The following is a 247,361-nucleotide window of genomic DNA, read 5'->3' on the forward strand; positions in this document are numbered from 1 at the left end:
CACCAGGTGATGATAGGGTTCACCCATGTGCTTTCTTTTCTCGCAAACTCTCTTCTGCAGAGCGGAATTACGACGTGGGGAACCGGGAGCTGCTCGCAGTCAAAATGGCCCTGGAGGAGTGGAGACACTGGCTGGAGGGAGCTGAGAGACCATTTGTGGTATGGACTGATCATAAGAACCTGTCCTACATTCAGACTGCTAAAAGGTTAAACTCTCGTCAGGCCCGATGGGCATTGTTTTTTGGCAGATTCAACTTCTCTCTCACCTATCGCCCTGGCAGCAAGAATGTCAAACCAGACGCTCTCTCTCGGATGTTTGTGGGGACCAAGGAGAGACCTTTGAGCCCGGACACCATTCTGCCTGCTGCCTGTCTCGTGGCGGGTGTTACCTGGGAGATCGAGTCGGTGGTGAGATCGGCACAGGAGAGTGACCCAGACCCAGGGGGTGGTCCCCCGAACTGTTTGTTTGTTCCCGACGCGGTTCGTCCGCAGGTCTTGTTGTGGGGACACACGTCTCGGTTTGTCTGTCACCCAGGGATAACCCGAACAACGGAACTTATCCAGCGCCATTTCTGGTGGTCCACCATGGTCAAGGACATCAGGGATTTTGTGTTGGCGTGCTCTGTCTGCGCCCGCAACAAGCCAACTCACCGTCCACCCGCTGGCCTCCTCCGTCCGCTTCCCGTGCCCGGCAGGCCGTGGTCCCACATAGCCCTGGACTTCGTAACTGGTCTACCCGTTTCTCAAGGTAACACCACCATACTCACCATCGTGGACAGATTCTCCAAGTCTGTTCATTTCATTGCTCTGCCTAAACTGCCTTCAGCCTCCGAAACAGCAGCGCTCCTCGTCTCCAATGTGTTCCGGATTCACGGCATTCCTCTGGACATTGTTTCGGACCGAGGACCCCAGTTCACCTCGCAAGTATGGAGGGCGTTCTGTCGGGCACTGGGGGCAACGGTAAGCCTGTCTTCTGGTTATCATCCTCAGACTAATGGCCAGACGGAGAGGGCTAATCAGGACCTAGAGGCGGCGTTAAGATGCGTCTGTGCTCAGGACCCCTCTGCTTGGAGCACGAACCTCGTCTGGATTGAGTACGCCCACAATTCCTTGACCAGTTCCGCTACAGGTATGTCCCCCTTTCAGTGCTGCCTGGGCTACTCACCCCCCCTTTTTCCCAGCCAGGAGGTGGAATTGGCTGTCCCATCGGTCCAGGCCCATTTGAGGAGGATCAGGAGGGTGTGGAGAGAGGCCAGAGCTTCCCTGCTACGATCTCGGGAGCGTAATCAGCGGATCGCTGACCGCCGGAGGATTCCGGCACCAGACTACGCCCCGGGGCAGAGGGTTTGGCTCTGCACTAGGGACATCCCACTCAACGTTCCCTCTAAGAAATTGGCCCCCCGTTTCATTGGCCCCTATGAGATCGAGACCATCGTTAACCCCTCTGCAGTCCGTCTGAAACTCCCCTCTGCTCTTAGGATTCATCCCACGTTCCACGTCTCCCAGTTGAAACCGGTGTCCAGCAGCGACTTGTGCCCTCCGGCCGTCGCCCCGCCCCCCCCCCGGCTCATAGATGGCCATCCTGCCTACACGGTCCGGAGTATTCTGGACGTGCGGCGTAGGGGCCGGGGATTCCAGTTCCTCGTTGACTGGGAGGGCTACGGTCCTGAGGAGAGGAGTTGGATCTCCCGGTCCCTGATCCTGGATTCTGGCCTCCTCCGGGACTTCTACAGAGACCACCCTGGCAAGCCTGGCAGACCGCCTGGAGTCGGTCCTTGAGGGGGGGGTACTGTCATGGTGTGATCTGTGTTTTTTCCTGTCACCCTTTAAGCCTTCCTTTTCGCAGGGTCTGTTTAGTGTGTGTGGTTGTATGGCAGGGGCGCGGCTTCACCGGCAGGCAGCACCAGGTGTTCCTCATCATCTTCATTACCTGGCTGTATAAGAACCCCGGCTTCCCTCCTATCCTCGCCAGAGTATCAGTCTTCATACGCGGTATCACTTCTGTCTCGGCCACTCCTGTGTGTATCGCCTCTCGTGTCAAACAGCTTGTAAGCTAACCCTTTTTGTATTTTTGCCTGTCTCCAGATCCGGGGGTGTGTTTCCCGGTGCCTGCCTGCCTGCCTGCCTGTCCACTTTTGGATATCCCTCAGTTCGTGAAGTGGCTCTCACGTGCTCGCCTTTTGTTTCCCTTTTTTGAGCCAATAAACTTGTACTGTTATTTTTGCAACCCTGAGTCAGTGTCTGCTTCTGGGTCCAACTCAGTATTCTGGTGAAACCGTAACACCGAGGGAAATATCCAGCTTGTTAGCCTCTGCATGCTCCACTATGTTTACCAGATATTTGCTAGCTTTGTCTGTCTGTCGTCCGGTGCTTGGCAGGTATAATTTTTATAGTTTTTACAGCTTTCTGTTTTGTTTTTTTTAAATCGGGTTGATGAGAGCTGTGAGTGAACCAAGACAATACATTTGTGAGTCAGGAAAACAAAACAATGAGCTAAAAGCTCTTAAAATGCTCAGTAGAGTTGAGGAAGACTGCAGAATAAGGTCATAATTTTGGTTTGGTTTGTGCATAAGGTTTGTGCATAAACCTTTCACTTTACACATAATATATAAATATCAATTTTTGCAGCTGGATTAGAAATCACTTTGCGAGTTAAGGCCAAAGTAAACATCTGTCTGCAGTGCTTCCATATTAAAGACAATACTTCTATAAATTATTTCTAATTATGTTTCCAAGATGCTGCTACAAATGTCTCTATTGTTGCCCAGGGAGTGTCACTAAATGCAGAGTATTCTGTTAAAGCTTATAAGAAGCAATTGTAATAAGCTTATAATCCCTGTTTTACCAATTTACACTTAAAAGTTAAAACGGCTGTTGTTTTGCATCAGTAACCGACATGATGAATCGTCTTTCCATAAACACTCTAAAGGGGCCATTGTAATTATTAGTGTCAAAAAGAGAAGAATCGTCCATCTTATCTCTTCCTGGAAAGTTTCCTTTGCTTATGAGGTCAAACAGGCAAATCCAAAGTATTTATTAGCTCTTCTTCGGATTTATATATTGGGAAGTCTGCTGTTTTTGAACTTGGACTAATGGAGGAGACGTGTTTACTGAGTTCTTATCATTTATCATCAGAGCTTTGAAGTATGTTTTGGTAGTTTTGAAGACAAATTGAAGGCAGTGTTTACTACTCGGCACAATTTGGGGCCCTGACCCACTGACCCAGAGGAGAGGATATGAGAAGAGGAGGAGAGGAGTGATAAGGAGAGACTTAATGAGATATGAAAAGGTGTTTGGAGGCAGTGATTTAAACAATGAATAGTCCATTACAGAGGTCCAGTGTGCTGTAGCCACAAAAAGCAAGGTCGTTCTGTGCATTTCAGTGTCATTTAGTCTAAATATGAAGGTACGTTAATAAACAAACAGCTCAACGACTATATATTTACTTGCATTGATTTATTGATCCGATTTATTTATTTATGTACAAAAGCATCAAGAAGGCGTTTGTTTCCCTTTTTCTGATGGTTTGTTAGTTTGTAAGTAGGCAAACTTGTGAACACAAGTCTATGACATTGGGAATAAAAGGTTTTTATTCAAGTGTGGATCCAGGAGCAAATCTAGAGACTTTCAACAGAATTTCCCAGAAGGAATAGTTCAAGAGTTTGGAAAATATGCTTACTAATAAACAAAACATGATATAACATAAAAATTAGTGAGTTTTAAAGGTGCTTTTAGGCAGAACATTTGAAAAGAGCCAAGCTACTGTAGCTGTTTCCTTCTGTTTCCAATGTTTATGCGAAGCTAAGCTAATCATTGGCTGACGACAGACATTTATGCGAGTGGTATTGATCTTTTCATCCATTTCTTGGCAAGAAAACAAATACGATTTTTTCTAAAATAATCAAACTCTTCCTCAAACAGTGTATGAATGTTTTCATTATTCTTTCCTTATAAATATTGGACTTACTTAGATAAAGAAACTGGCGTGTTTGTGTATTTGGAGGTGTGAAAAGACCATGTTTACAGTATACTGTATGTGCATGTGTTACCAGTTTTAACTCTATTTGCGAGGTCCAGAAGTTCATTAGGATAATACAAATACTTTTACTTAAACTCCTCACATGATACAAACTGATCTGGAGTTATTGTTAGGATTATCATTGAGTTCAGGTCTGTATATGTTACTGTCTGTGCTTGTGTGTGAGTTTCCACTACTTCAAAGGCCGCCTGTGGCCCCTGAGGCCCTCACTGACACCACGCAGGTGTTTCCTTTGAGTAGACACATACTGTCAACATTTCAGTCATGAGCCAAAAGTTGTACAACTATAAACCCTGGAAGGACACCGGCTCCTCCAAGAATAAAGTTTCCTCATCAACCAAGCACTTGTGCTTTAGCTCAAAGCAATCAACATCTGCTGCAGTGAAGTGCGAGATGTGGCTCCCGCTGCTGCTATAACACGTCAAAAGCTTTTAAAAGTTCAGCGCTTAAAGTTATTTACCTTCACAGCCTGTTGCTTAGATAATGAAAGCATGCTCAGGTCACACAGACACACCTTCTAAATACTTAGCTGAGGACGAATAACACCAGTGTTGTTACAGGCCCTAGGGTGGACAGAGTTTAACACGTGTGAAATACTTCAGGTCCACGAACCAAATAGTTTTTGAGACGGAGAATTTTCAGTTGAGAGAATGCTAACCAAATATTTTAGTCTAGGTGAAGGACAGAACTTCAGACAGACAACATGGACCCCTGTCACAACACTGTACCGTCTGTTGCTCAGTCAACAGCACAATCCTCCAGATGCTCTCGCTCAGTAATTGTTTCTCATCAGCACAGACTCTGTGAAGCAACAGCAGTAGGCCGCTGACCTTCTTCACCTGGAGGGTGAGCAGTAACAGGGCATGTTGTCTGTCTGGCCTTCTGGATGGATGATCGCATGGCTGGCTGCTTGGCAGACTGTCTGCCCACCTCTGACTCTCTCTCACTCCGTCTTGCTCTGGCTTTCTGGCTTGTGCCGTCTCTCTTGAGTACATTTACTCAGAGGGATGATTTGGTGGAAGGGATGATTTTGTGATTTTGTGGAATCTCATTAGTATTTAATTCTGTGGAGAGGGATAACTGTAGTCTTACTGATCTGTCACTTTTTAAAAATCAAACAGCGAAACCAGCAAGTCACCATGCAGGTGATTTACAATCTGACCTCTTTATTTATCCACAGTCAAGAAGCTAATGGACGATGTTTGCTGCCAAGATCCCACATTACTGTAAAACTTAGTTTAGTGAAATTGAGCAATTCATTGAAATATTCATCTTGCTGTGTTTCTTTTTATATGGTCCAACCCAAGATATTGGCCAAAATCAAAAGGAATTCACATATTTTTGTGTATTTATTCACCAACTATGATTTCCTCTCAGTAACAAAACTGGAATTTCTTGATGTGTTGTTCCTTGTCCACTAAGAATAACTTATTATAAAAGAAAAATTTTTTCAAGGTCAACGTGTCAGACTGATGTTCTTGTTAGCCTGCCAGGTTGGAGAAATCAAAAGGATGAGTCATGAGAGACTCATTAACCATGTTTAGTCTGAAGTGTGGGAAGACGTGACTGGGTCAAACAGTCAGCTCCAATTGCAGTCAAATGATAAGAAGCCACACCTTGAAGATGAGAGGTGTTTCTTAGAAAGTCACTGAATTGTTAGTGTTTTAACTTCAGTGGCAAAACATTATAAAATTATGTAACAAGGACAAGATTAGAGAGAGAAAATAATTGAGGTATGGCCAGACTATTACCATTGATATTTATGGGATGTTGTACATTGTCAAATGGCTTATAGTGTCATGGTTTGGATTTTTGGTTTAATCCGTTCCTGTTTAATTTCGTAGATTATATCCTCATGTGTCGTGTTTTACTTTCCACTTCCTGTCTTTATCTCTTTTCTGACACATTTTCCGGCTCACCTGTGTTATCAGGCCTGTTATCAGCCCCTTATGAATTTACAGTAAGTCTTTGTTTTTCCTTCATTATTTGTCCATTTGTCTGTGTCTCCTGCGTTCTAGTGTCTGTTTCCATTTTTGTAGACTTGAGTTTGTTTTCTGACCTGCCTGCCTCTGTTTGGGCCCCTTCTTGATCATACATACCATACAGAACATGGTCACCATGAAGTTTGTAGTGTTATCCTAAAAACAAGGCCTTAAGGCTTCGGTGAAAAACCCAGACAGCTTGAGCCATCATTTTTCTTTGTCCTGATGAAGGCCAACTTGCATGATTTGTTAATGTTGACATGGCCAAGTTTTTGTTTAACTTCAATACTCACCGACAATAAAAACTGCATAGATGTCAATAAAAAGTCCATGGCAAAACATACAAACAATGATGACAGTGTATGTGTTACACCTGTGTGTGTATGTGTGTGTATGGAAAAGCCATTTAACAGACTCTGTCTTTTTTTCACTAAATTGGCCATGGTATGATGCAATATTCCCTTGGTAGCAAGCTCTTTGGTCTAACATTCAAGTTTCCCATTGGCCAATTCAACGCTGAGAACAGAATCTAATCCCAGACAGGAGTATGGTGTGTCCCAGAGGCACTTGTGCCTGCGACCAGTAAACCTCTCAGTTTTCCCTTTTGACAGTTGTGTTGTTTAACGTGAATAATGGATCATTGTTAAGGGTCGTGAAAGATTTTCAACACAAAACAAAATCCAAAACAGCTGTTTGCAGAACAGTGCAAAAACTGACTTTAGTTTCTTTGTAGTAATGTAGACATCTACATCGCAAGTCCATCTGAACAGATTTCCTGTGTCAGTAGTATGTCTACATGTATGTAATGAGCATGTGGCAAAACCAAGGCCTTTGTGATCCTGTGGATTTTGTCTCATCACATCCATATGTCGTCTTCCTGAATAAAGTCTCGCTTAAAGGGGCTATGTGTATTACCACTAGCTGCACAGCTAACTGAGCTAACTAGCTAAGGGCATCTATAGTAGCAGCAGTTAGCAGTTACTCTGGTGATATGGAACCCCCTATTTGTTTTGAGTATGAATTTGATTGGTAGCCAGTTCTTACATATTGCATCTTTTATCCTCATCAAATTCATGTCCAAGTCCAGATAGAGGAAATCCACAGAGCACCTTTGCCTGTGTACTACGCTCGAAGCAGTCTCCTAAAGTGCCTCTGTATCTGCTACTGCTGTGATGGTATTTAAAGGCGCAGTATGTAAGAATTGGACACCTCATACTCAAAACAAAAAGGGGGCAGTATATCACCAGAGTAACTGCTAACTGCAGCTGCCATTAGCTAGTAAGCTGAGTTAGCCACATAGCTAGTGGTGCCAACTCAGAGTGTTTACACTACTAGCACAAGAGCCCTGGACTGCCAGGGCTAGCTGGTTAGCATGCTAACTTCAGTCGATATCTCTTCAACACAACACATAACGTCAAAACTGATATTTCTTCACATTCTGTTGATAATGTTTGATCATTTTTCAAATGTTTTAAAGTTTGTTTTTTTTACATATTGCAACTTTAATCATCTATTAGTAATTTATAATCATTTTAGCAAATCACTTCAATATCTTTGTTGCTTTTACCCAAGTGACACACATATAAAACAAGCCATACATCCACACACGGTGTACACATTCACAAAGCTGTCATCTGAGTTCTTACATTTATGTTCCACAGCACACCATGAACTGCTCGCTGCTTTGATCATCAGACATAATGTTTACCTTCAGCACCCCTTATCACAGCCAGAGTGAGTGAAACCATAGGGTGACCTCATGCTAAGACTTGGCCCATATTCCCACTTTGGTTTACATCCAAACTTCCTGTCTTCTTGGCAGTGAACGCAACTCAGACACCACAAAGAGAAGAGGTGTGTGTGTGTATAAGTGTGTGTGTATGTGCACACAGGCATGAGAACATTTGATTTGCTGCTTTCAAGACTTAGCATCCAGATTAGTTGAACCGGTGTCCCTGCCAGAGAACATACTGTATGTATGTATATCTATGTATGACACATAAGTCAGAAAGACAGGAGGAGGCGGAGGGGAAAAGGGTTTCATGGGCAGATGACTTTCGAGTTATGACATATGAATTATAGCCACATAAAGATAAAGAACAAGGAAGAGAGAGAGGAGGGGCAGAATATATGCACAAATGACATAAGGGTTTGATTCCACTCTTCAGTGAATCATAATATTGTTTGGTTTCTCTATGCAGTGAAATGATTTCCACTCTGCTACTCCTCCTCACAGAGGTGGAACCCTGTGGATGTGTGTGCATGAGAGAGACGGAGCACCGACCCTGGACAGGCTCATCCTGCTGCGAAGGCTGTTGTGTGCTACAGAGTCTCCATATGTTCTTCACTACTGATAGCATCAGTTCAAGACTGATATTTTCTGTGTTTAGAGCAAAACAGTATGTCCCTGTATGTTCACATGTAAGCTACATCTGTAATAGGAACAAAAGTATGTTTTATTATATTGATGTGCAGCAACACAGTAATATACACTGTTTTACACTGTGTAAGTAGAAGAATATCATACGAAAATATCCCAGAGTGAGCACATCAGTTATTTATTAAAGGAAGGGTTTCTTTAGGGCGACAATTGATATTTAGAGTAAGGATTACAGCAAGTAGGTCTAACAAATCCATAAAATACAGGTGCTGGCTTAGGTTGCTGCATCAGCCTCCTTAAAGGATAAGCTCACCCAAAAAATAAAATCTTGGTAAGGTAACCATTTCTCAGCCCAGCAACATCGGAATTATGTCCATATCTGAAAATCCCACCTCTCACAATTTGCATCCAATAGCAATGTTCCTTGCCAGTGCAGGAATTAGTGTGCTCTCTATGTAGCAAGGCAGAAACTGTGCAAGTAGAGTTGGTAGATGCCTGCAGCCCGCAGCACAAACAAATGTGATGTTTTAGACCAGTCATTAAGTGATGATTGATGAACGTGATTTCAGTTTGTTGATCCAGACAATGTGCACAGTGTAGTGCAAAGCCAGTGCAGCTTTGTGTTATCCCAGTTTTTGTCCTTTAATTTCTAAAAAACAGCTAAGCTTTGTTCCCACAGTGAATCTATTGTTAAGCATCCAGTGTTTAAATTTGACATGTGTGTGTGTGTGTGTGTGTGTGTGTGTGTGTGTGTGTGTGTGTGTGTGTGTGTGTGTGTGTGTGTGTGTGTGTGTGTGTGTGTGTGTGTGTGTGGATAATTGCATACAACACAGAAGTAGAAAGTTAAAGTGTCTTTGAAGTCCCTGTCTAACCTGGCAGATCCCACAATGTGGTTCCCATCAGCACCAGTCGTGACTCTGCGGGGGGCAGAGAGCGAGAGCAGTGGAAACAGTGGTAGCCACAGTAATTACAGCAGTGCACTGTCAGTCACAGGCTTTACTTCTGTGAAGACACAGGACACAGACCGATGCTGTATTAATAACCCAGGTTCAGCAAGAGGAAGGAGGCGAGAGAATGGAGAGCAGAGTGGAAGAGAGGGATTTTAAAAAAAAGAAGGAGAGAGGGCACTTCCTCGAGGGTATGGCGCATACCTAGTGGCTGGAAATGATTAAGTGATTTAGAATTTTATAATATGTACTGTTTTTTTTACTCTGGGAAAACTCTGGGAGAAACAGGGTCAGCGCAGAGCAAACTATTAGTCTTAATCAGTCCTGATCTACTGGCATCGAGGGTTTTTAGTTTCATATGAGTAACTCTCTGCCTAAATGAGCTGCCAGTGTGCAGCCCTGCTCAGAACTGTGTCAGGTATCACTGTGCATTTGGCCCAATGAGGAAAATGTATGTCAGTATCCTGAAATAATAATTACAAATATGACAAATATTTTTGTCAAATTTAAATTTTACTGCTCCATTCTCTGCCACCTCTTCTGATTATAGAATAGAAAAAAAAAATTACCCAAAACACTGTTTAATCCATTTGTGTTTGTCTTTCTCAGGAGAGGAGGGGATGAAAGGAACTCGCCCGGATTTGTTGAACCCACAACATTGAAAGATCATCTGTAACAGACAGCAGTGAGCTGTTTCTATAAAAATGTTACTGTTGCAGGAGAAATTGGTATATCTGGTTATTTGATGAATGACTTGAGGATCAGTGCAATTACTCTGACGGACAGACTGGCAGTTCAGAGCACCAGGAAAGTGTGGGTGTGAACACCGGTAGGAGCGCAGGAGCTTTGGACTGGGACTGGATGGGGCTAGCTGGTTAGCATGCTAACGCCAGTAGATATCTCTGCAACACAATACATACACGTCATAATGTCAAAACTGTTATTGCTTCACATTGTGTTGATTATACCAGTTACTTTTGTAATGTTTTCAACTGAAATTCTTATATATATCGTACCTTTAAAGAATTGGCCACCTGTAGAATTCATACTCCAAACAAATAGGACAGCTAACCACTGCTAATAGCTGACGTTAGTTAGTAAACTCAGTCAACCATGTAACTAGTGGTCACATCAGCTGACTCTGCCAGGAATGGGACCACAGCACGAGGGGAGTGTTGGTTATGTTTACAACCAAACTTTTACCTCTTGAGTTCCAAAGTGGCTCCGGGCTAGCTGGTTAGCATGATAATGTCAACAGATATCTATGCACACAGTACATAGATGCCTAGGTACGCAGGGTACAAATTCAAACACTGTTTACGCTCAAAGTAGAAATAAAGAAAAACAACTTACGTGGCACTTTGCTCCCAACTGTTGACCTGAACATGACCGGAAACTACTTAGAAGCTCCATAATTGTAAATGTCTGCACAGAGAACCTGTTAGTCTAGCGTAGGATTTAAAAACATGTTATTGGATAAACTACAGGTTCACAAAACACAACGTGTGCTACAGCTTTTACAGCTGACTCTAAAGCATGGCCCTGACTTCTCTCCTCTTATAGATCAGATTTGGGTGTCACGTGTCTTTCAGGAAACTCTGGCGTTATCAAACTGTCTAATCTCTTATCTCAGAGGGTGATGTATGGCCGGCTCAAGTGTAGCTGCAGAGCGTGCATGTGCAGAGTAATCGCCGGCCTGAATTGAACCTGCAAATTCTTTGTTGTGCTGCTGTGACGCACAATTGTATCATATGAGAAATGTGAGAGAGTGTGAGTGGAAATTAAAATCTTATTTCCACTCACACTCTCTCAATGCCAGGGTGTTACATTTAATGTCATACCCTGCCAACACCTGAAATGACCTTGCGTTGAGTTTATGGGCATTTGTCAGTGACAAAACAAACAGTGTAGCTTTGTGATATATTTACTCAGTGGAGACTGGAATTAAAAAAAAGGTGACAGACTGTCTCTCGCTTTCTCTCTTTTGTTTCAGCTCTCTCCCCGATGATTCACTCTCCTCCATCACTTGCACTTAAACACACCCAGCGGTCTGACTTCACTCAAACTCTGACATGTGTGTCTGTGTATAGGGTTAGTGTATGTGCTGTTTTGAAGCCCTGCTCATATGGTTTAGGACCTTGGTTGACCTGTCCCACTGAAGGATTGTGAGAAAGGGTTACATTCATCAAGAGCAGGAGAAGGAAAGATGAGGCGAGGCCAGCAGTTGATAGCGTGTTCCTACATAATGACTGTATCTGCCTTTGATTAGCATTAGCAAGTGCATTTGGTGTGTATTGATATAGATATGGATGAGTGACCTGTCTTTGTCTTAAAGTTTGCATGAGGAAATCATGTTTTGTCATGAAACCAAGAACAAACATTACAGGCTTTATGTTACTTCTCATATATCAATAATAATAACCATTTACATTCGCCTGCAATAAAACATACAAAGAGAACAATAACATATTTTGTTTTAAAGGGAATTTAACTGAGAATAATCATAAACCATTGTCTTTTATGGTTCATACTAACAAAAGTATTATTTCTGTTTGTAGATTTGATACATACTTGTTCAGCAGAAATATTTAGTTTATAGGATTTGGGTAAACCCTTTGTATTCCTCAATCAGGCTGCAATTTGCAATGGTTTGGTCTAATCTTTGGGAGACATCTATGAAAAGCTCTAGGACACATGTGGCACATCTTGAAAGGTATCACAGACGGGTTTTAGCTTCTAGCCAAATATTTTGGAGCCTTTCAAATCAAAAAGCATGTACACACACACCTGGGAGTGCACACAGTCATGCACAAGCGATGTTTAATGAACTGTAGATGAAACCTTGAATCCAATATTCCGTGTTGTTTTAACATGTCTCAACACACGGACATGAGACAACAATGTAATGTTTCTATGTATTGAATAACCTCATTTTCTGCATCTATCAACCTTGAAGAATCATTTTTAATGAAACACATGTGCTAAATTAAATCATAATATAAATTGTATTTACAGTCACATAAACTGTACAGATCAGAAGTGAACAGATCAGTATCAACTGTCTGCACAGCTCTTTATGGAGTTTGAGAGAGAATATGCACCCAAATGAAAACCATCTTGATTGATTTTAACGATGCAACATGTGTGTGACTTGAGAACCCTGCAGCAGTGGAAATCCCCAGAATATAATACGCTCAAATAGGCAACCATTTAGATGCAAATGATCCTTGTTTTATCTGGTTCGCCTTTGACCTTTTTGGCTGATGTGTACATTAGCTTCGTGCTCAGAGATTATTAATTTGGGCTTAATTTTGATTTTTTTGATTTTGTCTGCTTTTTTTTCACAAAGCTGGCATCTTTTCCCAGTTTCTTGTCAGAATCTTGTCTTCGACACTCCCCCAGTGCCGAAACCCTCCTCTGCAGGTGCCACGGGTGCTTTTTGTGGGTCACTGAGTTGTAACATAAGATATTTATAGTATAAGTGATACTGACAGAACGGAGGTACCACTCACCTCCAGTGACCCAGAAAAAAGAAACACAACCAAGAGTCTACAGCCATGCTCGCAGCTGTATGTGAGGCTGTATGTAGGCACAGTGGGGCTTTGAGCTAAATGCTGGTGTCAGTATGCTAACATGCTCAAAATTACAAAGGAATACATTTACAATGTTATCATATTAGTCATAAACCAAAGTATTCGTCAATAATAATTACAATAATTGTTGAGACATCTCACTCAAACTGTCCATACAAAATGTTCAATCCGTCTAGTAGATGCTGGTGGCTAAAAAGTCAAAGAATCACAAAACGATAGCAGGATTCATTCTCTGGGGCGTTTGCATAAATTTACCAAATTTCAATGGCAATCGATTCAAAACCAACTGACCAACAGGCCGATGTTCCCATCCTTAGAGCCGTGCCACTAACATGGCTTAAAAAGGTGATTTTACTGAATTTTCTCTTACTGTGGAAGTCAGTGGAATGATGCAATGTTGGTGTAATAATGGGGATTTCTAGACCACAGTCATTACACTAAAATATTGAGTAGGTCCATTTGGCTTCCTCTTATCTAAGAAAAGGTCAGAAATACAGATGACTTTGGAAAAGTGATTTACGATTGTGAGTGTTTTTAGAGACTTTCCTCTGAGACACCAGTGATACAAAACTGGAGCAAGAAAGCGGTTCGGTTTAACTGACCTGCAACTCTGAAACCCTCTGCGTATATATGGTGTGTGTCTGAGCTAAAGAGTCACAGAAATATAGCAGTCAGTCATAGTAAATACAAGCATGTTATTGCAGAGAGCAGTTTTGGAAGAAGGTCTTGTCTTCCCTTTAGCCGATCTTTAATTTCTCTTTGAATATACTGATTGAGCAACACCCCTAGTGCTCGTCTATAACAATACCCTATTGTGTCAACAGGCCAAATGTATGGCAGGTTGCAGCCTTCATATGACAGTTAAAGGCTGCCAAAGATGAAGGGTAATTTGTCTTTGTGCTGTTTGTCTACAGCGTGCTGCAGATTGACAAGATTCACATAAAACTGGCATGTTTACTTGGAAGATCTCATTGGTTTGGTTTACAGTGGGCGGATATGCAGTTTATCTGTCAAACATGTTGCCAGGATTGGGGTTCACACAGTTACAGCGGTCTGGTGACTGAAATATTTACCAGCAACAGTTACAAATAATATGTTTTCTCGTCCATAGTTTAATGCACTGAAAATGTATGCAGGGTAAATTTCTCTGGAAACACACCAGACTCATGTAAGCATGAATAAGTCAAGTCAAGTCCATTTTAAAGGGTAAATCAACACTGAATCACAGATGGAAGAAATGTTGACATCTGACCACACCTAGTTCAGTGTTGGGCTACAGGTGTTTCCCATCAGCTGTTCAAGGAAAAACCTCAAGGACGTCACTGAAATAAAGTCAGAAACATTCTTAAGACTTTCAGCTCACAGCAGATGATTTCTGCAGTATGTGATTCACTCTTGAATTGTCCTATTTTCTCTAAAAGTATTATTTTATTGATGTCAGTGGTTTGGGATTTTTAAATGTAATAATGCCTTATCCTTGTGTTTAAAGGTGGTAAAGGTAAAACTGTCGAATTCATACTCACAACAAATAGGGGGCAGCATATCGGTAGTGTAACAGCTAATTGCTGCTACAGTATATGTAGCTACTGTTAGTTAGTTAGCTCAATTAGCCTTGCAGCTAGTGGTCCCAAACCGGAGCTTGGAGCACTGGGGGAGTGTCAATGTTTACACCACTAACACAGGGGCTTTGGACCGGGACAGGCTAGCTGGTTAGCATGCTTCAGTAGATATCTCTGCAACACAGTACATTGACATCATAACGTTCATAACTTTTATTTCTTCACATTCTGTTGATAATTTTAGTTTTTTTTTTTGTTGGATTTTTTGTTGTTTTCAACTAAAATCGTACATATTTCACCTTAATTCACTGAATGGAATGCAAAGACAGTTTTTCTATGATATTTTGTGATAAAAGTACAATTTTATTTTTTTTTTTTATGCAGGACTAAAACTACAGTAATTGCAGAGCTATTTTAGCATATAGATCAGTTTTCTTTTCAATCCAATTTAGTTTTCCTCAAGTCTCTCTCATGGTGGTGTTTGATAGTGTAACTGGTCACAAGCCTAATCCAGGCAAACTGACCAGTCGAACTTTATTGTACTGGACGAGTCTTGCACAGAATTCTCAGACTCTTACACATCTCAGAGATCACAACAGATATGGTTCTGCGACTGTATGAAATCTAGATGCGTCATTATTCATTCTGGCATAATTAACAGTTCTGCTGTTGATCGGAACTTCCTCAGCTCTGACCTCTAATACTGCGTCACAGGAAGTGGTGTGATAAGACCTCTAGTTTAACAGCCGTGAAAGTATAACAAGCTTATCAGAGATAGAAGCCAGACCTGCTGACTAACTCCAGTGACCGCACAAGTTATAAACACCACATGCTCTTTACAAGAAAGAGACTAGCCAGGTGTATCCAGGTCAAATGTGTTTAATTTTATGGATTAATTATACCAAATAACAAAGGGAAGATGTCAATACCGGGGAATAAAACATTGAAGTAGAGGCCTTGGGGCAACAAGGATGTGTATTGTACAAAATGTGGCTCAGTTTGGCAGGTGGTTCAGCTGCTCTCAACATGTGGATTGTGTGCATTTACCAGACCAGCTAAAAGCTATTCGACAGCGAGTGAATAACGCAGTAAGTATGTCTGCTTTCTGCCACCACTGAACAAAAATACAAGTCCTGTGCAATTTCATGTTAAATTTATAGTAATGGCATCATGATCTTATTTGAATATTGTGTGTGGCTTAGAAAATAAGGATGTATTGTTTCATTTCCCAACAGCACTGTCCCTTGCAGGCATAATTACAGTAAAGCTGTTAAAAAAATGTATAAAGTGTGATGAAGTTTGATAAGTGGTAACAGTAAGGTTGTCTCTTGTTGTATATAATACAGGATTGTCCCATATTGAGGAGGCTTGTGTCCCGTACTGATGTGAAAGTGTTGAACACTTAACTCTCATGGGGGAGGACCCCCATATTGCTTGATTTGTGTCCCCTGTGCATCGGCCTCCAACAAGGTTTCCCTTTTTTTCCACAGGGACAGTAGTAACCCTATGAAAGAATAATCTGAAGTTTGTTGCAGCCAAGAAAATGGAGTGGGGCAGAAGTTCATTCATTAAGTAATGTTCTATCATAAATCAAACCCAGCAAATCCATGAGCACTGGGACCTTATACTTGGACAGTAGTACACTGAGGTTTTGTTGTTTTAAGGATTGGCATCCTTTGTTTTGTCACTCTGGTCTCCATCAGAGAGAGCACATATGGAACTGCTACATTCTCCCAGCGTGTTTATGTTGCTCAACATCTGTTCAAAGTAACAACAGTGACCACAAAACTCTGTGCCAAAACATTGGCTCAATATTAGCATATGGGAGGATTCAAAAGCACACTGTGAGTGAAAACCGTTGCAGGAGATAAAAGCCTAAAAATCCTGTCACTTCTCACAGTTTTTTTTAAGATGTGGTTTCATACCTGATTAGCTGTAATAAAAAGGGACTATAGCTGGGAATGAAAGCAATAAAGTGGATTTGAAACTTAACCTTATTTAAAAAATGACCTGCTGAGAAACCACATGTCCATTCTGTCCCGTAGCTCCATATGTTACACTGCTGTGCAGAAGAAAGCAACTGCCAAAAGCCTTTTGTTTTACTTACTGTACTCTCTACACTATTACATTATGCAGATGCAACCACTGTATGTCTTTCTTTTATGGTCTGCACTGAACTTTTCTTACCTCACAGGGGATTTCTTCAGAAAATCAGATTGTAAAATTGAATCTGAAACCCGATTAGAGACGCAAGCAGCGGGCTGAAGAGGTCTTTGCATCACTGATGGAGGCTGGAGAACCTCCACCATCCTGCCAGTGTGTAACTGTAGCATTACTGAAAGCAGCTCTGATGTGGAGTGATAGTGCTGCAGTTGACTCAACAACACAGACAGAGAGAAAAAGGGAGAAAAGGGGCTTTCCATTGCCCTAGTTTCCATGACCCAGTGCATGTGCGAGTGTGTCTGTATGTGTGTGTGTGTTTGATGGAGAATAGGATTAGTTCTTTGACGAGAACTACAGCTTTAACTGGCTCAAACTCAAAAGACAAGTGCGAGAGAAAATGTGAGAAACAGGATAAAAGCAAAAGAAAAAAAGTAAAGACAGAAATACTGTGTGTGTGTGTGTGTGTGTGTGTGTGTGTGTGTGTGTGTGTGTGTGTGTGTGTGCGTGTGTGTGTGCGCGCGCGCGCGCACGTCCATGGGTGAGTGTGCGTTCTCTCACAGGTGGGCCAAATGCACATCATTCTTGTGAAGTTACTGTTTGACCACAATCTCTCTCACGTTACTTCCAGCACTTCAGCTGCAGTAAAAGTCATCGAGCATCAAAGAACATTCCCACACATCTAACCCAGTGACAGTGACTGATGCTGGTGAGGAAGACAGACTGTTGGAGACAAAAGAGTTGTGGCTGAATATTTGTGGTGAATATTAAAGGTTTTAAATTCCAGAGGGTCCACTGAGAACCTAGTGCTCAATTGCCAAATGTTTGTGAATCACCACTGAATAAGTGTTCTGTACTCTGACTTATGGTATCTCTTAAGTCTAATTTAAACAAGACAGTAACCCTTAAATTCCACCAGATCCATGTACAGTCCGTCTCCGATCCGCCACAGCAGTGGAGCTGAGAGGTTTCACTCTAGTCTATGTGTGTACATCCACTGGCTCCGCTGCGTTGCGTATCTACTCTGTTGCAGCTCTGGCAGTCCGGACTTTTCCGTGTCAGATACACAAGGCTTCTATTTTGGCCAGAGCACGCCTCATCAATTCAGCCAAATTCAGCACAGAGTAGACAGGAAGTCAGACACCGAAACAACATCATAACATCCGGTTAATTTTCATAATAAAACAAGTCCACCCTTCTTCTAATCCTTCAGTTGGGAATACTAACCTTCTGTCTGTTTGTTGCTGTGTTTATAACATATACATGTATAATTGCAATTGCGTGATTCTGTAATTACCATGGGAACTCCTCGGTCTCACCACTCCAGCTGTCAGGCAGTGCAACACTGTGCTGCACTCAAAACGGAGCTGGTGGGTTTTGATGGGCGAGGGAGCACGGAGCAAAACCATTCCACAACGCACATGCAACCAGTGAAATTCCTGGGTAACAGTGTGCAGCAATGCTTGAAGCTCTGGGAAGCTGCACATGGGCAGAGCTAAATCCTAATGCTATCATGGCAACAAGCTCTTAGTGACAATGCTAACAAGCTGGCCCCGCCACTTTTGTTTCATTTTATCAGTGTTTGATGTGTTTTCTGGGTGTTTGTGGTATCTCTTGTTCTGTTTCCCTCCTGTCTGTTCTCCTCACCAGCCTGATTTTCCCTCCACACCTGTCTTGCATCTGTCATATTAGTCCAGCCCTGTTCGCTGTGTTAATCCCCAGTCTGCTTCCCTTCACACCTGCGCTGTATCCCTTCCATTAGCCCTGCCCTCTTCACAGTGTTTTTCCACTCATTACTCTCACCTGTGTTCCTCCACCTCACTCCACCTGCACCTCATCCCCTCGTTAGTTTAGTTTGTCCTTAAGTCCAGTTCTTAGTTCAGTCTTTGTTGAGACATCTGTTTCCTTGATGCTGCTGTCGAGTTTCCCTGATCCTGCTGGTTCCCTGTTCCTTGTGTTGCTGTTTATCCTGAATAAATCTTCATCCACTGAGACTCCTACAGCAGTTCTGATACAGCAGCTGGTACCTGCACTCACAGCTGTTTTGTACGCAGTGTTTGAGTTGTGCAACACATATCACTAATCATGCAAACCAGAGTACTCTATTTTCATGTCAAATCCGACAACAGACTCTCTGGGATATATTAAAACTAATTAGACAACCGTGTAGGTATTTAAAAAACAGATTTAAGCTTGCCTTAAAATGATTCTTTTACCTGCATTTTTCACCACAAACACTGAATGGCGTAATCCCTTTAGAGAGCCCTTTACAGTGACTTCATACCTCTGACTTAGTATGCATGCCATGACAAATTTAAATACAGAATAAGAAGGTAAATGTTCACTGATTACAGTGAATCTGCATTCTGTGCAATAAATGAAGTTAGCATAACGTTCTACAATGTCGTTCAGCCATCTCCAATAAATAAATAAATAAATCACAAGTTGATCCAGTGTAGCTGCAGTATAAACTGCGTTCCAGCAGGCTTCGCTCTACATGATGCAGTTTGTAGTGCAGCTGGCCTGCAGACTTGTGTTCTCCACATTACACTTGTTCCATATTCATCATGTGAACCTGCTCTACATTTTGCTTTTGTGATGTAGACAAGTAGTGAGTAGAGCTTTTATTAGTGGGAAATAAACAAGGAGGTGTTCCTAACCCTAATAAGAAAACAGGCTCCCTGGAGTTGATTTACAGTCAGCTGCTGGAAAGCTGTCAACAAAGAAGCCATTTACTCCAGTTCACGCGTGGTTTCTGTAATTAAGGGTCAAGAGCATGACGAGGGTCACAACTCATTTTCAGGAGAAAACGAATCTCATTCATAGACCGAGAAAAACATAGACGGGGAATGTTTTGCAGCTTGGATGTGGGTTTACTGCAGACGGGAAGTAAAATTAGCAACAAGGCCTTATCTCACTGAGAGCGAAAAATATTGACATTGTGAGTTTTCTTTGAACCGTCTAGCTGCCATTTGTGGAAAAGCTTCTTTGGGATTAGATTCAGCCTTGGTGGCTGCTACTTATGTCCACCATCAAGTAATTTGACAAACAATTAAGTCAAAGAGTTTACAGCTACACTAGTGGCACTGTAACCACAGCTGGGCTCAGAGCTAAATGCAAAGCTTTTGAGCACTACACACAATGTACAGAGGCTGAAAATCTCTGTCTTTGCAGGTGTTTGGTCACAAACTAAATTGGCAGCAGCACATTTCATGACAATCCATCTAATATTAGTGGAGACGTTTGACTAAAAACCCCAAAACTCTGCAAGCATAGCTAAAAATTAGGTGACATTTGTCAAATGCAGGGCAGCAAAGGTCATGATCTCATACCAGCAGGCCACCCAAACTTTTCTTATTTCTTATTAAAGGTATGTTTTTCCCCTTGTGGCTTTAAGATGAGCTTTTTGGTGTCCTAAACAGGTGTTATGAGCATAACACACACCGTCTACTGTACATAACACTCTTGGGTGTGTTAGAAATGACAGCACACAGAGACGCGGTTGTGGTTGTGTTGTGTTTGACATGAGTTTATCTCTCAGGTCAGTCCCACAGTGCAACGCTCACTCAGCACTTTCTAAGTGAACCCAGATGTTGACCGGATGTCTTTCACTGTGAGAGTGACATCACACCACAAAGCTTTCATATTTACATTTACATTTACCATGTCCGTTGCTACTACAATGATTAAGTTAAAGCCTCCTTATTAACGCAAGACCTTTCTATACGCACACACACACACACCACACACACACACAACCCTGCTCATTCATCTCAAGTGTGTATCATACATTTTGTGGAGGTTGTGACGAGGACGCATTAGTCTATAATGCTCTGACACAAATAGGTAATCCACTGTGGTTAAAACACAAGAACCCTAATTTCCTGCTTTGCAACAGGATAACAAATGGGAAGAAATTGTGTAATCAAAGACAAATTTGCTACTGAGAGAAGTATTTACACAACCTCAAGAGGTCACATCTCAGGAAAACATAAACACAGATCGTTTTACACTTTTGAACAAATGAGCAGAGCTGTTGATTGTCTGGTGAGGAGTCACTGTTGTAAAAGGGTTAGTCCACCTCCAGAGTTCAATTACTGTGAAGAGGAAGCCCTATGATTGGACTTACCTATACAATCTAACGTTATAAGGTTGAGTATAATACATTGGCTAACTCATGTATATGTCACCTAGGACAAAACCTAATGGCCCAAGTGGAAACTACAACTGAACAAAGTCACATATTAGTGGCCCAGATGATGAGAATGAGGCAGCACTTACATCCAAACTTTATATTAACCTGATGTTCAGCTTTAATATCTTTGAAAGGCTCATGCTCAGACTGTCGTATTGCAAAATTCATTGCTCTAATTTAATCTCAGTAAATGAGGCGTTTATGCTCTTGTGTGACATTTCAGGGAAACGCCAACTTTCTCTCTCTTTGTTTATTAAGCAACCATCTCCATAGCGATAGAGGGAATATTGTCCAAATCCAGAGCTGATGTTGCAACATTTAATCCTCTGATTGAATTACCAGGGAGAGGCGGCGAGGGAGGGAGAGGCAGAGGAGTAAAGTTACTCTACTTTCATAAACATTCACTCTGCTGAGCTTGTATCTAACAGTGCGGAGGGTTCCAGTTGTCACTAAGGAGGGTGTGCCATTATTCAATACCACTGACAGGTTCAGCTTGCTGTCACTGTTAATGGAGCGTTTTTATTGCTACACCGCTCCTACTCGGTCTCTTCCAAACTGAAATTCCTCATGAGAGTTTTTCTTCGAACAATCTGAAATTAGGGGAAATTGCATATGGTAAAGATGCCTTCGGGGGCTGTATATTCACTAAAATCCAGGTTTTTATCGTTCATTAGTATTAAAGTGTTCCAGTGATGGGTACATGGCAAACAAAAACTGCTTATAGGTTACTTGGCAAACTTTATTGGTGCCAATTTGCCCAAATTTAAACAAATATACTTAACAAAACTGGGGCTCAGTAAGGAATTGTATAATTATTACTGAAGGATTTTCAGTCTTGTTTCCAGCCACAACACAGCTTGCTTTCTGCAAACAAGCTCTTTTAAACCCAGTGTACACCATCTGCACAGCAACACGGCTGAGGTTAATAAAGTGGTGTATTGAGCAGCTTAAAGTCGTTTTGCTGCTGAATGGAGACTAAAATAGATCCAAATAAAGAGGGATTATTAGATTCACAATATTAACATGAATGTGATTTCAAATGAATGTTCAGAACCTTGTAAAGAGGCGACTGTTTCCCAAAAGAAGCATCAAAAAGAAAAAACCTCTGTAAAATGATAGCAGGCCTGTGTCAGATTATCTGTTTAGCCTATTAGATTTTTCTGCTGCCCCCATGTGGCAACATCCATTAATTAATGCAGCTATGAGTAAAGGTGCAAGTTGAAAACATTCAAATGAACTAAAATTATCAACAGAATGTGAAGAAATAACAGTTTGACATTACAACGTACATGTATGGTGTTAAAGAGATATCTACTGAAGTTAGCATGCTAACCAGCTAGCCCCAGCCCGACCGGGTCCCAAGCTCCTGTGGTAGACACCAACACTCCCCTGGTGCTCCAAGCTCCCGGTCTGGACTGCTAGCTGCACAGCTTACTGAGCTAACTAGCTAACGGTCGCTACAGTTAGTAGCAGTTAGCAGTGACATGCTGCCCCCTATTTATTTTGAGAATTAATTTGACGCCAAGTCTTACACTTTTACATGATTATAGTAAATCCATGTTACAATGATGTGTAATTAATGCAACACTATCCAAAAGTCATAAAGAGACGTTATGAGGCAGATTAAGTGAACTGAGTAGCTGTGTTTGAAGTAATTGGTGCAAATACAGAATATAAACTCCCTCCTGAGGTGTTGCAGATTTGTAAATGTTATGTTCAGTATATGTTGGCAGGAAATAGATGGTTATAGGTTGTAGGTAACATTGTGAAAGCACCTTTGCCTTATTTGGCTGCGTGACAGGGTAACACATCCTTTAAATCTGTTATTGTAGGCTTTAAACACTTTCTTTCACATATTTTTCCCTCCCCCTTATTACCCCCTGCTCTCTCTCTCGCTCTCTCTCATTTGCCCCACACTCAGCCACCCCACCACTCTCTGAGTAGGTTGTATCCACAGTGTGGTTTCAGGCTCCTCAGCTCAATAAACTGTATAGAACCGGTGTGAGTCCCTGTATTGTTGGTAGTGAGGGCCAGTCCTCTGAGGGCCTTGTTGTGTGTTATTGCACATATTCATCACCATTAGGCAATCATGGCAGAGCACTCCAGTGTGGTTTCAATAGTCACAAGCAGCCAGGAGGAGAAAGTGTGTACTTGTGAATGTGAGCACTTTGATAAAGGTTATTAGGAACATAAATCTCCATAAATATACTGATATGTGTTTGTCATACATATTCTAACACAATGAGGGCAAACTGTTTATTCCACTCTTACAAAAAGAAAAGATGTCAACACAGCAAAAACTACTAATTTGTGCAGAAGACACAAAAAGAAAACGAACGTTGACCAATAACAGACTCTTCAGAGCAGTAAATGTTAATGCAAATTTGATTAAACGACTAGTTGGTGGATTGTGGCTGCAATAAAATGACCAGAGTAGAGAGAGACACACTTTTTGTCTTGATGCCATGCGGTGAGGAAATGCTTGGCCGGTGGAAATGGCTTAAGTAATCCACAGCAGAGTGCCAGTGCCTTTTCAATGCCATAACAGCTCATACAAATGTGTGAACACGGATTAGATGACAGTAAAATTTACTTGAAATTTGTATTAAACAAGCTAGCTGGGAAACAGAAATGTGAGATGTTATTTTTACATCTTATTTAAATGAATCAAGTGCCATACAACATGTGAATTAGTCAGCTTAGAGGTGTTTGTAGACAGGTTTTACCTTTTGAAGGAGCTAACCGTTTCCCCTGCTTCCGGTCGTTGTGTTAAGTTAGCTAACCAGCTACTAGCTCCATCTACATGGCCTGCTGGACAATATTCTCATCTAACTTGTGGCAGGAGACTGAATAAGCCTGTTTATCAAATGTCAGACAACTCCTGGACTTCATCGGCAAAGGCTAACCTTAAGTGGCTAAATGAGCTAGAGCTAATTAATGAAGCAACAACTATGCTAAAGCAGCTGTGACTTAGCCTAATGCTGCATTCATTCATTCATCCGATCTTCTCATCTAATTCCCAACAAGAAAGCGTGGAAGTATATTTTACAGAAATGTTGGACCATTCCTGTGATTGTAAGGGGACAGTGAACTGAATTTGCTCTGTCAATGTAGGTCAATTTAAAAACTCAGTCTGTCCACTTATGAGTCAACCATACAGAACAAACAGCAATCCTTTAAATTACAGCTCTCTGATTGCAGTGCAATCCACAACTAATTATGAGCTGTAAGTCCAAAGCTTGGAAGGAAGATTGAAAGGTTTTTGCAAAGTTACATTAAAAAAGTGTCCAACATTCAAAAATCCAACCTCTAAATAAATAAGTTGTAAAATGAGTAAGAGGACTTGTGGCACTTGAGCCAATTTGGTCACATTTTGTTAACTGTGGAACAATACAGTGATTATGAGAAAGAAACTGGGCTGTAACCTCAAATGTTGCTGAGAAGCCAAATACATTATTCCCAAACCTTTGTCTGTAATCCCATCATCACCGTCCTGGCTTTCTCTCTCTCTCTCGTGGCTGCCCACAGTAAGGTAGGCTTCAATTCAGACCTATTTAATGGTCCACGACGCTGCACCACATATACACAAACACGTACACAAACATAAATGCAGAGAAAACGAGAGAAGAAGAGAAAGTTTTCATGCATTCTGCCAAGTAGGTTGTTTATATGTTGCAAATGGACCCATTTACCTCTTTATTGAAATCATTCCCAATGACAATATGTCTGTTGTTTGTTTTTACAGCGAGTTAAAACAGAACCACAGTTGAATCATTACAATGCTTTTATTGTAATCATGTGAATATAACATTAGGTGGCATATTTGTTGAGTTACCTCTTGTGCAATGGAATTTAAGATGGCTTAAGAGGTAATTGTTCCTATTATTCTTTTGTTTGTCACATAAATTGAGTATCAAATACTGCTACTCTACTGCCTCTGCTTGTCAAGCACACTTAAACTTCTATTCTAATGTAATAGATTCATTCGTCCATTTAACAATCAACAGATAGTAATACCAGCACCTTACAATGGATGGTTGTCTGTTATCTGACTGCTGATGACCTTTGTAGCCTGGAAGTGTTTTTTCTTTGGGGACAAGAAAGTAGACCACACACACAAATAAACACATTAACGGAAGTAGAGAAACCCCGTAACGAAGACTTCACCTCTCGGGAAAACAAGCAAACCAAATAGGGATTAACACCAGATGGTTTGTTACATCGAAGTACCTGGAAAGGCGCTCTTGGAAACTGTTTGGAAAAGGTCCAAGGTGATTGGACAAACCATCTGTATCTCACTGTCTACCACGGGCTAACTTCAGCCAATCAGATCAACAGTAGGAAGGTGCTACCACCAGCAGAGCCACATGGTAAACCAAACTGAAGCCAGTCGAGAGAAGAGCGAAAACATCTGTTCCATTGAGAAAAGGCTTCACTGCTGGTCTTTGCTCTTCTTTCATTGCTGTTGTTTGCAGATGGTCATCACACCTAAACTACGCCCATAGCTGCCAGTACTTCCTCATAGGATGCTGATTGGTGGGAAACACTGTGGTTCAGACAAAGCGCATAGCTTAAAGCCTGGCAAGAAGGGTCCTCAAGATTACATTATCTCCCAAATCCAGCTGCCTTGTGAGGTAATTTTAACATGACCAATGACTAAAACCCTCCCCCGTCCAATCATAACTTAGCAACTGTAACTAGACACTGCTGGGTGGTCAACTTGGCTTGACTGAGGCTATTGTACAAGATGAGCGATGCTGGAATGGTTTCCCTGCCGCAATTCATCTTTATGACTGGATGAAAGAATGAAGCCATTGCTTTGTAGCGGTCAATTAGGGATGAACAAGAGCTCCACCGGGATGCCAATGACAACATTGCTATCGTTAATGATGCTGACGATGGTGATGAAGCTCAACAAGTGGAAGACGCTCCTGCTGAGCCTCAAGTTGACAGAAGTTAACCAGTCTGTGGAAGCAGACACAGTGACAGTGACACCAACAGTGACACTTAGGAAGAAGAGCCAGTTAGCCAGGGCCACTGACAAGTCATATTCAGCTACAAAGTTGATTGTTAAAGATGTGTGTGAGGCACTTAGTTCACGTCTTGTCGGAGAATACGTGCCATTTCCTGGAACAGAGAGTGGTGAGCCATTGCAGAGGACTTCCAGAAATTGCTGATTTTTCCAAATTGTGTTGGAGCAGCTGACGGCAAACATATCACTATACAGGCTCCAGTTTCACAATAACAAAGGCTTATTCTCTTTTGTCTTACTGACCGTGGTGGATGCCAGATATCCCATCTCAGCTTAAGGCAAGAGAGGTGATGGAGGTACGCTTTCTCCACGATGCCCTCCAGATGCACCTCTTCCAAAAGCTGAAGGAGCAACAGAGAACTACAGGTAATATCACTGTTTCACTAATCATTATCATCAATGTTAGTCATTTGAATGATTTTGTATTGAGTTAGTATTACAATCATTCAAGTCCCTATGTATAATAACTGTGTGTGTGTGAGAGAGAAGATCAGAAAAAAGTCAAACTAAACCTGTTCATCACAATCACCAAACTGCTTCAGTTAAGATTTTTATCAATTTTACTTTAATGTCCTGTCTCTTCCTTGATAGCGAGTGTTTTACTTCAGGGATTACACTTAATAAAAAATGTTCCTCCTCAACAAGACGTTTGTTGACAGCTGCAGGGATCTGTGTGGTGCTCCATCGACTCTCCTCCTCGCTCTGCTCTCTTAAACTTTAACTCTCTTGTTACAGAAGGTAAGAGTCAAAATAGTGGGAGGGAAAATAGTGTTTGAGTAATATTTAAAAAATAAAACCTATGTACAGTACACACCTTTCACTCTTTATACGCTTTAAACACCAGCTTTGGTGTGTGGTGCAATGAAGTCATCAAGCCTGCAATGGAGATCTCCACTGGGGGGCGACGAAAACAAGTTGACTCCGATTCCATCACAGGAGGCGTGTGGTACTCTCTCACTATCATACTGGCACTCCATGTTCCCTGTGGACACACAACAGAGACAGACGGAGAGGAGGGAGTCAGACGGAAAGATAATTAGAGTAGTTGGTAATGAGATCAGTCAAGATATATACTTCTGTGTTAGATTAACCAAAGTGGCTATTCTAAAGAAACATGAGAAGGAGAATTAGGTATTATTTCATTACCTCATTGAAGCAGACATTTGTGGGAGACCAACAACACTGTTATTCGTGATGATGAGACGTTCACATACAGAAATAGCAGCAGTGTGTTGTCCGGAATTAAACATAATTGTCAGGTTCTTGGACTGCTCAGCATCTTACCTTTGCCAGGCGGCGCCTGAGTGAGGCCAGGATAGAGGGAGAAAATGAGTGAGCTATGAATGAAGTGATGAATTCAATGAGGATATCACATTAAACACGGTGAATTCATTCAGCAACACTTGTCACCTTTTGTGCTTTGGAATAATGAAACACATCAATCAGCAAAGTCGACAAATACAAATTAACTGCCAGAGACAGAAGATGTCTTGACAGCCGGAACAGAAATATTACATCTTTCTGCTAAAAAAAGAAATGTGTTTGCATCAATTATAAGATGGTGAAAAATAAGATGTCAACCTGCTTAAAAAAAGGTTCCAGCAGGTGTTGGAGTCAGCTGTGCTTGAACAGGTCGGGATTTTGCATGGCGTCTCATGTGCAGATTGTCTTCTCTTCACCGGCCGCTATCTGAAACATCTTTGTGGATTGTTTTTGACTGTAAGAATGTCTTCGTGCTACTGAAGGCTCGCTCACGTTCACTGCTAGACACAGACAGAGTCTCCAGGGCAGCTGAGGCGAAGGTGTCATGTAAGTATGACTATGGAGCCAAACATGGGTATGTTTGAACAAAATTAACAGTGGGATCCTACATTTTTTCTCATCATGTTGGTAAAACTGACAACTCTTCACTACAATACAGTAATATGGTTCCTTTAATTCCATTTCTTCTGTATGTTGCAAATTTTTTACCCCTTTGGAACATTTTAAAGGTCTGCCAGGGTTTACATTAGCTAAATTAGCTTGCTACCTACAACTGATTGTGTGAAGGTTTTAGCAGAGAGCAAGCAGGACTTTTAAGATCAAGCAGGACTTTTTAATAATCAAATGTGCCATCAGCCAGTGATGCCATAGGAGGTCTGCCCCCTCAAAAAAGAAAAACCCTGCACTTTATTAACTATGTGATGGCTACCCCTTATTTTGTCTATTGATGAAAGAATCACCCTCATCCGTTGTACTTAAATTTTTTACTGATATCCAGGTAGTGATAATAGCAAGTACCCAGACCTTCACTCTCTATCAGATCTTGCTCATAAACAGATGCACACACACTCTCACACACAGTCGTCTGTCTCCACCTGTGACCACCCACTCCCCCGATCTCTGCAGGAAGTTACTAATCCGTTGGTCAGACACAGGCCGTGTACCCCCTCTTCCGAAACCTCATGCTCCGGCTTCTGCATATTAACGATTCGTTTGCTTGTCCAACTGCTTAACAGCAATGTACTGGCTTCAAAGTATTATCTGACCCCCCAGCCCTAGCTACATCATTAACTGTGATCATTAGTGGCTTATCCACAGCAGGGCTTATTCAGACCTGCTATAACCAAGACTAGTTATACAAATTAGAAGATTAGAACAATTTCATTATTTGTGAAATCCACGTAAACCGTGTGGGAAAGGAGCTGCAGTGGTTTTTCAAACAGCAACGTGATGCAGAAAATCTTAGAAGTGAATTTTAAGGCATGTAAATAAAGCTTTTGTTCCTCAAACACATTCAAATTCCCTACAGATTCTTCTGATGCTTTAAGTGCACTGATGGTGTTCAGTCAGAGGCACCAATGATATTTCCAAAAGGCTCAAACACAATGGCCTGTGTCTCAAATTGTGCATCACTGTCTCACCACTAGACTGCCCTTGGTGCCTGTGCTCATTAACATATCCCCACAACATCCCTCATCACCCATCAAGGGAAAATGTTGGATGCAGTGGGCATTTATCAAAGTCAGCATATTTAAATACGTTTTTGCACCCACTACATACCCAGATACGTGGGGGTTTTTTCTTCATCTAGTCAGTGACACATTTGCATAAACTTTGTCAGGCATAATAGTCTAAAACCTAGTCTGAGACTGTTTTACTTCAGAGCAGTGATGCATAAAAACAATTAGAAAGGGTCAGATGTAAACTGGTAGCAGATGCTTCTCTTTGCTGTTGCTGTTTATGACTTCTGACCCTGGTGCCCAAAGACTGACAGTCTTAAAAGTATTGCAAGGAGGATGGCACGTTCTGAATAATCGGTCAAATGTATCATAGTGGGTGATACATTCATATTACCGCTAATGTGCAATGTCACTGCGATTCACTTCCCTTTTGAATCAAAGTATTTAGTGGCCAGAGACTGAGAATTTAAGTATTTAAGATGATTTATTACACTTCCTCCCTGGGCTGCATCTCTGTTTCAGAGTCAGGGAGCATGTAATTGGCTTAAGTGTCCTGGATGTTTTCTTAGAATCACTGGGGGAAAAAAGCCAGTCAGGCATCAAAGGAGACGATGACAAAGAGAAAGAAAAGGAGACATAGAGGAAGAGGAGCCAATGGAATCACTATCATCACAATTTAGATTATTATTTCTAAATGGTAAAATGTTTTGGTGGTGTCCAGTCATAACTGATATTGCGTGTGAAGCTCGGGGCTGATAACACAAACAATGAGAGCTGCGGGACTTACTCATCAAATCAACAAAACATAATTGTGCACAGTCAGGGCTTTCTCTGCTCAAATAACTATGTAGTAGTGTTGGGGACTAGATGATGACAGGGAGAATGGTTAAAATACTGAAGTGGAGAGAATTTGAAAGATTTTATTTTGCTACTTCTGCTGCAGAGGGATTTCATTATTGTTACAGTCCGTGCAGTCTGTGCATTCTTTAACCGCTGAAAAGCAGCGCCAATCTCCGAAAAGCTGAACTAATTTGATATATTTTGTTTCATAAAATGCTCAAAGTGAAAATGTATCCACTAAAGGACTGGCACCGTCACTAATGATCTCCCTGTAGAGGCGATGTGGCCTCACTGAACTCGGAGGGATGTTTTAGCCAAGTGAAGCACACAAGTACAGTGTGAAGTTTTGGATAAAACAGTCCAGTATGGCTTAACGGGTCAGTTCTTCATAAAAACACCCTAAATTTTCTCAGTTATCCGTAGCGGTATTTGGCCATGCACACAGTATTGGGGACTATTTCCTCAGCTGACAATAGATCCAGTAAAAACAATGGACAGCGAGGTCTGTGTATGATCCAGAGGAACTGGGACGTTGTTTCTGGAAAGGCATGTTACAGTTTTTTACATCTTGTACGTGCAACACAAACAAAATTCGACTTTCCTCAATTGAGATTTGGGTATATGTCGGGGTTTTGTTGTGATTTGGGTGAACGGATTCTTTAAATCAAACAGAACTTCATAGTACCAAAACACTGGCGTCTGACTGCTATCACCTCCGGAGGTCACAGGTCAGAGTTCAGGACTATTTTTAGTGTCAGAGTAGCTAAATATTAGCAGGTAAGAGACATATATGCTGTACAACGATCTGCGATGTATTTCCTTGCAGGAGAGTTGGTTCCTTTATTAATGCCTTGGCTGAAAAGATTGGTTTAAAAGGGGATGTTATGGTGAGTGCTGGATTTCACAGAACAGTCAGTTATACAGTTTTGCACAAAAACAGAAGCTACAATCAAGTTTGAATATTCTTTCAATTATCTCACAACCCAAAATATTTCTAAATACTTGCTGCTCTTTCAGGTGATGGAAGTAAAATGTGTTACCATGTTAACCCTATGTCATATGATTTGTTGAACTGATTGACTGAAGTTAGCCTGTGAGGAATGGTGATTGACAGATTGTTTATCCAATCACCTGCCAAGTATTTTTTGATTGTGGCCGCCCCTTTCCAAAGATGTCCCAAGAACCACTAATCAGATGGTTCCCGTAACAAATCATCTGACACGTCAGGCATATAAATTTGCAGCTAGTATAAAACCTTGACTGACGCTTTTATTGTGTACGTGTGTCACAAAATAATTAGTCCATCAGATAAAAACTTTTATTAGTTTATTGTCAGTCAAAACTATTCCAAGATCATTACGCAACACAAAACCACACAGCCATGTAAACACACGTACACAGACATACACATGTACATCTGTTTTCTTTTTTCAGCACTGATCAATCACTAACGATGCACTTGCAGCTCTTCCACAAGAGGTTGATCCTGCCAGAAACACTCAACATCTAACTTGACGCCATTGTCTGATCATACATTTCATTTCTGATTTATATGATAGAGTCTGTCATGACCTCAGCATTCAGGAGGTGAGCAGCTGGAAAACAATAGATACTCTGTTTGAGGAAACCCTTTAAGATCAGTGAATTATTTAACATTTTGCACGCTGAATGTCAAGAGCTAGAAAGTTCATGAATCAATGAAAACATTTTTTGTTATCATCTTTGTTACTGTTTCGTAATTTACGTCAGAGCTGAGGTAGGGAATTTATCCCATATGTTGAACTTTAATCCAACTGTTGGAGTGCTGAGCCTGTTCAGAGGATGTATAGATATTTATGTTAGAGTTAGATCATCTATGACAAGGGAGCACATTGAATCTTTGGCAAAGACCTTAATTTTGTATCAAGATCCCCAGGATCAGTTCCCCTGTGTGGTCAGTATTCAGTGTGCTATTGAACAGTACTTCCCTACGGCAGTAACTGTATCTGACTTTTTGACATCTGCTCAGCCTTTTGAATTTCTAATAACTACAAAACCGAGTTTAAAACCAAAATAAACTGCTGCAGGCCTACTGCTTTCAGGCTCGGTATCTGTGGACTGTAGAAAACACTGTTCGTCTTAATGCACTCTCTGCTACAGAGAGGCAGGCAACTAGACAGCTAAAGCAATGCACACGCCTGACTCCGCCTCTGATTGATTGTGCTCTCTCGCCTACGCTCGACTCAAGCTATTAATTCATAGTGGTTTATGAGTTGTAGTTGCCCTTCTAAACACACCAACCTCTTCAGCCACCTGCGTGGTCTTCTGCTGCTCCTTTCGGGGCCACTCATCCACCTGAGCAGGTTTTTGCTACCAGAGTGTCTCTGGGCTAGGCAGAGTGGACAGGGCGGGCTGCCACCAAGAGACACTACAACTGCGACAGCTGAAGAGGCCGGTGTGTTTACCCAGGAAACTACTGCTCACAATCTGGCTATTTGTTTTACAAACCAACTGCAAGAAAAACAGATACACAACCCAACACACCAGACAACCACTGAATATACAGATAGGAAATAGCATGCCAGCTAGTTAATCCTTATTTGGTGGCCCACTGCCTCCTTTCCCCCCTCTGGTTGTCAAGCAGACTACCATGGCACCCAGGGGGGTGTAGACACGGGAGGACAGCTTAGAACAGGCACTCAGCCACAGGCATGAGTCCCACCAATCTCCTTCCCTCATGTTGTCCACTGGACTACCAGGGCCACAGTCTCTCAGATTTATTTTTTTGAACAACTTCACAGCTCTTCTCGCTTTTTCCCATCAAAAAACATGTTGGATGTATTAAGCACGGCAAACCATGACCACAAAGCTGTAGAGGGTTTCATCATTCAAAACGACAGACGCAAGCCAATCAGAGGCAAGAAAACCAGATGGATCCAGACAGCCAAAGCTTATTGATTTTATTTTCTGAGATGTTATCTGTAATTGAGAAATATGATTCTGATGAATGACATGGTAATTAAGTTAGTTTGCATATCAAAATGAGGCAGCACCAATATTCAGTCATGTTGGAAAAAAACAACTAAACTCCTGTTAAAACTATCTTAGCAGATCTCAGCAGCTGCCACTTTTTGACTTAGTGGAATTTATGTGATTTAGTAGTTTCATCATGAATCAAGTTATTATATTAGTTTCAATATAAATATGAATAGCAAGCTATCATTACCTGACATGTGAATACAACTTTATTGAAGAATTGAATTAAGAGTATCTGCTTTCATACTCATGCAGACACAGACAAGGTCAGTGTCTTTTATCCATTTTTGACATTTTTCATCAGCCACAGTGGGGTATCTTGTATAGATGTTTTGTTTGATTTGGTGGCTGCACTCCACTTATCACCTTGATCATCAAATCAAGCATTAACAGGTGGATTATGCGTGCTTCTCGGAGCTCACACAGTACTCGCCTGCTGTGTGAGCACACTTATTGCTTCCAGTGTGTCTGTATCTGTGCAAAAGGATGTGTGTCTGTTATTTGATTGTGTGCGTGTTCGGCTGCCCGTTCGTCCTAATCTCACAGAGCCTGCTAGAACTAAAAGCTAGCGGGCTAATTAGTATTTGGCCTTTGGTATTTGTCTACGACCCCATGGCGTTCTGTGTCCTGATTGGCTCTGACACTGCAGGTCAGCAGCTAATTGGATCAACACAATTACTTACATTCTTACCATGTTGAGGGTTTTTCTTCATGAAAACACACAAACACGGACAGATGCACACACAAATGCTATGGTAATCTCTGACCTAAATCTCATTCTCACACTGTCGGTCATACTTTAGTTGATGATAAACGGTTTGCAAAAGATGTAATTTCATATGTTGAGTACGTCGAGATTTACGGAGAGTTTAGATAAAGAGTCAGCTAAGTGCTTTGCTGACAGCCGGAGCTTATAGGAAATCGTGTTTCAACTCCAGTTTCATAAGTGGGAAACCAACATGCCAAATACTTCACCACCTCTCTGATTTGCCTGTTTTTACAACCCCTTACTTATGTCTTGTATTTAGCAGTCGTCCCCCCAGCTTCCTTTTTTCTCTCCTCTACATGTTCATGATTTGTATGTACTTTTGTATGTACTGGCACTAAGAAATACATTTACAAAAAAAATATTTTTTGTTGACATTGTGTTCCTGGCTCCACATTTAGCAACGTTTCAGGGTTTTAGAATGGATTTTCTTTCTTATTTATGCAAATAAGGTTGAAATTCTTCAAACAAAATATTGCAAAAAGTAGAATATAGTTATAATTATGTATAATAATTTTAGCCTCACTTATTAAAAAAACATTTACTTCGTATAACATTTAACATTTAAACATATAACATTTACAATGAATTGCAAATAGTGCAATACTCACTGTAATATAATACAAGTCTAGAAAATAAAATAAATATAACAATATTAAATAACCACAGATAATAAATCGTCACATCTGTATACAATGTATGGTAAAATACGAATAGAAACAAAATATTAAAATGTATCGAATAAAAACATTTGTATAAAATGTAAAAGGCTAGCAATAGTAATAGAAGTAGATAATCATCAAAATACAATTTCAGCACAGTGGTTATGATGAGCAAGCTAGCATCATCATTTACCCTAAATAGGCAATTCATCCAAGCAGTCACACACTTTATCCCAGCTAACATAGAGATACATTTTATCATCATGTTTCTGTCATTCAACACAAATGTAATCGTTCTAGAAGATGAAATCCAATTTTTTTTCCTAACCTCACTTGAAATCAATATCTGAAGATTCACACCAATCAATCAATGTTTTTTCAGAAAACATCTCTTTACAACATTTTCACCCTGTGGATATAGTCGGCATTACAGATGCTATTTAACGAGGGCAATAAGGACAAAGCCAAAGATGGGTTTGGGCCAGTTTTATTACAATGTCATTTCATTCTTTGCTCTGTATTATGGAATAACTGTGACAATAAAGCATTAAAAGTTACTTTCAATTTACCATTTTAATTCTTCAGAAGCAAACCAACAGGGGGTAATTCTTTAGCTATTAAGCAGGTGATTTACATTTTCAACAATAAAACCAAAATTCAAGTTTTGTGTCTACTCAGAACAGACACAGCAACTCATCACATAGGTTAAAGATGCACTAATCAATATTTTATTAACAACAGAAAAAAATGACAACCAATGTGAAAGGTGTCGCACTTTCAGCTTCTTCCAGCTCATAATTTTGATATGACTGTTTTGATTCATTTTCATCATTGTCACCAACCTGGTTTAGAGCCGCAACAGCCAACTGTTGCAGTAAAAAAGCTTTGATAAACCTGCCAAACACAACATTATAACAACTAGCAAGTCAACATACGTGAGCATTTAGCAGCTAAATAACCTGATACCTCTTAAAGAAAACACATGTAACTGCCTTGAGAAAGATAGTTGATTGTTGAGTCTCATCCTCAAATCGCCAAATACTGACATTTTGTGTGGGCAGCTCGGATCGTACGGCAACCCAAAGCTTTAAAGGGTGAGTGGATACTGGAGCAGAGCTGAAAAGGAAACAAATGTTGGACTAAAATTTGTCAGGGGGGACAAAAAAAACTCCAAACGCTAATGTCGCTGCTTGTCCATTTGCTAACATATTCTTCATACCAACTTTACAATGTGATATTATAGAACGTCATTGTTGTGTTTACAAATCGGTGCCCTGCCCCCAAGAGGCCTAAAAACCCATTTAAACGTGTTGAGTAGAATTAAACTGAGCCAAGGATGTAGATCTTAAATGTTGCTGTGATATATAGGTCAGTGTATGACGTGGCGAGAGAACAAAAAAGGGAAATGTAGATATAAATCACAAGCTTATTAGATCTACTGTACGTGTATTGCAAAAGACAGACAGATAAGGAGCGATGAAGAAACAGTGAGTGTGAGAGAGTGAACGTCTGAGCCACACAGCAAACCACTTCAGTTCATCTGCTGCCCATTTGGCTCCAATTAGCTTGCAGCCCCCTCTAGCTCTGGCTTTTTTTTCTCTACCTCCCTCCTACCCTGCCTCCTCTGTTCTCTCTTTCCAGCCCTATTCGCTCTGCTTCCAACACCATACATCTCTGACACAATTACCTCCAGTAGCCTTTCTGATCAGGCTGCCTGTGCGTAAGAGAAAAAAGGGAGTACTTGTATGGATGCACATGTGTATCTGCATCCGTTTTGAGGTACACATGTATGTGTGTGTGTGTGTGTGTGTGTGTGTGTGTGTGTGTGTGTGTACCTAGCCTCCCGCTGCTTTTTTCCGTACCAGGCCACCACCAAGGCAGACCCCCCCTGCCATTAAAGACATAAGCACACACTCACTGACTGAACAAAGCCCCCACAGTTAGTCAGTTAGTCCACTGAGCTGCACAGGGGTTGGGTTTGTAAATGGTTACATATTCCCTCAGCTGCACGGGCATGATGAGGAGTTATGGGGGATTTTAGCATGTTAGATCAAAAGATGGCTCAACTGGTGATCCATTTTCACATTAAAGACACAGTACCATTGTTCTGCTGTTCAATTTTAGATTATAACAGTGAATCTATTAAACACACATGGCAGTGTTACTTTTCTGAATTTGACACCAAGTATGTGTTTTGCGGTTTGAAGTTTCAGAAAGTCACGTGTATATGCACGTGGTCGGTCACCATGTCATCATACTTAGTTAAAAAATCAAATACCTTTCTCCATGTGAGTGTGTGGGAATGTATTTGTGTTAGAGAACGTGACTGTAATTGACACGTTAATTAGTTGTTTTAACTGCTGTGACCTATCATATCAAGATGACATCACCCTGCACACACACACAAACATACATCCATGGTCAGGTTATTAATAAAGTTTCTCTCTTGGTTGCTGGTGTTTGCACTTACTCTGATTGGCCTGGGAATCCCTCAGGATGAGATCTTATTGCGTCATTTGGAATCCACCACCCAGTGATGAATACCGCACACGACCTCTGACTCCTGCTGCACATCAACGCCCTTTTCTCTCTCTTTATCTCTTTCCCAATCAATATTAAACATCAACAGAAAAGGTCAAAATAACAGTCTTAAAATGAAAGAAGAATGCAATTTAGAATCAGAGGTATCTGTTTGCTAAATCTGCTCACCATTTCTGTTAAGCTAAAAAGGACTCACTTTGTAAAACTTCAGAAAGGGGGCCAAGAGTTAGCCATGCTGGAGGCTCTGTTAGGCCGTATTTAAGCACAGTGGCGCTTTCAGCTAAATGCTAATATCAGTCTACCGCTTACCATTTTTACAATCTCAGTTTGACAGTATACATTCATGAAAATCTCTACCAGTTTTGGGTGCAGTCCATCCAATAGTTATGATTAAGTAACTTCCTTAAAAACAAAATGTCAATCTCATGGTGGCGCTAAGAGGACAAGTCAAGGAATCACCAAACGGAAGGATTCCTCTGGTGAACATAAATGTACAAAATTTCATGGCAATCCTTCCAGTCCAGATATTTCAGTCCAAAAACTCGGTGGACCAACCAAGAGATGAACATTACCATCTATAGAGCTGCGCTGGCAGCATTACTGAAAATCACTAGGTAATAAACGTAGATAGTTGAAAGAAGCTATCAGCTTTTTGTACTTGAGCAAATTTACCAGACATAGAATATACTGATACTTCCTCATTTTGTTAATTGCTGATCTCAGATTGTGGTCAGATTAAAGCAGTTTGCGGCACCGTCAGGCCTCAAGGCTTTAAGTAAAGAAGATGTTGCTGTACAGTGCAGATGTTCAATTCATCCAGCTCAATGTCTTCCTTAGGTATACGACTTTTTCCTTTCCTTTCTGACTGTGCTGACACTCTTAATATAATATATGGGCTTCTTGAAATGGCTGGTATGCATTCATGTGCCATCAGACCCTCTTTGTGTAAGAAGTGATGTGGATGCCTCAGTTAACTTCTTACAGATGAGGTTAATTGCATTGTTTTATACTAGTGTACACTGTAGGACTGTTTTACAACTTTTTACTTGTTGAGTCACTGTTGTTGAGTCACTCTAATAATGTCTTTACTGATCGCTTGTTTTGGACACAACAGCTGTGGAGGAACTAAAGGAGGTCAGCAGCATCCAAGACGAACAGTTGCTAAACAAAACCCAGCTTTGGTTGGTTTGACACAGTTGGGACTTCGCTGAGTCTCACTAGGTTTCAGTGAGTCATGGAGTGATGGACTATAAATCTCAAGTTGTGTCCGGAGTTATGATGTTTGTACTGGACAGAAAGTTGTGCACAAGTCCAGCTGAATTTTCTGATTTATACCATATTTTAGTGCTATCAGGGCTATTGACTTGGTTTTGTATGGACAACAAATCATGTTTTAGATTGATGTACACTACAGACAGCCAGTGGTTTTCATCTATTTCAATACAATATGATAATTGCTTTGCATAAGTGTCATTTCGAGAACATCTTCTGTGATTTTCCAGGTTGAAAACGAGAGCGGAGATCATAGCCCAGCAAGGAGTAGGTTTATGCAGTCAGGTGTAGGAGGAGTTCATGGTTATCTTGTGAGGCAGCTGGATTCACAACATCACGTGATCATGTGATCTTGAGAATCCATATTGCCATGCCTCAGGTCATGCGCTTGTGTCCAAACCACAGTGGTTCAAACCAATCAGTGTCCTATGAGGAAATACTGGCAGCTACGGGTGTTTACATGTGACGACCAACAAGAGAAGACACTGAAGAAACAATGGCGGCTCTGGAGGTTAGCATAGATGCTGCTATATCTATCATTAGTTGCATCCAAGTTATATCAACTGTTTTGAAGCCTTGAGCTTGACATTACAGCCGTCATGATCATCTCAGAGAGTGGAGATAACACACACATTGCTACCCCTCTGATTAACATCCGCTATGGTAGTGGATGATTGACATCATAAACTCATACGGAAACTGTTTACTAAGGTGATAAATCAAATGAGAAGTAGGGTCATTTTCTCATAAGCTTACATACAGTCTGACTCACCCGTGTAGACTGTAGTAAAAGCTTGTCATTGGGCACCTGTTTCAGGCTGCATTCCCCTCTTCCTACCGATAGCTGCGTGTTACCGTTTTCTAAGTCGCTGTTGCTGAGTGAAAGAACAACAGCAAGCTCCAAGCTAGGAACCAACCCGCTGAAAATGGCAAGTTACCCTAACACTAACCTGGTCACTTACAGTACAATGCTGAACAAGCTAGCAGCTCATACCTTTGATTTTTGAGCTTAATTATCCAAATGGCTCTACGCTCTCCTACTGTTGAATGAGTTCATTCCATGAATGTTCACGTCCACGTCCGTTCATGAGTTCACGTCCATTTTGCTATCCACTGACATAATTTGGTTCTGTCCAGAAATGTGTCTGAAGTCCATGTGTTTGGTAATAAGCACAATGTTTTAAAGACATCCAGAGGATGACCGTGATCATTTTTTTACTGAATGCGGATGTGAGTCACTCTCATTGCAATGCTCAGTCTCTGTCTCAACATTCAGAAACAGCAGAACCGCCTGTGGACAAGGTTAGCTCGATGTTGAGAAAGCACTTTGGATCAAAGAAACCACCACATGGCATAAAATGCTCCCGCCTGCAGATGGTGAAGGTACAGCAGTGCGGTTCACCTTCTCAAAGCTGGTACAGATGTCCAGTGGTTTTTATTTCGGGTTAGAGTGGGGACAGAGGCTAACCAACTGACAGTTAACAAATGGTCTCCTGGCTTTTATAGAGCTGGGGAAAGGAAACCAGAATGCCACTCAACTTCCTCTTTCCGCCACACACACACACACACACACACACACACACACAGTGCTCACACACTACATGCCACTAAAAAGTGATGAGGAGGGGACTGACTGTGGTCACATTTACAAGAAGACCCGACTCAACAGCAGTCTATGTTTCAGTTTCCCAGGCAGATTTATGATGGATTATGTTACATTTTTGGGTTAGTGAATATCCTACTAAGCACAAGTATTCTGATTCTATCAGGTCCTGACACAGTTTTGTTACTGTGTTATCTAAGGCAGTAAAAATGAAAGGCATGAAGCAGCCTGTGGCAGTAATGTGTTGTGGTCACGGGTGCTGTCGGAGGGGGGCCTTCAGCGATTCAAGGGGCCCAGAACCGGACAGGGGGCCTGAAACATGTCAGGGATTAATGACATGTATTATGTCACAAGTGCTGTTCAGATGTTTTCAGGGGGCACAATACTTCCAACACCTTCCCTGAGTTTGGCAGCAATATGGTCGGATGTGAGTCAGACTAGAAATTACACAATTACACATGATGATTAATAATAGAAAATGTTTTCTATGTGTGACAGATAGAGTGCAGATCTTTCTGCTGGGATGAGGCTTAGCACAAGGATACATTTAGCAAATTTTGTTGCAAAGATTATTATTAGATCCCACATATTAATAAATGCCATCAGATTTTGCATAAATTCACAAAATGTCCTGAAAGGAACTATTTGTCACATCTATTTTCTTACAGCTTTTTTTCTGATTTCCTCTTGCTCCTCTGCTGCACGCCTCACCTGCCAATTCTTCTCATCCCCGGAGTCACAGTCCTGGTCATAGCCGATGTAAATCACCTCTGTACATTATCCCCTGTCTATAAATTGGCATATGTCTGTCTCAGAGGCTGTGTTCAGTTCCAGTCTGGTGTCCAGCGTCTTCACTGGGAGGCTGGTTGACCCGTGCAGACTCCACCTGTCATCCGAGGTTGCAGTACGGGCAGATTCCAGTCAGCTAATAGGGTCACTTAGCTTCATGACTAAGTGTGCTACTTGCTAATGTCAGCTAGTCACTAGAGCCAAAGATAGCTACAGCAAAGAGCAGCAAGTCCAGTATAGTGAACAGCGGTTAGCGGTCATGCAGCCCCCTTTAGCTTTGGAGCTACATTCAAATTGTTTCTTACAAGTTACGCCTTTGAGCTTGGCAGTTCATTCTTGACCTTTGAAACAGCAGGGGACATAAAAATCTCCAATTACGGTCCACTTAGTCACTTCCTCTGGTGCTTTTGACCATATCACATGGTTTTCATCAGCAGAGGACCACGTGATATGCGTTACCTCGTCTTGCAATCACCTCTTATGGGCTATACCCAGTGTTCCCTACGTACAGTAGATACAGGAGTCCATCACGATATCATCACGCTGTCTAAAAAATCAAGCACATTTAATCACGACGTCTATCATAGGATCAGAAGACACCAAGATTTAAAACCTGAACCATCACACACACATCTTTACCGCACATCTTTAAGCCAAACTCCAGTACAATACAGTAAAGACTATTCTCTACCTCTAAGCACTGTGGCGACCTCTGAAATGACCAGCCAAAACTGAACCTGTTACAAAACACAGAGAGGAAACAGCATGAAATCAGGTAGCACTCCAGCTCCCATACTGGACATCAAACACTGTTCTCCGAGTTCAAACGTATTTTCCCCTCCAGCGACCACAGATCCATTCATTCCCTGTTCCCGTCCATTCTGCAGGGAGGCTGTTTAACCTGTGGTCGTGACCATGGGTCAGTCATTCAATTAAAGCAGTAAATCTGAGTGTATCAAGCTGGAATAAATCCTGCTTCCCAGGTGAGTCGAATTCAAGTTGACCGGCTCAGACTGCGGTCACAGCAGTGCCCCCATTCACTCGTTTGTTGGGGTTTGGTTCGCTTGGCTGTAAACGGACACCATTAAGCTGGTGGGGTTGTTAAGCCACTTTGGGCCAATTAACTTTCCTTTACACGCAACACACGCAGCTGGAAGGCGCATGTTTGGGTTTTTGCAAAGAGAAAAGTAAGACAGGGAGGAGGACAAGATGTGGAAATATTTTAGCATGTACATCCTTTTATCTTGCACTTAGCAGAGAGTTTGTTATTGTGTGGTGTTTGTGAACTAATTAAAGACTGACATGAGCATATTTTGGTGCAGATGTCACCACAGTTAGTGCAATGGTGGGCATAAGAAAGACATAAGGAGTGAAAGGAAGGACAGGGAAATGAGAAGGAACAGAGGAGAAGTAAGGTCAGTCGAGGTGAGACTGAAAAAGTTAGAGCAAGTTAGGGAGGAGTGGGAAAGAAGGAGGAGAGGAAGTGAGGCGGTGAAAAGGAACTCTGGTGTTGTTTTCGTTCTGTATCCCACGGTCATTTGCAATATTTTCAGTCTTACTGAAGGATTTCTGACTAAAACGCAATAAATGTTCACAGGGATTGTTCATTCAATATCTACAAGACATAAGGGGAATTTAAAGGTATAATGAAACAAGTTTGGAAATAAGAGAGACATAAAGTTTGTATTTTCCGATAGATGTGCCGAGTAATCTCTTGCCCCTCGAGGAGTGACACCACTGAGATAGGATGGTTGAAAGTTGAAACTAAAACAAAAGTCGAGATCTGTAATCAGGGATCAAAATGATAACACAGACAAACAGATAAGAGGACTAAAAAATGAGGTGGCTTCCAAATAAGAGACGAGAGAGGAAAGACAGACGGAGAGAACAAGGGAATCACTTTAATGACTCATTGAGAAACATATACAAGAACAGGAACAGTGAAGACGGAGCAATGCCCTAAAAATGTGGTGTTCTTTGGGAGATTATAGCCTCACTCCCCAGCCTTGCAATAAAAACTTAATCCAAACTATTTACTAGATGTATCCACAGCCTTGTTTATAGCACTGTCTTAATTCTACTGCGGGATGCATGTAAAGTGCCAGACAAGCGAAGAGAAGCTTTCTGAAACACTATATATACAGAAATGAAAGGGGGAAAATACCCCATAATAGCCGGCACATTGCTACAGATAACATGCTGGTTGTCGTGTATACTTTGATTACAGACCAACAGCCCAAGTGCATTGTGCATATGTAAACCTGGCGTATAAACAGTGAAACCAGGGGAATAGATGTGTTTATGCGCGTGCAAACGACTGGGAGCAGGAAACAATGTAGAGTCTTGCACGGCAGAATAATGACCCAATGATTTAACCAGTTACTGCTACAATGAATAAGCCACAAGGAAAGATCTGTTTCTGTGTGCAGGCTGTTCTCTGGAACCGTACTGTGGTTAACTTACAGCCTTTTTTGGCTTCATGCCATTTTTTAGTTGAATGCTGTTCAACAAATTACGTATAAAAATAGCAGGTCTTGGGAGTCTTCTATATTAAACATGATAGGTTTTTTATTTATTGTCACACCGGGTACATAAAAGTGACACAAGGGCTAAAATATTACAGTTCCCTGTGTTACTTTTTATCATCAATTTTCCGCTGCATATTTGAGATTTGGTTGTGGTGCCAGCAGGTCACATCATGTTCTTCTCCCGAGCCGTGTCCTCCATTTCATCCTGGGGGGATCCCCAGGTCAGGAGAGATACGTAATACTTACAGCATGGTCCTGTCGCAAGGTTTCCTTCCAGATGGACATGCCTGGGATACCTCCAGAGGGAGCCAACCAGGAGGCGTCTTGATCCGACGCAGGTATTACCTCAACTGTAGTTGTACAAGGTATTACCCAAAGCTGACTATAGGCGAGGGTTGGAGCATAAATCAACTCGTTAAGCAATGGGGCTTTTCCATACACACACGCTGACTCGGCTCAACTTGGTTTGACTCGGCAGGTCAGCCCAGTGCAGGACGCACTTGTCTTGAGTAGTGGTCAACGGAGCAGCTGTGAATAGTCTTACTCTCCACAGTATTATTGAAGAATAGCTAATTTGGTAATAAACACTTTTCATTTCCGATAAATTCTTAACAATAAAAGTTGTTATGAAGCAGCAAAACCAGGAAATGTTTTCAAACAGCTGAAGGTGAACACAATGAAACTAAAATAATCCTGATGTCTGACAGTACAAACAGGGACGCAGGAGGGAATCTTAAGTTCCAACCACAGAGATTGAGTAAGAAGCAAAAGTACTGAGAGCTTAACACACAAACGCCTTTCTCTCTGGTCACAAATATGAGTCTTGAAATCGCAACACACACTTGTTTAAGAGGGAGGAGGGGAGTCGTCACAGGTGGAGGCGGGCTGAGGTGCCTTGGCCCCACTCCGGAGAAGGTCCATTTCAGGCACTGCGACTCGACTTGGCACAGCAAAACTGGCACGGTTTGACTCAGCCAAAAGGGCCAGTCAAAAAGCCTCCCAAGAGCTTCACCTTCAGGAGTAGCTTTCTTCTCACCACAACAATTCTGTACATTCAGTTGGCATTCAGTGTCTGTGTCTTTTGTCCTCCAACATGGTGGGATGGATGACATGTCAAACAAACGCTTGTATCTGAGATCTCAATCTTTTTGGTCACGACCATAGGTGAGGGTTGGAAAGAAGATTGAATTTTAAATCGAAAGCTTCGTCTTGAGGCTCAGCGGCCTCTTTACCACGGCAGTAGTCTCCCACTGTGTGTAGAGTCTGTCCATGAAAATAACAAATAGAATTGCTGACAAGGCACAACCTTAGTTGAACCCAACATCCCTTGATGTATATATAAGCAATACAGGCAGGAAAGTAAAGCAGAAGCAATGGACTCAATCTTAAACCTCGCCATATATAAATGTCTCACATAGTTAAAAGATGATTACTTGATGACCTTACTGCCCACAGGTGAAAAGCAAACAGAGGATTCAAATGAGAAGCTGCCAAGAACCACACTTTCACTCTCTGAGACCCCATTTTCGCTTCCACTTCCCCATCCTCCTTATTTTCATTCTCTGCTTGTCCTCCTCTGTCGATTTCATTCTATCTTTCCATCTCAACTCCAACGTCCTCATCTCCACCCCTTCATCTTTCTGTCTTTTCCTCTACCTCCATCTACTTACCTCCCTCTAAGTTCACCTTATTTGTTTTGCCTCCATTATCTCTCTCTCAGATTTCCTTTTTCTTTCTCCTTCCGTACTTGAAGCCATATGGTGGAATTGTAACCATGTGTGTGTGATGATTACAGTGGTAGCACTGTCAGACTCTGAGAAACCTAAGTACAGCACTAGAGGTGGCAAACACAGACACACACGTACATACACTTGTGTCATGCCAGAGAGAGGATGCAATTTCATACAATCTCCTTTCAGTTCATGTCGTGGTGATAAATATTTTCATATCACGGATTTGTGAAGTGACAATACCAAAACCACAGGGATAAGTGTTTCACAGAAATGGAAATTGTGCGATGAATTGTCTGGTAAATGGCCCTCTTCCTCTTTTCCTGTGCCATGGGAAAATAAAATATTGCCAAGCTTTGTGCATTGTGTTGCTGCCATGCTCAATTAGAAAGAATGCTGTTTTTGTCTTGCAAAACAAAAGAATAACGCAGATTTGAAATCAAAGAGGGTGAAGAAGAAAAGGAAGAGCAATGATCTGGTTTCTACCTTGTAATGACTTGTGTGATTTCTCGGGCTAAGAAACACATTTGTCTTCTTCAAGTTAATGGAAAGAGACAGGATGATTCAAAAACATTATGTAATGGTGTATTTTTATATTCTCACGTTATAGGAAATCATTTTGCAACCAAGGAAATCATCTGAGAACCGCCTCTCCTTTGAACAGTGTACAGTTAGGAGATGAGCCAAACAGCTCAACTTGGGCCAACAGGACAATTTTCAGTATTGTTTAAAAAGCTCCTTAATCCAACACAATGCTCGGTCTTTGACTGTAAAACTAGACTTTAATGATTCTGTGTATTTGTTAAATCTACCAGTCAGTGAACTTAATTGACCTTACAGAATCCCTGGACTTAATTAAGCGTTCCTTTCCTGTGACTAAAAGGGCTTGTACAGCTGTCTTTTCCCCAAAAATGAGTCTGCTGTAATAATTTATTTTTTGGTGTATTTGGTGTTACTATTTGCAGAAGTGTCCTGGACACATCTGCAAGTTACAGTTACAGCACAGCTGTGGCAGGATGTTCTCTTTAGCCAGGTATTTTTAGGTCATCCCTTCCTTTTTCCTTGTACTGTTGCTATGTTGTTACACAACAGTAAGATTACAGAAATTTTATCAGGGCCTTTGATGTTAAAGCCCCCTTTAACAGATGGGGCATGATCAAGACAAAAACAGGACAGCTAGAATGGCACTCAGTAGAGCGCATACCTCCACCAAGGCCCAACAGTCCCCTTTAACTCAGTCAAGCCCCATCCAATAACAACCTTGATAGACCTCTATCACTTTAAATCTTAAACCACCTATAACTGCTTAACCATGATTTAAGCTCACCAGGTCTAGGCTCCCAATCAAATTGTACTCACTCATAGATACCAGCCACCTAAATACGGCTGATTTTTTTCATCAAGATCCATGCATTATTCCCTGAGAAATGTTAAAAATTCCTGGATCCATCACTTTGTCTGGATCCACACCAAAAGTTAATGGGGTTTATTCTGGACTGAGACCCATCCTCCATCAAAGTTTCGTGAAAATCAGTTCAGCAGTTTTTGTGCAATCCTGCTGACAAACCAACCATTAGACAAACAGATGAAAACAAGACCTCCTTGGCAGCAGTAATAATGTATGGTGACAACTAAGTGAGGAGGTTGGCCTGCCAGTGTGAAGCCTGCTTTGTGAAATGTTTTTAACAGACATATGAACCACAATGCATGTAGTTTATATGTAGAACAGCTAGCATGTTACCAATGTTAGCTAAATATGCCGTAGAAACGAGAGAGATGTAATAAACAGCCAGTTAGCTAATTGGTTTTTATGCTAACTTCCTGTGGCACATAGTGGTATGTCCGAAATCCAAAGCAGAAGTAAAAAAAATTTATGTCGTCCAGGAAAATTACAGATAGAGGAAACTAACATGATGCAAACACATCAGAAATCATGGAGGTTCCAATAGGAATGAGTGAACATCCGGTTTATTCCTATTCTCCTACTCTCCTGTTGCTCCTCATCCGTCCCCACTCTGTCTTTCTCCTCCTCTTCATTTGCTGTATCATGGTTGTATCAGCAGCTGTGTCATGGTTGAACCTGAACGTGGGAAGGGAAGTCGGTTTGAGGTTGCAGTGGTGATAGCAGGATTTATAAACTCCCACTGGATGAGCCGTTTGTGAATGCATCATTACCAAACAGCCTGACTACATTCCAACTGTCTACCGTCTGAATGAGCCAAAACTGCTTGCCGGGGAAGTACACGCACAACCTGCACACACACACACACACACACACACACACACACACACATATACACACACACACAAACCTACATAAGCACATTCACAAATGTACACTAACTCACCAGAACTCATTTGACCAACAACATCTACATTGTGCAATCTTAGCCAGTTGGTCAATTTACAATAACTTTGGCAGATTTATAGCTCAGTATATCTGTCAATCACTTTGAATCTGTGGGTCTTTGATTTCAGATTCAGACTGCTGGGAGATTTTTATCAGGTGAAGCTAACTTCTTCTGTCTTCAGCTGATTTTTTGTTTTGTTTTTTTACTTTCCAGTGAAGTCATTTGAAAATGAAAACCCTGAGAGATATTAAAGGTGCAGTATGTAAGAATAGGCCACCTGTTGAATTCATACTCCAAACAACTAGGAGCCAGTGTAGCCAGCGTAACCAGAGTAACCGCTAAACGTAACTGCGGTTAGCTAGATAGCTCAGTTAGCAGTGCAGCTAGCGGTCTGGACTTGGAGCTCAGAGCAATAGGGGGGTGTTGGTGTTGTTTACACCACTAGCACACCAGTGGTAGGAGCTGGTTATCAGGCCTGGAATTCCGGGGACCCAGAGAGGAACACTAGTGGGGATCAGCACCATAACACAATGTCAAAATTGTTATTTCTTCCCATTCTGAACATAATTGTTTTAAAAAGTAGATCCCAAATTAATTTGACAACATGGTAATTTCTCTCTAAACTACATTCAATAAAAAGCACATGTAACTCCAGAAAATAATGTACAAACCTTTGATTTAACCAATTTTTTTTTTTTTTGCTCTTGAGTTTTTGATTTCGGAGTAGGACTCTGTGATAATGCTTCATGGACTCCGTTTCAGCATGTTGACAAATTCAAATCTCGACAGAACTGCTGTGATGAGCTACACATTCATGGTTCGCTGGAGAGGTTAAGCTAACAGTCCACTGATAGTCAGTAGAGTCTGAAAAAAAATTACATGATGGACAAACAAATCAACAAATGGGCCAAAGGAAAGCTCTCCACTGATGTCATCCTGGGGACACATAATGGGGAGAAGAGGTTGTCCAAGTCGGGTATTCCCTATGTGTGTTCACATGCCGCCATCTGTTATACGCCACGCCAACTTGACTTCTGACCACACACTGACACTTTAACTCTTGATAAGCTCTTGTGACAAAGTCTTGTCTTATCTAATCTACCTTTTTTATGCTTTCTCTCTCTGCCCCTTAACTCTCATCACTTCCAGTCCTTATTCTTCTTCCCAGTTCCTCCAGTGTTTCTAACCTGTCACAATCATATGTGTTAATGAGCAAAGTAATATGTAAAAATGACCATGAAGTGCTTTTTATTCCCAAATCAAACATGAGGTTGCAAAGCTACGATGAAATGTTTTTAATTAACTTGTGAATTTAAGCATATGTATTATTAGATGCACTGAAAGCTGGAAGCACTTCCACCATATATGCACCTCAGATAAGAAGCATGCAAACACTGCAGCTCAGTGCCTGACAGGAGGCTGAGGAATTCTGCACAGGAGTGATCATACAGCCATTTGGCACCATCTAGTGACCTTTTATTTTAGTCACATCACATTTATCTTTTAGATCTCGATACAGAATTTACTGTCTGTGTGATAATAAGGTGAAGAAAATATATTTTTCAGTTGTGGGGGGGCAGAGTGGCTGAGACAGAGATACCATTCACCCTATTACAAGACACTGTACCATCAAAATGATTTTGAAGCCGTTTGAAACATAATATGGCATTATAGCCGATGTCAAAGGGGGTCAAAACTGGTTAAACACAGCTTTTTTATGTTTGCTTTGGTATTATTTGTTAAGACCAGTTTAGCCACGAACACAGCACAATATTGGAAAGTGACTGTGCACACATTCTGTACAGATGGCTTTGCTACATTTAAAAAGATACAATGTGCAAAACTTTCATTTAAACATTTTTTAAAACGCTCCCAGTCTGGACTGCTAACTGCACATGTAACTGAGCTAACTGAGCTAAGATCAGCTACAATTCGCAGCTAACTGTATGCTGTTTATCCAGCCATAACTGTTAGCCACTTTTAGCTTTTCAGCTCAGTTAGCCTCGCAGCTAACTGGACTACTTTAGGAGTGTTGACGTTGGCGCCGCTAGCACAGCAGCTTTGGCCCACTGAAGAGGTTTTCAGACCCAAGGCTAACTGGTTAGCATGCAAACTTAAGCAGATATCTTTGCAATGCTAGACATTTTTTTTTTTTTTTACATAACATCAGAGCTGTTATTTCTTCACTTTCTGTTAATAAGTTTAGTTAATTTTTGAATGTTTTTCACTAAAATGTGTATGTAATGCACCTTTAACTTCATCAGATTACTGTACAAGACATGCAAATGAAATGTCAATGAATGTTATTTTGTCCTAACTCGTCTCAACTACTTGACAGAAATATCACATATGTTGTACCTGAAGTTACAAAGGAAAAGAAGTTTGGTCTAAATTGAGTGAACTGTGTTCTGCAGAGCTCAGGCCGTGTGATCATCACTGCACCTTTGTGGATTAAAACATCTATTGGAGATAAAACTCGACTGAACCACAGCAAGGAAGGATTAAACTGGCAGAAAAAGAAAACTGTGAACTGACATTTAGATTCAAGGGGGTTGATTGATCACTTTAACTCATTTATAAAAGAATTTTGAGGGAAAGGATCAGAGCAGACCGGATGACAACTTCATAAACTCTTCAGAGAATATTAATAATTTAAAACTTCCTTTGGAGGTTTCGATGTCGGGTCCAGAAGAGACATGAAAACATGAACTACACAGCAAAACATTCTTGAGGTGGAATAGTCCTTCAAAACCAGGCTGGAGGAATACGCAGCTCGCTGAACAAGTAATAAAAGATAAACAATGGCTAACATGATATAAATGCATGGTGCATACATTTTTCTACATACACACAGAGACATGATATTGACAGTGACACACACATAAGCAAGCTTGGTGTGATAGTTTTAAGTGGTACCAGCTATCTTATTTATTATTACCAACATGTCTGTGACTATATATAGCCAAATGTGGGCCAATGATATTAAATTCAATCAACAAATAAGTTAATTATACTCTCTTTTATGTAATCCTCCACATTTGATGCATCCTAATTATTTAGGAGCAGCGCAGTGGCAGTAGACCCTGAGGAGTAGGCCTGATTTTGGATACAAGTGAACTTAAAGGGACACTCCACCAATTTTACACATCAAGGTCAGTTTAACCCAGAGGATATTATCAGGTTTGTCTGGGCTTGGGGTTGGATAAATAATAATAAACCAAAGCAAAAGACCCACTGCTGATGTGCATCATGTAGATTGCAGGATTCAGTGTTTAGGGTCTAAAGGTCAGCACATCTCAGCCTCTGCAACACTGATTTCAACTGTTCTTTTTAAATCTCACACAAGTTCCTCGACTTTACGTAAGTGCAGCACTGAATTACTAAAGGACATCTTTAAGATAAGACAGTCATGTTTGTGCTACTGAAACCTACGTAACCAGAGTGAAATCAGCGTATTTGTCTTCATGTTCATTTTTAAGTGACATGCCAGCATTTGCAAAGTAATATTGATGCATTTGCTTATTCCCTGAGGGCGAAAGAGAAAGACTGTCAACCAAGGACTGCAGCCAAAGTTTAGATCACATGTCAGCAAACATCCGTCCTGCTGAAGTGTCCTTGAGCACTTGAATAAATACATCAAAGGGTCAATGTGCTGGAGTTGAACCTGCACTCTGACCTCTCTGACAAGCCACCCACCACTTTATTAAGATAACGCTTTTCTGTATCATCTGTTTTTTTTTTCATACACGACACAGGAGTCTTGTGAGAGGCATCACTGCAGTACAAACAGTGTACATGACTCCACTGTGGCCACACGAAGGCTGTGATGCATGCATGAGCCAAGGTCAGGATCAATTCTGAAGCGGATCCAGTGGAGGTCACTGTTGTGTGTGAGCTCACTGAGCAGCCAGTGTCACGTCAGGGCAACGTCTCTCACCAACACAAACTGTGAGGATCACCTGACCTCAGACTAACCTTTGTGGATCCAGATGTCAGTGTGTTTTGTGTGTGTGGTGACAGCCGGTGATGTGTTGCTGTAGTTGCCTCACTGCAGGCCAGCCTCCACTGTGGAAAAGCACTGCAGCAGATCCACACCTCACATGCACAGAGAGAGAGAGAGAGAGAGAGAGAGAGAGAGAGAGAGAGAGAGAGAGAGAAAGAGGGGGTGGGCGGGGTGACAGGGGAGGGGGTGGGACCTTCGGGGTAACAAACGCCCCCCTCTGATACTTGAATATTCAATGAGCTGCGAGCAGAGAGGCAGCAGGCATCAGCACAGGCACAACTTGACGGCAACAACGCGCAGTTCATTCATTATTACAGCAGCAGGCACGCTTCATGGAGCCACCAGGACGCAGAGTTGCTTCACTTTCCTCCCGCATGTTTGTTGAACTTTTCCCGGCTGTAACACTATGGACCCGCTGTGGACGGACACCGGCGCTTCGGTACGGCATGCAAATACGTACTCTGACGTCGGCGATCATGTGGCTTTTGGCGTAGATCCTCCTTGTGATCGCCAATTTTTTCTTTCCTGTCGCCTGTTGTCTACTCGGCTATTGGACCGCTCGTGAGAGTGTTTAAAACAGATCGGGGCTCGGTTTCTTCGTCCGGCAGTCGCCTCGAGCTCGGACCGCACCACCTGAGCATCGCGCCAAAACGGTGGGCAGGTAAGAAAATGGATCAACTCTTCCTCTCTGTTTTTCAAAACGGGCTCGAGCACGACCCCCCTCCTCCTCCTCCTCCTCCTCCTCCTTCAAAAGTCCCTCAAGTTAAAACTGCATGTAGTTGTGTTTTTTGTGCCTTGCTCTGCCCGTGCGCGGCTCCCAAACACCCACACGCCTCAGCATAAATATTTTAACTTGTCTAGCCGCATGAACTTTGCCTGCCCCTGCCGTTTACACCTGCGTGCTCGCAACAATGTGTCCGCCAAGTTGTTAATTGGACGTTTTCTCCCCCGTGTTCAAGTTTCACTTTGATACGTTGTGACCGCGGAGGGAGCAGGCGGTAGAGGAGAGACATCGTGTCTCTACTTTTCCTCCTCCCCGTGTCGACATAACCAGCAAAACATGGCCGTCCTTTGCCGACATGTTGTTACGTCGATGGCGAGAGGGGGAACATTTGGGGGGGAGAGTGTTTTTCTGCGCCCCTCTGTCACATCTCGGGTTGGCCGGCGGGGAAACGGCGGCGAAAGTCCCGCACGGCCGCCCGGTGGAGCCGCTCGCAGGCAGCGGTGCTCGGGTTTGAGCGCAACTTTTGGACTCCGACGTTGTTTATAGACTTTGATTTGCGCGACTCTGTGATGTAGGCGTAACGTTACCTCTGCTGATGCCTCCTCCCCTCAGAGACCGCGGCTCGCACTGCACACACGCACGCACACACACAGGGCTGTAGCATAGGAGCTCACTTATATCCTCTCCTTGCAGTAGGCCTGCAACTGCTGTAAAAAAAAGTCAGGCGTGGTTGTTTTCTTATTCACAATATTAACTTTGCTTATGAACCCAGTGGCCCCGGACGTCAACACACTCTGCTTCAACCAGGAGAGGGGATGTGTCCCCAGTTAACCCAGTAAAACCTTAGTGGTTGTTTGATTTATGTCGTTGTGTTGTTTAAGATGGCATTAGTAAAGTGAAGTATCAACATAAACAAATGCAGCGTGAAGATGAAGCATGGCACATACCATGAATGTACACGTAAACATTAATACTATTATCTGTGTCATCGTTCAGACAGGGTGATTCTACTCCTGAAATGTAGGCCGAGGTGTATAAAGGATCAGGCTCGTACAGGGTTATATGTCGTAGAGGTTTATTATCGGCTGTAAAGTTTATGTAAAGTCACTGCCAACTTTCCAAGAAGGTTGAGCGTTGCATGTCAGCATCAGAACAGTGATCAATCTATTCAGGCCCAACATAATTTCTTTTATTGCTTTTTTGGAGATTTGCCATAATTTATGCAGCATATGAATCTACAGTAGAACTAAACACAAGAGACTATTGTCCAGTACCCTGGGTTGGTAGGTGCTGACACTGACCTTATTAAGTTTACTGATCCACATTAAACACAGTGTATGTGTCAATGTTGTCATAAGATTCGCTTCGTGTTATTGACTTGCATGAAAATCTTTCCCTGGAGTAGGAATACAAATGTAAATTTTGGGAAAAGAGAGCGCTGGTATCCCGACACACAGCCATACATCTGGCATTTATAGGCCTGTAATTATATCCTATTCTCTATTGAACGTGGGCATGATAAAGGCTTGATCTGCGTGAGTATTGGTGACGACGATATTTATAATGAAAATGACGAGCAAGGAAGAAATTTACCTGACATTTCCAAGAGCAGAGACAATCACACACTGTAACACCAGCTGGCTCCCGGTGCAGGTTATAACCAGATATCGGCTTTGACAGCTCGTAGGTTGAGATTAAAGTAGCATTTCGTGTCTTACATGTTGCTTGTTATGATAAACAGTCACACAGATTTACTATGCTGTTATTTAATGCACCTGGACTGTACAGTCTCAGAACCCTGACAGGTCTACACACACCCAGCACCTACAGGTGGACCAGCTAATTGAAAACCATTTAGTGTCTGTCATGTGTGCCGCTTCTCTAAGTAAAGCTGTCACCCAGTCATAGTCTGTATTCTTACGTTGCGTCTGATGAAATATCTTGTTCATTAGACGATATTCCCTTTTATACTGGCATGACCTGCTATGTTGTATTTCTAAACATTCCTTGATCAACAGCAGAGCCCAATCCGTAGAAGATGTAAGTGAGTTTGATCACAGCGCAGTTAACCCCCCCCTCCGTCAAACCCGTTACCAGCGATTCCTCTGGGTATAAACTTGGCTTTCGCTTGCTAAGCCACGCACTCTTGCTCTTTCCATGTGAATAAAAATGTGGCTCATGTTTGTTCTTCTCATGGGTTTCACTTGTGATCTGCCAAATCACAGATACCGTTATATGATTTGGAATGACAAGCCGCCTCAATTTTATTGGTTGCTGCTGAACAATCAAAGGGCTTCTCGTGATAAAAGTAAAACGCTCGGTCACATTTCAAATCACACAGTCGCCTGGCGTGTCGCGTAGCTGAACGATGTAAGGAATACAGCAAAAAAAAGAAGGTGTTATTAATAAGAAATTAAGTAACCTGCGGAAATGAAACATGTTTTATCAAGTCAGTGTGCTGGAAATAAGTAGCGAAAATAAAGGATGACAATGTAAAATCCCGACTGTTGTTCAGTGTGAGGTATACGGGACATTACTGAAGCGTTTTTGCAGTTTTGACAGATGCAAGATTAAGTCCGTGTTCAAATATTTTTTGGGGAAATTGTTATTCTCAGTATTGCTCAAGGGATTAGAGAAATGCACAGATGTCACCACCCTACCTTGTTGTCCATAACATCAGTGATTGTCCCATCGTCACTGCTCTGTGACAGCAGCTGGGAGAGAGAACATCTTAGTGAAGAGGGATTTTATGTACAGTTGAAAATCATTTGGTTTATTTACAGTCAGGAAATCTGGCAGCTATTTTTGAAAACGCGACATAAAAAAAAAAACACCGTCATTGAACTGCCTATTTTTCCAGTCTTGCTCAACCATGCGGTGTTTCTCAATGTACTGTGACCTCTTAGAATGTCACCGTCAAAACATCCAGCTGTGAAGGGATCCGCTCTATTTGTTCCTGGAGGTGTTGCTTCGTTTACTGTAATCAGATGGTGGAAAATGAAAAAGACTCGGCCTGTCGCATGCATTTAAATGGAACCGCTGGTTTGGGTCTGACAGCAAAGAAAGTGTAGTATAGTCAAATATCATTTGTATAAATGACGTGCAAGATCTAATTGTTGACAGTTATCATGCCGCCAGATGTTTGATGTGTCAATCACGCGAGCAAGAGCTAATGGGATTGTCTGACTCAGTTTGTGAATACTACCTGGGACCAACCTGGAGGAGAAGACTGACAGAGAAACGCTGAGTGATTATGTTTGTTTTTGATTAATTACAGTGGTGGCAGGTAGTACCGTTTAAATGTTGTGGGAGAAAGTTGTGTGCGATTATTCCTTTTCTTTACAATAAAAGAGTAATTGAAGGATTGTGACAACACTGCGTGTAATATTCAACCTATAACTTACTTTTAGATGAATAGCACTAAAGATGAGAATTGCTAAGACAATAAAAATTAATGTATATGGATAATGGGGTATCCTCCTTTTCACCTGGGCTAAACTGTGACAGATACTTTTATCAGTTTTTTAACTGCAGTCAACTTCAGAGTTCATTGGTGTCTACAATACCAGACCAACCTTTTAAAAAGTACTCCATAATTACATAATTATCATAATTACAGGCAAAAGTGTGGACTATTATGTAGTTTTCCATTAAGTTTGCAACTGTATTTGTTTTTTTAGACCATTTCAGTGTTTTACGGTATCACATTATATGGTATTACTTTACAGTATATGGTATTACTTAACTTTTTATTTATTTATTTATTTATTTATTATTATTATAGGTTACAATGGCCCTGAATGGGATGAAAACTAGGGTTGTTTTGGTTGAAAATTTCACAAAATGCTATGTATGTCCTGACAGACACGAAACTTGATAAAGACTCGAAATGCATATTTGTAATAACACCAACATGGTTCTATTAAATACCATAGATAAGCAGATGTACGCACTTTTCATACAGCTGTACCCCCAAATACCAGTATACAGTGCATCCCTATTTTCCACTTATAGTAACAATGACAAACTACTGGTAAGTCACATCTGACAATTAAATCTGAATCTATCCGATCTGATTTAAATTCTTGACAGCTCTCAGTCTCCCCCTTTAGCTGCTGAGCTAACGTTATGTTAGCAAACGTTATAGTTTCACTGAATGACAGAACACGCTGCTGCTCAGCTCCTCGTTAGACCTGATGAAAGTGATACAAATATTAATGTGATGTACGACTGAAGGATTCCACTTATTGTTTTCTGTCAGCGTTAGCCGTCGAGCACTGATCCACGGCCATCTAACTAGAAAATGAGGCGGGAAAGCAGCTAACACTAGATTGTTTATGAACCGACTCGTCGCTCTGTTCTTTGTTAAAAGCAAAAACAAAGTACAGGATTGTGGTGCTGCTATACCAGATAACGGTCAACGGTCCTTTTCCTAGTTTGACTAATTCACAAATTAAATCCGAATAATTGTATGAAATTGGAATCATGCTAGCAGAATTGATGTGCCCTTGATTTTTACGAGGATGATTGGTCACAGAGAGGTTGTAGTGATGGGATATTACATGTTTTAAAGGAGTCATTGTTGCACTGGGATGATCTTGCTCAAACCCTGGCTGAGTATATTTCTGTGAACTATAAGTCTATGTGCCCTTTTTTACTTGTTAAGGCTTTGCTGACTGAAACAAAACGTATGCTATGATGTACAGTATGTGAGCTGAGACAAACAGAAACATTTAGAAGCAGTAAATTCATGTTTTTGCGCTCACACTTACTTATTCCATGTTATCCGGCTGTTATTTTTAGAGTCGCTCTAACGTGACCTATAGTGGGCTTCAACAAGTTTTAGTTTTTCACACTCATCAGGAACATCTAGCATTTCCTGACTTCACATAACACTTCCACATCCAAACTCAAGCTATATAATGACTGTCCATTCTCTCTGTGAAACACTGGAATGAGTCATCACGGGTTGGTTGGAGGACGGAGGTTGTTGTCATCACGGCATGTCGTGCTCAGCCCGGCTCTGTGATGACATCACCAACATCTACGCTGTGCTTTGTTCCAGTGGGTTTTTTCTTTTTTCTGTTTTCGGTTCAGGTCCTCTCTCCGCTGTGCCGCCGCCTCCACGGCTTCTCAGACATGTTGTTAGGTGACTAAGGCAACCACAGAGATGAGCTCATCACCTGTAGGTGGGGCTGAGAAGGAGATCGTGATGATTAGGGGAGGCAGAGCTGAGGAGTTACATAGGGACAGAAGGAGAGGGAGCCTGAAATCAACACTGTATGAGAGAGTACTTGTGATGTCTGAGAGAGACAGAGTGATACAGAGGAAGAGACAATTGAGTGACACTGTGTGAGAGTGGTGAGAGAGGAAGAGAGAAGTGACAGAAACTGAAGCCCCACATGCACCTTGACGTGTAAAAGTGATTTTCCACGTTGGTGTTATGTACGTTTTTGGTGTGAAAGGCTGCGGCTCAGAACTTTTCTTGGAAATCTTCAACAATGGAAACCAAAGCAGCAACCTTTCCAGGTAAAGCACACAAAAGGTCTGGACGGTCTTACATATGATGGGTTTTATGTGACCACGAAGGCAATCCCCTCTCTGTATCTCTGGTATTCCACCGGAGATGGTGTCGCCCTTGAAAGTCTGAACGGAAAATTGCAGCATTGAGCATAAAGAACTGAAGGTACTTCTGAGGCACTTAACATGTCGGAAATCCAACCCAACCAGAGGTGTCACAAAGAAAACCAGTGACGCTGAGAGCGCCAGAGAGTGACAAAGAAGAGAAAGAAGACACGAGAGACAGGATGTCTAAGCAGTGTGAATGAGAAACAAGAGACAGCCTTGGAGTGAGAGACTGCAAGATAAGTGTGTGTGTGTGTGTGTGTGTGCAGAACCTAATGGTGGGGTCCAGTGTAGGCGCTCTTTCTCCCAATCAGTCATTTCATAAGCAGAGTATTTTATTAAGATTTCACTGCTTCATTGCTGCATTGATTATTATTTAAGTCAATGGGTGCACAGCAGTTTGTTCAGCGGTGTGCTTGTGCATGTGTAAGCATGTATTGAACTTCCCCGTCTATATGATCCAGCAGTCAGAGGGCTCATTTCTTGTTGCCGCTGCAGTCTTCCCCAACTTGAAAGTACTTCTGCGGTCGACACATTAAATCCTCTGAACATAAGAACCACTACATGCAACTGTCAAAAGTTTCTTGCGCACAGTTGGTGTCTGTATGTCATGTAGATCATTCATGCCTGTGTGGGCATGTGTGTAGAGTTGCTCCCCTTTCCCCCATTCCACGGTGTCCTCCAAATTTCAAGTTTCAAGAAGAAAAAAAAAAGGAAAGGGGGTGAAAGGAGAGAGAGAGGGGGAGAGAGCTTTCTAAAAGGCCTTCTGCACTGCACCACGTCAGCTGCTGGCAGAGCGCAGACACACCCCTCCTGCCAGCGTGAGACCAATGAGGACAGGCTGGAGACGATTCACAAGCCACACCCACTGCAGTGAAGGCAGAGATTGACAGGTTGGAAATCTGGCCGGCCGCACAGGAGCACTAAATGCTCGCTGAGACTATAACAAACACAAAATAAAGGACGCCAAAGTCTCCAGACTTTCTTATTTGGACTCCGAGACATAAATCCTTCTCTCCCTTTCATGCACACATAAAGGACGTGCTGTATACTACAATATAAATATTTCCCCTAAACATTTAGATCACAAAACATTATAATATACCAGATATCATTTGCAGTGATTACAATGTGGTAACCATTAGACTGAAGCATTGCAGAACCCCTCCCATGTCTCCTGTCATTGTTGACCTAATTTGCAGGCTGCTGGTTGGGTGCAAGAGATGACCCATGCCCTACTCCACTTGTGTCCCACAGTGCATTTACTGTAACCAGAAACTCACATTTTTACCCCGCCCAGACCAAAAAAAAGATTCAAGAGCATTTTTAATAGTGGTTTAAGCTCTTAAAATTTTAAATTGTGGAGTACAATGATTCCGTGAGAGAGTAATGCACTGTTATGAGTGTGGCTGTCTGTGCACAAGGCCATTAGGGAGAGTGAAAGAGAGCAGCATGGAGCTGGACAGGGGGAGTGCAAACAGGACAGCAAAATAAAGTCAAGAGGGACCATTATCATGGGAGCTAAATAAAAATGTTCAAGAGGGATAGTTTACCCCTGTATTACCCTGTTCGCTGTAATGAAACCCTGCCCCGCACCCCATCTGCTTTTCATTCCCACTCGCAGCCCTCGGATCAAGTGAATGCTCGCTGACGTGTCGGTCTTCGTCATTGGGGTCACTTTGTGTGAGTTTATGTGGGGTTGCAGCAACAAACTGAATTCAGAAAGCTGCAGATGTTCCATGACAGTATGTGCGTTGGATACACACGAAGCTCTTGATGTTCAGCAGGCAGTGCACAATCTGAGCTAGCAATACTTTGACTGTAAAATTGCGTTTTTTGAGTCCATTACTGGACTGGCAGTGACTGTTAGAGTTGGAAATGCATTCAGATGGTGATGCAGTCGCCAATGATTTACATGTACGCTGACTAACACAAGGTCAGACACAAGGTTTCCTACCTGTAACAGTCTGTTGATGTGATGGTCAGGTTTTTCTTCCTGCAGTGAAAATGCAACATATCCCTGCAGTTTGGTGGCGTACCGCCAATCCTGTCCACGACCCCCTTAACTTTTTTGTTGTTTGTTGCCGTTGTGTCCTTCTAATGTGGGCTTCATTGTTGAGACAATAGATCTTTAATAAGTCCGACACCGAAAATTGTTGTTAGCCGTCCACTGTCAGTCCGATGATTCCTAGGGTTGAGTGCCAACCAGTCAGAGGCTGAGAGACTAAGATGCGATCATGGCTTCCTTGCAAAATTTTGTGCCATTTTTTTCCTCCCTATAAATGCAGCGTATTACCTCATCCAAGTACGCCAGCTGACCCCTGTCGTGGCTCAAAGCCAAAATGTGCCCTAATAGGCGAGGTAACATTTAGCTACAACTCTTTACTTTATGCTTCAGTCTTTTATGTCTGTGTATTTTATATTCAACTGAATGTTATCTCTTTATATTAGTGTAGATAAGTACTTAAGCCTAGAAATAATAAATAGTAATTGACGCACACAAAAGAAATCCCACGTATATTTAATTAATTGTCTTCGTGACAAGCAACTGAAAGTTTTTTTCTCTCCAGACGCTCTTGAAGATATGGACAGAAGACACTCAATATGAAATATAAAGTTTGGTTATCATCACTAAGTATTATCATATGCAATCATGTAACTTTAATTCGCTTCATCACAGCCTTATACGCAGTAAACTTTACCGCCATGCAGAAAAGTGAAGTTGAGCCAAATTTTAAACGTCACCGCTGTCGTGACTGAGTGACCTCTGCTTAGGTATCTGCGCCTCGATGGAAGCACACACTCGCACACACTCTCCGTTGGTTACAGTGTTACCATAGTAACACAACCATCAGCCGCAGAGTGGGTGACACTTGGATATTTTTATAGCTTGCCCTTTGTGTGTGTGACGGTGCTCCTGTGTGTGTTCAGTGAGGAGACAGGTCTGGCAGTGTGAGACTGGTGTATGTGTTCAACGATACGCGGACCAGAATAAACGGAAGACTGGATTCTTGATCGAACGCTGTGTACACTGCTTGACAGTGCTTCCATCACACTGTACAGTATACAGGCCACCAACTCTCCTACAGATTTAGGTTGATTAAGGTCACAGGCCAGCTCTCTGTTACTCCCATGTGAGAGTTTTGCAATATGTGACTAAAGCGGATGGGTGTGTGACATTGCAAACACAGTCACTTCAACTTTAGTAGATTAAATTAAATACTATGGAGGAAAATCGATCTAAAATAAGTGAAAATGTGCAAAATAATTAGTTTACAACCGTGATTGCTGATGTGACCAAATCTTTGAGAGAGTGTTTAGTAAAATCTGCATTGTACGCCGGTATCGATACGATACCAGCGTAAATGCCACACATTCATAATATAAATGGTAAACGGATTGTATTCTGTGACTGTGGCAGAGGCTCCCATGCAAGGCGCCACCTGCTCATCAGGAGCAATAACCATTCATATGCACTCGCACACTGATTGAAGAGCCACTGGGAGCGAATTGTGGTTCAGTATCTTGCCCAAGGATTTTTTCACATGTAGACTGCAGGGGCTGATCCTCCGATTGGTGGACGACTGTTCTACCTCCTGAACCACAGTCGCCCCCCAAAAATTTTTTTTTTATTATTGTTATTGGTGTCTACTGTATGTTGTCTGATACGCACCAATATGAAAACTTCTTTCCCCCTTTACACATCTTTGTGACAAGGGTTTAATAACCCTATCTGAGGAATCGTTGCAAAAACAGTGTGCGCATATGTATGGATACTGAATTAAAAAACTTTTTTTTTGTCAGAAGAGTTGCCGAGAGTTTGAAGAGAAGATTGAAACCACTCTTACATCTGTCCCTTTATAAAAGGTAACAAAATCAGCACCTTAAACTCCATAATTACTTTTTTATATCTTGTTTGTTTAACCTAAAAAAAAATTAGAATTAAAACTACAGTTCGTTGGTTTAAGGGGAGTTAAGTGGAGCAAAGACGCAAGAAAGTTACTGGCACTGCTGCACAGCTAACTGAGATAACTACCCACTGGTAGCTACAGTTAGCAGTTACTTTGGTGATATGCTGCCCCCTATTTCCCCGCAGTATATATTTAAGAGTTGGTCAGCTCTTACATATTTCACCTTTTTAAACCAACAAGGGATAGCGTGTTAATTAGTGAGATCTTGGGCAGCTTTTGTTAGCTTTGGAAGGAGCCAGGCTATAAACTTTACGCCATGTAATACAAAGTTAAGTGAACTAGCTGCTGGCTCTGGCTGCATGTTTACTGTACAGACGTGAGAGCGGTATCAATTAATTTAACTCTCTGCAAGAAAGGATACATTTATTTCCCTCAAATGTTCCTTCAAGTTATATTGTTAATGTTTGTTTATGTCATGTCTTTATGGAAAAAAATGTCCAAGGTCAGCATTGGCTGCAGAAATGCTGTGTAGGGTGGGCTCAGTGACAAAAACAACCATTTCCATCCTGTATCCACGTTCAGTCTTTACCCCAGACCAGCAGAAGTAGCATTGCTCTGTTGCTATGCAGAACATCCAGGCTCTCAAACACAGTGCAGCACTGCTTTGCTCTAGAGGAGCTGTGTGATGAGATTTAAATTAATTCTGCGACTGTCCGAAATTCTGCCTCTACCACCCCTGCTGGGACGCGTTGTATTAATGGCGGTGGTGCTTCTCCTCACCCACACAATTTAGACACACACATTGTCCTCCTCACTGCAGTGGCTGACTTGTGGAACAAGCAGTCAGGAGGGAAAACACACTCAAAACAGTCAGGCTGAGAGAAACACACCCCATACAGCTATGCCAACAAGGCCATGTGTGCACTCCCTCTGTGCAATATGTTTTTTGTTGCTCGTGATATGAAATGTGTGGTGGAGGTTCAAAGTTGTAGTAAATGTAACAGTGAAGTCGGTGTTTCTGCAGCTTCTTCTTGTCATGATGTGCTTGTTACTTCAGTGCTTTAGCTAAATGGCTGGTTTGTACTTCATGCTTGGCTTCAACTGCAGGAGCCGCAGAGGTTGCCATTCATATGCTTTTGTGTTTGTGGTGACTGCATGCCTGAAAAGTCTGGCACTCTGTCGGCTGTGTCTATCCACTCATTTCTGCAGCCTCCTTCTTTCTTCAGCGACAACAATGAACCCCCACCAGAAATCTGCCAGTTGTTCAGCTGGATCTTTGTTCCGCCTGTACAGGAGAGAGCTGTGGCACAAGGCACATTGTTTCTCATTTCAGCCACCGCGTGGCCTTGAAAGATGTGTACCTGATCAGTCTGGCAGCATTGTATAGTTTACTGTATATCAGGATAGAAGCAGTGTGCACTTGATGTGTTACATTTCTCTGTGAAGCGGGCTAGCCTTTAACCTCATGTGTGTTTTCCTTCCTATTGAAAAAAAGAGCTGCAACCTTTTACCTTAACCTCTGAGCCACAAGTACTGCAGTTACCATAGTGATCCCTAAGAGAAGTTGTTTCATCATTAATCGCTAATCATTTTAAACATCACTTATGACAAGTTTTGCCAGGGACATATGTGGGTTGATTCGATGACTATGTAAGAGATGCCTCTGATGCTGCCTTAATACTGGAAATGGTATTGGCAAGTACACAAGTCTATCAACAGATTTAATGCCACATAACTTGCGAGTTTTTCAAGCACATTTACAACATAACATCCATTCAGTATTAGTAGTATACAGCTGTTGGATAATATGTCAGATCAGTACTCTAAATCTGCTGATACAGAGTTCAGGTATCAGAATCGGTATCAGGAAGGAAAAAGCGATTTGATGAAGCGGCGATTCTCCCAGCATTCCTTTCTCTCCTACCACACCTGCACTTTAGGTTCACAAGAAAATAAACTAAAAGGTGACTTGAATCCCTGAAAGGTTGTATTTTTGTAGAATATATATATTTTAAACTTGTTTAACCCTAACCTGCAAAAGCTGGCAGGATGAAGTAAATTTTTTATCCCTTTCTTTTTAAGGACGAATTTTTGAATGAAAATAGCCGTCGTCAGAGCATCAAAACACTCTGCTGGTCTCTACAGATCCAGACCTGATAGTTAAACAATGCCATAGCTGTCAGTGCTGAAAAAAAGTGTTTAAATTTAATTGAAACGTGACCTTAAAACTAGAAGTCAGATCGACTTGTGTGTTTGGAGAATTGTGACGCCCCTAGTGTTGACAAGTTTGTATGGGAGGTTTTCAACAGACGGCCTCCCTGCTTTTTTCCAAAATTCCAGTCTCTGGAAACAGTCTGCGCTTTCCCCCCACTACAGTTTGAGATTACATTAATGATACACAGAAATAGAAGCTGAGTCTAGTGAGCTGCCGTGACTCATCTGCTCAGTGTCGTTCTCCTCTCACTGCTGTTTGGATATCTATCCATCCTATAGCACCACTGTTTCCTGCCGTATTAGATCATCTGTCTGCCCTCATACATTAGACGGGCTCAGTGATACTGAGGTTCTGTATTGATTTCCACTGCGTTCGCTCCAGTATGTATGCCAGCCAGTGTGTAGCCTAAACTGATTAGTGCCAGGGCTGATAAATGTATCGCTGCCTGGCAGCATTCAAGGTAACTCCTTCAGAGAGATGGCTCCACTAATATAATGCACCAATCAGACAGACAGCCAAGACAACAGGCAAGTACAGACAGACGGGCTGGCAAGGGGCTGCCAGGCTGAGTATTCATACAAGTTTAATGAGCATCCAGACAGTAGGGAGTTTATGGCTCCAGCACAGAGCTCACGCTGCACACAGGAGCTAGCAGGCTGACTAGGTTAGGCACACTAACCAAAAGGTGAGAGACTGATTGTTTGAGCCGGGTTACGAAAGTAGCCAAGTCCACAGTTAGTTAGCTAATTAGTTTTTGTGCTGGAAATAAACTGAAAGCCATTATGGGAAAAGCTCAGACGGCTCACTCCCAAATAGTCGTGAAGGCAGGAGGAAAGCGGCCCTTCACTATACATGATGGAGTCGAGAGAGGAAGAGGATTTCGGTGCCAGTGTATCCTCAGTGTTGAGCACTCTTTACACAGGCTTTTCTCTTTGTTTGAGACAGGCAGGCACACAAGTTTAACTGGCCTGCAACATCTCAAACTGCAGAGCTGTTTGTGTTTATATTGTAAGATAATGTTCCCTTTTCTGTGTCTGCCTCTGCTCACAGTCTATCATGTTGTGGAAAAAAAATTCTGTAAATGTCTCAATAGGCACTTTATTAAATATGCAAACCAGCAACTGATGTCATCCAGCGACTTGTAGCAAACGTTTAGGGAGCCGGTGACATTATGAAGCCGTATAGCAGATGTGTTTACAGATTACTAATATAGATGCTGCATAAATGGAACTGCTCATCCTCTCTCCCTCTGCTTGTGTGGGTTCAACACACCAGTGGGAGGTAACACAGTCCAGCTCCAGCCTGGTGCGCTCTCTCTTCCGTTCTGTTCACAGCCATATCCTCATCCAGCCTCAAAGTGTTGAGGCCGTGTCAGCGGTGAGGCAGCAGAAGTTCAGCAGGTCGTGTAAAGTGGCACTTCAGATGCAGCTGACAGATGCATCTCCGGCTGCTTCTTGCCAGATGTTGGCCGCAGAACTGGATTTTGGGTCGGACTTTTTGAGGGACGGAGCGATAGTGAGTGGAGGACTGAGTATGTAGACATGCAGTGTTCTACCATGTGGTACTCAGGGCTGCGGCTGACTATTATTTTCATTATCGATTCATCTGTGGATTATTTTCTTGATAAGTTTCTGGTGCATAACAGTTTCTAAAACGTATTACTCAAAGAGCCAATCGATTGATGTCACATCTTAGATTTCACGTCTTTAGTAAGTAACCATTAAAAACCCCTCCAGTAAAACAACTTGGAAAATTACCAGAGAGGCTAGTTGGGCACCTGTTGTACAAAAATATGGTTGAATTTGCTGACCACCATTTGATGAGATTTTTTTAATCGAATTTAAAAAATCTTCCTATGTAGAAATGAAAAGGATATGGTCAGATTTAGACATCTAATAATTTTAGAGAAAGAAAATAACAGATGTAGCTCTGTATTCAAACAAGAAAAAATCATAACTTTCCCATTTGAACAACCTCCGTTGCCATTCGAGCATGGAAGTTTATGTGATGCACCTAAATGCACCATGACGTACAAAGCAATGTGGATTTAAGAATTTATGACGTGAATGTTAAATGTTAAAGTCCGACGTAGGAAGCAGAGGAGAGACGTATGGATAAATCTATGGAGATAAATGACACCAAAAGGCCTCTCAGACTCTCGGCATAGTTCCTCATTACATGATCATTTCAAAACTCTCACGATCGCTGTAAATGATTTTCAGCTACACGGTGTATTCAACGTCACTTAGCAATTGATCGCTTAATAGATAATTCATTTCAAAATAGAAAACATTACACTTCATAACGTATAGTAGTTTTCAGAACACAAGGTGTAGGCTGGACATCGAGGAGCCCTGGTCTATAAAAGAAGTTACTTTGTTTATATGTGGCGGACCCTGCCACCTTTCTAGCTTCAAACAGTGTTCTGGGACCTTAGTTTCCTCTGAGAACAGCTTGTTTATTCACTTATGGAAAGAATTATATTTCTGAGTGTATATTATTACCTCATTAATGCACCTTTTTAATAGTTACAGAATAATAATCATTACAGGTCTAGTGGTATTTATCTATACCTCACTCATAACAGAGTTAGTAGGATGATCAGGAAGCTTGCGACCCTTCTTCTATTGCCTTAGAAATATTTTCTCTGTGGTGTTCATGACTAACTCTAATTATTCTGGGAAGTCTTTTCTTCTCCTGGAGACGGTTCCTTCATCTTCCCCATTGACTTTCAGTGAGGGAAGCTGAAGAAACGTCACAAATGCACCACACTATATCCACATCCTGCAGAAATGGGGTTTTCCCAGCTCACAGATTTGTTGTCCTGAGGATTTCTGTTTATTTTCTGTCTTTCTAAAAACACCATCCGCCGTCCCACATGCAGTCGGGTCACCCCTCTACATACACTCTCTGTCAGTGACACGGATGTAGCAGCTACTTGACTACAGCTCTACGTCCACGGTTGCTATAGCGACACCATGGTAATGAGTCTGCATCCTAATGATGCCTCAGTGGGTTGTTTGAGGAGTTGAGATATCTCGGGACAATGAGTCGACTGGCGAATGACGGCCTTGAAGGGCGCAGAGCCATGTGATTAATGCACAGAGGCCCAAATTAAGTGTGTGACGCTTCGGCGTGATTACAGAGTCGTAACCTGCTGAGCTGACAGAAGACCCTGAAGTCTGACTTTTCACGTATTTACTGCTGCCCCACCCTTTTGCAATGTCACTGTGCAGGCTTAAATATGATACTGTTACATAGGATGTTTGTTTTTTGTGGGTTAACCTTTTTCTTCTGTCAATATTTACTCATGTTCATCACATATTTGAGTAGTGTTGTATACAGGAGACTTTAATGTACACCTTAACTCGTCCTCTGCGCCGGCTTGGTTTTATGGAGCCTCGTTATGTCCTGATAGTAGAGCACCGCTGCTGCATCGACTCATTTGATTTTTACTCATGTGAATATGAGTATGAAGCTTCTGCATGAGGCCTCCAGAATATCAATAGACTTTTTCACTCCGATAAGCTTCTCCCTCTCCCCTCTCATTATAATATTACCCTAGGAAAGTTTCCCCAGCTCGCGCTCCCTCAGCTTTTTTTTTTTCGTAAGTGCTTTTTCTTGACGGAGGTGTCATTTCACAGAGCCTAAATAAAGCTGCTCTCGGCTTTTTAAGATATGTATCCGAAGCTGCTTTTGTCTCTGGTTCGTCACTGTATTCACACAACGTGATTTATGACTAGTCAATATTTCTCAGTTCTCCTTCTGACAGCTGCATATATTTGCATACCAGCTGTGTTATCTGTCTTCAAATTGATGATAAAAGTATGTGCTCTTCATAAATAGACACTAAAGGCAGTCGCTTGGTAAGCTTGTCCACCAGAAATAACAGGTTGTTGAGGTAAATGTGTTTTCATTTTCAGTCAAGGTGAAGCAGCAGAATACAACTGCCACCTGAAGTATTCTCGTCTCAGCCAATTACAACTGACAAACATTAATTATATCAGGCGTGTGTTGGAAGCGGGCAAAGTGCATGTGCTCTTGTTGTTACTCGTGTCGTCGCTTTGATGTGCGACGGCTTGTTTTTGATGTTTTAGAAGAACTGAAATAATCTGTTTATGTTGAGCCCACATTAATGTGCCATCATTTATCACAGCAACATGTTTACTGATCAGTGAATAATGAGGCGTAATTGATGCACAATGGTATGCGTAGCTGTTGTTTCCTCCACCACATGTGTTGAAGACACTAATACTGATGGCGGCACTCTGAGCATTTTCCAATATTGGCAGATTTGCAGAAAATAATAAACGCAGCAGAAATCACACAACACGAAGCTTTTGAGGAAGGACGCCACTAATTATTCCCTTCATTCTAGTTTAATCTGATGATTATTTTAATGATACATCAATTATTTAGTCTGCAGAATATAAGAAAATAGGCAAAAATGCCCATTAGAAGTTCCCAAAACCCAGGCTGATATATAAATATATCCGTTTTCTTTCTGTTTTCTCTCTGGCAGCAGCATTCTCTGCTTTCTTCATCAGCAGTAAGTTTTATAAAGTCATCCAAGAACACGCTTCTTCATCTTTAGGATTTTTTCACTCGTGATTCCCTTGTCAGAGCAGCAGACGAGCTGCGTGTGGAGGAAGCTTTTTATTAATTATGTAGTCGATCAAAACCAACGTGCGCCGAATGACATCGCAACAACCAGGTGCACTTACAAGTTTGTACAGAACAGCGGCATTAGTAGGCATTTACAGGAGGGATGTTACACCAGAGAGCGTCTCTCTCTCTCTGTGCAGAGCATGTGTGACTGACAGTAGACAGGAGGGGAAGAGGGAGGGCAGATTGTCCACTAGTTATTTTAAAATGGGTCGGCAAATATACTTGGGCGGACCACCCATGTAAACTATATGTGTAGGAAACACTGGTATATGGGCTTATTTGGCATTTTTGCATTAATACATTTCTTTTAGAATAATCAAAGTTGTTGCCAGTTAATTTTTCTGTGATTCGTGTTTTAGCTCTGCATTGTTTTGTCAGTAACATGTTTTGTCTCCATCACGTCTGCCTCTTCTCTTTTTCTGATCCACCAAAGGGATGCATGTGGATTTCTCAACACTGTTTCTTCCCTCCATCAGCGTGACGCGACAAATGCTCATTTAGCAGACCTTTTTCAGACCCAGTCCACTGCAGCTAGCGTCTAATTCTAATAATACGAAACATTTTCTTTGTTTTCACCGCTGCACGTGTCTAGCGGCAGACCACCTGTTGACCTGTTTGTTCGTCAGCTTCCTTTGACCTTTTTCATTTTCTAGCCATTTTAGCTGTTGACTGTTGGCTCTACCTCTTTGGGGTGGAGGCTCGCCGCAGGTCCACATGGGACACTGCTGAGCTTAAAAAACCCAGCATGGTGCATTTTTTTGACATGCTCTAAGCAGCCTGTTTGGCGTCCTTGAAAAGGTTGTCTATGGTTTTTTTCCTTACCTGGTTTCATTTCTGTTCATTCTGCCTTGGTGTATAATTCAATGCTCAGAAGCTTTACCAATGTCTCAGTGAGTTTCAACCAATTTCTGGTCATAAAGAAGATTTATGTGAGGAAGCTGAAAAAGGATCAAAGATGTTGCATTACAAACTACCTGCTCTGTCTTTTTTTCCGTTACTTGTATATTGAGTGACCATGACAATGAAGATGAGATCTATGGCTTCAATGCACTTAAGTCATAAATAGCAGAAGTAGAGGAAGTAGATGAGTTTTTGTGGGTGTGTGTGTTTTGTTTTTTTTGTTTTTTTTTAAGGAAAGGCCAATATGAAAATGTAATGTCTAATGTTTATGATAATATTTTTTCCTTTTCTTCTTCTTCCATCCAGGCAGCATCCTGTCATGCAGTTCCAGGAGGTCGACCAGCTCTGGAGCTGACACTGTCAGCGAGCCCAGCCTACACAACACTACAGCAGTCCCATCTCTACCAGACCTTCACCTCCCACCGCCTTCCTCTCTCTGCAGCCACTAATCCTACCCCAGGGGAGGAAGACTGTTTTTCAGACTCCTGGGCTTCTCACTTCCATCTCAGAGACTGTCCGGTGCTCACTCAGAGAGCCCAGGCCCATATCTGGGTTCCAGTACAAGCCAGTCCTCCTGGCTGTTCTTCGGTACCTTAGACCGTTTATCCAACCAGCACTCTGTGACAGTAGTCTTACATCCTGGGCACCTTTTTATATCACCGCTGGCCGAGCACAGGCACCGAGTGAGGGCAGCTGTCCACCCAGACGAATCCGAGATCAGCCATCATCATGTCAAGTCGACGGAAGGCCTCCACGCCGTGTATGATCCGGCCTGACCAGACCATGGTGGAGCTGGATGATGACACAGAGGACTCACATGGCACTGAGGTAAACACAACAGACAAGAGCGTGTGTCCCTTTTCTATAACAGGTTAAACTTAATGAATAAGGTTTTTTCTTGGTTTGTGTGTTTGATGTGTTCAAGATTGAAAATGCTGTTGCCTTTTAATCTGAAATCTTCCTTCTTCTTCTATCAGATACCGACCGAGAACCATACTGAAGAAGCACCTATGGAAACGGATATCTCAGCAGAGACGGAGCCTTCTGTGGAACTGGACCCTCCAACCGCTCCAGACAAACCAGCTACCGAGCCTCCAGACCTTTCCAAGCCTCAGCGTAGGCAGCAGGGGGGCTACGAGTGTAAATACTGCCCCTTCTCCACACAGAACCTCAACACTTTCAAAGAACACGTCGACGCCAACCACCCCAACGTCATCCTCAACCCCTTGTACCTGTGCGCCGTCTGTAACTTCAACACAAAGAAGTTCGACACCCTGACGGAACACAACGAGAGGTGTCACCCAGGGGAGAGCAACTTCAAGTTCAAGCGCATCAAAATGAACAATCAGACAATCTTGGAACAGACAATAGAGGGCTGCAGTAACAGTGCAGTCATTTACAACACTTCCAGCGCCATTTCTGGCAAAGGGGACGAACTAGGCACTCTGCCGCTCAGCAAACCCACCACAGTTAAGATTGGTAAACCAAAACTAATGTTGTCGGATAACAAACGGACAGAGTTGGGTAAACTGACCCCAGATCTGGCCAAGAAACCAATCACAGCGCTCAATGTGAACGGGACGGTCATCATCCCGGAGTCGACTCTACTAAAAGCAGACGGCCTTTCTCACATCATGCCTTCCCTACAGCGGCCTCTAAACTATACGCAGGTAGGACACAATAATTTGCTTTTATATGCCAAGAGTTGGATGAGATAATTGATCCTACTCTAGGGCCTGTATGTGAACTATGACGCTAAAGCCAGCAAGTAATTAGCTTAGCTTCCTATAAAGGCTGGAAGCACAGCAAAAACTGCTAGCTAGCTCTGCTCAGAGGTAGCAAAATACCCCTACTACCACCTCTAAAGCTCACTAACACATGAAGTCATGTCTGAAGTTAGCATGCTAAACAGCTAGCTCTTGTTGTGCTAGCAGTGTAAACACCAACACGTGGTCCTCAAACTCCCAGTCCAGACCGCTAGCTGCTAGCTAACTGAGCTATCAAGCTAATGGCAGCTACAGTTAGCAGCATTTAGCGGATGCTCTGGTGATATGCTGCCTTCTGTCTGTTTTGATTATGACAGGTGGCAAATTCCTGCACATTGCACCTTTTTTTTAAAAATTTTTTTTTGCAGGTTATGCTTTATTTTTTCAGCCTGTACCTTCCTTATTATTTCTTAGTAAGATTCCTGAAAAGAAATATGTAATTAAATGCTAATTATAAGGAAAAAGGAGATGGTGTTCCACATGGTGTACTTCAATTAGTTAATCCCACTTAATTGTCAGTGTGAACTAGAGAGTCGGTGCACATCGGCTCAGCAAAATGTGAGAGTGAGAATGAGAATAAGATTACAGATCATTAATAAGTTTGGAATTAATATTTACTTGGGTTTAATTGGAGCTTTTTTAACCAAGAAAATTTGCTTTACTCTTTTTAATATAAACACTGCTGAATTTTGTCGCTTTTTTCTGAACACAAGAACTGAAAAATCACTGAGTCGCCGTTGCTTACTGTATCACTTCAGGTGCCGAAGATCGCAGTGCCCCTCAACACAACCAAATACAACCCTTCGCTGGACGACAACCTGACGCTCATCTCTTCCTTCAACAAGTTCCCCTACCCGACACAGGCCGAGCTCTCCTGGCTCACCGCAGCCTCAAAACATCCAGAGGAGCAAATCAAAGTCTGGTTCACCACACAGAGGCTCAAACAGGGCATTAGCTGGTCTCCTGAGGAGGTGGGAATTATAGTCCATAAAAACATTCAAAGCACTCCTTCAGTTCCCTCAAGTGTGGTTTTAATGTGGTTTACCTGCTAAAATAAGGCATCAGCTGGTTTCTGAAGACTAAAAGTAATAATGGTTCTAGAGACTGTATTTTCTAGCACCTTATGTTTGAAATCCTCTTAATTTACTTGCATCCAGATTCCAAATAATGTGAATAATTAGCCTGGGCTGTATATTAAGTTGGCCCTAATCATGTTGCTCCAAAGGAGATTATAGCTCAGAGCACAAGTGCACTAATTGTCTATTGTGATACCCACTGATCAGGTCGTGGGCTTTTGTTTGACAACTGATTTATGTTGTTAAATTATACATAAATAATATATCGCTTATTTCACTTTGCATTACCAAACAAGAAAAACTAATAATGGTAATGTTAAAAAATGATGCTGCATTCTCCATTCTGAAGCATGAAATGTCTGCCTGTTTATTATCTGGTTCAATTGCAAATGGTCATAATGTTAAGAAGAAGAAGAAGAAGAAGAGCTTGGCAGTAATACGTATACTGAGAGAAGATATAAGGGTTTTAGGATTTTTATTTTAAACATACAAATGTAAAATGTGCTGTTCGTCTGTGACAGGTGGAGGAAGCCAGGAAGAAAATGTTCAACGGGACGATCTCCTCTGTGCCTCAGACCTTCGTTGTAGCTCCTCAGCTCAACTCCCAATCATCTGCCTCCACTGCAGCATCCAAAAGTCTGCAGCAGGCAGCCTCGGTCCTGCAGTCTCTCCCCTGCCAGCTCCTGGGACAGACCAGCCTGGTGCTCACTCCTGTAGCGAACGGCTCCACCGTCACCTGTGCGCCACTGGCACTCACCCTGCCTAACCAGGTACAAAACATCTGGGCAGAAGTGTTTTACAAATGTATATCCAGCTGTGAGCCACAAAATTGACCTGTGCCAAGGTTATTAGTTTGAATCCTGCTACAATCCTCTCATAAACTGTAAAAGGTCTAGATATGTCTCACCTCTCCTCATGTGAATGTTGATATAAAACTGCGAAATTTGCCAGTGAAGTATGGAAGACAAATTCAGAAGTTCAGTCAGTTGTGAAAAACAAATCAATTCTTAAAGGACCTCTGAGCTCTTTACTCAAGGTCTTTTTATTGGTATTTAAAATCCAACAGAGGCCCGTCCCTAATGTATTGATTTCTAATCAAACAGAATCAACTTCATGAACAATCACATCTGCATATAAACCAATTAGATGTAACAAAAATATGTGAGACAAAAAAATAAGATGGTACAAAACTGCAATGTCACTGGCGTCCATTTTTTCTATAAACAGGAGGTTAAAAATGGCTCAAATAATGTGAAAGGTCTTCAATCCATTTATTAAAAGTTGGAGGGAACCATTCCTTCCATTTAAGGCAACATTATGTAGAAATTGGCGTTTTGTGTGATTTGGCGCCCCCCACAGTTTCTGAGTGCAACACCACTGTCATAAATACAAATCCCAGGTCTGTAACAGTCTGTCAGATGTAATGTAGGTGCTGACTGCAAACAAAACTCATTGTGAAGGAACAAGTGATATGGGAGTGGAGTGGCTGTGACAGAGACACCATTCACCCTGTTACAAGACACTGTAGCATCTAAATGATTTGAAAGCTGTTATTTTAAGGCAAAACAAAGTCGCATAATGTTGCTTTAAGCAGTAGAGGTCGTCTGACTATAAGAGATGCAAAAGCGATCATATTTTTTGCCTGGCAACTAAGCTGTGGTGTATTTTGTGGAGCCACTACAAAGGACACACATGCGATTTGAAGTGGTCAAATCTTCCACCATGTCTCCCACAGGTGGTCCAGTCACTCAAGCGGCCTCTGGCCTCCCCCGTGATCGCCACGGAGAGCAAACGACCCTCCATCATTCAAACCATCTCGGCGCCCATGGCAACATCCAAGCTGGTGTCGCCCAAACTGCTGAGTTTTACCGTTGACCCCAATAAAACAGCTGAGCAGCTGTCAGTGCTAAGGTCCAGCTACACACAGTGTCCTTTCCCTGAGGAAGATGAGGTAAGAATAAGTGAGTGAAATGACGTTATTTGTGCCAGTGAGATTTTTGGAGCTGCTTCTACTTTCTAATTTAGTGCTACTGGCTTTTTTTAAGCACACTGCTGTCATTGATAAACACCCACACTAAGTGTTTCATTTTATGTTGCATCTTGTCATGTGATAGATCTACAGACTGATAGAGACCACCGGGCTCTCCAGAGGAGAGATAAAGAAGTGGTTCAGTGAACAGAGGCTCCTTAATCTCAAAGGTATGTGGCGTGATCATATATAATGATAAAACCCTTCGACTGTGATTAATCATGTATCTTTCTGTAGGGTATAATGAGCTGGTTTGGTTCTCAGATGTGGTTTTTATCATTCCTAAACGTGAGAAAACAAATACTGAGAAAGCATGAGATCATAGTCAGTAATGTGGTACCTATTTCTTTAAAATCTGTTTATGCTGTGTCCTTCAGTAATATCAATCATCTCTGTCTCCTCTTGAAGGTGCTCCTCAACCTCCAGTTCTGGTGAAAGCAGAGGTGACATCAGCACCCAAAGATGGTCCTGTGAAGAAAGCGGTGCCCACCCAGTTTCCCCTGCTGGAGAGGGTGAAGGGCAAGTCATCAGAGCAGCTGAAGGCGCTGGAGGAAAGTTTCCAGAGGAGTAGCTCTCCAACAGAGGCACATCTAGGTAAAGACTTCCACCAACACACATGCGAATCGACTTAACGGCATAACATTAAAGTCCCTCTCTACTTAAAATGTGTTTTGCTTATTGGTATACTGAGAACAGACGGTGAAGGAGAAGACATCTTGTGTTCAGCAGTCACAATTTTGAAGTGAAAAATATTTGCATATTCACAGACTCTCCTGAGTAGAGAGATTTATTTTTAAGATTTTTTTAATGAAGCACTTTTTTTTGTGGAAAACCCATATCAGACAGGTTGTTTTTAAAATATTTATCCTTGAAGTAAAGTGAGAGGTATCAATGGATCAGTAAAAAAAGATGACATTCAATTATTTGTATACAGATTAGTATTGAAATATTAAAATAAGTATTGTTTTTTACTTGACATCAGACATTTATACACATTATGCACATGTACATTTTTATTTTTCCATTTTATTTCTATTTTTAATTTTGTATGTTTTGATTTCATTTGTACAGTGTGAGCAACGTCAAAGACCCAACTTCCATCCCCTTGCAGTGGAAAATTAACATTGTTATAACAGAAGTTTTAAACCACTTCTAACAAGCTTTGCGCCTGATGTTGGATACATAGAGTGAGAATCAGCCGGTGAAATTGGCAGTGCATGTTGAAATTACTTAAATAAGTCCGGTGGTGTTTTCTTCTATTTATACTACTTCACAGCATGTGACTTAATTTTCTTGCACCCCAAAGGAGCTGCAGGGCCGTCTCTGGTGGGTGCCTGCATGACAGGAATAGCAGAAATGTTTTTAATGAGCCCATTTTTAAGTCCCCTGGAGAGGGACTGAATTCTCAGGTTTCCAAAAAAAACCTTCCACTTCAAGGTAGCGCAGCTCATCTGATCCACTGAACTCTGTTCTCCTGCAGACCAGCTGGCCCAGGAGACCAAGCTGTCCAAGACGGAAGTGGACTGCTGGTTTTCAGAGCGCCGGGGGCTGAGGGACAATATGGAGAAGGCTTTACTCACCATGGCTTCAAAGAACATGGAGGACAGGGTGGAGCGGCCGGGAGCACTGCTCAACGGGGCCTCGCATCACCGGGAGCCGGACGGGAAATCTCTACACTCCTCCCCTCATCCTCCTATCCTCTCTTCTTCTTCCTCCTCATCATCCCCTCCTGTGCTCGCAGCCTCCTCCCCTCATCCACCAACCCTCTCCTCTTCAGCGTCACCTCCCATCCTCACATCATCCTCCTCTTCTTCTCCCCATCCTCCCATCTTGTCAGCCTCCACCAGCCCAGCCCCCATCAGCGGCCGCTCCCTCAGCCTGCTCAGAGAGGTGAGAAAAGCTGATGAAAACATGTCAACACCAGCCCTGATTAGAAGTATTCAAATATGACACCAGTTGGGAACTTTAATCCAAGCTATAATGACATAAAGATGAATACTGTTTTAATCGCTGATGGGCTGTTAAAGGTATCAGGACATTAATGAGTTGTGAATTTAAAGAGACTAGTTGATGAGATGGCACCTTTTTTTAATACAATCTGAAGTGAGGTGTTGTGTGAAATTGATTTATCTCGAGAAGGTATTGTGGAGGAGAAGCTGTGTGATTGACACTACATGATGAAATGTGCTGATACTTTAATATTAGAAGTGAGATAAGAAGGCAGGAAGACTGCAAGGTCAGATCTGACAAACTGAAGAGACGGAGCTGCAGTCGTGTTGTGTCTAGAAAACGGCAGCATCCCATAGGATTACAGAGCCTATAAATGGAACATATATCCATGAGATATCTGGTTTTATGCTCTGTAACACATTTCACAGGCACAGGCTGTCAGTTAACGATGACCCATATATTTCAGCTACTGATGGCTCATTTTGAAATCTGCCAAAAAAACAGTCCATTAGCCATATATTAAGCTGTCAACAAAGCCGATGTATTTATCATACCGCCCACACGTAGCATAAAGGTAAATGTGTAGGATTGTAAACATAATTCTCAACTGAGTCATTACAATGACAGTCAGCTACTTTCCCATGAGCTTCATCTGTCTTTTACTGCCAGAGGGAGTTTGGCAAGAATTGAGCAAAAAGAAGAAAGAAAGTAAAAGAGCCAACTGTTTATAACTGTTGTATTCACGTCGTGGTTCGATCATTAAGATTCTATTGAGGTAGGAAAAAATGTGATAAAGCACTTACTAACTCAGACCAAGTACTCTATAGTCTTGCTCTGTAAGGCTGTGCTTAGAGCTACATGTTAACAGAATGCTAACGTGCTTTGAATGAAAATGTTAATACGGTGATAGTTAGCAGGCATAATGTTCACTATTTCAGTTTAACATGTTCAGTGGTGGAGGAAGTAAAAGTAGCAATACTGCAATAGAAATTACTGCAGTACAAGACATTCACTGAAAATATCACTTGTGTGCAAGTATTGAATGAAAATGCATTTTAAATATCAAATGAGTCAGAAAAATGACACCTGAGCTTTATACTGTTTTATATTATATTATTGGATTGTTGTAAGTAGAGCTTGAGTAAAGAGGGAACTGAGTTTAACTGCTTTACATACTATTAGGTAGTTATTCTCTAAGCTCATCGTAAGTTATGTATTAGGGTTAGGGGTGAAACATAGTGATGGACGATGACATCATTGTTCGTGGGTGGGTAAGGGGTTTCTGAATTTGTCCCCTCAGAGTTGCCATACTGCAGTCACTGTAGTCACCGCTGTTTCCCTGCTGTCGCTCTGACCCACTGAACTCACACAGCCCAGAAAACTGTCCCCCGCCACCACCGACATACATCCCCGTGCTGAGTCTAAAAGAGTCTTCTGCGCACATGTCCTTAACTTAGCTGTGTTCAGCTTCACTAGCTTGAAACAGTAAAACAGAAAGTTAGCAGGCTAGCTATACTGAGGAAGCTAAGCTCAGAAAACGCAAATAACAACAGCACGATTGAGAGAAACACACTAACTGCCCAAAAGAAAGAAACACCGCCGCCATCAATGTCACAGAGTGTCTTGGATTCTCCTAACTGGGCAGGTTTAATAATAAACGGGAGACTTGGAGGCGGTACATTAGTGCATTGAGCAGCAACAATCTTCTTTTCATTTTCTCTCCCACATGTCATTAACATCAACAACTCCTGCCTTATGGAAGCTCTTGAGAGGACACACTACTACTACTACTACTACTCCTGTGCTCTGTGGTGGGGCAGGGTGTGAAGGGTCATTAGTCAATGACTGTCAGCCATCGGCCATTGTCAGCTCAACCCAATATTTTATATGTAAAATGTTAATCTGTAAAGTCACTCGTCGCTACAGCTGCTTAATAAGCAAAGATGAGTAAAAAGTACAATATTTTCCTCTGAATTGGAAAAAAGGTAGAAGGTACAATGAAATGCAAATGCTCAAGTTAAGAGCATTTATCTCAAATTTGTACTTAAGTGCAGTATCCGTCTGAGTAAATGTACTTAGTTATATTCCATCTTCCAGCATTTACTAATTAGCATAATACAAAGTACACAAAGCTGAGGCTCATTTCTTCAGGCATTTGGGCTTAAACCAAAGTATTAGATGATTACTTTTTGCTCTTCTGTGCCTATTGAACAACTTTCGCAACTAGTTACTATACAGATTAAGATTTTGAAAATCTCACCTCAATATCAATCACACTATGAGGACGCCTCTTTATGGCGACACTTCCAATAGTTAAGATTTTCATTTGTCTGGACCAAAGTGGTGAATCAACCAACATTGCTGCCGCTAGCATGGCTAAAAAAAATGTTGTTGTTGGATTTCATGTATTTTTCATCTTATAAAATGTTCATGTTTCGTTACATAATCTGTCTCGACAGACGTTCTGTCGGACTCAGTGGCCATCTCCTGAGGAGTACAGCCAGCTGGAGGTCCAAACAAGCCTGGGACGCACAGACATTGTGCGCTGGTTCAAGGACCACCGCTCGGCACTGAAGAACGGTGAAACTCTGGACTGGATGGAAAACCAAAACCCTGCAGAGCAGCAGAAAGCGGGCCAGGAACAGAACGGCCAGAGCTCTGAGAAAAACCAGAGCGTTTCCTTAGAAGTCAAGGCTGTGACAGGTGAGTTTCAGAGGAGAATACGGAGTGGAGTTTTGTTTCAAGGCATATTAAGTGTTTTATCCCCTTGTTTGACTTTATGTTTTCTCTGTTGTTGTTGTTTTTGATTCTACAGCCGTTGCTGCAGTGGAGGAGGCTGGAGAGAACACAGCTGCTGTAACAGAGCACTCAAAGCTGTCTGACCAAGACAAAGTCCAGTGGTTGACTGACAGATTAGCCCACAGTGTGACGGACTTGAGCCGGACCAGACCGGACCAGACCGGTTCTGGTGCTGCTGACAAAGGGAGGTGGGTGGAGAGAAGGGAAACAGATCTTTTATCCTATATTTATTTTCTGTGCTCAGCTAGTATTAGTTTTTTTTTTTAAAGGAATATCTGAGGAGTTATTTTAAGGTTTTTTGTGAAACAGTCTAAAAATACAGAACTGTATGGGCATCACCATTTGTAGATGCTGAATCAATCCATTCTTTGCCCTTGTTATATGTTGCAGAGATCTAGATTTTCATTTCACAGAACCACTCAGTACAACTCATGCTCTGATTTATGGAAGTAGTCTGTGTTTGAACTTGTCACCTGTCTGTTTCCTTGCCAGGTGGGTAAAGGTGACTGTGGCAGTGGGGGAGGAGAGTGAGGAAGCAGTGGAAAGACAAAGGCTGGCAACAGACACTGAAGTGCTGACCTTGGAGCAACCTGGGAGGGTCACTGGTTGATGGTAGGTCAAACTGGTGAGAAAATCTCTGTGATCTGTATGGGTCAGTGTGTTGGGAAATAGAGGAAAAGTCTAATATGTTGTACATCCTCTGATGCTTTTCTCATAAAAAAAAAAACCACTCAGATGAATCCAGTTTTTACCTGGAGTAAAAGCATTAATCAGTTTTTCCTTTTCTAAAAATGACACATTTGACATATTATAGCCTTTTTAAAGCATTCTGGCTAATGTGTTAGCAAACTATTGCCTAATACAAATAGCGACATTAGCCTTCATTCATAGTTGCTGCTGCTGTAACATCAGTAATAAAGATTTTACTGCATCTATACCTATCACAAAAGGGTTAATTGTAGGTGAAGACAAGTAGAACATGGCTGCATCTGCACATGCTGTGGTGATTCCCTGCCTTTCACTCAGTGCATGCTGGGATACACTCCAGCCCTCTCTGACCCCTGAAAGGGAACAATTGGTGTGGAGATGGATTTTGAAAGGGGTCACTGTTTGACTTGAATAAATAGATAAATAAATGGTGTACTGTTCCTTTAAGATGCCACAGCTGCAGCCTCCAGCTACCCAGGAAGTTATCAGGGTGTAATTACCTCTGATTGGTCCTTCAAAAAGATGGCATACAGGGATGGCAGGATGATATTTAGACCACACCATCATTAGCAATGGAGATGTAGACACACACACACACACACACACAGACACACACACACACACAGTGTTAGTGTCACAGTAAGGCAGAATGAAAGTGGTGGTGTTACATTTCTAGTTCTATTATAATCATTTGCGTTTTTGTAGGCACGGTTTGTTTTCACTTCATGTGCATGTTTTTGTCAGCTGATGAAATTTGTCAGTGAGGATTGCAAACAAAGTCTTTAAACAATGTTATGAAACAATGAAATGCAAATTCTTTTGAAAAGGGCCAACAGTGATTTTTACTAGAAAGATGATTTGGCCGGTGTGTTAATTTTCATCATGTTTCTGTCTCATTCTGTTCCAGGTCGAGTAAATCTCTGACCGCTGAGTCACCGACCATAAGGCGACGACTCACGATGACCAAACGTGGAACCAGTGATGTAACTGTCTGCCTGTGATGTCATCACGAAGCGCCGGGGACTGACTTTGTTGTTCCACAGTTGAAGCACTGATGTGTGGAGCAGATGCTGACATTAAGAGGAGTGCCAAAGCTGGACTTGATGCATTGTTCTTACTACTACTACACTTTTTTTTTTTTTTTTAAGAAGCACCCTTGTAAATATTTTTCTGTATTACAAAAAAAAAGTTTGTACAGTTTTACTGGGAAGGCGAGTTTTGTTACATTTTTAAAAAAGTCTGACACTTGCCCCAAAACTTGGAATGTTTCTTTTGTTGTTGTTTTAAGCTCAAAGTGTATAATAGTCTGTTATTTGCTGAAAATCAGCCCTATTTTTTGAAAATCATACCTGCGCACTACTCATTATGAGTAGTCTTTGATGGCACTTGCTTATATCCCTGTGGTAGTGATAGATATCTACACGCTAAGGCCACTTCATTTCTGAAACTGTTGGAAACGGTAACTTTTCCTTTTGTTCTCCTGCTGCGTCACCTTGACTCACCCTCATAGAATTACACTGAAGGTGCTCGAGGGGCAGTTAGAAGGAGCAATCTGAACGCAGCTACAGCCTCGCTGCTGAGAGGAGAGAGTGAACACAGACGAATCAGAAAAAATGCATTAGGGCGAAGGAATGAATAAATGCACTGTACGTCCCAACTTCCAGCATCTTTTCTAATCAGCTGGTTCTTGCATCAGCACCCGAGGCATGTTTAAACAGCACAGAATGTTCCTTTTCCTGATATAGAAATGATTAACGACATAGAGAAGAGAGTGGAGTGTCTGTGTGATCGCACCACGCTGCCTTTACAGCTCTCTTTATCTGACATTTGCTGTCTGGGAACAGTACAGACCGGCGAAGACGACTTCAGCATTTCACTTCTTTGTTTGAAAAACTTGAAATATTCTTGACTGAACTTGCCAAGAACAGTTTGGCGAAAGTGTTTTCACGCATGACAAAATAACTCGAGGTCCTATAGTTGAGTCGTGTCCGATAGCCACTTTTGCTCAGCTGTGATCTGTGAACACATCTGTCTTCTCTCCAGGCTTTTCTGTCCTTCTACACAAAGCCAGACTGGGTTTAGTTGATTTCTGTACAGTCAGTTCAGAACACCTGAAACACATCTCAGAGTCACAGAGATGAATGATCAAGCCTGTGCTGATTGTCTTCAAAACAGCATTCGGATTACCACAACATGAGCTGCTTGCATGTGCTTCAAAATTTTAATTTTTCACAACTGATTTTCCAAACTGATTTAAAGGGATATCTGTGATTGTTGGTGCAAACTGCAACAAAACAGTTAAGTTGAACCGTCATATTAAACTGGTTGAACAGCAGGTGTGTGGCTGTTTGCTGGCTGAATGTCTGTCGCTTCTGCTGCTGCTTTAGTTTCATGTTCGGATGAGTATCTGGGATACTGTACATTTGGTTGGCTAGGATGGAAAACCGCTTGCATTTTCATTTTCTACTTTTAAGTCTGCTGTAACTCAATAAATACACAACCAACCGTAAAACCGTCTTGGTGGTCCAGCGTTGATTCTGTGCATCAGTTTGGAGGAGGTACAGGGAGCATGATGAACATTACTGGTTTATTTCAGTACAAAATGTGTTCAGAACAACTTTAAAAAAAACAAAAAAAAACATGAATCAGTGGAAAAATCTGACTGTTCATCCGAGTTTGCTTGAACTTGACAGGGTAATTCTTGCATCTTTAAAGGGGCACTATGTAGTTTTAGAGAAAAAATTCAAACTCAGAATTTTAATATTTACAATATTAATGAGGTCATAATACAAATTGAGAAATATTTTACCATAATTGAATAAACAAGCTGTTCTTAGAGGAAAACAAGGTCCCCAGAACACAGTTTGAAGCTAATAAGGTGGCAGGGTCCACCACATATAAACAAAGTAAAACAGTATGAAATTGTGTTGTCCTTTGTCAGTTTGTTTACTTAGTTTGTTTAGGCATAAAGAAATCAATGAAAATCTCTTTTCTTTTCTAAAATAATTGATAAAATAATAAATTTAAATAATTAATAAAAAATGTCAGATTAATTAATAAGGAATATTAGTGTTAGCCTTAATTGTATACTGTACCAACAGTCACAGTGATACTCCACCAGCCATACTAGCACATAACTGGCTGAGATCTCCTGACTTTTCCTTGTGTTGCATTCAGGAACCATGGAAACACTGACACTCACTCATCCTTTCAATAAACAACTGTTATATTTACAAAAAAAGAAAAATCCCATCTTCACCTCATGTTGATCAAGATCAGAGTTAAAACAGGAAGATCAAGTCTGTGCCATGGACGCTTGAACATTTTACACCATGTAAATTCAGACCTGGATACAGTGCTCTCTAAATAGCTTCGCCCTGTGTTGTGCAGAGGGGTGGCAGAGCGTACACTCCCAGTGCATCGGTAATTACAATGTAATCTGATATGGCATCACAGAGAGGGAGAGAGGACAGGAACACAAGAATCAAAATCAACAGCGTGCTGGGGTGCAGCTGCAACATCTCTTGTCTTGACAGTCCGATTGCAAATTGTGGAGAGAGGGCGGAGGGGAACGGGGTGAGAAGAGGACAGAAAAAGAGGAAGAAATGGGGAGGGGAAGAATCATCACATAAAAAAAATCTTTTTATTCATATTTTCTTCTATCTGCTTCACATTGAAACATCCGCAGCAGAATGAATGGTAAAGCTGAACCTAAAGCCAGAGTCTGAGTCCTGCTATGCGGTGTTGCCTCAGTTAAAATGCATGCTTTCTCACATTTACTCCTGCCGTATCCTTTAAAACTAAACATGAATATGAATATGAATTAAGACAAGGTCTAACAGGAGAGAATGTGAAAAAGCAAGCATTTTAACCTGGAACATCAACTGCATGGCCATTTGTTACTGGGCGCAAAGTATGGGGGAGCATGGCTCTCCTATTGTGTTCTCTCATTCTCCTCCAAGACGGAAGCCTTGGCCCCAGTTGTGGCGTCCTCCACCGCCTCCGCCTCCACCTCCACCTCCACCTCCTGCCTGCTCCTGGGCAGCTGGTCTCCTGGCAGGAGGGACTCCAAAGCCACCCACTCCTCCCCTCCTGTTGGGGAGGTACCGGTACCTGGAGAGAGCAGGAGAGACATGTGCATGCCTTAGAGGAGAAACTGTTGTTTCTTCATTCAGAAGTTACACACGTGTTTTGAAGATGTGTACAACACATCTTCAACATCCCCAAATTCAGCAAGGAAGACAAATCCAAATTAGAAAAAAAAACACTTACAAGATCTCTGGTGTGGAGAGTAAGGAGCGACCTCCCAGATCCATGGGGTATTTAAACATGAGGAAGTAGTAGAGGTGACCCACCAGGTTCCCTGTTAGTTCATCCACAAAACTGCACAATAATAGCAAAGAGAAGAAGATTATTAACATTGCAGAATTTAAAACTTAAAACACTTATATTGATCATATATTGCTTCTTTTCAGACCATTCCTTATTAATTTAAAGAAATTGGATTTACATTTATAGAGCAGTGTGTTTAAAATATACCTATAAACCAGTATCTTGATTCAGCTAATTAAGTAACTAAAATTACTTACGAGCCTCCAATGATGAAGTTGAAGACCAGGATGACCCAAGGTAGATAATGTGCCTATGGCAGAGAAACAGAAAATATGAAGAATATAATTAATATGGCTGTTAAAAGTTGAGTACTAAGAAGGCTGCACAATCAGGAAACAACTTATGTGAAATTATCATCACATGATGACAATCCGTACCGGAGACAGATGCCATTTCATGTGATCTGACAATACTGTGAAATAAAAACAACAACAAACAAAAAAAATAAGTATAATTTGTGATGTGATGAGTGCTGGCGATAAAACATGAGGTACCTTGAATCGTGTTCCGAACCAGAAGGACACGATGACGTCTTTGTTGATCTGAGCCCAGACGTAAAGCACTGACATGATCAGTGGAATCATCAGCAGCTGATAACAACATAAACAACAATATGAGTCGACTAAAGCAGCATGATTTTGTTTTATTTTTGCAAGAGCAATGTCACATAAACAACAACAACAACAACACTCCCCAGGTGCTCTGAGCTCCCATGCTGAGCAGACTCAGCTAATAGGCTCGCTCGCTAGCTGCACGGTTAACTGAGCTTACTAGGTAACACCAGCTACAGTTAGCAGCAGTTAGCGGAGTTGTCTGGAGTAAGAATCCTTACATATCGCACCTTTAAGTAAGGCTAGTATTAGTAGCGATCTTGAATTATGAAACACTCTTAACATCTCTAGTGATAACTACAAAAAGTTGCTTTGAGTTTTATATACAGTATGTGTTGGTCATAATTTCATGTTGTAATATATATATACATATATTTATAGAGAGAGAGAAAGGAGGATTCTCACCCGCATGTTCATCAGCATCCCAACTATCTACAGCTGGAGTCAAGGACAACAACCAATACAATAACAGCTGAAGCCTTAAGATTACACTTCTACCTCTTCCCCTTGAGCAAGGCATCAGAAACTGGCAGATCAGACCTCGCCAAATCTCCCACAGCTCACATTTATTTCACCCCCTCCCAGAGTTGGCCTGTGGTAACAAAAACTGTACACTTGGTTAAGATCAGGCTTAAAGAGAACAGGATGTTGCCAAAAATATTTCCTATAAACAAGAAATGTCTGAAAAGTGAGACAAGCTGGCAATCAGAGCTGAACTCCTGACAAAACGACACAGTGTGGAGATGTGGGCCTGGCTGCACTGCTGGTGCTGCATGTGACCTAGATTAGGTTTCTCTGCTCTGCAGGGGTAGACTGACACTGGGCCACTGGCACAGAGCCACCCTGACATGGCACAGTGCTGCAGTTAGAGAGAGAGAGAGTAAGGTGGAGGAAAGACAGATGAAAGAGTGATGCAGAGGGGCAAAGGAAGCAGCAGAGAGCTAGAATCAATGGTGGAGAGGAAATCAGGCAAACCAGGATGTAACCTTAGATGCTGGGGGAATGATTCACTGTAGGTAGATTGATATTTTGTGATGCCACTTAAAAGGATACAACAACACATATCCAGTTGAAGATAAGCATGAAGACATAGTCCGCAGGTCTGCCATCAAACAACCCTGGAAGACAATAGCAAGACAAAGATAAGCATGACATAATGAGCATCAGTGTGTGTGTGAGAATGAGTGTGTGTATAAGCAACTGAGGCCGACAGGCTCACCTGTCTCCAGCCGAGAGGAGTAGTGGTAGAGGAAATAGAGGTTGACCAGGTACAGAAACCCAGTTGGGAAATAAAAGGTGGCTGTCACAAGTCTCCATATCTGAAACAAACAGACGAGACACGAGTCAGACACAAATGTAGGAAGACATCAACACAGCAGTGTTTGTTCGCAGATCCAGACTTTCAAGGCCGTGCTTGTAACACACATGAAGTCTCATGTGGATTGTAAAAGAAAAACTTCTAACAATGAGACAGTGGCAGACAGCAGACAGCCGGTGTTCCTCGGCAGAGTCTGTTAACTCACTATCAGAATCAAAGCTTTTGTTTGATGGCAACAGAACAATACAGCATTTAAGAGGTGAAGTGAGAGGTGATGAGCATTTTATATGTAATCTTAATCAAGGGGAAAACAACTTGAAACAATTAAAATGTCCAATACTGAAGTGGAATATATTGTGACTGTGCTGAATAATCTTTATTTTATTTTAGTAGTCACTCAAAAGAATATCAAACTGCAACACTTTTGATATTTGACAGATCTTTTCAACAAAAAATGACAAACCTTTCTGATTCTAGCCACTCAAACCAGACGGCAGCTCCCACACCTTCTGATAGGCATTGTTCACCATCTTCCTATTTTTTTATTTTTTTAAACCCATAGATTAAAATCAACTGAATGAAAATATATTTAACAGACTAAATAAATGATAAAAAATATTTTGAATTGCAGAAATAGATGCAAAATTCCTAAATATTTACAGCTACTGACTGAGTATTCATTATTATTATTTACTGATATTGTTCATATTTCCACAATAGGTGGATATGATCATGCTTAGCTTTACAGCATTTTAATTTGAAATGAACCTCCACCCATGGTAAGCCTAAAACATGGACTTGTATCCACAAGAAGATCTGATAATAATTCATACTAACTGGGGTGACTTTTAAAAAGAACATCTTCAAAAAGGTCCATAAAGGATATTCAGAAGCTTATAATATTGCACTGACTGAATTACCATTTGCTTATAATAATATTCATCATGGTTTTCACCTATTTTTTCCCTTAAAGATTAATAGCCTATAGTGTATGTAACAGAGTTGGGATTTAATTTCACATTCAGTTGCCAAGCAACAAAATAACTGAGTAAATAGAGTAATTGTTATAATATAATAATATCTGCCTGTGTTTCTCAGAGACATCAGTAACCTATGGTGACTGTCACACCCGCTTGCTCTCTGGCAGGTTAAACAGTACACATTCATGGCTGATGATTGGTCAAACAAACAGTGGTGGAAGAAGTATTCAAACCCTTTACTCAGGTAAATGTAATGCCACAGCATAAAGATAGTCCAATATATGTTCTGTAAGTCATGCGTTCAAAATCTTGACTTAGTGAAAGGACATAAGTATTAAGAGACAAATGCACTTAAGTGTAGACAAAGTGATAGCAGTCGTTCTGCTATTATACTCACAAGTGTGACTGTTATATCTTATAAATTATTATTATTATTATTATTATTATTATTATTATTATTATTATTATATTCATGGGTAATTACTATTGTGGAAGTAGCATTTTACTGAAGTGACTTGTGAAAGTGGAGCTTATTTTAAATACTTCATACTGTTACCATCTATCCAATCTAAACATCTTTAGGTAAAAATAAAGTCTTAAGTAGACATAGCTGCAAAATAAATTTACAATGTAGTGACTTAAATAGTAACATATTTCCCTCTGAAATAAGTTAAGTACAGGTACCTCAAACTTGTACTTAAGTGCAGTACTTGAGTAAGTGTAAGTAGTAACTTTTCACTACTGCAGGTAACGAGGTTGCAGGGACTATTTTGAATCCGTGTATCATTCGTTCATTCGTTTTTCAAAATAAAACCAAAAATAAGAAAACGAAAAAACAATTCCTTTTCTCAGTATTCGTTTCATAAACTAAAATGAAAAAACGGATAACGACTCGTTTTTTTCAGTTTTCGATTTTATGCTCAAATGAATAATGGAAAAAACGGATAACGAGCGTTTCCCGTTTCATGTTGCAAGCATTTGGTACCTACACCGGAAATTACCGTCACCCGGAAGTGGCCTGGAGCAAAGCTAACGTTAGCTTCCGAGCACCTCTGAACACCGAACTGCTGCAGCGTGGTAGAAATCTCGGCATGCGTTTTACCATCCTCAAAAAGCTGTCCAATTATATCTGCATGATCCTCAAGTCCTGCCATTATTTTTGTTTTGCGCGCCCTCGCAGTACAGAGACAGAGACGGTCACTTCCGCTTCCGGCTCATTGAACTTTTTTCAGATCAAAATGGGATAAAACATGAAACGGGAAACGCTCGTTATCCGTTTTTTTCCATTATTCATTTGAGCATAAAATCGAAAACTGAAAAAAACGAGTCGTTATCCGTTTTTTCATTTTAGTTTAGGAAACGAATACTGAGAAAAGGAATTGTTTTTTCGTTTTCTTATTTTTGGTTTTATTTTGAAAAACGAATGAACGAATGATACACGGATTATTTTGCCCCGAGGTAGGTCTTTTAGGACACATACTCACATCCCACCTCCTCACTGTTGGTAACCTGATAGTGAAGCTTGCTGCCAGCGGCGGAGTGATTTAAAATAAAAACGCTGCCTGAGGTGCTCATTACACCTTCCCTGTCGTGTGGCGTGCACGACAACAAAACTGTCTGTTTTGATTCAACCAAATGCCAAAAAGGCAATGTTTTGGCAATGTTGCCATCTGTGGTTACCAATATGCTTTTAATATATCTGGCACTGATGTTAAATGAACACCTTATTCCAGTATTGCTAAATTAAGTTAAGCATTGTGACAGCATCCGGAAGTCGTAACCTCCTGCGTCTCGTCCTCTCATTGGCTATCACACAGCTCAGGCCTGCTGACTGCGCCTTGCTAGCTACTTGCTAACTCACCGACCACATCGAAAACACAACAGCCATACAGTTTATCAGCTTCTGCATTGCACAAAGGTGAACAGAGTCAATGATAACTTACATGAAATCTGCTAATGACCAGCTCCGGAAACAGCAAAAGGTTCCTGATATCTACCAATCGTAGTACCCCAATCAGGGGAAAGGCAACCGAGGCAGTGAACCAGGACCGGGTGATCAAAGGGATGCTTTTAAACCAGTCCCCGATATCTGACATCTTTCCATACGATTACTGCCGACTTATAAACCTGAAAGAAGAGCTCCTCTTAAAAATTTAACCAATGTCCCCCCAAAACCGCGATCCCTCGCTGTCTTAATATGAGAAATGTTTCACTGCTAAGTTTACATGACGTGGCTAATCAGAGGGAGCTAGCTTAAAAAGGTACCGAGATCAGAGCAGGTACATCCGGTTCAGCTTTTCAAAGTAAAACCAAACGAACTATTTCTACTGCTATTGCTGATGATAATGATAATCAAAAGCTGTTTCAAAGCAAAAATAAATACATGAAATCAAAAGGTGTCTGTCGACAAAGAATACATTAAGTCAGAACTTATATTCTAGGAAAACAAATAATGTTTGTGTCGAAAGAAAATGAAAGTAAAATGACGTTTATTTATTTTTATTTATTTATTTATTCAGAATACTGGTTTATAACATGCTCTTAGTTTGAAGGCAACATGTCAGAACGGATGTATTTTCAAACACTCACACCAACTTGTTTTGGTTATGTTTTGTATTATTATAGTACTTCCTGTGAAATTTGCAAAAGCTGATAGTTGACCATTCACAGGCAGCCAGCTACAGAGAGGCGTGCCAACACTTGTGGCCACCTGTGAGAGTAACGATATTAATGCAAATAATCACGTTTTATGAAACTTTATGTCCTCATTTGACTTCATGACTCAGATGTTTTAGGTTTCAGAATTTTGGGACCTGTTGTGAAGAAGAGATGTGGAATAGACTGATTGTTCAATTGATTCAGTGAACATATTTATGATGTTGCAAGACAGGAAAGATATCTCTGAGGTCATCTTTAACACAACACAGTATGATATCAGCAATGTTTGACCTAATCTGATGATGCAACAGTGAGTCTGGGTGAAGGGTTATTTCTTATGGTGACATCATTTTTGGTTGGTACCTATTTGATGGAAGAATTAGTGAAGAGGATATTTAATTGCAGGAAAACATGCAAAATTGCTAAATATTCAGAGCTACTAACTGAGTATTCATTATTATTTACTGATATTGTCCATATTTCCGCAATAGGTGGATATGAACATGTTTAGATTTACAGCATTTAAATTTGAAATGAACCTCCACCCATGGTAAGCCTAAAAAATTGGCTTTTGTATCCACCAAAGATTGCATAATAATTACAGTTATTACAGTCACTCTGGTGACTTTTAGACAGAACATCTTTAATTTTTCCATTAGAGACAGAGAAGGACTTGCCAGATATTGAAAATCGATTTTTGGTGGAGGAAACTTCTAAGGTCTATAAAGGACATTCAGGAGCTTATAATATTGCACTGACTGAATTGGCATTTAATTATAATGATATTAATCATGGTTGTCACTTATTTCACCTATTTGTAAATAGAGTAGTGATATTGTAATATAATAATATCTGCCTGTGTTTCTCAGAGAGATTAGTAATGAAATGAAACAAGGTACATTTTGGTTTACGCCCTCTCTGAGTAGTATTTGAACTACAACTCCCATGATGCACCCTTCTATTTACCCTTTACGTCAACTTTGAGCGACAAAATAACCGTCCTCAAAACAAACTGCCAAAAAGTCTTTTGAAGCTGAAGTTGAGGATAATTGTTCGCGTAGTTGGTTCAGCTTGACTGCTGATGTGATTAACATTAAATGGTGCTGAGCTTTACGGCGTCTCGGGTCGTGACTTTAAACTAAACACACTGCATGTTGCTCTTTCAAATTTCGCGCTGTTTGCTCCGCCTGTGAAAAGAGATTAGTCGGTTAGCCCGCTAGCTAGCCATGCTACTGCAAACTGGGGCAGCAGCAGTAAGTTAGCGTTGAGTAAGGGAGATATTCTTGTTTCCCGTATTTATTCCGAGTCTCTAACAGACGTCTTTAAAAATGGAGGTGACGGACATCGGAAACAAAGAAGAAGGGAAAGTCTGGCATCGAAAACCAACACTAGGAAAGGGGTAGGTCTGAAATAGCTTAATGGTGCTTAACTAGGTCTCCTACAGGTGTACCTGATGGTGACAGACTCATGTCGATTATTTTGTAGGATTTCTCCCTGACATACTTCTGAGCCTCACATAACAGTACAAGGTGTCTAACTGCTTGCTATTTAGTTATGCTCAGTCACACTTGTTGCACTCCTGTTACATTCACACAAGTATCAACTCGAAACACTTGAATTGCAAACATTATAAATAACTTTACAGGCTAAAACATTTTACTCACAACGGATGCCACAAAGATTTTTTAGTCGTTGTTCTTTTTGGCTGTTCTAAATTCCATTATATGATTATATTTTAAGTTGGAGGATGAAGATGGAAAGTATCAAAGCTCTATAAAGACATTTTCCTTATTTTAAGCACCCTCTTTGATAACCACCTGTCTAGAAGTGTACTATAAGTGTATAGGCTAAGATTACCTTGACGAGTCTTGGTCAATATTAACTAAATCAAATATCAAGAATATATCCAAGTCAGAACCTGGATATCACTGATAATATATTCAATGTCAGTGTTTTCATGTAGTATTCAGTCTAATCTAATATGTAGGTGATTAATTAAATGTTTATTAAAACTATAAGAGTCCAATCATGTCCTAAAAATGACACCATTTTTCTATTTTAAGAACTGGTAAATAAGTAGCACCTCTGCAGCTGAGCAGCCTCAAAGTGTTTGTGACACTGGCGCAAGCTGTTGCAGGAGAATAGCATTTGACTGCTGTTTTATTTTTCAGGGTGTATTCTGACCACTAGAGAGCAGCCATGACTCACAGAATTGTGTTGCTATTAATCTGAATGCTTTCAGATTTAATGTGTTTCTCCTTTAATGTGTGTTGTTTGTCTTCCTCAGTGTGTTGGTGACGGTGGTCCGCACTGCTCAGCAGGCCAAGACGGTGCGTTTCCTCCATGTGGCCTTTGACGCCACAGGAGACTCCTTCCTGGCAGGGGATCACCATGGCAACATCTATGTGTTTGACATCAGTAGAAACAGGTCTGACTCTGCTCAAAAGCCCCCAAACAATAACATTGGATTTAGTATTTGTTTGTTAACACATTATATTTATTATTCTTATTTGATTTATGACAGTTAGTTGCATTCAAATTATGACATATTCACAGATACTATGGATCACTTACTGCACCTAATACTTCTTGTCATAGAATGTTTTCTATTTAGAGCAGAAGAAGACAAATACTACACACTCTTATCTTGTTCCCATTCTTCTTTTCATCTACAAGTACCTGACTGTGTTTCTATCATAAATGTTTGCCCTTTCTGTTTAGAGTGGAAAAAGACCTTGAAGTGAGCATACACTCAAACTTAGCATGCTTTCACATTTCTCTGGTCTTGTGTTTTTCATTGCTTCTTCCTCGGTCCAGATTTCGTCTGGTGCAGAAGACGGGACAGGCCTGCACTGCTCTGGCATTCAGCCTCCACAGGACCACAGAGTTCCTTGTGGCCCTGGCTGACTACACCATCAAGTGCTTTGACAAAGGTATAATGGACGCATCCACACAATTAGTTCTTTTAATGGTAATTTTATGGATGTACTCTGTTTTTTTTCACACAAGTTTATTTTTAATGAATCTGCACATTGTGTCATTATCTTTCTTTTAGACACAAAGCAGCTGGTCAGTTGGATGCGAGGTCACGAGGGAGCAGTTTCATCCATCTCTGTCCACAGCTCCGGTCGCTACGCCATCAGCACATCATTGGACACGGCTCAGCTCTGGGACCTGGACACCTTCCAGAGGAAGAGGAAGCTCAACATCAAACAGTCTGTTGGCATTCAGAGGGTAAACATACAGATTTAGCGAATGAAAATATTTACAAATAGTAGTTTAATCACTTCATGAAGGTAATCATATGTCCAAGGATTGTGTTGTTTTGTCAAATTAGGATTTAGGTATTTGGTTAATTTTAAGATGTTAATACTACGTGCCAGGTAAATTTATAGCACCCTGTTGTTTGTGTTGCAGGTGTTTTTCCTGCCTCTCAGTAACACCATCCTCAGCTGTTTCAGTGATGACTCCATCTTTGCTTGGGAGAGTGACACACTGTTCTGCAAATATCAGCTCCCGGTCCCCGACTGTGGACCCAAAATCTCCTACAAGGCCTTCGCTGTCACACGGTGGGTCTCTCACATCACAACCACTAACTAGCTCACGGATTATAAGACTTGTTTTTAGTTGTATCTGTTTACATAAAAACACTTAATATGCACAATTAAAGTGAAAGTAAATGGGAATCATAAGGCTACATAAAAACACTGATATACCTGACTTGTGTTGGCAGTGATGGTAAGAGCCTTGCTGCTGGTGGGCGCTCCAACCTGCTCCACCTGTGGTGTCTGGACAGCAAACAGCTGGTCAGGGTGATTCAGATGCCCACCCAGGTCCGAACCGTGCGACAGCTGGAATTTCTGCCTGACAGCTTTGATGGAGGAGCCAGCCAGGTACTCCTCTGTCACTTCCTCTGTTCCCCTGCAGTAGATTCTTGTTTGTTTCAGTTTCAGAGTGTCTGTACATTTATTTAACATGTTCGTGTTTCTCCACAGTAAGCGTGTCTGCCCTGCGTATTATTTTCTCTTCCCTGTAGACGCTCGGCGTACTGAGCCAGGACGGCGTGATGCGCTTCATCAACATTCACACCTGCAAGCTGCTCTTCCACATGGGTTCCCATGACGACGCAATCACCACAGTGGCGGTCAGCCCTAACGGCCGACATGTTGTGGCCATCATGGACAACGGCAGTATCAATGTCTACAGCGTTCAGAGTCTCACCCAGGAATTAAACAAGGTGACAGTCAGCTGGATAACAGTCTAATGATGTAAACAGTGGCACGAGTTGATTTGTTGCTGATAAGATATTGCTCTGTATGTGTGTATTTATTTTGTGCTTGTGTGCCCAGCCTCCTCCCTCCCAGGTGGCAGTAGTATCTGGCGGTGATCCCGATCAGGAATTGTCTAACCTGAAGGTCAAAGTCAGGTCAGAGGTCGTTCAGAGACCAGCCAAGAGCTCGGGGAGGCGGACACAGGTGAAGATACTCAGACCCACTGCTGGGTCTACAGCTGAGGATAAAGAGGTGGGAACAACACGTCCTAACTCATTTTTTTTAAATTTAATTTCTTTTTGTGGAGTGACATAAAGCTTTATTTATCATAGGGATGTTCAACTGCAAGTAAGCACAAAGCATTTCCCTCTCTTTTTGTAATTTTTGTAAAACTTTGTAATCTAATAGAGTGTTATGGTTTTGTGTCTGTCAATAGAATGAACTGCCTGCTGGTCTGAATAAGAAGAGACTGGTGGCTCTGCTCAAGGCGTTTGGAGAATATCCTGCTAAATACAGGTAAAGATTACTTTCATCGTAGGAGGATCTATTCATGTATCTGATGACGTGCGTGCCAACACTGTCAAGCTCATGAATTTTTAAGATTTACATGATTAGCCTGTGTGTCTGTGTTGCAGGATGTTTGTATGGCGGTCTTTGTTGTTTCTCCCAGAGAACCACGCGGCATACAGCAGCCTGACTGACAAAGGACTGCATTCAGCCTACCTCACTCTGCATGATAAATACCCAATCAAAAGTCACAAGCTGCAGAGGGGACTGCAGAGGTACCCATGCAACTCATAAGTACACTAATTGAAATACAGAATAATCAATTAAGTCTTTTTTTATATCTGTTTTTGAAATCACATGATTTTCAGCCATTCAATGATTCTGTTTTTTCTTCCACTCCACAGGGTTTTGTCTGCCTTAGCTCACTGGGCAGCCATCTTTGGGGAGGTGGAGTACCTTCCCCTGATAGCCTTCCCTTTCGTCAAGCTCTTCCAGAACAACCCAATGCTCTGCTTCGAGGTGGTGGCCACTGTCATAGGTATTTAATGGTTGTGAATGTGTATGAAGAGCCATTTTCTCAGTAAACACAAAAATATGAATATTAAGGGTTTTCTACACAGCTGCATATCATAGCACTGCTTCATTGAAGCTTTACAGTATTTTTTTGAGCTACGTCTTTGAGTCCTCTGTCTTTAATTACTGCAGAATTTGTGTAGAGAATGGCACTGCTACATTTATAACGTACAACCAAACAACACTGCTTCTTAGTGTTAGCAAGCCAAGGTTGAAGACTTGTGACACTGAAGGATTGAGAAATATTTTGTCTCTGTTTATCAGGCATCTAAATGTCTTCAGGCAAAGTCAAGTCTTTTGTTTTTTTGTCCAGTGAATTGGTGTCAGCACTGGTTCGAGTACTTCCCCAATCCTCCTCTGAACGTCCTGAGCATGGCGGAGAACGTTCTGGCTCATCACGACAAGGAACTGCTGCAACACCTGGTGGACTGTGGCATCACCTCACAGGTAAGCGCAGCTGTCCACAGCTAAACACAATGGACAGAAAAGGGTGCACGAGTTGTCTAACAGGCTGTCCAGGAACACCCATGTGACCACATGTCTCTGCCCTGTTTACATTTACACATTTTATTCTGTGTATCTGTTATAGCTGTATGTGTGGCCCCTGCTGGAGACGTTGTTCTCAGAGGTTTTGACTCGTGATGAGTGGCTCCGACTCTTTGACTCGATCTTCTCCAACCATCCGTCATTCCTGCTCATGGCCTGCGTGGCCTACATCACCTGCTGCCGTGAGCCTCTCCTTCTGTGCTCCCAGAAACAGGACTTTGAGGTAACCAATTTGTCCTCGCCTCTGAAAATAAAATCAGCCCCACAGTCAGTCAGTTTTCCTCCTCAGTAAAATCTTCTCTTATCATTTCCTCTCAGTATTTCTTCCACCACCGTAACAACCTGGATGTGGGAGCCATGATAAAGGAGGCCTACCGGCTCATGGGGAGCACACCGGCTGACATCCATCCCAGGACTATGCTTTCTGACTTTACACCGCTGACCAAAGGCCAGTACCCCGTGTTTAACCATTACCCAGAATTCATTGTGGAATACCAGAGTCGGGAGAGGGAGAAGATACGACTGCAGGAGATGGAGTATCTCCGCGAGAGGTGAGAAAATGCATGTTTTATTAGCTAAATGAATGTACAATAATACACTTCAGAGTCTTAGTGACAAAAGATGCAACAGATGACGTGTGTGTGTTTGTCTCATCAGGCAGGAGGTGTCAGCCCTGCGTGCAGATTTTGTGCATCGACAAGCTGAAGAGGAGGCTTATTATGCACAACAGGTAGATACAGTTTTTCAAAATAAATTTTAAGCACAGAATTTGTTGTAATTTATGCCTGCACATGTAGTTAATTAGCATATGAAATGCAACCTCTGGATGGAAATGAAGTGAAATGAATCGTAGGACTTTGATTTGAACGCAGGAGCTGCTGCAGAAGGCGGAGGAACAGCGCAGAAACATCCTGGCACAAGAAGAGGAAAAACTAACACAGCAGAGGGCAAAGTAAAAAGACACTTCCAACCTCCAAAGTTGAGCTATGAGCAAAAAATAAAAGAGATGGGGTAGAGCAGAACTGGTTGTTGACACTGCTCCGTCCTCTGCAGGTTGGCAGCCATGAAGAGAGAGCTGAAGGTGAAGGAGATACAGCTGCTGGATGCAACCAGAAGGCGTTTCCTCAAAAAGCAGCAGGACCTGAAGGCCTCGCAGATCCAAGAACTAGAGCAGGAGATCGGCAGGAAGGTAAACACAACCTGATGACCAAGATTCAAGGTCTTTTTATAGAAAGGAGTGATGTCTTGTCATTTAGGTTTTTCCCCTGCTGCTCTCCTTTAAGAACTGTGTTTTTATACTTTATACGCAAAATTTAAAAAATAAAGTAAAACTAGACTGCATATGTTTTCAGAACCCAACAGTGACTGGTTATTATATCATTTTGAGGTTTTTTGGGGGGGTTTCTAAAGGGGAAGCTTGTAATAGCAGAGGTCTGCTCCTCTACTCTGTTTATCATGATCAATGTGTTTGTCTCCGTCTGTCATTGACTTAATAACCTTCATGTTGGAGTACTAACCCAACAATAACCTTTATGTTGTGCTACAGATGGATCTCCGGGAGCGAGAAACAGCTGCAGCAGTTCAGGATCTAGAAGTCAGACAGATGGAGCTGGAGGCTCAGAGGAGGCGGCTTGAACAGGTGAGGAGGATGTTGCATTTAACCTTCCCTCCTCTCTCCCAGCCTCGTCTTTTGTCTCCTCCTTTGACTTGTTGATGACTTATTTATCCCCCTCCCAAACATTTCACGATTGAAATACCTGGAAGCATGTTCCCACTTCTTTCCCACTGGATATTATATCGATCACTAGTTCCCAAACTGATGGTCCCAACACCCACCAGGGGTCACCAAAGCTTCACCGGGAGGTTGTCTGGCCTTCTTGATTTTAAGAGGTGTCAGAAACTTTTTTACAAAACAATATATACAGTGGACCTATTGCTCAGCATTTCTTTCAGTTCTGTTCAGAAAACTAAATCAATTTTAAAGCTTAAATCATTATAATTTAAGATATTAACTAAAAACATCTAATAGGATAAGGGCGAGGTGAGCTGAACAGAAGCTATATTCACAGTGTCTTTACTAATAGGCTAGTCCTACATTAAAAAAATACACAGTTAAAACAGCTAACTGAACAAAAGTCAAATGTCAGGGAGAAGACAACACTGAATCTATCCAAAAAGAAGCCTATAAAATATGTATGATTGTTAAAAATGAGAAAGTACACAATACAGGTAGAAAGTTATGTAAACAATTCTTAAAAATATCAGAAAAACTTGTGTCTGATGCAATATTCACAGGAAATAGTCTCTGTAATCTCTCAGATTACATCCAAATCACTGTTTTTACACAAACTTCTTGCAGTTATTATATTCAATATTTGGGATAATTGTTCATTTGATCAGTTGTTCAGTTCAGTTGATCAGAGAACATGTCACTTGGTCAGGGGCTCTCAGTTTACTCAATGATAGAAAATGGGTTCCTTAACCCTATTAAAGTGAGTCTTTGCATCACCTTGAAACAAAATAAATTATGGGAAGAAAAATACCTAATACAGGACTTTTCAGTGTTGTACCCCCTTTAGATATAATCTTTTTTAATGGATAACACATATTCTGTATTAGGTGGCCTGCATTAAGATTCTTATGATCAAACACAGAGGGCAGTAAAACAAGAAATACTTCGTCACACATTTTGTTTTGTTTTTTGTTTCCCATAGCACCTGTTGAAGGAGCAGGAGCGCATGGGACAGGAGGTTGAGAAGGAGGTGGAGATGAGGATGAGGAGGGCAGATAAAAAGCAGGGGAGCTACACAGACCTGCTACACAGCAGCGAGACAAACATGCAGGTCAGTGACACATTCCAGCATGGCCATAATATTGACATATGTCAGCGCACAATCTCGATGGACTCGTAGTAAATCCGTCTGGCTTTACAAGAAACTATCAAAGTCACAGTCATTCAAACACTGATTTTGGCACAGGTACCCATGATCCTCTCCTTGTGTATCTGTTAACTTTCTCTCTCTGCACACACACACAGGCCTTGGAGGAGTCCCTGGCGGAGGCGTGCCAGCTGGGCCTGGAGTCAGACTGGCAGAGAGAGGTGGCGGAGCGCCTGCAGCAGGTGGATGCGGAGCAGGAGAGGAAGAGGGAGAGACTGGCAGAGCTTCACAGGCGAACCTTGGCAGAGGAGGAGAGACTGGCTGACACTGTGAGAGATGTGGCAGGAAGGAAGGTGAGAAAAACAAGAGAATGTTTGTCAACACATCAGTTTACATGATAAGCTGGCTTGTATATGTGCAATTAGTATGACAGAATGTATGGGCTTTTCTATTGCCTTTAAAATCTGTATCACAAAATAGCTCTTAATTCATTGTGTGAAATACTGTTACATGTTATTAATTTGCAGTGGGATGAAGTGATGAGTGCCAGAGCGCAGTTACAAGAGCAGCAGCAGCCCCTGACTTCAGCAGACACAGGTATCACTACACATACACCAGTTTTGTCTGTGGCCTGTGTGTGATCCGTCTATTATCCAGACTTGGATCTAACCTCAGTGTTTGCTCTGTACCAGACGGCCAGAGACAGACGAGGCCGCTGTGTTCGACCAGAGGACTTCCTCATAGACACAGTGCCTCCGCTGCTGTCTCTGTTGGAACCAGCACTGGCGGTCCAACAACGAGACTCAACTGTGCCACCTCTCCAAAGCAGGCAGGAACCAACATGGTGTGTCTGAACAGCAGTTCACCTTCAGAGAGCACCTCCACCAACTGTGAGTCTTTGTAGATGTGTGCTGTGATTAATAAGAGAAGATAAAGACAGCTTCTGTTGAGTTGGTATCTGTTGCAACCAAATATTATTTTCATTACTGATGAATCTGCTGATTATTTTCTCAAATAATAAGGGTTTTGTTTCTTTTGGCTAGTAGGCAGCAAAAAAGGGAGTCTAAAACCTGAAGATATTCACTTTAATATAAGAGTGCCAATCAACTAATTGTTTTTGTTGCTGCTCAATGTAATATGAGCATCATTATTAATAGTATTTATATAACTTATTTTCCTGTGTGCTCCTGTCTTGTTTCTCTGTCAGTTTCTCTGGACCGAGGCCGAGCCCAGCTAGACAGCAGCGAAAGAGAACTGCTGAAGGAAATCCGAGCACTGAGGCAGAAGCTGGCGGCCAGAGCCAAAGAGGGCAGCTCTGCGTCCTCACAGTCTGTCCACACACTGTCCTCTGTCTCTCAGTGACCACAGCTCCGTCTTCACAGTGTCAGAAAAACATCTTTCATCCCTGACGAGCTAGAACAACACAAACAGTGACTCAGACTGAGGGGCATATCAGCTAGCTGCTGTCTTTAATTTTTTCAAGTGCTCATCTACCATCCTTCCTGAGCTGATCATTAACTATAAATTCTTAATGCAACCAGCATCAAAGTAGTTAACTCCACAACATCAACTGCTATCTAATGAAAACCATCTCCTCCATAAAAACATTTCCTTGCTTGGATGGGTTCTCTAATAATATTCCTCCAAGTATTACCCCTCTGAATTTGTTATCAGACCACCTTCCATTTAGTGTTCAGTTGTAAATATTCATGTTTTTTTAAATATTTCTGCTGCTGCGATTTTTTTCTTTGAATTTATTTTTGTATAATTTGTCTTATTTAAAACCAGTTTTGGATTAAATGTTTTTAAAAATCATGATTTTATCTTGTGTTTGATTGTGCCTTTTAAGATCTACATGCGCTACTTTAGCTTTTAAATGTTATTGTCGGTAAGGAACAGTTCAGTAATTGTAGAAGTCACTGATTTGTAATTCAGCTCCTCAAACTTAGCCTTCACAAAATCTTTACAGCTCTAGGTGCCATTTTCTATACACAGAATACATAGATTAGACGGTTTATGACTAATTAGACAACATGGCATATGAAAGTCAAGAAGTGAAAAAGTAATGAGTGTAAAACAGATGAAGGAGCTGTCTGCTCCTGCTCTGTCTGGGTGTGCCTTCAGCTGCCTGCCTTTGAGTCCTTTAAGCACTCAGGTTGACATGAGCTGAAGCGACAGCCATCCTCATTCCTGTCACTCATTCTTTTTTTCCCCTCCGCCCATCTTTTATCTCTGCTCATCAGCACTGAATCAGCAAAATCAGTCATCATCTTTTTGTTCTTTCACTCTTGACCTGATTATTAAAAACCAGAAACACACACTCGGTGTCTCAGGAATATAGAAATATATCTTGAGGCCAAAGTTCACTAATATTTGTATATATTTGCTATGTTTATATATGGACATACTTTCTTGTGAATTTTCTGTCTTCAGATCCTGAAAGGTCATACCAAAAATCTTCTTGCATGACTTTTGCTCTCAGCTCTCACCTGTCACCTCTCATCACTTGTGAAAGCGTCTTGCCCTAAGGTGGGGCGTATCTAGCTTTGTCTCTTTACTTTTCACTGTGCTTCAACCACAAATTCTTTCACTAGTGTCAGAGGACCAGCAGGTAAACGTCTCGTTCAGGCTCTGAGGATCATGCACAGCTGCAACAGAGGCCTTTGTGTGGCTCAAATAATTGTCTGATGGGATAACTGATGAGCAAACAACTTGAATTTGATTCCATCATCCATGGATGCCAGCAGTGTGTCCGTGCTGTCGTACAGGAGGTCAAAACCCCAGGGAAAGGTGAGGCGGCGGGTGCAAGACCTTCGCATCCCTTCCTCTTACTTTGGCTTCATAGCCAGCAGACCCATGCTGGACCTGAGCCACAATGAAAGCGCTCGGCTGGCAGCAGATTCCCTGCTCAGTCTGGGCTTACGGGGATACCACGAGGTGTTGGAGGCAGAGGGAGAAGTGGACTTTCTGTCAAAGCTGGAGAAGATTTACATCCTGGAAAATGGCAGAGATGGCAGCACAGGTTGAAAATATTTGCTTTTACATGTTTTTTTCCTTTTTACACAGTCTGTTGTGTTTGAAAACACAGAACAGACATCAGATTGATTTACTGGATAGAAAATAAAATGTTGGCTGGTTGCATTACCTTTTATTTATATGAGCTTTATGCAGGGTTTTGTGCTTTATGCAGCTGATCCTGGTGAATCTGATGATGATGACAAAGAGTTTGAGAGCTTTTCTGCTGGCTCTCAGTCTGCCACACAATGTCCCATGACATCCACAGACAGTGAGCCCTGTGTGGCAGGTCTGGACCTGAGCAGCCTGAAAGGTATTATAGGAGTAGGAGCTTTTGTGGATGGCAATACTCTGACAGAAGTGCTTAAATACAATCTTTCTGGTGTTTTAACTCTGGATTTTTGAGATTGTCAGTCAGTCCGACAAATGCACTTTTCTCAGCAATATATTTCTTTGTTTTTATATCTCATTTGCTGCAATTTCTAATTATGTTTTTGTCTCTTCCAGATGTGAAGACGACTGGTCGTGTACTGGAAGAGAACAAACTTGAGGTGTATTTCCAGTCCGACAGTAGGGCAGCAGGCATGAAAGACCTGGTTAGAGAGTTCATCAGAAAGGCCACAATGGTAGGTGTGTGTGGGTGTGTGTGTCCTGCACATGTTTGTGTTTGCATGTGGAAAGGCTGATAAGAAAAATGTTGGTTCTGGATCTTGTGTGCTGATAAGCCAAATACACAGTGATTGATGTCTGTCCGTGCAGGCCTTAGCCATAGTGATGGATAGCTTCAGTGATGTAGAGCTGCTATGTGACTTGCTGGAGGCGAGCAGGAAGAGGAATGTGTCTGTTCACCTGCTGCTGGATCACCTCAACCTGGACCTGTTTGTCAGCATGTGGCAGGACCTCAAACTCGACAGCAAAAACTTTCCTGTGAGTTAACAGAGTACTCGTGGTTTATGTATACCCTACTTCAACTTGTACCCCTTAGATAAAAAACAATCAAACCAGGTTTTTCTTTACATACGAGCACTGCATCACATTTCTCCCTCACCTTCCAACGAACCTCACAAACACAGACCAGTTTAAAAACTTACAAATTCAAAGCCTCATTCTAAAAGAAAGACTTAAAAACTGTGATGTTGGCTGCTTTAAAGGCATTTGTAAAATTTCTGCATTAAAAAGTCCAAAAATCAACTTGATCTATGTTAAATTTGGTTGAGTTGTGTACTCGCATGATCCCGAGTGTTTCCAACAATATTTAAATCCAGAAAATTTTACTCAAGGTTATAGTGTGTATCATTTGATCACCTGTCAGTGGCGTCATATCCCCTTTACCCTCTCTAGCTGCTATAATCAGGGAAACAAGGAAAACATCAGATGATGTGTCGGAGAGAGGAAGGAAGTCAGAGAACTGGATTAAATATGACAGGAAAAAACTTTATTTATCTCAACCATGAACATTTCACACAGATTTAATCAGAAAAAGTGGTTATTTTCCAAACAGACAACAACTCCCATGATCCCTCGCTACTTCACGACATCATCAAACTAACTGAGATACCCCTGAGCAGCAGAAATGTCATAATGTGTGTTTAACTCTATGATCGCCCAGAAGAAAACAAGGTGTGTCAAAGTCTGTGCTTTGAAAATCAGGGGACTTTTGAGAATACAACGTCACCAATGTATGAAACCAAATGACAGATGACATTTGAATGGACTTGATGCTGATTTACAAACCAAATGTAAAGAAAAAAAAAAAATTTGGACGTAAGCAGTCACTGTTGTAATGGACTCAATAACCATTTGACTATTAAATTACATTGTTTTGTGCAAAATAACTGCTACAAATAACTATCAAACTTTTGTCAACTTTTCAATTAAGGATATTAGTTCTTTTTGTTTAGTTTTTTTGAACACAAGTGACAAAATTATACATATTAAAGATTCACTGTCCTGTGTGTGTGTGTGTGTGTGTGTGTGTGTGTGTGTGTGTGTGTGTGTGTGTGTGTGTGTAGAAACTGTCAATACGCAGCATCAGTGGACAGACCTACTGTGCAAAGACGGGCAGGAGGCTGACTGGTCAGATTGCTGAGAGTTTTATCATCACTGACTGGACTGAGGTGCTGACTGGCTCATTCAGGTACACACACACACACATCTCTCTCTCTCTCTCTCTCTATATATATATATATATATATATATATATATATATATGTATATATGCTGTATGCATGGACATGAACGCATATTCAAACAGCAAATCTTGCTATATGACTGTCTTCTCAAAGTGTGCAGTATATCGAATGTATTTGTCAGATTTCTTTTTCGTTGTAGGCGCTATCATTAATGCTCTAGTGTGTGTGTGTGTGTGTGTGTGTGTGTGTGTGTGTGTGTGTGTGTGCGTGTGTGTTGCGACCTCAGCTTCTCCTGGCTGTCATGGCAGGTCCATCGTAGTCTGGCTGTGCTTCTGAAGGGCAGAGCGGTCGTACCTTTCCATCAGGAATTCCACAGGCTGTACTCCAGCTCTACATCAGTCCCCGGCTTTGTCACTTACATCAATCTCCCTCATCACACCACATTACATGCAGCTCAGAACGAGAACACCGATGTCACTAAGTCGAAATCAAGCCAGGCCAAAACAGTGTGCCAAAGGGTTTGGGATGAAGGTGCTCAGAACATTCAGACAACAGCAAACATGCCAGTTTTATCTAATCCGGAACTGGAGCACAGCAAAGGTCATACTCTGCGTCTACACAGAGCAGGCCCTGGTACACAGATGCATGAAAAACCTCCACAACCAAAACCTCTGGCTCAACCAGGAGCACTGAGGAGTGTTTCTACGGGAAAGCCAAAGCGTATACTAGGAGCTGTCTGCACCCAGCCGGATGCACAAAAAAATGTGGAACCTTTGGAGGAGAATAAAAACAAGATCCAGAGCCACTCGAACCCCCTCAGTCAGACTCATTTCTCAGACATTCAGTCTCAGCTCACCAGCCTCCCTGTCACCACGACAGCTGAGAAGAATGTGAAAGTTCATGAGCCAAACCCTCCTCACACTGCATCCCCCAGACAGGGACCGCACAGGGCTGTCCATTATCAATCACTTTTCAAGACTGATTCAACTCTCGAGCACCATAATGTGGGGACTGAAGGTCTTGCCTTTCAGCAGAGGACTGGAGACAGACTAATAAAGCCTTTGGGGACTGCTGCAGGTCTAAACACACAAAGACAACAATGGTACTGCTCACTAAACTTCAAACAAAAGGTAGACTTTGTAACTGATCATTCCACAGTCCTGTCTCCTTCCACATCACAGCAAAAACAAGCAAAGACAGGCCTCCTGTTCCCTTCAACCCACCTAAGAGAACACACGTCTGGTCTACAAACAGGAACCAGGAGGCAAGAGCAGCTGCTGAGGCCCCACAAACCTCCCCTCCAGTCACACCCAACCACAGAGGCTCCGACAGCACCAACAACCATGGGCACTCATCTTAAAACTCAGCTCCAGTCCGACACCAGGCTGTTCTCACAAGCTACAGGAACCAAACTACATCTACAGCACCACACCTCCCAGCAGGTGACGCTTCCTCCGAGGCTAAACTGGATGCCTCAGAGTTACGCTGCAAGACCCAGACCTGTGGCTCGCCACAGCTCCTTCGGCACCACCTACGGGATGGGACAGCAGGTGGGCTGGAGGCCGTTTCACAGTGGCATGAATTCGCCATTAGGAAGGAGCAAGAGCATGACTGATAGCCACTCAGCAGGCTTCAGAGGAGCAGGTCTCAACACAAACACAACCAACACCTGACAGACAAAGACGGACGTCATTGACACGCAAACACAGGCAGGTCAAAGAAATATAGTGTAGACACTGTGTAATGATGTGTATTTTTAAAAACTAGAATTACCACATTGCGGCTGTATGCCTCCATGCACTCCTTTTGCCACCAAAATTCTAATCAGTTCATCCTTGAGTCATAGTGGACATTTGCACCAAATTTGACACGATTTCCTCAAGGCATTCTTGAGATATCGCGTTCACAAGAATGTGCTGGATGGACAACCCGAAAACATAATGCTTCCTGTCGCTGTTGCTGGCACGGAGGCATAAAAATACCAAAAAAAGTATATTTTCCTAAAACCAAAATGTTGATTTAATAACAACAATCGAGGCTTTTGTTCATTAAATGTTTTTAAATCACGAGGGGCGGTAGACATTTATTGTAACGTGATTAAAAGACAAGAATGTTGTGGTGTCAGGGTTAGGTTAGTTATGAGCTGATTACAGCTGATTATTGTCTTGCCATGATACAACAGAAGTAACAGGAAGGAGAGGTTGATTAAATACTGTCTGTCACACCTGCACAGTACTGAAGAGGTCGAATCAGGCAGTTAGGTGGAAACACCTGTGCAGGTTAAATAAGTGTGAAGGCTTTTTTTATCCGTGTGAAATAAGAGAAGAAAGTCTGTTCATACCTACGGAAGCCCTAAAGGGCCATGCATTCATATATTTTATTTCCTCTGTTTTCCCGTGATAACGAGTTAATTTCATTTGTTTTCTCGAGATCTCGAGTTATTATCTCGAAATAACAACTGCCGTTTTCCCGAGATAACGGGATAATTTTCTTGAGAAAACAAAACGATAGTGTAGTATATTAAATCATTGCAGGAAACATCATTCAGTGTAGCAATGTCAGAGGAGCAAGAGCATATCGATCACCACGTCACATATCTTTTCAATCAAGGCCTGACACAGGCTGAAATAGCATTATGCCTTGCTATTATAGATAATATACACATTAGTGTGCGTAATCTAAAAAGACAGTTAGCAAGGCCTCAGCTATATCGGCGGCGCAATCTAAGTGAGCCTGATGTCGTCGTTAACTACATAGCTGACCAGCTATGTAGTTAATGACGAGATCTCGAATTAAGTATATCGTTATCTTGAGATCTCGAGAAAATTATCCCGTTATCTCGGGAAAACAACAGTTGTTATTTCGAGATAATAACTCGAGATCTTGAGAAGACAAATGAAATTAACTCGTTATCACGGGAAAACGGAGGAAATAAAATGTATGAATGCATGGCCCTTTAGGGCTTCTGTACATACCGGCTCTATAATTGTTAATTTTTATTTTTTTCATTTTTTTTTATCTTAAATATCTTCAATGTTTTATTATTATGCTTTGAAAGCCTTCAAGAGCACCTGGCAAAGCTTCTGCCACAGGAAACTGTTCAACTACTGAGAGGTGAATAAAAAGGTGCCAGCTCATTATTGTGTGAACAGCTGATGTTTGATGCAGACAGCTCTTACCTGTTAAGATAAATGTGTAAATCATCAGTGCTAGCATTTACGCTGACAAACCTTTTTTACAGCAGATACTCTGACTTGTCACAGCAGAGGCACAGGTGGAACTAATAATGTTAACGACGTGTTATATGCACAATCGAGAGGCATGTCTATGGAGGTGCTGTTTATCAGGGCGTCTAGAGGTATCAAGACACTTAAAATTGTATGCGTTTCCATACCTTTTTAAAGATATTTTTTAAACAAATTTAAGATTAATTTTTGGATAATTTATCTTTCTTATTTGAGCACTGAAGGTAAGTATATATGTGGTCTCGTAGAGAGGAATATGGTTATTACAATGAGTTAGGTTGATCTACATTTTACCAACAGGTAAGCCCAAGTATAAGCTTGAGCTCTCAACCCTAACTCAGTGTTTTTCCATTCCTGTTCCTGGGGCCCTCTGTCCTGCATGTTTTAAATGTTTTCACACACACCTGACTGAAATTAATAGGTTGTTATCAGGCTTCAGCAGAGCTTGACGACGAGCTCATCATTTGAATCAGGTGTGTTTGAGCAGGGAAACACTTAAAACATGCAGGATAGAAAGCCCCCAGGAACAGGATTGGAAAATCACTGCCCTATCTTTTCCTGCTGTGGCATGTCAAAATTTCTGCTTGACTACCATTTATCTCCACCTACTTCTGTTTGTCAGTATTTAACAAAAAAAACAACAACCAAAATGCAATTGTTTAATTAAAATGATTAAGATATCAACATGTTAAGGCATACTTTACATTTGAGGCAGAGCATTCAAAGACTTTATACAGTCTCACTTTGTTTCCTGTCTCAATGCAGAACAGAACCACGGTCATGTATTATGTAACCAAGTATGAAGTGGATGCAACATGAATGGCTATGTGTACGTTTGATACTGTAGGATTAACATTCACTGTGCAGTTCTCCTTGTGCTTTAAATGAACATGAAACATTCTGTGACATTTATATACTGTTGAGCAGTGATTTTGGTATTTTGAGATTGTCAGCATTAAAAGTAAAAAGCATTTAATCTGTATTTGTGACCCGTCTATTGTCACTTGTATGAGGAATCGTTGTGGTATCAATAAGGTCTGGCAGACCTAATGTCCACTCCTGTTTTAGGAGCTAGATCAAGCTTTCAGTTCATTCAGTCTGTGTCTTTTGCTCACAGTAACAAGAAGCATCTTCAGCATGTTCTCTGTAAACAGGCATCAGGACTTTGTGTCCGTTTGCGCCCGATGTTGACGGCCATCAGTCTCTAGGACTCCAGTTAGTAAGATCTTGTTCCACCAGCGCTCCCTGAAGCTCTGCAGACACACACTGGTCAGACTCTCCCCGTCCTGGCAGTCCTCCCTCATCTTCTCCGGGATCAGGTCCTCTGACATCACCTGGGAGATGAAAGAGAGAGAAATTGAAAGTGTATCCATGTGTTCAAAAAACATCCACTGACTTTTGCTCAGCTCCAAACCTAGGCCGACCCTAAACTGCCTGAAATACAGGCTTGGACACTAAATGCATACAAACACAAGAGCAAGAGCAGGTCTGCACCTCAGTGATAGCCTGCAGGGTTGCGTCTTTGGGATTTAGGCGCTGTAAAACTTCATCTGACGTCTGGAGGGCATTTTCACTGCGCTGCAGCACAAAGGAGGACTGCTGCTGCCGAAGGATCCTCAACAGAAGTCTGACAGACAAGAAGACATTCAGACACTATGATTTAAAGTTACACAATGTAAGAATTTTAGTTCAGAATATTAAAAATGAACTCATTATCAACAGAATGTGAAGAAATTAAAGTTTTGATGTTATTTCAAAGAGATGTCTACTGAAGTTAGCATGCTAACTAGGTAGCCCCAGTGCTTCCTGTCTTGTAATACCAGCATTTGTTTAAGTATGAATTCGGCAGCTGGCCATTACACCTTTAACCTCTTCATAAATGGCACACATCAACTATGGCATCAGAGATGTACCTCGTCCTGATGAAACAGGTGCAAGCTTTCAGCCAGATTCTGTCCTCATCAAGCTCTGCTGCCTCCTGTTGTTCCTCAGTCTCTCCATCATTCTGCTCCTCTGCTGATTCACACCTCTGTGGGGGACATGATCCTAGACAAGGTAAATACAGCAGATCACATCAAACCATGAGGACAAATCATTTATTTCTCATATACATGTTTGTTATAAGAGGTCTAAAGGCAGGTGTTTAGACAGGAAATGCAGTCCATCCTACCTGTGGTTGTTTTGCTTTCGAGCAGCTGCAGACACGTCTGTCCCAGGTTGTACCAGTGCCAGGGGTTGAAGGGCAGCAGGTTACACAGCTGCTGCAGACACAACATTGTGGATCCTACGACTCCAAAATGCTGGTAGATGGTGACCTTTAGTAAAAATTTCCAATTAATCAATGACGTTGGTACATTTCCATAGAATTATTTGGGGGGGAAATGAGTTTGTTCCCATTTGTGTGTGTTGTGGTTGATGCTGACCTTGAGCAGCAGGAGGCTGGTCAGGTGACAGGTGTTGGAGGCTTCTTTACTCTGGAGAAAGATCAAGTATATATATTACTACTGAGCACTGGCTGTTTTCTAAGCCTTAACTCTTAGATGGATACCTTACTGTCATTTTAGTAAACTAAGACAAGCACCTTCAAATAGGCTGTCATCACAGAAAAAAATGTAATCAACTTTTTTCATTATACAGTCACTTATATGAGACATTGTTCTGCATGGAAAGCTCATAACTGAATTACCAGTAAGGCTGCTAATTCCAGCGCCCTGTCCCTCTGTCCCAGTCTGGTGCAGCAACGGGCCATTCCCTCCAGTACATCTCTCCTGATGGTCAGGTTGTTGTCAGCGATCCACTCCAGACAGCTGCTGTATGCATCCAAGGCTTTCTGTACCCAACACCATTAAGAACAGACACCCAACAACGCTTTTTATCATCATACACAGACTTTCATGAACCTTGAGCAACTTCTGTTAGTTCTATTACAATAAACGTGTGTGTGTATAATGTGTGTTGTTCAACATATATTTCAACAATTCAACTCGCTATGATTACATGAGGAGTTTCAGTGAGATGTGGCTAAGTGCGTTTCCTGTGTCTTTCATTTGTCATTAAATGTTGTGCTTTTTAGGTGCATCCATACATTTGATTAGATGACTTTTGATGGATAGAAGATGTATGTACCTGTACATATCTGTTTATAACAGCAATAAAGCCTATTGGCTTTTAGATCTGCATGTTGTTATCTCAACAGAAACATTCAAATACCGGCCTGTGACAACAGTGTTGCATAATAGTCCCCATGGACAAGCTGGCCAGTAAAATGTAAATTTATGAATGTCATTAAACCAAGAGCTTCCACATCCTTATCTGTAACTTTCTGCCAGCTCTGCTGGTGGTTTGACAGCATCACAGAAAAACCACAATGGCCATTCATGAGAATTAGAAATTAGAGATGAGTGGTGATGACTGTTACCTGATAGTTCCCCTGTCTCACAGCCAAGTCACCTCTGAACTTGTAGACTTTCTGCCTCTCTAAAGTGTTGTCTGTGTCGAGAGCAGCACTGTCACAAAACCACTGCAGAGAAACAAGAGAAAAGATTACAATTTTAAAACACTTCACTTGAGTCAGCTCCTCCCTGACTGTGCTCTTCATGCACATTGCACTATTGTCACAACACAGAGCCACAAATATCAATGTGAAGCAATATGAACACCTTTCACAGAAACATTACCATGTGTCATGTAAAATAGGCTAATGTAATATATAAGAAAGTGGCTCACCACATGGAAAAGATCATGTACTAAATATGTGGCCTAAATAAGTATTTAGACAATAATATAGGGGAACGGAGATTTTTTTTAGGTATTTTATTGTTCAGCTAATAATCTTATATTAATGTGTTGACGTTGTTAATGATATAAACTTCTAGTGTTTAAATTCTGTGTACATCTTATTTGTGTTGCATGCAAGTTATAGTTTATTTTTATTTTATCTTATATTTCTTGTCTTCGGCCATGGAGGCATAAAACTGTTTTTCTTTTGGTTTTCTTCTCTTCTTGCAAAAGTGCTAACAGTCAAGTCAACCTCAGCTATATGCTAGCTAGCTAGCAGCTCTATTTTTTACAGCTTTATCCCGTCACGAAGCTTTTAGGAACGTCTGACTTTATCCATATTTAGCATGTTAAGCTGTAAATAATGTTAACCCGTGTTTGTACTAAAGTTTGTGTTCAGTCTCACCTCTGGTTCACACAGTTTGGCGTTATATGAGGACAGAGTGACGGAGACTCGGCTTCTCGCCTCCAAAAACACCGAGTCGTCAAACGTGCTTCCAAATATCTCCATCCGGAACTGAAAATACGATGAATCCCCCGATTTCAGGAAGGTACCCGTGTCCGAAAAAATAGCTAACAGCAGCTTATGTACTGTTTGTTTACACCCTCGTGGTTACACAGTCCTTTTATGTAAAGTGCACGACTAATATAGTAGCCAGGGTTAAAAGTTCCGGTAAGAAAGGTTCCGACCGATGATGATGATAGCGGGGAAGTTCCGCATGTAGCACACATCAACATAAAGACTTTAAATACATCTCAACTTTTATTTAGGCTCCATATGGACATCCAAGAAATACATACTGTAAAATTAAAGTTTGCAACCCAGACATGAATCAAATCAGCACTTTATTTCCATTCAAAGAAAATAACATGTACAGTAAATGCCATTCAATCAACAATACATATGGAAGGATGCAAAATGTATTTAATATAAATGACAATCTGACACACAAATTAATTTCAATTCCGGTAAATCTGAAAGACAAATATTTCTGATGTATTTATGATTTTTTTTCTTTTTCTTCCAGTATATATTTTTTGGCCTTGATGGCTTTATTGACAGGTCAGGTCAGAGAGGTGATGGGAAATGGGTTGAGACATGCAGCAAGGGGCTACAGGTCGCGCTCAAACCCTGGGCCACTGCAGTGAGGACAAAGCCTCTGTACATGGGATGCGTGCTCTACCAACTGAGCTACCGGGGCACGCTGAATAATTATTTTTTTATAGCAGATATACAATCACCAATAAATTGATAGCCCATTTAAATGCAAAGCATCCACTTTCAACAAAAGATTAAAACAAAAAACAAAGTGCAAGTCTCACAACAGCTAATGGTTTTATGAATGGTAAGTGAAGAATGCACTGAGACAACTTCAAACTAAATGCAAAAATGTGCATGCACAGCAACAAACAGTGAAAACAACACATTATATGGTTAAAACAAGTCATCTGTATAGTTGTAAGCCATGTTTACGCACCAGATGCTTCATTCAATCACTTCTATCTGGAAATCTGCAGCACTGGTCCCATCATCTACGACACACATTAGAGGAGAATTTGTCAAAACACAACACTCGATAAAATAAAATAAAAAATAGCTGAGAAACATAAAGCATTGATTTCTCTTACTTTGTGCAGATGAAATTAAACTTGTCGTAGTCAGACATGCTGAACCAGAGGTGGTCCTCTCTTGTCTGCATGGCACCACTCATGTCACAGTCTCCTGTGTTATTCTCTGGAGCCCAGCGATTGAATTCCAAGCGATGATCATCGACCCAGAACCAGACCTCTAGGATGCAGGTGTAGTGAAGGGCCAGCCACACAAAGGGAGTGTCAGCCGCTCTGGCCTCCAGCTCAGCCCAGGCCTGAGAATCTGCGTCAAGGATGGAAGCGAGGTCCTTGTTTTGGTCCCTGCAGTGGGACAGGGCATCTTCCCACGTCTTGTTCTCTTTGATCAGCTCAAATGGTGATTCTAGTGAAAAAAGGTGTAACGTTTTTAAAGTTAATTAAAACTAGAACTGACTTTTTGCCCACATTTAACTGCAAAGGAGACATTAAAATTAAAAGTAAGTATTCAAAGTAGTACCCCATCTCTAGATATCCATCATTGACTGTATGTGGGCACTGCATTGAATAAGCAACTCTCTTTGTGCATGAGATCATTGTACCTTGTTTTGTGCCGCAGATCCGCACTTCACACAGAACCAAATGCTTTGGTGCAGACAGTGTGATGTAGCGCCCCAACATGCTGGTATTACATTGAAAGTCATTACAACTGTTCTTTATGAAGTTTGTGATGCATTTACACCTGGAGGAGACAAAAAGATGAACATACAGTAAGAGGAAGACAAAGGGTGGGATGAGTGACGCTGCAAAATGAAGCAAAGTCAAAGTAACATGAAGTTATTACACGTTGTTGGCGATGCTGTTGTTCTCACGAGAGTTCCCAATGTGAATCGAAGCATCACTTATATCACTATTATGGTGCTCTGTGTTGTAGATCTTGATTGAAGAAATGTTGTAGACAGCCAGCAGGTCAATTGTCCACCAGGAGCTCTGCTGTTCCAGTGTGTGAGCACACTCTGACATATTCCCATTGATAGCTCTTTCAGAAGTGAAGTTTGTTCCTTCTGAAGTGTAGACTGTTGACTGAGATGTCGTCCCATTTGGTATCAAGCAGGTCGTGTTGCAGAGATCTGTACATGCAAAACATGTCGAATAATTCACTTCAAAAAATTTTGGCCTTTACATATTTAGCATAGAAATACTATCTTCTTGATATGGCTTGGGAGGAATCAAACTGATGAGCGTCAAGAAATGTATTCAGTCCTACCTGTGCCACCAACGATTGCAATTCCTGTGAAATGTGAAAAGATGCAAAGAATTACTGTTCCTTTTTCGGCCACTTACAGTTTTTATTGAGGGAATTTAAAAAATACTTCTGTTTTTATACCATAGATCCTCCCATCACTACTCTTACATACATCTATGCAGTAGTATAAGTATAAAGCAAAATAAAATATACGAACAAAAATACAAAGAAAAAAAACAAGACAACAAAATAACAGAAAAAAAAACAAGTCAAGAGCCGCTGGGAGCAGACTGGAATGAAGACGACTTGTTTAAAGCACAAAAAACATCACATTCATTGAACTCTTTTACATGACAATGGCGGGAAAATTATTTAGTCCATTATTTACATCCTAAAAAATTATAAAAACAAAACAGAGCCTGACCGATATATCAGTTATATATTGGCTTATCACATATATATCATATCATGTATATGTTGTCTAAAATGCGACGATATGAAACCTTTCATTTTTTTGAGATTATAATGCAGAAAAAGATATGTGGGATAAGTTATAATTTAAAAAATTCCCCAATTAAATTTAATTTTTTAATATAAAAAATTGGTTATCTGTTGGGCTCTTAAATAAAATAGCCTGGTTCAATTACACACATATTCTCACAATTTCAATTAAAACCTGTAATATAGGCTGCTAAGACTACATGTTATTCTGTTCTTACAGTTTTTATACTTACAGCCAAAAATATTTCAAACCAATACTAAGGTCTTACTAAAGTCACGTTTACAGGTTAGGTTCCTGTTTAGTTTCCTATTTTTTCATTCCAGTTTTGTTCCAATTCTCAATTCGAGTCATCTCAAAGTTACTGGAAACTATAATATTATTGCTTGGTAATACAGCAGTAAGCACAGTATCCCATCCTTCAATACTAGCCAAATCCTCTCTATAAAACATGAAGTTATTTGTGCTCTATTCAGGACTGCTGAGCCATTTACAGTCACACACAATGAACTATTTTATGTTGTCATCCATGCCCCATGTCTCATTCTGCTTATTGATCATTTCAAAGATCACTGACATACAGTACATGCACGGAAAGTGAGCTACTTACCAATCAGAGAGATGATCAGCAGACTCCACGACATCTTTACTGTGGAGGAGAAAATACAGCAACATCAGTTTAGATAAATATCTTGCACAAATATTTGTTGAATATTCTGCACAGACATAGATTAATAAAGCTTTATTTTTCTTTTAAATTGCACAAATGTATCTATCTCGTCATAAAAGATGACTACGTAAGGACAAATTGGTTATTCAGGTTGTACTAATCTCTCTTACCTTGTCGGTCTTTCTCTCTCTTCACAATGATTCTAATATGATGCCTTTTTCTTCCAGCTACAGCTGTATTTGTAAATATCTCCCTCCCCTGACTGCTGCCTGTCTGGTGGAAGGTTCAATAAAAGTGCAAAGGTTCAAACACATGCAAATTTTTCTCGCTTCAACGGAGGACGATATGTTTACAAAAAGGCCATATTCAAATCTATTTCCCCTGCGTCAATAACTTTTGTCTGCAAGTTTCCTCATTTGGTCCTAGTAAAGAGTCAACAAAGGCACAGCAGGAAAAAAAGGACACGAACAACTCTGTATTCTCAACAACTGGCACTGCATCCCTGATGGTTGAGTTTAAACACTGTTTGAGTATCTATCTATCTACTCACCCCCATGCCGATGGGAAGTTGGTTGAAGTTTTGTAATCCACAAAATATTTCTTGAGCTTCACAAAAACTGCAGCATTCGCCTAAACAACTGAAATAGATAGGGACCTGTTTTAAATAACATGAAATAGCTCCCTACACCTGTCCGGCAGACTCGCCAAGTCTCCGGAAGCCCCAAGATCCCAAATTAATTTTTAAAAAAAAGGTTTTACACCTTTTTTAAGCCAGGATCCTAACTGTCGCTGCTAAGCTAAAAGCGTTGGTGTGCATCTTGTCTGAAGTGGAAACACAAGCTTGACTGTGCTTCCAGGGTGTCAATAACATCTTTTCAAATCAATTTGAGATCTCAGATCTCTTAGATTACGCTGGATGAGCTGTGTGTAGTCATTTTATCATTTTTGGGGGCTGATTTCCGCGGTCCCCATCTACTTCAGTTGTTTAGGAGAATGCTGCAACTCTGTTTTGCTGTGATGCTCCAGAAATGTTTTGTGGGCTCCAAAACTTCACCCAACTTTCCATGGGCATCGGGGAGAGTAGATGATGTCTGAATTTTCATTTTTGCATTAACAGTGACGATAAAATAACTTCTATCAAGAATTGTGTTGCAAAGTGTCTCGCCTATACAAATATCTATAAAGTAACTAGTAAGTACCTACAGTCCTGAATAGCTAAATCTCAAAAGTAACTCATGGTGACTGTCAGTAGGGTCCAGGTGTTAATAGGACACTATGCACAACTTTTAGCTCTGCATCTGCATTTAATCCAGACTGCTTCACATCACATTTATTCAAAGCAAAACACGCAGAATGTTGCCCACAAGCGCACACATCTTTTGATCAAAATTTATTGGGTTTTGTCCTCAAACAAGTATAAAATATAAATCTTTTCTAAATCAAGCTAGAAATCAAGCCAGAGCCTCAACAACAGCTGGGATCTTAAATTAACATTGCACAAATCATCTGCCTCACAGCTGGTAGCTACAAGCTGCTTATCGCTGGGGCCACAAGAGGAACTTAGAGCTTTCTAAAGCAAGCCTGCAGAGGCGAAAACACAATCATACCTTGTTTAATCAAAGTTTATGACAGATACTCTCAGTTTGTAGCACATTTCTGATGTACAGGCAGAGTGTTGAAATAACTTAGATGTAGATGGAAATGTCAGTTCCTGTAGACACAGAATAACACCGATTTGAACTGTTAAGGAGTTTTAAGTCATGATTGTCGTAGGCAGTAACATCATCTTTGCCAACCAACCTCAACAAGTCAGTGTCATTTCCAGAATCCCCTCCAGCTGATTTTTACAGGACTGACATGACAGCCTATCTTTTAAAAGCCAAATTTATCAGTTGAAGTTCCCATTTATTAGTATACAGTTTTATCATTGTGTCTCTGTGTCTACAGAACCAACTGTAACTTAATAAAAATCACCGTCACCATCTAGTAAAACAGGTCTGTAACTTGTATTGAAGGGCAAACAGAGAGAAAAGTGTTCATATTACGTTAAAAAGCAAAGCACGCTCTTTAGAAGCAAGAACTTGAGGGTAAAAACTGTCAACAGATAAAAATCAGATCAGAAAACCGGAAGATGAAAACTCCACTGTAAATGAGATTTAAAAAAGAAAAAAATCAATTCATACGTACAGTATATTACAATTCTGATAAGGTGTTTGTTGCTCTTTTATAAAAAAAAAAAAAAAAGCTGGCTGCTGTAAAGTGAAAACATCTGAATCTCTGATTGCTGTAAGGAACATTCAACCAACTACCTGCGTAAATACAGAAAACAAGTGAGGACTATAGCAGAAGTACAGCGAAGGATACAGATATGACATTATGTGCACAATAGGACAGCAGGTAAACTACTCAGATCACAATGTTAGCTTTTAGCTCTACTGCACAAGGTTAATTGGGATACATGAAGACTGTTGGATATAAAATCACAACTCAGCGAGCAGACGCAGCACCTCAGCCACCTGAGAAAACTATTTAAATACATGATTCATACTGAACGTAGAATTCAGGTTTAGTAGACGGTAATATTGTAGGAGAGCCAGGCTGGTTCTGTTTCTAACAAAACAATCATTCACCTAATATGTGGCTAATATCAAGTGTTAACATGGATGACTTCTGTTATGGTTGTAGCTTTAGAAGTATAAAGGATAGGGACCCTGGTTAGTTCTGCCATTTATATTGCCAGTTCATTAAATTGGGAGATTATGAGCCAGGTTAAAAAAGAACTGTCAAAATGTGTGCAGCAGAGGCTGAGACATCACGACTCTAGCATTAGTCAAACTCTAAAAACACAGCATCCTCCTAAAAATCAATGGAGAGCTCTGTTATATATTGATGTAAAGCCTCAAATGTAAAGCCTCAAATTTGGACACATGATTAAGAAGAAAAATGTTTTCTCAATGCTATCAGAACATTCTTTTGTGCACGTCTTTTCTATTGAGTTGTGATTCCATATTTTTGCAACAAAAGTACCAAAAAGCCACTTGGGCAACACAGTCTGAACTCTAAAACTGATTCTATTTCAAAAACACTACTCTATTGTACATATTGTATGAGTTTGTCTTGTTAACAAACTATCCACTGATGTCTGGAAAGAGTTGTAATGACACAGTTTTTCATAGATAGAAACATATAAAACCATTCAAAACCGACTGACTAGAGTAAAGAAAGAGCACACTGTAAAAGACGGTGGGCTGGATACCTGGGGGAAGGTGTAAGCCTAACCTGTGGACTAAAACAAGGTAAGTGCGGAGCCAGTTTGTAGCCTGTGTAGATTGTGAAGTAGCAGGATTCAAATGGTTACAAAAGGGCTGCCGCATAATTACCGCAAACTGTGGTGATACCATAGTTTACTCTTCGCTTGCTTTTAGTAGACTCTTGGCATAAAATGTTGCTCAAAATGGAGCAAGCTAATTGAAGTAAGCCTGTCCAAGCTAACAGTGACAAGCCTAAAATAAAAGAGTCCATGAAGTGAAGAAAACAGAAAAAACAGGTCCGTGGTTCCAGTCAAGTTGGTGATGAACAGTAACTGGTATTATAAAAACTACTAAACTATTCATCCCAGATTAGGCTTCTACTGTGCCAAGTATACCAACCCAAAATATCGTATGTACAAATAAGCAGTTGTTCGTCTTTGTTATTGCATGCAGTATTAGACAAAAGGTATACCTTAACATTTTGAATTTGTTATTTTTCATAGCTGGGCACCTGTTACATTACGACAACATGTTTTATAGTTTGAGCTCTCCTTCAGTTGCCATAAACTAGCTATCTTAGCTAGTGTACAACTAGCAGACTACATTGGTTTCAAAGATACTCACTTAAAAAAAAGGTGCTAACATGTAGTGTAACAAGTGCCTGGTGGAAAAAAAACAATACAATTCGGAACACCAAGGTATCTGTTTAAGGACTTAGAACAGAAGTTTCCAAAGTCAACTTCAGAGTATCTAGGCATCTTTTAGCATCAGCAGAAAGCAGAGCTCGGTCATGCATCACAACTTAGTTTGAACAAGCTTGGCTTAAGAATCACCCACAGTATGTGATTTCCAAAGCATCAACAAATTCCCCCTCATCATCTTCTGTCGAGAGTTGGTGAAATTCTGTTCAAACAAGCGAACGACCCATGGAGGCACATAGGTTTATCTGCAAAGCTTCATCAGAGTCTCTCCCCCTACTTGTGAAGAACTGTTGTTGACACAGTTTTCAGTCTGTTGTCCTGTCAGTTTACTGCGGTAAAGTGTGAGGAAAACAGTTCGAAAGAGGAGTGTTATTTGGTAACTTCCCACCGAAGAGGGAATGCTGTGCTGTTTTGTCAGGCATCACAACGATCCCTTCCACCAGAGGAAGTGAATTTTTCAAGAGTCTGTTTTAATCTTCTGAACCATTTCATTCTGGTGAAGACGTCCCTACAGCCCTGTTGTTCTGTCTTCCTGTTTTGTACACAATTTAATGAGACAGAGAGCCAACAGGACACAGCTAATGTTTACAGAAACATGTCTTGGGAAGTGCACATCAAGAGTCTAGGCATTCATTTTACAAAAGTGGATTGGAGGATAGGGGTCAAGAGTCATACAGGGGTGTGTCGGAGCAGAGCGACAGTACAAAACAAATATAACACGTGCATTTTCAAAAGGAGAAAAGATTATCAATGGGGCTCAAATTGTGCAATTTAGCAAAAGAAAGTGGTGGGTGATTGTTCTTCTAGTTTTTTGAGCCTTCACATCCATCTATGAAACAACACAAATTATTTTAAAAAATTGATAAATCGATTCCTCCTCCTGACAACACAAGGTTAAAAAAGGCAAAACACTGGTTCAGTTTGTAGTTGTACAAAACAGATTTGGTCTCTCAGAGCCATTTTATGGTATAATAAGAGATTAAGGTGCCTAATCAGGATTTAGTCCACAATGTACACAAGTGGACAAAGTGCATTTTTAAAAAAGGTTTAGGTGCTTCACGTTTTTCTCTTCAGTGCAGACTGGAGTCAAATTGTTATTTGAAATGCTGTTTAACAGTCTTTCTTTAAAGTACGGGACAAGACCCAAAATGATTCACAGGCCTTGTTTTTGACACAAGCAGATGAGCACAAACCTAAAAGGCAAGGTGTTTGTGATTTGGTGGTGATTGTAGCCTTGGCAAGGTGATAACTTGTGGATTGACTTACTCTAAATTTATACAGGAGCTGCAGCTGGTGCTTATGTTTACATGGTTTGGAAAAAACTCTGCAATGCTGCACCTTTATCTTACAATTCAGTCCATCCACTCCACCCATCAGAAACCCATCCCCAGTAAATTCTATGTGAAACGCTGCGGCTAATTTGTTCTGTTACTATTATCATTTGAGTGAACCCAGATGTCTGCCTCACAGTGGCCGTTACTTTGCTCACAAACAGTGTCATGGCCTCAGACTGTAGCCCACTGTTAAGGAGACAACACATTCAACTTTGGGACAACAGCGTCACACTATTCTGGATCTACATAACAACAAAAAACCTTGAAAAAAGTCATAATAGGATAAACATAACAGGATGTGTCTATCAAAACATGAAAAGTTGGTTTAAAAAGGTTAATAGCAGTGCATATTAAACACATACTGTGGCATTTTTCCATCAGATTTTTAGGTGTTCATTTAGAAAGCTATAATATTAATAATACTCATGAAACAACAAGCCACTATAAAGGGAAGACTTGAGTAGACATCCTATGTTTTAAAAGCATAATGGCATTCATTCAGCATTAAGGTACTCTGTCTCATATTGAGATAAAACGCCTGACTTTCAGTGTCATTATCAACCCAGGTCGGCACAAACAACCAGCTGATTCCTATCTGGTCCTTGTTTTGATCTTCACGACAAAAACATACTGTAACATGTAAAAATCAAACAGTTCCACACACAGATGTATGTTAGTTTCATTGGGGACATCGCTCAGGAGTGACATCTAGCTGTGAAACATTTTTAAGCACCTTTGTAAACACAACAGATAAGTCTTTTTTTTTTTCCTTTTCTTTTCTGTGTGCGCTGTTAGTTTGGGACCAGGTGTGAAACATTCATAACACTGGAAATTAGGCCTGTGCTCACAACAACACACCATCCCTCGGAAATGCAGCATAAATGTTTAAATAAATCTTCATTTTAGCAAGCAAGGAGTGCAAATTTAACAAGGGGCTTGGTGGACATTAAAACTGTCAATTCATCTGAGAACTTCTCATTTACAACAGCCAGTGTTCATCAATTGCTTCTCAAGAAGGATGTGTGGATGTGTCTGGATACACCGCCTTTTTTAAGGTACAGTTTTCATCTTCAGCTCAGCTTAAAGATTGCACTTCGTGGTATTTCCTTTCGACAAAACATTGTGTAACTGCTGCTTTTTAAGCTTTATCAAAGGTTGGTGTGCCACTACGGATTCGCGGGGCTTGCGTTGAACTCTTCTTTACCATCATGTCTAAGCTGTTTCACATTACTTACAGTAAATATGTACTGAGAGTGAGCTAAAGCTAATTGTCCATCTGTTAGTCTCATGTAGATGTGATTCAGAAATAGTTTGGAAAAAACAGTGAATTAATGTTGCAAATGAGTATGCATGCAAATCAGTGGCAAAAAGACTTGGTTTAGCTGACAGTCTTCCAGCATTGATCATACCAGTATTTCATTTGTAACATTCTGTACTGTTTCCCACAATCATCAGTCTTCAGAAACGGACAAGGATTTCCTGACGCTACGTGACGGCTCCCAAACCTCACTGTCATCCGTATCATCGCCGTCATCGTCCTCCTCTCCTTCATCCTCTTCTTCTTCTTCCGCCCCTGCGCCAGTCTGCTCCCCCGCGGCCGTCGAGGCCTCTCCCTGCGTCTCCGCTCCCTCGTCCCCTCCTCCTTCGTCTCCATCCGTCCTTCCCAGGGCCACCTCCTGGAAAGGATCTGACCCTGCTTCCAAGCGGCGCTGGACCTCGGCAAACCACTCCCTCACCTTTTGACAGAGAGAGAAACACTTTGACAGCCTGGTGAGAGCGAGATTGTAGCTTACCAGTGAGGACACCAAGGTCATGTCTTCTGTAATATTTCTGGGATTTCATACAAACTTTACCTGACGTAGGACTGAGGACTGAAACCGTATTAAAAAAGTATTTACAAGTAATTGACATTGTGTGGGATTTTTTGGTTTTCACAGTAACAGAGTTTAAAATCCAAAATACTTTCTCAAGGCACGACATCTGTCATGACTGTTAACTGCTGCTGGATTTTAATGCCAATTTTGACAATTTTGGGACCACACACCTAAAAACTTGACAAAAGGGGAGAGGATGGTGATGACAACAGAAATTGGCAAAAAAACTTGTGGAAATCATATATTTGTGTATGTGAGTGTGCGTGAGTTTGATTCCATTTTCTTATTTTCTAATCGTCACTCGTTTTAAATCATACGACACTTAACAGAGAGCTGCAGTGGTCAGGATAAAAGTATAACTAAAAAAATGGAAAAATACTTATATAAAACATGTGTGGGCAGAAGGTACTATTAGAAGCTACTGGGACACAGAGCCCTGGCTGACAGTCAATCTCACTGATATTCCAATAAAAAGATCCTTTCATTACCTGTTCATAGCTCATGTTGGTCTTGGTGACAAGCTCATCCAGGTCTTGCTCATTGAGAAAATGGTGCTTCAGGTAGTACTCCTTCAGAATCTCCCTCCCAGTCTTGAATTTCTTTGACGGGGGAGATCTATTAACATCTGCACTATACGAGGCAGACCTTCTTGGCTGCTTTCTGGTTCGAGACCGCCCCCAACCACGATTTCGGCCACGTCTTTTTCGACCGATGCTGCCGCTTCCCATCTTATTGCCTCCTCCACCAGTTGGCCCTTCCACATTGCCACTTTGATACTGGAAGAACCACTTGAGGTTACTGTTCTTCCATGAGTACCGAGAGTCCCCGAACCAGCTGACGATGTAGGACCGAGCAAGGCCGCTCTCTTCTGCCAGCTGGTCATACTCCTCTGGTGTGGGCCACTGGGTCCGCACAAAGGCACTTTTCAGAATATGGAGCTGCTCCGGAGTCTTTTTACTCTTATCTTTCATGTCTTTGTTGCTGCTGGGCAGCTGCTTACTGCGTCCACCGGGCGGGGTCTGACTACCTTTACGAGACGAGGAGGCAGTAGGAGAAGAAGAAGAGCTGGCTCCTGCTCCTCCTTCTCCTGCTTTTGCTCCATCTGTCTCCATCTTTCCTCCCTCTGAAGAATCTGGGGAAGACGTGCTGACAGGTGGCATTTTTCGTCTCTCAGTGAACCAGGCATCAATTTCTCTCCTCGTCAGTTTAGTCTCCGTCCTCAGGCGGCTCAGCTCTTCGTCTGATGGGGTGCTGCTCTTTTCAAAACTTTCCTCCAGCACCACCAGCTGCTCCGGAGTCTTCTCCTTAAACTTCTGCAAGGTGAAATCTGGGAATGGATTCCATGTTTTCGGCCGCGTCTCCTTCTCCTTCACAGGAGGAGTGCGTGGAGGAAGGGGAGATGTGGGGGTCTCGTCGCTTGAGTCAATAACAATGGTGGTGGTAGCGCTGCTGCTGCAGCCTCCTCTTCCACCTCCATCATGGAAAACAATGACATGGCTGTTCTTGGAATTGCGCTGGTTGTACCTGGTGTCGCTGAACCACTTCTTGATCTCTCCCTTTGTCAGGTTGGTGAGCTTCATCAGCCGGGCGATTTCTGCATCAGTGACAAAATGGTTTTTCAGGTAGCTGGCTTTCAGCTCTGCCAGCTGCTCTTTGGACTTCTTAGGCCGCAAACTGAATGTATCAGCACTGAGGGCCGAATTCTCCTTAGAAAAGGAAAGGGGAAAGTTATATATTAATCAAGGCTTTCTGCAGTGCCATTTGACATACACAGGTGCCACATACCAGCTAGAAGAAAGACAAAATGGCTACAGGTGAGATTTTGGGCACAAAAAGCATTTGTTTGAAAGGCAGCAACAAGTGCTGTCCTTACCTGGGGAGAAAGAGAGGGAGGCTGGACAGTGGTGGCCCGTTTCAGCTCACTGTTTGTTGGGGTGGGCTGGCAGGGAACTCTGCTGGAGCTCTGAGACTGGCTGGGCAGCCCTGCCACTGTCAGAGTGATGGGACTGGTCACTGGAAGGTTCCCTCCCGGGCCGACCTACAGAGAGTCAGATAGTAATGACACACTAAATGAAAGGATGAGACATATAACCACACAGGGATGTATTTGTTGTTGAAAACAACTGTAGATGTTATTTGTAACACTCCACTATGGATAACACCGGTATTCGGGTGAGTAACTGCTGAAATGTATTCAAGTACTTGCATCAATGGACTGCTGTTTTTGACAGACTCCATTTCAACTCTCCTTAATTTCTAAAAAATATGAGTCAGGCCAGAGACCAAAACCAACACAGATGAGAGCATGCAGCTGAGTGAAAGATTTCACACAGAAAATAGAGTCTAACAAGCTCTGAATGTACTTGGTGCAAGACTTTGGTTCACAAGATAAGATACATTTCCAATGTAATGTGTGGTGACATGTGTGTCACATGTTATTTTGACAAACTCCATAGATCTTGTCTCCAGGCAGATACTTTAACTAGCTGCTGAGCTATAAGCAAACCCAGCATTTATGGTATGGTTTGTGAGACTGTCTTTACAATTATATTGTCTGCACGATGAAAAATACACTAACATTTTCCAAAAGGGAAGCTTTTCTTCAGCACATAGTAAAAATTAGCATATGACCTACTGAAAATTATCTGATACATCACAGAGAGCCTTTTAAGTCTGCTGACAGGGAATCTCATTAACATTTTAAAACCTTGTAAGACCTAGTAAAGAGTTGTGAAACTGTCTTCAAAGATATGAACAAATATTCAAAACATATTCATTAAAACATTATTAAAACAAAGAAAAATGACCAGAGACTGAACAACAGGAAAGGAACACAATGGCTGATTGCTGATTGCAAGAGACAGCAGTATCCTCAATACGTGATTAATTATGGCTTCACTCTTAAGACATTAATTTTAACTGGTTCAATATATGTGAGGCAATGCGGCAGACATACAGTTAAAGGCAAGGCAGGTCTACGCCTTGTTAGTCTTGTTATATATGGTGTGTTTTCTTTCCTTACCTACCTGTGTGAACACCAGGCCAGGCTGGCCCACTATCTGGCACGTCTGAAGAATGGACTGCAGGCCGTTGGCAGCGGCTGAGAGTTGGTGAGCAGGTATAACAGTGATGGTCTGAGGGACCGTGTGCACCGTGCCATTGAACTGTTTTCTTCTGGCCTCCTCCACCTCCTCTGGAGTCCAGCTCACACCGTGCTTCAGCCGCTGGGCTGAGAACCACACCTGGGTGTAGATCAAGCACATATGACTCAACCATTTACAAAAATATGCAAAAAGGCAATATTTAGTATATGTCAGACATTTTAAAATAAGACTGAGTTGGCCTTTTTCTCTTTTTTTAAAATAGAAAGCAAGGAGCTTCTACTTGTAGATTTTTGAGGTATCTTATCTTATAAAAACGGAAAACCGGAGATAGACACATTATCAGATCCGATATACAGCATTTTTCTGATTACTGGAATTGGTGTTTTTATTTTTTCCAGTGCCAATAAAATGAAACAATTTAAAAATGTGCTACTTTGGCTCCAATGCAGCATCCTCTCTCTGTCTGTAGCCACCACTCTGTGGTCTTACACATGGTCCCACCCACAACATTAGATTAGTTACACTTTACGAGTAATAGCCCACTAACACTAAAAAATCCAAATCTGCAAAGTAACTAGACTTATACTTAGACAGACTTTATTGTCATTCAGTGAGCAACAAGTGAACACAGAACAAAATTTCGTTTCAGAGGCTCAGCATAGAATTAAGATGAAAGTATATCAAAAAAATACCACAATAAGAAAATAAATATCAAAAACAGAAACATACTAAAAGTGCTCAATTATTAACTTAAATTAATAGTAACTTAAGTTATTAAATAAATGTAATGGAGTAAATGGTAAAATATTTGTCTCCAAGATGTAGTGGAGTGGAAGTATAAAGTAGCCAAAAACAAAAAAAATACTAAAGTACTTTAAAATTGCTCTTAAGTAGTTGAGTAAAAAGTACTTATTGTCTTTCCATCACTGGTTATTCAAAATTTTGACACTTAGATTTGAACTTTCACAGCAAATATATATCGGTTGCAAATATTGGTTATGTGTCTCCTCTGTTACAAAGAATTAGCAGAGGTATCTGCCCTGAAAAAAACATACTGGTTGATCCCTACTGAAAACACAACATTCTTTGTGAGCAGAGGTAATCTACCCAAAACAACATTTACCTTGATCTGTTCCTCTGTGAACTGCGTCTGTGCTGCCAGGCTGCTGATCTCAGCCATGGAGGGGTAAGGAAACTTCTTGTATGTGCTGCCCAGCAGGGGGTTGGTGTCCATAGCTGCACTGTAGGATGGGATGCTGCTGAGGGGAATCAGTAGCTGGGGCTGAGCTGCTGCTGCTGCTGCAGTGTGCTGGGCCTGGAAAGCAGAAAGCACCTGAAACAAAGAAAGAGAGGGGGGAGATAAGAAAGGACTGGACTGATAATAAAACAAAATGGCAAAGGTGAGACACTGCCCGAGAAACACTGATAGAAATTCAACCTCTCTGTTGAATTCCCCCTCCAGACAAAAGTATGTTTTGTCTTCTTGTTCCTACAGTTAAATGTTTGAGCTTCACTGAGCACTGATTTATATGTGCAGAGTTTGAGGAGGACATGTTATTTTAAGGATTTTGAAAAGATAATAGAACATATTATGTGAAAAATAATGCATCACAAACACATTATTAGTTAAAGTACAGAGTTTAGTATACATCTAAACACATGTGTGGAGGGGACATTTAAAATTACGGCCAACCATTATCCAAAGCCTTCCAGCCGTTTTTTTTCTTTTTACGTTTCCAGGCTGCTGTTGAGTCTGAATACATGTATTAACTTTTTAGAGATAGGGGCAGATGTATTCTTACGTCCATACTCCTGGATGAGTCAGCTAAACACTTGCATATTCAAGACTTCCTACCTGTGCCAGGCCAGCAGGCAGGACTGTGGGATTTAAACTGGATGATTTCCTCTGCTGCTCTGAGGGTGGGCTGACCAGCAAGCCGCCTCCCCCGAGCTTCATGGAGTCATGCAGCAGCATCTCCACAGGCGTCATCGGCCCTAGAGGAGCTTCGATGGGTTCCTGCTCTCCTCCCACCTCTCCCTCGACACCCCCTCCAAAACCCTCGACTGCCTCATCTGCTGACTTCAGGGACACTGCGATCCTCTTGGGTTCAGATTTGGTCTTCATCCTCATGATGGGGGTCTTGCTGAGAGAAATGGCAGCAACCGCGGCAGGGTCTGCTCCTCCCTCCTCGGGTGTATCACACTGTTGTTCCTGGGTCGGCTGGTTGCTGCCCGGATCCTCAGGAGGGTTTGTAGCGCTGCGCTTCAATGAGGGGCTGAGGACTTCACTGTCTTCTACAGTAGAGACACTGGGCTCATCTGTAATAACGATGACACAACATTGTGTCATTCCTGTCAATTCAGAGTTTAAAGTGCCATCGTCATCGTTACATGGAGAAGAGGCTAAGAACAATCTCACCTGTATCTGGAGGGGTGGGGACAACCACTACTGCCTGATCCAGCTCCTCTGCGGTCGGACTATCCTCTGTTCCCTCCTTCACCTTCCCCTCCTCATCCTCCGCCTCTTCCTCCTTTGTCCTTTCGGTTTTCTCCTCCACCTCTTCCTGCTCCACCACATCAGAGGGCAGCACCATGCAAGGTGTGGTCGATTTCCGGCGACTCGACATTGTCAAACCAAACTCTGTTTACTTCTGCGTAGATTTAAGAAGATCTGGGACAGAAGTGTCGAGGCTCACATGTCTTAGGTGGTTGTGCTCACATGCTAGAGTCCTTGAATTATGTACAATATTTCTGGTGGGGGGGAAACATAACAAAATACAAATGTCAAAAAAATTTAACTGTAAAAGACATTTGGACTTATATTCTCGAATACGTATTTCAAAGATTGGCCACCTTCGGTGTAACAAGGCTTATCAAAAGCATCTTCAACTTTGAGGTGTAATTAGGTTTTTTTTTTCTTCCTATTAAAAGAAACTGAGTACCTGTAGGATTTGGAACTTTACTTAGACAAGAGAGGCAAAGCTCTTGTGCTTTATAACAGGCAAGCATTATGAGACCAAACAAATACTTAAAGAAAGATTTATCAGTAATGAACGTTACTGTTACTTGCAGCCCTACATAATCATGATATAGTAAGACAACAATATCATGTAAATGTATGCAATTGTTTCTGAAATGTAAAGGGGCTTCTGTGAACTTCTGTGCAGTGCAGGAAGCTGGTCATTAGTTTATGTTAGTGGACTCCATTTCTAAACAAACATTAGCTACTGTTGCTCTATGGCAGCAGAGCGGAGAGAGGCACTGAGACGAGGCACTCGAGAATGTGCATAAAGTCACATCCTTTGGATTTTTATGGAAAATCCGACCCGTGTCCTTCACAAAGAAATCCACAGTCCAGCAGCATTAAACAAATTGTCCACAGGCTTGTATAGGCAACTGAGAGAGACGGGGAAGGTCTCATTTATCCCGTCACATTCAATCTGCTCACAATCTGCTTGATACAAATTGTTTCTTAGAACCTCTTTAATAAACCCTGTTTCAAATCATACAGAATGTATTGTTTTTGTGCCTACTAAAAACGTGATATTTCAGGGTCATAAGAATGAAGTGTATACAGCCTGGGGTTTATGTAGCCAGACACACAAGTGAACATTGAAGGTGCTCAGGTGGAGGAAACACCTGTGCACCTTCAGTGTGGGCACTTCTTTCAGCATGATGACTAACAGCGTGATTCATGTAGGCCTGTAAAAGGATTGAACAAGTGCAATTTTGTATGAGGTTTGCATTTGTCACCAAACACAGTAATAAATATAAATATATGCACATAATTGCAAGACAAATTCACATTAGTGGCCAATGCAATAAACATGTTTCAAAGTTATGCAATCGATTAATAATTCCATCGTCTTGAAATTATGCTTTTACTGCTTTTATCCGTTTTATTTTTACATTGTAAATTGGAATAAAAGTGAATGTATTTGAACTGATGATCAGAAACAAGAAGCTATTTGAAGAGTCTTTGTTTTTACATTGTATGCGCTAAAGTAATAAGTCAATAACTGGTTGCAGCCCTGATTGAAATCATTAATTCTCACAAAGAACTATGTGAAATCCTAAAACATATGAATCCACATAAACGACATTAACTATAGTAGTGAATTTTCAAACAACCCAACATTCATACAAGCCTTATTCCACTGAATTAACAACACGTTGGAGTGCATCTCAGGGTGAACCCACATAAAGTATTGGTCTCCCAACAGTAGCAGGGCCCAAATCAAATGAACACCAGGTTATAATGTTTTTTTTTTCTTAATTGCACGTTTGGCACACACTGGCTGCTTATTGCAAATATTTGATTTCATTTTCATTTGTGTCTTTGTGTGTTAATAAGGATCCTAACTTGATGGTTACCGCCCCATTTAGCCAGCGAAGGTCATTCACCATGATAGAGGTGTTGGAAATGTGTAATTATAATGTCCACTTCTGCAGTATGTCTGGAGCCCATTGTTCATCACTTAATGCTTGTTAAGTCTGTCATATAGATTGCACCGTGAACAATAGCGTTGACTGTGTACAGCCTTCAGGAGGTGATCTGCATTAACAGTTAGCGCCTCAATAATAATTTGGAGGTGTGAGCTAGCTAATTCGATATTATTAAAGTAACGTTAAAGCAATAAATGAACATAAAAGGACATCTAACTTAGCATTACAGCATCTAGCATGAATATGTGGTGGGCCAACTAGCTAGTGTTAGCCGGGGCGCTCATTATTATTGATCATGTCTGGCGGTAAACTTACTGGAACTACTGAAATGTGCACTGTGTTGCTACCAGGCAGGCGAGACGAGGCGAGAAGTAATTTCCTGGGTCTCTGCAGAGCAGCCTTCAGCCTCTGTCTGGTGGTGTCTGTCGGTGTCTCTCCTTCCCCCGGCTAACCATTCAGCCCCAGCCTGGACGGGACCACAGCAGCGTTCACGTTATTCGGGCTCGCGGGTCTCCCAGAGCCAGCGGAGGGAGGCAGACAGACAGACGGACGGACCGGTCTAGCGGCTACGGCCCCCGTCTGCAGATGCTGGAAACACCGGACATCTCTCTCCTCGTCGGAGCAGGTTATTTTAAGTCCAGGTCGCGCCTTTGTAAAAACTTATATAATCACAAACACGGTAGTTACATTCATAACGTGCCCGTCGGTGCTGTGTGTTAGTTTGCTGACCTAATTCTCTGGTATTTTTTAACGGCAGATTTTTTTTAATGATCAAACGGCGTCATCATTCAATGTGATACGTCCTGACGTCATTCCCCGGCGACTCTCGGTGCTCTGACAATTTCGGAAATTTAGCAAAAAAATATGCAATATTTGACTCGCTGTATAATACTGTTCATTGAGTGTCTTCCAGTAATGTGTTGTCAAGAAAGAGTACGATAATAACAGTGTTTAAAGCGAGCCTTAAACTCATTCGTTTCCTGGCCGGGCTGTATGCCAGGTGTCCTTACATGACCTGTCAGGGCAGTATGAGAAGCTACTTGAGGACAACACTGACATCGCAAAGTTCCCTTTCAGTACACCTGATCGAGTTTCTCGCTATGCTTCTCTTGATTTTTTCATCTTCTACACCGTGTTCATAAGCTACTATATCAACGCCTTATTATATATTAATAACTGTGCGAAAATAAAATGCTTTGCGGATAGTAATGAGCCAAGAACGACTATAACAGGAGATAGAAATACCAGAAGATGACTTGCTACCTCTTAAGTGCACACTGAAACTATCCAGTGAATAGAAAAATAAAGATCCCAAATACAGAAAGTGAATGTCAGACAAAAGAAGCGGTGCATGGCTGGAAGATTATGGTGGCATATACACACACACTTTGAGTTTTTGTGAGAAGCATTTCCAGATATATGCAGTGACCATTATTTCACCTTGTATTATACAGAAAGAATAATCTAAAGAATTTTAAATGGAAACCTACATCAATTAAGTATTGTGCTTCTATAATGTTGGAGGTGTTCTTAGAGACAGATTAAAAGAAAGTGGTCAAAAATGATGCAGCAGACACATACTGCCTTTATAATGGGACAGACCTTATAAACCCTAGTTTCAACAGTGATTTACAATCCTGGTTCCTGCAGCCCCCTCCAACAAACCTGATTTAAATGATCAGCTCATCATCCATCTCTGCTGAAGCCTGATAGTGACCCATTCATTTGAATCGGATGTGCTGGGGCAGGGAAACATCTAAAACATGCAGGACAGGGGATTTACCGGATGAACGCCAACATCTCTAAAATGCAAGATGTCCAGTTTGTATACACAGGCTTTTAAAAATCTGTAACTTAACTGATGTCACATACAACTTTTTCACACATTATATGTAAATCCTCTTTGTAAACTGATTTTGATTCTAATAAACCCATGTATGGGAGTTAAGACAGGGATGCAATCCTTTCCTCACCAATGTTTTCTTAGCTAATATGGGTATCAAACAATCAACATTTTAGTTACAAGAGGGTTTTCTCCAATGTCAAGCAGAAGATGTAACAAAAGACCTATTGAGAAACACCTGTAGCAGTGAAAACAGGAATAGAAGTTAATCATGACACTTTCTAATACAAATCCCCAACACAATTTGCTAAGAGTTATGTCCAAGGTCACACTATCACAGCTATGAAAAGATTCTTCAGAAAATGAAAACTCTAATTCTTAAACACACAAAAAGGCACACAAAAATAATTAGAGGAAAACCATTTAATTAAATATAAACAAAAGAGGTAATACAAAGATTGAGCTAATGCACAAATAGAGGTTCCTATAGGTTTCTATGAAAATAGAACCAGTGTTTGTATATTTACACAGCTAAGTGGATGATGAGCATAATAATTAGTAACATTGTTGCTGTAGAAAAGTCAACAGAAGTCTTCAATCTCTTGTTCCAACTCCTGATCAAATGACAAGGAAAGACAATAGATTAGAAACATTAAAGTACAAAGAAGTATGCTAATAACATTAAATAAAAGTTCAATTAACACTGAATAGCACTGGCAATATTCTGTTGAGGCTACAAGTAATCATCATTACCTTTCACTCATCTTAGATAGCATTGCAATATTAAATGAGAAAACTGGAATATCATTAGCTTTCATTGCTGCAGATGTTTTGACAATATACACGTGTAATTAATAACATTAATGAGGTGTGTCAGGAGTCTGCTGTTGGGCTCACAGGCTTCCTGTCCTCTATCATTTAGGTTATTAGTTACACCTGTGCTTTTCTTACTCATCATCAGTACAGTGCAACACTTACCTGTATAAGTGCCGTTTTGTTGTAGTCTCGTCTGTGTCTATAAATGCACTGGCAGAGCAGAGCATAGAGTTTCTCCAGCTTGTAGACCTCATAGCCTTCAGTCTTGGTCACCAATCTCTCCAACAGCTCCTAAAGTAATGAGGAAGAAAGGCGAGAGGAAGAGGAAAGACAAGACAACAGATTACAGTTGTAGTTGTGTAAACTACATACCCTCCTGTGGAGAAAAATCCTAAGGGTACAGGGTGGAGGAGTTTTGAGGGCTTCTATGAGTTATGTCCAGTGGCAGAAAACCCAGTAACTATGTAAACCAACACCCACAGTATCCCACATACCTTTAATTTGACTTTGTCCACCACCAGAGGAGGAGTTTCCTGGTCCAGGATCTGCAGAGCCTTGTCAACATCGATAAACTGCTGCTGCTGCACAGCGGTCTTCAGAGATCGAGTTATACGTCTCACACACCGCTCTGAGACACAAACACACACAAAGTGTTTATAATGGATGACAGTCTATTGACACATTCACTCAGAAACATGATTGCACTTTGCTATCTAGAAACACTGCACTGACTTTCTTTAGCTAGAGATTCATCTGCAATTCTCTTGATATTCTCTTCACACCTTGTAAGACAGTGTTAACATCAAACCTGTGCTTGTGTCTTCCTCTCCTTTGACAGCTTCAGAGTCATCTATGGTTGAGGTTTCGGTTGCTTCCACCTCCATTGGTTCAGCAGGGCTTTTCTGCTCTGCCTCCTCTACAGTAAGGACCTTGTTGTCGTCTTCTGCCTCTGTTACAGTTTGACATTTGTCAGTCTCAGTTTCTGTCAGTTTCTGACAATTAGTTTCACCACTCTCCTCTGTGTTGGACTGTCCCTGGGTATCTCCCTTTGTCTCAGTGTGGCTGTCCTGGTTAGTGTTCACTGAAATAGTTTCACTGATCTCATTTCCTGCCTTTGTTAACTCTTTGTTGTTTTCCTCTGACAGTTCTGGTTGATCTTTCACAGCTTTATCCACTTTTTCTTTGTCGACATTTTCTCTTTTGTCTGTTTCACACAGAATAGCCTCGTCTTCAGCAGCTGGACTCATCTCCTCTTCCCCCTCCTGACTGTCCTGCTCCTTCTCAATGGGCTGTAAACTACTTTCCTTAGCTGGTACAGGCCCTGACTCTACATCAATCACCACCTGCTCCTCCTCTCCTCCTGTCCCCTCATCACACTCTGTTCCTCCTCCCTTCTCAACCTCCTCCTCATCGTCCCCATCTTCCTCATCCTCATCAGACCCCAAGTGTCCATCATCTCTGGATGTGTGGGGAGAGGAGGAAGACTTCTTCTTTGCATAGACGCCAGCAGACCAGCGACTCCTCCGCCTTTTCTTCCTCTGGGCTGGAGGTACAAAAGAGGATAAGGATTTTCATTTTTGCGAAAGTTCTTTTAAATGCATAATTACATTTTTGTCATCTACAGTAGTCTTTACCTGAGTTTTTAAACACTGTGACAGCAGAGGCACTTGTATTGGGAGTCACTGCAGCTGTGGGTCCAGTCGGCTCTCTTTGTGGGGTCATGTCAGTGATCTTGGCCTCAGCAAGAGATTTGGACGCTTTGGGAAGGACGTGGTAGAAGGAGGGAGCATATCGGACAGTAGAGCAACCTAGTTAAGAAAGCACAATGCTTTTTATCAATACAACTCTGTGAAACCGTTTCTGAAAACGAATATCTGGATGTGCAGTCTTGGTTTAAATCACAACTGAGTTGAATAGATATGGTTGAGAAATGTACAAGCTAAAATTATTTCTGCCATAAGTAATATTTAAAAACCGGACTCACACAACTCACCTAACTAACCTTCTAACTGTATACACATACAAACAGCATTCACCTCTTGTGCCGCGTGACACTTTCATCTCCTCACACATCTTCTCAAAATCTTCATCCAGTTCATCTTTGATGATAGCATGGACGGTGTCTTTCAATGCACATGCTCTGTGGCGGATCTGACGGTCTGGAGGAAAAAAACACCATTCAAATGAGCAAAAGTGCAAATTTTATGCTCAAACAGTTGTATTATCCTATCCAGTTACTGCTAGTATCTGTTCTCCATGAGCATAATGGCCAAGTACCTGAGGGGTCCCTGTCTGGGTTGTATTCAAGGGCATTCTGCCAGATGAGATCTACATCTTGGAGGAACTCTTTGACCGTCTCATACTGATGGAGGTCAATCTTAGAGAGAACTGTTGACAGGTCCATAGGCTTCTTGATCACCTCAGCATAATCTGGTACCTGAAACACATAACAAGGAGGCTGCTGTGAGTGGGAATGAATGGAAATAATGACAGTAACACAACAAACCTGTTGGAAGTAGTCATTATTCTCAGTTAGGCCAACAGTGGGTCAGCATTAAGTCAGGCTATATTAGGGGATAACAGGAAATAAGACAAAAGCATTTAATGGAACAGGTACCTCTTCTAAATCCACAGGCTTTGTAAAAGCCTTGAAGCGTTTATCTTGAGAAAGGCGGTTGGTGACATCACGCAGGAAGAGACGGAGCTCTCTGAGGGTACCTTCCTCCTGTTCCTCCAGTCGTTGGGTCTCCTCTTCTGTCAGCTGACGTGGGGGAGGTGGAGGGGCAACAGGAAGCACCTCCAATGCATTGAGCGCTGAAGAAAGTGGAAAGGTGATAGACACACAAAGTGAGAAGTGAATTTAATTAACATAGTGCTACATCCTCAAATATGGTGATGTATCTAAAGACTTCCTGCTCCCGAGAAAAGTTTTACATGCATCTTCGTAACATCCACTTTTAGCCTTCAGCTGACAAATCAGATGCGATGAGCAATACTGCGCATTGTGCAACCAATATGTTGCTACAGATTCAAACCAATTGTCCAATTTAGACATGGAGAATACACTCCTATTGGATTTTCCATTGAGCTGGTGTTTGTTCCACCCACACTGACTAAAAAGAAGCTTCTAAATAATTCACTTATTCACTTAACATTATTAATATCACATAGTGTGATAGACACTCTTAGTGTGCTGACAGCCTTCCTCTCTTCTCTATCCCTCCAAAAATACAAAATACCTTTCACATATATTATCTTGCGTTTTTGCCTTTTGTAGGTTTTATGAACATACATATATATATATATATATATATATATATATATATATATATATATATATATATATATATATATATATATATATATATATATATATTTATATATCATTACAGCAAACTGCTGCTGCAGTGTATACGGAGGACTGAATGAGCCCTGAACAATGCTATACTAACACTGAGTTTAAGAAATACTAAAACCCACCTCATCTTCAACTGTATTTTATCTCTCACCTGCTTTCTTTTTTGAGGCAGGGGCCTTGGAAGCCTGAGTGAGGATCAGATCCTCAAAGAAGTTTCTTCTTTCTCTGCTGGTGGGGACCTGGACATGGAAAACCTCTCCATACTGCTCCCGAAACAACTCCTGCACCTGAGAAGAAAGGTGAGAGCAGACTTGTAGTTGAGTATTGTGTCCATCTCTCAGGGAGAATCCTTTTATATTCATAAAAATTAGACGCATTGACACCATATTTTTACTCCACAAATCTACAGTTTATCACTCTTCGTTGCATACCTCCATACTGAGTTGGTCATATCGCAGGCTGCATGTAGCAAGAAGCAATATAGGAGCGAAGGCAGGGATAGAGCTGAGCAGGCTGAGGAAAGTGGCTCTTAAGGCCGGTCCCACAGTTTCCCACCACTGTCCGATGTGAGGGATGTACAGGATACTGGGAGAGGTTCGCTTTGCTTCAACAAAGATCTGCAAATAATATTTGGTGTGAATATTGGTGTGAATACTTGGATGTAAATCTACAAACATGCATGCAGAACATTGGCACTTTCGCAGAACATAAGATGGGGATCAATATGACAGGCAATGATAAAAATGAAATGCATAAATCAAGGTCATGGTGAGGACATTAAAGAGTGGACAACACATTGTACAGTGACAATAAACTAATGCCCAATTTATCAGTCAATTTGATGGAACCCGTTTGGTAATTAATAATGGTTTAAGCCAATTTAAGTAAAGTAAAAACATACAAAAAATCCCTCTCAAATTTTCTCAATTACATCACTGAAAGTGATTTTCAGAAAAAAGGGTTTTCTGACTGCTGGTAAAAATAAATAAGCAACTTCCACACATCACGTTTGGAAGAGTGATGGCTCATTCAACCTCTTTGAAGTGAGCATTTGTTTGTAGTACATATTTATCCCCACTTCCCATGATGTAAGAAGGTGAGGCCCATGAACTACAGTCTCTGTGGCAGCCATTTTGGCCAGTGAAGTCCACTGAAAAGAACACACTGAATTTGACAAGGCTGCAAGAGTAGAATAGTCTACCCGAGAAGTGTGAGGTCTAATTCTATGGATCTTGGGTTTGCTTAAATGTAAATGATCCAACGTGAAGACACATAGAATTGTTTTGTCTCTAAATATGTACATAAATAATTATTCATAGGAGTTTTATTTTGCGTAGTGGTATCTCATTTACCTGAGCACAAGTCTCTTCTGGAGCTGTTGCGCTGGCTCCAAACAGCACGGCCATGTCTAATGTGTACACAGTGAATTTCTCTAGAGCATGGAGGACAGCTGGAGCCAGGTGGGAGCTCTGACCTGACCCTGGTCTGCCCTCCAACAGAAGTCTGGGACGGTAGGAGGTTGGGTGGCTCAGCACACTCCTAGAAAAGGAGAGATGACAGAGACATCAACTTATTTCAGTTGTCTGTGTGAGCTCGTTAATTTCCCTGACAGATCCGGAAAAAGATTTGGGTCACTGGGACACTAGAAAGCTTACAGGACGTTGAAGCAAAGCAAAGATAAAGGGAACAGAAGAAAGACAGCAGCATAAAATTACTTCATGAATAATGTCTAACCAACCTGTTGAGATTGAGGAGTCCCTTAGCAGCAGGTGTTTTGAGTTGGGAGAGAGAGGTCTGTCCATTAGAAAAGACTTCCAAGTCTTCATCCTCACTGAACATCAAATCATCCTCAGACACAACACAGGCCACACCTGGAAATAACACACATTCACAAACACAGCAGTTACTCTTAATGCCTGACTGATGCCGTGAAAGAGGTTGGTAAATAATCATCTTGGTGTGTTCTCTTCTGTAACTGCCTAGGGACAATGGGGACATTAAATGACAGAATGCCTGACCATGAACAGAATTAATTAATCCAAAACAGAACAAGAGAAAAGAGCAATACTGGACCTTGTTCTCTCTTCCTTTTTAAGCCTTGTTCAGCATGTGGGAACACTCTGCCGACTGTGTCGAGGATGTCGTGCAGGGCGGCGCTCAACAGAGGACGGATGGCAGGTATCAGGGCCTTGGCAGGTGACACTATTGCCCTAAGAATCATAATCAGCATCATTTGTACTTAAGAACCATATGCCAGAACCAGGCACCAGAAATGCAAGAATTATATTTACGCTCCAAAAAAAAAGAGAAAAGGATTAAACAGTTGCACTGGTTATACCTCTGGGAAGCTGGCACCATCTTGGACATGGCAGACATAAAGTCTTTGTTTGTGATAGCTATGGAGTTGACATCAAGCACAAGTTTCTGAGATGAAGAGTAGATTTGTGGGTAGCGACGCCGCAGTGCGCACAGGGCAGCCTCTGAACACACTGCCTTGATGTCTGCTCCGCAATAACCTGGCACGCAAAGACAGGCATGTTATTAAAACGCTCACAAAGACAATCAGTGTACAGTCTGTAGTTGTAAGTGAGAAAACTGTGTGCCAGTGTCGGGATCAGTTGGAATCTGAGATACAGGCTTTGCCCTTTGCTCACACCCAATAAAAATGGCTTTTTTTAATGTTTATTACAAATTATACAGTATAAACATTTTTAATTTAATGCAATTGTTATTTGTATTGGTGAAAAGCATAGAAATATGTATTTTTCAAGCATTTTAAGTCCACTGTTTGTACATTCTTGGAAACAAACATACCAACACATTTATCAGCCAGTTCTTCCAGGAAAGTGTCAGAAGGTGGTGGAGTCCACTGTCTGGTGTGGATCTTCAGAATGTCCCTTCTCGCCTAGCGTACAAAATAAGGTCACAACATTTGAATTTCAAGTTTTGAAGACCCCTTTATTGTTTCAACCAAAAACTATTTGAGTGAGCTCAGATTTGGCTGCAACCCACGTGTCAGTTTTTTCTTTTATCATCTCTGCTGAGTGATAAAGAGTTACTACAGTTCCCCACCTCTCTGTCTGGCAAGCCGAAGAGGAACTCTCTGTCAAAGCGTCCTGGTCTTCTCAGAGCTGGGTCGATGGAGTCCAGTCTGTTTGTAGCTCCTATCACAACAACTTCTCCTCTGGCATCCAATCCATCCATAAGAGCCAATAGGGTCGACACAATGGAACTGCAGAGGACCAAAAGATTTCAAACTGGTCAACATTACAACCAGTAACATGTGTTTGTGTGTGTTCCCATTTGAAGCATGAACTAGGCTTATGACAGTCTATACCAAAAGCTGTTGAGGGACCTGGCAGCCATATCTGGCAACCCACCAAACAATCAGACTGTAATCTTTACTGTTCTACTCTGTAGATGTTTCACACACTAACCTCAGTGCAATCGCCACACATGTACTGTACAAAGTAAGAACAGGAGTGCTGCTCACCTGTGGATCTGGTCCTGACGGCTAGACCTGACTGGAGCCAAACCATCAATTTCATCAAAGAAGATGATGGACGGACGCATCTGGTATGCCTAGGTTCAGTTCAATAGAATTTCAGTCTGTTATAGCTTGCATTAACTTTAGATCTGATACTTGATAATGTACAGGTATCAACTTTATTTGAATCTAAAAGTTAATGTGTCAAAATACAGTGAGTTAGCTTTAAAAATAAATGTTCTCTGATACTCTATTGATCGTTTTATCTTTTACTAACAATAGTAAGCAATCACACATGCAACAAAGGAAAAGAAACTGACTTAACTCATGGATGAGGAGTTTGGTTTACCTGATCAAAAAGCAGTCGTAGCTGTCTCTCAGATTCTCCCACCCACTTACTGAGGCAGTCTGCTCCTTTCCTCATGAAGAAAGACACCTTTCTTTCCCCCTGACTGCACTCATTGGCTAGCGCTCTGGCTACCAGGGTTTTCCCTGTGCCTGGAGGACCATAAAACAGACAGCCCCTAAAGACAAGAGGAAATATGACAAGGATTGTATTAGTGTTTAACTGGCATTAGAATCCAATTGAGGCCCAAGGCAGAAGTAGAGAAGAGATTGGACAAACTCAGAAAAAAAAAAAGGGACGAAGACCTTAAAAAGGAAGACAGATATTGAGACACACAATGTAAAAATGAATGCTAAACTATATTACAAAATGTTTGCTTCTTAAACACATTGTTTACCTGGGAGGCTGTATCTTGAACCTCTCAAAGACTTCTGGGTACAGGAGAGGGAAGACCACCATCTCCTTCAGTGCTGAGATGTGTCTGCTCAAACCTCCAATGCTTTCAAACCGCACCTGGATGACAAAAACTGTCATGTTTAGATTGACCTACAAACCTACAGTGGTGTAGGCTTAACGTCTATTTAAATGTGATAATACATGTAAAAGATGTGAAATAAGTATATCTGCTTATCTTGTTATTTCTGTAGAGGCACCCTGAAGTACTAATCAATGTAAGTCAAAACAGTAACATTTACCATCATGTAAACAGTCCCCTGTTTATCAGACTACTCTCTGTGTTGGCATCATCCATCTATCAATGCAGCTTACCGTTCTGTCTATTTGCATGGGGTCCACATCAGCGAGGCTGGCTCCAATCTTCATCCTGTCCTTGTGGATCCCCAGCAGGTCTTCTTTCACCAAGTTCATAGGCAGACATCTGCAGGAAAAACACAGAAAATAACTCTTCAGATTAATTATCTTGCTAAAACCTTTTCAGAAAAGGTTTTTACAATTATAAGAAAATACTGTGTTTAACACATGATCCATATAATTATAGGAAATTTTCATTAAAACTGCAGTGCAGAACCTTTGTCTCCCCCCTCTGGCAGAGAGAGTTAATACACAAACAATGTTGACACTTAGGACACCACAGGCTCCTTCATAGTCCTATAGTCTGTCGCCACAGATTCCAGATTTAAAAACTCCAGTATAGTGCAAGTACAGGGAGATTTTTACCTGGCAGTGGTAGGCTTAATCAGTAAGTATGTTAACTTTGTATGTACTGGACTTTCATTTATAAGTCCCACAGTGCAGGTCAAAATAACAGGATGAGATGTAAAACTTAGTTATATCAGTTATGACTTGAAAACACTACAGAACTACTAAGTCGTCAGATCGCTGTCCTTTTCACACAACACAACTTTCTGCCTTGTAGCCAAGAGTTTTACAGTCATTGTGATTTTCACACTACATGACTGGTTAGCGACAGGGGGTCACACACTACGAGATCACACAAGTGACATGAGACACGGGAATGATGTTGTGTGTTGACTTGCAGCGAAAAAAAGGAAGGAAGAAAAGAAAATGCTAAGTGTGAGCGAGGGGATTATGATGAGTCAGCAAGGATTATTTTTGCACTGAAAATGTATGATCGCCTGTTCATTTATTGAAACAATATTTTAGGAATGAGTATTGGTACTTTCACAAAATATTACTATTTTGTGAAAGTACTAATTTATTCTTTAATTTATTTTTTCACAGAATAAATTAGTATTCTAGGTTTTTTTTGGTTAAAAATAGTCATTTGTTGACCTAATGTAATAATATAATAACTGTATAATAGTTACTAAGTAATCCTTCTATCACCCACCTGTGTTCGGGCGATGTGCTGAGTTGTTTGTCTACCTGAACCTGAACTGTACGACAGCTGCTGCTGCTGATGCACTCACCTGTTGACTGGCCTGCTCCTGTTCTTACTTCTCCGTCTCTGGAACTGCTCATCATCTGAAGATGAGGAAGTGGAGTCACTACTGTGGATGGCATGTCTCCTTCTACAAAGGCAAAAGATGTGGCCACATTATCTCTAATCCAAACTGCATTCAGGTTGATTTTTTTGTTATGTTGCCACCAGCAACAACACAGGAATCAATGCTAGCAAGTGAAGAAGTATTTTAGTATAAAAGAAAAACAACTTTAACCAAACACAGTTAAACAAATAAAAACAAACATACACTACATCCCCACCCTTCACTCATTAGTATTATAGATTTTATACATACACATTGCTGATACAACTGTAATAATCATGTGTAACAACAACATAGGTGCGATTCATCCAACCACTTCAAATGACATAGTGACCATGCATGACCCCTGAACACACAAGGAAGGCCTGGTTTGCAGACTTTGTCTTACAGGCTGGCTAATATAAATTCAGCTTTCAAACAACTGGTCTTTCTTTGTTGCAAGAAAATGACAACAATTAAGTTCCAGTGAGGTTTGGTTGACCCTCTCAATACTTTTATCATATTGTCACCCGAATGTGCCTCATCTACAAATAACCACAGTGCTAGCAAAGACAGACAGCACCCCAAAAACAAACTACAGACTACCAATAAATACAAGGACAAGTAGTGGAGGGTCTTACCTCTCAGAACTACTCCTGAGGGTGGGACGAAGAGAATCAGAAAGAAAAACATACATACAAATGTAAGGCTTATGGGTGTGATCCTGTTCTGGACACTCTATTAGTCAGACTACTCTTGCTGACTGCTACACAAACTATTTCATAAGATATGAATCATACTGTCAAGTGTTAGTGAGAAAACGCATCCCTTGATAGCAGATATTATATTTCTCAATTTTGGAGGGGTGACTGGTGGCTGCGCTGTCATACTAACCTGCTGGTTCTCCTGTTGTAGGGGCTCCTAGGGGCTGTGGAGCTGAATCTAAACCTGCGTCTGGTAGGAGATGAATGGCCCTTGAAGTACATGCTGCGCTTCCTGGGCTCTCTGGGTTCTAAGGAAACATTAATAACCTCATCAAGCTCTGTCAAATTTAACAGGACAGCATTGTGACATTTTTAATTTTATCACACAACAAAACTTCTGTCCTGTTCACACAGCACAACTTTTTGCCTTGTAGTCAAGAGTCTTACAGTCGTGGTTTTCACACTAGATGACTGGTCAGTGTCACGGGTTCACACACTACAAGATGATGATGCAATCCAAACAGTCTAAGTTGTCCGTGTAAATGTAATCAAATGTCTGTCTGTTGTCTGTCAAATGTAATAAAATGATATACAGGACTTACTTAAGCAGTACAGTATTTAATAGAATAGGCCAATATAACAAGAATCCTAAAGCTTTTGCAAAATACTCAACTATGTCATGAATATGACAACCCTGATGGGACAAAGAAAGATTAAGTATTGAAGTAATTTTAATTCCTTCTCATGTTCCAATCTGCTTTAAGTTTTCAAATGAATCACTCAGTTTATGTGTAGATTAACTCTACCTGGTGAACAGAGGTGTACAATGATCTTTAATAAAGTCATTGAAGCAAATTTGAATACTAACAGTTTTAATATTGGCAGAAACTACAAACACTGAATAAAATAAGGCCCAGGTGGAAATTAGTAAAAGCAGTACCGTCCTGTGGGGCCTGGTAGCGAACCACAGTCTTTCGCTGTCTGAAGTCATAACGCCTCTGATTTTCTGCTTCCTCATCCTCGCCATCTTCGTCGTCCTCTTCATCATCTTCCTCCTCCTCCTCTTCCTCCTCATCATCATCTTCTCTATCTTCCTCCTCCTCTTCATCACGATCATCCTCATCCCCTCCTATTAATTAGAAATAAACAATCAAAATCTGCTTAGTTTCCTGCAACAGGTAAAAAGCAACTGTGCCTTTTAGGGAAGAATTATTATTCTCAAAAAAAATTTGTGCAGATCTGCTCTTAAATAAGTTTAGATAGTACAAAATAACTTAAGATGAAAAATACACAGTTGTGAATGTGGGTGTATGCCTTTTTGGACAGGGGCAACAAAACATTGGGAAAGTTGTGGAATGCTCCAAAGATGTTTGGTCAATGTTTGTAACATTCCACAGGTAAAAAGGTTTATCGGTAACAGGTGATAGTATCATGATTGGGTATGAAAGGGGCATCCTCGAAAGGCTCAGTTGTTTACAATCAAGGACTGGGGGAGGTTGAAACACATTACTGTATAAAGGATATTACTTCATGGGCTCAGGAACACTTTGTGAAGCTGTTGTCAGCAAACACAGTTTCGCCGCAGGATTACATTTTGTTTTTATTTACGTTTTATACAGCGTGCCTGCTTTGGAAGTTGGTTGTAACTTAAGGACACCAGGTGTATAAACTGAATTAATGAAAAAGAATGAATTTTTCTCCAAAACTGGATGGACCGAGACCAGCATGCTGTACATGGTATCTCCCTGCTATGTGCCTGAAATGGTTATTAAACCTTATCCATCTCACCTTGGTTCTCCTCCTTGGTGTCTTTACTGTCTGCATTCGTCCTCAGAGATCTTCTCATTCTGCCCCTGGTGTACATGCCAAGCTGCTCAGAGGAAACAGGCCAAATGCTGCTTAATTCACTGCTTTGAAGCTTGTTGCACGTTATTGAAGAGTAAAATTACCAACTGTCAACACAAAAACTAGGATTACACAACACAGTGTACAGTTACAAATGCAAAAGTAAAGTTTCCTGTGTGGGTTATGACCTCTTCTTTAGTGTCTCTATCTCTCAATCTGCGTCTCATCTTCTGCATGTCATCCATCTTCTGAAGAACAGCTTCAGCAGTGCTAAGGGACAATGAGAGGAAAAACTTATCAGATATTTTACTCATTAAAAGTCCTTTCCCCATCCCACTGTGTATGCTACTTTGTTTTGTAAGATACCAACTGAAGCAGTGAGGTAGGAGCCACAAGAAGCTGGAGTGGATGTTGCTGAACTCACTTGGTGATGAGGCGGTCATAGAGCACTGACTGGTTACGGGAATTCAGTTTGTATCTTGTGATTCGCGAACTACGTCGCACTGAGTGATCCTCCTCTCCCTCCTCTTCTTCCTCCACGTCTCGGCTCTGTAGATTAAACCGGCTCCTCTTGGGAGTGGACGACCCCTCCACTTCATCTGGAACATCTGGGGGATCAACAAAAAACTGTTTTTGTTAGCCTATTAATAGTATGGAACCTCCTAAAGACTATATGCTAACTTAGGAGTTTCAGTTCTCAGTAAAAAAATGACAGTGTAACAAACTTTTACCTGCTTGCTGCTTGCCACTGGATGCTTTTCCCTCTCTCTGCAGCCTGGAAGATTTCCTGAAGACAGAAAGCACACATAAAATCAAAAATTTGTTCCTCGTGTCACTCACTATTTTACCATTACTCATTAATTGACTGTTAGAAATGTGCATAGTTAGGCTATGTGCACAAATTTGGCTAGAAATGAGAAACACCCTTAATGTAGTATTAACAAAGAATTTCATATGGCAAGCATACATTTGGAGAATTTATTGCTGAGATAACAGTTCTTTTCATCAATGCCACTGTATAAATTGCAGGTCATGTGCAGTCAACACACAGAATGTGAAAATATTCCAGACAATTAATCATATTCTGGCTCCAAATATCGTTCACACGAAGTCAAAAAAACAAGATTTCCTCCAAAAGTATCCTGAGTGCATTTTGTAGACAGGTTGCAGGGAAAATAATATCTACTACGCAAATCTCATCACATTTTACTTCCAGGAAGTGAATTAAAAATGTAGGGGGTTCCAGCAACATGTACACATACCCCTTCAAAAAGTACCACTAATCTTAAAGCAAGTGGGCCTGTGTTACCTGGTGCAGCATCCTCCAGCCTTGTCTTCATTCACAGGGGAGCTGGTGGTCTTTGCTTCCATGTCAGAAAAAGAAACCTCTAGTCGAATTCTCTGGCCTCGGGTCCTCAGAGAGTGATGGAGACCACTTCCCTCGTCCTGCTTCATATCGGCATGTCCCTGACAAAGTCACATTAGGAAGTTATAGTTAAGAGCACATATAGAAGGAATGAGTGTCTGCTCGATTGAGTTACAAATTCAAATTACTATGAGCTCAAATGAAGAATATTTATCAAGTCTGTGTAAAACCACTGTACTTTATACTTATTCAATATTCACATACAACATTTTCAATAATCCCATTTATTTCTGCTAATTTGATCTGATATATTGGATTTAAATTCTATTTAAACTTTCATGCAACACACATAGATTTCATATATTACTGGGCAGCAGTTCCTGCTCAGTGAATAGGAAGCTACAGGCACAGCAAATGTGACTATATCGTGGTGTTATGTAGTCACTAACCAACTGCTGCTGACCACCATCTATCTCTGCAGGCACTTTGTTAAAATGCTTTGGCAAGTATCTCAGTAGTAGTGTCCTAAATGTAAGCAAAACCTGCTTATTCTCAGAATATACTGTAACAACTAGTTGATCACTGTAACTTAACATCCATGTCAAGCATGCATGCATGGACTGTATAAAGCTTATGTTTTTATAACTGAGGTAAAGGTTAATCGTGCAGAGATGCACTGCAGTATGTTTTTCGCAACTTATTGTCTTTGTTGTGAAATGACATGTCCGAGTTAAAATGTAATGAATGAGTTAATGAAGAATGAATTAATGAATGAAGAAGTGCCTCCCCCCCTCCACACATCACAAACCAAAACACACCAACCATGTAACAATAATAATTAGCCTCATCTGTGACATAGAGCTACTTGACAGCCTATAGTTTTGTTATATGACCATGACACATAACACAAAACAAAACATTACTTTTTAATGATGTAATAACTGTTTGATTTTGAGTGTAGAGTTTATACGTTGATATTAACGTTACACAAGAATCGACCTATGTCCAATGACCAACGTTACACAAGGATGTCCTGCAGACATGCGAGCTTCAGTAAAATGTTAGCAGAGGCTACTGTTGCTCATTCTGACACTTTGTCAGTGCCACTAGCTGTGAAGTGACAAGCTGACAGGGGAGCTAGTTAGCTTAGCATGCTAACAAAACTAGCAGACCAAAGTTGCGTTCATAGATTATTTATACACCTAACAAATGGTGATGTAGTTATCAAAGCAGCTGTCTAGGTGCACAAGCTCACATTAGCCGTGTTGTTTTCGGGACTGCTGAAGCTGTCATCCAGGGCCTGGGAGGACCGGGTTAACCGGGCGGACTTTCTCTGCGAGGCGGGAAGCAGCGACAGAAACTCGGAGCTAGTATCCAACTCCATAGACCTCCTCTTCGGTGTTGTTGCCACCGGCTCAGCCCCGACACCGCCACTGCTGCGTAGTATCACCATCTTGACTCCAAAGCGACGTTATACTAGCACGAATGACGGATTACCAGCCTCCCTGCAGCCTTAAAACGTCATATGTTTAGGATACCGCCAACATAGCACACATAACGGTGCTATCCACCAGCTGACATGCACAAGCTCCTCACTAAACCCTTGATTTCTGGCGCCATAAACGTCAGAGGTTATGAGGTAAGTAGCTAATGAGCTACCGCCAGGAAAAATAGACCCCTTAACAAAAATGTAAACTCAGTCAGGCTTACAAAGTAACTTTATTTTGATCACACTGCTGATGCAGCGCATTTTGTTAGTCACTGCTGTTGTTATTACAACACCTGTAACAGCATATGTTCAGACATTACACAGGCGGAAGAATATGTATAAAATTTGAAAAGGTGTTCCGGTTGATGTTAAAGCGCGCTCTGCTCCAAACTGCTTACAAGCGCGCGCTTATTATGTAAATAGTCCACGGACTGACAGCGTGCTCCTGCTGCAAATGCTTAACAATAAAACTGCTTCAAACTGCCATTTTCCATCACTAGCATATCAATTCAAAACACAGAGTCAACATCAACTCATCAGCTTTTATTTTGAAGAAGTGACAGATAACTGGACAGAAAATACAAACTCTAGAATTGTTTCTAGCTTGAAAAAAAGAAAAGTACTTTGTGTAAAACTGCTGTACAGGCGACTAGATCCTGACCGTGAAATCTCAAAACGTATTGCATCCTCCATGCTTGCTCCCTATTTGCTGATCCTCCTTTCTGGTGTGTAATATTTTGTCAGAATTGATTTATTTTGCTTTTTTGCACCCAAAGACCAATAATAATAATAATAAATGCATAAACAACCGTGCTTCATTTGTGAACTGAAAGCATTGCCCTTTGCAACAGTAATGATAAATGAGGAGTCAATGAAATATTTGAGATTTCTCTGATCAGAGCCCACATTCCTTTTCATATGCACAGTAGGCAACAGCCACATTTCACAGTACCAGGATATGAGTTTGAAAACAAAGCCAATGTTATGTTATAACATGAGTGATGAAGTTTGGTCAATGCAGTTGTGAGGGGCAGTCACATTAGCTGCACACACACTAAAACGCTGTCACTGTAAGTGAATAGGACTGTTCTGATTCTGCCAGATCATGTTAATAATCTTGAAGTTATAAAGTTACGGTGAGCATCCTTTTATGTTCTCTTCACCAAAACACAATGTGCCCAAACTCTGGCTGAATAACTGAGGTTACTAAACTGTGTCATGAGACTGTTGGCTACTGTGCTGATGCCTTTGTCTTGAAATGTGGCCTGAAAGCCCCGTCATCAGGAAGGATGTGATCACGCAATGGCTGCCAGGTAGTCTTTCACCTCCGCTGGGGTGAGTCTTTTGAAGCCAGCCTCGTTGCAGATCCCCACCTCAATGTTCTCCTCTGTCATCTGACCCTCAAAGCTCTCCTAAAACACAAAGGCAGAGGAGTGTAAATGACTGATTAAAAAAAAGGAGACCAATTGTATGAAGATAAATTCTAAGGTATTTTATAACAAACAACATACCTTCAACGTCAAGATGGCTGTGTGGATGGCATCTTCCAATTCCAGATCATTGTTATACCTGGAAAACAAAACAAAGTGGTCATTTTACAATTTGTAGCTCTTTTCACAAAGAGACTCCGCATTATCCCCGCAACAAAGGCTTGCCTTAACACTTGTGATTGAGATCCTGACCCATCATGTATCGTGGAAAGTGACAAAGTTGCGCTTGTTGCTCTAAATTACATAATCGCCATCAGTAAATAGAGGACCCTGTCTGGCTCTCACTCGTGGGGAGGGATGCTGTTTTCTTGGGGGAAAGTTCACTGAAGTCTCGGTCGGGAGGGCTCACAGTCGCTGTATTTCTTTTCAATTCAAGTTGCGAGAGTCAGTAACATCAACAACACAATAGTGGAAGGTGACAAAGACACGGTGAGTTGAAGTTTTTCGCTCTAAATCACGTCACATAATCACCACCATTCAACTGCAGGAGCCGTCTGGCTCTGCTGCCCGGGACAGACGCTGTTTTCCAGGCAGAAATGTGATGAAGAGTTGGTAGGACAGACAGGATGACAGACACTTTTCCACGTATGGATGCGGTATTTTTTTCCTCATATAAGTAGCCAAAGACACTACCTGCTACCTCATTATTGTTGTTTGGTCCTGTAAGGTTGCTTTGTGGGTTGAAGTGTGGGTCATTTCTCTTTTATTTGATGAGTGAAGGATCTGTTTAGCTGTCAGACTGTGAACACCATCATACCGACACACCCCTGTTCTGCGCCTCCGGCTTTACCATTCACACAGACACTGCCTCGCCTCTGCAAAACTGTCCCCCCTCTCTGCATCTGTAACTTTCACACAGACAAGGCAAGGCGCATGATTCCCGCACTTAAAGGGCAGTGTGAATTGGGCTTATGTAGTGTGTATCAAGTAGAAGAACTGTAAAGAAAATGTGAGAGCCCACCCGACCAAATATGTGCAGTCAAGATTTTATAATGTGAACTTCTTGAACAATATTCCAGGACCCAAAACTGAGTTTGGGGGATTTTGAACGATGCCCTTTTTGACATAAGAAATAATTGCTAATTAGAGAGCCTGGGTGAGACAAAATTCACTCCATTTATATCAGTTGCTGGGAAGAGGAATCATGTGAATCAGGTTATGCACCCTGGGCCTTCTGCAAAACTAAATAACTTTTCCATAACTGTGTAAAGCAACTACAATCCTGGCTCATCCTCTGCATCCCAACTACAAATTTGTTAGATAGTAAAGATTCTCTTCAGCCTAATTTATACATCAAACTGCAGATTCAATTGTATCTGCACCTACAATAAAAGTATCTCAAACTGTAGGAATGCTGTTCTTTTTCTTTGTTTTTCACATTTATCTGTGGTGTTTCCATTCAAACTTTGCTCAAAAAGGCACAAGTATGGCCAAAAAAATAAATAAATATTTGAATGTATTTTTTCCCCTCTAAAAATACTACAACACATACTCGTTTTACACCTGTGTACGATCATTGACATAACCATCAGAGACATACAGTCAGTCATGCTGTGGGAGATTGGACACTGAATGTCAAAAACAACAAGCGCCATGCTCAGCCCATAGATCAAAATGCACATCTATACACATGCTACTCATAACATTACTTATTCATTATTCAGAAATGCCTTTAATTGTCAAATCTTACCTTTTTTCAAGGAATGTTTTTCCGTTAACGTAGTTCTTTCCCATGGCTGTGGCTTTCCATGCAAAATATGCACCCTGCCAGTCAGAAACAGAAGAATGAAAATACAGAAAACGTGCAACTTACTACAATACTTTAAGAAAGGGCAGAATTGTAACAGGTATTGGCAGGTTTGTAATACAACATACAGAGGGGTCTGACTGGAACAGGTAGGGGTGGTCTTCATCCCATCCAGCTATCAGCAATGAAACGCCAAATGGACGCACTCCACTGGAAGAAAAAAACATCAGAGACTGACTCTAAAACTTCTGACTGAATACATCTTCCCTCGGAAATATAAGCATGATGTGTGTGTATTAGTGCGTCTCTTTGTATACCCACCCAGACTGTGTGTACTCTTGCATTACAGAGGCCACTCTCTGGACAAGCTGGCCTGTGGGGATTGGCTCCTGGTAAACCAGGAAGTACTGTTGTGCCAATTTCCGGGCTCGCCGCACCAAAACCCTGCATGAATGACAACTCATTAATTATCTGAGCATGTGAGGTTCGGCAGACATACATAAACTTTAGTTTAATCTTGTGCACGCAGGAAATGGATACTCACCACCTCGAAGAATTAAACTCATAAATATAGTGTGTTTGTGTCCGCATAAGGCATGGTACTAGATTTAAGCTCAACTCACCAGCACTGAAAGAAAAATTAGCCCCTGAGATAAATTCCACTACAAACACTTTAGGCTGTCATGAGTACAAACTTACGGAAGCCCTAAAAGGCCATGCATTCATAAATTTATTTCCTCCGTTTTCCCGTGATAACGAGTTCATTTCATTTGTTTTCTCGAGATCTCGAGTTATTATCTCGAAATAACAACTGCCGTTATCTCGAGATAATGGGATAATTATCTCGAGATGACGAAACTTTGTTTTCCCGAGATAACGATATAATTAATTTGAGATCTCGAGATAATGACTGTGATATGATAGGCCTGAGACTATGGAGAGGCCCAGGTCCTCGTAGCTAGTCAGCTATGTCGTTAACGACGACATCAGGCTCACTTAGATTGCGCCGCCGATATAGCTGAAGCCTTGCTAACGTCTTTTTAGATTACGCACACTAATGTGTATATTATCTGTAATAGCAAGGCATAATGCTATTTCAGCCTGTGTCAGGCCTTGATTGAAAAGATATGTGACGTGGTGATCGATATGCTGCTGCTCCTCTGACATTGCTACACTGAATGATGTTTCCTGCAATGATTTAATATATTACACTATCGTTTTGTTTTCTCAAGATCTCAAATTAATTATCTCGTTATCTCGGGAAAACAAAGTTTCGTTATCTCGAGATCTCGGGAAAACGGCAGTTGTTATTTCGAGATAATAATTCGAGATCTCGAGAAAACAAATGAAATTAACTTGTTATCACAGGAAAACGGAGGAAATAAAATGTATGAATGCATGGCCCTTTAGGGCTTCCGTACAAACTAGCCTCCACCAAGATATTTGGTTTCTTATATCACAAATATCCCTTTTCAGCAGGTGACTGTAACCTCTCAACAGACAAGAGAAAACGAAACAGAAAGTTTTGGATCTGAAAACTTTATGATATGCTATGCAAATTTTTTGACAAAGTAAAATACACTACTCAGAATTAGTTAGAGATATTGGGATATTTTTGTGTTTCATGTGATGTTAATTCTGTGACATATCTGGACCTTTATCTTGTGTTTTGTGAATATTTTTGGTCCCCAAAAATAACATGACGCATTTCATTTGACTTTTATTGCATATCCACGCACATATGCACCGGTATCCCAATATCCCTAAGTAATTCTGAGTAGTATATATCCATTTGCTGAACTGTTAAAACGTGCAAATCCTCCGCCATATCCATTTACAGTAGATTGGATAAGGCAAGGCATATTGTTGCTTAAACTGCTAACTGGGGTGTCACGTTTCTCCACATCCATGATTCAATTTGACTTTTTGATTATAAAAAGGTCAGGATTTGATTTGATATTCAACATTTTTTTCCATACCTGACAGCTATGCCATTGTTAGACTACTGCACCTGGGTTTGTAAAGATCAAGAGATCACTGGATTTGATGTCCTGACAACTGTCATTTACATTTTGAAATGCTTCTTAAAAAATACTCTTTTTTTGTAAAAAAGTATTTTACAACGATAGCTTGACTTTATCCTAGTGGCTTTTTAGAGGTTAGGTCTTCGCAAGTTCAAATAATATTCACCAAAAATAAAGATTCCAGAGTTCAACATAAAACACCACCCTTCAGCAATTCAACAACAAACAACAAAAGATAGAAAATCAGTTTGTAATAAAGTTTTGTTTCTCAAATCTGTCCTAAGTAACAAATCAATAAAGGATCTCTTGTAATGTTTCCAGTTCAGTTTATCCCCCATGAGTAAACCTTCTTCTCAAAAAATAAAATATTTTTTTTTTAAAAACTCCAGTATCAGTCAGGTAATTGTGTTTGTGCACACAGGATACGTGTCGTAAGCTAGCTGTGTCGTCATTGAAGTATTGTTTGTTTGTTTTTCCTTCCGACCCATGCAAGTAAGCATTGATGGCTGGTAATGAACAATCTAGGTGCAGTCCATTTTCACTTTTTTTCTGTTCTGTATTTGGAAGCAATCACAAAAACATCCAGTCTAAAGTCAGGAAAGAGCCCTAAGCTGCTGGCTTACAGTTTGTCTCTCAAACACAGAAAGAATCCCCACCTGTAGTCAGGCCCCATGCCGCTGTAGACCATGCCAATGTGTTTAGTGATAGGCTCCACTTTGTGGACACTCTGCTCATCATACAGAATGGACTTTTGTTTCTTCTCTGTGGCCAGGACAACTCCATTGGAAGCTGAAAACCAAAGAGAATATCACAATTAGTGTCTTCACCCATCCTAACAAATGATCATTTTTATAACCAGCTTCAACTGTGGAATCGTGTGCATGGTCTTCAAGGATGCTGGTGCCTATTTAGGTTGTCCCAAGGTCAAAGGATGTCTCTCAGTGTACAGATTGTAAAGTCCACTGAGATGGTGTGATTGTGATTTTGGGCTATAAAAAATAAAATTGATTTGATTTGTTTAGATAAATGTAGTTATTTTATTTATTTATTTATTTACTTATTTGAAAGGGACAGTGCACAGTTTCTTAGCTGTACCAGAGCTACAGACAGAGAGGCAAAACTACAGCATGGTATTAGTTTACCAGGCTGAAGCTGTGTTTCTTTATGGTTTAAAATCCTGTAAGTCACACTGCCCATTAATCCATGGTAAAGTCGTGAGAAATATCTGTAGGGGTGGCAATTTATGCAATTTCAGATTATACAACTGTCCAGTCTTGTTGCATCCTCTGATAATAATCAGACATCAAACTAATGTGGTTTATTATCCAAATAAAAACAAGGCATTAATTATAAAGCATTACAAACCAATCAATACAATAGTATTCTAAGGGCCGTGGCCCACATTAGCTCCAAAAAACAATTAAATATGCTCCAATATTTCGAGGACTCATAGGAATCATACCTTTGATGCCAACTGAGGGTGCTCCGGCTGCTACCGCTGCCAGGGCATACTCTATCTGGACCAGTTTACCCGAAGGGCTGCAGGAAGAAACACATGATGCTGCTTACTAAACTGTGAGGCAAGGGGAAATTAACCAAACTATTTGTAACAACAACTACTGTGGTTTAAAAAATCTAATTCAGCGTTTAACTATTCACGAAGACGAAACTGAAAGCAAAGCTAAAACAACTGACTCATCTGAGCTAACTTAGCTAAGCTAGTCCATTGAACATTAGCATGCAAAACTGAACTGTTTCGGGCTATTCAATAACAGGCTCAAAAATAAAACAATTTAGGGAGTTTATATGCTCGATATGAGAAGCAAAGTTTGTCTTATCTGTTTCATTTAAAACACGTTTCGGGACATGCTAACAGTTAACGTTAGCCGATTCATTTATACCCGGCAATGACAGTGCATCAAGTACAGACGGCTCACGAAACATTACTTTCCTGTCAAACTGGGAAACCATGCATACGCGTTATCAAACTGCTATTCAACAACAACGTCTACATGCTGATCATTCAGAGTCCCTTTTCAAATTTCTGGACAATTTTGACAAAGTTTACCTAAATGTGGTGAGAGAGAAACTGTAGCCTCGTTCCGCCATCTTGTTTTTCTTCTTCTACTCTGTGAGGACGGAAGACTCGTAAATCAACTTAAGAGTGTATACTGCCACCTACAGACATGAATTAAACCTCTGCCACAGGCCCTTCAAACCAAGCGAGATTTAGATATTGTAGCCTAATTATACTATACATAAAAGGTCAAATCTTGAAATAAATTAGTAAAAATATAAAATCTATATCATCCCAAATTAAAGTTTAGCAGCTGATATATTGCCCCCTGCTGATCTATTGGTCTGGCTATTGCTTGAACACATCCACTGTTAATGTATTGGGCTTGACTAAGGACCAGTGTAATCCAGCAGTTGTGTTGTGTGTTAGAGAGGTGTTGATCCAACTGTAGGATCATTTTGGACGTTGTAGTTTGTGGTGCTGTTGAACTGTGCAATCACAACTGAAACTGCAATGAGATAACTTTAAAATAAAAAATAGTAGGCTTACAAAGCTTGATTAATTTGTAAATATGTAGCTTGATCTGTGTTTCAGAGGATTGTTATGTTCTTATTATCATCTGCTAAGTACTGACAGTGAAAATAGGTGTCCATCATTAGGTCTTCTAAGCAGTGAGTGACAGAGCAGTGACACGTTGAGGAAGGAAGAAAGGGTAAAACTGTTTAGCAGTAAATGACTTCCTGTTAGAAGTCCTGAGACCTGTACAATGAAGTCAGTTCAACATAACCAAGATATTCTTCCGTTATCAGGCTTCACTAATAAACGCAATCACGCTAAGCTTTCACACGAATGGTGGTTATCGACTCCGGAGCCGGACCAAGGCTTTATGGGGCCCTAAGCAGAATTTAATTTGGGGCTCCCAGCTAAACGCACCACCCACCTCTGCACCGGCAGTATGGGGCTGGGATCAGATAAGTCCACACTTCTTCACACTCCTTTTCGAACAGGTAATTAGAATTGACTCTTTTCTTATGCATTTTTCTTTTCTTTTGTTGGTTTGTTTGTTTCTGGTCTTTAAAAAAGAAAAGGATCAAGGAATCAAGGAAAGTAACAATATAAACCAGCAGACAATGCATTTACTGTAAACAAGTTGATTATTTTAATATAAAATGTGCAAAAGTGCAGAACAGTCAACTACAAATAAATTGTTTCTTACTTAAAAATAATAAATATTAAGTATTTAAATGTAATTAAAATGCAAAGGTAAAAAAAATGATGTACAACAATTTGAAATAAATTAAATAGAAACTTAAATAATGACATAAAAAGAACTGGGTGAAATGGAACCTGTGCGGAAATTATTACCAGTAGTATGGACTTGTCAGTCCATTAAAATAATAACAAAATATGTTTTGTTTTGTTTTTTGTATATTTACCACTAATAAAACATATCACACACTCAAAAGATATTTTTTTATCAACCTTTCATGTGTGACATTTCAAGAGCTGTTGGGGGGGCCCAAGCAACCGCTTAGTTCGCTTATTGCTTAGGCCGGCCCTGATCAACTCAATAACTCAACCCAGGTTTTCCACATCGAGCCACGATGCCAGCTGTAACACAAACAATTTCCCCTCGGGGATAATAAAGTATTTTTGATTCTGATTCTGATTCTGATATGCCCATGAGCAAGCACTTGGCAACAGTGGTGAGGAAAAACTGCCTTTTAATGGGCAGAAACCTCAGAACAGACCCGGGCTCAAGATGGGCGGCCATCTGCCTTGACCGTTTGGGTTAAGGGGGAGAAAGAGAGAAGGGTGGGGAGACTAATTTTGTCCTGAAATCCAGTAAACCTGGGCCCAATATTTACTCTGTGGGAACTGTTCCCATAATGTTGTCAGACATAACTTCAGCCTGTCAGTGGCAAAAAAAAACTTTGGCGTCTGGAGCCATTGTAGCTGTGTCGAGGTTGCCAGCTGAAGTGTCGCTTCAGCTGGCAGCTGCAACACGGCTACAATGGCTCCCCAGATAGCAAGATTGTACCAGAAACATTAATCCGGCCCATCTACTGCATGGAACGATGGCACTTGTGCGGCCCACTACTGTTTGCCAGATCTGAGCCACAGTTCATTCCTAGTCTGGTTGGCTGGATCTGGCCAGTTCTGGTTCATTCAATTCACGCTTGGCTGACGTGGCCATGGTATGGCCTGCTTGTGGCTCAGATCTGGCAAACAGGAGTGGCCTCTGAAATGTGTAGTGTGTGGTGTAAACATGAGTCAGAGTTGAGAGCAAGACCTTTCCTTGACCGAGAATTCTGCTTGTGCTTGTTTTTGTCAGTGACAGGCTGAGATTGTTGTTCCAAGTGTCTGACAACATGACAGAAATGATTCCTACGGAGGTTGACCATTAATAAAAGTGTAAGTTCCTTGGCCAGACTTATTAAACAAAAAGGTCTATCTCCACGGGAATTGTTCGTAATGAGAAGAATGATGATTTAAATCTACCAAAACTTTTGGAATTGTTCGAGCAAAAGTGTCTTGATAGTTGACAGGCAGAGGTTGTTATTTTAAGTGTCTGACAAAATTATGGAAACAATTTCTATGGAGATAGACCTTTTATTAAAGTGCAAGATCCTTTTAGTTACCAGAAACACAAGTCACGTTCAGGGAGAAGTGTCACTCTGGAATCTCATAAATGAGCAGTAACAGTTATTGCCTCAATAGGGATTAATAAATCTATCTATCTATCTATCTATCTATCTATCTATCTATCTATCTATCTATCTATCTATCTATCTATCTATCTATCTATCTATCTCAACTCTCTGACTAACGTTTCCACCGTCATCTACCTGCAACAACTCACATGTCACAGGATTTTAGAGCGGGACGTCTCATTGAACAAGACTTGTGTTTCTGGCAATGAAAACAGATCTTATTATTACTGTCAGACAATTACTATCCATCCATCCATCCATCCATCTATGTTCTTCTTTTTTCAAGTATGAAGCATTTACACATCAAAACATGTAAATATAGGGCCCAGGTTTAATAATACTGGAATTTCCCTCCCTCTTTTCTGTCCTCTCCAATTTTCCCCCATTTCTCTGACTACAGATTCTTCTGGTGGATGATGTTCGCCGGGTTACTCCTTATCGCTGCTTCCTGTGCGGCAGGTGTGTATTCCCACTATCTTCTACCGTTGTTTCTCGTAGAACAGAACATATGCTGTTTTCTGCCGCAGTTGACAGACCGATTCGGCGGTTCTCTCCTTGACAATTTTGTCATTGTATGTGAGCCAGCCATCTGTCATGTCACCTGATTCCTGTTGTCGAAAAGCACCGTCACAGATGTAATGGCCTGAAAGGACAGGACAAATATTTGTTAGAAGAAGTCGGCTGCTTGAACCTGGAGTCTCATTTTTGCCATGCCGAACAGAACTTACCATGACTAGCTGAGGAGCCAAAATGGCTGATGATGCTCACGAGAGAGTAGCGAGTCTGGAAAAAAACAGTTACCAACAATTACTACACATGCAGATATATTTCATTTGACTGCAGGTCCTATTTGAGAGGCTGGTTTCTGTATGCTCCAGAAAACAAAGCTGTTAGACAGTAAAGACTGCTTTTTATTTACTGAACATCATGTTTACCTGTTCAGTGATGTTCGAGTCAGAATCTAGCACTAGCTCCCTTGATAAATCGACCTGAACGCTCAGCTTCTTCAGTTTGTTGGATTTGCTCAGTCTAAATCTCTGCAGCTGGATGATCAATACACTGTTGACAGAAAAGAGGTAGAGGAAGAGGGTCAGATCCCAAGTTCACAGAGGAAGACAGAGACAGTTAAGCCTGACGTTTGAGTGCACCGTAATAATGGATGATGTTACTCACTTTGGCAGACTCGCGAACGACCACTGCTGTGATGACTCCTGAGTACGACAAGACTCACATCGATACTCCAACTGGCTCTTCTGCAGGAGGGAACAGGAGCAAGAGGCAGGTTTTAGTTTCACTTTTCTTATGACAAACATTAATATTTGGTGGTGAGTGAGGACGAAAAAAAATCTCAGTAAATGAGCAGATGTGCAACTTACTTCCAGGTAATTCTGCAGACACTGGCTCACTGAGCCTCTACATGTGATGTCCAGGGACAGGTTTAAGCAATCCTCGACCCTCCTGGATTGCATGCCACATCTGCACAATAAAGGGACAATTCAAATTAAAACGCACGGCTACAGAAATCATGAGAATACATCCTGATTGAACGACCTGGAACAAAGTCATGCATATAGTCAACATCAGGAATTTCTCCACTGTTGGTAATAATACAAGTTTGTGGCTCTGAGTTCATACCTCATGCAGGTCCTGGTACTCAACATCTGGAAAGCTATGTGAGCATCTACGGGGCAGGTGTAGCTCATGCCCATGTTGAATGCTGCTTGGTACAGATCTACAGACAGAGACTTCATCTCATTCAGCACACAGCTGAGGAACTCAAACGCGTCCTGCAGAGAAATGCACAGAACAAAGAGCTTCAGAAGGGGCAAATTTGACTACGTGCGGTACTATGCTGTGTGTTGTAAATAAAAAGACGGACCTTCTGCCTATTGTCATTAAACTCGTAGTTCGACTCAGCAATATTTCCTTTAAATGCAGAGAGGACAATTTTTTTCTTCATCTTGTCGCTGGAGAAATGGCAGAGTTCAACTTTCTCAAACAAACTGGAGACAACAAAAGAGGAAAGAATGGAAGATATGAGAGATGTGTATATTGTTAGTATTTGCGGCTAGCAGAGAAACCAAAGAATGATCTGTGTGAGTGTGTGCGGAGATGCTTCACCTCATAAGCTGAGACTGGGGATGAAAACTCCACACCCTCTGCTGATTGTGGACCTCCTGCATGAAATGAGTCAACGTCAGGAGGCCTTGCAGGGTGGAGTTCATGTAGCAAGTCTGGGCGAGGTTGGGGAGCCTTAAACGCAACAAGACAGAGGAGCAACGTTAGACTGGAGCTCATTTACAAGTAGAAAAACAATAAATGAACGTTCAGTGTGTGTATATGAGTCTCTTTGCAGGTGCTTACCCGAGGCAGACAAGCTCCTCTCTGGAGAGGGGTTTTCTGCTGGCTGAGGGACTTTCAAATATTGATGCCGACATGCTGGTGTTTGATTCGGCCTGTTGACTCCCACCGTGACCTATCGGGGTGAACGGCCTGTATTTAAGAGCATCAGAGGGGAGGATGTCTTCGATGAACACAGCCTTCTGGGCCTTTAGGTTTGAGTCGGTCTTCACGGACTTGACATTTAAATCCGTCTTTGTAGACTCGAGGTTCGAGTTTGTTGTCACAGATGGATATCTTCTGTCAACACTGTTGGATACATCTTCATTCTGGGGCTGTGGCTCAGTTGCAGCCAAGGCTATACTGTCAGGAGTGGGTGAAGCCTCCTGGACACCAGCTTCTTCACCCTGAAACTCTTTGATCGTGTCAACACTGGTGATAAAGGAAAATACAGATGGTTACTCTACTGTCTGGTCCAGTCCAACCATTGAAACCAATTGAGGATATTTGGAATATAATCAATTCAAAGAGCATAATAGGCATACCTCTTTTCTGTAGCAGAAGATGGCAGGTTTGTGTTTTCTGCCACCACTTCTTTTACAGGAGTCTGCTGTGTGGTCCTCTTACGGCCGACCACCCTATGCAACCAGGAAATCTTCTTAGCCTTCTTCTTGGGAGCCTCAGTTAGGGCTGAGACTGTGCTGGCAGAGGTGGTAGGAGTGTTGGGGACCACAGGGACTTGTTTTGGGTCCTTCTCAGCAATGACACTGGTAATCAAGAGAAAATACAGATGTTACTCTACCGTCTGGTCCAGTCAAACCAATGAAACCAAGAACCAATGAAATGAAACCAAGAGGGTGAACAATACACAGTAAGATGAATAACAATTTAATATTCAAGATTCAACTAAAACTCAAGGCAAAGCTTTAGTCAGTGGAGGATAAAGTATTTAGATAATTTCATTAAGTTAAAGTAATGTGAAAGTAAAGTAAGAAAAAATGAATTTCCCTTCTGTAGGGTAAAATAACAAAGTAGCCTAAAATGAAAATACTTCAGTAAAAGTACCTCGAAAATGTACGCATCTTGAGTTGAGTAGATGTACTAAGTTACTTTCCACCACTGGCCTAGTTTAGGTGGACGATTACTCAAATCGTCAGCTTAAGTCAAAGCATGAATTTGCCAACATAAAATGAAAAGACCTGCATTTGAAATGTTCTTACTGCAGAACAAAGTTGCTAAGTTGGTAATACAACACAAACGAGTGTAAGAGTTTGCATCAAAACAGCTTCATAACCCATTCATCATTATTTCTTTATGTTATTATTAATAGACTGAAATACATTTAGAAACTTCAATTTCAATTGAGGATATTCAATATCAATAATGAATTCAAAGACCATAATAGGCATATGTAACACATATGTTAAAAGAGGTAACACATACCTCTTTTTTGTAGCAGAAGATGGCAGGTTTGTGGCTTCTGCCACCACTTCTTTTACAGGAGTCTGCTGTGTCGTCTTCTTACGGCTGACCAACCTATGCAACCAGGAAGTCCACTTAGTTTTCTTCTTGGGAGCCTCAGTTGGGGTTGGGACCGTGATGGTAGAGGTGGTAGGAGTGTTGGGGACCCCAGGGACTTGTTTTGGGTCCTTCTCAACAACACTGGTAATTAAGAGAAAATACAGATGATTATTCAACTGTGTACTGGAGTGAAAAAGCCATTGATGTCTCAGAGCACAGCTGTTGACTGCTGTTAAACATATTACTGGCTTTACTTTTACTACAAAAGTAATCTGCAATCTGTCAAAATAATCACAAAATGATTTTTGACCATCTAGTGCAGCCCTAGACTGAATCTATGACTCTATCCTTGTGTAAATTATCTGGACTTTTATACAATATTTAGAAAATTATGACAAAAAGTGAGTGTGTATCTATTTCCTATCAAAATAATTAATGAAACAACATACAAAATACCATAAAGAATGAAATGAATATAAATAAATTATAGGAATAAAATTATGAGGCATTATCTTACCTCTTCTGTGGGTTGGAGCTTGGCTCGTCTCCAACTTCCACTCTATCTTGAGGTTTTTCCTGTTAAAAATACACAAAAACATACACGATTAAATATGACAGACACATGAACAGCTGCTTCACAGAAAAATATAATTAAAAAACACAAAGATTGTCGAAATTCAGAGCCAGTTCTTTCAATGCACACACTAAAACAGTTTAGGAAATAAACGCATACCTGTTTTCGTCTGCGACGTCCACAAGACATCTTTGTGGTGACTGGAAATTTTCTCAATACTAAATCATCTTTGTTAAGTTTCTGAAAAGCACTTGTCTATCTGGCTGTGATATCCAGTAAAGTACAATCTTAAGTATTTCTGATTCTGATATTCAAGGTCTGTTTGCAAATGAGTGAATATCTGCTGTAATCTAAAGATGACAGTTTAGAATGTTGCCCCGTCTCCATGAAGCTACATGGAATCATGTCAAAGCGATGGATTTTCAAATAAATTACAATCAGTCCATCCAGTGAGAATTTCAAAAACAAATAAACAACTTAATAACATTACTTTTAATTTACAAAATATGCTACCAACTGCAGATTTGTTGTTGTTTTTGATGTTACAAAAGTATTTATTCTATAATATCCAAATTATACAATATACCTGAAAACAATGTAGTGACCTGGCTGCCATAGTTATACATGTTAGATCTGCGGCAGACTTGAGAGCAGATATTGAATCTAATTTAATGCAATTTTTTTTATATTTCAGGATCCTTTCACTTTGTGAAAATATCTGTGTAATCTTTTTAAATTTATTGTAGAGCAAGAAAAACTTCATGGGTGGTTGGCATGTAGTATTAAAAATAATGATAATACATTTTATTCATATAGCCCTTTTCGTGACACTCAAAGACACCTTACTAAATGACATTTAAAAAGTACATTTTAAAAGGAGCCCAACACATTGAAAACATATCGCAAAACAACATCATCAGGCAATGAACAATCATTAAGTATTTTTTACGCTAAAATGTGCAGGTTACCCATGGAAAGACAAGAAAAAACACTAATTTTTAGGGTTGTATTTTCAGTTTACAAGCCCAACATGCAAACTCACCAAAAAATCTGATTATTGTGTGTAGACCTACTGCAAAAGTCCCTAAAGCAGCAGGTTATTTCATCTCCCCTCAAAAGAAATCGTCTTCCATGCCATCTTAAAGCAACATTATGCAGAAATTGCCATTCTGTACAATTTGGCGCCCCCCACAGTTTCTTAGTGCAACACCACCATTGTTAATACAAACCCCAGGTTTCTGTAACACTTTGTCAGATGTAATGTAGGTCCTAACTACAAACAAAACTCATTATGTCATAACAATGTTATATCTTAACAACTTGTATCTTGAAGTAAACATGTATGTAACACTGTGATCCTCAGTGTTGTATAAAGCACCCCAAAGTTGTACTTGAGTAAAAGTCAAGATATTGTGTTAAAGTTTTACTTTGGTAAAAGTGAACTTAAGTATCAAAGGTACAAGTAAAAGTAAATTATACACATGTTCACATGTATGCGTATTGCGTATACTGTATACTATGGGTGGATCGATTACCGCCCTGGCCAATCATCAGATCTTAGCTTCTTTTTTTTCCATCTGATTTTCGATAAAATAAGTTAATTTAAACATGCTCTGATGCTGCATGTTATCTGAAAAGTAACTAAAGAGTACAATATTGGCATCCAGAATGTTGTGGAGTGGAGTATAAAGTACCAGAAAATGGAAATACTTGAGTGCAGTACAAGTACCTCAAAATTGTACTTAAGTACGGTACTTAGTTACGTTCCATCCCTGGTGATCCTACACAGTGCAGAAACAAGTGATGGACGGTGGAGTGGCTGTGATACTATTCACGCTGTTACAAGACACTGTACCATCACAATGATTTTGAAGCTGTTATTTTAAGGTAAAAAAGTTACATATTGTTGCTTTAAATTGATGGAATAAATTGTAATGAACATACACTTGGTTAACTTACCTAATTGGATATCTCACATCAGCTTCCAGCCCATTGAATCCTTCTGTCTTAAAGCATATTCCAGGACTCATCTCCCCCACTTCTGAAAATACAATTTTAACAAGCATTAGCAACGTAGCATCAGATGTGCTGAGCATATTGCAGGTGTCACCTTAACCTAACGAATGATTCAAAACACTGATATACATTCATCTTACAGTGCTAGTTGCACCTGTGCTTTACCAAAAAATGAATTCATTGTAGTCATCAAGTGCAGTCCCCGGGAAGCTGGACAGAACAGTAGATACTAAATGCCATTTACAATAAATCCTATATTCTTGTTCCAATCACATGAACTCCACATAATTAAGAAACCCTTGACCTTCTCCTGCCTCATGGAGTAGTGACAAAACACATATGACAAAGGGTTGATGCAGATACTGTTTAAAAACAATACATTCTTGACATTTTAATGCTAAAATGACTGAGACACACAATCGGCCACTCCATCCAACATACACAGAGATCTGGGAGCCAGCTAGTTTGAGCTAGCTCCACGGGAAGCGCTGCTACTATGACCTTAGGCAGTATAATATAGCTCTTCTGACACTTATATTTTGTGTTTGAAATGATGATATACCTCTATATTCTCACATTAGTAATAAAAAGTAATTAAAACACACTCGAAATACAAACTGCCTCTATTATCGCCCCATCCATCAGCACTGATGTAATTTCTTGTTGCCATCTTCATTTGGTTGAAGGAAACATGTGAAAACTGTACTTTGCATTACACGTGATAGACATGTTTTTTAATTTTGGAATCAGGATTCATTGAGTCAGACACCCTGCCAGGCTTCTTAATTTACTTGTATTTTGGATTAAATTGGTGAATTTGTGACTGGATCAATGCAGAAGTCTCAAATGTAAAAATAATTACACATACTATAAGTCACAAACTGGTGCCTCTTTCAAAAAATTAATGAATAAATAAATAATCCAATGTGGAGATGGGCGATTGTAACATCTCAAATTGCACAAAACAGAAACAAGACAGAACCATGAAACCATGATGAAGTGATGATCCCTGTCGCCTTGCCAATTGACAAACTGATGTCTCATACTTTTTTTCTGCCAAAGCTTTAAACTTACTCTGGAATATATTGTTTCATGGATATAATACTGTAAATCTATTTTAAAATTTTTGGGAGTTTATTGTTTATTGTGTAAACTAACATTAGCGAGCAAGGGCACATACCAAGGATGGTGTCAGACTCTGCTCCTTTCTCTTCTTCCCCCCTCTTCTCTCTGTAACATTGTTCATGAAGTGAAGATTTCCCAACCAGCTCCAGTCAGCAGTCAACATCACAATACATAAACAAATGATAAAGGAGGTCAGCTCTGTGGATCGCTGCTGCAGTCAGGTTGATAAACAGGAGTGAATACACATTACTTTTTAATGCAGAAGGTTTAAAAGGCTGTAATTCACAATCTGTAATCTTAGCAGCTGAGTTTGAGCTTGACCAGGTACCAGTGTAATCCAACAGTCCTGTAATAAATCCTTGCTTCACTGAGGATATAATGTAGTGAAAGGCAAGGCACGGCGTAGGGTTTTCATCTAATATAGTCGATTGGCTACTTCTGCATATTTTCTATCATTTAGGTTGTGCACATTCTCAGATGCATTACGATCCGAAGGTTGGTGGTTCACTTCCACCCAGGGATGAGTTCATTTCACACTTCATGCATTGGGCTGTTGCTATAACAAGACCCGGCAAATCCTTCAGTTGAGCTGTTCTGTTTGTAGGATGACTTTCTGAGCGTCTCCTTCTTGTGCATTATACTGACAGGTCTAATGTCCAGATCATATATATCAACACAGACTAAACAAGGGAATCAACCACTCTTTAATGGTGCAGGTTCAGAGTAAGCTTCTGTTTCTTGTGGGATGATTTTTTTTTTTTTTTTTTTTAAAGATGATTGGTATTTTTTTGCTGTTTGACTTCAATGCTGAGGTTGCAGTTTGTATTGCTGCTGAACTGTATTAGATGTCTCCATACTGATTTTGCTCTTCTCTTCCCTTTTATGTTTTATTGACATATGGTTTCACATTTAGGGGAATTATTGTGGAATAAGTCAGTTTTCTTTGAAGGATATATACAAATATTTTTCATGTATTATCCTTTAAAAGTGAAACTTGAACACTTGACACTTGACACTTTACCGCTGGGTGGCAATAAGACATCGAAACTTGTCTGCTGGAAATTAAACAGAAGAAGAAGAAGCTTGTTGGCGCTGTGTGATGACGTAGTGGACCTCAGAGAGTGACCGTGAGCTCTTTGACATGTTGGTAGCTGGAAAGGAAGCGTGCAGGCAGTAAAATGATGAATTTATCCGCGTTGGTGCACAACTTGAGATGCTCTTTGCTACACATTGAAAGCAGACTCTTGCAGGCGGCGGGACTAGACGGACAGCTGGGTGAGTTTACTGACCGGAGCCCTGGACGGTAGCTAAGCTAACGTAACTGCTAATCATGGATAAGCCCTGACATACACATACACAGCGTGTCTGTCTCTGTTGTCATTTTAATTTTCAATTTCATCTAAAGTTTAAACTCGCTATATTTGCCTATTGATAAGAAGGTAACAATGTCTTTGCTGTGTGTAGCTCCAGCGCTGGCGGTGAATGGACCCAGTCTCCTGCCTCAGCTGAACAAGGAGGATGAGCTGGAGGAGCAGCAGAGCCCGGAGCAGCCTCCTGGCCTCCTCGACGGCATCCTGTGGATGGCAGCGCCCAAGAAGAGACGCACCATAGAGGTCAACCGCACCAGGAGGAGAGATGAAAGCAAACTCCTGAAAGTCAAGGTACACTGATAAGAGCCACTCATGGATCCTCTCAAAGGGCCTTTTCAGCCCCTAACCCAACTATAACCATGTTTGTCTTACTAAGAGTGCCTCCTATCTGCACTGGTTGATTGGGAGTGATTAGCACAATGTTTGGAGACATCAGTTTTAATTAGAGCTTGGGCTCAGAGGTTTTTGGTTTGTGACATGCAAATCTTTATAAATGACTCTGACAAAACTGAACAGAAACATCTCTTTTCAAAAATGTAATTAAATGTTTACAACCGTTAACCAACAAAGTACCAACACCAACAGATTGATAAATTAGATTAAATGCAAATAAATAAGAATATCTATAACAAAGAAGGAAGAGCCCCTGTTGTGTAATGTGACTAATGCACACACTTATGTTAATCACTTTAGTTTAATGTTTCTCAGTAATAATAATGCTCAGTATAAGATGATCACATATATATTAAAATTGGTTAATTTGTTGGCCAATAAGTGACAATAATATCCCAAAGTCAGAAGTCTTTTAGAAACAGTGTTGCCGTTACATTGTTTGACTCACCGTCTCCTCACTCTGTCTCCCTCTCTCAGAACAACATTGAGCCATGTCTAGAGTGTGGCCACTTGAAGCAGAAACACATTATGTGTGGCTTCTGTTATGCTAAGGTGTGCAAGGAGACCGGTCTGATCCGTCAACAGATACAAGCAATGGAAAGCGGTCCGCTGAGGGCCCCGGCTGTGGAGACTGTCATCCTGTATGAGGGGGAGACTCCCAGCCAGCAGGACAAAGACAAGAGGATTGTGGAGAGGCCGAGGAAGAGGCCGGCCTGGTTCAGCTGAGGATGCTGAGATATTAAAGCTGTGTGCGTGTCTGACTTGGGTCTAGTCAGAAACACACTGATGCTTTATTTGATGTAGAAAAAAAGCATATTTTTTCCAGTCTGTTGTTCAGTAAACTAACAAGGTTGTTGTATCAGTTTTGTTCCAACAAAATATTGAAATGAATTTCATAAAAGGACCGTTGATCAGCACTGATACTACTGGCACATCAGACATATGTCTTCACTTATCTCTGTGAACATACTGTATTATATCATTGGTGTTTGGTGAGAAAAGTCTAAAGATTTAGGTTTTTGCTATCAGACATCAGAGAAATTTACTGTGTAATATTTAAAAGTCTCACAATAAATTTGATAAAATAATCTTCTGCATCTACTTTTTTTCTCATTTGCAGTGTACAGGGCAATGACTGCATTTGTTGAGTAATTCTTAGTTTTATATATATTTATACTCGAGCCTTTTTTTTTGCTTAACTGCTTCTGCCTCATGACACAGTAAGACTCAGCAATATATTTATTATGAACTGTGCTCAATGTTAAGGCTGCACAGTATATATTATCAGCATTGACATCGCCCCCCCCTTTAACCTGTTGATAGTCAAAGATGGAGAAACTACGTGGAATCTTATTTCTTAAGGTATCATAACATTTTATGTTAAATCTGTGCAGTTGATGGGTAACAATGATGACTATATGAAGAACGGTGATTGAATGTAACAAAGTTCATTTACTACAAGTACAATTTTGATGCTATGTTACTGTACTTGAATAGTTCAGTTCTCTGCTACCACTACATTCTTTCACTCCACTACATATATTTGATAACTTTAGTAACTAGTTACTCTTTAGAGTGCATATTGCGGCAATTTTAAATTATCGGATGATATCTGACAATCAGAAAAATACTAAATACTGGATGTAATAATCTGCCAGGCCGATAATTGGTTGACTTGAACATTACATGACATGTAAATATATTGTATGTCTAACTTACTTTTACTTGTACTATCGCTACTTAAGTACATTTATTGCCAGAAATGTACTTTTAACACCTAAGTATATTTAAAATCAAATCCTTTTAGACTTTTACTCAAGTTCTATTCACACGGTTGACTTTCATGTTTCAATACAATATCTTTACTTTTACTCAAGTTTGGCATTTTGGGTGCGTTTTACAACACTGATGAATGCTAGTGTCATGATAACACCCCCTGCTCATATGGAATAATATTCACATTAATTTCCTCCTCTTGTGTCGCTGGAACAGACTGTTTTTGCTGGGATGAGTCCAGCATACCTTCCACTGCCTCAGCCACACCATCATACGCCCTCTGATACAGTTTCACCCTCACAGTTTGATGAAACTTGAGTGTTGCCACTGTCCCCATGACAGCATGAGTAATCAAAGTTTAAAGTGATATTCTGTCACATGGCTTCAAATATTCACAGAGAACAATTCACTTGTGGAGGTGCAACTATTGTCTGTGGAAAGTAATAAAACATGACGGATGACTTTTTAACTACTTATACCCCTACAAGACTAATTATCTTTCTCTTTCATGAGGACACGGCTCTAATCCCGCTCTGTTTATCTGTCCTAGTAAGCATTTAGTGTAAATCTAGCAGGGTCTTTAACTTGCCCTCCCAACCTCGTTCACATCCATCCATCCATCATAACTTAAATAAAAAGACACTAGGAGCCGTCTGTCCATCACCGTCTGGGTAAATAAATGCACAGTGTCCAGTGTGACAGAGAATGTTTCTAAAATTCAGTCACAAACATTATTTTTTACAGTCTTTTACACAAATTTGGCCAAGGAACTGACCTAGCTTTAGATTAATGAGTTGGATTATAAATGTAAGTGATCTGATTGCCTTCAGCTGTTTCTTCCTTGTGATATTCGGTCTATGTGAGAGACATCTGAGGAGTGGGAGGATATTTTCTTGACCCTAAGGGATGAACCTTTTATCCACGTCATTCTAACATTTAATATTTCTCTCAGCACTTGTATTAATGACGTAAACACATAGGTATCTACAAACCCATACTCATGCGTGCACATACTCAAACCAAACCATAATACAAAAAAGTACAAGATCGCAAGTTGCACAAGTTAAAATTGTTTGATTTATAAGATGACCTCTCTAGAACTACATGATAAAATTCGAATATGTAAAATAAATGAGTGGGCGTTCACATTCAACAGTGATCTAGATTCATCCGGTTGGTTGACTCATGTCATGGAAACAGCTAAAGCTCATTTTCAAGTGAAAACCAACCTTCAGGATGCCTGAAGTGAGGACATTCACTACAAAGTGATGCAGAGGAGTAAAAATAGAAACAAGACTGGATACTTAAGACATTGCCCAACACATACACACACACCAACACACACACATCTCAGGCTACTTGGTACACACAGACACACACATTGATGACGACAACGTGAGTTTTTATACAATTCGAGTTAGACACAAGTGAAAGAGGACATTTGTCTTGAAAGTACCGACACCATGCACTGTGTGAGCAGAGGAGGCTGCTACCTGGTGAACTCCTTCTGTGATCTTCAGGAGGACAACCAGTGGAAGAAGGAGAGCTACCAAGCATGTTGGCTGAGCCTGGTCCTTGAAACGAGACCCCAATACAAGTAGGTTGCTAAATCTTTGTAGATTTAGATGGTGTAGTGCTCCATATGGTGTTCTGACAAGGAGCAGGAAAGAGGGTAAAGGACAACGGACAAGCCCATTATGTTGTTACTGTATACACATGACAAGGATGTTCTCTGTTTTGACTTGAAATCCACAGTGATTTACATTCAGCAGGGCTTAAAATGCTCCTGTGCAGCCTTGTTGGGCTTCAGACCTTCAGGGAAGTTGCTCTCCATGACCTCAACCTGATCAGTGCTCTCGCTGCATATGCACATGTTGCCTTTGACCACTAAAGGAAATCACCTGTAATATGCAATCTGAGATGGTCAAAATTACAACCAGATTTGAAGTTTCAACTAAGCAGGAGCAGTTTTCTTCTTGAGTCATGCAGTGTGGATGTGTCCATGTAAAGTCCATGAGCTATATTAAAGAATTTGAAAGCAATATGATCACAGCACCAGCCTGCTTAAGACTGGATTAAAACGCATTTATCTGGTGTGTGTTATGTCTTCCAGGCTGACACTGTCAGAGACTGACTGCATTCATAGAGAGAGTTACAAGCAGCAACAGGTGGTCCACTTCATGGTCCAGAGGAGTCCCAGCCAGACTCTGAAGCTGGGCAGCAACAGCAGCGCCATGACAAAGCACCAGCTACCTTTCTTCAACGCCAGCAGGGATCTACGTCGTGCCACAACAACCTCTGGGTACACAGATCAACAGCCAGTCAATGGAGTGGATAAACAGAAAGTGACTACCGTAACTCAGGACCTCAGTAAGCCAGTCAGAGTGAACTTCAGAGCCTCGAGCCTGATGTCCTCACCAAGGGAAATCTCTCATCGGGTGCAGAGGAGGGAGTGAGCGAGGAGGTGGAGAGTATGTAAAATGGCAGTTTTGAAAATATGACAAAGCCATTGTTATTAGAATAAAACATTTTAGCAAATTAAAAACATGTATAGTGTAAAAACAAAACAAATGGGCTTTGTTGTTGCCTCTGTTGTTCTTATGTATGACAAACTCAGTGATATCTCATCTGCTAAGTGATATTTTTAGTATCATCCAATTAAAAGACTTATTATATATTATTATTATTATTATTATTATTATTATTGTTATGACATATTCTTCTTCTGAGGATGACTCTTTTTCATTTCTGTCCCCTCCAGATAAAATTACCAAAAATGTTATCTTTAAAAATGTGGCATAATGCTGAACTGATGATATAAATGTAATGATATACTGTATCGTAGATATGAACACGTTGTGACATAGATTCTTTACAGTGATTATAAACTATGTTCTGGGAAGAAATGGCACTTTTGTCAGTGATTTTCATGCCTAACAAAGCTTCATGAAACAAAATCTGGAACCTCATTTTGCCTCCAGTTTTTACACTGAAGTTAATAAAATTGTCCTGTTAGAGAAAATCCAACAAATGTCTTTACATATGTCCCTCTTCAGGATACAAACCCAGTGTCAGCACCCCCCTGTGGTATAACAACATCATTGTAAAGGACCACAAGTGAGCTGGATTATACTTGGGTAAATCTAGCCGCAGTTTCGAGATTCCAGTGAATACATAAGGACCTCAAAATGAATTTCTTTCACCAAAAGATTTATTAGGAGGGGTTCACAGAGTGGTTCAAGTCAGTACATGTGAACTTGTGGCATTATATGCAGCACTTATTCACCAAGTTATGGTCAAAACAAAAACATGACAGTGCAGAGAGGCTTGGTAAAATGCTACAGCTTTAGTCTGACCCTTCATTACAAGGCTGTAGTGACAAGTAAAAGAGTGCTGTTTGATTATGTTTGTTGCAGTATTGAGCACTAATCTGAGCTCTGATGCCTTTAGTCTTCATGCACCTTCAGTGTAGTTGAAAAGCTCACACAGATCTAGAAATGTAACACCAGTGATCAGAAACAAACGCACTATTCAGTTGGTTTGAGGCCATGTATCACACACGGCAACACACATCAGAGTGGAAGGAGAGATGTCACAGATAGGAAAAACCCCAATTTAAGGACAGAAGTGTTGGGGAAAAAATAAAGTCCCATGGATATCATGATATATATCTCACACCATAGTCCATCCCCACATTAATGCATGGTATTAACACACGTCGTGTGACGTCAATGACTTTTCCATCAAAATACTGTTCTTGACAATGTGTCCTAACCCTAACCCTAACCCTTTATGGATACCACTTTCTTTTTGTTCAACGCAGTTTTTTTAAAATTTGTGTGTATTATCACACCACATTGCGAACAGTAACAGTAATTCATGGCACTCAGAGAATGCAAGTTCAATTGATACAAATATTCTAACAAGGAGTTGAATGGAAAATAAAATGAAGTTGTGTATCCAATATGGATATCACCTGAATGATCCCAGAGCATTTTTACCATTAAATGTTTTCCACACAGTTAATTTAAAGCTAATGGGTCTTAATTGGGACTTCTGAAGTCATGGTAATGCATTTTGACATGCTCAAGCCTGACAGTTTATAGGGAGATTAAGGGAGGGACTTTGCTATGTTGAACATGATCTGGTTGAGATGATCTTTTTAGTGTTTCCATGGAATCCCTATCAAGTGAGGAGAATTACACAGTGAAAAATACATGCATTTTTCATTTCTAGTCCACATACAGTACTTTCAACATTCTTTAGAGTCAAATGCTTTTTGTTTGTCTTTTGTCACTTTGTGTGAGACTGGATTTTCTCTCCTAATACGGCTTCTTCAGCTCTCTTGTGTTTCTGGACAGTGACCTGCAGCTGCCAGTACTTGAGGTACACCCACATGAGGCTTCCATTCTTCCTCTTGTCCATGTTTAGCAGGTCCGCACAGTGCTTATCTCTCTTGAAAATATCCTTCAGATCGGACTCTAGATCCAGTTCTGCCCCGACAGGGTTTTTGACAACCTTAAGCAGCATGTTCTTCTCCATCTCCAGCCGCTGCTCTCGAGGTTGGACGAGGGAACAGTACGCATTCTGGCGCTCTACCAGCTGACCCTCTAGCTCCTTCAGAGTGGCAGTGGCACGATTGTACCAGTTGTTCTCTCGTTCCAGGGCGTGGTGCAGCACAGCCCCTGCTGCGCCGGACTTCACCAGCCTTTGCTTCTCTTCCTCCAAGGCTTCCCGCTCCTGGAATGGGAGATGACAGTTTGGTTTATGCAGGAGAGGCTACAGGTTAGAGGGGAAACATGCACAATAACACAAGATTTTACCTGCTGTAACTGTTTCCGCTCTTCCATCAGCTGCTGGCTCTGTGAGATCAGGGCCTGCTTGTAGCCTTTGACCCTCTGTCTCTCCTTCTCCAGCTCCAGCTCCAGTGTAGCCGCTGCCCTGCGCCTCTCTGTCAGTGTCTCCCGGTACTTTACCTCCATCTCGCTTTTGATTGTGGAGACATCCTTGTCATACTGGGCTTTGACCTTCTGGATCTCCCTCTGAGACTCCTTGGTCCAGATCCAACCTGAAGGCACAGTGGTATATCAAACAGAGGATGGAGAAGATCCTCATCTTTAGATAAGATCTTTATCTCATGAAAGCTGTCATGATGTCATAGCACAACTGAATTTCCTAAAGCCCGAACAGCTCCAGTAATGTACCTGCTTATCTCTCAAATTTAAAAGGATTAGAAAGCACCCTGAAACAAAAGTGAGCATGCATTTAAGAAGGATTCAGAAGACATTGAAGACTAATAAAAATTCACTCTTTTCTATTTTAGATCTGATATAGAACTGTCTTTTGAAAACTTGATGCCTTTGTATTCACTCAATTAAAACCTATTTTCAGACTGTGTTCATCCAAGTTCTGATTGAAAAGTGTAGGTGAATGCATTATTAGATAGATATTACCAAAACATCTTTACAAATAATGAAATCTTGGATTTTTTTTTTATCCATATTTAGCTTACCTTATAGATGTACATCTCACACAAAACTCAATTTGCGTTGCACGTAATTTCCAATGACACACAAATGTTCCCCTGTGCCTGTTACCTCATCCACAAACACACCTAGACACATCACCTTGTGTAACTTACGAAATGCAGCCAATCCCAGCATGGGGACCAGCAGGGCGTAGTTCCATTGGTTCCCATCACCGCCCCCCGCCCCTCTTCCTCTCGGGTCTGGTTGGATGTTCCATCTGGGGGGGTCATTCAAGTTGTTCATGGGGGCTGCTGTCACATACGTAAGGGCCAGGTAAATGTTAAAATGTAGCAACACAAACCGATAGTGCTCCTGAAGTTCAGTGTCTTTTGATTTGCACTTCTACCACTGACGCTGCAGTAAACACAGGAAGTTATTATTGAGTGACAGCAGCTATAGTTGAAGGTAAACGTCAAGAAAGTGTCCTAGTCGTAAACAAAACCACACGATTATGAAGTTTTTGAGAAGCCTCTTATTTATGTGTCTTGATATCGAAGCTCATTGTAAGGGACTAGCTATATTTACTGCTTGACTCACCACTTAGCTAAAAACACACACGTTTGGACAGAAAGTGTGGCATTTAGAAATTGTGTTGCAAATTAGCGGTAGATGTGAAAGTTCGTTAGCAACTAGCGTATTAGCAGTTGCAAAAACACTGCGACAGGCAGCGGCACAAACATCAGTCTGGCATGAACTTGTAAGTCTGACAGCCCAGCTAACAACAAACAAGGCTAGCTAGCTATAGAGCTAACATGCTAGCTAACGACTTGGCTTGCTGGCTCATGCTCGCTAGAGTATTTCATACAAACATAACACGGGGTATAATAGCTTTGTAAGTTCGGCTACAAGTCGGCGTGTAAATACATGGTACTGTGTCTCACCTTGAATGAAAAGTCTAGGTCACTTATACATTAGTTCCTGCACACCCAGGTTATACAATTTTGCTGTAGCAGGTCAGCCATATCGACGGAGGGTAAATCATGGAAGAACACTTATATGAAAGTCCCGATATATATACAAATAGAAATGTGTTTGTATTTATTTGGAATTTTTATAATCCTGAAAGTGGTTTTATACTGTTAAAAACGTTTCAATAGATGTTTTTTCACGGGATAACCATTAGGTTTATCAGAAGTGGTACCCCATTTTTGTAAAGTGGTTTGGTCCGGTGCAACAGAATATGTGAACCTCCGCCGAGCTGCTGAGTAGGTTCCTCTACTGACAACATGGCGAGTGTCCGTGCCGCGTCCCGTCTCCTCTCCAAGAGGATACTATCTAAAACAAAAGCAGTGAGTAGTAACAGTGGAATATTAAATCTGTTTCACGCAGATATGTGCTCTATTTATGTTTGCATATTGTCTTTCTAGTTGAAAGGAAGAATTTCGCTGCTGTTTCAGCTTTCGTAACCAGCAGAGTCTGACTTGCGTAAGCTGCGTTATGTAGCTGAGGGTGTTTCAATGTGACTCCATGAAGAAAAGCTATCTTGCGAGTCCAAAATGTTATATTTGCTTTAATATCTTTATTTGTTCCACATTATACGTAGAGAGTTGTGTTTTCAGTAAACTGTAAACATTATTGAGGTATTCCAACGTGTTTATCATAGTTACCTTAGTTGTCCTTGTGGCAAACAGTTTTAGCTTCTGAGTGATAGCTAGCTAAGCTGAATGTTAAAGGATACAATGCAAATGTATTTAAAGGCAACTTTAGACCAAAGTAAACCTACAGTGATTTAATAGGTTATTTAAAACGATCATCAACTACAAGGGGCTTCATAAAACTTGAACAGTTTTAAATGATAACCGATATTAATGCTTTATTGAGGATTGTTATTGGAATAGTTAATAGCTATATGCATACAGCCTTTTACAAAATGTGAGTAAACGGATCACAGTCACTAGCAGAGGTTATTTTCTGTAAACAGCTACCAGTATGGTGAGTCTTACTTATTTGGGTGCTGCCTTTGTTTGATTTCTCCATTGATGTATATTATTGTGTCTCCTGCCAGGTCCCTGCTGCTGCAGTTCAGGGTTCCAGGAACTTTCATTTCTCCATCTATGGGAAGAAGAAGAGCGCCACAGTATCAGATGATGTGAGTTGCATTTGCTCTTTTGTATAGATCAGTGTTGATTATATTTGTTATTAGTATAGTTGCTTGACGGGATGCAGTACTGTAAATGGGTAGAAATGTCAAGCTGGTTTTGAACTATGCAAATTCACAGCACTCCCTGACTATACTGAGAGATTCATTTTCCACCACTGTGCAAGCTGGTATTTATTGATAATTTTACAGTAACTTTTCTCGGCCATTGGTTTCAGATCTCTACTCAGTACCCAGTTGTGGATCATGAGTTCGATGCTGTGGTGGTAGGAGCTGGAGGAGCAGGACTCAGGGCAGCTTTTGGCCTGTCGGAGGCTGGATTCAACACTGCTTGCATCACCAAGCTCTTCCCCACCAGGTCTCACACTGTTGCTGCACAGGTATAACAACATGCATATACATTTATATAAATATATTCGTCACTTGTGCCATCTCTTTTTAATTGTATTTAATTGTTGAATATTAACCTGGTTCACAGGGTGGGATCAATGCAGCTCTGGGGAACATGGAGGAGGATGACTGGAGGTGGCATTTCTACGACACAGTGAAGGGATCTGATTGGCTCGGAGACCAGGACGCTATCCATTACATGACAGAGCAGGCTCCTGCAGCCGTAGTGGAGGTAAGGTCTCACCCACATTCAATGGTCACTTTATATAAATTGCTCTGTAATGTGAATATGTATTACATACATCTGTATGTACTATTTAGTGAAGCATTGTCTGAGGCTTAAAGTTCGAATAGGTGAGTTTAAAATGTACTTGACTAGTTTTAAAGGAGACTGCATTCCTCACCTTTTTTATGTTTAGCAAATTATTTGCTTTGAGTGACATTCTTTAAATGGAAAAAAACCCTGTAGAGTTTTTTTGGTTTTGTTAGGGAGATTTGGCAGGTGGTTAGATCTTATTTTGTGTGACTTTCTTTACTACATGAATTTTCATTTTTGCATCATGCCATCAGAATGTCTTTTCCCTCATACTACATATATGACACAACCTCAGATCTCGACCTCATGTTGCTGAATATCTTTCCCAGCTGGAGAACTTTGGTATGCCGTTCAGCCGCACTGATGATGGTAAGATCTACCAGAGGGCCTTCGGAGGGCAGAGTCTCAAGTATGGAAAAGGAGGCCAGGCCCACCGCTGCTGCTGTGTAGCAGACAGGACAGGACACTCGCTACTGCATACGCTTTATGGAAGGGTAAGTCGACACACCTTTTCCCTATCTTTATGTAACTCAGTCCTTACAGAAAGAAAGTGGAGCCCCATTTAACCTAATTTGATGCATCTGTCTTCTGTTAAGTCGCTTCGTTATGACACCAGCTACTTTGTTGAGTACTTTGCCCTGGATCTGTTGATGGAAAATGGAGAGTGTAAAGGAGTGATTGCTCTCTGCATGGAGGACGGATCTATTCATCGCTTCAGAGCCCAGAACACTGTCATCGCTACCGGGTAGGCTACTCACTCACTTTGTCTTCATTTATAGTTTCATCTTTTTAACAACCATGTTGTTCATGACAATTTATAAATGAGTTTTATCTTTCCTTCCAGGGGTTATGGAAGGACCTATTTCAGCTGCACATCTGCCCACACTAGTACCGGAGATGGAAATGCAATGGTGACCAGAGCTGGTCTGCCCTGCCAGGATTTGGAGTTTGTACAGTTTCATCCCACTGGTGAGAGAAAGTACAATATTAACTGATTAAACTGAAGTCATGAAATAGTGAGATGTAAAAGCAGAATCTTATTTTGAAAGACAGTTGCTCAAAAGCTCCACAGCAGCTGCATACATACTTCAAAGACATGCCTAGATTTCATACAGGTATTTCTTTAGGGAAAGGTATTCTATCACTGACAGTTCAAAGTTCATTATTTTATTGTCTAGCTGCAAATGTGTGATAAGACACAGTGTCATAAATACTGTTGACTGTTTCATTCTCAGTCTGTTTCTTAATGTGTCTAGTAGTTAATGCCATTTCATATTTCTGTCTGACCGTTTGCCCACTCATTCAGATCTATACACCTGCAGTCTCAGATTTTATGAATTTGGCTGGTGAACGAGTGTTTTTATTATTTTTTTTTACATGGAGCTCCAATAATAGACCTCACTCACATAAAGACAAGTGGTCATCTTTATTTTTGTTCCTGCTGGACATTCGACACCAGAGTCGAGATGCACACATTTGACAAGCTGTTTAAGTCTCTGGTTACATAAATGCATTTGTATATATTTAAAAATGTCTAACTTTCTTATTTTTCAACCTCATTCTTATTTTCCCATGTTTTAGTGTCTCTGTGACTAAAAAAAAAAGGGGGTAAAATCCTTTTTTCGTTTGACTAGAAACAAACGCTGTATCGCTTTCGCCAAAGCAACCAGACTGCATTTGTAGAAACATCAATTTTTTAATCATAAAACACACTTCATTCAAACCAGATAAACAAAATAAATTAAAACCTTCTTGGTTTTTCTCTCCACTGTTCCAAGGACCAACTCTTGTTTGGTCAAAATAACCCACAACTGAATGTGATGGATTTGAAAGTGTCAAGAGAGGAGCAAAAGACAGGGCAAACATCAGAGAGGCAATAGGGAAAACAGTATGTAGAGACAGAATACGTTTTTTCACATCTAATATAAAAGAACAGGAGCGGTAGGTTCAAAAGGGTGAGGAAAAAAAATGCTGTCATCGTGTCAATTGTTTCATATTAGAAAGAACTTAATCACTAAAGTTAGTTTTCCTTAAATGAATATGTGCACCTGTGCACAATTTGAGGGTAAAACCAAAATTCTGGTAGGATTTCAGGAGTTATTACAGTGTAAATGCCACAGTAAACAGACTTATCACTTGTCAGTCAATAAAGCACACCATTATAGTTTTTATTGATGCAGTATTGTGTCATGACATCAAAGCTTTGAGGGTTTTATGTTTACAAAGTTTACCTTATGCTTCATTTGTCACTCGCTTTGATATAGTTTACTGTATAACTTTTCTCATACTCATTTATTAAGCCTGAACAAAACTATAGATGTGTAATGTAAGTTACCACTATTGTGCGATTAAAAACCAGAATTAAGCTCAAAGTTGGCTCACTTCAACGCATCAATTTGGCGTCAGCATTTACATTATTTGTATTTATAAACAATAAGTGATTTGTTTTTCTTATACTCGAGTTATTAAAGTTTGTCTCATTTAATGTGTGAATTGTTACAGGGATCTACGGAGCTGGATGTCTGATCACAGAGGGTTGCCGTGGTGAGGGAGGCATCTTGATCAACAGCGAGGGAGAGCGCTTCATGGAGCGCTACGCACCCAATGCCAAAGACCTGGCCTCCAGAGACGTGGTGTCCCGTTCCATGACCATAGAAATCAGAGAGGGCAGGTATGAACGGAATGTGTGCGTTGCAGCTGTGCATGCAAAAGTCAGTTTTGTTGTTTTCAGGGTTTCGGTCTTGAAACAACACAGTAAGCTGCTGCTGTTCTTATTTCAATGCCTTTCTTTATTGCTTCAGGGGTGTTGGACCAGAAAAGGATCACGTGTACCTGCAGCTTCACCACTTGCCTCCCCAGCAGCTGGCCACAAGGCTGCCTGGTATCTCTGAGACGGCTATGATCTTTGCTGGAGTCGACGTCACTAAAGAGCCTATTCCTGTCCTGCCCACCGTTCACTACAACATGGGTGGAGTACCCACAAACTTCAAGGGACAGGTAGGTCACGTGTGCACAGCTGTCTGAATCGGCACATGGCCCCTCCTCATCCTCTTTTAAGTGCTTCACTGTGAGCATTCTCCCAACAAAGTGACACACCTTTTAATATTTTCCCATCAGGTCATCACTCACACCGATGGAGCTGACAAGGTGGTTCCTGGACTGTATGCCTGTGGTGAGGCGGCATGTGCCAGTGTCCACGGTGCTAACCGGCTGGGTGCTAACTCTCTGCTGGACCTGGTGGTGTTTGGCAGAGCGTGCGCCCTCACCATCGCAGAGGAGCACAAACCTGGTGAGGACCTCTGTTCATGGGTTGGTGTAAAAAGCAGAGTTTCTTTTTTGCTATTTTAAATTTGAGCATTATGATGCAAAAACTCTGTGTTTAGAAAAAAAGATCAGGTGGTAAATGTGAATTCTCTTCTGTTTTGATATCAAGTAACACCTCTACTTTATCAATATTATTATGCTCTACAGGCAGGATAATATTTGTTTTCTGACTCCGGTGTTTTGTTTTTCTCTTCAGGAGAGAAATTGTCCCCTCTGCAGGCCAGTGCAGGAGAGGAGTCTGTGGCCAACCTGGACAAACTGAGGTTTGCCAATGGAAGCCTGAGAACCTCTGAGATCAGGCTCAACATGCAGAAGGTACACACAAACAAGAATTATTTACAACTTGCAGTAATAAGCAGTCCTTTTACTACAATTTTAAGTGTGTTTCCTTCATTAAGGCCTTCAGAACCTTCTGTATACAAACATAACCAATCTGTTTCTTCCTGAATTTCCTTACAGACCATGCAGGCCCATGCTGCTGTGTTCCGTACCGGCTCTGTTCTTAAGGAGGGATGTGACAAGATGGATGCCATTTACGGGACTCTGGAAGACATCAAGACCTTCGACAGAGGTACTCCACCACTTTGTCCAAAAAGAGAGGTATAGTATTTTAGCACAAGTGGTACAATGATTCTCCTCTTCTCTTCTGCAGGTATTGTGTGGAACACAGACCTGGTGGAAACATTGGAGCTGCAGAATCTGATGCTGAATGCCGTCCAGACCATCCACTCTGCTGAGCAGAGAAAGGAGAGCCGGGGTGCACATGCCAGAGAGGACTTTAAGGTCTGTTTTAACATACTGTGATCTGTGTACATGTGCTTATATATCCATTGTCCTTGCAGTGTTTATGCCACTGCTTCTCCGTTTTTGTCGCTGCCAATGTTCTCCTTTTCTTTTGCCATTCTCTGCTTACCCTAGATTAGCTTAAATCAATCCACTACTGGTTGAATTTCACTATTTCACATTTCACATCTATTGAGTTATATTCTCTCTTGTTCTCTGATTTTGCATTTCTTTTTGTATCTGTGAATAATTGCCTAAATAAGTCTCTCCTCGGACATTGTTTTTCTTGACCATATTCCAGGACCGTGTGGATGAGTACGACTACTCAAAGCCCCTGCAGGGTCAGGAAAAGACGCCCTACGATAAGCACTGGAGGAAACACACTCTGTCCTACGTCGACCCTAAGACTGGAAAGGTACAATGCCCTTCAGTTTTGCTTACAGCAGCATATTAGGCAGCCCTGGTAACCATTATCAACTTTAAAGGCCAGCCGAGTCAGTAATGTATCGTTTATCTTTGTTTTCTGTCTAATCACAGGTGACTCTGGAGTACCGCCCGGTTATTGACCACTCTCTGGATGAGCAGGACTGTGCCCACGTCCCTCCTGCCATCCGCTCCTACTAAGAAGATCTCCTCTTCCACCCTGGAGGAATCCCCCTTTCCCTCTCCTCTTACCTCCAGTTCAGTCATTTATTTACTATTTATGGATATACTTTTCCCATAATAGGGATGGCATTTTGGGAAAAAATATGTTTATGGTTGAACATGTGTATCCATTTAGAGTAGTTAAATACAAAACTGTCTTGTCTTCAAACTTCACCCCTTTGTGTCACCTTTATGTGTGTTTTGCCTTTATTTAATCTGTTTGCAGCAGATCGATTTCAACATTGTTCTTGTGACCTTCATGAGGTGGTCGTGTGTGTGTGTGTATGTATATGTTTGTATATATATATATATATATATATATATATATATATATATATATATATATATATGACACACACACACACATACATACACTCAAGACAAGTTGAAAACTCCAGTCTCCAGCTGGACAAAAATAGAGAAAAGTTAACAAGTGTTTCATCACTAAGCTTGGCCTTTGTGGCGACGACGCACTCTCATTTATTTGTCTTGCTTTGGATTAAATGCTTCTTCTCTCCTTTGGCTTTCTGAAGTCAGGCAATTGTGGAGACGACTGTAACTTGGGATGCACATGTCGCCATCAAGCCACAGAGGGAAGTTTTAAGTATGTAAATATTGCATAAATGTACAATAAACATGGCTAGCTATACTGTATGTACTTGTTGAAGTATGCGGTAGTTTCTGACTCACTATGGCCTTCAGTCTTGGATAGTATTTAGCTCTTGTGATACTTAATGCACATGGTGCAAATCATAACGTGCATCATCACCTAGCTTATGTTCGGTTATCATCTGATGGACGTATTTGAGTATAAGCTATCTGTAGTTCTTCACTCTAAATATTAACCAAACAAAGCAGATGGATGCATGTTTGTATTTAACCACATTACAGTTTCTCAACTGTTGTTACAGTGGCTTCAATCTTTATACAGTTTGGTGTTGCTGTTTGATGCTTTCTCTGAACACTGAGGATACATGTCAGTAAGGCTCAGCAAAGTACACAGTTGTATGAGTTATTGTGCTTTTCAGGTTGCTGATGGTTTTTCCGGAAGTTATGAATTATTCCGAGCACTGACATCAGTGCCAGCTCTTAGTGCTTCAAGCGATAATAGTAGTTTCCATTAAAACAAGAAAGCTGTGTGTGACGTAGATGTGATCGAAGTACCCATTATCTGGAACTTCCCACATTTTCTGCCACTGCACAAATGACTTTGAAGGATGTAACCGGTGTTTTCATGTATTGAACAAATTCACATGCTGTGTTTCTTGTAATGAATCGTTAAAAGGGTGACTTAATTTATTTGCTTGTTTTCAAGAAGTTTGAGTTAATTTTCTTCCGGTTTTGCCATTTGTACTTATTTTCATATGTTGAATAAAGTGTAGACTATGCATAGAAACAAAAGCTCTTGGTTTGTCCTGGTCTAATGAGCAGGTTTTGGACACCTGCATAGTGCAATGCAGTGCAGTAAAAGAGTTCTTTGTGAAATCATGTAAGTCACTATGTTGAGTTTTGTCCAGACCATTTTAGAGATACACATACAATCTCGGGTCCTTTTTTGAGCCGTGATGACTTGCAGCTTTTATTGTGTCAAGTGCCTGTTTATGTCCACGAGGGGGCAGTAGAAGCACATTGTTGAAACAAGTTCTGCAGCAGGTTTATGAACAGTGTGTGTCCACTTTCACTTGTACTGCCTGTTAGTAATCTTACCACAGCAAGATAACAGTTTTATATGATTTTGCTGGAGGGAAGAAATGTGAGCGGCACAGTTATTATGTAACATTCTTGCTGTAAACAGTGATGCTGCCTTACTGGAAAGGTTGTAGAGGAAATCAATAATTCCTAAACAAACATTGACGCAAGCTAAATCCTGTTTCCAATCCTGACCAGCCAATCAAACCCAGAAAGCTCAGAGCTGAACGGAGTAGAGGTGTTTGGCACCCTGCCTATTGGCACAAACGAAATGACGGTTATGATGAAAGAAGGGAAAAACAAACCTGGGTGTCCCTGTGTTGAATCAGCTGAACCTGTATTTAATAGATTCTAAAGCATGATCAGAGAGAAATTATATGAAACTGTTGATCCCATTTGGAAAATCTTGCATTACAACACAGAGTAAGATACTCTCTTGATAAGAATTAAGCAAATGTATGAGTAAGAGTTGGCACACACAATTAAAGTCACTGCAATGTCACATTGAGGTTTAACACAGCAAATGCAGCAACAGATAGTACATGTGCGCTTCCACACACACACACACACGTTGGAATAGCATTATTCACTTTAGGCTACATACAAAGAAATTATACAAAACCAATGCACATTCAAAAACATTCAAAAACATTTGGATTGAACTAAGGTCCAGCCTCTCGCTTTGCAGCTAGCCAATCACACTTTAAGATGATGGGTAGGCACTTGGGGTGGCCAATAAGATGTAAGGAGTGGCCAGTGCCACCTCAGGCCCTGTCTGGACTTGTACCTCCAGATAATAACGTGCTGGGAAAGATTGTACATGGTTGTTTGCTTCTTGAACATGGTCAGACGTAATGCATTTTGCAACAGTAATTATCTCATCTATTACTTTAATTGCTGTCCGTTCTACTTTAACACATTATTGTGTCATTACCATAGTGTTGATCCTGAGGTTTGACATGAGTAGTATAGCCCCCACAGGAGGGGAAAAGCACTTAAAAGGAAGCTACAAGTTTCTTGACCAAATGTTGATGGCCAGTGTGTAACCACAGCCCTTCTTTACAAAGCAGTTCACATAAAAAATAAACAGGGCCTCGTGCATGCTTGGTAAGCCTGTGCTGGATCATTTAAGGTTAAATAGCAGATACTGGCTGTTAATGGCCTCCAGGGCAGATGATTTGGGCCTGCAGAGAATTATTAATCATAAATAAGTGCACTTTCACAAAAGCACCGAGTCAGAGTGAGAAGAGAACCATGTCCGTTTATAGCTAATTTGTAAAGCTTGTCCCTAGATGGGCTATAAAATAATATACGTTTTGAGCGCACTAAAATACATAAGCTATAAAAGCACAACTTAAATAGAAAACACTGATTATAATTATAAAGCTACATGAAATCAAAAGGAAAGCCCAGTTGCATTCTCATTATATTTACAAATCAGTCCAGAACCAACATTTAAAGGAGAATGTTAAACATGTATGAACAGTCAACAGGCCAAATGCTCACGTGTGGTCTCAAAATAAAAAGTCTCATCATGGTTAGGATGTTGGACAGTGGTAAATCGGAGAAAAAAGTAATTATGTCATTGAAATGTCAGAAGAATTCTTTGTAAGTCTTTGTAAAGGGAAATCCTAGAGGAGGTATGCCAGCAACGGAGAAAATAATAAGATGTGGGGGGATAAAGTAAGATGTTGTGGGGAAGGAGGATAAAAAGGGAAGATGTAAGAGAGGAGGAAAAGACAGGGTGGGTAAGAAAGGAGTTAGAGCTTGAAAACTGGAAGATAGGTGATAAGGTAAGGGTGTAAGATTATGGACATCTGACAGGAAATGAGCAGGATGGTGGGAAGGGCGAGGAGAAATGTGTGATGGGAGTGGGAGGGAAAGTAAAAGGAGGCGCAAGGGCGGGGCTGAGAGAACAGGAAAGCGGGAAACAAACATTTACCGTAACAGCCTTGGAACGCTGACAGGAAGGATTTAGGCCCACACGTTTTTGACAGTGCTGTTACATCTGCACACCCGTTCTTTACTCCAAAGCCCGAGTGCTAGTATTGAAGTCATGTTGGTTCTTTCTCTTTCTCATCTGGCACAATGTGGGAAAACAATTCTGTTTTGACACTAAAATCCCTGAAGCAGTTAACATGTCTACACTTTAAATATGAAACAAAAGGGACCTGGGTCATGTTGAAACTTTAATACCACATACTGTATTTTCTCCATTAGTGGCCTGGGCATTTATTTACAGGAACTACAGTTGATACTTGGCCTTTATTTGAAGTGGGCCTATATTAAAGACAAGCACTGATCTCCTATTCCCTCTGTTTGATGGAGTATACATGTCTGGTTGGTTATATTTTACTACAAAGCCTCATTGTTTTGTGATTTTTCTCGTCTGCAGAATCCCTTAATCTCTTAACGAGGCTTTTATTCTGAAACATTTGCAGGACCGTGTTGTGAAAAATTCAATGACTTACGTGGCTCCATTATGGTATTCAAAATGTAGCTACTAGCATCATTAATCATAAATGGCCACTTTGAACTTATACTCCCAACAAACACGGGCAGCATATCACCAGAGTAACGGCTAACTGTATACTTTTTATACATCCATGACTGAAGCTACTGTTAGCTTGTTATCTCAGTTAGCCATGCAGCTACCTGGACTACCAGGGGAGTGTTGGTGTTTACACCACTAGCACGGGAGCTTTGTAATGCTGGGAGGAAGAGGCTTTAGCTGGTTAGCAAGCTAACTTCAGTAGATATATCTTCACTTCAATACATAGTGTCTTTAACATAACGTCAAAACTGCCTTCATATTCTGTCAACAGTTTAACTTAATTTTTGAATGTTTTAAATTAATTAATTTATTAATTCTTACATATTGCACATTCAACACACATACACCCACAGCGACTGACATAGGATAATAAAACTTTAGACGAGTAATCAAGAACAAAGTGCCTAGTTAAATAGAAAATAGATGAGACAGCACAAGCATTTTTTTCTCAATTTTCTTTACCTTTATTAATAGAGGCATTTGGTATATAGTAAAATCTTACTTATTGGCTTCAGTTAAGAAAAGAGCATACAGACATTACATAGCAAACAACACCCAGGCCACATAACACCACAGCTTTCAAAATACATGAGCCAGAGTCACTGATTGAGGAACCCAGCTGTGTAGCCATATTGGCTCCACTGTTGCTAAGTTTCTACTGATTTTTCGTGAAACTCTGCATTCATGGAAAGGTGGAATAAAGAAGAGGACTTTGGTGCAAAAAGTAACCAAATACACTTTGATGGGAAACAGACTCACCCTTTGTTTTTGTTACTTGTTCAGCATGAGCTAAACAAAGCCAAATCTGTCTCTCCTCTGAGTATTTATAAGTATTGTTGTTTTTTGTTTTATATGTAATAATATTTTAGCATACTGTCAAGAGGGTTAAAGGATGTTAGTGCATATTTACAGCCAACAATTCTGTTTCAGGGCAGTAATATTCAACCCATCAGAAAAATCTCTTTCAACTGCAGAAATGACAAAAGTCAACTCCACTCAAAATGAAATCTGAAACTCTGCAAACTGCACTGATAATCATCTGCTATTTGAACATGAAATGTCAAACTCTCTTTGGATAATACTTGAAGTTTGCATTTGTGGTGGAGCAACACTATACTGACACTGAACTGCTAAGGCATCAAAGTTGAAAAACATTTTACATGTCCTGATTTTTGATGTGTGATTACAGAAAGCAAATGACAAGCACAAAACATGTAGATGAAATATTAATCTTTGGAAAGTTTTAGTGGCAGAAACAATGAATTACATTAAAGAGCTTCTGCAGTCTGCACAATTAATGGTCATCTACTGTGGATAATGAAATCAATAACTTTTATAAGGTCGTTTAGCAATTGGGTAACTTAAGGGTAACAAATTTAAATGAAAAACTCAGACCATTTACGTTCTTGATGTGGTCTGGTTACATGATGTCAAATGAGAGTGGGGACTAGACGTAGAAAGGATGTTGAAACAGGTTTAACGAGATAAAATAACCGAATAGTAGACAATGGAGAGGATGAGGACCCCAATGCCGACTCCCAGGCCCACGTGGTTCAGTGTCCTGGCTGTCTTGCTGTTATGCTCCGCTCTAACCCGGTCCCCGATGTGGTTGGCTTCACGGGCCTGATGGTGAGAAAAATATTTTATATTATAAATGAGCGAGGTTAAAAAACAAAAGATGCCAAAATATGTGACCTTGAAAAAGATGTTATGACAGCGAAACTCAACCAGTTAGAGTAATCACTCCACTGTCTGTTCAGTAGGTGGTGGGGAGGGAGATCAGGATTATCCATAATTAATAAAAATCTGGTTCAGTGCCCTCCTCTCCATTAAAACTGCAAAGGTGTCAGGTTTGCAATCAGTGGAGCCAGCCTCCTTCATCAGTTTGTTGAGTCAATTGGTGTCACTGGCTCCAATACCTGACCGCAGCAGACTGATACAAGAGGAGTTAGGAGGAGGAGCTTACCAGACATACTAAGATGTAAGGTACTTCAGATGTTCACTACTCAACTTACTTATCCTTTCAAAGGTTACACAGTCTCACTTAAGACCTGCAATACCATACCACCACCCTTTTTACGCCACCTGTGGGCAGCAGACACAAGTTGACATGGCGAACCCTTTGGCACACTTTGGCTTACAGCTCCTGAGGAATATGTCTGAATCTGAATCTTTAGTTGCTCAATGCTCCACTATGTTCACCAGCTACTTGCTAACTTTGTCTGTAGTTTAGTGGTAGAAAGTGGTGAGAAAACAAAAACAAATAAGCTGAAAGATGCTAAAATGCTCCAAGGAACTAAGGGGGAACTGCAAAGTCAGATGTTAATTCTTTTTTGGTTTGTCAATTTGACTGACATCTTAAAGGAGCAGTTATGTAAGTCATTATTACTGTGCAGTATAACTGAAATGAAATGACTTTAAGAAAATTAGATAAATATTTGTTTGTCCTGTCAGTAAAAACAGGGGAAACAACAAGGTTGCCTAATATTAACAGTCAAGCTTTAGCCAGCAGTGATATGATGCAATGTAACTGAGATGATAGAGGGGAAAGAGGAATCCCTGCTTGACACTGTAGAATAACTGATTTAGATCCACAGTAAATGTTGACATGTAACTATATTGTTAACAATGTGGTAGTAACACACTACACAAATGACTCTTTTTGTCTGATCTTCAGCCTTTCATTTCCACTATGTTTTTCACTTTGAGAACAGTGTTGTTTGTTGAAAACTCTCCAGATGTAGAAAATTAAACTTTTGAAAAACAGTTGCTGAAACCAAACCGACTATCCAGCCATGTCTGTAAAAAGAGTCTGTGGTAACCACTCAACCCAAGTCACAAGCAACCTGTGGCTGTGACACACATGCATTTCCGCTGGTTCCCAACTGCTGTGGAGGAAGTGAAAGTAATCTTTCTGGTTATATGTTCCAGTAAACTGTAAGAATAAGTATGGTACAGGTTACACTGAATGCGGTCGATATTGAGCATACCTTCTCTTTTCAAACAATACAAACTCAAGCTCTATTTATTTCAGCTATTCAAATACCCTTCAGCTTATGAAAGACAGAGGAAGACAAAGATTGAATGCAGATGTTTTCGGATAAACTGACACATGTTGTAACAATAAAAGTGCATTTCAATATTGGAAGAAAACCCTCTATAAAAGGGCAAGAGAAGATTGTTGTTTTTACAAAGGAAATGATAAAGGTGGTTTCACTGTTGTTCAGTTTTATCAAAACATATCCTGCTGTGAGATCTGATGAAGCAAGGCACCATTTTAAAAAAGGATGATCTGCGAATCAGGCAGCCTAGTGCCTTTAACAAGAGACCAGCCCACAGCCTAATCTAATCAAACTCCAACTCTCAGTCCTACACCCCTATCATATCTCTGTGTGTGTATGTGATTGTGTCTGAGTCTATGTGTACCAGTGAATGTGCGTGTGTTTTGTATGTGTCGTGAGAAGGCCCAGGCATCTGTAGAGCAGCTGGTCATGATTAACTGCAGTTGTCTGGCTTGATGGCTGTTCCCTGTTCCAGAAACTGTGGCTCTGTCCTCACAACCATGCACAATTTGTACAGGATAATGTCCCAGCAAGATTCAGCTTATTCAATCATTACGCTGTATATATTTTGTCTTCTTTGTTGACTAGACAAGTAGATGTTTTCATCTTTAGATCGATTTATTTAACTTCAAGAATATTTATTACATTGTAAGCATCACATCATAAAGGTTAACGTCCTGATGTAAAAGCAGCTTTTGCATCATCTCAAATCTTACTTTGGGAAACACACTTATTTGCTTTTTTGCTGGGAGCTAGATGAGAAGATCAACAGCACTCTTATCTCTGTCCAGTAAATATCAAGCTATAGCAAGAGGGTGGTTAGCGTAGCTTCACATAAAGACTTGAAGCAGGGGGCAACAGCTAGCCTGGCTCTGTCCAAAGATAACAAGTAACTGTGGCCAACCAAGAAGTGGTGCAGCACCTGACTCCAATTTCTGCTTCTGAAACAACAAATAATACAGTTTGAGATTTGCATGGAGCTGGTTTATTGAATTTTGAGAAACAGAAGGGAAGAATGTTAGCTAATAATTTTGTTTTATATATACTGTGGTCTGTTAAACCATCAGCACCTTGAGTCAGCCCCAATACATGCTTCTTACTAACTAACAGTAACTGTAATCATTTGACACCAAACCCCTAAAAGTGGATCACTTAGATGTAATTTCTCCTATTATCCTCCAACTACATTTATACATGGTATGACATCGTTTCAATATCATACCATGTAGTGAGTTATGATAATAGTAGAAAGTCCCAGATTAATCCCCACCACCAGTACAGAAGTCTCAGACCATCATGTGAGTTGTGTATCACTGCTAAGTGCAGTATGTTTACACAGTGAGGTTATGGAAATTCCCCAAATTGTCCTGATAGACTCATTGCACTCCTCCATTCATAATGCAATGGAAAAACTTGAATTTCACAAACAACTTGTTGAGTACAATCAACCACGGACAAGGTGGGAACATTTCAGTTAGCCAAATCTCACTTTTTACTGGCATTTAACTCTATTGCAACTTAGATTAATGAAATAAACCTGCACTTGCAAAACAGTCTGTGGTCAGTTACCTTACTGAAACTATAATGGTTTTGCAGTTTGATTGCAGAAGGTTAAAAAACATTTTCAGCAAAGCCACTGAAGTATTGAAGTCATGTTGGTTGTTTTTCAGACACGTGACACAAGGTAAATGAAACTGTAGTGTGCTGTTAACAAACACTTGCTGTACTGGTTTCAAATTAAAAAAGCCAAACAGGGACACACCGCCACAGGTCAGTTTGATGATTTGGGACAGTACGGAGGTGATTTACTTTGACTTCTCCTCTCGTGGTACATGTGGATTTAAGGGACATGATTGGGCGGGCTGACTGCTAACTTCAGTAGACATCTCCGCAACACAGTACAGAGACGTCTTTTAACATAACATAAATACTTGTTTCTTCACATTCTGTTATAAATGTTAAGTAAATGTTGGCCTTTTTAGTATCTTCCAAAGCCCTTTTCTTGGAGAAACTCAATGCCTCAACACCAAACATAAAGTATTTCTTTTATATTATCATCAGCCAAGTGCTTTTTTTCTATCTGACACATACAATCATACAGTTCTTGGGAAATTCAACATAGTTAAGTGGTAGCCCCTCCTGCTATAAGTGCAGGTCTTGTGGTTTTTCTGAGAATTCAGCAAAGATCATCACTTTCCTGTCTCATTTCCAGTTTACCTTTCTGTGAAAACAACACAGGATAACAGACAAATTGATCAAACTGACAGATAGAGACAGAAGTTGGATTGCAGATGTACTAGAAACATGTAGTATAAATTAATTGATGGGGAAGTGAGTAGGCAAAAAGACAGAAGTCAGCTTAACACATGTTTAACAAACGTTTTACCAACATACTGAAAATCCACTCTCAGCTTTGCAGCTGTAACATAAATGTCCTTATGTATGGTAACAAACCTTGTTACACTCTGCCACTGGTCAGATAAAAATAATACACAGATGAGACAGCACAAGTGTTTTTTTCTCTCAATAAACTTAAACTTTATTTATAAAGAAATTTGGCATACAGTAAAATCCTACTCATTCAGTTTTGGTTAAGAAAAGCGCATACAGACATTGCATAGCAAACAACACCCAGGCCACATAGCACACCACAGCTTTCAAAATACATGAGCCAGAGTCACTGATTGAGGAACTGGCTGTGTAGCCATATTGGCTCCACTGTTGCTAAGTTTCTACTGATTTTGTGTGAAGCTTTGCATTATTCTACAGTTGGAATAAAGAAGAGGACTTTGGTGCAGAAATGAACCAGATCCTCTCATATCGTGCACTCTCACATCAGATACACTCTGATGGGAAACAGACTCACCCTTTGTTTTTGTTACTTGTTCAGCATGAGCTAAACAAAGCCAAATCTGTCTCTCCTCTGACTATTTTTGAAGTATTGTTGTTTCTTTTATATGTAATACTCTGTTAGCATAGTGTCAAGAGGGTTAAAGGATGTTAGTGCATATTTACAGCCAACAATTCTGTTTCAGGGCAGTAATATTCAACCCATCAGAAAAATCTCTTTCAACTGCAGAATCACTGTCCTGATTTTTGATGTGCGATTACAGAAAGCAAATGACAAGCACAAAACATGTAGATGAAATATTAATCTTTGGAAAGTTGAAGTGGTTGTCTCTACAGTACGGGAGAGTAATGGGGACTAGAAATATGGGGAAGATGTTGAAACAGATTTAGACTTAGACTTTCTGTATTTGTCAGTCGTGGATCATAGATACGAAAACCACTACATAGACAATGGAGAGGATGAGGAACCCGATGCCGACTCCCACGCCCACGTGGTTTAGTGTCCTGGCTGTCTTGCTGTTCCGCTCCGCTCCTGCCCTGTCCCCCATGTAGTTGGCTTCACGGGCCTAAAAGGTGGGAAAAAAACATTTTAAATGACAATTGAGTGAGGTTAAAAAACAAAAGATGCCAAAAAATGGAATGCAACAAATGTTTTAACATAAGGTTAGATTGGTTTACTGAATCACAGTATGGGTGGGCCTGACCTGAGCTTTTAATTTGCTTTTTAAAATGAATCTGCATTTTACAGCAGTTTATAGAGATTAGTCGAAATGGCGTCTCTTGTTCATTCTTGCGTCTCAAGTTGTGAATGACTGGAATTTCTTGGCCCTCGATATCCTTATCCTTTTTTCCGGTGGCTACACTGTAATAAGGTTGGGATGATGGATGATGCCATCATAGAAGAGAAGATAACATGAAGCTGTTGTTGCTGGTCAATAAATTTAGTCACCATCCTGTTAATTATTTTCTTATTAAACCGGACCAGTTAGCTAACCTGAGATGCTCGATTACATTGGTGACGGTGGTTGTTATTTTCACTATTGTCTTCTTGGCTAAGTGCCCTCAGTATAGCTAGTCGGATGACTTTTTTTCAAGCTTTAGAGGCTGGATACAACTAACTCCCCGATCCCACACGGCACGTCCGTCTCGCGTTCAGGCCACAACAAAGCCATAGAATTGTCACGGCCATTCTAGAAAAGGCTTGTGGTTCCACCAGGTGTACCACAGCGTGTTTCAGGAGCATCCCAGAAGTGGCTCTCCCCGCGGAAAATACGCGGCAAGTCCATTGTTGACAGAATAGAGCATAGAGCATCGTGTCAATTTTCAAAATAAAACACCCTGTGCCGACTCCGCATCTACGGCAAAACAAAGTCGGAAATCTTAACAATAAACACAAAAAAGAAATGACAAAAATGAAATAATTTAACAACGTAGCCTACTCACCCATGGTGGAAACACAAAAATTGATGAAATAAAGACAATTTCATCAAGTCAACAGTATCAGGCACGACGCTGAGAGTTGTTCTGCATGCTCCTTTCGCTGGGTGAGACAGTTGGAGGTTGCAGGTTGCTGGAGAGGATTCCCCCTTACTCGCTTTTTGCAAGTAGAAAAGGATTTAATATTCAACTTAATTCTTTCAAAAAATACAGTCTCACTTCAAACCAGTAATATCGGTTTTATTCATCAACTGTAAGCAGCGGACACCAGTTGTACTGTGAACACAACTGTGGCATATCATCAAGCTGATATGGAAAACTTGTTTTCAACCACTTGTTTATTTACACTTTCAGAAGTAATGGAACAACATTATCATTCATTTGGAATTTCAATAGAATTGGATAAATACTTCGCTGTCCTGACAGTCAAAAAGGGTAAACATGCAGTTTTGACAGAAAAAACATCCAGGTAGCTCAATTCTTACAGTAAAGCTTTAGCCAGCAGTGTTATGATGTAGTATGATGAGTGTTGGCACATAAAAGAGAAACACCTTGACTGATATGATAAGAAGAAAAATCCCTGTCTGGCGCGGTGTAATCAACATGACTTAGACCATGTCCACAGTAATGTTAGAGTTGACATGTATTGATATTTTAACAATGCAGTAGTAATTTAGATAACTAAAAAATGCATCTTTTTTTCCCTAAACTTCACCTTTCCATTTACACAGTGCTTTTCACTTTGAATACAGAGCTTTTAAAAAACTCTCCAGTCTCCAGTCTACTCATTTTTACAAACACTCAGTATGTTGCTGAAACCAAGTCGACTATACAGCCACGTGTGTATAAACAATCGGTGGTAACAACTCAACCCACATCGCAACTAACCTGTGGCTGTGACACACATTTCTGCTGTTTCCCAACTGCTGTGGCAGAAATGAAAGTACATCTTGCGGGTTATATGTTCCAGTAAACTGTAAATGGTAAGATTAACAAAATATGGTGCAGTCTACACTCAGTGCAGTTCATATTGAGCATACCTTCTCTTTTCAGACAAGAGAAGGTATGTCAAGGAAGACAAAGATTGAATGCAGATGTTTTCAGATAAATTGACACACGTCGTGACAATAAAAGTGTCTCAATATTGAAAAAAACCTTCATAAAAGTGTATGAGAAAATTGTTTTTTAAAAAGGAAATGATAAAGGTGGTTTCACTGTTGTTCAGCATTTTCTAAACATATCCTGCTTTTAGATCTGATGAAGCAAGGCGCCATTTTATATGGATGATCTTAGTATCAGGCAGCTCTGTGCCTTTAACAAGAGACCAGCCCACAGTCTTCATCAAATCAAACTCCAACTCTCCCTCCTACATCCCCATCACATCTCTGAGTGCATGTGACTGTGTCTGAGTGTGTGTGTACCAGTGAACGTGCATCGCAATATTGGAATATTTACCTCCACAAAAGTACATTTGAAGATTGTTTTCTTAAAAGGAAATGCTTTTACTCTTTCATTGAATGGATTACAAAACTGAGACATAATGTATCAATTAGTGGGTGTTGAGCTGCTGGCAGACAGATTTGTTCACTTTGGTCACCACTTTTTAGCACTGCTTCCAGTGTTTATCCTAAGCAAAGCTAAGCTAACAAACATAGCGGTTACCAAAAGAATTACTTTCAGACTCAAACACACTATTTCTCTCTAGTCTAGATTCCTGTACTCTCACATTTAAGCATATTAAATATTTTTAGTAAAGGCAAAAAAACCCTTAAGCCAGCTTAAAAACTTTTCGTTTTGTGCAAAATTGAGAATCTTTTTTCGAATTATGCTGTTTTCATCAACCTTTTCTAATGTCATACTTGAAAATGTACATAAAAGTATGTTAATGGAAATGGTTATTTGCCTCAAAGAATGCACATGGTCTTATAAACAAGGGCATCTTTGAGGCCTGGGATATAGCTAAGGCTGACTGGATAACATCCTTGTAGTTTAAGTGGATATTGAAGCTTTTCTGGTCTTATTCTTCTCACAGCCCCAGTTGCTTTCAGTGAATTGAAAAAAACCCAAACATAATTTATGCTGTCTCCACAACGAGGTTAGACAGCTCAATCAATGAAAGCAAACAAGAGCAACTGTGACTCAAACCCTGAATCAGGTGAAGACGCTGTCTGGAGCTGTTCCCAGAGAGTGCAGTCTTGTAGTGCTGTCACATCTCTACAAGGTTTAATGTGTTGAATTCACATTTAAAATAAAAAAAATTCCAATTAATAATTTTACTTGATATTTTCTGCTTGAGATTTACATCTAGCTGGTTTACTGAATTCTGAGAAACAAAAGGGAAGAACGTTAGCTAATAAATAAGTACAATGATGTTTTATATATTACGCGGTCAGTTATACTTTCAACAACTTGATTAAACCCTAATACATGCTTCTTAGTGACTATAATCAAATAACACCATCGCCTAAAAGTGGGTCAATGCAATTTCCCCTATTATCCTCCACCTGCATTATTTTTTCGTTGTTTTAATATAATATTAAGTGACTGATGAGGAATTGCAGTAATGGGATTACAGCTGTGCCATTGCTGCTACTGCGGCGATCAGATCATCCAGTGTTGTCAATGGAAATTCCCCAAAAGGTCTTGCTACCCTGTCAGAATCTCTACACTCAACATCCCTTTAGTTTCACGTTCATCGATTCATAAAGCAATTCAAGGACTTGACTTTCGTAACAACACATTGCATAAAAAGGGAACATTTCAGTGAGTTTATCTCAGTTTTTACTGGCATTTTACTATCGCAACCTCGAATAATGACAAAAATAGATGTGAAACAGTCTGTGGTGAGTGACGTGTGAACACTTCCTCAAACTACAATTGTCTCACAGTTCGAATGTAGAAGGCTAAAGCATTTTTAGCTCTTTTTTTTTTTAAAATGGTCATCTGTGATATTCTACTTAACAGTGAATTTCTATAGCATAAAAAATCCCTTTGCATGCAGAGAAAATTCTTTTGTTGTTTGAAAATCATGTCTTTCTCAATCAACAGCTGATTTCAGGAAGCGGGAGTGAATCTACAATAGTTGATAAACCCAGCTGTTAAGTTCCACTGAGTCACTTCCCCCTTAACAGCCATTATCACAAGTGAGTGAGTATGTGAGCATGTAGTAATTTCTCCTCTACACAGAAGCATCTGATATGTGATATTAGTCAGAAACACTCTTGTACATGTTTGTAGCTCTAAGATGAACGAAGAATCACTGCCTCGCTGTTGTTGTTGCATTTTACATCCATTTCTGTCAAGACTCATACACGTTGTGAAGACTTTGAAGGAATCTGATCAAATGTATTCTCATCATATTTTTTGGTATAATTGACATGTATGATTCCAGTGAATAATTTCCACTGAGAAACATGTTATTTTCATTTGTTTTTTACCGAGGAGCACAGAGGACTGATTGAGAGATTCGTACTCATGGTGCAATGACAATCACCATGGATATTGCTGCACAAAAAAATCTAGGAACTGTAAAAGTGGATGATTACTTTATCTGTACAGCACAGAAGATTTGTACAATCAGCACATTTTCAATGTGGGCACCCACAATTACTGTCACTAATACAGTGCACAACCAAATGTGGAATATGGTCACCATCTCCCCTTCTGTTCCTGAGTTATGGCAAGTGTTTTTGCAGTGTTTTGCATTATGTCAAGTCAAGGCATTTGTGTAATTTTTTCATAATTAGCGTATGATTTCTTGAGTTATGACCTTTCCCTTACTTCAACTACAACAACAAAAGTTAATGCTTTACATTATGGGTCCATATTTTATTATGGTTTCCAATGCGGGAGAATGCAATTGGGTATTGAAACTGTTCAGTTAAACAAAGAATGGGAAATAGAACAAAAATGCAAAAGTTTGAAATTTGTACACGAGCAAACATACAATTCAACTATATGGTCATTGATGACCATTGTTTTTTAAAATAAACAAATAAACAAATAAATAACAACATCAACAAAATAAAAGAATGCCTGCCGAAGCCTCTTGGAAAAATACTACGTGCTATGTATTCTGTAGCAATTGTTATTGAGGCTGTTTCGTACAACAAAAAAAAAAAGCTCTTGACGAATGAGAATATCTGCTTGGTTGCATCTTTATGTCCTGCAAGCCAATATCCTTCAATCATATTATACAGACTGGCACACCAGTGCTTAAATTGCATTAGATGCTTTCTTGCAGATTGGCTCGCCTTTCCTGCTGCTGCCCGATTGGCTGCCTGTCTACCTTCATGTCTGCCCTTTCTGATTTATCCTGCAGTGATGTCTGTGTTTGAGTGCGTCTGCCTGGTTGTCAGTGTGTCTTTCTGTGGTTTGAGACATACTTCCTCTGCATTAGAGCAGTCATAGTCGTTGTGAGCGACGATGGGGTAGGGAGCAGGGGGCTGGGGGAGCAGGGAGCAGGGGGCTGAAATTTGTGAGAAATTCTCCGAGAGCAGAATTGAATAGAGCTGAAGAAAGAGGATGGAACAAATTTCAAAAGCCTGCAGGGAATTTCCCACACACGTTAAGACAAAACCAAAGTCATCATGGCTGAAGAGTCAAGCCTGACATCACACGGTAACATTTCTGTCACATGTTTTTGCATCTTCCACTCAGTCTGTCACCCCCTCCCACACTTTTAGTACCACTTTGACAATTAGCTGGTACATTTCACGACCAAACCTCCCCCACAGCCCTAACCTTCACTCAGACAGTTTGATCCTTTATTCAGCCCTGAGCCTTCATCTGATTGGCTTATGGCGAAGGAAATGCATTCCACTCTGTGACACACATGTACCCTTTTACATACTGAGCACAGTTACATACAGATGCAGAGACACAGGCTCTGTGTTCTGCAGGTATTTTTTAGGCTCATGTGGCTGCTAAATAGGCGTAGCCTCGAGGCTGCATCCTATTTCAGGGACGCCTGCCCCTTCAAAGTGAGCTCTGTGTGATTTTCAGCTTCAAAGGGTCCACTAGGTATGTGTTTAAAATCTCACATCTGGGATTTATTATAGTCCAGTTATCTGGGGTGAGGCCCACAACGGAAACAAGCCTGTGTCTGGTGCCCCCTCCCCCCAAGAGAGAAAGGACACAACATGTTGTTATCATGATGGGAAAAACACTGGATATATTTATAGTTAACCATAACTTGGCCAGGTCAGGCCAGGTGATCACAGTGATTCATAGCTAGGATTAGTGGATTACTCAGTTCACCTTAAAGGTGGACAAATCAATATTTAGTGGGCAGCTGTTTTCAGTGGCAATAACTCTGATAAACCAACTGTACGCGATGAACCCTGGACGACGACGCACATTCAAATTTAGCTGGTGAACAGAGGGAGCATTTAGCTGCTATAAGATAATTTGACTGAGGAGTGCAGTGGACTTAAAATAATCAAGACACAAAAAAAGTCAATGTCTCGGGATGAATGCTGATACTGCTCTCTGTGTTGTCAAAAGGCAACTGTTTCCAAACACTTTTCACCAAAAAATAATGTGATTAGTGTTTACAGTAGGCCTACAACTAATGATTATTTTCATTGTCACATTAGTGAATAGATTAGAAATGTTGATCAGTGTGACCCAAAGCCCACGATAACTTCCGCTTTGCTTTGTGCACAACCCAAAGATATTTATTTCACTGTTGTGGAGGAGTAAAGAAACCAGAAAATATTCACCTTTAAGAAGCTGAAATCTGAGAATTTTTAAAAACTTTTTTCTTAACAAATTACTCAAAGCTATCAATTGATTATCAAAACAGTTTTTGATTAACTTAATAGTTGGCAACTAGTCGATTAACTGTTGCAGCTCTAGTTTACAGCTTTTGTTTCTTTGCCAAAAACATCAGTTGATGCAGCTTTAATAAGTAAGAATATAAATAGATGGTAAATTTTAAATGGAAGTTATAACATAAACTGCTGATTTTCAGTTCTTGAACAGTTTTCTGAGAATTTATAGACTTTTTTTGTATTTGTAATATAATTTTAACAGAAAGTTGAGTGTGGAGTGTGGGTCAATGGCAGTAACCAAGTTTACTTACATTTTAACAGGTGTTAGAAGTAATTCAAAAGCTACATTGGGAAATTAAGATTCTTAGATAAGTTGACACCTTGTGAGAGGCTTCGATGTGGCTTGTTATCTTTGCCTCAATCACACGTTATCAAAGTCAACAGTGCCACCCTGCTGAACAAATATTTATATTAACTGTGGTCACAGCTATGTGTTTATTCAGTATTTTACTATGCCTTCAACTGCAACACAGAATACATACTTATATTTGAAATACATATTAGAGAAATGATAAATATTACTTGTCTGAAACCTAAACTGAGCTGTCTTCAAGGTCTGTCAAGTTAAAGAGACTTTTCTTTCGCCTGCTGTGTTGTTGTGGTGTATTTTTATTTTATTTCAGTTTTCATCACTCAGCACTCTTGACTGGCAGGCAGCGGGTGTTTGCCTTCACGTTGTTCTCTGTAGCACTGTATTATATTAACACATAGCTGCCTCCAGTGGGGCTTGAATCCCTGGCAACATAACAGCATGCAATACATGAGAAAAGCAACGCATATGTTAAATGTTATAATTTTTGGACTACATTTGATACTCGGCTAGGAATTTTTGGATGGCTGTATTCATAAATGGGAAAGTAAGAATTCCTTTAACGGAAAAACAGACAACCTCCATTTCAAGCGTACGTAGTCTGGTCATTCAGCTCACACTGTTTACTTATTGTGTGCATATACAGCGTTTGTTACCATTAGTGTAACAAAGAGCAAGAGGAAATGATCTCTTGTTGCAGCACGGGGAAATGAACCACTAAAACTGCAACAGTCATGTCTCTCATAATTTGTAGCTGCCTTCTACTCATATTTTGCTAAATTAGAATTTGAGTTGAAGGCTTGTTCAGACATTGGTCTAATTATCACTAATGCAATGTAACTGGAAAAAGAGGTGTATGCAGACAGTGAGTTTTAAATGGAAGTAATGTTCTTGGCAGTTGCAGAATCAAGTAAACTTGATGATAAATTGCACTGTTGTTGCAGGGATGTGGTTCTGCAGAGGTACAGGAAGTAAAAAATCATGGCTTCTCACGATAAAAACCCCTGAAAGTTACTGTCCGGATGTTCATCTACTGTCAATAAGAGATAGGCTGGGAAGAGCTCATGGTTTGGCAAACAAAGAGCCGTTTGATGACGCTGTAACAGGAGCGAGGAGTGGCTTGGTGCTAGAAACACAGAGTGCTGATGTCTGATCCTGACAAAAGCATCGCTTGTCTGGACACTCCAGTGTTCAGCATTCCAAATCTCAATAGAAAATAATTCTCTTTTCTGGAAATTACCAAAAGAAGTATTGTTTTTCTCAGCAGTAAAGCCTTTAAAGAGAAAAATGTGAGCGTGAATTTGGCATCAAGTCAGTTTTTCCAATCGGGTTTGTTTCAGTACTTCCTCACTTTGCTCTCTTGTCCATCATGGTTGAAAATGTCGGAAAGAAAATGTGAAGTGAGACAGATTCCAGTGGCCAGCTCTGTATCTTACCACCACTCCCTCTCTTATTTCCACTATCACTCCAATCTCATTTCCGTCTCTGCCTTCCTCTCTGTTTGGCCTTCCAGTAAAAACTCTCAAACTGATGCAAGAACACACATAGTTTCATACATACCACAGCCAAAATATGAGAGTCTCTCTGTCCCTTTCATCCCCGTATTGCATTTTGTTCTTTTTCTTGTATCTTTCTGCTGTAACTCTCTTGGCTCCATCTCCTCCCAGTTTGTTCAGCTCCCTCAGTATGTAGCCACGAAAGAGGAAAATGGAGACATAATAAGCCATCCACTCCCACTAATGTATACTAAATAACTGGACAGGAGCACTATCGGGTGCTGCCTCATTTTATTTCTTTTTCAGTATTCAAGGGAAATCAAGGGAGAGTCCCAAATTTTGCCAGACTGATTAGATGACCATTATACATGACCATGTGATGGCCACAATTCGTGCTTTTTCAAATGCTATTTACAGATCATTACAGAGAAGTACGTGTTTATAAGTAGAACACTGGTGAAATGAAAATCTATCTGATGTGATTCATAGATGAGGCAATGTATTAAAGTTTTTTTCATGTTACATTTACTGATCAGATAACATGATAACATGGTCAGTTGAATGAGAACATTGTCCCGACAAAGAGGAAGCAGTTTTATCTGTATTTTTTGTGTATTTGATTAGAGAACAAACTGGGGAAGTGTGTCTCTTCTATTGTTACGAGCAGACAGAGAAAGCCCTGGTAGAAAACATCAGAAAATAATCTTAAAACTTTGATTCAATCATATCAGTGCTAATAAGTTGCTCTTCTATGAGGGAATGAGCTGTGGACCTGAAGGAGATAACTTCTGTTGAGTTATTAATGCCTTGAAAACTCCAGGTTTTTTGAAGTACTACGGTCGTGGATGCGGTGTGGCCTACTGTAGGACCTGCCCACAGAGGACGTCAGATTTGCTTGATTCATTCACTCTGATCCCAGAGAAAAACACATAGACACGATTAACTCTATCTGGGTAGTAGCAGTAACCAACACTGAACACACTTCAGGACACAGAAAATTGAACTTTCACATCTGAATATGTTCACTTTACCTATGAAAAAAAACAGTGGGAACCCAGGATAAGTGAGTGTGTGTTTGTGTCTTTGTGCACCTGTGTGTCCACATACTGATGACAATCGTTCATACCAAAACAAAGACAACTTCTCCAAACATCATTAATGCTACCACAAGACTGCTGCTTAAGTCCCACCTAAAAATGCTGTTATTAAAGCAAATTATGTGGATCAACTTTTAATGCTAAAATGGCAGCTTACACTTCAGCTGTGGGGCCAAATATTTGAACACAACAAAATTCCTGGGTTGGTTGGACTTCCCTTTCCTCTCTACCTTATACAGTGATAACCCCAGGTTAGACGATAAATCTCATCAGACGCTCTCATGTGGCTATATTTAAGAGTCTGTGTTGTAAGAGGATCAAACAATTCGGTATTGTTGACTTTATGTTGTTAGCCTTGCTAGCAAGTAGCTCTGTCTGCAGTGTTGGTCTCTTAGCTTGTGCACCATTTTAGTCTGGACTGAAATATGTCAACTTTCAGACGGTTTGCCAAAAATTTTAGACGTTCATGATCCTCAGAGGATGACTTTGGTAATCACCTGAATTCACCTCTAGCACCTACATGAGGTTCACATTTCTGAATTTGGGTGAAATATCTCGACCACTACCGGATGGACTGCCATGAAATTTGCTACAGATATTCAAGGTAGTAATAAAATTCAATTAATTTTCGTGATCCCCTAATTTTTTCTCTAGTGCTATCACCAGGCCAACCTGTTATTTTTTTCCCAACACTTTGTTTAAAGACCAAAAACTTACAAAACTAATGGCATTCTCACCAACTTTGTCCTACTTAAACATGTTAGCATTCTAAAAGGCTCAAATAAGATGGTGAACAAAGTGAATATTACCTGCTAAAATTCAGTATGTCAACATTACTGTGAGCATGTTAGCATACTGATGTTAGCATTTAGCTCAAATGACCACTTTGCCTACATACAGGCTCACAGAGCTGAGAATTTGGAATAAATTCAGTTTTTATCATTTATTATATTGGTTCTTTGTTTCATACTTAATTAATGTTTCAACCCAGTGTTCAAAATAATACAATTTTGTAGTTGGACATACAGACTATATGTTGCCATGACTACTGCTATGATAACCTAAAACTTTACTGACTCCTAACCAGTTACCCGATCAGAACAGCTCTTACAGTCACCCTTCTCAATGCTGAGAAAGATTAAATGTCCCATTGTTAGTGTAAATGCGTCATGGAAACTGAAAATATGTTCTAGCTATGCACATAACAGCCAAATTATTACAGTACATACACAGCTTTGTACCGATGACTTTGTATTGTCCCAGACTGACAACTGCAGATCTAATTTAGTTAATTTGATTAATGCTGCACTGTACATTAAATAAATGAATGGACCCTGGCAGAGGCTGCTATGGAAAAATATGATATAAATGAGCTGCCAAGATATGCTTTTGATCACTTTTGTAACAAAACACATTATATCTGTTCAGTTTAACAGCAATGTGCAGTATACATGAACCCATTCATTTCTAAATTTCACTGATTCTTTCAACTATGTATGTATATACGAGTCAATTCTATTTCTTGTCTTCTTATTATATTGTTTATTTTTTACTTTTTATTATTGTTTATTGTAATTACTGTCCTTTGGCTGCTGTGACAAAGAAATTTCCCCATTTGCGGGACAAATAAAGGAATTATGATTCTGATTCTGAACAGGTTTATCAAGTTTTTGAGGGCATGTCAGGCCAAATTACCTCAGACATGGTGACTCCAGGAAACTCATGCATGTTTTGTCTCAACACCGCTCTGCTATTCATTCATGCAGCTAATGTACAATCTTACAAACAGGGTGTTCATGGAAAGGAAATGTGTTCTTCATCACGAATAATTTGATTTGAGAATGGTCTCCATGTGTTTTAGTCTCTTGCTCCAGTATCTGACTCTCCAAGCAGAGGAAAAGGAACTGCTGTCACGACATTTTGTGTTGGGGGTGAAGGTCTTTGTCATTTCAAAAATGTCAAGTTTCTTCATAAGATCAGACGTAGAGAAAGTTATGGATCATAAGTTTATAAATAGGCCTAAGTTCATGGGGAGGAAAGACGCAACACAGATGTATTAGAGCAGGAGAAGAGGAAACAGGACTGCCTGGGTAGTAGGTGGAATCTAGGATTAAAAGTGTTAATGTTGAGAGAGAAACGAAACTTGGAAGATTGGGAAGGCACACTATAAAAGTAAACACAGCCACAAATGAAGTCATACTGGGGTTTTTCCACCAGGCTTATCTCAGACAAGCTGAAGCTGAATGTACACCAACACTTAAGTTCAGTTTTTCAACTCTCACAATCACACATGTTCAACAGTAATGACTAAATGAGAGATTGATGATTCAGACTATGCTGCAAAGGGTTACACATCAAATTATGTAGTAAAAGTAGTGTACAAAATGTATGACTACACGACCAGTGATTTATCAGGGGAAGTGATAATGTGTTCCTGACAGGTACAAACCTGCCACCGTTTAGGTTTCAAAATACAGGAGTTTTTTGACGAGGGCGGGGGTGGGGAAAAGTATTTAGATTTTTTTGTTAACTAACAGCTATCATTACAACAAAGCTAAAGTTAAATTAGCAGCTGCGCACACCCCTCTTGTGCCCTTTAAATCGGGCTGTGGGTTGCCAGGTTGCAGTGACAGAGTGAAATTGTATGTTGGGTTTGATTGTGTGTATAGATAGTGTTTTAAAGACAACCGGGCAACTTGGGTGACATCAGACAGACAAAATGGATCAGTGTATGACAATTATTCGTAAAATAGTTTTTGTGTTTCTTGAGTTTCTTGTGCATAACAAAAAAATGAGAACTATTTTGAGAACATGAGATTTGAACTACAGTAGAAACCCTAGAAAAGGGGAGTGTTGGCAGGCATGTAGGTAAAGGTCATAGGAGAATAACATTTAAAACATTTTCCACATTACTTTGGGTAATGGAATATACGGTTTTCATAGGGTTAAGTTCCACGGGAAGTTTTTGACAGTGAGGTCTGAATTTTTTTTTTTGTAGTTTTCGCAAACCATTGTTCAGGAAGTTATTATTATATGGCTGGCTGATATCATATATCTATTAAGCCCCCCCAAAAGGCACATATTTCATTAAAACAATGTATCTATCCTGTTGTAGACTAGACCTTTCCTAATGCACTGTACTTTACACTGTTTGCAGTGGATGAGAAAAAGGAGGTGGACAGTGTCACAATCAGGTTAACAAGTCCATCTTTCCAGTGATAATGCTATCTCTACTGTCCATCCAGGATAAATGTAGGACATAATATAATTAAAGTGTTTGTTAAAACGTTAGCACTGTCATCATCATTTCCTAATTCAGACGTTTCCTTCAGTATCCACACTAATCCTGTGAATGTTGGTCATGGTAACGATGCAAACAGGACCTGCAAGCAGCTAAAACATTCACACAAATGTAAACAACTTTTGGCTGACAACAATTGCACTCTACCTATTTTGGCTTATCACGTACTGTATGCATCAGTGTTGGTATATATCAAAAACCTTGCATTACGGAAGCTGACCAACATTAGATCATTTGGTTTTAACTGGTATAGACTGGACCAGCTGGTCAACATAAACATACTGAGTGACGTTTGTTGACATGTACTTGCTCCACAGTCCCGGTGCTGAAGTTCATGTTTTCTAAACAGTAAGTCATTGCTCCCATTTGGGGCTGCAAAGCTGCCCTGCGTAGTTGCATTTTTTTGAAAAGGCTTTTTATAAAATCTACATCAACTGGAGTGGAGTGTGCTTACTGTGCAGATGTAACAATAACAATTCAGATTTGTACACTGCTTTGTACTAATGTATTTGGTTTGGAATCACCTCTCATCTTAATATTTTATGACAGTAATGGCATTTTTTAAACATAGATAAGACACTATAACTCAGACACCGGATGTGTTATTTACATTTTAAATAGTCTGGCCACAAAAGAATAATATTTAAATGATTAAAACTTCCATTTAGTCAATGTCTCTATTTCCAGTGTTGTAACCATTTTTCCCCAAATAACCATTGTTTTCAAAATGTGTCCTGCCGTTTAAAAATAGTAATGGAAGATTCACCTCAGTCATCTGTCTCTACAGAACTAAACTTCTCGTTGTAGGAGATTCCAAACTTTGGAACAAATGTTTCATTAGGTACTGACATAATACAGCTTTCTTCAAAAATATAGTGTCAATCTGTTGTCACTAAACCAAACTGTTCGTTATGTGAAAGTATTCCAACACATTCTCATATCTAGTGCTGGGCAATATATCAATATTAATATATTGTTATCATTATATGAGACTATATATTGTCTTAGATTTTGGATATCGTTTTCTTGTGATATGGCATAAGTGTCGTCTTTTCCTGTTTTTAAAGGCTGCAGTACACATTGCATACATTACATTGCATTAATATTTTGTTAAAGTACCAGCAGTCATTTTTACAATACTGTCACAATACCAATATTGAGGTATATGTTCAAAAATATTGTGATATTTGATTTTGTCGCCCACTCCTAGCATTCATGAAGTACTTCTGGGGAGATTTCAAAATATTGAGATACATATCATATCACAATATTATTTTAAGGCCATATTGCCCAGCCCTAAGTACACACAAACAAAGTAGGTAATAACTGACGTTGGTTTACCTTTTTACTACATAGTGGCTTACTCTGCTCAGTCCTGTATCTTTGGGTCTCATACAGTATCTGTTCATTACTGTGACAGCTATGGAGGGCCAAATTAGAGAAGGCTGCTGGCTGAGTGAATACTCTAAATTACAGTCACCGCAGTCAGTCTCATGACGCAGACAGGCACCAGTCAAATAACCTACTGGCCATAACTGAAGAATAGATGGCATCCCTAATGGACTTTTCTCTACATGTATCTCTGTAACCAGAGCCTGCTCGACAAAGAGCAGGAGAGGACTGAGCTCTTATATACTGTAGGAGCAACAGAGGCCCTCTGTGTCAGATGACAGAGACTGGTCTGGCTGTGGGACTCTTTTCTGTGTGTTGCTGTCAAGGTAAACACTGGATGCTAAATGTGGAGTAAGTCTAAAAATAAAGTTTACTACTATAGAAGGTATGCACCGGTCAGTAGTCTGCCACCAGCACACACACACACACATCAACTGTCATTAACTGACTTGGTGAGTTAAATGTTTTCTGCAGTATATGATACATTACATACTTTTGAATTTAATATTTAAACACATTGTGCAGAAACAAGTCAAACCACATGGGAGATTTACCATATCAAAGACTTCTCATAGCACCCTTAAAACTTAAAAACGCCCACTTTCCATGTGTAAGTAAGACTCTCAGTTAGGGTGCTTAAATGTTTTAGGGCCAAATAAATGTTAAATTTGGCTTTTAATCAGTTGAAGAAGGGTGTAGGAAGTCGCACAAGAGTTTTTCCACTCTGACGAGTAAACACCAACCACATGGAAACAATCGACCAACTCTTACTCTTAAAGAAGTGCATACTTTCCTGCTACACCTCTCTAATGAGATACAGTGCAAAAACAAACTCATTAACTTTTTGAGTTACCTCAGACAACAAAAACACGACTGCATATAAACTAAAGAGTGAAGTAACATGATTTACTCGTATTGAAGGTTATAGTGATTCATGGTTCATATCTGGGGTTTAACAACACATTAAACATTGCATAATTAATTTTCCCCACAGTGGGAGTGGATGAAACTTGATACCTTGATGCCTGGAAGATGACATTAGACTTTTAAACCAGCAGGAGAGAATGAATTACTACTACATTTCAAAAAGACACAAGAGAGCTAAACAAGAAACACACATAAACAGATGAAAACCAAGCGAAAACAATAACATTATAACAGATTTTAAAGAAAAAAGTAAAGTGAAAGTTTCTGTCACCATCCTGCTCTTGGAACAACAAGGAGGTGTTTGAGACAATGCAGTGAGTGTTTCTCAGCGAGTACAACATAGAGGAACAAAAACATATCCTCCGTTTTTGTTGTTCACATCCTCCCTGGTATCTCACAGACCTTCTGCCCTTCCTGCAAATCACATATACTTCCCTAAGCTTGGCAATTGCTGTTGAATTCATTAAGTGCTGAAAATTGGAACTGAACACCACTTATGTCTCACTTCATGAGGCCAAAATATTTACTTTCCAGGCTCTTTAAAGGTTAAATATATGAGATGCTGATTAATAAAGCAGCAAACAACTATTTGCTATGTAAACATTTAGTGACATCCTGAACAGAGATTGATGTCACACTCTCTCTCTGTGTTTCTGAAAACATTTTGACACAGAATCTTCATTCATATTTGATCAGCACTGCCTAGTTTTACAGTTTGATTCAGGTTTTCGTGAGCAGTTTGTGTTCAGGTGGCTCTGTCTTTTATTTCCAAATTAACTGAGTGAATGACGCACACATTGTTCTGGTCGGAGATGCTGGTGCTCTAATGCGATATACCATAATCTGGTCTGCAGCTATAATGCATTTTGTGACAGCATCCTTGCTACTGGAATTATAACACATCTCTATATCCCTGCAATCATTCATTAAGTGCAGTTTTTAATTTGAAAAGTGAGCTACAGAAAATCTTTGGAATATTTTGACTTTTGGGTTAGTGCTTGTTATCTCTCTTTATTGGCACGTACTCAGAATGAAATGACTTGGATCTGAGTTGGGAGAAAAGTGCATCCATGGCTGTGCACCAGCCCATAAAGAATATAAATGCTTGTGAATCAAACTCACTGAGATGGAGTAGATGAGGGCAGCAATTCCAAGTGGCAGGCAGCAGCACAGCATGGTGAAGATGGAGTAGCACAAGTAGTCGTTGACAGGGTGAGCCAGAGGGCCCTGAGTCACGTACACTGTGGGCTGGACAGCAACGGCGACTGGCTGTCCTGGGTACTGCTGACCTGCGGGGTAAGGCTGCTGTCCATATGGCTGTTGTCCATATGGGGCACCTCCATACTGGGGCGGGGATCCATAGCCCTGCAAGACGTACACGTGAAAAACAATTCAGACTCATTATCAGGTCAAAGGAAACAGGCTTGGTGAAGCCAAACCCAGCTGATGCCAGAAGTCTAGCGTTAAAGACATGTACAGCTACAGGTGAGGCTTCATGTGAAACGAAACTGCAATTTAGCCACAGGCCAAGGGGAAGTGGTGGCATCAGACTTGGCACAAACAAGTCTTTGTGGGTAACGTATGCTTGAGCATAAAGGAAGTGAAAATGAATTGTATTTTAGGGTGGGGTGAACACAGCGGTGACTCTGGTTTCCTTTCCCATCAGAATAACATTTAAGAGGTCACGATATCACAGTTACAATAATTACTGCTGATTTCTTTATCCAGTGTGAAAAAAAACAAACTTAATTTCACTTAAACTTGGATATTTAGATCCTACAGTCATATATACATGACAAAACATATTGTGCTAAACATTTATTGAGTTTTACTGATTTATCTTAATGAGATCGAAGTTCACACGTCGAATTAATAATTAAATAATGTATCCACTCACACTTATCTGCCAAGGAAGGTTAGTTAATAATACATTTCAAAATCCCCTGCAAGACTAACACGTTAACTACTTAGTTTATAAAAAATATAACGTTACCATAGGACAAATAGAGTTGTATTTTTATTTTATTTTTTAAAAGGGTGGAGTCGGCGATAATTAACCCGATAAATGAATGTGATGCGGTTTAAATTGCTTTAAGAAATCTTTCATTATGAAGGTAAATTAAGAAAACTCTTCAGAGAAATTTGCATTGTCATTACCTTGCTTTCATATTTCACAATTTAATGGAAATAACAAATGCTGAACTGCACAGCTTCTCCTTATCTGCTATAAAACTAACACATTTGTTCTAAGTTTTGAGGCCCGGTGTTCTGCAGCTTACCTGCCCCTGCGGTGGGTATGCTTGGCCGGACGGAGGGTACACTGGGTTGTCGTGGTAGGGCGGCGGAGGGGGCGACTGACCCATGGAGGACTTCTCACCGGACCAGTCGGTCGGAGGAGCGCTCGCAGACTTGTTGGGGTCCATAATTCAACAAAAATAATTCAACAAAAATATCCCTTTTTTTTTTTGAGCGGATATCTCACGTATTTTCTTCCAAAGCGTTTAATGTGAAATGTCCACAGACTTGTCTACGTTGTGGCCCTGCTGCTACAATACGAATTGTCCAAGTGCGTTGGATTCATCAAATATTCTCATTAGTGTCGAGTGACGCAGAATGAATAGTGAGATTCCGGCGATGGATTTCAAATTAAAAGCACGTTGGACCATGAACTCAGTTTTCTGATGGGATTGGAAAATTGGTGAGCATTGTACTGGAGCAACAGTCTGTCCTAATCTAATAAATAGAACATACGTATACCGATAACTATACATACAAAATAATTTGGATGGAGGCTATATTCATTTATCCTTTTAGACATGAACTCAATAGTTTTTTGGGATGGGACATTGGGTTAGTGCCTTGGCTTTTACAGGATGAGGTAGGCTTACCTTGCCACCTTTTAATCTTTTAAAGTAAAAGTACCAACACTACAGTGTAGAAATACATTCTGCATTCAAAACCTTTAAGTAGAAGTACAAAAGTATAAAGCATAAAAATATACTGAAAGCTACCAAAAATGTAGAGTGCTAGAAGTATACCTACTCATTGTACAGGATGGCTCATTTCAGAATAATATCTTTATTACTGGGTTATGATAATTGATGCATTCATGTGTTCATCACTTAATTGTGCAGCTGGCAGCTGGAGATAAACTTAATTACTTCATATACAGCCAGGTATCTTGTGAGTTTACCTCTGGGGATCAACAATGTCCTACGTTTATCCATAGTAATAAATAATAATTATAAAAATTACTAAATTACTACTACTGCTACTACTACTACTACCAATAGTAATAATAATAATGATAATAATAATAATAAAATATTTTTCAATTATGTTCTAAATTATTCATCTGAATTTGAAAAGTAGGTAGTTACTAAATACTAAATGTAAAATATTGGCATCTGAAATGTGGTGGAATAGAATATAAAGTTGCAGAAAATGTACCTCAAACCCAAATACATACTTGAGTTATATATGTGTGCACTGTTACAAGAACATTTCAGAGTTCAGTAGTCAGTAGCCTTGTTGCCAGGATAAACTTTAATCTTCAAGGAGGTCTGTGAAACAGTTCTTCTTCATCCTCAGCCCCCCCACACATATAACTAAACCAAAGACACCTTATTACTATGAAATAAATACGAAATATACAGACAATCAAAAGATAGGAAATGATTACATATCTGGAGAAAATTATCTTAAGCATTTGCTGCATGTAAATAATGCTGCTGTTGCAAGGCTTGTTTCTGTAAAGAGCTCCCATCTACTGCAGGCAGTAAAAGATTTTAAATGTAAAAGTCAACTTATTATCTTTGAAATACACTTTCAAAGTTATATCAACACATTCCATGCACATGATCATCAATGTTAAATATTTTATTCTTTTATTTTTAGTGCGAATTCGTCTAATTTCCGGTCAATTCTGGCTACCAATGGCTTGCTTGATGCTGCCGTCGCCCTCATTATAGTGAACCAATAAATGAAGAGGGAGGGGCCAAAGGAGGCGAGGCTGGGCCCTTCAAAACATTCAGACTGACATAAAACACAAGCATAAAAATAAAAAACACTCTTTTGGTCTGTTATTGTAATGTGGGTTACTTCAGTGCCAAGATCCTCTTGGACGAGCCATCAGTCAAGTCATGCTGCTCTCTGCACACGTCATAAAGTGCATTACTGCCAACCTCCTCTCGCTCTATTTAATTAAATCAATATACATCTGCTGAGAAAGAAAGAGTGATCGTAATTGCAGTGCTCACTGAATTAGTATGGAACTAGAATAGAAAATAGATACATTTGACAATGTCCACCAGAGGGAGCCAGAGCCTTTCTCAGGCACAGAAATGGCTCTCATGGTGGACACTGGCATCATAACAGAGAGCACAAGATGGTTTATGATGAAAAGCTTTCAGCTAGCGCTCCACAGCCGGCCCATGCCGCTGCTATACTCCACCTCAACCACCACCTCCCCCCGGACTGCATGGACACTATCATCGAAACTGGACTACTACACAGCGGCCGGCCTCCACACAGAGGCTCTGGCCGTATGTTCACCTACAACTCTTCATCCGCAAACTCCATCCCATCCATCTTGTCCTGCCGCACCACCACTTCCTCGTTACGTCATCACAGCAACAAACGACACGCGAACCCATCGAATCTCCGCCCACTTCCTCAGTCCTCCCAACCTGTCATAAAGCAACGTCGCCTGAAACTGGCTTTGCTCAACACCCGCTCACTCAGCAAAAAAAAGCCACATTCTGACAATAACCTGGACATATTCTGCACGACTGAAACCTGGCACAAACCCCTGGACTACTTCTCCCTAATGAGACCACACCCACCTCTTTCACTTACATTGACAAACGTCGACCTGAGGGGCAGGGAGGTGGTATTGCTGCCATCCACAGAAAGGACATTAAAACATCCACAATCCCCATTCCCGTTGCCCATTCTTTTGAACACATCGCCTTCAAACTCTCTGGTCCCACTCCTCTGGTCACTGCCATCGCCCCCCCCCCCCCCAAGCCAAATCCCTCCTTTATCTCCGACTTCTCAGATTTTCTGACCCACCTGTCTGCCATCTCTCCTTCAATTCTCCTCCTGGGCGATTTTAACATCCACTTGGACACAGACTGCAAATCTGCCACTGACTTTTTGGACTTATTACACTGCTTCGACTTCACCCAACACGTCAACTTTCTCACCCACAGCCGTGGTCACATCCTGGATCTGGTCTGCTCCACTGGTCTCACGATACATCAACTCTCCAGTCTCAACCTCAACATCTCCGACCACCTGGCAATTACCATCGTCATCCCTCTCCCCACCCCAAAAGACAAACGCAAAATATCCTACAGAAACCTCAAATCCATTCACTCTGCTCCATGGTACACTCCTGAACTCCGTCAGATGAAATCCCACAAACGTCAGCTTGTCAAAGACTTGCAAAGAAAACTGGTTTAACTGTCCATCTCCTAGCACATACTGACTATCTGCAGCAATACAAGGATGCTCTCACCAAAACCCGTTCCACCTACTACTCCCACCTGATTCACTCTGGCTCCACCAACCCCAAAGCTCTCTTCTCCACCATAAACAAACTTCTCAAACCCATTGACAACACCTTCAACTCCTTCACAACCGATAAATGCAACTCCTTCCTTTCATTTTTCCAAACAAAAATCGATAACATCTACAGCAACCTGTCCACCTCCCCTATACCTACCCCTACCCCGCCCACTCCATCACCCACCCCTCCCCTCTTCACCTCTCAACTCCTGTCTCAGTTTTCCCCTGTGTCTCCAAGGGACCTGTCCACCATCATGGCAGAAATGACAAGCTCCACCGTTGCCCTGGACCCCATCCCATCATCCCTGGTCAAGAACTGTCTCCCAGCCATCTCCTTCCTCATCACAAAAATAATCAACTCCTCCCTCAGTTCTGGTTCAGTCCCTCAATCACTCAAACTAGCAGCTGTCACCCCCACTCTCAAAAAACCTGGACTCAACCCAGACATTATGACAAATTTCCGGCCAATCTCCAACCTCCCTTTTTTATCAAAAATACTGAAACGCACCATTGCCATTCAACTCAAAACCCACCTCATCTCCACCGACCTCTTTGAACCTTTTCAATCCGGCTTCCGCTCTCAACACAGTACCGAGACAGCCCTCCTTAAAGTCACTAACGACTTCCTCCTCTCTGCAGACTCCGGCCACCTCAGCATTCTCATCCTCCTGGACCTCACTGCAGCTTTTGACACCATCAACCACTCCATTCTTCTCTCCCGCCTCGAATCCTCCCTCAACATCAATGGCACTGCCCTCTCCTGGTTAAAATCATATCTCACAAACAGACAACAGTTCGTCAACATCAACAACTGAACCTCCTCCACTGATCCTCTGTCCCAAGGTGTCCCCCAGGGTTCGGTGCTCAGTCCACTCCTCTTCATCCTATACATGCTCCCCCTTGGCAACATCATACGCCGTCATGGTCTCCGTTTCCACTGCTATGCTGACGACGTCCAAATCTACATCTCCACAAAATCCATCACCACCGCCACCCACTCCACACTCACCAACTGCCTCACTGAAATCAAATCCTGGATACAAACAAACTTCCTCCAACTAAATTTCGACAAATCGGACATGATCATCAACGGCAGAAACCCTGATTCACGCCTTCATCACCTCCAGACTTGACTACTGCAACAGCATCCTCTATGGCACACCATCCAAACTCCTAAATAAACTCCAATACATCCAGAACTCTGCTGCTTGCCTGCTCACCCACACCCGCACCCGTAACCACATCACCCCTGTCCTCCAGAAACTCCACTGGCTCCCTGTCCCACAACGGATTCAATTCAAAATACTCCTGCTCACTCACAAAGCCCTCCACAACCAGGCCCCACCCTACCTCAACGACCTGCTCCACCGCCACAACCCTTAAGGCACCCTCCGCTCCTCCGGCGCAAATCTCCTCACTCCACCACACAGGACCAAGCACCGAACCTGGGGCGACAGAGCTTTCTCAGTAGCTGCCTCCCTTTGGAACTCCCTCCCCACACAACTCAGAGACTGTACAGACCTCATTACCTTCAAAACACTCACCAAAAGTCCCCTTTTCAGAACTGTTTTTCATGTATAACTTGTCTCTTTTTGTATTTTTATTGTGTTGTTTTTATTATTCTGCTTTTTAACCTGTAAAGTGTCTTTGTGTACCTTGAAAAGCGCTATACAAAATAAATGTATTATTATTATTATTATTATTATAACACCTGAACGTTTCCTGTTACGACACCTCATCTTCACGTAGTTTAAATGCCATGTTTATATTTATATCTTCTTATTTTTATTCTGCTTTCTTTTATTGCCCCCAGGCTTTCACACACTCAAGTTGTTTTATGTTTTTGACTTTTGAAATGACAAACAAAAACTTGAACTAAATTAAAAGACCTATTAGTGTTTTCACTTATTGTGCCTGGTTAGACTTGAAAACTGTCAAAAGAAAGTTATAGGTTGCTCACACTCATCCCTAGAGACCGTAGTTCAATTTCCAATTCTAATTATATAGTTTGGTGATATCACATCATTTGCAGTATTGTTTATTAAGCTGAGCAAAGGTCTAATCAGCTCTTCAGTGAACACACCTTTGCTTTTTATAACACAAAGCCAGGATTTCTGAATTGCTTAACATCTATATAATCCATTAAAAAAAAAAAAAAAAAAATTCTCTTGATTTATTTGCATGAGTTCAATTAAAAGATGTGTCAAGGTCAGAGTTGATAGTGACACGACATAAACACGTAATTTCATCCAGTTGAAGTGCCTGTTGAAAGCGTACTTCACTGTAATATGCCTGTGCTGGTAACTTTAGTGCAAGGCACTGAAATTTAAAGTTATAAAATAAAAAAAGAAAAAAGCCACTAACATAAAATAACCCAGTTTTTAAGAGGTCAGCTTAAAATCAACAACACTTGAACTACTACATTCAAGATTGAAGGTCTGTTTGACAGATACACAATATTCAATATGTGAGGTGAAATGCTGGGGTGGCAAACTCAACTGGATGTGCTAAAATGAAAAACTAATTAATAACTACAATTAAAAATAAGGATTAGAAACAGGAAATACACATATATATAGATGAGAAATTATGTATATATATAATGTAAAAATGAAAAAGTTAAAGAGCATTTTTGTCATATTTCATACTCTTGCTGTTAAAATCTCATAAAAACTAGATATTGCACACACACACACACACACACACACACACACACACACACACACACACACACACACAAATGAAACTCTGTAACTCGTAGTTTGTTTCAATAATTATTTTATAGAAACATGACAGAGTCTTTCTGTATCTCTGAACAGTGCAATCCACTACTTTCCTCCATAAAGCTAAACATGGGTATTAACAGATTATCATGAATCATCAATGCCACTCTAAACACTCATGACTATGTGGATTTCATATACATGACATGAAAGCAAAGACTGCGGGTTAGATAGGACACAGTAAGCAACTAACATCTACATGAATACAGTACAGACAGCAGAAGTAGTGCGAGGCATCGACACAACCTACAGTATGTGGACACTTCAGGAAGTTTTTGGTAATAGGTTTGTGTTACCATTGTGTGAAGTCACTTTCAGCTCAATCAAACAAAACTATCAACAATGAATGACAAAGCATTCATGCCCAGTTATAGAAGGAATTCTCGATTGAATATGTCCGTTTCTTCAAGTCAAATCCTTTTTAACTTCCAAATACGAAAAAAGTTTAATTGACTGACATGAAAGTGACTGAAATTGTGTGTAAAAGTGTGTATGGGTCCGAGTCTGTGAATGTGTGCAGGCTGCAAATCAGTAGCTCAGTTATCAAGCAGAAAGCATCACACCTCACAGCAGGTACACACGGACTACTCTCTGTTGATGTCTAACAATAAAACAAAAGCCTCTTGTTGGATGTATCGAATCCCGCTGCTGCTCCTCCGTGTTATCTGCTGGCCGCAGGTTTGGGAAGTCAGCGTGTGCTCTGGTTGACATCTAGCAGTCACAGGAACGACCTGTGGATGAAAAGACAGACGGACAGGTACTTGAGTTTACAAATTCAGATTGTTAACAGTGACAGTACATTCATCACCAGGTAATTAAACTGACTTTTCCTTTACATCACTATTTCTTCAGTAAATCCACATTATTTATTTTTTTGTTTTTCGTACACAGACCACTACAACCTCATTAGAATATTTATTTTTTCTATTTTAGAATTGACATTATACTTTATTATTTGCATTCCCAATCCATGGATACAGAATGTTCTGAAAGGCACCATCGTGAGAAAATGGACATCAGATGTTATATAAGGCTTTGACAACAATTAAACTATTAGCAGCTGAATTCTGTCATGAGAAGTGCGGCTCATATTTAAAATCACTGTAATGCAATAACTGCCACTAATATAAGAATCATTCTCTGTATTTGGAGAATTAACAAACTAATGCTCTTTCTCAGATAATGAGAAAGAAATTGGATGTGTATTAGTGTGTAAGTACCAACGCAAGTGGAAACTGCCGTTCAGTGCAGCATGTCCCTGTGGGCCCCTGCTGAGTTGCCACACACAGTGTTTTTCCATATGGGCCGCCTGTGTATTTTGTGTACATCAAAGCTGTTGTAATCAAACTAGCTTTGTCTTCCAGTAACACCCGAAACCATCAGTGTCATCAGAGCTTGAGCTCTGAAACTACAAATTCACAAGAGAAAGTTTACATTGTAGGCGTTCCCCGTGCAAGAAGGGTCTAATAAAACAAGTCTTCTTCAAATTCTGACTACTTCTCATGGTATTAGCAAACACTGTTGATGCATGCATGTATGTTCTTTATTTACTTGTCCATATATCTTACTATAGCTGTACCAGGTTTGGTTTGTGTTTAATTTTTAGACACAAGAGAGCACCTTTAATGGCTGCGCAGCGACATGAAATAGGAGTTGCCTGTAAAACCACCCTTCATCTCCCTCCTTCTCTGCCTGCCTGCCACCCAGAGTCCCACCACCTGTTGAACAGCAAGGTCCATGGTGTCTGTATGGAAAGCTCCCATAGTGCTGGACTCAGTGTTAGTATGTGTGTGTGTGTGTGTGTGTTTGTGTGTGTGACAGTGAAACAGATGGACAGAGTAAATATAACTTAAGACCTTGGCAGGATGACAACTTGGTGATGAAATCTTAATATTTGAAGCCGTGTATCCTGCTAGGTAGGGTTAGATGCATACGATACATATGTCTAGTACACATGCAATATTGTTGATAGGTGTATTTGTTTAGAATACGTAGCGTGTAGTAATCTGAAAAGGAAAGCCCCTCTGCTTGTTTTAGCTGCCGTCCTTGCTGCTTTTGTCATGTGTCTGTGGTCATCTGTTCTGTTGACATTTACAGTAAAACCCACAAACCCAGCTTCCTTTGTGGGTTAATAGAAATGTTAGTAGAACGAAGTTACAGTGAACTGATTGGAAATTGCCCCAATACTTTTATTTATCCAGCTGTTTCAATCTTCACTACTGGAGCATGTTCTCCATATAGTTTTTAGATAGGATCTCACACCAGTGACAGTTGGTGGGTGAACTAACATTACCTTGGTCGGAGAGCATCTGCTGAGCATTGCTTCCTGTCCTCCTCCTGCAAAGACGACAAAGGAGAAGGGAAACAGTCAATAAATGGAAACCCATTCTAAAATTTTTACATACCATTATTTTGATAACAAAAGCTACACCAACTTTAGAACTAGAGTTGTTCTGATTCTGATACCAGTATCGGAAATGCCACCGATACTGCTGAAAATGCAGGTATCGGTATCAGCAAGTACGTGAGTCTATGCACCGATCCGATACCATGCAAATTAGAAACGGGACCCTGCTACTTCCCAGTGAGTTCCTTTAGTTCTGCACACTGGAAATCAATTCTTCTTCGCTGCTCTAAAAGCCAATACAGTTAGTTGCGCTGTGCTGCCCCTGGTAACTACAGTTTTTAGAGTGGCGAAGATGAAGTTGATTTCACATGAGCCAAATGGAGCTAGCAACAATATTTTACTCTGGATAACCCCGCTAGTAAAACAGTGACATGTTCAGTATGCAAGGCTGTAATTTCGAGGGGCGGCACAAGTGGTACCAGTTAGTTTTTGTTTTTTTTAACATGCACTGGTATCAGATTGGTACTCTGTATCGGCCCATACCCAAAGCCCAGGTATCAGAATCGGTATTGGGAAAGTAAAAATGGTATCGGAACATCTCTATTTAGAGCTTGCTAATAAATATTGATTTTACAATATAATATTAAATGTGAAGTGTTCCTGGTTTGGAGTTTCCAGTGCAATTATGCATGCATGTGTAACTGTATGAAGAATCACCTCTTGTCCTGGTTGAACTTGCACCTGCAGTGGCCACCTGGAACAAGAGAAAACAAGCATTGACTGTCTTTATGATGCCTGCATGTATTTGAGCATTGTCTGAGTCTGTTTATGACTGTGTGGATAAGGGTGTGTGTGTGTGTAATTTGCATCTTACTGAACAGGATGGTGATGCCGATGAGACAGAGGACAGCAGCTAGAATCAGGCCTCCGACACGCAGTCTGTGGTAGTCTGCACAAAGAAGTCATTGTTACCACTTGAAAATAAATAAATAAACTGTATTTTATGTCAATGATACAGATCATCTTCCTAGTTACATGAACTTTTAATTGATAGTCAAAATAAGTTATAAAAGGGGGAATTACCAAAGGTAAATGGGTCATCTTCAGCTGGAGGAACAGAAATGAAGAGCGTCAGTTGAAACAGCAGATAAATAAGGGTTTACAGACACATCCACATCTCAAACAGTGACATAATAAAGTCAACAGTACGAAGTGGGATGAGCAAACACAATGGCCTAGTTTGATTCTCTCGCTAATGATTTACATACCTGACCATCATCAGATCAATACTTTTCAAAGATTACAACTGATTTTAAGTAAAATAATAAAGATGACTCTTACAGTTTTATGGTTCTCCTTTCTTATTAGATCAGATCAAGTCTTTTACCATATTATTCAAATATTCACCGTAGTGTACTTACAGTTCTGTTCTTCTGCAAACACCAGCGACACAACTGTAAGAGTTCAGACAGAGAGGCAAACTTTACAACAGTGCAACACAGCCTGAGGCATCTCATTTTGTTTATTGTTAGGGATCATGAGGGTGGAAAAGTAAAGAAAATATTTTATTGCTTTTGGTTCAGTCAGGAAGAGCAGATTCATGTGGTCTGAGCTGTTAAAATACCCCAAATAATTTAAAGCAATGGAAAATTTCATTTTTTTTATTCTGGCTGCCCCTGTGGACAAAAGTATTCCAAGTACAACCACCTCCTGTCTTACAGATCTTGATCTGACTGGCTTGCTAGATGTGCTTTGTTTTTAAAGCAAGTGAAGGAGAGAAGCATGCTATTTTTCTTTTGTAAAGCATGTTGTTAGCAGGATGCAAAGGTTAATGTATATCCATGTGTATTTGTAGCTATGTAAGATTATTAATTGTAATAAGATGATGCTGAAATCTAAAGTAAACTTTGTTTTAGTGCCGTACTACCAGAGTAAAGATCAGCTTCTTTCCTTTGGCTTTGAAACCCCTGAATTCACCCTCAGTATTTACTCAACCCAGATAAGTCAAATTCCAATTAAATGTATAGAAAAAGCCAATTAAACAGACTTTTCCATAGCCAGTTTCAAACTTAGTACATTAAATTTATATTAGTTTTGTGCACTTAATATTGGAGAAGCTTTCTATTGTTTTTATTTGAAGGAAAGACAAATAAAATGTCTGTTATGTAGAATGGTTTACAAAGGAAACTGTCAATGATCAAAACACCTATTAAAAAGTTCCTAAATCTTTCCTATGTTTGTTGGAAATCCAGAGCTGTTTATAAATGTGACATAAAACTCTGTTTCATCTCTCTCCTCCTTATTCCTCACATCTTTTCTCTTTTATACCTCCTGAAAGAGCTGTGGATACCCTTACCCTCACCTTGTCAGCACTGTGATTACAGAGCACCTCATTTGCCATCATCTGCCGTACTCACAGTGTTTGTGATTTTCTTTCTTACAGTATATTTCTACAAGACACTCGATCACATCCGACGTCCTGACAGTTTAAAATTTAAAGTAAAGAGGCACCAAGACAGCCAGCGACAGGATCTCTCTAACCACTCATCTACCCTGCTGTCTTCTGTCTAGCTTCAGACATGTTACCAAGTGTCAAAACAATAGAAATACTTGAGCAATGTGGTGATGGAAGACAGAGCTTAAGGCAGAATTTCCTCTGAGAAGAGGAAGTAGAGCTAAGAGGTCATGAGTCCTTACTGACGTGACATTAATAATGCTTAGTGACTCTGGTTGACTGGTCAATACACTGACAATGGACTTTCTGACTTTTAAAAAGAGGAAGTTACTAATTTAGTTGAGTTCTTGAGGATTTTTTTTTTTAAAGAAAAGCTGTAATGAAATGAAAAAACTTTAAAGAGTTTAACTTACGTGTCATTAACACCAAAGCAGAGATCTTTGACATCTTCAGGCTTGAGCTTGTTCACCTGCAGAGATAAAAACAGACACAGATATCAACAACAATATCACTGACAATTCAGATGGTAATTAGATTGATGAACAACATTTTCTATGCAGCTTTACATTCTATTTAGTTAGTAAAGCAAAAGAAATAAACATATTAAAATGATTAACTGAAAATGTGTATCTTTTCTTCTGACTAATGTTTGCTTGTGGGCTGACTACATGACCTACTAACTGCGGTGCATTAACAGTCCATTTGAACAAGGCTCTAGTTGTAGTCACAAAGGGTAAATAACATTATCTCAAGTCCCAAAGGCACAAATAATCAAATTTTAAATGGGTGTGTTCATGTTAGAAAGCTGATTACTGTACTCCAAACTGGCTCGTACCAGCTGACAGAGTCAACAGATACAACATGATGCAACATTCAACTTTCTGTGTTTTCTGAGGGGCACTCCGAGGACGTAAAGGCACAGAAAAGAACTCATCACTCCTACAGCACATGCATCCGCAACCACAGAGAAATGTGATCGTATTTAGACAGACATAAAGTGGTCTCTGTCATTCTCTTTCATACTCAGACACACACAGAAACTTGATCTGATGTTGATGGGTACAAAGTGCTCTAATGGAGCCTTGACAGGAGAGCTTGTTCTCTCTGGGTAATGCATTACACTGTTGCTAAGTCAAAGAGTCAAAGCTTTGATCTTCTTTTTACTTGTTTTAATGTTATCTTTTGTTTCTCTACATGCTTAATTCAACATATATAATGTATTTTTATGTACAGTATGCATCCATGTACACATGCGGCAACTGTCCAGATTTTCTATTTTTTTTAAATTAGATTTCACTTGGCAAAAAAATCCATGAGAATTTTATCATAGGGCACTCACCGTTTCAAAGCTATTCCTGTCTGTGATGTCATTGTAATCTCATTTCTAGTATACATTAGTGCATAAAGGGTTAGCTTTTGAAGTTTCATCAGTCAATGGAGATATTTTTATTTTTCCAGTGCCTTCTAATTATTAAAAACAGACAAAATGCTCTTGTGTCCTAAATACTTTCAGCCAGAGTTCTCTCCTGAGTCAGAATTCATCCTCACTAATGCCAATAAACCTGTCAATTTACTGATGGCAGCAATTACATCCCACAAACTGTCTGAGTTCCTGTGTGTCCACATTGTTAGCTGCCATGTTGAAGCAGCAGCAGAGGTAACATGTGCACTGGCAGGAGACACACCTTAAATCACACAGCAGTGATTTTCCACTTACTGCACTTTTCCACTCTTAACGTTCCACAGTGAAGAGCAAACACACCTGTGCACATGTCAACCTGGCATTTACACGCAGTGAGTTAAAGCTCGCACAAAAATTCATGCGGCATTTGGATGACATCAAATTCAGGTTGTGTTTGACAGTATCGAAGAAGAGATCTGAGCGCAGCAGCAGCATGACAGTGTCTAGTCATATTAGTTTGCCTATTGCACTGTACTGTACTGAATTTGTGTTGAAGCTGCAGCTTGGCCTGTACAGCAGTATTATCTGTCGTCTCTGTTTGCTCCAACCTGAGGTTTATTGCAATTTTTGGGGGAAAATTAGAAAGATTTTCTCACTTTTTATCAAAAGCTTTTCCTATTTGAGAACGATGGTAGTGGTGGGAAATAATTTTATGTAGGTGAAAGGTGGAAGTTTTGACCACTAGTAGCACTAAAGTTCTTCCCTGTTTGGTTTGTCTCATGCACATATATGAAGATACACATACATGTGACAAACAGTCCAGCAAAGGCAGTAATACATCAAGATACACAGCAATCCACACACAGAAGCAGTGAAAAAGAAGACTGCAACAAATGAACGTGGATGCAAGGTTCAGATTTTGTCTTTGCAAACACTTTATATGTAAGAAAAATGCATTAAGGACACAAACAATTCTTTGTGGTAAGCAACACAGAATAGTGCTTAGGAATTAATCAAAATAATATTGAAATCGCAATATGGTCGATTGCAATATCCCAATAGCAGGAGCTGCAATATCTGTCAAAATAATCGTGAAATAATTTTTTTTTTTATATATTGTTCAGGCCTAACACTGACTGTAAACATAACTTTTGTTTATTTATATGGAAACACTGCAGGTCAGCTTCAAGCTCTGACGACAAGACTGACAGGATGAAATCTAGCATTAAGTAGTTTTTGATAGTTTGGTTTGTAAAGTATCTAAGGACACGCAAACAACTGTGACCTTTGATTCTTGGAGATCCCAATAAAGGAGGATGTAAGTGAAACAATGTGTCTCCCTCCTCTGCTGTTGGTATTTGGAGTTTGGCAGAGAGAGAGAAAGAGAAGAGCAGGATGAGTGCTTCTCTCCTGGTGCCTCTCCACAGCAACCCCAGGCGAGGCAGGGGGAATGTGGAGGATGGGAACCAGGCCAACAACCACTAGAGAACGGTTTACCTCAGGGGAGAGACACACTGTGAGGAGAGTGAGGAGGAGGAGACGTAGGGCAAAGACAGAAACAGGAGAGAGGAGAACAGGGAAAGAGAAGAACACACTGAGGGTAAGACAGAGGAGAGAGAAAGGGGAGGCAGAGGAGAGCAAGAGAGTGAGGGGGTAAAGAGACACAGAGGTGGTGCCTCCCGCCTCCTATTTGAAGATCATTTTCTAAAGCAAATGTTAGTGTAAGGTGGAGCCATGAGGTGAGTGCTGGAGGTGTGTCTGACAAAGTCACAGCACCCTGTGGAAGAGTAAAGTACAGCGTATATTGTATGCTTGAAAAGCTGACACCATTTAATATCAAATATCAATGGCTCTTTGACCCTTATGTAGTCTTGGCCCGCAACTAATGATTTTTTCCGTTGTTTGTCCGTCAATGATGAATCTGCAGATTAGCCTCACCCCAAAACCAGCGCACAGGGTAACATATTAACACAGTGGGTTTTGTCAAACTAATAGTCCAAAACATATTCAATATAGGCATGTGATTGAGGATTATTTTCATTATTGATTAATTTGCAGATTATTTTCAAAATTAATCATTTATCAAATGTCAAAAAATAAGGAAAAGGGCTCATCACAAAATTGCTTCTTTCGTCCAAAACCCAAAGACTCTTCTTTTTCTATCACAGATGACAAGGAAAACATTTAAGAAGCTGGAGCTGGACATTTTAGCTTGATAAATAACTGAAATGATTGGTCAATTATTGAAAAAGGTGGCAATTTATTTTCTAATGGACTAGTCGTTGCAGCTCTAATATTTAGTATAGTGACATTAGACAAATCAAAGCCAACACATCCTCACATTGGAGAGGCTGGAACCTGCAAATGTTTGATATTTTGGCTTTATAAGTAATTTAAGAATTTAGTAGATTATCAAAATAGTTGTAGATTAATTTTTTATCAATCAAATAATTTTGTTATAGTTTCACTCTCCACATGCAACTTTTACGAGACAAACAAGAATCAGATTCAGTTGTAGCAAAGTCTGATATGAGCTGATACCAAAGAAAGCATTACTACAAATATAGCCAAAGAATTTCTGAGACTTTAATCACGTAACGAGTAGTTTATTATTGCCTCAGTACAAATTCCCTGTGGAGCCTCTTCTCCAGCTCCGCCTGGTCCAGGGATAAAGACTTTTCTGTTCTGGCTCTGTCACGCTATTCTGCCTGTCTCCGACTGTCCCTCGTTTTTTGTTTCCAGCTCTTCTTGCATCTCTTTTTCTTCTTCTCTTCCTGTCTTTAGGACTCTCTTACTGAGAGTCTCTTACTGTGTCTCTACGCTCTCTGCTTCTTTCAAGCTATCTTCTCTGTCTCATACTCATACTCGTACATATGTCCCGCTTATCTGAAAAGCTTTCAGGATCGCCTGTTTGTTTAAAGCTACTGTTTCACACTGCTCTTCTGCCTATGTTGAGCTGCTGTCTCCTCTCCAGTCTCCTTTAAACCTCTCCCCTACTACTTCTTTTTTCTGACACACTTCTGCACGTCCTTGCTCCTTCACCCGTCCCGTCCTTTCCCTTTGTTGAATTTTTTCCACTCACTTATCCCTTCCCTTACAAACTCTCTGGAACACAGGCTTTCTAGGCTCTTTGCCCATCCCATGAGTCTCACGCTCATTCATTATTATCGTTTACCATCCCACTCTTCTTCTTCACATCAATAGGGTTACACAATAGGCTGCAGGGCTGTCAAAAGAGTCCGAACTCCTAAATGTAGCTGTGTAGAGGTCAATCAGGGATCTAATACTTACTCAGTTTAAATATTTAAATTTTTCTATGAAAAAGCTTTAATAGATACTATTTCTTCTATCACATAGAAATCTGTGTATCAGGGATGTGACAAATTTATATTTATTACTTACTGTGGCAAGCATCACAAAAGAAAATCAATTTACCTCCATTGAACTGTATCAGAGAAACTTATTTCAAATGTGGAGTAAGACAAAACTATCTGTATGACAAATGGCCACCCAAGAGTCCTACTTTTAACTCCCACAACTGCCAGAATAAAAAAATATTGTAAGTGATAATTGCGAGCAAAATATGTAAGTGAACAAAAGAGTCTCCACCGATCTGTATTTCTGACTGTGACACACTGACTCCAACATGTCAGCCAACAGTGCACAAAGGCCACCAGTTGGCTTTGAATGTGATACAAGTGTTTACTCCCTTGTGACTACTTTAGGTGACACACACATACAGATGGCGCGTACATGCACACATACACAAGCACGCAGCGTCGAGTCCTTCAGCCCTCAAAACTCTTAAAAGGAAGCAAAGCGTTCTACCACAACAGTTAAATAAATACTCAATTCAATCTTAAACCTGCTTATCCTGTTCAGATAACCTAGTGTTATAAAATACGAGGTGTATGTATGTATTGAAAACATACACAACTTATTAATTACAGTATTTTACAAAGTGTGTTTGTATAACTGCATATTCTATGTCTCCTTAATGCATCTTAATGCTACCTTTTTCCAAAAAAAACAAAAAACAGAATCAATTTCCTCTATTTTGTTACCAAAAGGCTGTGTGTGTTGTGGGATGTTTCTATTTTACCAACCCCCCTCCAAACACACACACCCACCCGTTTGAATGCTGGACCCTGGTGTGTGTTTGTGTGTGTTCCTGTACTGCACTTCAAAGACAGCTGCCTATTCTCAGTGGCATTTTTTATTCCTAAATTAGCAGCACTGGATTCCAGCGTGCAGCACATCCTTTATGACACACACACACACACACACACACACACACACACACACACACACACACACAGGATATACAAAAAAAAGTTTTAACCTGCTTTGCACTCTGTGATGAATAATTTGCTTTTATCTCAGATGGACTTGTGATGTCCCATGACCTCAGATGGGTTTTTAGATCAATTAAAAGAAAACGTCTTTGTCTCTGCAGCTGCTCAATAGTGAGGTGTAACAGCTAACAGCTTCTGACCAAAGATGAGTTTCGACAGATGTTAGTGAACCGCTGACTCCACTAATGCAAAAAAGAAAAAAAAAGATAAAACGGAAGAGGGTGGGGAATCAGTGGAGGCAGTTCTCTCATGACGAAAGGGAAAGAGAAAGGGGAAAAAAGGAAAAACCCAAACAAGAAATAAAGTTGGGAAATAAGAGAGAGCAAGAGAGGGAGGAAGAAGAATTCAAGCCTGGGGGAAATGAGAGAGGGAGGCAGGAAGAGGGGAGAGTGTGGTTGGGAAAGAGAGGGAATGAGAAGAAGGGACACAAAGAGACAGACAGACGGAGGGTGAGAGAGGGAGTGGAGCATACTAGAGCCATGAGTCACTCATGGTAACCACAAGGCTAGCAGCGAGCGGCTAGCAACAGGCTGCTCGCTCCTCACCCTGCAGTCATAATCTCTTCTCTTCTCACCTTTCATATATTAATCTTGCACATTATTTTACAGAAGCTGCTTTAATAAACATTGTAAAAGACCTGGTGTTTTGTATTAAACTGTAATAACATTTCTATAAACTGTAAATATATCTGCCCTAAATGATCGGCTGTGCCTCTGCTGAGCTTTGTGGTTTTCGTAGAGAATGCACTGAAGGTCACAGTCACATTCCCTGGTATAAAATCAATGTCTTCTCGTTGAGGTTTCTAAATTTGTGTTTGCCAGCCACCAAAGTGATGAGAAGAAAGATGAGGAGAAAGTGCGTCTCTCCCTTTTTCCCCTCCACCCCTCTCTTCTGTGTTCTCCTCACCCGCTCTCGTTATCTTTTTTAAGAATCGTGGTCATGTGAGGAGAGGTGAGGATAGCGAGCTAAGTCTGTTTCACCTGTGAAAGGAGCGACAACGCTGTCTGTCACCTGCTTCGTTCACCGTCTCTCCATCTCTGTCTCTCACCCTGTAACCTCTCTCATCTCTCTCTGCCTCACCTGACCCTCTGTGAAAGCCTGTGCTCCATATGAGAGACATTAAGGTGAATTTAAATTCATTCAACATACAGTTAATAATATGCAGTAGGCAAATGTCAGTCGGATATTTCCCTCTCCATGCATTTGTTTGAAATTGTCAGTCAATTTCCATATTTGTTAGTCTTAGCTGAAATCATTCTCACAGTATGTCAGAGTACTAAAAAAATCCAGAAATATATTGGGGAATGTTTGAACATAATATCACATCAAATCTTTGTTGCAAAGAAAGCATATTCATGTGTTGTAGAGCTGCAACAATTAGTAGATTCATCGATTGAAAAGTAAATACCTACTATTTTGGTAATCTATTAATCGTTTCAGTCATTTTTCAAGCAAAAATGTCAAATACTTGCTGGTTCCAGCCTCTTAAACATTAGGATTTGCTGCTATTCTTTGTTATTTATGATAGTAAATGAAGACTTTTGGGGGTTTTGGGCTGCTGGTTGGACAAAAGAAGCACGTTTGAGACAGTAATTTTGGGGCCCTGTTAAGTGATGATGCCCATTGTTTTATAGACTAAACAATTTATCAGCAGATTAATCAGTAATGGAAAAAATCATTGATTACAGCCTTACTGTATTGCAGGGCAAAAATATTGATCTTCTCAGGAATGTTAGTGATCCACATGGGGGGATTTGTGCTGACAAATGACCTGTTACTTATATATGAACCAATGATGCAAACAAGACTGAACAGTATAGTATGTTCTATTAAACTGCTAAGTATAATCTAATTATGAAATATATTTGTATTCAGAATACGAATATCTATTATACTGTTATTATTAGTTTTGGTCTTCCTTGATCTCTCACATTTGAACTCTCACAAAACACATAAGTGACACCAACTTGTTGCAAGACAGACAGTTTAGAGAACTGCTTGCCAAAGAGTGTGTTAGTTAGCTTTGTTGCATGTCTATGGTCATCGCAAAACCTGTGAAACCTTAACATATTTGACAACTCCAGTGCACTCTGGCCTGTGGTCATTCGGTGCCTCTTGCACAATTGACTTCTCTCAGTACAAGGGTCTCATTTTGGTGTGAAATTCCCATTTGCTGTGAAGCAGACGCTAAAGCCTGATGTTTACCTCAGACTTCTTGTGCCTAGTCTGTATAAGTCACAGAAACACATTGATAATGTAAAATTAAAAAAGAAAAACACAGCCATTTTGAATTGTTTATACATCTCTATCACGTTATAATCAGTTAATTGCTCAAGACCATTTTTCCAGCCACCAAAAACAGTGCAAAAATGTTTAGGAACCTCCCTCACATGAGCACTGAATGAATTAGTCAATGACAAATCAATAGAAAATTGATGGATGGCAATTTGATAACAGTTAATAAGTGGTTGACATTACTTCACAAGTCAGAACACAGACTATTTTGATTGAGACTTATCCTACAAATGATCAATATTTCAGTATCTGCTTTGCATTTTACAGCAGAATTTGGCGACTCCAGTATCTGTCCTTGTCCCAAATCTGTCCTTGTGCCACATAGTGACAAACTGTTACCACCTCTACACTTATCAGCTGGCCCTTTCACACACACACACACACACACACACACACACACACACACACACACACACACACACACACACACGAGCTCACAAAGGTGAGTTCACTACAGCGTATAACAGTCTGATAATAGCTATCTCCAGGTGCTTTTTCGTGGGTTTGAATAATTTGACCTGACACTTACATCATTTTATTACATCTCCACTCTGCGATCTGATGCTTTTTAATTTAGTGCTATCAGAGCAGACAATTAGCATCAATCATGAACACATACAGGCTGCAAAGGACTGAATGTGCAAAGAGTGCCATATTTTTCTTTAGCGTCAGGTAAGCCTACAGGTTGCTTTTTTCATAACACGTGTGATCAAGGCGCGTGAAGGAAGACTATCCTGTGCCGTTACGCACGTTGGCCCGGGGGCGCGTGCCGTCCCATTGTCCTGGCACCGGCGAGCGCGAGGAGAAATACCAGCCGGATAACATTATTGGCTCGTGACGGATTGTGTGTCGTACTTTACTTTCGCATTTTAGCGAACATTTTACTTTTCTCATTAAAAATGAACGTTTATAGATTTTTTGTAGCTTCTTTGAGTTTTTAAGATAACTGTGTGAGTGAGTTAATGAGACGCACAGTGATACAAAACAGTTTTCCATTTAAATAAAAAGCTATCCTGTTTAGATGCTAGCGTAAAGTGCGTCCTTATTTTCGGCTAACGATAGCTAAACTGGGTTACAGTTGCCTTAAAAGATGCTCCAAGAGCCTATTTGGAAAACTTAAACGCCACAAACACACGTCCTCAAATGAAGAAAACACTTCAGGAGATAAACTTCCGTGAAGTATCAGTTTATTTTGTTTAACACTTACCTCTTGAGACGTTGAGTTTAGCAGCGGCAACAAAAACGAGGAAATTTCTCACAAGCAGGCGGATATCTGACTCAGAACTGGCGACTTTTCTCCACACAGTGCGCCAACACCCTGCCTACACCACTGTGACACTCAACAGGTTGGCTTGGTTTTGGAAAAAGGGGGCTGAGTTAAAGAGGCTGGAGTCTTGTGTGAATCCTGATCCCGGGTCGGTTTCTGCTGTCGGGGCTGGCGGCTGGAGAGTGGACGGCTGGAGGCGAGCGGGGCGTGGAAGCTGATCCAGAGTCAGGACGGGGAGCCGGGAGGAGGAGTGGAGCATTAATGTTTGTTTGTCGTGAACGAAGATGTCAAAGAGTGTCGAGTTAGCCAGATTTACTTCCACACTGTGAGGTAAGTTGTGTGGCGTTAACTCTTAGAGGCATAACACAACAAGGCCACAATTAAGATGCAAAGTAATACAAATATAATAATGTGACTTATGGCACATATAAGAATTAAAGTGTTTTAAACTGAATGGGAACTCCAGATGGTATAATAACTGCCCTTTTCAGTAGTAAAGTTTGAGGTCATTAAAGGTCATAGAGTGAAACCAGTTGCCTTACATATGTGAAGAAAAGCACTGACATGTTAAAATTTGGTATAGCATGGTGACTTTTATTTTAATGTTGGATGTGCACACCAAAGGTTTCTAACTTTCTTCTAAACTTGTCAGTATTGAAATGGTTGACCACATGGATCATCTAAATCTACAGTTATTCGTACAGTAAAACATGCAAAAAACACACCATATTATGTTCCCAATGATGCAACATGATGGTGATGGCTAAACTAAGCAACATGTGGGAGACAGAGGGACAAACATGATTTATATATTTGGACACAGTTTTAAAACAGAAACACATGACGGGGGCTTCATTTATTTCGTCATACTCATGACATGTTCAAGACAATTTCAGCAGCGCTTTGCTCTGTACAGGTATAATCACCTGGGCTGGTGTGTTTACTCCAAACCCCCCACACCGCGCCCAGTCTCTCCACCCCCTTTGCATGTCAGCTCTTCTTCCTGGGTCAAACCGGATTGTCAGGTACGATATCAGATTTCACTGCTGTCATCTTCCCCTTTTCTAAAAGGTGAGAAAGGAGGGCGGGATGGCAGTTAGACAAGAAAGCGAGAAAGACAATTAAAGGGAGGAGCAAGGCAGATGTTAAAATTCAGACAAAGACGCGCACACATTTTCACTAGTGAGTTATAAGAGAGAACTTACTTCTCCGTCCTGGAGCACTTGTTGTCTGTGAAGGCAAAGTAGGATGTGTTACTGGGGTTATATACACTTCAATACTCTACTATATACTATATATGTCTTTATTACTGCTCTTATTGGCAGCTCTGAGATTTGAATCTGGGATTTAAAAATAAATTATGCACACAAAATCTTTTACTCGTCCGCATGACTCAATATGAATAGCTAATGTCTTTTATTTCAATCTCAACTCACTTCATGGATTTACCATTCTGGCTAATTCTTCTGTGTGGATTCAGTACTTACAAAGTATAACGCTGATGCCTCCAGCCACCAACAAGCAGGCACAGATCAGGCCTCCGATTCGTAGCCTGTCATAGTCTGTTAGACAATAATGTTAGAGGTTAAGAGTGTCCTGGTACAATTGACAAATATGAAGTTCCAACCCAAACGTATCCTAAAATTAATTAGAGAATCAACAAATATTTGATTAATGCTTAATTTAAAAATGCTTATTTCACATTGCTATTTTACAGTCACATTTGCAGTGGTTGCTTTTGCCATCAGGCATATGCAGTTTGCAATAATCTAGGTGAACATATGATCATCTGCACTAATCTTTTTATAATCTGTACAAACGAGTGAGATGATAGATTGTATACAGTAGATTATAAGAATTAGGGGATAAGAGTGTCTTTACTTACTGTACACAAAAGGATCTGCAGACCAAACACAAGAAGAGGAGACATAAAAAAAAGGAAAAGATAATTAGTGGCAAACTTCAAGCTGTTATACAGTCTCACTTCAGCTTGCTCAGAAAAAATGGATGATTCAAGAAATGAGTTAGAAATTAGCAGTCTTATGGGAGATGTATTCAAATTCATCAGCCTTCTTCAGCAAACAACTTACTGCTGCAAAGACATTCAGAGGTTTGCTGTTTTGTTTAAGAAGTGGCTTTATCAGGCCATTGTTATGGAGACAAAAGACATTAATGTATTGGATTTCTTCCTTAACCAGTTTCTCAACAAAGCAGTATCAGACCAAGATGAGGTGAAAGTAGAGTTTGGGCCTTACTTGCTTCAGTTTCCATGAACAGGGTGAAGAGCACTGCAAGAAAGTCAGGCAAATGAAATTAAGTTTAATCAGAGTTGTTCAGTCATTCAGTCATTTTTTTCTTTGAAAATCTAGTTGAATTTAGGTATCAAGGTCATGGAGTGCTTTCTGAACAAGAGCGCCTTTGTACTGTCATAAATTCTCTCAAAAAATCAAACATCTGAAATTTTGTTACATTTTGCCAGTATGATGTGAAAGAGTTTTTGATAGAATATAGTTTTATATGCAGTAACAAATATATGCTTTCTGTGCTTTTATATTAGATGTTGTTTGCCTGCAGAAATGTCTGAGTGTCATTTAAAGACACTCAGACATCCTGTAGAATGAGGAAGCGAAAATATCACATCTGCTTACGCTATAAGAGCTCGTGAGCATCTTGCCCTTGTTTACATCCCTATATGGAGTTGTTGTGATAAGCAAACTGCAGCCAACCATTAACCGCCACATCTGTTTCCTTACCTTATTTGATGTTGATATGATGAATGTTGTATGATTATCTGTGAGTCACTCCCATGTGTTTGAGGAACGCCTTTGATTAATAAAAAGAGAGGAAACGGACGAATGTGTTCAGAGCGGTGTGGAGATTTGTAACTGTGCACATCTCTGTCCGTTCTCCTCGCGAGTAAGAAATTGAACGCCTTGTCTGACTCTCTTTGTGTGTGTTTCTAATAATGTTTTAGGTGCTTGAACCTGACAGTTTTGTAGGTACGCATGATCTGCTTTAATGTATTCAACAGTTCATGCATCGCTTGGTGTAAATTGTAGTGTGCTATGCGTATGCCCGAGCAATCAGACTCATATGGCTTAATAACGACAATGATCTTACTCAAGTATGTAAGAAATTCTCAGACTTGCATTTCTTAGAATTTTAACATTTTAACTGCTTTGTTTTTCATTGTGACTGGTGCAGTTTGTGTTTTGTGAAGACGCTGTACATCTTTGAATAGTGTCATATGTGTCACTGTATATTTAAGCTTTGTGTACATTTCTGCCTAAGGATGCAAAATTAATTTCAGTGTCAACTGGCAATAAAATCATATTGTATTGTATTTATCGTTTGAATCGTATTGTTTCGTGTCATATTGTATCGTATTGTAACGTATCATAACAACTTGTGTCTTAATGTATTGTGTTGCATTTTGTCATGTTGTATCGTATCGTATCGTATCGTATCGTATCGTATCGTAACGACATCGCATCTCATCATATCGTACCGGATCATATCCCATGTCATAATATCTTTCTGTAACTGACAGCCAACATAAGCTCCTAAAGAAAAGAGTAATCCATGACCTTGAGACCACATTAATAAACAATCAAAGGGCTTTTTTTCTTTTTGATGAAGGCCAACTACTTTCTGCAGGAAACACTGAATGAGATGACATGAAATGATATATGTACATTTGCACAAAGTATCTCTTTTCTCTTTTATTTACCTGCCATAACAGTCACAACAGTGAGATGTCCCATCTTGAACACAACTAAGAGTCCGATAGAAAGTGAAACAGATAAAGTCAGAAGAGAGAAAACATGACCGTGAGAGAGAATAAAAGATCACACACCCATGCAAACACACAACGAAGCACACACTTCTGCCTCTCCTCAGGCAGAATGTTCTTGTTGTGTGAGAGGTCAGTGTCTCGTCAGCAGGGATGCATTCTGGGTGTTTATAGAGTAAACAGCAGATCATTTCTTTCTTGGGGCAAAACGCAGCAGGTTTCCAGACAACTTTCCTTCAACTCCACTCAGACTCCAGAAGACTTCCTCGCAGTGGGCTAAACACTGTCATGTGTTTTACAGTATCTAAAGATCAGACTGTGGTTGTGTTTCTCTGACTTTTAACTTCATTTGCACTTTTTATGTCTTATGTAGCATCCGAATGAGGGAAAAAGCTGCTTCTTGGATATATTCATAGTTCTATAATATGCATTTAAAAATAGATACATATGTAAAGCCATGAAATAAACATTAATGTTTCAGTAAATTGGCAAATGTATTAGTATTATGTAAATGCCAACAGTCTGTTCTCTAACCCTTTTTTAAAAGGCATAAAAAACATTTAACTCATTATAATATTTAGTTGACTTACTGTACCATCCTCCTAATGCTAGAAACTAACTGCATGACTGAAAATGTGTTTTCAAATTACATACAAAGTTACTTTTTGCCGTCCTCAATGTCACCTCTAACTGGCCTTGGACACCCTTGAGCCTCCATGAAGGTAAGAGTAACTGCTCTTTGTAAATTCAGTGCTTTTCCTCTCTGTCACTCTGCTTCTCTCTGGCTCAAACTAGTTTTCCATTCATGAGTACTTTTAAAAACATCTCTGCCTTGTATTTAAACCCGGTATAGCAAAAGCAAAGTGAACTTATCAATAGATAAAACAAGTTTGATGTTTTTTGTGCATGTTTAATTCATTTGACAAGAAAATCAAACATTGGATTGATAACTTTTTCAGTATCTTCATGTAACTTGTTGCAGAGATATATAGTTTGCACGGCCTTTTCAAGAAATAGACATCAAATGAAAACAAAGATAACACAGAGACTCTGAATCATGCAGTTTTTCTTCACTAAGCTTCAATCATGGTGTCTGTCCTCTGTCAAAAAATGTCATTGCAGCTATCAGTTAGCATGACATTAGTCAAGGTCAAACTGTGGACAAGCCTCTGTCTTTAAAATCATGTCTTTAAATTAGCCCCACTTCTCAGATGACACCGCAGCAACAGATAGAAGTGAGAATAGACTTTTCTGCTTGGGTTTAAATTGATTTTACAAAATAATTTCAACCACTCTAGTAAGTGTCCTTCACATTGTACTGTTCAGTCGACGTGCCCTGCATTCTTTACTCTGTTATTATGTGAATCACTGCAGTGCTGGGCTTCTTAAATGTTTTCAATACAGCCCCAAGAAAGAAATGAAATAAAATTCACTTATCATCAAAAGCATATTTAAAAGCTCATTTTTCAGTAAATTCCACTACCTGCCACATGTATTTCCTTCAGTCTTCAATAGTGCAAAAACATTTTACTCTGACACTAAAACCTTCAGCACAACCTTTTACAAACCCTTACAATCAACATTTTCACAGAAAGGTAACCTTGACCTCTAACCCAGACTCCCATCCTGCCTTGCTCCAACATACAGTACCTGTTCTTACCTGAGCTGACGGTTCAGAAGTAGAGGAGTGTGTGTGAATGTTCCAAGACACTGCCTGGTCAAAAGTGTGTATTTTCTATTTTTACCTGAATAAGTAGCTCCTGCTCCTCCTATTTGTTTGGGATATAAACTTAGGTGTGTGGACGTGACCAATGATGGTTGCAGGGGTGACGCGCTTACGTACGTGTCGGAGAACAGCAGCAATGTTATTTCATAAACATCAGCGTGTGTGCATGATGGTGTGACAGCCATTTGTAATTTCCCTTTGTGAAGCCATTTTCACCTGAAGTTAATACAACTACTATACTCTTGATCTTACGCAGAGACAGATTCAAATGTTCACACTGCTTGTGATCCACCATCAAACTGCTTTTACACAACAGTAAAATGAAAAGTCTTTTAAACACCTTATCAGAGCAGCAAAATCCGATTGGTCATGGAAAAAAGGAAGAGAGGAAAAAGTATGATGTTAAAGATGAAATCATGTCAACTTTACAGAAACAGCAAAATAAACATCAGTTTTTCTTCTTTGTAAAGTGTATTCGTAGATTTTAGATGAGACAAAGAAGGAGGAGGGGTGAATGTGTTGTACAGTGCTTTATTACTGTCCTTCCACTGACTTCACTGTTGACCCTCTGCTCTCTGTGGCTCAGTCAGGTACCCCAGGTATCTCCCAATGCTCCTCTCCCCGTGGAACAGATTGTACTCTGTTGGTCTTATGGTTGTCAGGCACTTTAATTTTTTTACACAGTATGGGCAGGAGGGAGGGATTTTACTTGACTATAAAACTTTGCTTCAAAGGAACAACTTTTCGATTGGGAGTTATTATTTGTTTTTGCTTATATGAATTTAATTCATTTTAATGAAATCTCTATCTTTCTTACCAAGGTTACAAGGTGCTTGTGCAATTAAAAAAGTAGAATACAGATAGAATAAAGTAAAAAAAAAAAAAAATGAAAACAACATAATGTAAATACACAACACCAATGACTAGTGATACCAGAACAAAGAGAAAATAATTATATGAAGCAATAGGTGTAGAAAAACTGGAATTGCACCTAAACTGTATATACATGTGCACTGAGCTGCTACCTTAAGAAATTACAAGAGCCTTATGAAAAATACAAATGTTTTTTTTTAAGTGATTTAAAAGTGGTTACTGAGCAAGCTAACCTGAGGTCCTTAGGTAAGCTGTTCCAGAGTCTGGGGCAGGGATGCTGGAAGTCAGTCACAGTTGGGGTGCTGAGGGGTCAGTCTATGTAATGACGTCGTAGTAAATTGTGTGCTACATTCATGTTTTTTTGTATTATTTTGAATGGCCAGGGTAACTTATATCTAATAGTTATAGACAAAAATGTTCAACAATTTGAAAATGTTACAGAAAACGCTACAGCAGACAGCAAACATGAACACCGACATACCATAGGTCCAAAGAGCCACAACAACTGAAGTCAACATAAGCAAGGAGATGAAGAGGAGAAATTCACCAGACTCCCTGATAAAATCTCTCAATTTTGTAATTTGTTGAGTAATGAGAAACTTGATGAAACACTGTCTATGAAAACATTCTTTATTATTCAGGCCTTCTTGTAAATTCAGCAAATGTAATAAGTGAAGTTATTTAAACATTGTGTCTGATACAGATGTTTCATAGATCAGAGAAGCATATATCGCAGATCTGCCTGTTTGTCACTGTAAACAGAGACTCCAGTTTCTGGTAGCTATTGAAGTGAAGCTAATACCAGCGTGATGTTTTTCAAAGCTTTTAGTATCAGTCTAGCTGTGGCATTCTGCACCAGCTACAGGATATGTAGTGAGCTTTGGCTAAGACAGGAGTAAAGATGAGGGCATTAACAACTCTACTGAGAGCTTGACTAGATAAGAAGGATCATATTTTGGAAACAGTCTTAGTGTAGAAATAATTTTAGTGTAACAGCACAGTCTCTATGTATGTTTGACTACCCCTAGATTTGTCAGCTTTACCCCTATATATACACAATACATGTGTGCAGAAATATGTGAGTGCATGTGTCCCAGTGGTGATCTGGGACTATTTATACTTTTTCCTGTCACACACCGACAAAGCTGAGGCATGCATCAGCCTCTTAAATGATAATACTGTGAGAACACAGGAGATAGAGAAAGACACACACACACACACACACACACACACACACACACACACACACACACACACACACACACACACACACACACACACACACACACACAAACATACTGTAGTTCAAGGTGTGTGTGTGTGTGTGTGTGTGTGTGTGTTATAATACAATAATTTGACAGCAGATATAGTGGCAACTGGTGATGACAAGGCAGAGATAGAAAGGGAAGAGAGATACAATTTACTACCTTTATTTTTTCATATTAAGGTGTGTGGACTTTAATAGATTACTTAAGATAATTTAATGGCATTAATCCTCACATAATAGCTAATAATGCCAAAATCAAAATGCATAATTACCTCATTTATTGTTAGGGGCTCTATTACAGCACTGTATCCATATATTGTTGCTGGTGTCTGTCTGCATAAAGCAGCAGTTGCCTGTAACATTGTCTCTGTGAGGTTAAATAAAGGTCACTTTGTTCCATGTCAATGGCACGTCACTGATAGAATTAGAGAAGCTAGGGAATATAGAGGGCGGATACTGTGTGAGGTATGTCTTTCAGTATATGGATCTGGCTAGGCAGTGCTTGAAGTGGGTAAAAGGGCCCCATATTCACATGTTGGCGTGTGTATCGGCCAGTATCAGCAAATTATTAAGTATTAAAGTCTGAATGACTACAGCAAATGACAGATGGTAATGCTGATGTTCACAACAAACATTTTCTAACCAAGGGGACAATCATTTCAGTCATCAGAGTAAAGAATAGTTGACTATGTACACTAGCTTTAGTGTGGGGTGCTGGGATGCCCATCATTCATTTTAGTGTTTATTGTTTGTTTTCTCTTTGTGCCCCTTTTGGAGTCAGGCCAACATTGTTGTAAGGTTCATGTCACAAAGAAAAGCAGACAAGTGAGAAGTGGGACAGGTGAGCGTCACATAGTGCCCCCTGGGTAATGCAGTTTATTAAGGGTTATTATGAATTTCCCAGAGAACCTGATATAGAGAGGGCAGAAAAGAGTACGAGTAGTTTCTGCGGAGAAAAGAGAGCATTTTCATGACAACATTATTGGGCACAATACAACATTATTGTTTAAATATATATATGTAAAATTGTCCAACAAAACTATTGACTATTCTATGTCACTTGAGGAGCTCAGGCTGACCTTTCCTTTTAAAAACTTAAAGAAGGGAAAGTTTACATTCAACAATGGGGTCAAATCTTGTTTAAAATGCAACAAAACAATAGACCTTATTCACACGTCGGCCATTTTCTCTGACGTCATGCTCAGGGTGGGAAACTCAAATGCTGGGATGATGTTATGCTGCTGTGTTCCAGGTTGCAAGTCCTATAAATGTAAATGATGATGGACAGTGAAAATCTGGAGGGACTTCGGGCCATATTTCAAGTCACTAGCTCATGTTAGCATTTAACTCCTTCCTAGTTAATATTAACATTTGATTACATCCAACCCATTTCACTGCCGGGCTTAAATAAATGTGTCCAAGACGTGTGTTGATATTTTAGAATTAATGTAATGGTAATGTATAACCCTATCGAGCAGTAACGTCAGGCTGGAAGTTGCTGAATACAAATGTTACCTGTTGTCTGACAGAAGCCAACAGGTTAGCAAATATGTTGTTGTCTTACCTTGAAATATGGCCCAATGTCCCTTCAAAATGTTCACTATCCATTGCCTTTTCAGTTACTGATCAATCAGGAATCGATCAAACTATCTATTACATTGGCTTTTAAAGAAATACAAAGGTGACATAAAACCTTCATAGCAGGGTGACAAGCTGCTGGTATTTTAGCTGTTGTTTTACGTCAGTGCACTCAGGCTTTTTTGTCTTTGTCTTTTTGTCTTAAAAAATCATCCTTGATAAGGATCAGATCTCACAGGTGTAGACAGAAGGGACTCACTATGGATCTGACTGTATCAGATCAGATCAGTGCTGCAGAGCATAAAACCAGTTTACTGATGTTCATCTAGTTTTGTCTCATTGGTCCACCGTGAATGTGGAAAAAATAGAGGTTGGTTGTAGGTCAGTTAAAACGATTCCAAAAGTTGTAAAATCTATCGTTGGCTTGACTCAATATGATCAACTTGTCACTATTTAACTTTAAGTGTAATAGTTTAACCTGTGTTTCCTCAGGTACTGATAGGTGTAGCAAGATGAACTGAGCCATTGTCAGTTAAAGGTCATCTTGAGAACACACACTGAACAATGTAGGTTATCAGTGGACACACATATGGCGACACACTCGCCTCTGTTATGATGGTATTCAGTGTGTTTGTCCATAAACAGTCAAACTAAAGGTCTGAGAACAGGTTAGCTAACATAGCAGGAAGTGAAATCCTGTCAGTCTGCAGATAAGAGAGCTTCACTCAGACCTGAAAAAATCCTATGGAAAGATTTTTAATGTCTGCCTTCTTGCAAAGTCATGTTGAGCCTTGACAGTCAGTGGTGGGTCCTCACGTGACAAGAGTGTGTATTTAGACGGGGTTACAAGATGGAGCTTTTTTCCCACCCAGAGCTAAGAAATGACGAAGGACACTAGAGAAAACGTGACCTGACTGACTCCTACTGTATGCTGATCACTGTAAGACTGGAAAGAATATAAAGAGATCAGATGCTAGAGTATGACAGGAACCTATCATGAAGTGAACCGAGGTGTAGCTGAGCAGCTGAGTCAACACATTGCTCCATACTGCCTCTGTTGTATCAACTAAAAGACGAGGCAGAATTCTCTCCTGCTGATGCCCTGAGTGTGTGTGTGTGTGTGTGTGTGTGTGTGTGTGTGTGTGTGTGTGTCTCTCTTGCTGGCTCTCCATGGTGCTCAATCAGGTGTCACAACACACAGTCAGGGGAGTGAAGACGATAGTCAGAAAAAGTTAATTACCAAAATACCAGTTGTCATATTACATTTTGTAGTGCACATTTAATTGAGTTCAAATGTAAAGAGGAGATTGAAGAAAAGAGAAGCCTTTGTGTTACAGATAATCAAGAGAACTCATGCAAATGGACAAAACACAAGAAAACTAAAGGATACATTTGCCCCATCATTATCTACTCACCCCACATACACTTTTGTTTAAAAAAAAAAAGAAAGTATACCCTTATTTAAGCTAGACACTTCACTGTAGCTGCTAAGCTAAAAGTGTTAGCACACACCCCATCAGAAGCAGTAGCCGAAGCTTGACTTTGCTTCAAGGGGGTAAATATTGTCTTTTTAAATCAGCTGGGATCTCTGGGACTGAGACTAGGATTACACTAGATGAGCTGTATGGAGTCTTTTTTTTTTGTTTAAAAGGTGCAATACGTAAGAATTTTAGTGGAAACATGCTAGATTTAATTAAAATTATCAACAGAGTGTGAATAAGTAACAGTTTTGACATTATAATGTATTGAGTTGCAGAGATATCTATTGAAGTTAGCATGCTAACCAGCTAGCCCACGGCCCGTACTGATTCATAGCTCCTGTGCTAGCAGTGTAAACACCAACACAACCCTTTAAATCAGATGCAGTCATTTTCTAAGTCGTTAAGATTTCTCCTTTACATCTTGCCCTGACCTCATGACGTTTCTCATCAAGGTCAAGGAAACAGTATGTCATGATGTCACAACTGTACCCACAGTTGATAATTTCTTCTATTGTTTCCGGTCTTTTGTGCCATATTCCGCCATTAAATCAACATAAAGACAGAAGTACAAAGGACAGCAACACCAAAAAGACTGGAGGCAATGTTTTTGACACTAGCAGACATGCAATGAGTTCCCCACCAGGGGGCAGCAAGAGACACTCATAAGTTCTCAATCTATGCAGTCACCAGTGCATTTCTGCTCTCTGTGTCCCTGTTACACTCTTAGCTATTGTTTCCCATGGTAGTGCACGTTTTTGCAGCAAGTCCATCTAAAGAATCAGGGACTATGTAAAATTACTAAACTATTTATTGTATAATTCTTTACAGTAGCAGCACCAGTGCAAAATCATTCTGCTCAGCACAATGTTGAGGGGATACAAAAAAAACAACTGATGATGATGTTTATTTCATCTTTTACTCTCCTGTAACCACCAGTCATCTAAGATTGTACAGAGTGATCTAAACAGCACACCAAAAGGGAGAGTCACGCTCAGGAGAGGAGTCCATAGCTGATATAATCGTAACTGTCACAAATGTTATGCACACTCAATTTCTATTTTGACATCATGTAACTTTAATTTTATTCAAGGGCCATACACTGACAGCAAGCTCTGATTTGCAAGCCTCAAAAATGAGAATGAACAATAAACAAGAGCAACATACATTATCATAACTAAGAGATATCCGAATAAATTTAAGGACGGAATAGAGCGCACAAACAACAAATATCAGTAACAGCATGAAAACACAAACATCCCTGAGTTTACCTTTGGTAACAGTTAAACTAAAAGCTACTGTACTTTGCCTTTATGCAAAGACCATGACTGTACAACCACATCAAAAGCATCAGGACAATTTACTTCAGAATGCAAATCTGTAAAAACACTTAGCATGACAATATAATGACATCTACCTCACCTCATCCCAAATAAAGGACTAGCAATCCTTTCAGTTTTAATTTCATATCTTTTTACTGTCTGATTTTTTTAATCCAGTGAATATTTGGCTCTGTAGTGTAACAACAACTGACTTGCTTATTATCTGTGGAGTAAGTGCTTCCCTCAAGTGGACAAGCTGTGAAAGTGTAGCTGACTAACAGGCTAAACAAGCACAACTGGGACCTCCGTCAGTGACCTTCAATAGTTTGTTGGTATCCTGCTGTAAAGCGTGTACTAGCACAAAGAACAGACAGTCCTCATTTATCTGTCTGCAGGCAATGTTTTTGTGATCGCTTAGTCAGCACTTCCATAACCTATCTGTGAACACTTACTGCAGCCAGGGCTGTAGCCAGGATTTTAGAAAAGACCCTGAAAAAAAAACAGGGACATGACCTTTGTGTCCTCATTGGTAGCTCTGGCCCTGACTGCAGCAGGACATTATTCACTTTTTTTACTACATGTGGCCAAAAACTAATGAGCATTTAAATAATTCACTAACACCAATCATTTAAAAAGTTCTGTTAGCCACATTAGAGAGCACAACACATTTTACGTATAATTTATAAACAATAAAGGCAGTGCATGTTGATGTTTGACTCTGCACGAGTGGGGAGAGAGACTTGACTTAATAATTCTATGGTGAATTATTTGTAGTGCTTGATATATTATACAATTTGAGGCTATGAGTAATGTGTGCAGGGTCTTGAGGGCAGAAGGAGGAATGAATGTGTTGGGGGTCAGACTGGATCCCTCTTCAAACATTTCAGACTTAGACTCAATCCAGTTTTCACCTCACTTAGATCAGTCAAAGGACTTAAAAATAAAGACAAGCTAATTTCCCTTTCTATTCCCAGTTAGAAGGTGAATGGAGCCCAACTCTAGATATGTTTAACAAAGCAAAATCAAGCAAAAACAGTCTCCCTCTGCTTTCTGTCTCCTTTTACTCCTTTGTTACAATTGTGGTCAAATCATCTTCTGTTTCTCCCCCCCCTGAAAACACAAAGACATCACACATTACTTATCAATTTTCAGTTTGTAAATGAAAATGTGCATTTTACATCCGTAAACTGAAGCAGTGTACTCACAGAAGCACTTCTGGAGGGTCTCAGATCTCTGCAGCATGAGATATGATAAACAAGCCACCAACAGCATGCCGAAGAAGCCCCCAATGACGCAGCCAATGAGAGTTGCATAGCTGGTGCCGTTATCTAGGGGCAAAGGTAACAGTGAGGGAGGAGAAGACAAAAAAGAAAAAACACCAGGGGAACACCTACAGTAATGTTTTACTTGAGAACAAAAACTAAATTCAGAAAATACACACAAAAAACTTAATATTACATACAATTAATTATAGGACTTGCCTAGATTTGTTTGGAAGTGAGAGGAGGACTGAAAGGTCCTATCAGCATTTGTACAAACGTGAACAAGTGAATCAAAGGAATAACAATATTTGCTGTGATGATAAATAGATTCTCAGTCATATGCATGCTTATCCCCTCTTTAAATGATAAATACCAGTAACATGTACAAGAAAACAGGTATTAGATAGTATTAGGTTTTATTTTCCTCCACTTTTTATATTGGCAAATACACATCATCTTCAAAACCCTGCCTGGATACAGGGTTACTAAATTTATCAAAGGGATCGGGCAATATTACTGTGTGATGAACCTTTACCATAAACGTGTAGGACGGCAGCAGGTGCATCAGGATTGTTTGACTGCTGACAAATGACTCTTGCTCCATTGTCAGAGAATGAAGTTCCCTTGAGGGTCCACACAGCCAGAGACTCTTCTTCCGTCATAACACAACTGCCATAGAGAGCCTGAGGAGAGAGAAGGCAGGAATGGATGGATGGATGGATGGATGGATGGATGGATGGATGGATGGATGGATGGATGGATGGGCGGATGGATAGGCTGAGACACCATTCACCCTATTACAAGACACTATAACATCAAAATGATTCTTAAGCTGTTATTTTAAAGGGGCAATATGTAAAAACTGGACACCTGCTAAACCCAGTTATTTAAAAACAAACTAGGGGGCATCATATCACCAGAGTAATAATTAACTGCTGCTAACTGTAGCTGCCGTTAGCTATTAGCTTGTTTAGCCTTGCATCTAGTGGCCCAGACAGGGAGCTCGGAGCACCAGAGGAATATCGGTGTTTACACTACTAGGACACAGGACATTGGACCGGAACGGGACAGGGCTAGCTGGTTAGCATGCTAACTTCAGTCGATATCTCTGCAACACAATATATCATCGTAACATCAAAAATGTTAGTTCCTCACATTATGATGTTAATTTTTGAATTTTCATCTAAAATTCTTACATATTGCACCTTTAAGGTAAAAGCAGAAGTTCCTTTACCCATTTTATTTTACAGCTGGTATGAAATGTTGTTCACTTCCTTAGCTTTGTGTCTTTGCGTGTACTGTACTATGATATGAGTTTTACTGAGGGGAAGAGGAAAGACAGTTTAGCATTAGAGTAAATACAGAGCCAGAGCGCGACCACCTCACCTGGGGGATATCTTCCAAGTGGCCGTAAGGGCAGGTGAGGCTGTAGTTGCCGTGACTCCCATAGATGGTGAATGTGATGTTTGGAGAAGCCTTAGGCACTCCACAGTGAAACACTGCAGGTTTTCCCAAAGCCACTGTGAGGTCAGCTGGACGTGTGCTGTAACTGAGAGCAGCCAGGTTCGGTGCTGAAGCAGTGGTGGTGTTTTGAGCTGTGACAGTGATTAAGTGTTGCCAATGTGTGTGTTCATATGTGAGAGAGATGAGGAAAGAGGAAAAAATGGATATTATTGGATTGCATCGCCAATAACTATAACATGAAGACATTTACAAATAATGAAAAGCATATTTACCTGCTGGTATAAAAGCTGCCATTAACCCACTTTCCAATTGTCAAAACTGAATTAGAATAGGGTTCATTATCTGTATTTCAACAAAACCCAATCTCATCAGGAAATACTGAAATACACCTTGAGAAACGAATAATGTAACAGTGGCCACGGGTCTGATCTTACAAAACACGCTGCACAACATTACTGAGGTAATTGTTGAGTTGGGTTGTTATTATTTGTACTGATATCCACCCATCCTTGTTGTGTAGTGTTCATCAGGAAGTGAAATCTACGTGTAACTAATATCTGACCTTAGGCAAATGCCCTCCACTGCCTTCATAAACATTTGAATATTCTAATGACTTGAAACTCATCTTTCACTGGAAGATTTTTTCTCTGTTCTTTCCACTGAAAGTCTTACAAACTTCAAAAATGTGGACGGTCAGGGTGAAGCCTTCCTGCCTGCTGCAGTGACCAGTTTGACTAGTTCATTTCCTGCTATGACTTCTTTATTTATGGCAGTCTATGGATGTTGTATTTCAACGTGAGTAAGTGGAAACATGTCTTGAATAAATCTAATATCTTGAGATGATAGATATGGTTAATTACCAGAGGAGGGTATGGTTATTTTGAGCAGAACCAGCAACAGCAAAAAGATCCGTGAAACCTTCATCGTCTTCCTCATCTCTACTTTCCTCCTCGTCTCCATTTTTGCCTCCACTCAGTCTTCTTTATTCCAAAGGTTTATCTGTAGAGCGTTGTTACTTTATTTTTCAGACAAGATAAATAAATAGAATAGATGTAAGCGTACAAGAGTCCTTGTGGCTCTGCTTCCTTCAGATTAAAAAACAGAGCTTTTTTACATTAAAAGATGGAATGTGTCACTGCTACACATGAAAAAAGATGGCAGTATTGTGGGAGATATCAAACTGAAAGCATCACACCATCAGTATGAAATAAAGCCGTTTATAAGATGTAAAATTGATTAGATTAGATTAATGAAAAATTTACCTTGAAATGTTAAGAAAGACAAACTTGTTGATTATTGACACGGACCGCAAAATGTCGTGGAAACTCCCCAACAGCTCTGCAGGCAGCTTCCTTATTCGAAGATTATGATGTTGCTCCTTTAAAAATAGACCTTATCCTCCATCAGATGCCTTGACACCTTGTCTAAACTGTCTGACCTAATATTTCTGCTGACAGTGTCTCAATAAACAGTGAAGAGGCTGTCTCCACACTATGCTGACTCTCACCTCTCTGTCTCACTCCATCCTTCGCACTTTAACCAGGCAGAAAGTTAAGAAAAAACATGGCACATGAAGGAGATGGATTTCTCTGAATAAGAAGCAAACAGGTTGAGCAGGCCTGGTCTGAACCAATAATAGCCTCTGGGAGAAACGTCAGCTCATCACGCAAGGCTTTTCTTGCCGGCCCATTTACTTTCACTCTCTCTCACTCACATACACAAATCTGTTATCCCTCCCTCCCTCACCCCTCTCCAGTCGCCCTCACTTTTCCTACAGTCTCTCAGACTTTGAAAAATAAGCTTTAAAAATTTTACTGTCAAATAAGTTCCCTCTTTCTGAAGGACAAGCAGCTTGACCCGCTGTCATCACAGCAGAAATGGCCTCACTTCTCGGCATTTGCTCCTGCACTTGTTCTTATTGAATGCCCAGTGCCATTTGGTTATTGTCTGGTGTTTATTGTTAGACAGTGAGACACTAGATTTTATGAAGTCAAAAGAGAAAGATTACGTTTAGGCTTAGCTGCTCTACAGCCATGCTAGCAGCTCTGTGAGGCTGAAGGCTACTTAAGTGCTGTGATTTTAGCTGAATTCTAACATCAGCATGCTAACATGCTCAGTGAGGTATTTTTAGCTGAGCCTGTTACCATGCTAACTATTGCTAATGGGAAGTTAATACACAATGCAACTAACGTGAATTAGTTGTGCAGGTATGCTCTAGGAACCTTTACACTGTGTGTGTGGTTGTGTGTGTGTGTGTGTGTGTGTGTGTGTGTGTGTGTGTGTGTGTGTGTGTGTGAAAAAGAGAGGGAGACAAAGTTACAATACTGTTGAGTTAGGGTGAAAAACTGCATTTTTTTACATAGAAAATCCAATAGAAATACCATAAAACATGCGTCTAAAGTCTGCAAAATGTCAATACTGTAAGCAACAGATCATTTCTCTTCTTGAATCCTCTGTATTTTGTCCACACTATGAGTGTATCAAAAATGATGACGATGTGAAATAAGCTCTTGTTTTACGGGTGTTTGTGTGAATAATCAAAAATCCAGAACCAGACTTATCCTCAGGTGGGTCATGAGTGTCTGTGCAAAATTTCACAACAGTACATCCAATAGTTTTGACACATTTTGACACAAAGACTGACCGACCAACACTGCCAAAATACTTGATATTGTAGCTATTTAAAGTAGTAGAAGTAGCAGAGCTTGGCTCTGATATCACTTGTCCAAGACATGCCTGGTCATCCACTCTTCCCAGTTTCAGCTCCTTGTTCCAGGTGGGCTCAGGACAGGTGCTGTCGATCTCCTCTATGGACTCATCTCACATTGGACTGTACCTTTACAAGGTTCTGCAATGTAATTTCTAACAGTTTTTTTCCCTTCCTCTGTCTTTATTAACAGGAAACCATCTGATCCTCCTTGTTGGTACTGGAGTCAAAACCATCATTGTGCTGTTACTTACGTTGGTTACTATATGGACTTGGACACAACATTGCACATGCTTCATTTTATTATAATTGTCATGAAATGTTGAATGGCTCAATGTCCAAACTTCCCCTATTTCATGGTTAAAGGAGGACAAGACGTAGTTCTGCTGTGGACAAACATGTAGGACCCGGCTCTGTTTAAATACATTAAAGGCAGTTTCTCACAAAATCTTTAATGTTGCCCTGTTATGTTTCAGGAGAACAGCCAGGATTATGAAAATCCGCACTGCCAAAAAGATCAAAAACACATGGTTACCCATAAGGAAATGTCTGTTTAAAGAAACAAGAGAGGCAGGATGGCATTTCATGACATTAGATACATGTCTTGGCACTTTACACAAGGATGTGCAGTTTGAGTTGAGGAGCAAGTCTGCCAGCATGAAACATGCAGCATGACTTCCTGACGCGCCGTCCCTCTCATGACTTTCTGCAACAATGCAGACAGATGAGTAATGAATTGTCACAATATAAAGAAAACATTACTGATGTTTATTTCATCAACACAAAATCAAAACAAAACAAAAACCCCACAACGAACACAAAATTACTAAATGAAGCTATCTTCAGCTCTTTTAAATAGAACCTCTCTTGCCATTTTTGCATAAATAACTGTAGTAACAACTGCACTATTATTATTATTATTATTATTATAAGTTGTAGTTCTCCTGAAAGTTTTGTTGTTGAACATTTTTTAAGTGGTGTAAATGGTTCACTACTCAAACCAGGAAATGCTGCCCCCTTGAGTTTGAAATACGCATGTACATTATGTTATTTTATACTTGTCCATACTTTAACCTCAGTCAACCAATTTGTTAGTATTTACATTATTAACTATAGCCATTTCAAGGTTAGAGTTGAAGTTGTTTAAGGTTTAACAATAATATTAAGTTTTTTTAATTGCAA

At 40.5% G+C, this 247,361-nt stretch overlaps 14 protein-coding genes, 1 long non-coding RNA gene and 1 other non-coding gene across 18 annotated transcripts; 6 read left to right on the plus strand and 10 right to left on the minus strand.

Moving 5' to 3' along the window:
* The first annotated feature begins 51,452 nt into the window (after window positions 1-51,452).
* On the plus strand, window positions 51,453-81,815 carry LOC141011631 (zinc fingers and homeoboxes protein 2-like). Its single transcript, XM_073484855.1, has 13 exons — window positions 51,453-51,589; window positions 69,278-69,799; window positions 69,949-70,641; window positions 71,496-71,708; window positions 72,335-72,583; window positions 73,549-73,764; window positions 73,928-74,012; window positions 74,251-74,436; window positions 75,323-75,732; window positions 78,252-78,495; window positions 78,608-78,779; window positions 79,084-79,203; window positions 80,207-81,815. The coding sequence occupies exons 2-12, from the start codon at window positions 69,701-69,703 to the stop codon at window positions 79,199-79,201; spliced, it is 2,685 nt and encodes an 894-aa protein (XP_073340956.1). The 5' UTR covers window positions 51,453-51,589; window positions 69,278-69,700; the 3' UTR covers window positions 79,202-79,203; window positions 80,207-81,815.
* Window positions 81,816-82,923: 1,108 nt separating this feature from the next.
* On the minus strand, window positions 82,924-88,843 carry derl1 (derlin 1). Its single transcript, XM_073484856.1, has 8 exons — window positions 88,544-88,843; window positions 85,522-85,621; window positions 85,356-85,420; window positions 84,708-84,734; window positions 84,186-84,281; window positions 83,889-83,941; window positions 83,572-83,682; window positions 82,924-83,412 (listed from the first exon to the last, which is right to left on the minus strand). Exons 1-8 carry the CDS (start codon window positions 88,694-88,696, stop codon window positions 83,247-83,249), a joined length of 771 nt encoding a protein of 256 aa, XP_073340957.1. The 5' UTR covers window positions 88,697-88,843; the 3' UTR covers window positions 82,924-83,246.
* A 1,422-nt stretch (window positions 88,844-90,265) lies between these two features.
* Window positions 90,266-99,849, plus strand: tbc1d31 (TBC1 domain family, member 31). The gene is made up of 23 exons (XM_073486163.1): window positions 90,266-90,657; window positions 91,546-91,686; window positions 92,076-92,191; window positions 92,314-92,492; window positions 92,676-92,827; window positions 92,992-93,151; window positions 93,295-93,495; window positions 93,608-93,781; window positions 93,966-94,045; window positions 94,165-94,311; window positions 94,441-94,574; window positions 94,923-95,056; window positions 95,199-95,378; window positions 95,474-95,706; window positions 95,813-95,885; window positions 96,028-96,107; window positions 96,209-96,344; window positions 96,702-96,794; window positions 97,870-97,998; window positions 98,193-98,387; window positions 98,562-98,631; window positions 98,727-98,924; window positions 99,242-99,849. Exons 1-23 carry the CDS (start codon window positions 90,587-90,589, stop codon window positions 99,394-99,396), a joined length of 3,231 nt encoding a protein of 1,076 aa, XP_073342264.1. The 5' UTR covers window positions 90,266-90,586; the 3' UTR covers window positions 99,397-99,849.
* Window positions 99,850-107,071: 7,222 nt separating this feature from the next.
* On the minus strand, window positions 107,072-110,821 carry c17h8orf76 (chromosome 17 C8orf76 homolog). Its single transcript, XM_073485286.1, has 8 exons — window positions 110,610-110,821; window positions 109,845-109,946; window positions 109,113-109,256; window positions 108,850-108,900; window positions 108,597-108,741; window positions 108,340-108,472; window positions 107,921-108,053; window positions 107,072-107,760 (listed from the first exon to the last, which is right to left on the minus strand). The coding sequence occupies exons 1-8, from the start codon at window positions 110,712-110,714 to the stop codon at window positions 107,584-107,586; spliced, it is 990 nt and encodes a 329-aa protein (XP_073341387.1). The 5' UTR covers window positions 110,715-110,821; the 3' UTR covers window positions 107,072-107,583.
* A 215-nt stretch (window positions 110,822-111,036) lies between these two features.
* On the minus strand, window positions 111,037-115,159 carry LOC141012238 (uncharacterized). Its single transcript, XM_073485672.1, has 7 exons — window positions 114,355-115,159; window positions 114,125-114,163; window positions 113,037-113,060; window positions 112,614-112,899; window positions 112,372-112,511; window positions 111,833-112,175; window positions 111,037-111,736 (listed from the first exon to the last, which is right to left on the minus strand). The coding sequence occupies exons 2-7, from the start codon at window positions 114,156-114,158 to the stop codon at window positions 111,733-111,735; spliced, it is 831 nt and encodes a 276-aa protein (XP_073341773.1). The 5' UTR covers window positions 114,159-114,163; window positions 114,355-115,159; the 3' UTR covers window positions 111,037-111,732.
* Window positions 115,160-120,152: 4,993 nt separating this feature from the next.
* On the minus strand, window positions 120,153-129,578 carry LOC141011707 (zinc fingers and homeoboxes protein 1-like). The gene is made up of 8 exons (XM_073484952.1): window positions 129,210-129,578; window positions 126,868-127,199; window positions 126,304-126,767; window positions 125,572-125,781; window positions 124,371-124,586; window positions 123,218-123,382; window positions 121,833-123,050; window positions 120,153-121,206 (listed from the first exon to the last, which is right to left on the minus strand). The coding sequence occupies exons 2-8, from the start codon at window positions 127,073-127,075 to the stop codon at window positions 120,922-120,924; spliced, it is 2,766 nt and encodes a 921-aa protein (XP_073341053.1). The 5' UTR covers window positions 127,076-127,199; window positions 129,210-129,578; the 3' UTR covers window positions 120,153-120,921.
* A 1,567-nt stretch (window positions 129,579-131,145) lies between these two features.
* LOC141011708 (ATPase family AAA domain-containing protein 2-like) lies at window positions 131,146-146,212 on the minus strand. The gene is made up of 30 exons (XM_073484953.1): window positions 145,861-146,212; window positions 144,549-144,706; window positions 143,971-144,026; window positions 143,664-143,847; window positions 143,428-143,509; window positions 143,183-143,264; window positions 142,335-142,523; window positions 141,585-141,702; window positions 141,332-141,346; window positions 140,634-140,735; window positions 139,513-139,621; window positions 139,142-139,257; window positions 138,748-138,922; window positions 138,405-138,493; window positions 137,984-138,143; window positions 137,726-137,816; window positions 137,250-137,427; window positions 136,985-137,121; window positions 136,650-136,782; window positions 136,264-136,450; window positions 135,343-135,528; window positions 135,063-135,198; window positions 134,167-134,367; window positions 133,831-133,986; window positions 133,590-133,712; window positions 133,188-133,361; window positions 132,362-133,096; window positions 132,048-132,181; window positions 131,716-131,844; window positions 131,146-131,351 (listed from the first exon to the last, which is right to left on the minus strand). The coding sequence occupies exons 1-30, from the start codon at window positions 146,056-146,058 to the stop codon at window positions 131,319-131,321; spliced, it is 4,566 nt and encodes a 1,521-aa protein (XP_073341054.1). The 5' UTR covers window positions 146,059-146,212; the 3' UTR covers window positions 131,146-131,318.
* On the plus strand, window positions 135,139-141,991 carry LOC141011709 (uncharacterized). The gene is made up of 2 exons (XR_012180350.1): window positions 135,139-135,210; window positions 141,606-141,991. It is a non-coding gene; the product is annotated as an uncharacterized lncRNA (long non-coding RNA).
* On the minus strand, window positions 135,961-136,095 carry LOC141012699 (small nucleolar RNA SNORA5). Its single transcript, XR_012180403.1, has one exon. It is a non-coding gene; the product is annotated as a small nucleolar RNA SNORA5 (small nucleolar RNA).
* Window positions 146,213-146,622: 410 nt separating the features above from the next.
* psma2a (proteasome 20S subunit alpha 2a) lies at window positions 146,623-153,489 on the minus strand. The gene is made up of 8 exons (XM_073485808.1): window positions 153,424-153,489; window positions 152,818-152,894; window positions 152,012-152,144; window positions 149,653-149,775; window positions 149,460-149,541; window positions 149,275-149,348; window positions 147,606-147,663; window positions 146,623-147,506 (listed from the first exon to the last, which is right to left on the minus strand). Exons 1-8 carry the CDS (start codon window positions 153,462-153,464, stop codon window positions 147,390-147,392), a joined length of 705 nt encoding a protein of 234 aa, XP_073341909.1. The 5' UTR covers window positions 153,465-153,489; the 3' UTR covers window positions 146,623-147,389.
* An 11,268-nt stretch (window positions 153,490-164,757) lies between these two features.
* On the plus strand, window positions 164,758-166,513 carry mrpl32 (mitochondrial ribosomal protein L32). Its single transcript, XM_073485389.1, has 3 exons — window positions 164,758-164,937; window positions 165,127-165,323; window positions 165,903-166,513. The coding sequence occupies exons 1-3, from the start codon at window positions 164,841-164,843 to the stop codon at window positions 166,149-166,151; spliced, it is 543 nt and encodes a 180-aa protein (XP_073341490.1). The 5' UTR covers window positions 164,758-164,840; the 3' UTR covers window positions 166,152-166,513.
* Window positions 166,514-168,664: 2,151 nt separating this feature from the next.
* Window positions 168,665-170,047, plus strand: LOC141012583 (uncharacterized). The gene is made up of 2 exons (XM_073486096.1): window positions 168,665-168,798; window positions 169,315-170,047. The coding sequence occupies exons 1-2, from the start codon at window positions 168,665-168,667 to the stop codon at window positions 169,655-169,657; spliced, it is 477 nt and encodes a 158-aa protein (XP_073342197.1). The 3' UTR covers window positions 169,658-170,047.
* Window positions 170,048-170,390: 343 nt separating this feature from the next.
* Window positions 170,391-173,685, minus strand: ccdc127a (coiled-coil domain containing 127a). Of its 2 annotated transcripts, none has more exons than XM_073484726.1 (4): window positions 173,611-173,685; window positions 172,843-172,980; window positions 172,025-172,269; window positions 170,391-171,941 (listed from the first exon to the last, which is right to left on the minus strand). In XM_073484726.1, the coding sequence occupies exons 2-4, from the start codon at window positions 172,970-172,972 to the stop codon at window positions 171,495-171,497; spliced, it is 822 nt and encodes a 273-aa protein (XP_073340827.1). In that variant the 5' UTR covers window positions 172,973-172,980; window positions 173,611-173,685; the 3' UTR covers window positions 170,391-171,494. The 2 variants fall into 2 exon arrangements, with proteins under 2 accessions (XP_073340827.1, XP_073340828.1); XM_073484727.1 differs by having other exon boundaries at window positions 172,843-172,977; window positions 173,611-173,627.
* A 247-nt stretch (window positions 173,686-173,932) lies between these two features.
* On the plus strand, window positions 173,933-180,939 carry sdha (succinate dehydrogenase complex, subunit A, flavoprotein (Fp)). The gene is made up of 15 exons (XM_073484725.1): window positions 173,933-174,018; window positions 174,735-174,818; window positions 175,046-175,207; window positions 175,306-175,449; window positions 175,863-176,027; window positions 176,130-176,278; window positions 176,378-176,502; window positions 178,036-178,204; window positions 178,335-178,530; window positions 178,651-178,822; window positions 179,054-179,172; window positions 179,317-179,428; window positions 179,510-179,640; window positions 179,942-180,055; window positions 180,178-180,939. Exons 1-15 carry the CDS (start codon window positions 173,956-173,958, stop codon window positions 180,262-180,264), a joined length of 1,992 nt encoding a protein of 663 aa, XP_073340826.1. The 5' UTR covers window positions 173,933-173,955; the 3' UTR covers window positions 180,265-180,939.
* Window positions 180,940-184,968: 4,029 nt separating this feature from the next.
* On the minus strand, window positions 184,969-208,784 carry LOC141011855 (uncharacterized). Of its 2 annotated transcripts, none has more exons than XM_073485182.1 (3): window positions 208,514-208,781; window positions 207,357-207,599; window positions 184,969-186,151 (listed from the first exon to the last, which is right to left on the minus strand). In XM_073485182.1, exons 1-3 carry the CDS (start codon window positions 208,655-208,657, stop codon window positions 186,005-186,007), a joined length of 534 nt encoding a protein of 177 aa, XP_073341283.1. In that variant the 5' UTR covers window positions 208,658-208,781; the 3' UTR covers window positions 184,969-186,004. The 2 variants fall into 2 exon arrangements, with proteins under 2 accessions (XP_073341283.1, XP_073341282.1); XM_073485181.1 differs by lacking the exon at window positions 184,969-186,151 and adding an exon at window positions 190,102-191,006 and having other exon boundaries at window positions 208,514-208,784.
* A 5,782-nt stretch (window positions 208,785-214,566) lies between these two features.
* On the minus strand, window positions 214,567-228,788 carry LOC141012085 (FXYD domain-containing ion transport regulator 3-like). Its single transcript, XM_073485473.1, has 8 exons — window positions 228,650-228,788; window positions 219,804-219,859; window positions 218,357-218,389; window positions 218,019-218,042; window positions 217,810-217,884; window positions 217,653-217,689; window positions 216,882-216,925; window positions 214,567-215,319 (listed from the first exon to the last, which is right to left on the minus strand). Exons 2-8 carry the CDS (start codon window positions 219,835-219,837, stop codon window positions 215,300-215,302), a joined length of 267 nt encoding a protein of 88 aa, XP_073341574.1. The 5' UTR covers window positions 219,838-219,859; window positions 228,650-228,788; the 3' UTR covers window positions 214,567-215,299.
* Window positions 228,789-247,361: the final 18,573 nt, after the last annotated feature.

The sequence above is a fragment of the Pagrus major genome, chromosome 17, assembly GCF_040436345.1.
Source record: "Pagrus major chromosome 17, Pma_NU_1.0".
NCBI classification, from domain to species: Eukaryota; Metazoa; Chordata; class Actinopteri; order Spariformes; family Sparidae; genus Pagrus; species Pagrus major.

Coding starts and splice junctions, on each gene's coding strand:
- mrpl32 (XM_073485389.1), top strand. CDS start 164,841: ATGATGAATTTATCCGCGTTGGTGCACAACTTGAGATGCTCTTTGCTA. Junction 164,938..165,126: donor GGGACTAGACGGACAGCTGG/GTGAGTTTACTG, acceptor TGCTGTGTGTAG/CTCCAGCGCTGGCGGTGAAT. Junction 165,324..165,902: donor GCAAACTCCTGAAAGTCAAG/GTACACTGATAA, acceptor TCCCTCTCTCAG/AACAACATTGAGCCATGTCT.
- LOC141011631 (XM_073484855.1), top strand. CDS start 69,701: ATGTCAAGTCGACGGAAGGCCTCCACGCCGTGTATGATCCGGCCTGAC. Junction 71,709..72,334: donor TTAGCTGGTCTCCTGAGGAG/GTGGGAATTATA, acceptor CGTCTGTGACAG/GTGGAGGAAGCCAGGAAGAA. Junction 78,496..78,607: donor AGAAGTCAAGGCTGTGACAG/GTGAGTTTCAGA, acceptor TTGATTCTACAG/CCGTTGCTGCAGTGGAGGAG.
- LOC141012085 (XM_073485473.1), bottom strand. CDS start 219,837: ATGTCAAAGATCTCTGCTTTGGTGTTAATGACAC. Junction 217,885..218,018: donor AGATGACCCATTTACCTTTG/GTAATTCCCCCT, acceptor TTCTTTGTGCAG/ACTACCACAGACTGCGTGTC. Junction 216,926..217,652: donor AAGTTCAACCAGGACAAGAG/GTGATTCTTCAT, acceptor TCGTCTTTGCAG/GAGGAGGACAGGAAGCAATG.
- LOC141011707 (XM_073484952.1), bottom strand. CDS start 127,075: ATGTCGAGTCGCCGGAAATCGACCACACCTTGCATGGTGCTGCCCTCT. Junction 125,782..126,303: donor TGCCTGCTGGCCTGGCACAG/GTAGGAAGTCTT, acceptor TCTTTGTTTCAG/GTGCTTTCTGCTTTCCAGGC. Junction 123,383..124,370: donor CTGGCCTGGTGTTCACACAG/GTAGGTAAGGAA, acceptor GACTCTCTGTAG/GTCGGCCCGGGAGGGAACCT.
- psma2a (XM_073485808.1), bottom strand. CDS start 153,464: ATGGCGGAACGAGGCTACAGTTTCTCTCTCACCACATTTAG. Junction 149,776..152,011: donor GGCATGGGGCCTGACTACAG/GTGGGGATTCTT, acceptor TCATTCATGCAG/GGTTTTGGTGCGGCGAGCCC. Junction 149,349..149,459: donor TGTTCCAGTCAGACCCCTCT/GTATGTTGTATT, acceptor TCTGACTGGCAG/GGTGCATATTTTGCATGGAA.
- LOC141012238 (XM_073485672.1), bottom strand. CDS start 114,158: ATGTCGTGGAGTCTGCTGATCATCTCTCTGATTG. Junction 112,900..113,036: donor TGCAATCGTTGGTGGCACAG/GTAGGACTGAAT, acceptor TTGCATGTACAG/ATCTCTGCAACACGACCTGC. Junction 112,512..112,613: donor AACAGCATCGCCAACAACGT/GTAATAACTTCA, acceptor TGTCTCCTCCAG/GTGTAAATGCATCACAAACT.
- sdha (XM_073484725.1), top strand. CDS start 173,956: ATGGCGAGTGTCCGTGCCGCGTCCCGTCTCCTCTCCAAGAGGATACTA. Junction 175,208..175,305: donor CTCACACTGTTGCTGCACAG/GTATAACAACAT, acceptor CCTGGTTCACAG/GGTGGGATCAATGCAGCTCT. Junction 178,205..178,334: donor ATAGAAATCAGAGAGGGCAG/GTATGAACGGAA, acceptor TTATTGCTTCAG/GGGTGTTGGACCAGAAAAGG.
- LOC141011708 (XM_073484953.1), bottom strand. CDS start 146,058: ATGGTGATACTACGCAGCAGTGGCGGTGTCGGGGCTGAGCCGGTGGCA. Junction 134,368..135,062: donor TGCCTCAAAAAAGAAAGCAG/GTGAGAGATAAA, acceptor CACTTTCTTCAG/CGCTCAATGCATTGGAGGTG. Junction 131,845..132,047: donor TGGACAAAGTCAAATTAAAG/GTATGTGGGATA, acceptor TCATTACTTTAG/GAGCTGTTGGAGAGATTGGT.
- LOC141011855 (XM_073485181.1), bottom strand. CDS start 208,657: ATGGACCCCAACAAGTCTGCGAGCGCTCCTCCGACCGACTGGTCCGGT. Junction 207,600..208,513: donor CATACCCACCGCAGGGGCAG/GTAAGCTGCAGA, acceptor TACGTCTTGCAG/GGCTATGGATCCCCGCCCCA. Junction 191,007..207,356: donor CCCTCATCTACTCCATCTCA/GTGAGTTTGATT, acceptor CCCACCTTTTAG/GCCCGTGAAGCCAACTACAT.
- derl1 (XM_073484856.1), bottom strand. CDS start 88,696: ATGTCAGATATCGGGGACTGGTTTAAAAGCATCCCTTTGATCACCCGG. Junction 85,421..85,521: donor CTCCTCTCGGCTGGAGACAG/GTGAGCCTGTCG, acceptor ATTGTCTTCCAG/GGTTGTTTGATGGCAGACCT. Junction 84,735..85,355: donor TCAACTGGATATGTGTTGTT/GTATCCTTTTAA, acceptor CTCCAGCTGTAG/ATAGTTGGGATGCTGATGAA.
- ccdc127a (XM_073484726.1), bottom strand. CDS start 172,972: ATGAACAACTTGAATGACCCCCCCAGATGGAACATCCAACCAGACCCG. Junction 172,270..172,842: donor GCTGGGATTGGCTGCATTTC/GTAAGTTACACA, acceptor CTGTGCCTTCAG/GTTGGATCTGGACCAAGGAG. Junction 171,942..172,024: donor AGCGGAAACAGTTACAGCAG/GTAAAATCTTGT, acceptor CTCCCATTCCAG/GAGCGGGAAGCCTTGGAGGA.
- tbc1d31 (XM_073486163.1), top strand. CDS start 90,587: ATGGAGGTGACGGACATCGGAAACAAAGAAGAAGGGAAAGTCTGGCAT. Junction 94,046..94,164: donor GAATATCCTGCTAAATACAG/GTAAAGATTACT, acceptor TCTGTGTTGCAG/GATGTTTGTATGGCGGTCTT. Junction 98,388..98,561: donor GAGATGTGGCAGGAAGGAAG/GTGAGAAAAACA, acceptor ATTAATTTGCAG/TGGGATGAAGTGATGAGTGC.
- LOC141012583 (XM_073486096.1), top strand. CDS start 168,665: ATGCACTGTGTGAGCAGAGGAGGCTGCTACCTGGTGAACTCCTTCTGT. Junction 168,799..169,314: donor GAAACGAGACCCCAATACAA/GTAGGTTGCTAA, acceptor TATGTCTTCCAG/GCTGACACTGTCAGAGACTG.
- c17h8orf76 (XM_073485286.1), bottom strand. CDS start 110,714: ATGGAGATATTTGGAAGCACGTTTGACGACTCGGTGTTTTTGGAGGCG. Junction 109,257..109,844: donor TGAGACAGGGGAACTATCAG/GTAACAGTCATC, acceptor TGTTGGGTACAG/AAAGCCTTGGATGCATACAG. Junction 108,054..108,339: donor ACCTGTTTCATCAGGACGAG/GTACATCTCTGA, acceptor CTTGTCTGTCAG/ACTTCTGTTGAGGATCCTTC.